The sequence below is a fragment of the Strongylocentrotus purpuratus genome, unplaced genomic scaffold (assembly GCF_000002235.5).
Source record: "Strongylocentrotus purpuratus isolate Spur 01 unplaced genomic scaffold, Spur_5.0 spur5_scaffold_6, whole genome shotgun sequence".
NCBI classification, from domain to species: Eukaryota; Metazoa; Echinodermata; class Echinoidea; order Camarodonta; family Strongylocentrotidae; genus Strongylocentrotus; species Strongylocentrotus purpuratus.
In genome coordinates this window covers 40238958-40527315 of record NW_022145612.1, presented here as the reverse complement: position 1 = coordinate 40527315, position 288358 = coordinate 40238958, and the positions used below count along the sequence as shown (strand labels likewise).

The window sequence follows — 288358 nt, the reverse complement described above, 5'->3', positions numbered from 1 at the left end:
TTTTAATGTTAATTGAAAGCTGATTTGACGAGATAACCACCTGTCTGTGATGATGCAGGGAGGTCTAATCCCTCCTGGCCAAACTAGTGCAGAGAGGCTTTAAAAGGTCCACATCCTTAAAATGCAGTTTAAAATTATCTGTGAACAGATGATAAGCATTTATGCTTACTGAGGTTTATATTGTGCTGGTCTTTATGCATATCCATCCAGGCCATATTCTGAAAAATAAGTTATCTATTATATAAAAGACATTAATGTTAATTGTTTGAAGACCAAAAAAAATCAATTGTTAAAAAAAAAAGATTTGGGAGGTGGGTGTTTGCACTGTTGCTTTGTTTAACTATACATGTGCACAGCAAATTTTACAGATGTAAACCAATGACTTGCCTTACTTTATATTTATGATGAATATTTACATTATTTTACTATCATAAAAGATTAAGATGGTTTTTAGAGTACCACTCCAGGCCATTGTACTCCACCTGTAACCCTGTCATATCTCTCTTACCTGAAAATGAAGGTCTTTATCATACTCAAAGAACACCTTATCTTATTGTTGCAGTACAAATTTTAGTTGGATGAATGAGTGTTCAATGAATTCTAGTAAATCATGCTGTCAAGAAACTGAAGCTTTTCCATTTCAATGTAATATTTGGGTGAATCATTGTGGAATGAAAAAGTATTACATTTTAATTTTCATAAGTTTTGCATTCTTGAACTGTAGCCCATGGGCCTCCATTCGGCCCACCAAACAATTTGGTGCAGCCCACCAATATATCAAGTAAAAAAAGAGAACAACAAATGTTGTTTTTGTTTTATATTGTTGCTGTAATAAAATGGATACATGATGCTACACCTCTGACTATTGGCAAATTATTTGCTTGCTAGTGAACCTCGAGAACAGTAAGTGTTTAAAATATATACCTCAGATATTGTTTGAAATAGGTTCTAAAACTTTTTTGTAAGAAATGAAAATCTAGCATTGTTTGGCATATTGCCGCAGAAGGAGATATTGTTATATCAACAGATATAATGGTAAAATTTATTTTGAATTATGTACAAATATATTAAACATTCAAAATTTATTCGTTGAAGCCAGTTTTGTATTTTTCCCCCATTTGGTTTAAAGGTTCCTAATAATCGACATCTTCAATATACCACTGGATGCAAGCTATTTCAAATTATTGGGATGATTATTATTTTGTATAAAGCACAGGGCATACTGAAGGATGTGACCCATTTTTTTCTTCCAAGAAAGCTTAAACATTTGTAATTTGGGCTCCTAATGGTCATCATGAATAGTAATATTAAAATTGTGAGGTATTAAAGGTCTTTCAGTCATAGGAAAGGCTGTAATCTGCATCAATTTGATTATCTTGACTTGGTAGCAGAATGTAGAATATGATCTTAAACATTGCTGCTTTCTTTCAGTCTTGTTTGGTAATATTTATACAATCTACTGGGTATGTTGGTTATGGTTACCCCCAATACGTATGTAGTTCTGATTTGACAAGGGCATTGAGACTGAACAGCTAAAAGTATATGTCTTCAGGTCCTATATAGATTATTCTGTTTGGAAGTCATGCTGCAGTTGTTTTTTAGAGTTGTCTTCAGGTCCTATATAGATTATTCTGTTTGGAAGTCATGCTACAGTTGTTTTTTAGAGTTGTGTTTCATTGCAAATATGTATGAAGGAGGCTGCAGATCAAGAAATTTGATGCAACTCTCTCTCTCTCTAACAAAAAAAAAGAGACGATGTTATGCGATCGGATTGTCATCTGACTCTCAAAATGACTTTTGTAGGTTTGAGTCCCGTTCTGAGCAGCAAAAATTCAAAAAAAAGATTGGCGTTGCGTTAAGTGTAAGTGTGCCCTTCCCCTCTAGCTCTGTTTTCAATGCGGGCTTAGGTTCAACAAAAACACTCCGTTCCTCGGACTAGAACGTTAACTAGAGACTGCAAGTTACTACGCCACACTGCTCGCAAAGAGTAGGGTGTGAAGCCGGTGTTTAGTATGCCTGGATACTCATTACACAACTGGTAATCTACTTACAGATCTTCAGAGATAGGCGGCATAGGCCTTTGAAGATTACATGTAGAAGAAGAAGAACTACTCTCCTCTGCATCTCATCAGTTCAAATCTATTGGAAACATTATGGGATGTTGTAGAATTTCTTTATAACTATATACTGGGTATGCAGTAAAAATTCCATATTGCTTTGAAATGAAAGATATCAATGTTTTAACATTTCCTCTGATTCTGCAGAGGTTTCCAGTTAGGAAATAAGGGTTGGTGTTGAGATGCATTTTCGCCCCAGCCCTGCCCGCTCTTCAGAATTTACTGTGTATTGTATGTCTATACAAGTATAGTACATACTGAAGCCCATTTAGGAGATTTTATTTACTGTACTTCATTAATTACAGTATTCTTGAGATACACTACTCATCTTTACAATACTTTATGATATATGTTGTCACTTTCTTTCATGCATAGATCAATTAAATTAAAGCCCCAATCTCCTACTTGTAGCTACTTGCTCCCTCTATGTAGAAAACTTCCCCAATCGGTGCCTGTTGGTCCCCCATGATCCTCTTTTTCTAATGTCAGTTGAGAGCTGAGTTAATGAGATAGCCACCTGTCAGTGACCTCGCTGTGTGGTCTAATCCCTTCTGGCCCAGTAGTGTTGACGGTCTTTAAATGAACAGACTTTCTTCTCTCAAACAGGAGTATTTTCGTTTTTATTTCTAATTGATGTAACAATGTACTTATTTGTGTAAAATGGCCTTCAAAGAAAGTGAGCAAGTACAATCTGGTTCATTAAAAAAAATTGTTGATAAAAGTTTTTGTTTCTAGAAAAGTAAACATATTTATACTTTTACATAATATACACATCTATTATTGTTACAGTGAATGAAGAGTGTGAAATTTATCTGTAACTGACAAAACTCAAATAAAAGCAACATATGTATACAATATATGATGAATAAATGCTAAAAATAACAGACAGTTGTGGTTATTTTCTCTTTTCTTTCTAGTTTTAAGAATAATATCACAGTTTATATTTCATTTCGAGATCACCAGTTTTGCAATAATTACTCAGTACATTTTGGAAGTAGATATCCTGCATTTATTTATTAAATGAAATGAATTGAATGAAGGATTATTTATATCTAATCATAATTTCAACAGTTTTCCAGAATTCAGACCATTTTTATATACAAGGATGAAGCATTTCAATGAATCCTTAATAGGAAGTTGAATATAACAATATGTATATAACGAAAAGAATTTATAAAAGCCCACAAGAATCTAAATTGTTATTATATAGGGCACATATGCCTATATTAAATGGCACCCAGGGTGCACACAAATTAGGGGGAGGGAGGCCCGGGAGGGAGGCCCGGGAGGGAGGCCCGGGAGGGAGGCCCGGGAGGGAGGCCCGGGAGGGAGGCCCGGGAGGGAGGCCCGGGAGGGAGGAAGAGGGGGAGGTGCATGGTATGGCTGGTTGACTGTACATCTCAATAGGGAGGGGGTTTGCAAGTACCCTTTTCTGCAGCAAGAACTTGTTTATTCAAGCGTATCAAACACATTGGGATACACGATCAGACCATGGACCCTACCACAAATGATCAGACAGATAGATTTGTGATACAGCCAAGGAGAAGCTGATGAGGCGAGCAACGATATTCGATCAGCGGGCGCTACCGGCGATTTCAAGTTACATAATCTCTGAAAATGGCGTCACCAACTGGAGAAGGACCGAGCAATCCTCAGAAGCCTCCCGAAAAAATGAGGAGGGTAGACTTTTCTCGAGATGATCTATCAGTACGGGACAAAGAATATATGGATAAGATGACGGGCGCCCACAGGAAAAATGTCGATATTCTGTCTAGATCGAGATATGTCAAGCGGAATAGTTGGATGGCACTTGCCCTGGGAGCTAGTGCGCTCAGTGTCTGTATCCTTTCACGTGCATAACTTTTATTGTAGCCCCATATGAAATGATTTATGTTGGGTGTCGATTGAAAGTAGTGAGGTTGTAAGTGAATTTGCAGTTGGTAGTTGGTACGTTTGAGCTCACTCGTTAAAACTACTGGTCGAAATATATATCTACCCCTAGGAGCTCACAATGTATTAGGAAAAGTTACCTCTATAATCTACTTACAATGGAAGAAGAATAACATTAACATTTTGAATGCTTACTCCTGAGTTTAAAAAATCTAACTCGCGCTCCTTATATTAGCTTTAATATCTTTAGGAGTTCTGATATCTTCCTTTATGAATAATGTTCAAACAAACTACCGTTGACCAGTTTTTCTTAATTTTCAGCAATGCACACTGAAACATCAGATAGCAATGCTTTTAAAATATATTGATGAAGACGTCGGAGGCCAGCAATTTACCAAAAGTCCAAACATTGCACGGTAAAAATGCATTTTCTTCACCTTTACTTTGTAGCATGATCAAATATAAAAATTATCTTTCCTGAATTTCATATTACTTTTTTCTACAGATGCATACTCCATCTATTCTGTCTCGCAGGAATCATTTCTGGAAGACCTTGATACACCAAATAAAAGTTCATAATTGAAGAGGATCATTCTTACAAATCTTAAAGAGATTGCACAATTTTGCTCGGCAGACCCTGAGATGAAGGCTGCGTAAGAAGGACCTTTTATTTCCGCATCTGAACTTTGAGATGTTTAATTCATGTGGATGGAATCTTTCACTTGGAGGAGAGTTAGCCTTCTCTTTGAGTACTTCCTGGGTTTCAGCGAGTGCAGCCTGAATATGAAATTGGAATATGCTGTTTCCCGTTGAAGATCTGGAGCAGTATACAAGTGGTTAATAATAGAGCAATATTTTGATTATCAAATAATGAAACTAATTCATAACTTTTGTTTTATTATGGTTGAACTTGAAGAATGATGGCAGCACAGTTCATTCCCCTCCACCTTCATGAAGGGATTTATAGGCAAGGTATTTCCTTGATTTATTATTGGTTTATATTTTAAGAAAATCAACAATTTATTGGTACCTTTATTCAGAAAATTCTCTTTCCAACAAATGATATTTTAGAGACAATAAGACATTTTGTCAAATGTTTCTCTTTCTATTCTAAACTTTTATGAACAATTTATATTTTCTTTATATTGAGGCTCAGGCCTGAACATAAGATATTTCAGATTTGTCCTTTTTGTATGAATTTAGATTTATAATACTGTTTATTATGTTATTTGATAGCTCAGGTAGGAGTTATGTACCTCCTCTAAGTTCCTTCCAATTGTGCAAATGAACCAAACTCCATCATAATACCAAAAACAAAATGCATGACATGTTATCATCAATTTGATCGATGGTTGAGAAGCAAAAATGTAGTAAGCAGCAATATTGGCACTTCAAAAACATTGTCAATTAAAATCATAAATTTCTTGAGTGACATGTGCCAGAAATGTTTTGTTACTTTAGTTGAACAGATTTGATTGGCTTATTTGAGACTCTCCTCACAAGGACTGCTGGTCAACAATTATCTATAAATACCTGAAGTGGCTATTGTTTGTAATTGCACAATATATACAACAACATCAAAAATCAAAACATGATCAAACCTTATGTAACATACATATATTCCTGTTTGATCTCATAGTATGTTTCACAACATAATATTTCATAATCTTGTTGTTCATGTTTCTCCTAGCCTAACGATCTGTATTTGATATGCTACATTGTTTTTGTCCCTTTGGTTTGAAAAAAGATATCAATTGCCACATCAAGGCTCAATTTTTGTGTTTTTGCAATGAATTATGATGAGTGTGAAAAGTAATTGGAATTGCAGTTGAAGATCATGACAAACACAAAATATATAATTGTTTTCATATATCACCACCAAAAAATTGAATGCAGTTCCTTGGTAATTTTAGCAAATTTCCAGTCTTGTATCAAAGATTACACAGACTACAGTGATAACAATGATTTATATTTGTTTAACACTAATTCCCAGTGTGTGTTATGTTTATGTTAGTGTTAAGGTAGCATAATATTGAGTTTTAGAATAGAATGCTACATTGTCAAATGTCAAGTAACAAATTGATGTACAAAATAAGAAGCCTGTAATGTCATAAGTCTAAAAGGCAGGCTACATAATACTGTAATATTAGCAAAATAGCATGGCTACAGTGGCCACAAGATTTGTCATCTTGTAAATTGCATTGTGACTCCAGCAGAAATAAATATATGGCAATCTTTACTACTTGTGTACTGTTATCAAACATGCATGATTCTTCTTAAACAAAAGTTAGAATACAGGTGATGTCTAATATGGGTTTGTAACATTTGGAATGGTCCACCATATATTGTAGAAGAAATGAAGAAGTGAATGATGGAAATGATTTTATTCAGGAATATGCAATACCCTTCCCACTTGTACATGTCTGAATTTATATTCGCCACATGTTTGATGTGTCTGCTTGTCTTATAGACTTTAAACTAAAGATGATATAAAGTATGTAGATGTAGTTGATACATTGCCCTTTTTTATTTAGCTATTGAGAATGTTCTTCATGCAAATAGAGTTCATAATATGCTGAAAGCCAGAATGGCATCAACTTGTATACCTGAATACCCATTAGTTAACCCATCGACTACGGGACCCAGGTGGCTCCTGTATTGAAGCCAGTGAGAATGAGAGAATTCAGTAGTCTATGGGTAAATGACTGTTTCAGAGGATTCACTCTTTACTTTTTTCTTCATTTTCCCTTTTATTTTAATTAAAGTAACAAGAGCCAGTTGTTAGGATTAATGATTTGTCCAGGTGTTCTCCTTGTTCAATAGAAAATGGTTATAGTTATCTGTTAAAGATGGAATTAATATGAAGGCACAGTTCAACATGCTTTATGTTGTTGATTGGTCCATTATTGAAGAATAAATTGGTTTCATTTAAATGCTGTTGGATAAAAAAAAAAGTAATTCCATAATATTGAGTTATTTGGTGTCCCATATATGTTACCATGTAATGTAGAGTTCTGGAAATATTGGCTTATGAGTTATTTCACTTGATATTCAGTCTGATCCAAGCACTAGTAGAACTATTATTTTGACAAAGAGATCACCCATACCAAATTATTAGATGTTGCTGATAGCTCATGGGACAAATAGCTTCGATTTACCCTGAGATATGTTTTACTTTTCAAGAAAATAAGGAAATTATCAATGACTGACTAATGATGGTCATATTTTTTTCTCTTATGAAATATTTCTATTTGTACATTTGATATTGATGTGTGACCTAATGTAATAAAATAATGTACCCGTCTCCATTGACGTAACTTGATGATTAATTTACTCCCTTTTATTTCATTCTATCGTCACACTTTGATAACTTTTTATTGGTTCAATATTTTTACTTCAAACTTTCAAGTTTTAAGTGTACAACTACAACAAAAGTAATGTGAGAGAAAAGTTGAAGATGGGAGAAGTGGAAAGAAAGAGAAAGATAGATGTTGATGGAGACAAAAAGAGAGATAGCGGGAGAATGGCATTAAACTGAGAGAGAAAAGTTAGTGAGGAAAGGCCAAATGGGAGCAATTTCTTGAAAGAGTTGTCTTGGCAAAGGGGAAGGCTTTTATTTAAACGATCATAGATGATTATCACTGGTGTTCATAAAGTCACTTGTTCTGAGATCGTTAAATCTCTAGAAGAATTAACGTTTGATAACGCAATTATAAAAACAAACGAACAACAACGACAACAACATAATTATTTGGCTAGCATTTTATTCGAGGATTTATTTTACGGGGAGAAAAAAATATAAACATTTTCTCTGAAAGTAAAATGTAACCAAAGAGGTTTCAATGATACAAACTGATTTCAAATCAAATCTGTTTTTACTATCAGTCGTTCATATTCTTCCTTATATTTGTCAAATATATTATGAGAAAAGAAGTACACAAAGAATGAGAATGAACGACATAAACCTACCCAAATTTTTATTTATTCAACGGTATGTTTTTTTATATATAATTGTGGTCCCGGAGCAATATCAATCAAATTGGCACAAAATTCTTTTCATGATTAAAACTTCCAATTAATGAAGGAAAGAAAGTACAACAAAAAACAAATATGTGAGGACAAACAATTAAATAGACAAGGGGGAGGAAGAGAATGAAGGCCGCAGAAGGGGGAGCCAAAACCGGAGCTCTATAGGAGAACAAGAAAGAAGAAGAGTTGGTGGCAAACACTATCGTGGAAGAAAGGAGGGAGACAAAGACAATTAATGCACAATATAGGGCAAGGAGAAGGACTGGTGGAGAAGGAGTCAGAAATTATGAATGGATTAATTAAGCTGGAGAATTCGCTGAAAACTCGGGAATGGGAATGGAGGAGGACTGGTGATACAGATGGTCGAAGTTGAAGACAGTATTATAATCGGGAATCAGGCCGAATAGTCGGAAATGAGAGACTTTTAAGAAGAGTGCATGGAAGGATTCCTTCATTTCAACCGTCAAGCATAATTTAGGAAGAAGTAAGAGATCACAAATTAACTGAGTGTAGGAGAGCAGTATCTGAACACTTGAAGAAAACAATAATTAATGAAAGTCTATTGATTAAGTATTGAGGACTGTTGAATATAGTAATTTGAATCGCTTTAAGCTCGCGGACGGGGAGATGGAGAAACAGGGAAATGACGAGAGAGAGAGAGAGAGAGAGAGAGAGAGAGAGAGAGAGAGAGAGAGAGAGAGAGAGAGAGAGAAGAGAGAGAGTTAATCATAAAGTTCTGCGTCGGGTACATATAGCTAAACCTTTTAGAAAGCGAGTCTGGTCTATGTTCTACTTTGAGGCACACCTCGATCTCTAAACTGTTTTATTTTTCTTCAAACAAAATTGTATGAGTAAAATCAAAGATAAACGAACGGGGTGAAACCTGTAATTACCATATTTCTATAGAAATCTTTTCCTCAAATAAAACCTGCACTGATAAGTGGTATATTTTGAAACGTTTGTCAAGCAAATACTGCGATGAAGTTGGAACGTTCCTTTTCCAATTGTTAAGGGAAAACATGGACATACTACACAGAGCAACATGCATGCTCCTAGTTTCCAAATAGGCCTTTACATAAATAAATCGGAAGACCCATCACGTTATATCAAACAACATTAACAACTTATATGAAAATTGAAATAAAATGTAAAATGTGACAGTTCAGATTCCTTGTGTTAACCTTCAGCCTTTTGTTAAGTCATTATAAAGTTTAACTCTGATATACAACTTTACAAAAAAGGAATACATTGATAAACCTGTATAGTTATAAATTATGTGCATCGCTGACCGAGATGTAATGTTTGATGGCATGAATAGGCCTACCTCGAGAGAGTATATAGGAGAAATAGAAAAATGTTGATATAGTATTGAATATTTTCAAAAGTATACAAAAGTCATGTTTAATGGAGGGAAGGGAACCCCGTCTCTCATAATATCAGGTACATAATTATGCAGTGTCTCAAATATGAATTTCTTTCAAAGTTATGAACAGTATTGTTGTGCATCATAAAATGCCTTATCTAATTTATAATACCAAATATTGCTCAGGCTGACGAAGCTCCTCCCACATTCACTTATGTGCAACCTTGAATATCCCTCTGTAGCATTGTCTGAAAGGATGCCCCCAGCCCATTCCAACATTTTCGAGTAACATCTTTCAGTGTGATATGGTGTTAATTTTCTATTCCCTCCATCAAGATGATGTATTATAATTTGCAAAAAATTATAATAAAATGGCAGATTGAAAAAAATAAAATCTTTGTGATCTTCGAGGGGAATTTTTTTTTTTTTTTGCTAAAAGCTTAAATCTACTGCCATTCTTTTTCAATAACACCAAATTATCTAAAACGTCACAAGCATGGATGCGCATGCATTATGGCGTCATGCAGAGACAGAATGCGCTAGGTTTCGCGTTGCGTGTATGGTGATTACTTTGTTTACCGTACTTATATTAGTGTTCTATTCAATCACTTGCGAATATCATCGGTATAATTATTGAGTTCTTATACTTAGTATTCGAATTTGCTTTGTTTGCTTTGAATAAAAATGGGGTGCATACGTAGCAAACCAGTTCATCGTCAGGATGAAAAAGAGGACGGGTACGTCTTCGACGAAATTGATGAATCTTCAAAATTTAAGCTGGACATCGTCGAAGAGATTAAATCTTTCGAAAAGATTGGAGACGGTATGAAATGCAACTTGACAATTTGAAGTTCATGATATATAGATATATAAACAATTACTGAATTACAGTTTAGTACAAATGGGTAAGGGTGGGTTAGTCAAAGAGAGAGAGAGAGAGAGAGAGAGAGAGAGAGAGAGAGAGAGAAAGAGAGAGTAAGGGGAGAGAGAAATAGAGAGAGAGGGAAAGAGAGAGAGCCGGGAGGAAGAAAGGAGGGGGCATTGCCAATATTCGTTTCTAACTTTGATATCCACTAACAAGAAAAGGGTTGTTTCTTCAAAAAGTATATAGCAATCAGCATAGTATTTTTTCACCAATTTCCACAAACAGAATTGGCGAAAGTACTATTCATATTGCACGGACTAGCTATAATTTTTTTACCCCTTTTTTAAAATTTATTTGTTACAGATACTTTTAAGACCAATCGACTTCTAAAAAGTGATTGACTAGATTACTTATTTGGTATTAGTAGGACAAAATGATGTCAGCAAGTACAGTACGAGAATCCCCATGGACTTCGCTTTTACTTTTGTTTCAAAAATATGTATACATGGGTTATAAAGGTTTCTAAACTGATAACTTTAAACAATACATTTATGTTACAACCTGCTTAATAATTATGTAAGAAGATTTGAATTTGTTTTTCTTTTCAAGGAGACGCCGTTGCGGCCTCAGATTTGGGGGCCGAACGGACAGAGAGTTGTGGTGACGACAGCACTGCGGAGAAATCAGTTGATGATTATGCTCTGGCAAAGAGAATGCAACTTCTGAGGGTATGTTACCTTTATCCCCTTCTCTAATCTCTTGTTCTTTATTTCTCCATCTCTGTTCCTGTCACTATCCATCTTTTCCCCTCCTCTTTCTATCTAATATGCAGAAAGCATTCTGCATATTACTCTCTCTCTCTCTGTCTTTGCTCTCTGCATGTCTTCTCTTTCTTACCTCTTCCTTCTTTGGCGCTCCCTTTCTTTCTCTTTACTCTATTTTTCAACTTGTTTTCCTCTCTCCCACTCTTCATTTCTGCCATTTTTATATATGATTTTATTTGGTGGTGAGACGTCAAGACAGCGGGCTTATTTTAATTATGTTTCGAAGACATCATTTTAGCCCATTTTAACAAATCTGAAGTAGAGAAAAAATGGAGATGATACTGATTAAAAAGATGATTAAGTAAACACCGTGAAAAACCGCCCTCTCATATCTCACAGACTTATGCAAATCGTAAGAAGAATCGTACGTAAGTTAAATAAAGAAAATTTTAAATGATCAAGTGCTCGTATGGCTAATTTTGTTGAATAATCTTAATAAGTTATCATCACCTTTCAAATATGTTATTCCACAGGATATCACAGAACTTCAGATGACACAGCTTAGACTGGCACGTGACAGGTTTCACCGGTCCATCATCCAAAGGGATGCCAGGAGAGTGGTTGCATCGCTGAAGAGCCATCCATTCTACGATGAAGAGTCTGAAAACATCCAGACTAATGGCGAGATGACTTTGACGGGGAATGACACTGCCGAGCTACAGGAAACCGAATCAAAGGACAAATCGCCTGCAAAGAAAGTTTCAGTCTGGCTTCTTGACGTCGTTCTCAACAACATCGAGTATGACGCTCATACGGTCGAGGATGAGCAAGATCAGGAGCTAGAGCAGGAGGAGGAGCAAGAGGATTTAAAGAAAGAAGATGACGACGAAGAGGAGGAGGAGGAGGAGAAGGAAAAAAGGAAGACGAGGAGGAGGAGACGGAGGAGGAAGAAGAGGAGAGGAATGAAGAGGAGGAAGGCGAGGAGAAGAATAATGACAAAAGAAAGGACGAGGAGAAGAAGGACGAGGAGAAGGACGACGTGGAGAATGAGGAGGAGAAGGACGAGGAGGAGATGAAAGAGGAGGAGAAGAATGAGGAGGAGGAGAAGGAGGAAGAGGAGGAGGAAGAGGAGGAGGAGGAGGAGGACGAGGAGTTTGAAGGTGACGACAATGATACACAACTGCCAGATTTTGGATACTTCCAGGTTTGTTCTTTATCCTGTCCCCTCGCAAACTCAAACTTCGTTTCTTAAAGAAATCTTTTGATTAGAAAAGTAAATTGAACCTGATAATTATGTTCGAGGAGTGTTTAAATAATAATCGTTAAACCTGTTTTGGGATTGTGAAATTAAGTTATATATATATAAAATGACAATCACACTAAAGTTCACAAAATAGAAATGAATATTCACAGAGAAAAGTGTATAGTACAGGCAGTTCTGGCGGGATCAAATTTTTCGAAATAATTTTACTAGTAAAACATAATTTTGGCATTTTAATTAAAATATTCAGTTAAACAAATTGGATACTTTTCTTTCACGAAATATGAAAGTCTTTGCTTTTTACTATAATAATTATCAACCTTCCTTTTGTATGTGTTCGTTTATCAAATCAGTTCAAAAGATTAGACAAAACCAGAATGACCACCCGAAGACATAGCAGGTTGCCGCCATCATCGAGTGCTATTATTGACCAACCCATCGAAAACGAAAGGATACTTTTGGATGACTATAACAACCTTGACGCACCACACCAAGTTTATTCCCATGATATGATAACAGACTTGAATCAATCACAACCAAACGATGAAGAAAGCAGTATTGATGAGGACAGGGAAAAGAGGAGGCTACAATGGTTGGCGAATAGGAAATCAAATTTTCCTTCTGTCCATGTCCAACAAAAACTTCATACAGATTCACAGCCAAGAGAGATCGACATCGATTCAGAAGTGGCAAGGAAAAAATTCCCGTGGATGCGCTAAAGCTAAGGGGGCTGGTCAGACATGGACATGCCATACAATGAAGGACAGAAGTTAAAATGGTCACCGTGGTCATTAATGCATTGATGAAAATGAACACTAGATTGTGGAGGGAGACAGAGAGAGAGAGAGGGGGGGGGGTGGAAGAATGGAAAAAATAAGCATATACCAAAAGTAAATAAATCATTTGGCATATTCGATGCAACCGACTACTATTTCAAAAACCTGTCTTTTTGTATTGTTGTCAGTAAAGAGAGCAAAATAATAAAGCGGAGTCTACATAGCCTGTTCTTTTGTCATTTTCGGTTGGCTATATCGAGTTACTGTTATCATGAACTGAATATCCAAAATGAGTAACGTCGTCAAAGGAATGTATTACCAATTAGAGACAAAAATATTTCATATTTTATTATCTTGTGTTGGTTACAAACGAAAGTATAAGCACACGAGATTGAGTATAATTATCTTTCTCATCTATAACTCAATAAAGATCGCCGTGGTGGTTGTAGTGAAGGTGATGGAGATCGATATTATGATAATTATGATGATAATGATGATGATTATCGATATGATGATGATGGTGTCATGGTGATGATTATAGTTCTTGTGGTGGCAGTTGTGATGGTGATTTTTGTTTTTACATTAAAAAAAAAAAACTTTTAATACCAATCGACCTCTGAAAACTGATTGACTAGATAATTCATTTGGAATTAGTAAGACAAAATAATGTCAGCAGGTACAGTACGAAAATCTCATGGATTTCTCTTTTACTTTCTTTGTTTTAATCTTCTGTAGTGAATTTGGAATTAGGGTGACACAAAACTTTCTATTTCTCAAAAGGGTGTCGTGACTTTATAGAAAGGTTGAAAAACGCTAAGCTAAGTCGTAGCAAAGATGGACCATTTTACAATAATTACAAGAGGTGACATCTAAATAAACATTATCAAAGCATGATGAATCGTAATTAACTTTTTTTATTCTTCAATTCTTCAATTTTTCCATATTTTTCTCTGAGAAAGAGAGAGAGAGAGAGATGGGAAGATAAAGACATATATACATCGAAATTAAGACAGAGAGAATTATGAAAGGCATTAGATATGAGTGAAGAAGAGAACAAAATAGGAAGATTTAAAAAGAGATCGAGAGAGAGAGAGGGAGAGAGAGAGAGGGGGAGGGAGATAGAGAGAGAGAGAGAGAGAGAGAGAGAGAGGCAGGCGGGGGGGGGGGGGAAGCTGGCAGAACTTGGTAGTAAATGGAGGGGGCTATAGCCCTATACATACAAAGCAGATCTGTTTTTGTCATTCGTTATTGTTTTGTTTTGTTTTGTCTTCGTCATTTTATAGTAACCATTCAATTTGTGAAAAGTATATTGAAAAACAAACAAAAACGATAAGCATATTTACGTTCTGTGCTCAGAAAGGGGTGGGGTCAATCATAGAGTGGAATCGGAGCAAATCGGAGCATTGGAGCAAGATGGCGCACGTCACTGGTGACTGGAATCCCCTCGGCGATGTATTTTATCGGTAAATTTGGTGAAATATTCTTAATCTGTTTGTTCAAATGATTCCTTTGACTCGTTACCTTTTTTCTTTAGGCTTGATAACAATTTATGTAAGTACTTACCGCCTTAAATGATTGTTCAGTTTTACTTCAGTCCCACACTATGTTTTTGGTGGTGTATTTTGCCGTCGACCATCTTCAATTAAGTTGCACGCATTGACATTGTTGCTGTTGTTGTTTTATGTCATTGTTTGCATTGAATGCTATTTGTTGTTGCTCCTGTTATCATTAACTCATCATCATTTTTTGTTTTGCTATTTAACTTTTGAGGATCGTCTGCACAATTGAGGATATCCTCGTAAACGCAGACAAATTACAAAATAAGGATCGTCTGCATTCTGCAATTTTTTTTTTCATCGACGCTCTGGGGTTTTGGGTTCCGAACCGTGTGCGATGCGTAAAACAAATAAAATACCCCCAGTTCACCGTCTACTTTTATGGGTTGTCCGTCTTCCTGAGGATTTATCTCTCATAACGTGAAATTCTGTGTACAAAGTCAATGTGAAATGCATCAAAAAAATCATCGCGGAATCCGTTTTTCGCATCGCCATCACGCGGATCGGATATAAGAAAGGTCTGGGGAAAAGCGGATGATCATTATTTTTTGTAGACGCGTCTGTCCGCGTTTACGAAGACGATCTTTATTCTAGGACCAGCGCTCCTAGATACTGCCATTGGCAATTAACTTATAATAATAAATAATAAATGTTTTGATATAGATCTATATCAACCTGATCAAGAGCTTGGTAGAGATAGTCGGTGCTTGCAGTGTTAGGAAAGATACACAAGTTGTACATGACTATTTATCAAAAGGATATATTTCTTTCTGCATATTGAAAAATAACAATATTGGCTAGCAGTCAATATTCTCTAATCAACGTGACTATGACTATGATGTTATCATCCATTGCTTGTAGGAAAGTGGAACTGTATTCTATGGACAGACTATGGCAGGAGGTGGCTGACCTTAGGAAATTTAAGGTTGCCGTTGCTCCGTTTGGAGGACCGATTGGTGAGAATTATTCAGCAGAACTAAAAATGTCATGAGTAAGGTAGAATATGTAGTTTTAGGAAGGCAAAGGAAATTTACTGTAAGACACTTTGTCAATAGCTATGTGGGGGTTATGGTGAATAAAGAGTCACTTGTAGCTTGTGATTAAGTAAATATAATGCACATAAACATCTATAGTAATAGGGCATCTCAAAATGAAAATAAAGGATGACAGTTTAAAATCCCACCAGCACATTGTCATGTTCAGTGACCAACTACAATACAAATTATAGAAAAATGGCATTTGAAACATCTTGTTGTGTCTTCTGGAGAGTTGATTAATTGCCCGAAGGAGAAAGTTATCAATCATCATTATCAAGAAGTAATTATCCTAGCATATTCATGGGCAGTGTCCCTCAGAGTGTAGTTTCCCTTCCATCTTGCTCTGTATGTGGTATGCGACATATACATTTCCCTGAGAGTATTGGTAATTTTCCAGCATCATTGTTGCTTTCATTCTAGCTCTGATGAGAGATAGTAACAAGATCACCCAGGTCAGGGGTTCTTCGCACATAGTCATTTTTATCTTCTCAGCTGCAGGAAAAGAAATCTCAAGAATCAATGTAAGTTACAAAGAAAGAAAGTAGATTATCAAATAATTTGTAATGATGAGGTTTACAGGGTGGTTTTATTTCTTCCGAAACTGCTGCAAAGATGTTTCCATTAGTATTATAGAAAAAATATAAATATTTCAATTTCAGATCAAATTGAGCGGCAAAATTGATTACATTCAGGAATGAGTCTTTGTTAGACGCTTGGAAAGTAATTCTCCACTAACATAGTATTAAGACTGTCTTTCAGTATTTCATTACAATGCCAACCTTAAATTTGAACATTGTGAGTTTGGAAAAACCACCAACATGATGTTGAGGTTTGTCAAGAGCAGCTTTTGTCCATAAATCATGCATAAAGGTTAATCTTATAATGGAAGCTGGGATTAGGTAAATCAATAATGATAAATCAAAATCGATATCGAATAGAAAAATAATAAACGTGACATTGTTGAGCAAGAAAAGACATAATTATGTTTGTTCATAATAAATAATAATAATAAGAAATTTGTATTTGTAATAAGATATTTTTATTTGTATTTGTGACCCATCATTTCAAGATCATTTTTTTTTCTGTATTTGATTGATTTTGACAGTGGGACAGCGGTAATGTGATCCATATCGGTTGGTCTTTATCAGAAGACCTTCTCTGTATCCAGGACGACGGCACGGTCCTGGTCTACAACATCTTTGGCAAATACCAGCGTAACTTTAACATGGGACAGGTAAGCTACCGTGATATCTGCTGAAGGGGAACAAAGCATTCTCTATACTCAGGGGCGGGTTCCTAGAAACCGTCATAAGTCTAACTTCTTGACTATCCCATTGAAACCCGTGTTAATTCTATAACACACGTTTCAATGGGATAGTCAAGAAGTTAGACTTATGACGGCTTCTAGGAACCCGCCCCTGGTGGTCTTTATATAAAGGTTTATTTTGATAAGATTAGATTTCATTGTATTGAGAAATACTACCAAAGAAAAGTGTGAAATTGCATGGTGTAAAGAGAGCCCATCTTTCTGATTGAAAGTCTCTAACACTGGTTTGACTGTAAGATTGATTTTTCTATATCTTCACCATGCTTGTGTATTATGTTGAAGTTGAATAACTGGAATATTAGGTTTCCTCTGAAAATAATGCTCATGATATATATCTGAAAATGTTAAAAGACACTTGGAGGGACAAAAAGTAGTCAGACAGTCCTGTGTGGTACGGGTAAACAGGTTGCTACTAAGGCAGGGTTGAACAACAAAGAGTTCCCCATGGGAAACAGGAGCTTGACACTTGAATGATAAATATTTGAATTGGTAAAAGCACTTGTGTGGCGAAAAGAAAAAATGGTCTTTGTAAACTATTGGCCATAAAATGTAAGTTTTAAACGGATGGTAGCCTAACTCATAAGATCATGGCAATTGTATGTTTGTATTTAAATGCATTTTAAAAGCACTTCTTTTGAGAACAATACGGCCAGCACTTGCTGCGATGAACATATCGAATAGATCAAACCATTCATTCAATAATTGAATTGAAAATCAGTTACGCTTCCATAATACGAACAACTAAACATTATTGTTATTGTATGTTTTTTCAAGGTTAGGCATAATGTTTTTGGGTTGTCCGTCCGTCCGTCCGTACGTATGTACGTACGTCCGTATGTCTCAAGAACCAATTGATGGATTCCCGTCATACTTTGGTCATGTATGTATCTGGCAGAGCCAATGAACTGATTAGATTTTGGGGTCGCGAGATCCAAGGTCAAAGGTCATAGGACTCATTATGTATCCAAAATAGCGTGTGATTGCGTTATCTCAAGAACCCATTCATGGATTCCCGCCAAACTTAGGTCATGTATGTATCTTGCAGAGCTAATGAACTGAATAGATTTTGGGGTCACGAGATCCAAAGTCAAAGGTCACAGGGCTCATTTTGTATTCAAAAATAGCTTGTGATCGCTTTATCTCAAGAACCCATTGATGGATTCCCGCTAAACTTGGGTCATGTATTTGTCTTGCAGAGCCAATGAACTGATTAGATTTTGGGGTAACGAGGTCAAATATCAATGATCACAGGGCTCATTATGTTTTATTTTTATTTGCTGTTCATCCTCAGGAATCGAGAGAATCCAAGGTCATTGAATCCAAAGTGTTCCATAACACATCGTATGGTGGCACTGGTGTTGCTGTCCTGACAGGAACCTACAGGATCTATGTAGTGAATGATGTACATAACCCTGCGAGCAGGAAGATGATGGAAGTACCAGGTCAGTGTGCAAGGGTCGTAGGGCACATCATCTAATGACAATAGGCCATTTTTGTGATGTAATCAAATGTATGCATATGCCTTTGTTAAGAACTTTTGATAAAAATTATTTAATTCACCTGTTACGAATAAATGTATCTCAATATGTTGAGAACAAGGTATAAGCATTTGTTCCCATGCATAGGATAATCCAAATATGAAGATTGTTTTCCTAAATGAATGGTGGAAGCTTCTATTCTTTTCCAAAGTGCTTCATTCTTTGTTAATTCAAACCCTCTATTCTCTCAGTTCAAACTTGACATCTTTCAGTTTATGGGATATTACTTTGCCAAAGCGACCAAAGATTGATTGTAAGTGATTTAAATAATCATCCATCATGATGTGTTATCCAGGACTCGATGCACCACCCAGCAGCTGGTGTGTGATAGGGGGCGACAGACAGAACCACATCCTCCTGGCGAGAGACAAGCGCCTTTACAAGTTAGACCGTAGCGACATGCAGCAGGAGATACTTGAAACCAAGACCAAAGAAGTGAATGCTTTTATTGAGATGGCCGTGTCCTTTGACAATCGTTTCCTAGCACTCTTCAGTGATACAGGCCTACTGTGGATCGGGTCATCTGATTTACAGGTAAATATAGAGGCAATAATTTATTCAATTCTATTGAATTGAATTCATTTCATTTATTTCATTCTCGATTGAAAAATACAATCAATATGAATACAAATATATCCTACACAGCATTTGAAAATGAAAAGGGGAACTACATAAATATATCCCTTAGGCTTTGTACAATCGTAGTACAATCGTAGTTTATTGAATAATGATATGTAATTGATATTTGTTTGGTATAGCACATACCACACCTAAGACAATTTTCTATGCCCATGCACTTTGGTGGTTAATGCGTGTTATGAAACTTTGGCTTATCGGTGCACATTTTTTCTCAATAAGTATTCAGGTGGGTATTTATTTTACCTGGAAAATGCAAAACAACAGTAAAGAAATGCCTCATCTCAGACCCTATTTCTAAGCTAGGGCTTATGTGTTACATTGATTAAGAAAATTAATAGATCTGGGGATTGTTTCACAAAGACTTAGATCTACTTTAAGTTGGACTTATCTATGGCAGGCTGCTCATGCCACTTTTTGCTCTCACCATTATGATATTTAGATAATATTTTTTCCTTCAATAACGAAATATCAAAAAATGTAAATTTGTTAGATTCGTGACCACGATTTGTACGTCCCTTGAGAGACCAATGCCAGTAAATGGTGAGAGCAAACAGTGGCATGATGACCTGCCATAGTTAAGTCCAACTCAAAGTCAACCTTAGACTTTGTGAAACACTCCCCTGTTGTAACCTTGTAAGAATAAGAACCTACTTTGAGTTTGAAACAAGCAATGTGTGTAGTGTGAACGTCTTATAAGAATAAGAAATTTATACTCTTTTGCAGAAAACGTACTGTGAGTTTGATACAAGCAGTCAGATGCGTCCCAGACAGCTGGTATGGTGTGGTACCGGTGCTGTGGTAGGATACTGGGAGAACCTACTTCTGGTGATTGGACCACAGAAAGACTGGATCAAGTATCCTTTACACGATGCAATGGCTTTGTTTGGAATATGTTTACTATATATTATTGTTTTCCCTCAAGGACAGCAGCTTCTTGATTGAAGAGGCAACCTTGTTTAAATAAGAAAATGAAAATGAAAACAAAAATGAAAACAAATATTAAGAGCTTAATTCAGCTTAATTACTTGAATTAGTATACTTGTACCATAACTTTGTATCTGATTTGAAAGGAAATGTAAGAAAGCAAGAGCATTATGAAATTATGCCCAATTTAATGATTACAAAAAAAATATGGCTTGTAATACCCTATTCACACTGGTGAGACTGACAAAAACTGATCAAAACATTTCATTACACTGAATGGTAAAAAAACAGTTGGTGTGGAATAAGGTTGGACTTTCTTTGGAACGGTCACCAAGGTATACCGTAAATCTCTGTGTATAAGGCGCACTTTTTTTCCATCGGCAAAACTCAAAAAAGTCGGGGGTGCCTTATACACAGGTACAGGATATTTTGGGTCCTCAAAATGCTACTTTGAAGTGGTTTTCGAAAATCTCTGTGTCTCAACATGAATTACATAATGCAAATAAAGAATAGGATCTACTATTTGAAGTTAAAGTACGTTTCTAATTTGAAGGGAAGAGAGTTTTTTGTTTTTTTCAGTCTCGATAAATTATGCTCCTTCACAAAGCACTTTGCCGGCTTTGTATCATGCAGTACACTTACACGGGGGATTATGAATCACCACTCGAAAACTAGCCTATCCAAATTTCTGTTTGGACTTGGAGGAAAAGACAAAAAGCCACAAAAAAAGCCAATTTTTTTTTGTTGGCTTTTTTGTGTGGCTTTTTTTGGATATTTTTGCTTTTTGTTAACCAGATCAGATCGGCTCTCATTTCAGTGTTCGAAAATACTTTCATTTTATTACGAGGCACAGTTGAAGTGCTTGTGAACTAAGTCAGACCTAGTAATAATGTTGTTTTTCAAAACGAAAGATGACAGATTTTTTTTCTTTTTTTTTCTCCAGAATTTTGTTTTTGTTTTTGTGTGTGTCTTCAAAATAGGGGTGCGCCTTATACACAGAGATTTACGGTAAGAGCTTCATCAAGGTGGTTGTTTTTAAATTTACTATAAAAGAAACAATTAATCAGGGCAGTGTTGTAAAAGCAAAATGTAATTCTGCCAAATTGCCAGCTCTAGATTCATATCACAGGGACTAATGTCTAAATATGGCTTTGTGAAGTATGGAAACTATTTGATGAAACAAACTTACCAAGAAAACAATTAACATTTAACAAAATTTATCTTAACTACGTGTTGCCTAGATACAACATGGATACAGATGCAGTGCTCATACCAGAGAATGATAGTCTACACATCCTCCAGACCCACACACATGAGCTGCTTCAAAGGGTTCCAGGTATTATACTTTAAAAAAATTCTTTACCAGTATTTGTTTGTCTATCGTTTTATGTTTGTACATAAGGGCAATTTGAATTATAACTGTGAAAAGTCCTTGACAGAAATTTTTCTGACTTTTGGCTTCTTCCTTCTACATCCACGGAAAGCAGAATAAACAATGTCTTGCTGTAAACTTAAGTGCTGCCACTTGGACTTGAACTGAGAATATTTGGTCCAGAGTCTGACGACCTATTCACTTGACCACAGAACCAGTAACTTAAAAAAAAAAGTTATAAAGAACGGTATATTGAAACCTTGCAAGTAAAATGATTTTTTTCTTTTTGATGATACATTAATTTGTTTATTTGTTCCAGGTGTCGTTGAGGATATTTTCAAGATTGGTTCCATGGCTCCAGGTGCCATGCTCTATGAGGCTTGCAGGGAGTTTCAGGTAAGAAAATATTCTTGCATGCATGCATACCCTCATCACTCTTGTTACAGCCAACTGGACAATACAGGTTCTCTGACTTGACATTGGCCTTTAGATTGGGGAGCAGTTCTTGATTTATTGCTGTTGTTTCAAGTCTCCAACAAGGATGTTTAGATCTTCTCTATGAGCTGACCATGTACAAAATGCATCTAGTCTCTCTCTTGTAGTAGATAAGTCCCAGTGTCAATTTTAATTGTGTATGTGTGTTTTTTATAATATCACAAATGTGATCTGATATGGATCAAGGTCCAGAGTTCAAATGTTACTAATGAACATATTTGCATGGAAATCATGAAATCACTTACCATCTATATTCAACACAGCAAAATTCATAAAAGGAGATAAAAAAGGAAAAACCTGTTTTTTTTAATCATCCAAACAAAACTAGACGGACTGAACTATGAAAGAAAGTTTAAAAGGAAATTGAACACATCTATCCCATTTGAAAGTGTAACAAATGATAATATTTGTAAGAAAATGGTAATAGACTAATGCAAATTATGATAGAATAATTGTAATTAGTTAATTATACTAAAACTATTAATTAATTAGTAATTACATGTCACTAAAACTATAAAGAAAATTAGTGCCAATTTGATTCTGTTATCTTGCCTTGTAGAAAGAAAGTCAGAAAGCTGATGAGTACATCCGTATGATCAAAGATCAGTTGAGCTTAGCGGTTGAACAGTGTATAGAAGCAGCCGGGGCAGAGTATGAACCAAACTCACAAAAACTACTACTCAGGGTAAGTGTGGAATTCGGTTTACTTTTTTTACAATTTATGCACATTGTTTTATTGGGAAAAGTACAATGATATAAAGAGCAGTGGAACATTTTGGTTACAACTTCAAGATTGATGTGCTGATGTTTTCACTGCAAAGCATAGTAAACTTTGCTATGTAATGTTTAAAAAATGTAGTTTAAGGATCTTATTTATATGAAAGCCTATAATACAGTGAAGCCTGGACATACAGATCGCTCAATGGAAACATGAACAAAACAATACAGGTTCATTTAGTACAAGTTTCAATGATAAACCATACTCAAGGAAAACACAGAATGTGGTCTTTATAGACAGGTGAGCTCTCTATACATGTGGTTGTTAAAGCAGATTTGACTGTACCAATGCAAATTTAAATGTTTAAAATAGAAAAGGGTATAAGTACTACTATAGTATGATACTGTTAAAAATACTGGTAAAATGATGTCTTTGATATCTTCTTCAGCTTGCATTGGATTCTTCCTTTTGTAATGGTTATATATTATTACCAGTGCGGTTATAATTAAGAAACATAATCTTTACATTCCCACTTAAAGGTACTATGTCCCATTTGCAGGCCAAAAAAATGAAAATGTTTAATTCCAACAGCATTTGATAGATAATACTATTTTGGAACTTCCCTAAAAAAAGGGGGGCTTGAAAATGTATTTCGGTGTGAAAATAACGACTATCGGTATTAGTTGTTGAATCGACTTAAGAGCTATAGACTATGGCTCCCTTTTAATTTATGCTTTATTATTTATTGTTTTACTTTTAATAGTCTTTAAAACTATAACTTTACTTGTGATCATTAGACCTATGAAAACTGGTATTACTAAAGGTTAAAGATATAAACAAATCTCAAATCATGTTTCTACGTATGTGACTATGTTTACATTCTTTACCATACAGGCGGCATCATTTGGCAAGTGCTTTGGGACTAATGTGAACGCAGACAAGTTTGTGAACATGTGCAAGCTACTGAGAGTGCTGAATGCAGTCAGAGATTATCAGATAGGAATTCCGCTCACATATGACCAGTATCCTTTTGAAACATTCCTTTGCTATTGATGTGATTTGATTTGATGTGATGTTTATGTCAGTATTTAGGTAGCATAAGGTGAAATGCAACATATCTATCAACTTAAAAGCTGAAATGATAGCCAACATCCATAAAGTGGATTTAATGAGTCGGTTAATGACATTGAAAGTAATTTTATTCTGCGTTTTCATTTGGTAATCTTCCTTGATAATTTCTATCACAGACTCAAGAAGTTGACATTGACTGTACTCATGGACAGGTAAGAATTGGAATACTCTCCTGATTCCATTTCAAAATCGAATTTGAATTTGAATATTTATTTTCCCTCAAGAAATTTTTTAATCATGCATGTGCCCTAAATATAGTTATTGCAAATACGTATTTATGCAACCTTGTATGGAAAAAAAAAAATTCTGTCATAAATATATATTTGATACAGAAAACTTAATATCCAGGTGGACTTCCCCTTTAACTCAATGTTAATGCCCTTCTAGCTTTCAACAGATAATGCTGTCATTACTATCATATGTACTAAGGAGAGAAATAAACAAACATTACTTTTAAAAGTAAATGATACAGCTGCAAATATTTTGTAAACTTTTCTTTCAATATCTTAATATCTAAATTGACAGTTTTATGTTTTCTAGAATACAACATGAATTTCAAAGTCCTTTTTTAAAAATTCTGTTGGTACAAATATTGTTCAAGTAACACTTACCATATAAAATTAGAATACTTTCATTTCATTTCATTCTTGTCCCTACCCTTTTTGTCAAACCACAGATTAATCTTGAGAAGACAGTGGGCATTGGCACAGCAGATCAGTCAGTACCTCAAGCTGCCAGAATCAGAGGGTGAAAGCAGGATACTAGGCCACTGGGCTTGTTACAAGGTATGTTAAAGGGAGATAGTCGTAAGTTTTCATGTGGGTCATAATTTGCTGATCAGCAGACTTGATGGAAATACCGTTAATGGGTGTACAAGTCTCGCACACAGCAAACCGGTAGTTCCATCAACAACAAAAAACAGTCTCTCAAAGAGTCTTGTAAGATAGTGACTTTTCCATATGGGGCAATTGGTGGAAAATACAGAGCACTACATAAGGCCTGTTTACTATTTTGGTTTGTGTATTACTCTACCCTAATGAAGTTGATGAGTTTAGTATTCAAATTGCAAATTGTGAAATCATGTCATGACTTTGGACAATCATTGTTTTAATGTGTTGTCAATCATTGTTAGTGATTTCATAATCCATTATGATTACAGGTTGAACAAAAACACATTCCAGATGAGCTGATAGCTCAGAGCATCAAGGAAAAGCTTGGTGATACGCCAGGCATAGCCTACTCAGAGATTGCCAAGAAAGCCTCAGAGTGTGGAAGAACACAGCTGGCTGTCAAGGTAATTACAAACTAACATTAATCTTGCATGTTTACTATACCCAGTATTTCATTATGTGTTACTCATTTGTAAAATGATGATCTTAATGGCCATGACATTGAGTTGGTCTCTATTTTGTGTGTGAATTATCAGAAGAAAGACATCACCATCATCACCATCATCATCATCATTATCAATTGAAGCCTTCATTTCACTTCTTCACCGTTCATTAGTAATCTGACCTGTTGAAGTCTTAGCCCAAGATTATTTCAGTAGAAACCCTCTTTAAAAGATGTTTAACATTGAAATAAAAATGTATTTAATATGTAAATACACTTTGCAGTTACTTTTACATAAATAGCAGGAAAAGTGAGATTTGGTCTCTATTTTGTGTGTGTATTATCAGAAGAAATCATCATCATCATCATCATCATCATCATCATCATCACCATCCTCATCATCATAATCATTATATTATGAATTCAAGCCTAGTTATAACTTCTTCACGGTTCATAAGGAATTTGACCCATTGGAAGTTTTACCCCAAGATCATTTTGAATGAAACCCTTTTATAAGATGGTTAACATTGAAACAAAACTGTCTCCCATATGTAAATACCTTTGGCAGTTACAGTCACATAAATAGCAGAAACCGTGAGATTTGTGTCTTATTCAATAGAAATTTATTCCTATTATTTTGTTTAGTTGTTGGAGTATGAGCCTAGAGCAGCGGAGCAGGTCCCTCTGTTGATGACAATGAGAGATAGCAGGACATCCCTTAGAAAAGCTATCGAAAGTGGAGACACTGACCTAGGTAGGCTTTTCTTAACTTACAATGGACTTTGTATGAGATAGCTGACTGGTCTGTGTGTGTCTGTGTGTCTGTGGTGCATGGGCGTGTGTGTTTTTGTCTACGTGTAGCTGATGATAAATCTTTGTTTTGCAAGGAATCGTTATTGAGAGAGAAATATAATTTATTTGAGCAGCTACCCGGTAACTAGAATAGCTGAAGACAGGAAGTCATAGAGAACCTGTGTCTCAAAGTCCATTCTATGACCATGTTTATATATATCAAATCTGCATATTACATAACTTACCAGTAGGAAGCAATATTCTTTCTATTGCATTATTATACTGAATTAGCTCATGTATATATTTCTGTCTTCAAGTAATATTATCCCTGATGATCATGTACCAAATCCTCATTCTTTAGTTGGAAACATTTATCCCACGAAAAGGTGATTAGATGAATTAGATGTGCATTCTATTGTAATTTCCCTGGTGTATAGTCATTATATATGTTTATTTTTTTTAGCATCAGTCAGATGTGTTTGTGTATATTCCAACATGGTTCTCAATTCATCATGTATTTACTTGTTTGTATATATGTATATATGTAAGGAGTGCCACTTCTAATCTAAAACTGCCAGAAATATTATTTCTGTGATTTTTGTTTTCCCCCATTCTTAATTCTGTTGTTAATGTTGTTGATCCATTCAGTGTACATGGTGCTGCTACAGTTGAAAGAGGATCTCCCTCGAGGTGAATTCTTGATGATGCTGAGAAACCATCCACAGGCACAGGACCTTTTCTTGCAGGTAGATAATATTAATAATATTCGATTCTTGTATAGCGCATATCACATAATACAACGTCTCTATGCACTTCCAAAGAGCTTTGGAAATTATTACCTTAGCTTTAGCTCCGGCAGCCGTAATCAGCGCACAGTGCATTTCAAGGAATAATCCTACCAGGTACCCATTTACCTCACCTGGGTTGAGTGTGGCAAATGTAGATTAAGATCTTGCCAAAGGACATTAGTGACGCGGCGGGACTCGAACTGTGGACCTTTAACTCTGTTGTAGGCAACATTATCTCAAAGTTGTTCATCCTCATTTACTTGCATTCAAACATGCTATGCTTTCAAAATGACCCATAAATATCTGAATGGTTAAATGCTTTATCTTTATTATCTCATAAATGATTGTGCTCATTGTTTATTTCTCATAAATGATCATGCTTTATATGAATTTATTTTCATGTTAGCTGTGTCGAGAGCAACATCCGAACCTCCTGCTAGATCTGTACAACCAGAATGATAACTTCCAAGAGTTAGCCAACACTGCTGTTAGGGATAGTCTCACTGAGAAGGTAAATAGGAGGTCATGTCTTGTGACCTTTGAGTAGTGTATCTGGTTAGAGGAAAGGTTCAGTGAATGGAATACATTTTCAAATGATCTTTGCTTTATATGAAACATGAATCTGACTTCTGACCTGTGCTTATGAAACATGAATTTGACTTCTGAACTTTGCGTACTAAACTTTGACCTTTTTGAGTATGAAACATAAATTTGACACCTGACCTTTGCATACCAAATTCTGACCTTTACTTTTGAGACATGTTTTTGACTTCTGACCTTTGCATACTAAACTCTGACTTTTGTGTATGAAAGATGAATTTGACTTCTGACCTTTGCATACTTAACTCTGACCTTTGCGTATGAAACACAAATTTGATTTCTGAATGTAAAATTGATTCCTTCTAAGTTGGGATTGAAAAGGATTCAATAGAAAGATACGAATGAAAAGGAAACAACATATAAATACTACCATTGTCTTACATATTTCAAGCATATCCATCTGTCATTCTTTTTAAGGATGCAGTTAATATCAAATGTGCCCCAAACTATCACATCTCTTGTGCCAATTATGGCAGTAAATATTTGACATTGGTGGTCATCTAACTTGAGGCTTACATTTAGGTTTTGTCAGATGGAATGTCAAGTTAATATTGCTATAAGTTCTTTGTTTATTGAATATATTTTTACTCTTTATTTTTTCTTCATTTTTATAACATTCAGAATTTGCAGAAGAGGTTAGATCAGCTGAATGCAGCACAAGACAACTATAAGAAAGCGGCCAATGAATTCTCTATGAAGGTAATATAGATTACCAAGTGGTAAATCATCAGTAGTTGATTACATCCCTGCCCTGCTGAACAAATTTCTATGATGATACAATTTGTTTGATAAAGAAATGCATTGCATTGTATTTTTTTTTTAAACAACCAGTTGATGTTTAATGATGGTTAATTTCTAATGCCGTAATCCTTTCTATCAGATTTTACAAAATGATGGAATTCTCCACTGTTTTGTATGTTAGTATATTTTTAAAATAATGAAATTGGATAGGCTGGTCCCTTTTTGTCTGCAAATGTTTTTTCAGTGCACATACATTTTTAAGTTGATTTTCATATTTTTAGAGGGTGCATTATCAGTAAGTCATCTCAGAGCCAGATGGATGTACACTCTCATCACTGTACATAGAACCATTACCCATATCTCTTTCTATCCTCATCACTTAGAAAAAATGGCGATTTTGGGCTCTACAATGTACCACCATCTTTTGAAATCAAAGCTCTGCTGTCAAAACTACCTCCGGGGAATATGATGATCAACTTTATATATTTTCACGGTAGAGGTTTACGGTACACCATGTGTAAAGTCCTAGAAGGACTAAGGAAAGTGGATAGAAAATAGAAGTGAAAATAGAAAGGCGAGAAAGTGGAGATTGGAAGGAAGAGTATCTTTCAGAAGTGAGTATAGTCCTGAAAAGGACTGTAAACCAGAAAGTTGTAGATAGGATGAGAGGTTTGAGTAGAAGACTGGATTGAGTTGAAGAGTTGAGTAGAGTTGCAGAGCAGGAGCAGGAGAGTAGACTCGACGTTTCGGACAGGTTGTCCTCACCGCCGATCGATACACCCACTCATCAGCCGACACACCGCCCGCTACTCCGCCGCCACCAACCACACGACGTCCGCATAACCGCCGCCCACTCGTTTCCCGCCAATTCACGCAACCGAGCGCCACCACCGACAGCTACCTGCCAACCCGCCGAGCCCGCCGGCCCAGTGCTTTCCCCCAAGTCCGCACTCACGCCATTATAAGGACCGCCGCACGCATAGCGAACACTCACTCCTGAAGACGGACAGTCAACCTGTCCGAAACGTCGAGTCTACTCTCCTGCTCCTGCTCTGCAACTCTACTCAACTCTTCAACTCAATCCAGTCTTCTACTCAAACCTCTCATCCTATCTACAACTTTCTGGTTTACAGTCCTTTTCAGGACTATACTCACTTCTGAAAGATACTCTTCCTTCCAATCTCCACTTTCTCGCCTTTCTATTTTCACTTCTATTTTCTATCCACTTTCCTTAGTCCTTCTAGGACTTTACACATGGTGTACCGTAAACCTCTACCGTGATTATTCATACCACCATGCAAACCTTCAAACATCATCTTTATATATTTTGTTCTGATAATTATCCTAGGCAACAGAGGAAGAGATCAAGTTGCTAGGTTACCAGCAGAGGATGCAGGAGCAGTACAAGGAGCAGTTCCTCTATCTCTCCCTCCATGACACCGTCCATAAACTGGTCGCCAAGAACCTGGGCAAGATGGCCGAGCAACTCCGCAAAGAATTCAAATTCCCAGACAAGAGGTGGGTGAAAGGCTTGCCATTTCAGTGGAATATATCTCAAACCCACCCCTCACTCAAACAAAATTCCAAAATTCCAGTCCCGACAACTACCCCCCCCCCTCCTCCCCCACGCCCCTCAGCCGTGGACAACTACCCTTGTAGTACAAATACCTCTATATGACAACACCCTCAATTACCCAACGTAGCGTTAGAAAAGCTATGGAAGTAATTGTTCTAGGATAGTTCTCCGTTTGATGGCTTGTCTTTAGAATAATTTTCTGGAGGTAGTTTTTTTGGGGGGAGGAAAGTACAGGGGCTGTTTGTTCTAAAATCAATTCAGCTTTCTGACAAGTATTTAGAGATGACCCTGCTATAATAATACACCTAAATATTGATTTACAGTTAGATGATTTTCATCCTATAAGGAGTATTATAAAAATTCAAATTGGTTGTAAGTCAAAGTTAATATATGTCACCGAAGGTGGTGCCAGAGGCCTTATTGCACATGTGGCTGAAAGTTGAAGTCATTGTTAAGACATTCAACAACAAAGAACCTGATGTTCGAGTTATACTTCTCACTCTCTGAAGGATTGTCAACCATCTTATGCCATTCTCCGCTTTAAAATTGAAAAGGAAATTGAAATACTATAAATAGATCATGTTGTTTGTGAATGCTGTTCCATAGATTCTGGTGGTTGAAGATCGATGCCTTGGCTGGAGCAGGAGAATGGATAGAACTTGAAAGGTTTGCCAAGAGCAAGAAATCACCCATTGGATATGAGGTAAGGCTTGTAGTATTCAATATTTCATTCAGTCATTCATATTAAATATGTTTTGAATAAAGTTATTAAGTTATTGAAATTTTCTCTCCATCTTTGTTTATGTGTCTGTTTCTATTTACTGTATGATACCTTTCAGAAGTAATCACTCACATCATAAACATTGAAATATTTTACTTGAACTTTTTAAGCAGCACTTGAAACAAAAGAGCAGATATTCTATCTTATGACTGCAGGCACAATTCATTCTAAATCGGATAAATCTATGTGAATTGTGAATAATGACTGTGATATATTGACTTTCTATATGTAAAGGGCGATTCCATATATGTCGTACGGGATATTCAGACAACATTTTCTAGCCTGATGAGTTTGGATTTTTCTTGAAAATCAGTATATTTCTGATCACTGATGACCAATATTCTATGGGTTTTCTTTCCTTTCTAGCCATTCGTGGAGTTGTGTATGAAACATCACAACAAGTATGAAGCCAACAAGTATGCTGCTAAGGTTGCTCCTGAACACAGGGTCAAGATGTACATCAGAATGGGGTAAGTCATCAACATCTACAACAGTCATTCTTCAAAATTACTTTCTCCCCCCCCCCCCTCCCTCTGTAATGTTTCAGGAATTAATGCATGAGTTGGGGAGTAAACAACTCCAATTGGCTGCATATCACCCACAGTCCCAAGGTGTGTCGGAACATCATCACCAGACCCTAAAGGTCATGCGTAGGGCTAATTGTGAAGAGTATCCTGAAGATTGTGATAAAGGGATTTCATTCTTGCTGTTAGCAACCAGGGATTCCCCAAATGAGTCAACTGGTCTCAGCCCATTTGAACTAGTCTATGGTCAAGAGTTTTGGGGTCCTCTCAAGCTGATCAAGGAGATGCTTATGGCTCAAGATGATGAGGTCAATTTTTTGGCTATGTCTTAATGTTTCAGGAAAGGCTGACAAAATTTTTGGAAGTAGCTAGGATTTACTTGAAAGTGTCACAAGAGAAAATGAAAACATGGGCACACAGAAGTGCGAAAGAACCAGGCTTTAAGCCTAGGGACAAGTTGGTGTTAGGTGCCTTAGCTAGGTGAACCCTAGGAATTTGAGTTTAGTTCTTTAAAATTACTTTCTCCCTCTCCCTCTATGAGGTTCTCTCCCCTTGTTGGGATTCATTACTTGATAGCCAACTATTCAAGACGCCACTGGTTGCAGTTGTAAGAGAGAAAAAAGACTACCACTTTAGCTATAATGACACTTTCGTTTATAAATGCAGAGAGATCTTTGATACTGAGCTAACTTTATGAAGTTAATAGAGGCATAAATAGTTCAGAATTTGAAATGGCATGTCAAGATGCTAAATGGTGCCAACTTTTATATAAGAGCAAACATGACCCAATGTGTAAATACATTCTTTATCTATCATCTAATTAGGTTATCTGATAATTATGAACAAATGCCTGAACAGATTGTAATCGATATTCATATTACTGAGATATGCCATGCGCCTAGAGGTCTGTGAAATGTCACAAAGAATGTAGAATATCACTAGTTGAGCATTGTGAAGTACACATGTCCATACACCTTTCTGTGGATGAATGTACTTTTATGTATGCGGATATAACGTACCAAGCACATTATTTCTGACCTCTGACCTTGAACAGAACCCTAGATGAAGCCGCTGAGCTCGCATTCCAACAGAAGAGTGAGGAGGATCTCAATCTGGTTCTCAGACAATGTGCCGGTAACAGACAACTCTCGGCTAAGATCAACACCATGAAGCAACAACTAGGCAAGAAATAGAATCCATCAGACTCCTGAGAGAGATGCAAGGACTTTCCAACACGAAGTATGGTTTCCATGGTCGCAAACAGAGTGCAATACCAGTGTGCATCACATAGTGAATTGAGAAATTTTACACCATCCTTTTACCTTATTTTATCGTGCAGTCGAATGGGTTGTATACAATTTATATTACCTATGAGGAGAGAATTCCATGGTTTTTTTTTCTTTCAAGTTGAGATGATGTTGAATAGATTATTGATTTATCGGATGGAGTGGAACTCTTATTTATACTAAACATCCAAGACCTTATTTAGTTCAGAGTTGAACTGCAGCAGCATTATAATACACAAACCCAACCTGTCTTGTTTTACTCCACTAGGAGTGTTGAGTTGTGATCAAAATCTTGATCCAGGGTGTTAAAGACACTTAGTAGTAGGCTCTCATGGGTAGTCCGACACCATTCGGGTGCTGTTATGACCAACAGGCCTTGTGTAGTGCTCTGCATTTTCCACCCTTCCCTCTTTCGTTAAAGTCATAATCTTACATTTCCCTCGCCCAAAGGCTCTCTGAGAGATTATGGGGGGGGGGGATTTTGATGGGACTACGGGTTTGCTGTGTGCGAAACTTGTACACCCATTAATGGTATTTCCACCGAGTCTGGTGTCAGAGATTTATGACCTTCTGCACGTGGAAACTGAAGACAGGAAAGGTTGGAATCATCAGTTTTCCTCATGTGTGAGAGATGATGTTAAAGTTTGAATCATAAGAGAGTATCCAAGATACTAAAGATGAGAGAATGTGATGGTAATGATGATGATCATCATCATGGAAAATGTAGTGATAGTGATGTTAGTGATGATGTTGGTGATAGGATGAAAAGGAGGAAGATGTTGGTGACGTTGGTGATGATTGTGATAATGATGTTGATAATACGAATGATAGTGGTACTGCTGGTAGTCGTGATGATGATGATGATGGCAATGATGATTAAGAAGATGGTGACAGTGATTCTGATTATCTTTTTCTGTTGAGCTTCACAACCTATCACCCAGTGGATGTTTGTGGCACTTTCTCCAGACAATGGTAATGAGAATGATATGAGAAATGACACAAAACAGAGCACAAATCAGAAATTGGATGAAGGTGGACCAAGAAAAACCCATTTCCCTTAGATTTACAATCCAAATAAAAACCCAAAGATATGAGAAGAATGTAGATGAGAGAGAAATCAAATGAAATTCATCTATGACCTTATATTATTTGTAGTTTATATTTCCCATAGAACCTATTTTTATGCCTCCGTTACGAAGTAGCCGGAGGCATTATGTTTTCAGGTTGTCCGTCCGTCCGTCTGTACGTACGTCTGTACGTACGTCTGTACGTACGTACGTCTGTACGTACGTACGTACGTCCCGTTCTCGTGATCGGGTTATCTGAAGAACCGATTGATGGATTCCTGCCAAACTTTGGTCATGTATGTATCTTGCAGAGCCGATGAACTGATTAGATTTTGGGGTTACGATGTCAAAGGTCAAAGGTCACAGGGCTCATTATGTATGCAAAAACAGCTCGTGATCGCGTTATCTGAAGAACCGATTGATGGATTCCTGCCAAACTTTGGTCATGTATGTATCTTGCAGAGTCAAAGAACTGATTAGATTTTGGGGTCATGAGGTTAAAGGTCAAAGGTCACATGGCTCATTATGTATGCAAAAACAGCTCGTGATCGCGTTATCTCAAGAACCGAGTAATGGATTGCTGCCAAACTTAGGTCATGTATGTTACTTGCAGAACCGATGAAGTGATTAGATTTTGGGGTCACGAGGTCAAAGGTCAAAGGCTACAGCGCACATTATGTATGCAAAAACAGCTCGTGATTGCGTTATCTCAAGAACCGATTGATGGATTGCTGCTAAACTTAGGTCATGTATGTTACTTGCAGAGCAGATGAACTGATTAGATTTTGGGGTCATGAGGTCAAAGGTCAAAGGCCACAACGCACATTATGTATGCAAAAACAGCTCGTGATCGCGTTCTCAAGAACCGATTGATGGATTCCTGCCAAAATTAGGTCATGTATGTTACTTGCAGAGCCAATGAACTGAGTAGATTTTTGGTTCATAAGATCAAAGGTCAAAGGTCATGGGCTCATTATGTATGCAAAAATAGCTTGTGAACACATTCTCATTAGAACTGACAGATGGATTACTATTTAACTCAGGACATCTTGCAGAGCCAATGAACTGAGTAGATTTTAGGGTCATGAGGTCAAAGATCAAAGGGTCATATATGTATATGAGAAATTGCTTGTAATCACGATATTCTGAGAACCTGTTAATGGATTACAATTGAACTTGAATTCGAAAAATGTCTTCTGTTTTGGTTTGTAAAATTGCTCTATGACGGAGGCATCATTTTCGACTGCGCGCAGTCGAATTCCATCTAGTTTTGTATTGATGTTACTAATCTTGCCATAATATTTCCTTTACATCTATTGGACCCCTTGCATTTAAGAATTGTGTTCGATACAACTTCAAAAGGTATGAGATTCAACTCTATGTATGTCTCCATGGAACAACTTTGAATGACCATTCCACATAATGCAAAATTATGAATAGAGTGTCATGAGAATGAATTGAATGCATAATGTGGCCAATCAGTTATCAAAATCAAGAGCTGATGTAAAAGTTTTTCCAGATTTAATTTTGTGTTTTGTAAATGTCATCCCAAATAAAAATTTCATGAGAAACACATCATGAAATGCAGAATTTCATTGTACTGCAATCTCAACAGAATTCTTGGTGGATTATTTTTTTAATTTTTTTAACCAACCTCTGAACTTATAACTTCAATATCGATGTATATTTTTTATCAAATAAAGAAATAGTGATAATCATTTTCATATTGCAAGTACAAAACTGATGGACTATAAGTTCATGTAATTGAATATAACTCTGATACAAGTAGCATAATAAGTTGTTTTGTTTTGCATAAAAGACTAACCTGACATGCATTATCTGACAATTCTTTGACTAATACTTCAAATAAAAACATCCTTCATTATTTTTGTAAATGTTTCAAGTACAGTATGTATCAGATGAAAGTAGATGCATGGTGGGTTTTTGTCTTCATCAAAGAACAAAGGTTGAATGACCATGTCTGTGGTGACCACAGTAAAAACCTCTAAAATTTCTTTGTATAGTTCTGAAACAATATTGTGTTTTATGTTGCATCTCTCTTATCTAGCTAACCTTGTAAGTAAAAAAAAAACAACATATCAACACTGCATTATACAGTGTGCAAATATAATGAAATGTATGCCTTTGAGCGCATTAATGATGTATTATATTATTTCTATGACATTATGTAATAAAAGAAATGTATGAAATATATATGTGAATCTTACCCTGCTTTACTATTGAGATTGAAGCTTTTAAGTACCAGACGAGAAAACAAGATGGTAAGATAGAGAGAATGACAGAGACAAAGAAGGTGAAAAGGGGAGAAAGAGGAGGAGGAGGAGGAGAGAGAGAGAGAGAGAGAGAGAGAGAGAGAGAGAAAGAGAGAGAGAGAGAGAGAGAAGAAAGAAATAGAGAAGGAGAAGTGGTTGTGTTGATGGAGGAAATGAAGAAGAAAATATTGAGTTTGAAATGTGAAAGAAAATGTTGTGTAATCCAAGCCAGGTTACTTCACATTTTTCATCTTTTGGTTACTGTTTTGAATTTAAAGGGGAAGTCCACCCTGATATTAAGTTGGTCTGAATATAAGCAGAAAAATGAGGAACAGGTCATTGAAAGTCATAGCACATTCTGATTAAAAATAGGAAAGTTATACATTTTTGAAGTTGCGATCAATCAAACACAAATTGGCAATTCTGTGACGTATCTTGCGAGCTCCCCTCCCATTTGCTGTGTTCTCTAATAATCAGATTTTTAATATTCCCCTCGAAAATATTTCCGATCATACATGCACCCTAATGATTATTGCAAATATTCAACCCCTTTATCATAATAAAATCTATTCCGTCACCAATAACGAAGAAGAAAAAAGTTTATGAAATTCATGTATGGATAATTCTCTTGCTGTATATACGGACTTTTAATGCTTATAATTAATGGACACTTAGACACGTCCAAACTCCTGTGTAGGACGTGTAGATTAGTATAGTGTGTTATATATTTGTCACAATATATACTGAGGAGGTCGATAATTCATGACGTCAAAGTACGTGACTTTGACCGCTCCCGACCCGTTACTGTATATTGCAATCGATATCAACAAGGATTATAGCCTGCAAAACAAAGAGATCGAAAGTGTTATTTCTGAACTTCTAAATTTCTCTAAGAAAGTAAATGTCATTGACATTCCAAGAACACTAATCGGATTAGTAATATTCTCTTGTTTTGCTTGATTGGTAAATTGATTTTGTTGCTTGCTAGCCCACTTTAGCTTACAGTTGACAAACACTAGTTTCAAACAAACAACATGCATCTTATTCACCGTTCTTATATATCCAACGATCGGGTTGTAAACAAGTAGGCTCTAATTAATGCAACCATTCAACTATGTTTGAGTTCAACTCTTACTTTCCGAACGAAAGGTGGTCTTAATAACCTCTGAAGTTTGTTTGTTTGTTTGATTTACCTGAGAGTTTTCGCCTTTTTTATTGTCTTAATTTGTTTTGTTTTCGTATTCGTCTTGTCCAACGTACCAACAATTCGACTGAAACAAAAAATTCAGTCTTTTAAGCGGCAGAATACGATATTCACCAGCAAGGAAAGGGAATTCATTGATTTCGGGTTTATTACAAAATTACTTAATTAGCATTACATATGGTCCGTATTGCTCTATTTGCTGATTGATGTAATTGCCCCAAGCTCTGAACCGATGATAAGAGCAGTGGCGAATCATGGGCCTATCAGGTAGTGGGAGGGGAGGGGGGGGGGTCCAGTCTTATTAGGTTGATATTAAATTTACAAGGCCATCGGCATTGATAAGGGATAAAGGTGGATTCTACACTATTTTTTAAACATTTCTTTAACTCCTTATCATTTCATTCTCTCTCTCCTTTCCATATTTTTCCGTCTATCTCTCCTTTTCATATTTTTTCTTTTGTTTCTCCTTTTCATATTTTTTCTTCTTTCTTTACTTTTTTTTTATATAGTTTTATCCTTTTTGTATTTATTTTCTTCTTCTTATTCTCTCTTGTTTTAATTTTTTCCTCTCTCTCTCTCTCTCTCTCTCTCTCTCTATCCCTCTCCCATTATCTGTTTTTTCGTTCCGCAATTTGAGGCTGGTAAGTGCCCCATGCTCCATTTATCTACGAAACCAAGAGTGAGAGCTTAATTGTAGAGATAGCAAACATTGAGATGTGAAATGTGACTGTCCACTGCTACTCTCATGCTTTTTCGCAAGTAGTCGTAGACAGTCAGCAAACACCATCCCTCTACTCACGTCGCAATCAGTTTCACTCTCTTTACCACTGTCTTCATGCCTTGCGAGACGATGGCAAGTGGTGTGGTGTATTTATCCAAGGGTTCTTGGTCAATAGATACAAGGTAGCATCGTGGCAACGTCATTACGTACGATGGGTGTCATCACAAAGCCAGTTTGCTCATTTTTGTTTGATCTGTTCTCATATAGTTATTCTTCCACTCTTTTCATCTTTAACATCTTCTTCTGTTTTTTCTTTTAAAAGAAATTAGTTATTCATTGCTTTTTTGTCATCTTATTTACTCCTTCTCGTTTCCTCCTCCACCTCCTCCTCTTCATTCTCCTCCTTCTTCTTCTTCTTCTTCTTCTTCTTCTTCTTCTTCTTCTTCTTCTTCTTCTTCTTGTTCTTCTTCTTCTTCTTCATCTTCTTCTCTTCGTTCTTCTAGGTCTCATCTTCTTTTAATCTCTTTTTCCTTTCTTCATTCTTCAACTTTTCTCTTTTCCTGTTTTTCTTTATCGTCATCATATCTCCTTTTCTTCCTCCTCCCGTTTGCCCTTTACCCCTTTCTTGTTGTTAGTGTTCCTGTCCCCCTCCTTCTCTTCTCCTGCTCCTTCTATTCTTTCTCTCCCTCTTCTTGTTGTTGTTGTTGTTGTTGTTGTTGTTGTTGTTGTTGTTGTTCTTCTTCTTCTTCTTGTTCTTCTTCCACTCCCTCTTCTCCCTCTTCTTGTTCTTCTTGTTCTTCTTGTTCTTCTTGTTCTTCTTGTTCTTGTTCTTGTTCTTGTTCTTCTTGTTCTTCTTCTTCTCGTTCTTCTTCTTCTGTTCTTCTCTTGTTTAATCTTTTCGTTGGCAACGTTCATGCTCATTTATTGCTTTTTCGCTTCTCAGTTCTTATGATAAATATTGTTCAATTTTGTTTCCCTTTTGTTCCAAATTTATTCTTTTTAAAACTCATCCATTTCTTCCTTATCATGTCCCCCTTATTCTCTTTTGAATTGCTCATCAGCTTTTACCTTGTTTTAATTTAAATTTCCACCTTCGTCTTTTCATGTCTTATAAAAAATTGTTCACCATATATTTTCTTTTCATCGCATGATTTTCTTCGGAGTTCATAATTCAAAGAGGCCATGCCAAATATAACACACTTAAAAAAAAATTGCCTTTGAATCAAGTTCCCAAATAATGTAGTTTAAGGCCTACTATTATTGTTTGGATGATAAATATTCTATCGCTAATCGTATGTTCATGTTTATTCAGGGCCCCATGGAAGACCACTACTTATTGGTGAATGGGCTACCCTGACAAAAGATTAGAAATAAATAAATAAATATAATCGTCTCGTCCTCAATATCCACCATGCCTTTCCATTGTTTTCCAATACAAAGTTGTAGGCCTATATATAAACGGGTACAATGTTACCATAATAATAGTGAGTCTATATCTTCTTTAGAAACCTATTCTTCCGAGTTCGGCAGCTCTATTTAATTGGAGAAGTAATCAAAACCTGATTAAACCCTATATCTTGCTAATCATTATTATACCATCTTGCTTATTGCCCGCACATAGGACAAATCTAGTCTATTGTCTGCCAGAGCTCACAATATGAATAGCAATTAGCACTCCTTTTATACACGCGCTGACGGACATTGTAAAAGCAAGACTAGCGGAGTATATAGCGGAGAGATCAGTCTTTCACTAAACGCCACTCGGATAAGACGTTAAACTTTCTGATGGGGACGTACGTGTATTACTCATTAGGCGAATCTATTTTTGCGATAGTATGGGTAAGACATAAATTCATTTACAATTAACTGTTGGAATTCCAGATTAATGATACGTTTATATATCGAAAATAGTGCATGAAGTAGAGATGGAACCTAAATTTTACAAGCAGATCGTTGAAATATTCAATGGAATATTGGATGTATAAAGTTTAAACGATCTGCTATGATTTCACCTATCTCATTTTTATTTATTTCAGGTGCAAATTACATGAACTTTGTATACAGTAAATACATCTAACTGTTTTTGTTGATGTGAATGTGAATGTTTCTTTTGAGTTAAGATAATTGATAATGCTAAATATTTTAAAGATCGCCATACATCCGTATTCTGCCGTTGGTAGCATACAAGGAAACATCTAACGGTGTTAGTGTTAGAAAACAGGAAAATGCAATAAAATATTTTAAGATTTATTTGTTTAACTTAGCTATTTCTTAAAGTAAGACATTCAAAGATACACAATACCTATGTGCAAGTTATATTGACTAGGTACGACTACAGTTTTAATTCCATAACAGTCAATCTGGAAACAAAATTGCGAAGGAAATTAGCCAAGTGGATACACTAATATTCACATTCGATATCGGTGGAACTATCGTCAAAAGTACTTTTACCTATAGTTATGTGGATAATACCGAACTGTGTATCAGTCAAGACTTTTTATTCAGACAACAAAATTGTGAAGTTTCCATTAAAAATGAGGTGAGTTATACATATTGTTTGCCTCTTTCGTTTTTGACATCTTTGGCAAACGCATAGTGTAAAATAAAAATGGTGGTAAGTACATGTATGTAGAAAATGTAATTTCTAGGGAAAAGAATATATATATTTTCTTCTTTCAGGTCCATATCTGACTGTTACTCTCACTACTCAATGATTTAACATCGTAGTCACTGGCGTACCTATGGGGGGGGCAGGGGGGGCAGAGTGCCCCCCCTGACGGGCTCCAGGGGAAAAAAAGAAAAAGGGGAAAGAAAAGAAAAAAAGGAAAGGAAAGAAAAAGAAAAAAAGAAAAGGGAAGAAAAAAAGGAAAGAAAGAGAAAAAAGGAAAAAAGGGAAAAGGAAAGAAAAAAGGAAGAAGAAGAGAAAAGGAAGAAAAAGGGAAAAGAAAAGGAAAGGAAAAAAATGGGGAAATTAAAAAAAAAAGACCATGGCCGTACGCACCAGGGGGGGGGGGGGGCAGTTGACCCCAGGTATTTTGAAAACGTACAGTTTTTTCCTGAAAATGTAGTGCAGGCCTATACCAAATCCTTCAATTCTACTTTTGAAAATGCAAAAGTACCCTCATGACCAGTTCGGTCGCTCGAACTCCCTTCACTCCTTTTGCTTTTGAGATTCTTCAAAAACTTTTAACACATCTTTCCCCCTCCCCCACCAGAAAAATATTCCGCATACGGCCCTGAAAAATTTAGACAAATGAAAATAGGAAAATATAAGTGATATAACAAATTCGAAACTCTTCGCTGGCGCGCCTGCTTGCTAGCCTATTTTGTATTAAATGTTTTCACTTGCTCGTCCCCCTGAAAAAAGAAAAGGATTAGCATTGCCTAGAATACAATTGCCTAGAATACAAGTGCCTGCCCCGACGGGCCCCGACCTGCAACCATGGCAACAATAACACACAGTGTATGTACCAAATGTTACTAAAAGAGAGTAATTCATTTTTCTCGCTCGCTACACTTGCTCGCAAATAAAATGAATAGATATTGCTTTGGAAACAATTGTGCCCACCCTTGACCTGCAACAATATCATTAAAAATGGAAGAGTTTTTACGCCCTCTCGCCAAAAAGGAATTGAATCGCGTTAAACACGATTGCGTCCATTCTGACCTGCACCAATAAAAACTAGTTTATTTATTAATTTCTATTAAAAGAGAATTTTTTTTTTGCGTGCTCGCTATGCTCGCTCGCCAAAATGGAATTGACACCGCTAACGTGCCCGCCCCAACCTGCAACAACCAGTTAATAATTATGTACCAAACGTTATTCAAAGAAGTTTTGGTGTGCTCGTGCTCGCCAAAACGGAATTAACATCACCTTAGACATGATTGTGTAAGCCCTGCCCTGCAACAACAAAAAATCTGAAATTTATGAACCAATTATCATTACAAAAATTTTGCTCGCTCGCTACGCTCGCTCGCCAAAATAGAAATAACACCGCTTTTAATAATCACGTCCGTGACATGGAACAATGAACCAAAGTTTATGTACCATATTTTCCCTATAAAAGAGAAGTGATTTTTTTTGCTCGCTCGCTACGCTCGCTCGCCAAAATAGAAATAACACCGCTTTTAATAATCACGTCCCTGACATGGAACAATGAACCCAAGTTTATGTACTATATTTTCCCTATAAAAGAGAAGTGACTTTTTTGCTCGCTCGCTCGCCAAAATAGCAATAACACCGCTTTTAATAATCACGTCCCTGACATGGAACAATGAACCCAAGTTTATGTACCATATTTTCCCTACAAAAGAGAAGTGATTTTTTTGCTCGCTCGCTACGCTCGCTCGCCAAAATAGAAATAACACCGCTTTTAATAATCACGTCCCTGACATGGAACAATGAACCTAAGTTTTATGTACCATATTTTCCCTATAAACGAGAAGTGATTTTTTTTTCGCTCGCTCGCTACGCTCGCTAGCTCGTGGAATCATGTGCCCACCACTAACCTGCTACAATATCATTAAAAAGAGAAATGTAGGGGGTTGCCTGCCCGCCAAAATGGGATTGACATTGCCTTAAACACGATTGTGCCCGCCCCCGACCTGCAACAATGAAACAAAATTTATATAGCAATTCATTGAGAGAAAGATGTATTTAGGCTCGCTAGCTAAAATGGGTATGAAATCACCCTAAACACAATTGTTCCCGCACCCTGCATGGGACAATTGAACCAAGTTTAAGTGGCAATTATTAAAAAAGGAGTGATTTTTTTCTTGCTCGCTACGCTCGTTTGCAAAAAAATGAAATTAACGTCGCTAACAAGACTGTTCCCACCCCAACTTGCAACAATACCAGTTTATATACCATACGTTACTTAAAGATTTTTTTTGCTCGCTCGCTCGCCAGAAGTGAAAATTAGCATCGCCTTTTTTGTTTGTTTCGGTCGCTTGCCCCCCCTGACGGAGTACCCCAGGTACGCCACTGATCGTAGTCCAAGCTATCGTTATAAAAGTTTAGGCATATATAAGTCAGGCGATAGACCACTTTTCTGACGACAGGCAACTTTACTGTCAAGCCGACAAGAAAACTTGATCTCAATATTTACCTCACTCTAACAAAGAAACCCCATCAAGTTGACTTAGTGTTGATTTGAAGGTTTTCTATCAACGATGTACCTTACAGAATGAATACCATGTTTGCCAGTGATAGAATGGAGCTTTAATAATTTTCTCATCGTCATGGATGAATTAAATTGTGTAACACGATTAAGCTTTGTAAGATCACTGACCGTTACTCATTAAAAACTACCATAGTGGCGTCCCGAGCGGCGTATCCAGAAATTGAATTTAAAAAAAAAAGGGGGGGGGTTGAATGGTATTGATCACCGGCTAGATATACGCCATCGATAAGCGCTATATTCTCCTAATGTTTTTTTTTTAATTTCTTTTGTCATTTTACTTATTATTTTACTTATCTTTTTATTGATTCGTTGATTTATTTGTTTATTGATTTATTTATTTATTCATTCATCTTTTTTTATTTGCGTTTGCAAGCACAAACTAATTGTATCACATTCTTCGTACGATTCCTCGTCGAATTTGATCTATTACCAAAAAAAAACTTTAGTCGAAGTCCCCAACAGAAAAGAAATGCCCATGAATTGCGTACATTTAATTATAAAACTGTGTATTGAAATCTTTGCGAATTTATTAAAAATCAAATAAATAAACAATAAAAGTAATACATAAAAATAAATGGTGCACCGCTGAAGTCCGTTTAGTCAGAAGCTATTTGCATTGCAAATAACCACACCAGAATCCAGGGGCAGCGATCCCGAGGGCGGGGGAACACGTCCCCCTCCCCCCTCATTTTTTGTTAGGGGGGATCGTCCTCCCCGGAAAATTTGAAAAAGTGCAAAAATAAAATGTATAGCAAATACTCTGGAGGGCTCAAAAGTTTAGCGTTTAGACTAATAAAAATGCAAAAATCTTTTCGCTCCCTTTTCGCTCCCTCGCATAATATCCTTCCGTCATCTTCGTCCCTCTCATTCACTATGCTCCCCCGTCCCTCGCTTTTCGTCCCCCTCCTGGTAATGAAAAGAAATCGCCGCCCCTGCCAGAATCATATCTAGTTATTTCTGAAGGTCTGATGCTTTTACAGCTTTAATATTGTCTGATGAACTTTATTCGTTGTCCTTAATTGTGTGTTCTTTCTTCTCATTAAGATTTTAATGGTCCAATGTATTCAACCAGTTGGTCTTTCGTAAGTGTTTTAAATCACCGGTAATGATGCGCGTTCGAGTTCAATCTATTGAAACAATATATTAGCGGTATTATAAATTGGTCAACTATAAAAACTATATAAATATACTTAATGATAACAAAATACTCCTAAAGTGTTTTTTTTTAATTGCCTTATCTGGCATAGTTTAGCTTTAGAGCAACCCTTATCAGCTGTATGCTTAATCAAATACAATCAAACAGGTATATATAATAACTACAACTAGCGCAGATAATAATGCATTGTCTGAATAATGCATTATTATTTGTTGTCTATTAAATTTGTTTGAAAAAATTAATATCAGCGAGTGTGCTTTTCCGCAATCATGAAAGGAAACACATAGCGAAAAATTGAATAAAGATAACAGATTATGAAACCGTCCATACTACTGGAAATTACAATAAAGAGTAATACAAATGATTATGGCGTCTGTTAATACTTTTTAAATTTAGCTGTAGTATTATAAATGATCTCATATTATTGCCTCGCCGAACAAGATACTTTCAGTTTCTGTCAAGCTGTTGTGACAATCTTTCCCATTAACGGTTTCGAGGTCTCCCATTGACTCGTAAATAAAAGGTAACACTCACTTACACGAGAACGGGTTTACCGAGCAAATACTCTTTATACCCTCCAGAGCACTTGTAAGAATTCGATACAAGAAAAGCCCATGTTTAAACAAAACGCAACCCACCCTAGCGGTACACAGGAGACGAAAGTCGAAGGCTATTCAGTGAAAGTCTTTTGAGAGCGCCTACAGGAAAGTTATCACGGGATTAAACCTCGGTCGCCCATGTCTTATTTGATAGCTTTATACCTACTTTGCATAACAAAAAGAAGACTTGCAACTTTTCCAGCCACCACCCATTATGGCCTCACCAAGCATTATGTATGTTTGGTCATTTGGAAACATTAGCCAGAAATACTAAAAAGGATCAAACATCAATGGTGATCATGCTTCTCTGACTTACTTTTATTTCTTTAAATTATAAAACAATTGTTTAAAAATCCAGATATGCTATCATATACAAATATATGATATTTTGATTGACTTTGTAAATTGGTAAAAGCATACTAGTTTATTAGTGGATCCAGATACTCCATATGTGTTTGCTATGATCGTATTCTCGAGGAAAACAAATTAATACTGGTAACCAAGCTGTCAAGAAATAACTGCCAATTCTGCGTGATTTGCAGTGCCAAGTCGATGATACATAATATTTTTTGAACAAATACAACAAAAAAATCCTCCTTCTGTAATCTTTCGTAACTCTCCATATTTCCTTTATATTAGAAAATCCTCATAGCTTACTTACATTAGTATATATGCTAAATTGTTTCGTTACCATTTTATCGAGGACAATAATTTGTCTTCATTTTTACAACACGTTCTCTGGTTAGTGTGAGAATACATTTTGTCAGACCAAGGAGTTACTAGCTCCTTGGTCAATCAATAATGTAAAACCTCTGTTTACCACTCAATCATGTTTCTTCGATTTCAAGACGTATCTGCAACCGATTTGAGGTTGTTTTGTCCAATACAGAAAATTATTGATTACTATAGTATTGTCGTTTAAGATCCTTTTGCGTCATCGCATTTAACAGTATGTTGAACGATGATAATGATGAACAACATCTACACAGCAACATGGAATGCACTTCTTTTGTATCCCTGGTCGGTGCCCCCAGGGCATATTGAGGTGCCTCGGCCCCGCCTCGGCTCATAAAGGGTATTATATCGTCATGTTCAGAAATATTGATTCCATGTTATTTGCCAGAAATCTTGATGATGTTTTGTTTTGTTGATGTAATAGCTCTCATACTCAAAGCCCTCTCTCTCCCCTCTCTTTTTCCTATGCCTCTAGTTTCCTTTCTTTGTTACTCTCTCAGTCTCTCTGCTTCTCTCTCCATTTCTTTCTCATCTCCCTGTCATCTATCTCTCTCTGTGTCTGTCTATCTCTCTGCCTCTCTCTGTCTCTCTCTCTGCTCCTCTCTCCATTTCTTTCTCACATCTCTCTCTCCCTTTCCTTTTTTTCTCCATTTCTTTTTGACCACCCCCCCCCCTCTCTCTCCCCCCCCTCTCTCTCTCCTTTCTGTAACTTCCGATAGCCCCCAGTCAATCGATCTTTTGTCAATTGCTAATTTTACCCATACTGTTTGTTTTTTCTCGAACACTTTGAAATAAATTCGTACGCTATTCAACCACATTAGGTCGACTTTCCAAATAAATTATGAAAAAGTAGTTATTTGACTGATACGCTCTAAGTCTTTCGGTTCAATATTATCTAGAAGTCAATTTATTTTCTCATCTGGTGTTGTCTCTCTGTTATTATCTTTTTGTCGTGGAACTCCAGATTTTGATGATGGGTCACTGCGTGAAGAAGAATGAGCCGTAGGTCCCATGGCTGCCTCATCATCACCACGCTTCAGAAGTGGACCTGTGAATCTGAGCGAGGTCCGCCATGAGCAGAGGCGTGTAGCAGCATTACTCAATGCATCGGGACAAATCAAGGTAGCATACCCGGTAAGTAAAACCAGAGGGGTAGGGGTCACGGGGGCATGTGCACCCCTCCCACATCGAGTACAAAGCAAAAAAGTAAAAGGAAAGGGAGAGAAAAGGACTAAAAACAAACAAACGATGAGAGGACCCATCCCGCACCCCTGTCCTTGTAAATACGCATTTCATTTTTCGAGTAAAACTTGTGGCTCCCCCACCCATATCACACACATACACACATCAGTCAAGTGCCCTATCAATAGCTGGACTAATATCACGCCACTGGCTACAAAATTTATTGTATCAAAACATTTATAAAATGGGCATCAAAAGCAACTACATATTTTAATATCTCGGAGGACACCCTCGAGGCGAAATAAAATGTCAGTCTTGGGCATACGATGAGCATCCCACTCCATTCGACGTATACTTTTAAAGGTACTATGTCCCATTTGCAGCCAACATCAAATTCTATAGAACTTTGCAGGATATTATAAATAATTATGTCACGTATGTCCTACCGGTGAAATTTAAACGTCCTAATATTAAAAAAATGCAAGGAAACCCATTTACTTTCTAGACTTCACTGTCAGACACTATAAGTGACTGGCTGACCTTTTTTCCCCTTGGTAATAACATACAGAAAATGAGCTGAAAAAAGTTAATGAGCATTTTGTCTACATCAATAACCCATTTCTTGTAATGGCCATAATTAAACTGATTGAATCTTTGCGCAGCACAAAACGTACGACCGTTCAGTACATGGGTATATTACTAAATGGATTGAAATCACTAAAGCCGATTCGACAACCAATTGTCAATATTTTCTCGCTTGAAGACATTTTCAAGCCAATTTTTGTTTAGGGAAGTTCTAAATTAGTATTGTCTTTCAAATGCCGTTAGAATGTAACCTTTTCATATTTTTGGCCTGCAAATGGGACATGTACCTTTAAATGAACATCGATGTGCAAACATGGTTACAATAACAGTTTGAATATTTCACACCTCCAGATGACTAATTCTATTTACAGAACTGAAATACAAACAACTTAATACATTATCTACTGTTAATCAATGATATATTTTCTCCTTCTTGACTGAAGACTTTGAATGGGGACGGTAATAATTAACTACATCCACGGCCATCGATACACAGAGTTTGGCAAACTTGGTTTTGGTTGGTTAAAATACAACATGGCGTATCTTCTTTTGTTTTTGTTCTTGCCCAACAAAGCAGTATTCGCCATAAGCGGCAATATTGTGCCCACCTCTAACCGGTTGGCCAAACTCTCCTATTCAATGGCACTGACTCTATCCGAGGTTTTTTTTTAATCACTTCGACACAATGATGAAATATTACAATGGGGCACAGTGTTTTATACATGAGATATACTTCTCTCGTATGAAACATTGATATGAAGGTTTCGCTAAACCATGTTAAACGGGAAGGGGGGGGGGTCGTATCAACTTTGCCAACAGTGTACACAAGGATCATCAGGGTTGTTTTTTTCAATTTCGGGATAAGGCTAACAAAAAAATCATCAAATTAGTCGTGACAAACTTTTTTAAATCAAGGCCCCCAGTTCAATTTCATAATCTAATTGGAGGAACGACATTCTAAGAGAACATTTGACCTGCGGAACCAGGAAAAGGCTAAAATAAGTAATCACACGAAATGTTGAATATTTCGATAAAAAGGTCTTTCTCAGTATACGTGTGGGAGGGGGGGGGGTGTTGTCCTCCACCCCCTTATCTAATACACTAATCAGTATGACTATATTATAGCTGTTAGACTTTGATCTCTTTAAGTTAATAGCTATATCTACGATCATACTTCACATAATTCACCGTTATGGTTACGAAACACAACTAAACCGATTTTGTTAACGTTTATGGTCCACATGGATTCAGGGGACTTAGATATTTCAATAATGGCGTCTCATCTGACGGTGAGTTTAGGTCACATATTTGGTCGTGACGTGATGAACAAGTTCATATCTTAATTATGCATTAGTTTGAAGTTTAGATGCATAATCTTGTTAAAAAGGGAAACTCATATCTTTCTTAATACAATTACGTAGTAAAATGGGTCTTTGCTTTAGTTTGTTCAACACGCTCAGTTTTAGTTGGAAAAAATATGCAGGTGCAGGAAATTGGTTGATGAAAAACCAAGGTCTTTTCTATTTGTAATGAGTTAAATTTATTTACTGTTTCCATATTTTGTTGTATATAATACATCAACGTTCACCACGTATCGATTCCAAATCAATTTTTTTAAAAAGTTATTAATCTCTGGTTATTTTTGCTCTCTTCATATTATAGCCTCAAGAGAGTATACCCGTAAAGGACCTCTACAAGAGTCGATTCTATAGAGAGCTGCAGGCAGCGAAGTCCTTACCGAGCCGAGTCCCTCCATTGGGCCACCCCTTGGTCCGTTTACCTGGCTGGAAACAGACCGACCAAGACAATCCCCTGGTTTCGAATCAGTATGGACACTTCGGGAATGGTGACGATGGTAGCTCTGTAGCTGCTTTGGCACACTCTTTTCAAGATCAAATAGGTGGCAATCGGAATATCCCTGATCGGACTTCCGGTGGCCAACATTCGTACAGCAGGCGACGAACTGTTGCTTTAAAGAGAACTTTGTCAAAGAGTGTGCCAAGTTCTTTGAGGGTAGATCTTTCCAAGAAGTCAAACAATGGTGGAGGGAATTCTCTCTCCAGATACGAATCTCTTCCTGATATAGGTCAATCAGCAAGGCAGGGAAGCGGGTCTAAGGTTGAGTATCGCCTTCCAAGACGGCGACGCGGAGAACCAGGATCTTTAGATATGACCACAGAAGGTTCAACGGGGCCGCCACATCTCCAGTACAATCACGGTATCGTAGATCCCGGAGGAAAACTTAATCCTCGTTCTATCTCTCAGGTATTCTCACCAACAGGATGGCGTACGGACGATACCGACATTGACCTTGAACCACTGCAAAAGCAAAACAAGACTCTTCATCGTAAACGGAAGCATCAAAGTTTGACAAATCCGTTCATGCGGACCTTTGAACACGACGATGTGCCTTTCAACAGTCTAGCATCGTCGGCGTCGTCATTTGTGAAACCCTCGTCGCGTGAAAGCGACACCAGCTCTTCTTCTACCCCAGATTGTAACATTGACGGTGATCCTTGCCCTGATGATAACGACCACCAAGTCAACGAACCTGATGTCGATAAGCAAAAGAATGTCAAATCACCGTCCAACGACCCTCAAGGTTCTGCTTCAGGGAGTAACCTAGAACACCCTCAACCTAAAGGTTCTCATGGTTCCGGTGGTGTGAACCCCAACGATGATCCCTACGGAACGGCATATGTGAAAGCTCTCTCTGTAGCACGATCAAAGGCAATACAGGAGGACCCTTTCTATCTGAGCCACCGTTTGACTCGTCCGTTCACATTTTCCTACTTTTGTCAGAAGGACGTGTGCACCTGCGGTAAATGTCCGAAGGTGAAGCGGAAGAAAGGGAAATCGGGGCTCAAATCCATACTGGGCGATGTGAACATGTATGACTATTTCAAGTGGTCCAAAGATAGGACAGAAGGAAAATGATAGCACGATCGCAAAAACTTTCATAAAATCTACCTACAGCAGTTTCATTAGCCTATTTACATCATTCAATGAAGTGTGCGAACATTTCAGTGACGGATTACGTAATCCGAAACAAATTTAAGAAAGTTGGATTTGAAACTACTCTTGGGTTGATTTCTTGAGTCTTTGAGATCGTGTTGACGTAAAGACAATCAGAATGTCGGCACTCGGCCGACATTATATTTTGAAATATAAATTATGACAATCACAATTAGTGCGCTTTGTTGAATATCATACATACGATGATAGTAAATTATATTATTTATGATTTTATCAAATAGTGAAATGTTATATTTGTTTGTATTCATGTAATTAGTCTGTTAAAATAGATATGATAAAATGTTTTCATAAAGAAAAAGTTGAATTATGAACTCCGGTACAAACAAATTGAATTCTATTAGTTGGGACCCCACAGAAAACTTATTTCATAACGCGAATAATTTCATACTGAGCCGTTGTCAACATTGCCCAGACGCTCACTTGAATTTAAATATATACATTACAGTAGATTATAATTTTACATCCGTTATCGAGCAACATTTTCTTTATATGCATTAATGATAACCATTAGCAATGTTGACACAATTTTTCATTCGTTTGATCTAATATGATTTAAATTAGTTTACACATAGTTTACGTGTTTACGTCAAAAAAGTGGTATAGGCCTACGAATTTTAATCTTACTGGTCGTAAGTTTGTTTTTCCAAAGCTCAGTGCATTCGTCAAATATCATTTAGAAATATTCTAGTGTCATTACTAAATTAAATTCTTGAGATAATGTGCATAATTATGTTGGTGTTTATTGTAAAAGAAATATAAGATAGAATATCACTATTGCATAGTATCGTTTCAGAAACTTTGACTGAGACGTTACACGATTGTACCTGTCGGTCAATCCTTTTTTAGGATAATACAATTTGGTGACGACCCGGTTATTCTTTTTTTCTTTCTTTAATGACAGCTAGTAATCACCAGTAATGTGACTGAATACTCTCTTCACTGCTCATGACTGTGTGGTCGTCACTCAATAATTAATTACTATTTGTGTCTTGGATATGATTGTATTTAGTACTGAAATACGAATATAATCATAATGTAATCTCCCCCATGATTTATCATGATAATATTGATGATAAAATATTGGTATCCAAATTAAAGGTCTATATATTATTATCTTTTGATGTACAAAGAGTAATCCAAGTAAATGGAAGTGATGACAGAAGTATTTAGATATATTCCCTAGCATATATTGCGTTTGTAACATGTAATCTTGTGTAGTGACTGAAAAATTATATTCTACTCTATATCTGTGCAATAAAATAAACAATGGAAGTATGGAACTGTGTCTGTAAGACTTTATTTTCCGCAGTGTACTTAAAAAATAAAAAGATCATTCACCTCTAGCTGACTTTGACCTTTTCCTTGTTTGTGTTCCCTTATTTCCCGATTTTGTCGTATTCTTGTAGTTCTCCAGATTAGTGTCCGAATAATGTTTTTTTCCTATTAGGCTATCTAAATTATTTCCCTTTCTCTGTGTCTCATTTTCTGAATCCACAGAAAGTTTGAAGATTATAACTGACTATACGGGTCTGTATAACTCGGGCCTTATTAACCCTTCAAACTTTTCAAATCTTAATTCGACTTTTCCACTCATGTTTGAAATTCTTTTTAATGCAAGAGTCATTTAATCAACTTTGCCAAAGAACATCATTTTATCAACAAAAAATACCGCCATAATCCCCAAAATGAACCGTCGTAAACTAACCGAACGCTTAAATAGAATGCATTACATTAATAAAGGTAGCCTACCTAATTAAACGAAATTTATAACCTTGCGTCTGAAGATTGGCATCCATTGCGAATTTATTTTGCTCAAGTTCCTATAAACTTATAGTCTATTAGTATTATTCCCATGCATCTCATTAGTCGATCTGCGTTGCTGCTCCGGTTATATATGGTGCGTAGAAATTGGATCAAGGGGATACATTTCTGAAGAAAATAGAGCAGCATTAAAAGGAATGTTAAAACTGATAATGGTATCAAAACAAATTAAGCATGTCTGTCAGACGCTAATAGCCGACTAGCCTTAGTTACATCTTACGGAATCTACAAGCTCAGAAATGAACCACTAGTGGACTGATACGGGGTACATGTCCGTCCCTGACTCCCAGGTGCTTAAATAGTCACCCCCTCCCCTGAACATGTTGAAGAACCCATCCTATTTAGAGGGTCATTGCATTTTGTATACAAATAATCTTACAAGGAGGAATAACAGTGCATCTACGAAGAAGAGGTACTTTCATTTCATTATTTTTCTTCAAAATATGTTTAACTATAATACGGCAATGCTCGAATGATGTTTACAACGATGCAATACCTGTTATGAACATATATATCATGCAATTTTACTATGAACAAATCTAAAAATGTTTATATTTAAGAAACCATTTAGTATTTAAATACTCCATGTATATCATTTTACGTTCGGTGTAAATAATATTTATCCGAGTATATATAAAAACGAGTAAGCCACAAAATGATGGTGTAAATAATCATGACCCACATTCGTAAAACAAACTAGTATTATTATCAAAAATCATGGTAATAAAATACATGCCAGAGAAACTAGTGCATTGTCGCAAAATCAAGCATAATGCACTTATTCATGGTTACATTTTTACTATTTATACTGGTATTTAAGATCGCCAAAGATATAGAATCGGATTGCCTATTACCGTTGAGGAATCTCAACTTCGTACTTCTCTTTCCATTATGTTGTTAACCATTTTCTATATAAAATTATGCTTTATATGTTTCCTATGTTGTACATGTTGTACTTGTCTTGTATACCCTGCCAGTGACACAGTTGTGTATTGTATACTACATTGTGTCATGGACCTGGGTTTAAATGTTTATACTTCTTTGTTTATAACGCTGAATAAAGATGAAACATTATCTTGCGTCTGAAGATTGGCATCCATTGCGAATTTATTTTGCTCAAGTTCCTATAAACTTATAGTCTATTAGTATTATTCCCATGCATCTCATTAGTCGATCTGCGTTGCTGCTCCGGGGTTTTGCTAACCACAACCAGGGGGCCCCCCCCCCCCCCCCGCTAAGAAAAAAAAGGGGAAAAAAGGGGGGAAAGAAGGGGGAAAAAAGGGGGGAAAAGGAAGGGGAAAAAAAGGAGGAAAAAAAAAGGGGAAAAAAAGGAAAAAAGGAGGAAAACGAGAGAGAGAGAGAGAGAGAGAGAGAGAGAGAGAGAGAGAGAAGGAAAAGAAAGGAAAGAGGAGAGAAAGATAAAGAAAGAAAAGGAAGAAGAAAAGAAAAGGGGGAAGAAGGAGATCGGGGGGGGGGGCGAAAGGGCCTCGCCTCCCAGGCTGTTGCCTCCCCCCATAAAAAAAAGATAAGAGAGAAGGAAGGAAATGGAAAGAAAAAAGGAAAAGAGGAGATAAAGGGAAGGAAAATTGAGGAAGAAGAAAAGAAAAGAAGGGGGTATCAGTTGCAATTTTCCCGCAAACAAGACAGTTGTTGACCGGGGTGGGGTTGGGGCAAAAGGCCCTTGCCTCCCCCGCCCCCGCTAAAAAGGAAAAAAGGAGAGCTAAAAGGTACTGAAAAAGAGGAAGAAGAAAAAAAAAGGGTGAAAAGAAGGAGAAATAGATCACTTGCGGTTAATCCCGCCAACAAGGTGTGGAGAAGGGTGGGGGCCGAAAGGACCTTGCCTCTCCCCCAAGCAAACCTAAAAGAGAGAGAAGGTAGGGAAGGGAAAGAGGAGAAAAAGGGACAGAAAAAAAAGAGAAGGAAGAAAGGTATGTAGGGGAGATCAGTTGCGATTTTCCGTCAACAAAGTGTAGATCGGGGGGGGGGGGGAGCGGGGCACTGGCGTACCAATCAAAGGCTCGGGGAAATACAATTTAAACGGGTTTTTTTTTAATTCCATAGCGGTGGTTTAAACATAATGCTGAAATGACATAATTTCAGAGATGTTTCTCCTTTTTTTGTAAATTATGTTTTTTATGCGTTTGTTGTAAAATGACAAATTCCTGCCCGCGGGACCCAACAAAGGGCCCTAAGGCGGGCCCCTTGATACTCATCTGACCGTAATTAAATGCTTAAAACCCTTGAGCTTCCGGGGGTTCCGCCCGCTGGACCTCACGCCAATCTGTGTCCTGCCAGTGTCACAAATAAGGTATAAAAATATGTACATCTGACCGTAATAAAAAAAACCTGAGATTCCGGGGTTTCCGCACCCTCGACCCCACCAGGGCCCCTGAATGCTTATCTGACTGTAATTTATTGCCTTGAACCCCTGAGTTTCCCGGGGCGGACAAGGTATCAAAATATATTCATCTGATTTAATGAAAGGTAAAAAGGAGGGGGGATCGAATTTAGATGAGGATTGAGAGTCGAGAACGGTACAACGAATCGTCTTCTTTCTCTAATGATTTAATGAAGAGTAAAAGCTTCCGCGCTTCGCGCGGGAGGGGGGGGGGGGGGTAAATGAATTCAGACGAGGATTATTTTCGAGAACGGTACAACGAATCGTCTTGTTTCTCTAATAATCAAATGAAATGTAAAAGCTTCCGTGCTTCGCGCGGGAGGGGAGAGAACTGAATTCAGACGAGGATTAAGAGTCGAGAACGGAATAACGAATCACCTTTTTTCTCTTATGATTTAATGAAACGTAAAAGCTTCTGCGCTTCGCGCGGAGGGGGGGGGGGGGGACTGAATTCAGACGAGGATTATTTTCGAGAACGGTACAACGAATCGTCTTCTTTCTCTAATGATTTAATGAAGAGTAAAAGCTTTCGCGCTTCGCGCGGGAGGGGGGGGGGGTAAATGAATTCAGACGAGGATTATTTTCGAGAATGGTACAACGAATCGTCTTGTTTCTCTAATGATCAAAAGAAATGTAAAAGCTTCCGCGCTTCGCGCGGGAGGGGAGAGAACTGAATTCAGACGAGGATTATTTTCGAGAACTGTACAACGAATCGTCTTGTTTTTCTAATAATCAAATGAACTGTCAAATCTTCCGCGCTTCGCGCGGGAGTGGGAGGGGAACTGAATTCAGACGAGGATTAAGAGTCGAGAAGGGTATAACGAATCGCATTTTTTCCCTAATGATTTAATGAAAGGTAAAAGGGGAAGGGAAACAGAAATCAGACGAGGATTATTTTCGAGAACGGTACAACGAATCGTCTTGTTTCGCTAATAATTAAATGAAATGTCAAAGCTTTCGCGCTTCGCGCGGGAGGGGGGGGGGGGGGGGGGGGAGGGGGAGGGGGAGGGGAAAACTGAATTCAGAGAAGGATTAAGAGTCGAGAACGGTACAACAAATCGTCTTCTTTATCTAAATGAAACGTAAAAGTTTCGGCGCTTTGCGGAGGAGGGAGGGGGAAATCGCCCCTCTCTGCACCCCCCCCATTACGTCAATGCTGGTCACCATTACGTGCCAATATTTGGCTCGCATAATTTCAAATTTGGGCCCCCTCCCTAAGAAATCCTGGATCCGCGCCTACCAACTAGTGACCTGCATGTGTCACGAATAAGGTATCAAAATATGCTCATCTGACCGTAATAAAGTGCCCATACCCCCTGAGCTTCCGGGGCTTTGCCCCTAGACCCCGCGCCAATTATGCTACGCTCTACCTGATAGTAAATACTTTAGCCTCCCCCACCCACTTTGAAAAACGTTCAGAGGGGCGTGCATGAAAGAGTGGGGTGATGCGGATTTTGTCTGCCCCCCCCCCCAAAAAAAAAAAGAAAAATTGCTCATTACGCCACTGCTGGTCACCATTACGGAGCAATATTTGGCTCGCATAATTTCAAATTTGGCCCCCCCCCCCCTAAGAAATCCTGGATCCGCGCCTGCACGACGAGACTGCACTTCACAAATACTGTGTACTGATTCATATTCATATTCATATTCATATTTATTTTATTTCCAACAGAAAGGTAAACAAAGATATTACATTTGATTTCATACATAATTCATTTTTTCAAGAAACTATACAAATAAACTTTGCACATAATAAAATTATTACAAGAATTTCTTAATTTCTGAGGAAATGGGGGGGGGGGGGGGGAATCCACTAAAAAGCAGTGCTTGTAGGTTGTGGATCCCCCAGGTTCGAGACAATGAACGGATAAAGATGATAGTATCATTAACGTAGCTTTGCTACCTCCATTCTGGTCTCGAAAAGTTATGAAAATTAATAAATCCACTAGAAGAACATGATTATTGATAAACGAATGTAAACGTTGAAGATTTAATCACTTCTTCCTCGACAAATTATGCAGGCATGTAATATAATATGTAACCTCAAAGGCGAATCTTTTTTATATCAATTTGTCATAATTATGATTCTGGGATAACTGCCCCCCTCCCCTGGAAAACTAGTCAACGACTTCCTTATCATAGTTTATGGAGGCGGCAGAGGTTTTTTCGTCAAGGGTGGAGTTCAGGGAGCCGTTGTCTGCATACAAATTAAACAACTTTTATCAAATAAAAAAACGTATTCTCCCCTTTAAAAACACTTTACAAGAAACCATTGACTATTCATTATGATAATTTTTAGTCGACATTTACAGTAACGACTGTAACAGTAAACAATTATTACTTATTTTGTGGATGTTTGTTAGGTGGAGTTCTAATAGCTTTAATTTGTATTGTCAAATTAAAAAAAAAATGGTACAGATATTTTAACTTGCTGCTTTACATACAAGTAACTTTAAAGATGCACAGTGTTCATATAATCTTCAGTTAAGACTATTGTAGGACAGTTGCTGTATTGTTAATTGTTATATGTCATTTCTATTGCAAAATACAAATTTGTATTGAAAAAAAGATGACAAGTATAGCATAAGTAGGGGCTCAACTATGAAGTAGCGAAGACGCATGGGAAAGGGTAATCTAATATTATTGGTTCGCTTTCTACTTTGGTTGAGTTTGAATGGTTTTATTATTTATTATTTATTATTTTACAAGTTTTCACACATATACAACAACAACAACACAAAGGTAGTTTCAATTTGAGAATAGCATACCCAGATTTATTTACAAGGATATAATTGAGTATTTGTCATTTTTTACTCAAAAATATATAGGAAGTTCAATTGTTAGAATCCAGTTTGAAGGCGACCTCAGAAATGATTTCATCTAGAAAAGTTGTTGCAATGATGAAATCACTTTCGATTGTTTGGTCTCTACCATTGATAAGTTCGTATTCGTCTTTGGTGAGGGAGAGATCAAGTATGACGTCACTGCTGTCGTCATCGAAAAGATCATGAGTGTAGTATGTAAAATCGGTGACTGTCGGAAACGTGTCGTTATCGTCTTCATTGTCGGTTGAAATGCTGGAGACGTCTGTGAAACTATCATCGTCCATTTCGTCCATAAATCTGATCAAACTAGAAGTAGTGTCAGATAACAATGAATCGTTATCATCTTCATGATGAATCTCGATAAGGACTTCGTTATGGAGCTGACAGCAGTCGGATACGATACTTGTTCCGTCATCGTTATCATCGTCGACGTCGTTGTTATCGCTGTCGTCTTGCTTTGAAGCGATGATCGGGTAATACGTGATGCTTGGGAAGTCCTCTTCCGAACTCCACAATGATGTAGAGTCACTGAATGTACCGTTGATATGACATGTAGTAGAGTGGAACTGTGTTTGAACGAAGAAAAAGAATTATATGAGATGAGAGTTGAATATTGTGCATACAGAGAGAGGCGGACACACCAATACGGAGAGAGAATATTGTACATTCGGAGCAGGCGCGGATCCAGGGGGGGGGCCGAGCGGGCCTTGGCCCCCCCCCGCAAAAAAAAAAAAAAAAAAAAAAAAAAGAGAGAAGAAAGGAAAAGAAGGGAAAGGGAAAGAGGAGAGAAGGGAAAGAAAGAAAAGGAAGAAAAAAAGAAAAGGGGGAAGGGGGGGGGGGGGGGGGGGAAAAGGGCCTTGCCTCCCAGGCTGTTGACCCCCCCCCCCCCAATCAAAAAAAAAAGAGAAGGAAGGAAAGGGAAAGAAATGACATAATTTCCGAGATCTTTCCTCACTTTTTAGTAAATACGTTTGTATGTGTTTGTTGGAGAATGACAAATTACTAAATTTACAGCCAGGCAAGAAATATGATTCTTGAGATTCCTACATGTCAGGCCCGAGGTGGAGCGGGGATTGGGAGCCTCGAGCCCCCCCCCCCCCCCCTCCCCACCCACTTTTTTGAAAAAGTATATTAAAGAGAAATAAAATAGAATGAGAGCAAGAAAGAAAGAATAGTTAACTGCCAGTGTTAAAAATTAATGAGGCATCTAAATATGCTCATCTGACCGTGATTAAATGCCTAAAACCCCTAAGCTTCCACCTAGGACCCTACGGCGGGCCCTTAGATGCTCATCTGACGGTAATTTAATGCCTAAAACCCCTGATTTTTGGGGGCTCCGCCCCCTGGAACCCACGCCAAATAGTGACCTGCCAGTGTCATAAAATAATAAGGTATGACAAAAAAATGCTCATCTGACCATAATTAAATGCCTAAAACCCCTGAGCTTCCGGGGCCGGCTCAGCCGCCTCGACCCCACCGGGGGCCCTAATGCTTATCTGACCGCAATTTATTGCCTTGGGGGCGGTCCCCCCAAATCGGAAGAAGACGTAGGAAGAAAGAGGAGCAGACAAAGAACGCCTTTAAAAAAGGATTAAGAGTATAGAGAACGGTACAACGCATCGTCTTCTTTCTCTAATAATTTAATGAAACGTCAAAGCTTCGCTCAGGAGGGGAGGGGGGGGGGGAACTCAATTCAGACAAGGATTAAGAATCAAGAACGGTACAGCGAATCGTCTTCTTTCTCTCATAATCTTGTGAAACGTCAAAGCTTCCGCGCAAAGCGCGGAAGTAGGGAACCTCAATTCAGACGAGGATTCAGAGGCGAGAACGGTAAAACGAATCTTTAATGATTTAATGAAACGTAAAAGCTTCCGCGCTTCGCGCGGGATGGAGGGGAAACTAAATTCCGACGAGGATTATTTTCGAGAACGGTACAACAAATCGTCTTCTTTCTCTAATAATTTAATGAAAATTAAAAACTTCCGCGCTTCGCGCGGCAGGGGGGAACCTGAATTCAGACGAGGATTAAGAGTCGAGAACTGTACAGCCAACCGTCTTCTTTCTCTCATAACATTATGAAACTTAAAAGCTTCCGCGCTTCGCGCGGGAAGGGGGGGACCTAAATTCGGACGAGGATTAAGAGTCGAGAACTGTACAACGAATCGTCTTCTTTCGAATGATTTATTGAAACGTAAAAGCTTCCGCGCTTAGCGCGGGAGGGGGGGGAACTGAATTCAAACGAGGATTAAGAGTCGAGAACTGTACAGCCAATCGTCTTCTTTCTCTCATAATCTTATGAAACTTAAAAGCTTCCGCGCTTCGCGCGGGAAAGGGGGGGGGGGGGACCTGAATTCGGACGAGGATTAAGAGTCGAGAACTGTACAACGAATCGTCTTCTTTCGAATGATTTAATGAAACGTAAAAGCTTCCGCGCTTCGCGCGGGAGGGGGGGGGGGGGCTGAATTCAGACGAGGATTAAGAGTCGAGAACGGTACAACGAATCGTGTTCCTTCTCTAATGATTTAATGAAACGTAAAGGCTTCCGCGCTTCGCGCAAGAGGGGGGGGGGGGGGAACCTGAATTCAGACGAGGATTCAGAGGCGAGAACGGTAATACGAATCTTGAATGATTTAATGTTACCTTCCGCGCTTCGCGTGGGATGTAGGGGGAACTAAATTCCGACGAGGATTATTTTCGAGAACGGTATAACGAATTGTCTTCTTTCTCTAATGATTTAATGAATCGTAAAAGCTTCCACGCTTCGCGCGGAAGGGGGAAAACTGATTTCAGACGAGGATTAGTGTCGAAAACGGTACAACGAATCGTCTTCTTTCTCTAATGATTTAATGAAAATTAAAAACTTCCGCGCTTCGCGCGGCAGGGGGGAACCTGAATTCAGACGAGGATTAAGAGTCGAGAACTGTACAGCCAATCGTCTTCTTTCTCTGATAACATTATGAAACTTAAAAGCTTCCGCGCTTCGCGCGGTAAGGGGGGGGGGGGGGGGACCTAAATTCGGACGAGGATTAAGAGTCGAGAACTGTACAACGAATCGTCTTCTTTCGAATGATTTATTGAAACGTAAAAGCTTCCGCGCTTAGCGCGGGAGGGAGGAAATGAATTCAGACGAGGATTAAGAGTCGAGAACTGTACAACGAATCGTCTTCTTTCGAATGATTTATTGAAACGTAAAAGCTTCCGCGCTTAGCGCGGGAGGGGGGGAACTGAATTCAGACGAGGATTAAGAGTCGAGAACTGTACAGCCAATCGTCTTCTTTCTCTCATAATCTTATGAAACTTAAAAGCTTCCGCGCTTCGCGCGGGAAGGGGGGGGGGGGGGACAAAAATTCAGACGAGGATTCAGAGGCGAGAACGGTAATACGAATCGTCTTCTTTCTCTAATGATTTAATGAATCGTAAAAGCTTCCACGCTTCGCGCGGAAGGGGGAAAACCGATTTCAGACGAGGATTAGTGTCGAAAACGGTACAACGAATCGTCTTCTTTCTCTAATGATTAAAGGAAACTTAAAAAGCTTCCGCGCGAAGTGCGGGAGGGGGGAACCTGAATTCAGACGAGGATTAAGAGTCGAGAACTCTCCAAAGAATCGTAATAATTTAATAAATCGTAAATTTTTCCGCGCTTTGCGCGGGAGGGGAAAAACTAAATTCAGACGAGAATTATTTTGAGAAGGATACAACGAATCGTCTTCTTTCTCTAATAATTTAATGAAACGTCAAAACTTCCGCGTTCGCGGAGGAGGGAGGGGGAAACTCGCCCCTCCCTGCACTGACCCCCCCCCCCCCCGCATTACGTCACTGTTGGTCACCATTACGTACCAATATTTGGCTCGCATAATTTGAAATTTTGGCCCCCCCCTAAGAAATCCTGGATCCGCGCCTGATTCGGAGAGAGAAGATTAAAATAAATATTTAATTAAAGCAGGAGAACGAAAGACGCGTGAGAGCAAAAGAATGATTTAATTCCAATTATGATTGTCCAAAAAATCTTGGTTGAATAGAACTTTTAAGAATATTGAAGAATTGGGTTTGAATAGAATTCTTACCATTTTGAGGGCTTCTGCTGTCAAAATATTACTTCGGTTGGCAGTACTGTCATCCTCTGTGGCTGTAATTAAATAAATACCACCACAAAAATAAAATCGTAATTTTCAAAGTTGCTATAGAAAATAATGATAGAACAAAGCTGAACAGTGAATGATGGTCAAAAGAGTACTACCCCGGCTCTTTTCGGATCATGCTCGACGAAGCTTTGGAGTTTGGTAACTACAGAAACAATAAATCTGATTTAGATTAAGACACTATTCAAATGTGAATACTGTGTTTATGTGTTTAATAGGGTTATATGACTATTGGGGGAGCTTGAGGAAAATATTCCTACCTGACAAGAGACAACACAGTCTCCTCATACTCTTTCCCATTCTCTTTCGAAGTCGGGCGAAAAATCGTCGCTTACGAGAAGATCGGCGAGCCATTTCTCTTTGTGATATAAAGACAGGAGCAGAGCAAACGTCTTTATTGCAAGGAGAATTCATAAAGAATGAATCTCTTGTAGGTAATGCGTTACCAATGTAAACACAAAACTTGCGCATTTCATTGTTACGTATGATTTTTGGAGTAGGATTTTAGTAACGCGTTCCTGATTGGTCAAAAGTTTCTACTCGAACGCACTGGTGCTGAGTATACATTATTACGTAGGTCACGTAGGTCAGTGCGCGTAAATGTGTGAGAGGGCTTTTCCAATAGGTTGAAGTGAATACACGCGATGACCTCACGATAAGATTGTGTAGGTTTTGTCCCTTATAAACTGTCAAAAGCATGAAAGACAGTGGCGGCAGTGGCGGCAGTGGCGGCAGTGGCGGCAGTGGCGGCAGTGGCGGCAGTGGCGGCAGTGGCGGCAGTGGCGGCAGTGGCGGCAGTGGCGGCAGTGGCGGCAGTGGCGGCAGTGGCGGCAGTGGCGGCAGTGGCGGCAGTGGCGGCAGTGGCGGCAGTGGCCCCCAGCAACTTAAAAGAGAGAGAAGGAAGGGAAGGGAAAGGGAAAGAGGAGAGAAAGGGAAAGAGAAAGAAGAAAGGTAGGGGAGATGAGTTGCGAATATAATTATGCACATCTGACAGTGATTAAAACCCTTGAGCTTCTAGGGGCGCAGTCCTCTGGAGTCCTAGGGCGCTATATAGGCGGACACCTGTATACTCTTCTGACCGTAATTTAATGACTAAAACCCTTGAGCTTCCAGGGGCTCCGTCCCGTAGACCCCACCTAGGGCACTAAGCTGGGCCCCTAGATGCTCATTTGACGGTAATGTAATGCCTAAAACCCCTGAGCTCCTGGGGGCTCCACTCCCTGGACCCCACGCCAATTAGTGTCCTGCCAGAGTCAATAAGGTATCAAAATAATCTGACCGTAATTAAATTCCTAAAACCTCTGAACTTCCGGGGTCCTCGCCCCCTGGACCCAACCCAGGGCCCTAATGTCGGCCCGTATAGATGTTAATTATTTGACGGCTATTTAATGTGGTAATCAAATGCCTAAAATTCAAGAGCATTCGGGGGCTCTGCTCCCTCGACCCCACCAGGGGGCAAAGACGGACCCCTAAATGCTTATCTGACCGTTATAAAATGCCTCAAATCCTTGAGTTTCAGAGGGCACAGCCTCCTGGACCCCACACCAACTAGTGACCTGCAAATGTCCGAGGAATAAGGTATCAAAATATGCCCGTCTGACCGTAATTAAGTGCCCAAACCCCTGAGCTTCCGGGGCTCCGCCCCTTGACCTCCCTGACCGGGGCTTTGCCCCTAGACTCCGCGCCAATTAGGCTACGCTCTACCTGATAGTAAATACTTTAGCCTCCCCCACCCACTTTGAAAAACGTTCAGAGGGGCGTGCATGTAAGAGTGGGGTGATGCGGATTTTTTGTTTGTCTGCCCCCCCCCCCCAAAAAAAAAAATAAATTGCTCATTACGCCACTCCTGGTCACCATTACGGAGCAATATTTGGCTCGCATATTATCAAATATGCCCCCCCCCCCTAAGAAATCTTGGATCCGCGCCTGACCACATCAGGCCTATGATGAAGGGGCTATAACGAGGGGAGGGGTATTAATTGTGAGCCCCCAAGTTCTCAAACAAACAAACAAAATGAAGGGGGGGGGGGAGAAAGGAATGAAAACAAAACTAAGATAATATAATATGTCGCGAAGGCAATACGACGTAACTACATGTACAAGGGAGAGGGGTACATGTGTCGCCATCAATATTTAAGTAAAAAATAATAAAAAGGAAGAGAAAAGAGAAAAGAAGGGAGAATGGGAAAACGACGAGAAGGAAATATGCCTGACCCATGCACCATCTCCCCCCTAGCCAGTTTTCTGGTAAGATCGCCTCCCCCCCCCCCCCGCATCCCATAGTTCCAGTGTCCTCTCAATGGGTGGAATCACGCTTAACTATTTTAAGGTGCTAATTTACTATTCAATAAATTTGGAAAGAAAAGAGGCTATCGCATTTTTAGAAGCTATTATTTTTTTCTTGCCTGCTTAATTGCGCTTGTATAGCAAGCAAATAAAGCGCAAGCAGGCAAGAAAAAAAATTAGTCCTTTTAATTTAGCCGTGCATTTAGCAGAAATCTGAAACTTTAAAAGGTATAAGAACACAATTTTGGAGCACATTATGTACTTCGGGTATATAGATATAGGAGTTGGAAGGTTACACTTTATTGGTACGAGTTATACAGACTGTTTCGCCAGAAGGCTCATCAGTAATATATATATATATATATATATATATATAGACTTTTTAGATTTTAAGAGGGATCGACACACTTCCCACCGCCTCCCAAGATCCGCCACAGGATCTCAACGCACTGTAATGGACTCCATTAATTTTTTGTTCTGCGTCTGTTTTCTAAGACTAGGCATTGAAACGAAAAGGAATGGAAACATAACCAACTGAACATGAACATCTTCACTATGAAAGCTCCGATTTAAGATGAGCAGGATGATCAAACGTATCTTGCAGATCACCTTTATCTTTTATTTGATTGCAACTGTCTACACTGTGTATGTACTCTTGTGTAAGTTGATTTAGATCAATATCTAGTGTTACTTCGTCAAATTTCTAAATAAATGTTAATTTGCTAACTTGAAAATGTACGTGCGGGACAGTGTTTGAACATTGATTGCCAACTGTGTTGCTGGTGTGGTTGCTGGTGTGATTGCTGTGTGTCTTTTGATGTGCAAAAGCTGGAGACGCCTTGAAATTGCACCCAGCAACCGGGGGGGGGGGGGGGGGGGTCACCCATACATACCCCAGCGTGAAGAGTAAAATGGGCGCTAGTGACAGTTCCGTATCCATTTTTTTAAAGCAGTTTAATATCCATTAATCTTAGCAAAGGAATTTTAACTGATTTTAATCATAGATCTATCCCTATAATCTATATTGCATTTTCCACCTGAATTTGGATCACATTCGACATCGGGAAACCTTCGTTTAGGGCTTCAATGTCTACGTCGTCGCTCAGTACCTTCTCTGCGCTGTAGTCCTGCACCTCAAACTGAAGCTATCAGTACAAAATTATGAAGACTTCTCGTATGGTTTATGGTATCGCGCTTATCGCGCATACGAGAAGTCTGCATAATTTTGGACTGATAGCTTCAGTTTGAGGTGCAGGACTACAGCGCAGAGACGGTATTGAGCGACGACGTGGACATCGAAACCCTAAACGAAGGTTTGCTGATGTCGGATGTGATCCAAATTCAGGTGGAAAATGCAATATATGATTATGATTAAAATAAGTAAAAAATTGGGCTCAAATTCATTTGCTAAGAATGGATATTAAACTGCTAAAAAAAATGGATACGGAACTACACTAGCGCCGTAAAATGCATTCATGGTGTCTGATCGCGCGCCTGATGTTGTGTCCTAATCCTTCCCATAGTCTCATAGACATGATAGAGATTACACGCATCCTTTATTTGCAGTCTAGGCCTAGGCCTAGATGTGCATTGCGCAATCATGCAAAATTGTCAATGTTTCTATGACCAAATCGAGATTCAAACCTTTATTTCTTGTGATCCTGAAGGTGATACTGCCACTGGTGATATAAATGAGGTGTTATATGAAAGAGCAGATTAATCTCCATATTTCCAAAGGGGCGTCGTCTCGGAATTCTGAAAATATCTTGGTCAAAACAGCAATTTAAATTTTGCTGACCTCTCAGGAGTGTTCACGATGGTGGTCCTGCCGGAAACAGAAATACATGCAGTGTACAAGAAAATAGCTGTTTTCGCATTGCCAACTTTATACATAATTATCTATAATTTGGTTAAATTCTTGACTGATTTCAAAGTATGAGAGGAAAGAAAACTACTGTACTAGTTCTAGTAGGGTGTCTGAACGTTTTTTTTTCATTTTTCCCTTTTGTATTGTTTTTCACCATCATGGTCGGAAAGTTGAAAAAATCAACTACTCAGAAGAACACATTTTGCATTTCAAGGCTCACCGATCAAAAGATACAGCCCCAAAAAATCTAGGCATTAAAAAAAAAAAAAAAAATTGTCCAGAATGGACAAAAAAGTGGTACAAGCTGAGTTTTAATTTTTGCTCAAAAGCTGCACAGCACGGTATGCAAAGCGTGGGGTAACTAGGGTATTTTCAAACTGTAACTGCTCGTGATCCCTTGGGACTAGAGAAAAAATAAGCGCATGGATATATTCCTTACAGCTGGCCCAACTTACCCATCAGGAGCTCACTTCAGGAAATTGGTAAATCTCTGAGTTACCATGGAAAATTTTTTTAATTGCTGTTTTGATCAAGATATTTGTAGAGTTCAGAGTCAAGCCCCTTCAGGAATATGAAGAAAAACCTGCTCTTTCATATGACACCTCACTTATTGAGTATCACCTTCAGGATCACAAGCAGTATTGGTTTGAATCTCAATTTGGTATTAAAAACATTGACCAATTTTGCATGAGCGCGCAATGCACATGGACTGCAAAGGGATGTGTGCAATATCTATGGGAAGGATTTTAGCACACAAACTAAGTGCGCGATTAGACACCCTACTTCTAGCAGCTGGTGTCATTGGAATGGTTCACAAATATAGAACTGCAAGTCGTGTTACTTGTTCTACAAAGCAATTTTTTTCTATTCTTTTTCCAGTAGCTACAGATGAGAAGCACACATCCCATCAGGACCAGCAGGTTCCTGCCAAGATTCAACTAAAGGAGCCAAGACCGGGACCTGATATATCAAATCATCATGCACCTGTTAAGGCCAAGAACAGGACCTATCCAATTGAAATCTGGAGCAAAGTAGGCTTAGGTAAGTTAAGTTGAGAGGAGAAAACTCATTGGCATAAATCCTATGTTGAGAGCCAAATGGTTGCTAACTCTGTGATAATGGATGGGAGTTACCATCCTTCTGGCTTTTAGCGGACGAAGTAGTACGCAAAATCCCTGAAGATTTTAATGCCATTATCATTCCTATATACGATGACATTGTGACAGAAAACACCAGATACCTTGATAAGAGCTTTAGTTCTTCATTTGCCTGAATTTGATTTGAGAATATCATCCTATAGTATTCATTATACTATGAAGACTCAAATTTGTTATTTTGATACACTCTTTCCTTAGGGTTATTGTATAGAAATTCATACATCAGACACACAGAGGTTAATTGAAAGCCCCATTGATTTGATTTGATTTTGATTTGATTTATTTATTTCTGTTTGATTTTCTTTTTCTTTTGCATTTTTACAAATATATAACAAACAAATATTGCAAATTTACACATGACAAAAGAATATATGTAGAATAAAGTAAGGCTGGCTGTAACTAATCGAAAACATCAAACAGGAGGGTTGACAAAGTAAGCAAAGCTTGATAGTATGACTACCCTCAAAGGATACATAATAATACAAATATGGAGGAACAAAATATTGGTAAAAGGGGGAAAAGACAGAAAAAAAGAAGAGAAAAGAAAGAGGGGATGCACATCAATATTCACAGACTTATGTGGTAGTTGGATTTCAAATTGATATATAAAGATTTTAAAAAAGAAAATGCAAATTTGAATAGTGAGTGGCCAACTTGGGATATAATAGAATGAGAAGACTCGGGAGATTCGGACAATATGAATTTGAATTTAAGATCAGCCAGCTGGTTTTAAACCTGGGCCTGCGAGTCGGAGCCTTGAAGTGTTTGTATACAAGAAATTGTTTATTCAGTATCCCAAGTAGGCCATAACATTTTAAAGAAGCATCTTTTGGCTTTGGTTATTATGAGTTTTTATGTGTTTCCATTTTCTAGGCTCATATACTTGGGAGCATATATTAAATGGAAAGCTTGAATCAAGACTGGATGGCATCTGGTACTATGGCGAACTTCAAGTACATAACTTTGAGTTCAGGTAAACTTGCATTTTGTTGTGTCTCTTTAATTTGATTTTTTTTTCATGATTATTATTTGTTTTAATTTTGTTAACAAATTTCAGTAGAAGTATTAACAAGCATCATATGTTTAGGTTTTGAATGCAAAAGTATGTTATGGGTTTAAGCTTGTACTACTCGCATATTTTGATTAATTTTTCTTCAGAGCTGAGGAGGTATGTAGACAAACTTGCTACAGAGTGTGATATAAGATACAAATCCTCCCGGCAAATTGTAAATAATGTTCAAAATAGTGAATATCATTATTGTTTGAAGTGACGTTTTTTTGTATTACTATGTATTGCATGATAAAGGCCATTGTAGAAGCCTTTAACATTTTGTTGTGGATAAGAGATTGTAAGATATTCTATAATTGAATGTATTTTTTTGTGCTAAATTTGCTAATACTGCAGTTAGTTTAGAGAGAAGACCAATCATGGATGATTGACAGTACTTAGTACTAGAGACAAAATATTACTATTTCTTTTATTGCACTAGAATCAACTGGTTACACCCCAAGAATGAGAGAAGTGCAAACAACTGCTAGAAAATTGTAATTTTCTTTTCATTCTTCCAGAATGCGTGATGGTGACGGGGTGCAACCAGACAAGGTCCCGCAGGATGTGGAGAACGTTTTCCTGATTTTGAACGGGAGAGCTCCGGACAAAGTGCAATACACGCGATACTGGCTCGACCACCTCGGTTCATACCCACATCTCAAGCGGGTTGTTCTGATGCTGATTGGTAATGAACAGTGTCAGAACGATTGGGTGCTTCCATACATGAGGAGCAGGGGTGGACCTGTTGATATGCTCTTCGTCGTGTACGATACCCTCATTGTGAACGGTGATGACATCATGCAGTGGCCTCTGGGTGTAGCAACGTGAGTTATTTGTGAAATGTAACATAGTTTGCTTTTGTGATGTGCCATGTGGCAAGCTAAACATATTGCACAGATTTTATAATTTTATATGTACCGGTAATGTTTCAATCCCATATGAGGTAGTATTTTAACGGTTCACTAAGATGATCTGAAGGGTTCAGTCAATTATTTTGAGTTGACAGTTGCTTTTGTATATTTAAAAAGACTTGATTTGCAGAAGGAAAATCATTTTTTTTCATGATTTTCAGGACCCAGCGATGCAAATTTAATAGTGTGGATTCATCAAAACTTTAGGGGATAGTCATCTTGGTGTACTTCCAATTGGAAAGTTTGCTGCACTTAAATAGGAACATGGAATAGGGATTATGCCTGCATCATTTCCAATTTGTGTCAATAGTTTTCAGAAAGTATGCTATAACTCCTGTAAGATTACATCATTGCTTATTTTCATTTTTCACTCTTCCTCCCTTTTCCAACTTTAGGTACAGAGGTTTCCCATTGATAGAGATCAATCAGCTTAATCTGCGTTCTCCTAGACAGTATCGATGTAATTTCCTTGGAACGATGTACCCCAACTCATCCAGAGAAGTACTTTTGAAAGTCATTAATGATAACAACCTTCAAAAGTACTGCTACCTCAAAACAAGACAACGGTAAGTTTCTTTCACCAGCAATTTTATTTTACTTTATTTTGATATTTGTTAAACACAGGTATTTGCATTCTTGTAGCATGGTACTTATGATCAATCTATATTTCAAAAAGGAAAGACACTCAATCATCTTTAAATTAATAGACATAAGTGATAATGCTTATTATTAACATGGAATTTTTTTAATTAGTGTTAGTTGGACCTACTTTGAAGAAGCCATGTCTGAAGGTCACTGGGAAAGGGAGACAATGGACTACCTGCTTTATAGCATCATAGCCTGTTTCAGTGGATTTGATTATTGTGTTTATCAATATTTTTGATGATTAGAGAATGAAACTGAATTACCTTAGTACCAAAAGAGAAAATATATCCCTGATTATTATACTATTCCTCTGACTCTGTACTTGTTTACATGGTTCAAGAGTGGCAATATTATTGTAGATGAATGTCTTACTAAAGGACTGCACTGCAATGGTTCGATTGATCCATAGTCTGCTGACATGCCCTATACCAATTTACCTAAAAGTTTGGAGGCGCGATAGCTCAGTCGGTAGAGCAGTGGTCTCGTAATCCGGTGACCCGGGTTCGAAACCAAGGCGATACGCTAGTGCCCTTAGGTAAGGCATTATTCCTGATTACCAGGTCCCTCAGAGAGGACCTAAAGCCATCAGCCGTCTGGTTGCTTACTGACAAGCATTTATGCTTTCTTAGCAATCAGGTAAAACTAACCACCACCATTCAAAGTCATTTTTCAAAGAATTCTTTTTTCTGTGCTTTTAGATGGGAGCCTGATGAATCAAAAGCCAGTCTCCAGACGTACATCAATGTAGTCCTTCAAAGTGACCTCACCCTGAGTCCCGTAGGTATGAACGCAGAGTGCTACCGTATCTACGAGGCGTGCGCTCTAGGCTCCGTGCCCGTCGTAGAAGACGTAACCACCAAGGGGGACTGCAGCCCGAGTCCGTTAAGACTCCTCAAGAAACTCGAAGCACCTTTCATCTTCATCAAGGACTGGAGCGAGCTGCCAGGGATCCTGGATGCGGAGATGAAGATGTCAATAGAAGAGATTGTGGATAGGAGACGAAGACTTGTGGCTTGGTATGAAACTTTTAAATACAAGATGAAAGATATTCTAATGAGGAAAATAGGAGAGGTCTTTGAAGAAGATGTGCGCAGGTGATGTAATCTATCAGCTTTACAAGAGTTAAGTCTGAAACAGCCCGGGTCCGTTCAGACTCCTCAAGAAACTTGGAGCACCTTTCATCTTCATCAAGGACTGGAGCGAGCTGCCAGGGATCCTGGATGCGGAGATGAAGATGTCAATAGAAGAGATTGTGGATAGAAGACGAAGACTTGTGGCTTGGTATGAAACCTTTAAATACAAGATGAAAGATATTCTCATGAGGAAAATAGGAGAGGTCCTTGAAGAAGATGTGCACAGGTGATTCAATCTATCATCTTCACAAGAGTGGTGATTATTTTTTGACATTTAGAAGGACATTAAGTCTTGAAATTTCACGTGAAGTTAATGCCATTCTAATTCTCTAGAAAAAATGGCCCAAATTCATGAAAGTGGTTCATCTTAATATTAACCCATAGTTTAAACCTCCATTGTCATCAGGCCCAATGAACGAGCATTTTTTACGGTTTTGTGAAGCACTTAGTGGACAAATTGAGTGACAGTGTGAAGATTGTTGAACTTGTAGTTATAATGGTTTCGAGAAATGACCCCCTGAAGGAGGTTCAGACCTTGGAATAAAATACCTCTTTGGTGAATTTGACCTAATGTGTCTTTGGCAGAAGAGTACAAGTGATATCTTGTTATTATTAAGAGAACCAAATCATAATTGTCTTTCGCGACAGTACTTATTTAATTGGGACTAGTGCATATTTACAGACTTTAATTTTGCCTTGGTAATACACAGTGCTGATAAAGTCACAGAGCGCAAGAATTTTGTTTGTCTTCATGTTCGGATCTCATCAGTACCTGTGTTTGTTGTACACTTTCTTAACTATTGGAATACCTGATCCATATTTCATATTACAGCTTGTTTTTTTGACATTGAGGGTCTGCTAAATGGCTTTATTCTCAAGATCAAAATCAATGTTCCCAATTACCTTTGCATATTTTGAAAGCAGGAATTATTCCTTAATGATTATTTATTACAATATCTAGTTTGATACAAAAGTACTACAATTGACTAGACTTAGGGATAATTTTACTTGTGCTACTTTGAGTTATGCAGAGTATGTATGAATCTTGTGCAAATTGAAAGGGTAAATTACAAGTTGTCATTTTTTGAGGTATTGATTAATGTAACTGTTTTCTTATTGATGTACAGGAATAAATCTGGAATCCTAGAAAAGTACTGTATATGAATCTTGCCTTTAAATTTTGATCTGTGCTTTATGCAGTAGTATTCATGATCATACTTGTTGTTAATGTCCATGTATAAGGAGCCTGGGCATCGTTTCATGAAACCGTCTTTAAGTACAAGTTCATTGACATCTCATTGAAATGCGTGTTAAACATAATACATGTATTTCAATGGGATGTCTGTGCACTTGTTCTTATGAAACACTGCCCAGCTCTATATGTTAAAGATAAACTTGAGTTCTGGTAATGCAATTGCATTGTGAAAGAAAAGGTGTGGAATGGACCAGAAAAGTTGATCATATAGCATGTAAGTAATGGTGTGTAATGCAAGGTTCTTGAGTCATCAAAATCATCATAAATTTGGCAGAGTCTTGGTAAAGTAACAATCACTTACACAGAAAGATGTACATGGGACAACACACATTCAGTGTAAGTTTTGTTGGATTCTGTGAGAATTCATTTTCTTTTTTTTACCAGAACTCAAGTTTATCTTTAAAGATAAACTTTAGTACTGGTAATGCGATTGCATTGTGAAAGAAAAGGTGTGGAAAGGATCAGAAACAGTTGATCATGTAGCATGTAAGTATTGGTGTGCACTGCAAGGTTCTGGAGTCATCAAAATCATAATAAATTTTACCGAGTCTTGGTAAAGTAACAAGCACTCACATAGAAAGCTATATATGGGACAACACACATGGTGTCGGGGCTAGTACTACCTGATTTCCTTGTCTTTCTATGCTCATTACTTAGCCAGTATACATTTTCTTCCAAAATTGTTTGGCACATGTCATTTATTTGTAATCTTGAACATTCAGTGTAAGTTTCGTTTGATTCTGTGAGAATTATTATTTTTTTTTTACCAGTACTGGAGTTTATCTTTAATATGTTCATGTCTTAATTTTTATATCATTCTTATTTGATGCTACTATACAAAAACTTGAAATGAGTTCTATAAAAAGAACAAACATATAATGCCACATGTCCTATTTACAAGTTATTTATCATATTTATTATATGAGATGTTAGGTTACTATTTTACAAGTATTCAATATGTACTGATATGAAAGTATTTACATAAGAACAATTGATAATTGATATACAATCACATAAAAATGTAATTATTTAAATAAGAATGTAAAAAATAGTCTTCTTTTCTACAACATTGCAATGTTAAATAAATGTGAGCTAAAATTCTCACAAAATTCTCATGAATATCTGGACTGATTTGATGTCTTTTCCTGCTGTGTTTAGCGTGGATATACCCCAATGTTACTGCCCCTATCTAATTTCTTTAAAGCCCAAATTGTTATTGGTAAACAAACAAAAAAACATTTCAGAGCTAGGCATATTTACTCTAATATAAAAAAAAAAAGATGCATTGTTTGTAACAATGACTGCATAAATCTTTTTTTTTTTTTTTTTTCAGTAGGAAAATATTTCATATTACATTCTCTGGAGGTATGAAAGTAAAATGAAATCCCCTATGAACAAAGTTGATCCCTAATAATGATATAAACTCCTTAAATGCTACACAGTGCTTATTTATAATTCAAAGCTCATGAAACTTGTATTGTCCTTGATAAATTAGGAAGTACTTATACATGTATATATGCACACCACAAACAAAAGAAGTCTGGTTTGTGAATTAAAAAAAAAGGCTAAAATTCAAATTTTTCATGAATTAATCAAGGTGTCATATCATGTAACAAAATAATGATGCCAATAAATAAAACTTTAAAAAGGCATAACAGAGTTTGAACAATCAACATATAGTCTGTAATCTAAAGAGACTAATGAAAAGCTTACTGTTTTTAGATACAGTTCCCTAATATAAATCATTTAAATTCCATCAGCTTATCAACATGTAATAAATAATGACATGTTAAATCAATGCCTAAATTCATTCACTACCATGTCCATATTCTGTAAATGTGGAAATTGGAAAGGTAATGATCCAATTCTACATTTTCATTAATAAATAATAAAAATAATATTCTGCTGTTATATCTAAGCGCTTTACAGATATCCTATTACCCCGCTCACTGGATTCAGTGCTTGCCCGCACACACTGTGTGCACAATCTCCACTCCCTGGGGAGCATTCCAGCCAGGCATTGGGCAATTGTTTCTTGTAATATTTTATTGCTGTTCACAGACATGTAGAAGAAAAGGTTATGCATGTCAATTTCACGTTTACAGAAGTTAAGTTCACATATTGCTTTGAAGTGAAGTGGCCTTTCTAAGTATAAAATCAACATGCTTTTCTGTGCTGGCTATATACAAAAATACAATTTCACCATAGACTAATACAAATCATCCAAGCTGCCTATAAAATAAAGCATCTTCCACTGTAAAATCAATATGATTCGTACTTTGTTGACAAATCAAGAAGTAACTTTAAAAAGAAGGAATGATAACAAACGTGAAAAGTACTATTGACTACTATTTGTAATGTGAAAATGACCATCTTTCTACTAAAGATTTCTTTTCTAAATGCTTTACTTTTTGGGCATGAATTTCTACATGTCTAATGTGTGCAGTGCACATATGCTAATATTTTTCTCCTTAAAAAAATATTTGAAGAATTCCATTTCAGAAAAACTGTTCATAAGCACCAGTTATAATCATTATGATAAAATTGGACATCATATCTAGACAGTTTGTATTTGATTTAAAGCGTTTTGTGTAGATGTGGTCTTTTGATATAGATTGCCAAGTTACCCCTACACTACTTTGACTCATTAAAACCCCTACCCCTATATATCTCTGATTTACAAAAAAGAAGAAGTCTTGTACAAATGTTGTGGGAGCATAATTATGTTGAATGACTCTGAAACTTCCTCTACCACTGTTATACTTCCATGCAGTATCACCTCATATATGCTGGTTGGGTCCAACGAATACTAAGGATTCCTGAATCCTGTACAAATATACTAATTGTTAATATCAAACCTACTTCATGAAATAGTTTAAGGAGCACATAATGCAAATACATTCATAGTAGTATTTGGCTATAAATAAAGCGATTTCACACTCGATCAACATAGGCTGAAAGTATAATGGTGGAAAAGAGGTCTTTTTTCAATTTCAAAAGGCATATAATGCAGCTGCTGTTTCATCCATAAAATGCCTTGGATTGATCACCGGATGCAGTCAATGTCGTCCTTGTCTTCATGGAAAGATTCTTGGCTGTTATCATCACCTGGACATTCCGACAAGCTGTCCCATCGTAATACATCACATCCTATGGAGAAAAACAAAACAGATGAGAAGAAAAAGTGTTAATAAATTAAAGTTCTTCAAACTAAAAAGTCTCAATTATCTTGTACATAGTTTTTAGACAAAATCAAGAATATAAATGCTTTGTTAACAGGCTGTTATAGAGTGAAAACTTTTCCACCACTGAATTTTCTCTTTCTATGATATTCCATTAAAAATACATAGAAAGGTACATATCAAGGGGTCAGTGATACAAAGACGTAACTCCATTTTGGCCATTTTGAGAAAAAATGGTTTATGTGTCACTGAGAACTTGGGCCTTAGAGGTAAAGACCTGTATAGGAAACACCCCTCTCAAAAATGAAATGAAAGCTCTTATTACCAATGATGTGAAAGAATATGTTTTGACTAATACGTGATGACACAAATTTTGACAAGAAACCGCCTACTAATTGATATATTTGGTACATTATTATATCTATTTGGATCTGATAGATGTGTAGTCCCATATACATCTCTCTGTGTACAGTGATTGTAACTTTACCAAGACTGGCAAATTTCTCATCATTTTGATGATTACAGAACCTTGCAGTACACACCAATACATATGCTAGATGATCAACCTTTTCTGATCCATTCCGGCCACTACGTTTCTTTCACAATGCAATCGCATGACCAGAACTGGTCTTTATCTTTAAGGAGTTAAGTCTATGTTTCACTAGCCATTCACTTCCTATTGTAAATATTGTTGTAAATACCATGCAAGATAAGATAAGATAAAAGATACAATAATTTTCAGAATACTGGTACCAATTGTCTTGTCATAATATCTCTTGTGCACATTTGCAAATGAGGATTAAGTGCCATTTTATTAATAATTCACATAATTACAAGCCCACAAAAGTTTGAGCGCAGGCGCGGCCAAAGAGATGAGAGAAAAGATACAACAATTTTCAGAATACCAACTTTATCTTATCTTCAAAGATACAACAAAATTAGAGATAACACAGGGTTCAGAATACTGCCCCAGTTCAAGAAAATGTGTACCATGCTATCATAAAACAAGATTGTATGGTTCCATAAAATGCAAAATTCTGTTTAAGGGAGAGAAATTTGTGAATTTCCTTGCACTGTTGTGCATAACCATTGAAGAACACGAAACAACCACCAATTATTTCTCTTCTCAATAAACTTGCTCTTACCTGATTTATCTAGCTGTCCCTCAGCCCATACCACAGTACTGTTGAATATCCATAGATGACCATTGTTACATGACTGAAGGCAGGGTACACATGGGATCATAATGGTGTAGCCGACATTGTTCCCACTGAAGGGTAGAGGAAAGAAACAAAAGAATTACTTTTAAAGCTGGTACTAAACCAAGACTATGCATCCTGTTCTTTATGGCACTGCACTGAGTAATGGCTTACATATAAAGTCAAGAGTTATGAGGTACCAGTATCATGAATTGAAAAGTTGACAATACATGTAAAGTCAAACGTGCTTCAGTGACCCCCTGTCTACAACAAGCACATTTTTTTGTTTCCCTTGAAAATGGTATCTAATTGAAACATGTACTAAAGGAACCTGTCTACAAAGACCACTTTCTGTGTTTCTCTTGGGCGGTCGCTGTAGACAGGTTTGACTGTATCTAGTACAGTGTGAATAAATATACACTGGACTCTCGTTTTAAAGAACAAAGTTTAAGACGAACTTACTACCGTTTTCTTTGTCTTCTTTTGTTTGGTTAATTAGCACCCTTAATTGTAACAAGTCTTTTGAGAACAGATGAAAATAAATGAGCCAGTGTAGGTAGCTAAAAAAAACACAACAAATAAACAACCAACCAACCAACCAAACTAATGACAATGTCCCCCTCACCCTCCCCAATTTAAAAAAAAATACAAGACCAAAATCCAAGATCAGAGCAATTTGTTTCTGATCACTTACCAATGATTACATGCTGTGTCGGATATTCTGCATTCACATTTCCCTGTTGAGTACGGCTTGTCCACGTTACTGATTTTCCTACATTAAAAAAAATGGCATAATAATAGATTTTAAAAAAATCATTCAAAGTATGAATGTGTTGTAACTTGCAAAATAGAAAGTGTCTCCATACTTAGACCGAAAGCTTCAGTCTCTATACCGTCGGTTGTTCCACTGAGACTACGTCTGGCTCCACTAGACCTCCGGTTATAGAGACTGAACGATCGCCTATGCCAGCCTATGTTGAAGATATCACGGCTAGATTTTAGCCGTTAGGCCCCTCCCACAAACATGAACAAACTTGCCACGGCCGTATTGTTATGCCCCCCAAATCCCCCAAAATGTCATTTTACCTCGTGCATATCCAATTTTACATTAGGCCTAGGCTATAATACATCGGTTCCACTTACAAACTTGATTGAAATAATCCGTTTAATGGTCCCTTTTAAGGAAATTATGGGTCAAAATTGACATCCATGTTGAAAATCTTGCAAGCCGTGTTAAACTCTCGCTGCCGTCAATCTCATCCCTTCTAGTCTACGCCGAAGGCAAAATGATTATGAAGGAAAAACTGTGCGCCGTCTACACGTTCGTAATGGCGTTATCACAGTTTTTCCTTCATAATCATTTTTGCCTTCGGCGTAGACTAGAAGGGATGAGATTGACGGCAGCGAGAGTTTAACACGGCTTGCAAGATTTTCAACATGGATGTCGATTTTGACCCATAATTTCCTTAAAAGGGACCATTAAACGGATTATTTCAATCAAGTTAGTAAGTGGAACCGATGTATTATAGCCTAGGCCTAATGTAAAATTGGATATGCACGAGGTAAAATGACATTTTGGGGGATTCTGGGGGCATAACAATACGGACGTGGCAAGTTTGTTCATGTTTGTGGGAGGGGCCTAACGGCTAAAATCTAGCCGTGATATCTTCAACATAGGCTGGCATAGGCGATCGTTCTGTCTCTATAACCGGAGGTCTAGTGGAGCCAGACGTAGTCTCAGTGGAACAACCGACGGTATAGAGACTGAAGCTTTCGGTCTACTCCATACTGTACATGCACTGTACTTTATGACAGCCAATCCATACAAATGCACGGTAAGTTTGGCATTTCATACAATACCAACTCACGCATTGTATTTGTAAATTCCTAATATATTCTAAGTACTTGGTTTTAAGAAAAAGGATGGGGATTCCATCATGTTTGATATGACATGTACAGTATGTTAAAAGATATCAATTGCCAGATTACAACAAAAATTAACGTTTTTTTATTGGTATCTTGTCAAAAACAATTTTGATAGATTTTTCATCTTAAAATATAGGTGAGGATGACAGGACACTCAGTCTCAGAGTAAAGTGTAATACACTTCAAAATTTGTGTGTATCATATATAATTATAAAATAAAGCTCCAGGGTGCATGGTATTCTGAAAATTGTTGTAAGTTTTGTTTTATCTTTTGTTGCATCTTCCAAAGATAATACAGCGCTAATATTGTTGTAAGTTGGTATTCTGAAAATCATTTTATCCCTGCATCATCTCTTGAAGTACCGCCTCTATCTGATCTTTGGCACGCCCATTTTTATGGACCCTACCAATCAAGATCTATTTCATAAAGGCATGATAAGTAGGTCCACCAATAGGAATACTTTATGCCATATCTAAAGATGCGCCCAGCGCATACTTATCTTTGACGTAATTAGTTAATGATCTTATCTTCAAAGATACAGCAATATTAGAGATAGCACACGGTTCAGAATACTGCCCCAGATCTCAGTGAATATCAGGAATAAAACAATATAATAAGCCAGTTCACGGTTGCAGTCTGAGCAAGAGCAGATACAGGTCAATCCCGAACAAATTTTGAATTACATGGAGATGAGATACTGGATACATGCTCATGAAAGTAATGTAATCATTATTTATTCATGCACATTCAGTGCACTCCATGATACACAGGTGGAAGTATTCTTTGAAAAGGGGAAACAAAGGCTTTTTATATAGATCTATTCTAGCACCTCCTTTGCTGTAGAGTGATTATTTCAAAATGTACAAAGTGGGACCTCTTCATGTTTTGAAGATCTGTGGATATTCGGGGTCGGGTCATTGCAGTAATGTGCTAACCGTGATCGTGAACTGGTCTATTGGCATTGTTTGTTGTTGTGAGAAGTTGCTGTTTATTTTGTGATGGTTTACACACGTACCATGTCATATCTGAACGAGCCCTAACAGGCAATTTTAATCAGGAGGAGAAGAGTTGCTAACAAGTGTGCAGTAAGTGGGACTAACAGCAGAAAATATTTAACTTAAACTTGTCTTGGTATCACAACTGAAGTGAAAAAACAAACAGAGTCTTTGAAAGTTTGAATCTGTTTGAGCTTGAGTTTGGTGAAATGTTAAAATTGAAATTGATACAGGTTTACTCAATTCTTTACTTATGTTCTAGACTAGACTCTAGTCTCGTCTTTCTGAAGTGAAAATATAAGTTATAATGACAGAGCAAGATTCATGCCTGCATTTATCTTCTAAAATATAGAAATGACCTGGATACAAAACACAATCTGAAAACGTTTTTTCCTTACCCAGCGCAAGGAGCATCTGTTGAATACAGTTCCATGTTTGTGTCGGCAAGAAGAACAGCTTTCATTCCACGTTTGCAGATGCACGAGTCGCAGAATCGACAAACCAGTTGGACGACAGGTTTCTTCTTAAAACTAGAATGCATTTTGTAGTGATTCTTCTGTGTAAAATTTCGTTAGTATAACGGCTAGAATTGCACAAGGTTACACCTTTTTATGCAGTGTCTTTCCAGACTTCAACGGGACGGCTCCGGGTAGAAGCGTAGTTAGTGCACGCAGCGCGCGCAGACGATCGCGATTCGAATGTCCGTTGCACAGCTGGCCACGCACGCTGTCAGGTGATTTAAATGCCCAAAAGAAAAACAAATCTGCGAACGTGCGTACGTACGTGCGCGTTATGTGACACGTACCAGTCATGTACACGTAATATATCGCACGAGCATGCAGCGTGCGCGCCGTACAAGTTTATCTTCGAGACAAATTTTGTGGAGGATTGTGGGCGGGGACGCACCATGACACACCCTTTTACAACTGCATATGTGACTTTTACTCGAAAATTTCCCTGCCTAAACTGAATGTTTGTACTTAAATACCAAAAGCTATATCTGTTTTTGTTTTGTTGTTGTTGTTGTGTGTGTGTTTCTTTTCTCTTTTTTGTTGGGGGAGGGGGGGGGGGGGGAGGGTCACTGCAAAATAACTTGGCACCAATTGTTGTTTTTCCAGATGTTTTGTTTTGATCTGTTTTTACATACAGCATCTGCTCTGATGAAAACATTTCGGTAGACGGATCCAAATCTATGGGTAGTGTAATATTATAGCGACGATCCAGATGCTTAGTCAGGGGGAGGCAGGGGCGGGTGAGGCGACTTCCAGATGGGGGGGGGGGGGCACCAACAAAAAGGGTACTTTCTGGAGAAAAAAGGGCACCTACAAAGGGCAACCTCAAAGCGAAAATATACACATTTTTAATAGACATTGGTATATAGCCCTAGATTGTAATTACATTATCAGGGATGATTTCAATATTTTGTTTCTCTTATACATCATTTTGCTTAAGCTAGTCATACTTTGCAGTTGAATGTTATGTCGTTCGAGGAATCGAGGAAATGTTTAAAGATTTGTGAGGTGTCAGTGCGAAAACTTACATCTTATGAAGAAGAAAAAACCCAATCCTCAGTGGGTTATAAACACATATTCATAACGGAAGACTAAACAGACCTTTGATAAGTAAAATAATTATATCATCTATACATGCGAGCTAGCGCAGCGAGCCAGCTTTGAGGGAAATGGCTCTTAGTCTCTCTGTAAATCAGGGGCACATTAAAATGATGAGAGAAAATGGGGACACTTATAAATCGAAAGGGATAAGACAATTATCGAAAGGGATAAGACACTTATCGAAAGGGATAAGACACTTATCAGAAAAGAAAAAGAGCACGTGTTAAGTACAAAGGGTAACTATCAGAGGTGAAAATGGGGCTATCCTTACACCTGAAAAGAGGCACTCACCAGAAATGAAAAAAAGGCACTTATGAGAATAGTAAATGGGAATTCGTCGACGGAAAAGGGGCACCCATCAGATTTTGCTAGGGACATTTATAAGAGGTGAAAAGGGGGCATTAATAAAAAGGGGATAGGGCCCTTATTAAATAGGAAATGGGACACTTATCCTTGATAAAAGGGAAATTAACAGAGGTGAAAAGGAGCATTTATCGCACCTGAAATGGGGCACTGACCTGATATGAAAAGGGGCACTTATGAGAATGAAAAAGAGGCACTTACAATACTAAAGGGAAGATAGCATTTATTAAAAAGGAAAAGGGCGCTTGTCAAAATAAAAGGTGTGTGCATCTGAGTTAAAAAGGATAGTTATTGAAAGAGGAAGGGTCACTTCTTACAAAGGAAAATGGGCACTTGTCAAAGTAAAAGGGGGCACCTCTCAGATTTTCCATAGGGGCAATTATCAACATGCAGTCCCTCAACTATGGAACAAACTTCCTAGTAATATCAAAGAATGTTTTTCTCTTGATCTATTTAAGCCTCTGTTAATTTCGTACCATTCGTTATACAATACAATGCATACATATAGTTTCCAGTTTGGATATTCATCATTCCATTATGTTCTTATTATTTTATTTCTTTTGTACTCACTTCTTAATTTTCTTTTATATCCATAGCGCTTAGAGACTTAATTGTAATTTGCGCTATATCAAAACTGAGTACTCTCTAAAAAAAAATCGAGTGATCACGGACGTCACTCCTCTGGAGAGTGAAAATGTAGTGAAAATAGAGTGAACATTCACTCTTTTCTTCTTAGAGAGCACTCTAAAATCAATCGATTTTCACTCCTAAACAAGTGATCACGGACGTCACTCCCAAGAAAGTGAAAATAGAGTGAAAATTCACTCTTTTTTTTTAAAAAGAGTATTATTATTATTATTATTTTCGGAGGTGTAGGGGGCACTTATCTGAAGGAGTAAATTCTCGTACCTGATTAGGGTCATTTACCAAAGATGAAAAGGGGCCCTTATGAAAATTAAAAGGGACACTTTTCATTGGTGAAAAGGGGGCACTTATGAGAAGGAGAAAAAGCTCTCTTTTTAAATGGGGGTAATTATCATAATGAAAAGGGGCACATGTAACAAATAAAAGGTCTGTTTATCTGAGTTAAAAGGGGGAAGTTATTAAAAGGCAAAGGGTCACTTCTTACAAAGGAAAATGGGCACTTGTCAAAGTAAAATAGGTACCTCTCAGATTTGAATAGGGTAATTGTGAGAGGTGAAGGAGGCACTTATCAAAATGGAAATGGACACTTATTGCAACAGAAAATGGGAACTTGGCGAAGGAAGAGAGACACGTGTCAAAATAAAAAGGACGTTTATCAGAGGCGAAAAGGGGACGGGGCAATTTTAAAAAATAATAGGGGCACTTGTCAAAGTAAAATGGGCTCTTTTCCTATGTTAAAAGGGGCACTTCTTCAGTTAAAATGGGTACTTTTCTTATGTAAGAAAGGGAGTTTTGGGGTACTTGAAAAAGTGGGGGCACTTTCATTTGGTGTGTGTGTGTGTTCACATGCCCAGTCGAGGCCTCGAGAAAGTGGTTAATTGTTTAAAGTGTAATAATTATTATAGCGCATGAAGTTCAATTAAAATTGTTTAAACTACAATGTATATTCAGTATCTAACGAATAATTGCTCAAAGTAAAACAATTAAATGTCTTGATTTGCGTCCCAATTCCAAATTAAAATGTGATATTCATATTAACGAAAAGTGTAGGGATATAAACAAAGTAGTAGGGTTCTTAGCTTGCTTTCGGCATTGTATAACTCTATTTTGTTTGTATTTTTTGTCATACTGTGATTTGGAAATAAATACTATATTTACAAAGTAAACACTCCCTCGAAAACTCTGTTCATATAATAATGAGGTAATAATAATTGTGCATCAATACCTAGAAGTTGCTTTTCTATTCTAACTATACTTATATCGTTGTTTGCAAAATGCCCATTCTATTGTGATCATACCATTGAATTTGGAACCGAAATGCTGTCAAGTATTTCAAAAGCTTTTCAAGTCTGGTTTGGTGTCAATAAAAATGATAAAGATTGTGAAAGACCAACAGTAATTAAAGCATATCTGTGCACTCTCTTGAAATCGAGTTACAAAAATTGTACATTATGATTAGCCATATGAAGTATTCAACCGCAATGACAATTCAGAATTTGTATCAATATGTATATATCTTCTGTTTAACAAGAAAAAACAGAGAATTTTCGAGGGGTAATAGAGATGCGAAAATAGGTGCATTATCACACCCGTCTTTGATTTAGAGGTACGCCATCACTCACTCAATCTATTATTGCTCGGCTTGTATTCCGCAATCGCTGCGCTATCGCTGCATGCATAATGTGCACAAGTAGGCCACTCGTTTATCTACACACTTGCAAATGTGCGCTGTGTGTTGGTATTGACCCCGGAAGTAAGTTAAAAACTTTGCGAGAATCTATCACTGCAAGATGGCGACAATGCCGTTGTGCTCGTGATACCAGTCGAAGTTGGAGTAACTTTCATCAATTTATTCTGGTTGTTGTTCATGAAACAAAGCTTTTTCATTCCAGAAATTTATTGGAATATTATTTGTCAACATGGCATCGGACAAGAAGCAGGAGCGGCAGATACAGCAGGAGCTGGAAACGAGGATAAAAGGTGAAACATAATAATGCGACATTAACTTGAGAGCTACCGAAGTCACGACATAACGGTCTGTCTATTGACTGTTTGGCTCAAGAGCGCGAGCGCTGCGGTGGAGGGTTTCTCTCTTCGGCCGAGCCCGAGCCAAGCGTTCAGCGGCCGGTCGGCTGGTCAGAGAGCTGAAGCCACTGACCAAGCCAAGCAAGCGCAATACACAATGATGTCCATGCATGAATTATTATAGTGTCTTGTAAGATGAGCTTGGAAAAATATGTGTTATGCATGGACACTGTGATGTGAATTGTGAGAGAGTTGTCCACAGGTGCTGTGTGTTGTCTGTTTGTTGATGTTTCATTATTTTTATAATTTTAGCCACTCGTATCTCAATCAATGTTCACGCAATTTCCCAAATTCATTTTGGCAGCTGTGCTGGCGCTGGTTATACGTTGTACGTGCACAATCTCTAATTTTCGGCCACTGTTGATTGTATCCCTAAGATAACGGTCAAAACCTATCAACATGTCCCGGTTCTCACTAATTCCAGGGAGCTCCGATGCCGAAGACGTCGGAGCTCCAGAGTCTGTTTTACAAAACGATTCAAACAGCGGGTTGGGTCACATTTTTTCGCAATGTAAAGAGGTAGTAATTACAATTTTTGACTCACAATGTTTTTCAACTCATGTGGGCATCTTTCCAATCACTTGAAATTATACTTTGAAGAAGTCTTCGATGGGGAAAACTGATTCTTCGTCCTAACCCAATGATTCATCCATGTTGTACCGTTGATTCAACATGGTGAAGAGAGTAAGAGACAGTACGCATGCGCGGCAGCAGCGCAGCATATATAAATATTGATATTGTGCCGTTCACTTGAAACTGCTGAATATGCATAAATCAAAGAAATAGAGCCCTTCTCAATGCATATTCAGCAACATCATGTATCAATTTTTATTTTAACGTACACAATCCTGTACATGTATTACTTTGAGTCTCTACAGAGTACAGCTACAGAGTTTAAGTTGTGTGACTGTTTCTATTTATGTACATTGTAGATTTCTCATCATACCCCTGTGCTGAAAGGTTTTTGTCACTGAACGGTATATGTATATTATGCAAAACATGAATGTTTGAGTGGAAGAATAGATACTCCAGATGGTCTGATGAATCTTTCTGTAAAATATACCAAAAGGAGAAGGATAAAGATTTTCCATCAAAATCAGCCAAATTGAAGGAAAAAAAAAAGTACTAATTTCCCAGCCCTGTACAGTCAAATCCTGTGGATAAGAATTTCTACATTCCTATTAAAGAAAACAAAATGTCTTTAAACTAAAGATGTGGAGGTTCATACACATGTATCTTACTATCCTTCACATTCATAACCCAACTAGTGTAGAAGACCAATCTTCATGGCCAGAAAGATTACCAATAACCCAAACTGCTAATAGGCTGTAAGTTCTGTAGTGGGAATGACTTGTGAGTGAATCATATAGTTACTCCATGTTTGAAGTCTGAGCAATTTTTGCTCTTGTCCTAAAATAGTCACGGTACAAGTCATGTTGCACTACAGGTGAAAGTCCAGTTAGCGAGCGTCATGCATGATACCATGCACACATTGTATAGGGTGTGCCAAGGTGTGGAGAGTCTAGTACAGGATACATACCAAAGTGTACATGTACATGGTGCTTCACAGAAACCAAAACCTTTACAGCTCCAAGCTTCATAGTCTTATTAGACACATTATTAATTCAAAATTGCTTTTGATGATTAACCATGGACCTTTGTAATAGGTCCATGGTTAATCATCAAAAGCAATTAAAAGATTAACTTACTATGTTCACATTGATGTATACATGTACATCTAATTGTAGGTTTATTCACAATTTTTTTGTTTCGTTTATTATGTAATTATTTTTCATTGTATTCTGTTTGTCAGAGCTTAGAGTCTTCAATGGTAAGCGCTTTATAAGCACCATTTTTATTTTTTATTATTATTATGTTCATATACGTAATGTTATCAAAGAAATTGATACCCGCTCCAAGACTAAATTGCAGGTACAAACCCTTGTGCATAAAGGTGTCTGCAATATGAGACTACAGTAGGCTCTGTACTTTAGCAGCTATTGTTTGACACAGCCAAAAACTTAAATATTTAGACTCTGCTCAAGGGTTTAGGTGCAGACTACTCCAAGCCTCAAACACAAGTTTATTGTATACATGTATGTATGTATGTAACTATAGATGCTATAACAAGAATTATTGGTTTGCATTAATCATTCTTTATGCGCTGCATGCTCTGTGTTATTCTTCTGACATGTGGCTGCACAAAACACTTACACCTCCATTTTCAGCATAAAAGAGTGCATATAACATAAATTAATGATATTTTCTTTAGAATTAGGATCAGTAGTTAATGTACATACCGGTACATGTAGAAGACAAAGACCATGGGCAGGCAATGTCATATGTTCAGCATTTCTGTCAATTGAAGATTTTTTTTACATGTGAATGTACAACATATTTTGTTAGCAAAGAGAAAGAGAAAAGAAAAGTGGTATACATGTATTTGCATTGTACAATGTAGATTATTGAATTATTGTTTTTTTTCCTTTCTTGTTTTGAAATGATTCTCAAATCAATGTGAATATTTTTAAGCTTTAAGAAAAAAAATAATGAGAAATTATTTGATTTGAACGGCAGCATAATATGAAGATGAGATGAAGCAATAATTCCAACATAATGTTCATTACGGTATACCATTCTATTTCCTAATTACTGATTCCCAAATAGTGCATACCATGTACCGGTATGCAACTTTTTGTAAATTGTATATAAATTGTCATTTTAGTTAATTTCATCATACAAATGGCATTTCTCTGCATTCAAGCTGACAAGCTGTTAATGCACTGGATATTTTTATAGCTGCTCATCTTTTGTCCTTTAGTATGGTTGAATGATACCGGTCAGGGTGTTTGGTTGCCTTGTAAAGATGTCAGGATTGCAGCAAACACAATACACCCCCCCTCCAAAAGAAGAAAAAGAAAGAAAAAATATAAAATGGACATGAGACAGATATAATTCTGATTGAAATGTGGGAAAATACAGAAATGCTCTCCAGAGATTTCTGGACTTTGCATGGGATACAAACAATGGACTCATGTTGAGGTGTAGTGATTGGTGAGCTTAACTCTTCTCCAGATTCGATTGGGGGGACGATCAAATCGTCATTCGTTCGTCATCCCTTTGTTTGGACGTGAATTAACAGTAGATGAGAATTCTGTATCCAATGCAAACCTCACTGCTATTTGCGGTGTAATCTTGTACAGTCTTCTGTAAATTGTGTCTAGTCATGTTGACTCCACGTGGAGGGGTTCCCCAGCACAGTTCCCTGGTTTCTCCATCACCTCCCCGCCCGCCCCATTCCCTGAATCTCATCCCCCAGACCTTATCCTCAAGACCTCATCCTAACCATGAGGAAAAGCAATATAACGAGGTGGGTAATTTGATATGGCGTGCGTAATGAAGGGAGAATCGAACCTCCATTCCGAGTCGGCCCTGTAATTGAAGTTGAAGCACATGCCTGATGGTAAGGGATGCCGTCCCGTAGATTGTCTCATTGTGGCCCATGCGGGAGAATAGCGATGAGAAATTAGATGACTGATGGGCGTCCTACCTAATGTAACAATGCTGGGGGGTATTGTAAGGAACAGTTCATAGAGTCATGAACTTCTGCTCCCATTCTCTGTGATCCACAGAGCTTGAATGAAGATGCAGTTGCTGTCTTATAGTGTACATTATCAACAAAGGAACGCTGTTGTCTGCTGAGAATCCCAAAGGCTTTAATTCATTATAAAAGAAATTCTATTGAAACAGAATTGTTTAGAATTCATTAAGGTATTAGCCCTTTAGGTTTGGAATAACCATATTAAAATTACCATAATTATCCCCCTCCTTGTTTTGAAATTGAAGAAAAAAAAACCCAACCCAAAACAGTTTGTTTAATACCCTTTGCACATCAGCAGATGTTTCAAATAGAGACAAAGTGAAAGTTGCAATATACACATACATTACTCATTTACAAACAGAGACCAGCAAACTGATGAATAAAGTATAACTTTGTGAACACTTCTTACATTGTATTGCGCTGTATTCGAACAAAGTTAGATGAATTTCAACGTCAATTGAAAGTAAAATACATGCAATCACAGCTTGCATACTGAGAGTAAGCCATTGCAACATTTCTTATTTTAAGACACAAACTTCCTTCGTTGCTGCCTCTGTGAAGGAGTTCTCCTCCCACTCTCTGCCCACATGAGAGTATTTAATTATGATACACTTTCACTTTGATTCAGTAATATATTTGGTTGAGGTTTCATATCATGCACAATTCTTTTTACAAGGATATATTGTAAATTACATGAACAATGTACATGTACATGTAGTTGGCAATATTATGTACAATTGTGTGACATTGAAATAATTTGCATTAATTACTAATGCCATATTAAGTACATGTTAATATGAAATACAAGGTTAATGTGGTTGCATATTACAGGGGAAGCACAAGAGGTTACATGTCTAGAAAGATGTTGGTCAGGAAAGAAAAACGGTAGAACCATTTTTTCTTCCTGATCATACAGAACTATTTTTCCTTCCTGACCAACATCTCTGTACATATAGTTGCTCGAACTTGTTCCATTGAATCTAATTTTCTGAAAGGCAGACCACCTAAACTGTTTGTTGTAGTGGTTTTTGGTTAAAAACCAAAGCAGGTTTGACCAAATACTCAGGGAACTTGAATCTCTTGGTTTTCCCCACAATACTTCAGCCTGAGCATGTATCTTGTGACAGCGTTATGTCAAGTTTCTTCTTTCGAACCATGGCTTCTTTGTCAAGTTTAGTTTTGCATACAGAACTTGTGTTTTTAAGCGGTTTGCATGTTTTGCTTTCAGCTACGGTTCTATACTCATACTGTAAGTCTTTATTTAAGGCAGGGAAAGAATTGACACGGTGGATGAACTTGTGCATCTACACAGGGTTTTTTTGCTCATATTTTGGAGGAAAAAAAGGAAATGTAAACTTAACGTCTTCAAGTTAGTGCCTTTTTCATAGTGATGTACATGTAGGTTCAGTATGTAATTGATGAAAGTTTAAGGGTTGGTGAAGGTTACTAAAATACCCCAAAACCAAAATCAAAACAAAACTACAATAAAACACCACTAACTGCCTTTACAATGTTAAATCTGAGATGGTGATATGGTGTTTAAATTGAAGCCCTAAAAAAATTGCTCTTCAAAATATCAAGAAGTGCCTCAAAAAAGTAAAAACCTTTGAGTGACCGGTTTTACCATACACGTTTTCCCCAATGTTGTAGTGTTGTGAAAACCGTTTGGCAAATTATGCAAAATTTGATTTTGATTTTCAATCATAAATATCTTGATAATCAGACTGGCGATCGGCTTGTAAAAGTTATGGGGTTCCTGACTGACCTAAATGTTTATAATTATCTTTGCAGCATGAGCTGAATCAAGGATTTTTTTAAAGGATCTAAGACATAGTTACCAAAGTAGGATTTTAATTCTGAATAAATTACTTTTGAAAAATGAAAAATATTCAGAATAGTGAATTATTTTGTGATTGTATCTAATGAAACCACAGAACAAAGTGGTCTACTTACATGAAATGTACATGTATCTTTAGGGCAACAATTTTATTGCTTCTAGAGCTCTGTCGTTTAAGACCTCATAATATACTACTGTACATGTATGAGCAGCTCTGAAAAAGCGCCTATGGTAGCCAGACGCGGTATTAATTTGTGTAATTTTATTAGGGACTGATGGAGAGCATGTACAAATCACTTTGAAGTTGAAGTTTATGGTTCACAGGCGGGATGAGCGTGATTCATTTTGGGTCGGCTAATCATTAACAAGCCTTTAAATTTTGAGAGCGTCCAAATTGGCATCAGCCCGCGGTTCCTGTCTGGAGAGGGAGCCTTGAACCGGCAATCAGCGGTATTGCACCGTTTTGGGGGAAGGTACTTCAAATTGATTAAATTACTACAATCACAAATTTGACGTTCATTTCAGGGCAATTATGGCGTGCAATAGCACTCTAATTAAAGTCTGGCATCATCCACATGTAATGGAGGGGAAAGATACATGGGTATTTATTGGTGATGAGGGAACAGACCGAGTGCATACATGTATGAACTACAGTCTACAGTCACTTTTTCATAAACACTACTAAAGCCATATGTTTAAGATTTATATGTAAATCATTACACAAATTACCACTTCAAGGTTATTTTTTAAAGCCCCACTGCACTACTTATTTATGTAGCTACTTGTGCCCTCTGTATAGCAAATAATGCCCAATCGATGACTGTTGATCCCCCATGGTCCCCTTTTTCTTATGTTAATTGAGAGCTGTTTTAAAGAGATAAACACCTAGGCTTTAACTGGACCCGTTTTTTTCAAGAAATTTGTGTTTTACCAGTTTCATTCATGAATCAAAAATATCCAAGCAGTTTATAGTACCGGTTGACACTTGACAGCAAATTTTAGAATTGAAACTAAAAACGTTGGTTCGAAATGTTTCCATAATTTAGTTCATTCAATTAATACAACATGCAGTCAAGCCTGTCTATTAATGCCTAATAGAGTAAATGACCATTGCCTTTCTACATGTACAGTTTTGTAGGTTCTAGAAGTTATAGAACACACATTGTTTCTTCTTGAGGGAGACAAAAGACATACATGTAGCCACTATAGACAGGAGGCCTTTATATAGAGGTGGCCTTTATATAGAGGTGGCCTCCTAGACAGGTTTGACTACTTATCCATGCAATAGGCCGACATGTGCAGTTGTACACTGGATATGCGTAATATTTTGAGGTGTTGAACATTATACTGTGTACATATATAGCTACCATGTACATTGTACAGTGTTCATGTATGAACATCCGTTAAGGTCGATTTTGGTATGAAATTTCAACAAACCGAAACAAGCTTACATGTATGAACCAAGCTTATGAACCATTCAATTTTATTTGAATGAGTGGAATGCAGAGTTGCGAACGGATTGCTGGCTTTCTCTCTTCTTCTGGAATGTTTGCTAAATTGGTAACAATCAAAGTCTATTTACATACAAGAATAGATTTTCTTTGGTAATTCTTGCTTGATAGTTGATACATGTACAGGTAGGCCCTGAATGCTTAATTTGTTAATCTGATAAATTGGCCTCAATATAATTATACATGCAATGAAGTCACCAAATTTGCTTCCGGTACTTAATAATTAGAATTTTTAAAGTCATACATGTACTGTAAAAAAAAATCATGATTACTGGTACAGAAATAGAATGAAGCAATCATTGCTTTATTTCTGTAATCATGATTTTTATTTTTGCTTTCAGTTTCATGAAAATGACGTTTCAAACCACAGAGAGCAAATGTTTATTTGAAAGGTTACGTCCGTCATGAACTCCCCTGACTCCCACTTTAAGGTTTTGAAAGCATGCAAAAGTGGGCTTAAGGATTTACATTGAAGATTGGCCAATCCAATGAATATATAGCAAGAGTAGAACACAAGGCATAAAAAGGATACTATAAAAAACAGTTACATGTACATGAATAATGTAATTTGGAAAGCTTTCAGTTTCATGAAAATGACGTTTCAAACCACAGAGAGCAAATGTTTATTTGAAAGGTTACGTCCGCCATAAACTCCCATGACTCCCACTATAAGGTTTTGACAGCAAGCAAAAGTGGGCTTAAGGATTTACATTGAAGATTGGCCAATCCAATGAATATAAAACAACTGTAGAACACATGGCATTATTAAGGATACTAAACAAACATTTACATGTATAATGTAATTTGGAAAGGGCATAGAAACATACAGTTTACCAGTAATCTACATGTTTATGATATATGTACAGTTTTGTATGCATATGTTGCAGTTTGTATGCAAAACTGATAACACTTGTGACCAGAAATGCTAAGTACTTGCAAAATAATATAGGCAAATGGGATCAATTTCACCAGTGTCATATCACTGACGAGGTAATGTTTATTTTTGTCATCAAACTGATTTTGTGACACTATTTACAAGAACAACACCTCGCTTCCTAGTATAATTCTAAGGTTTTTTCCCCAAGTACTGAAACAGATTTATTTCAAAGCCTCACAGCCCCCTCACTTGAATAAGTTTCTTTTCTGAACAGTTTTATGGAAAACATTATTTATAATGATACTGTAGACTTGCAATATGTAAAGCTTTGGGGTTACATTAGATTTGCTAATTTGGAGTGTCAGAATAAAGTAACCTTTTTCAATCGCGATTTCGATTCATTACAAAGGTGACAGGTGATGTCTTTTTGTTGCAGAGTTGCAGTGTCACATTATTCTTGTATTTGCCAAGAATTAGAATAAAATCTTAAGTGATGTCTTCATCAGACAACAGACGTCATTGCTAAAATTATCTGAGAAAAGAAATAAGACCCACACCCATAATAGGATTAGGAGGATGGCTAAGAATAATAGAGGTTACAGAAGACCTGGGGTGGGGGAATGGGGACAATATGGTTCACCTCATCACTACTATAGCGGGACTAATTTTGTATGACAAATTTTGCCATTGTTTACATTTCATTTCATTTCATTTCATTTCATTACAAATGGCCATTGTTTACATTTCAGCTACACTTCCAGCTTTTAATATTCCCACAGGCCTTTTCTGATTTATTATTGTACCCGTCATCTCATCTGTGATTTTCATTTCATAAGTGTGTCGCACCATGTTTGATCTTTGAGAAGCCAAAGAGTGGACAAAATTAAAGGTGATTCCCGACTTCTAGGACATGTATGATAAGATCCTTATACTTATAAATCGAATTAAAGTATGTAGGCCTATGCTTGAAAAAAAAGAGAGGCTTTTTATAAGCTGTTATCAGTACCAAGGGTAATTGAAAAAAAGTACCGGTAGTCAGTCAATAACAGTGGTAATGCATTGCCCCATATGGTCATATCTGTGTTGGTTCATTTTTGTGTGTGTACATGATCATAAGCAGATTTTCAAAGTTGTCTTTTCCATTCTGTTGGTTCCATAAACCATGTGATGCAACAAGGTTTCCACATTTGGTTCTTTCTTAAACATTTTGAATGACTTTTGAATATTCAAAAAGCAAAATAAATTCATTACCGGAAGAAAAGAAAAAAAAACTGTTATACCAGTAGAACAAGAGGCCTCTAAAGGCTAGTTCTTCGGTGTTCTTCCATGCATGGATCTCGGTCCTTTGTTACTGTGGGTGTGGTGTTGTTTGAGAAATGTACACTGTAACCTGTTCTATAAACTCCACACAACTCTCTTGTCCCATTCACAAGTTTAATGGGGAAGCACTGAACTGATATCTGTGACTGTCACCCTGTTTGAGCTCGATGCAGACAATTTTTAGAAACAGGAAGTATAGGAAAGAATAACTTTGAGCACAGCCACATCATACATACCGGTACATGTGTTAAACTTTTCTTACACCTCTGTGCAAGCCTTAGATGTAGCTGTAAGATACAGTACATGTACATTGTACCTGTATCATACAGTATTGGGAACATAGGCCTGTATATTTCTTTTTCCGGAGAACTTAACTCTGCTCTTCATATCTCATGAAAAGGTGCTTTATAAATGTACTTTTATTATTGCATGTATATTGTCATATTATAAAGGCATTAGCTTTAAACAAAGGGCCTTCTGTCTCTCAGCAACATTTCCAGGAAATTGATCTTGAAAAATAACAAACATACCAGGCACATTCCAATTTTTTTAATCACCTCTAAATTTAACTGAGCAATTATAAGACCTTGTCAAGCAAGGCAAGGCTGCTGAGATTCCCTGTACAAAATGATATTTTATCAATATCCTGGCAGGTTTTATTTTCAGCATGTTGCAATATTATCCTTTTAAAGATAAAGACCAGTTATGGTCATGCGATTGCATTGTGAAAGAAACGTTGCGGAATCGATCAGAAAAGGTTGATCATCTAGCATATAAGTATTGGTGTGTACTGCAAGGTTCAGAAATTTGGCCCAGTTTTCGTAAAGTTACAAGCACTGTAGTGCTGTACACAGAAAGATGTATATGGGACTACGCACACTTGCGCGACACATGCGTTTATCTCTCACACACCAATAGAAAAACTAATTTACCAAATATATCAATTAGTAGGCAGTTTCCCGGCAAATTGTTATCATCATGTATTAGTCAAAACGTATTCTTTCACATGATTGGTAATACGAGCTTCCATTTCATTTTTTTAAATTGGGGCGTTTCCAATACTGGTCTTTACCTTTAATTGTAAATCTACCCTGAAATTTGGTTCATGTAGGTGCTGTGCTTGTAGCTTGTCCGATGGTATTGGAGGTGCCATGCAGTTAAGATTTAATCGTGTGTCAAATACACTCAGTGGGGGTGGAGTGTTTCTCAAGCTGAATCAAAATACAGACAGGTGGCCGAGTCATGTCTGCGCTTCATGAACCCTTGTAGCTTGACTGCTCTCTAAGACCCTGTTCTCATTTACAAGGGTGAGCTGAGGGTCCTGCTTCTGTAGCACATGCTACTGTGGCACCTATCATGGCGTGTGCCAGGGAGACCCACTGGCACTGGTTGCATTCATACCTGTAGTTGGTTTGGGCGATCCATCGGAGGACCCCCCTTTTTAGAGGTTTTGTTGCCATGAAAGTGTGAAACCTTCGCATACCATAGAAGGCCTACACCTTTCCTGCATTCTTACAAAACCTCTACTTGATTTTCTACATGAAAGGTGATCAAGGTCAAACCATTTTCCGGTGTGCTAGCAGGATACGCTCAAATTTATCTTTATAAGTACTAAATCGCTATACAGGAATCATATACATGTAGCTCTACAATAGGTAATTCATTTCTCTGTAGTCTGAACCAGAACGTCGTATAAAGAAACATATTTAATGAAACATCGTATTTTGAAACACCTGTTTTAGCATCGTTTAGAACAAAAAATCAGTAAAGTATCAGCATCCTGCTCTAGGCAGAACGTTTATCATTCGAAAATTGTATAACTTTAATAGCAGGATTTTCGTTAGCAGGCGCTATGATTGGCCAGATGTCATGTCAAATGATATCCTCAAAATTAGTTTCTCTCGATACGATGGTGTTTTCAAGTCTGTACGTTCTTTTCGCTTTGCAATGGATCTTTAATTCATTTCTTAAAACGTGTTTCTCATTAATTTTATCTAGTCTGAATGGCTATACAGGAGTTAGCTCAATGTTGCACGTGCTAGACCCATCTTTCTCACCTGGAGCACCTACAGGAGGTGCTTCAAGCCGTCTGTTTTGAATTGATGCGGCATGCCATTGGGTCGTCTGAAATGATGCTGCTGTATTCTTAAATACTTCAGACGATAGCGCGATCTAGTGTGCCCTAGATCTTGAATGGGAACAGGGTCAGAGTCTCTCCATGCAGTATTAGGAGTCAGTCTGGGCAGGTTGATCAATACGTGCATACTTGGACAGGTTTTTAGCTCTCGGCCTGTTTTAGTGGCAAGAATCTAAGCACGATTTCATCCACGTGATCTCAGTATTGGATTTTTGAGTTTTTTAACTTGATCTACAATACATTTATCTTTCCTTTTGTATCAATGGAATTATGACTTTGAATGACTTTTCCATATATCAATGTAAATCATTCAGAAAACCCTGCACAATTGACTTTTATTTCAAGCAATGTTCATATATTGAAAACACTTGAAAAACTCTAAATTAAGCCTGAGATGAATCAAAATAAATTATGATTTTTACTCTTTAATAAGTTTAAGTGATTGATTTCCATTCACTCGCGATATATAAAAACTTGCCCCCAACATGAATTTAATGCTGCTCCAAATATTCTTCCTTTTGAAATTGTATGTCCATAGGTCTAATGTATCTCAGTTCATAATAACTACTGATATTGCCGATTGAACTGTAGAAAGTGTGTTCATAAATTTACATGGGAGTAAACAAATCTCTGCTCATTGTTAGTCTATGTAATTGGCAACTACAGTGTACGTACATGTAAACTAACTTTTGCTGGTGTTATGGAAAGAACCGCTAAATGACCCATTTTGCTGTTTATTTCATTACCTAGGTTACTGAACTGGGTTTGTCCTGGCAAAGATAACGAGACACCCTCAGGCCTCGCCAATTTCTAGTGACATAAAACGTGTAGTACTCTGTTGATGCATGTTTAGCCAAGATATAGCAAGCCAGCTTTATTTCATATCATGTTAATTTACTGTTGTTGATATGTAAGTGAAGGCCATTGCCGTAATTTGAAGTAGCCTCGGTTTGGTCATGAATATGGGCCTGTTATCATTATCCTAAACTCAGACTTACAATGTAGATGGGTCATGGATATGGACTTGTCCTCAGGCCAGGTGGTACGTGCCTTTGTAGATGGGTGTGTGATCATTATCCTAAAGTCAGATTTAGCTGGTTCATTAACATACAATGTAGTTTTGTTATCATTATCCTAAAGTCAGCCTCAGATATGGCAGTATACATTGGCATGTTATCATTATCCTGAGCCTCACATGGATATCATTCATGAAATAACATCCAACTACCGGTACATGGCTCTTTGTATACTGTATAGGCATGTTCGCATTATCCCATATTGAGAAATTAAACTCAACGAAAGTTTGCAGAAAAAACATTTTCTGTGAGTGTGAATGCTAAACAGATAAATGTATGTTGTAGGTGAGTAGTTATTATCACATGTCATTGTTCTACCCAATAAATTAGTACTTTACACTCACGTAATCATTTTGCCAAGTGTGGACAGTTACCAAATAGTTTGAAAAATATGACAAGTTGAACACTTTTATGATAGCAAGAACAACTGCCATGTGCCAACCTTGTTACAGAAGATCAAGGCAAACCCACAATCAAACTGTAAACTTGGTAATAGTAGTATAAACATGTTTTTCTTCATAATCAAGCAGATAAAATTGTTAATAGTTCACACATTCTACGTCATAATTTGTTGGCACTGTGATCCAGTTTTGTTCTTTTACGTAGGATATGAACTTGGGATCAACTTTGTTTTTTCTTGTTACACTACCCAAAACAAAGGAACCTACATTGTCTTTAAATGTATAAAGGTGATGCAGACTTGTTTATTCTTTGCAGGGAGGATGTGGTGAGAATGGTTTTGCTACTGTTGTTTGTGATTGATACTATAGGAGGAAAAAAATATAAGAAAAGAAAGAAAAATGAGAAGAAAAGTGAATAGTATTAGTTGATAGCTCACATTGAAATATGTTTTTAAGAGGAATATCATAAGAGTCGCTAAATTGTACAGGAATCTTTAAAAACTCTGAAAAATTCATTCGTTTGTCATCAACTTTTTTTCTTCTTCTCTGCTGACCTGTTTTTGTGATCTTTTATTCATTTAAATCAGCAGGTCTTGAGACTTTTCCTTTAAAATTACTACTTAACACTTCCTTCATTTCAAGGTCAACCATTCAAGCGCCAGAATATCCAAGTTGTGAGATAGTGGCTTTTAATTCTCCTTAGTTATAAACGCTCACCCTCTCCCTTTAAGAGTACTTCGCACTTCCTTTGTTTTTAACAAGGTCAACCATTTACTAAGCGTGAATATCCTTAGTGTGCCATATTGGCCTCCTATCCCATAGTTATCTCCCTCTCCTTTTAAAGGTACCGGTATACACCCGTTTTGGAAACGCCCCCATCTCAATAATTGAAATGGAAGCTCTTATTACCAATCATGTGAATGAATATGTTACGTGATGATACAAATTTTGCCGGGAAACTGCTTACTAATTGATATATTAGGTAAATTATCATATCTATCCGGAATGGATAGATATCACATACATGTAGTCCCATTTTCATCTTTCTGTGTATGTTACAGTGCTTGTAACTTTACCAAGACTGGGCCAAATTTCTTATCATTTTGATATTTCCAGAACTTGCAGTACATACCAATATGCTAGATGATCAACCTTTTCTGATCAATTCCACAACGTTTCTTTCACAATGCAATCGCATGACCAGAACTGGTCTATACCTTTAACAGTACTCAATACTCACTTAAATTGTGTCATGTCTTCTGTAGTGATGAGTGTGTGGACCTACACTTGAACTTTATTTTTGATGCCAGCCTTTTATTGCATCAGACTGTCCCTCTTAGGGCCATTGTACAACTATCACTCCCCTTGAACAGTACACAACTTTTACTTTAATAAGTGTGTCTTTTGTAGTGATAAGTGCATGGACCTACACCTGAACCTGGTTTTAAGGTCAGCATTGTACTGCACCAGACCATCCTCTTTGTGTCATTGTGGCTTGTAACTGATATACTTTTAGCATAGCCAGGTGGTCTCCAATTAAAATAGGCTTGCACTGCGGCCAAGTTTCAGTCCGCTAGGAGACTGAACTGTTAAAGGTGTAAATGTGATCAGAACGCTTTTCTTGTCATACATCCCTGTTTAATGTCATTGAAACATTCCGAAACCGAAGTTGACATGTGTCGACCCTCAGGGACAATCTTGCCACAAAAGACCATTTTCGTAATGCACGCTTCAATTTATGGAAGCCTCTCATTTTGTGCTTATCATAGAATACGAGTAGGGTGTCCACTCGTCGTCCTAGATTCAATCTCTTGCAAGCGGCAGCAGTTATTGCTATGTTTTACACCCAGATAACTTACCCAAGACTTTCAATTTCATGTACTTCTACATAACTCATTAGACAGTTTTCCAAAAGCCTGGCAAAAAAAACTGTTTTTGAAATTTTAGGTCTCTGTTTAACTTATTTCCTTAAAGCTATGTGTACCAGATGTTTTCCTTGGATTCTAGGAGATATAGAATCAAGTTTTACATTGCATATTCCCTCCTCAATAAAAAGTAACACAATGGTGATACAAGTTAAAGACATTTAAAAGTTCATCAGGTTATGTCATAAAAGAATAAAACTTAATAATAAGTTGAGGGGAAACAAATAAACCAAGACACCACTTGTCTTTCGCAGTGGAACCCCATCAAACATGAATACACTTTAGTGACTTTACCATGCTACATGTTTATAAAATAACATCAAGAATCTGTAACATGAACAAGGTCCATGCAAGAAGAAGTGACGCAAGAAGGGCTTGTTGTTTAGTAAAGAAAGTAGCAAGGGATCTACCCTGTGAACCATCGGGGGAGGAAGTTGTTGAGAGTATGAGTAATTAGTGTTAACAGCAGGTATGAGAAAGCCAGGAAGTTGGGTAGCAGTTACAGTGCCAACGATTAACACTCATCAAATTCGTAAATCCTTTCCTACTTGGGTATTGGTAATACGGGGATCAGAGGTGGAAATGAGAGAATTAGCACTTTGCCGGATGGTTAGCGGAATGTAAATGAGATGTTGTTTTAGTGTTTTCTAAACGAAGCAAGTGTGTTATTGAGTGGCTAATTAAGGGAGTTGTTTTTAAAAGGGTGTGTACCAATACTTAGGCCACTTCCGTTTCTTATTTCAAGGCTACAGTATCTTTTGTCAATGCAAAATAATGAAAGTAATGAAGATCAATTTGAATGATAATAAAGATGATTTCTTGAGTTTGTTTCATTTGAGTGGCTTTGCAGCGTACATGTACAGCATTAAAGAATACCCATACTGTCCAAATCCCAGTCAATATTTATTAAAGTATTATTTTCAGTTGTGACTTTGTCAGTTGTTAGCTGAGATTCATGTTTGAAAAATTGAATGAATATTTATTTGTCCTCATTTAGCATTTTATGATATTATGCGAAAGCACAACTGAGCTTGCCTTGCACAATAAAATCAAAATATCAGGATAAATTACCATTTATGACCCATAAAAAATAATTAATGGTTTTCATACGAAACTTTTCAAGAGCCATATAATTTACTTCATATTTTATGAATATGCTTTTGTGCAATCATTCAATATTTCTAATTTCTCTTTTTCAGATATAAGACACCATCTAAGCGAGCAGTTGAAATCCTTAGACAACCGAGCTGAGAATCAGAGAGAACTTATCACAGATTACCAGGAGTACTTTAGACAAAGGTCAGAGATCGAGACACAGTATGCCAAAGATCTTGAAAAGCTACACGATCGCACCGTTCGGAAACAAAGGCAATCACAATCACAGTAAGTATTCTTACATTTAACATTTAATTGTTCTCATATTTATGTCTAGCATACTGTTTATTGGAATGCACAAAGATATTGATTAACGGTTCAAACGCTTTAACAAAACTTTGAAAACACCACCTCTATTTCTGCTCTCTGCAGATGACTTTAAATGTATCAAGTTCCCAATTTCCCTGGCACTACCAGATAAGTTGACAGTCAACGATGTATATCGCATTTGTCCACCTGGGCAAATCGAGCTCACCGATTTGTATATAAATATCATATGGCAAGGATTGGGCAAGTGATCCACTTTTCCTGGCTCACTGACCTTGTTTACAATATATAAAACCTAGGCAAACATGAAGAAGCACAATATGCAACTCTATGTGCATATAAAGCTTTCAAGTAAATAGAAATATAAAGGTCATTCATAACAACTGTTTCTAACATAGTATGAAATTGATATGAAATTCTAATTTGACCTTGCATCAACTCTTCCACTGTCATCACCTTACAAACTTTCCCCTTCCTCCATGAACCTGTGTGCGCTCTTTTCTTCTTAGATTTCTAGTAGAGAGTGAACTTGGGCTTTGAAAGACTTAAGAAACCTTTTTATATAGACATCTGTGTTAGTAGGCAGCCTTGATAAGTCTTGATCTCAAAGTGATTTAAAAGTGATTCTGGAAGGCATCTAAGGGCAAATCCACCATATTTTCATGTAGCCATACAGACTATGGGAGATCTATAAGAAACTTGAATAAAGAAACGTTGGATAGAGGAACAGTGTGTAGTGGAAAGAGCGTACAGACAAGAAAAGAACATTTTGTAAAGAAACATCATATAAAGAAACTAATTTTAACAAGGTCAGTTGAAATGACATCTTTTAATCATTATTGTATACTCAAGATAAGCCTCATTTATACGATTTGTGTACGATGCGATGCTAAGACTAGAGCGGAACCTTGATTCTTCATAAAGTTTTTGTTCGAATGATGCTCAAACAGGCATTCAATTATGAGTGAAGCCTGTAGATACACTACATAATTCTTTCAAGAGTGATGAGGTGGCACTGATAAACGCCCACTCTTGCTAATTAATCTTGAAGGAAAATGTGGTGTAACCGCAAGCTTGGCTCACACCTCTTTTCACCATGGAAGCCTTCAAAGATTACCAAACTTTAATGACTTATTGTATAGCTATATGAGATTCATATAGCTCTACGCAGAATACTCGTAATCAGACGGTATAGCTATACAATAGATGCAGGTAGTCTGAAAGCAGGGTTAGAATCCCTGTGCTTGAACTTCCATGTGGTAGACAGTGAGCTCGTTATTAGAGTCACTGGAAGGCCAATCTGAAATGGCAATTAGAGCGAGTGTGAGGTGGTTCATTGATGGGTTTCTTACTCGTGTAGCAGTATAGAGGTTCATTCATTCATTCCTTCTTTCATTCATCGGAGGATTGAGGTATAATATGGCCCTGTCACATGACAAGAAGAAAGACATAAGGAGTATTCAAGTTCTTAACATGACTGTAGGCCTACTGGCATTCACTTCCCCAATCTTGCAATGCAGTATTGTACAAATCCATACCAGTACCTTACATTTTTAGGCCAGTGTGGCATCTTTTGTATCAGCTAGAATCCAAGTGACATCGTAGGTGCGTTTACAAGTAGAGAAAAGTGAACTTTGGACCGCAGTTCAAATGTGCAAACTTTTTTTTTCTTCACAAAACCCCCCTAACCTCACTGAAACTTTTGCCATTTTTGAATATGTGTTGAGAAATATGTTGGTACTTTATAACTTTGCTTGTAAAAAAGTGTGCCATTTGTAAATCCCACTTTATGTCCCACAGTTTAACATGAAAACTAAATCATACAGAAACCTACCGGTATTTGTATCTGCATATGAATGGTATAATTTTATGCACACAAATTATTCAGTCACTTGTAGAGAAGGGTTGTTGAACTAGACCACATTATGTCAAGAGCGAATTCTGTATGTGATTGTGTATGAACAATAACATGTTTGCATAGTTTAAGGATCTGAAAGAAAACGGAATTCAGGTTTTGTCATTTCCATATATGGTATCGATCTGAATGCCAAGGGAGTTCAATTCACAGCACATTGCTTGCGTGAATGCCCTAGAGAGAGAGAAAGAGAGAGAGAGAGAGAGATGAATGTAGTTGTTCGGTTGGTTGCTGCCTCCTACCAGGTATGGCCGTGGTATCAACCTACCCACCCACTGATATCGGAAGGCAATGAATGCAATGTGATTGCTACAAGCAGCTACTAAGCTAACTAGCTTTCAATTTCAAACATCCACCGTCCAAGCTGGAAGCTTCTTTTTTTTCTCTTTCCTTGTGTCCCACTTGAATCGTCGTCTTTATCTTTTCTTCTTTTCTTTATCTCTTTGTTGATCCTTCTGTTTTCTGATTCTGAAATGTCACTTTTGTTTACAGGCTTCCCTGTCTTTATAAATAACCCCATCTTTCTGAACCCTTAAAGGTATTACAAAGTTTTGGTAAAAATATTTAATTCATCTGAAACTCTTTGATGTTATAACAAGATGCTATAGGAATATCTTTAACCAATCTCCCCCGCTGAAATACTTTTTTTTTTTTGTAGTGAATTAAACAGTAATTAATAAATCAATTATTAGTTCCAAGCTGCCTGTATTTAAACCAGCTCATGTTGTTTTATACTAGCGCCATCTACTGTTGTAAATGGTTCATGGTATAATCGATATTGAAAATGGGCTTTCGCCCCGCTCGGCGCTGACCCCGCTCCACAGCGGGAAAGCCACTGCATTCGCATGGCTAAGGTCCACGGTCTCTTTTAGAGCTCAATGGTTCCAGCATCTGTGTGCGTTTGTGTGAGAGCAAGTACCATTCAGGATTGTATCGCACAAATCAATGGAGTTATAGTATCCTTGCAGAGTGAGTAACCTATGGTTTGACGTACCCGTAAACCCTCCTCCGCAACCGTCTCAATCTAGTCTCAGCTTCGACTGATCAGTCATTTTGATATACATTTATAACAAACAGTTTCAATATGCTACGGGATACATGAAGTCTTATCATTTTTTCCAATTATTATGTCCGTGAAATGCATTCAGAAAAGAATATCAAAAAGAAAGCAATTTGAAAATGAATGACCACACAATCGTTCAAATAAACATGAAAGAAATACAATAAATATGTCTATCCATATACCGCTCTCTCTCCCTCTCTCTCTCTCTCTCTCTTTCCTACAGAAGTTCGTTGTAATGTTCATCATACCCTTGGAAGTTTCGAAAATAATCATTTTCACCACATAGACTCTCTCTCTCCGAAATATAGACCCAGGCTCTCTCTGTCACTCTCACTCTCACTTGTTCCCTCTTTCCCTTCCTCTCGCACCCTCTCGATCTCCCTCTCTTCGCCTGGACCTCTGCACTGAATGTTTGACTTGTTTTATGATCATTATTTTCTTTCATTCTCATCTACATTATAACCCCATCAAAAAACTATGATCCTATCACGTTGAATGAAAACTTCTATCGTCTTTGTGATTATTATTATCTTTGTCATATCTTTATATCATCCTCATTTACATACACCCCAACAATTAATGGTCCTATCGCGTGAATGAGAACTTCTATCGTTTTTACGATTATTATTATCCCTGCCAAACATATATTATCATACTCATTTACATGAACCACAACCAAAAAATATGGTCCTATTACGCGAATGAGAACTTCTATAGAAGTTGTCTTCGTGATTATTATTATTGTTGTCATAAACTCCAACCAAACACTACTATCCTATCGAGTGAATGAGAACTTCTCTTGCTTTTGTGATAATTATTATCTTTGTCATATATTTATATCACCCCCATTTGAATAACCCCGATAAAAGAAATATGGTCCTATCACGCGAATGAGAACTTCTATAGTCTTTGTGATTATTATTATTGTTGTCATAACCCAACCAAAAACTACTGTCCTATCACGTGAATGAGAACTTCTCTCGTTTTTGTGATAATTATTATCTTTGTCATATTTATATCACCCTCATTTGAATAACCCCGACAAAAGAAATATGGTCCTATCACGCGAATGAGAACTTCTATCTTTTTTGTGATTATTATTATCCTTGTCATAAACTCCAACCAAAAAATACTGTCCTATCACGTGAATGAGAACTTCTCTCGCTTTTGTGATAATAATTATCTTTGTCATATATTTATATCATCTCATTATTTTGAATAACCCCGACAAAAGAAATATGGTCCTATCACGCGAATGAGAACTCTTATCGTCTTTGTGATTATTATTATTGTTGTCATAAACTCCAACCAAAAAATACTGTCCTATCACGTAAATGAGAACTTCTCTCGCTTTTGTGATAATAATTATCTTTGTCATATATTTATATCATCTCATTATTTTGAATAACCCCGACAAAAGAAATATGGTCCTATCACGCGAATGAGAACTCTTATCGTCTTTGTGATTATTATTATTCTTGTCATAAAATCCAACCAAAAACTACTGTCCTATCACATGAATGAGAACTTCTCTCGCATTTGTGATAATTAGTATCTTTGTCATGTATTTATATCACCCTCATTTACATAACCCCGACAAAAGAAATATGGTCCTATCACGCGAATGAGAACTTCTATAGTCTTTGTGATTATTATTATTGTTGTCATAACCCAACCAAAAACTACTGTCCTATCACGTGAATGAGAATTTCTCTCGATTTTGTGATAATAATCTTTGTCATATTTATATCACCCTCATTTGAATAACCCCGACAAAAGAAATATGGTCCTATCAAGCGAATGAGAACTCTTATCGTCTTTGTGATTATTATTATTCTTGTCATAAAATCCAACCAAAAACTACTGTCCTATCACATGAATGAGAACTTCTCTCGCATTTGTGATAATTAGTATCTTTGTCATGTATTTATATCACCCTCATTTACATAACCCCAACAAAAGAAATATGGTCCTATCAAGCGAATGAGAACTTCTGTCGTCTTTGTGATTATTATTATTGTTTTCATATATTTATATCACCCTCATTTACATAAGAAAATAAAAAATAACAAAAGAAATATGGTCCTAACACGCGAATGAGGACTTTTATCGTTTTTGTGATTATTATTATTGGTGTCATATATTTATATCACCCTCATTTACATAACCCCGACAAAAGAAATATGATCCTATCACGTGAATGAAAACTTATATCGTCTTTGTGATTATTATTTTTTTTGTCATATATTTATATCATCCTCATTTACATACACCCCAACAATGGTCCTATCGCGTGAATGAGAACTTCTATCGTTTTTACGATTATTATTATCTCTGCCAAACATATATTATCATACTCATTTAAATGAACCACAACCAAAAAATATGGTCCTATTACGCGAATGAGAACTTCTATAGAAGTTGTCTTCGTGATTATTATTATTGTTGTCATAAACTCCAACCAAACACTACTATCCTATCGAGTGAATGAGAACTTCTCTTGCTTTTGTGATAATTATTATCTTTGACATATACTTATATCACCCCCATTTGAATAACCCCGACAAAAGAAATATGGTCCTATCACGCGAATGAGAACTTCTATAGTCTTTGTGATTATTATTATTGTTGTCATAACCCAACCAAAAACTACTGTCCTATCACGTGAATGAGAACTTCTCTCGTTTTTGTGATAATTATTATCTTTGTCATATATTTATATCATCTCATTATTTTGAATAACCCCGACAAAAGAAATATGGTCCTATCACGCGAATGAGAACTCTTATCGTCTTTGTGATTATTATTATTCTTGTCATAAAATCCAAACAAAAACTACTGTCCTATCACATGAATGAGAACTTCTCTCGCATTTGTGATAATTAGTATCTTTGTCATGTATTTATATCACCCTCATTTACATAACCCCGACAAAAGAAATATGGTCCTATCAAGCGAATGAGAACTTCTGTCGTCTTTGTGATTATTATTATTGTTTTCATATATTTATATCATCCTCATTTACATAAGAAAATAAAAAAATAACAAAAGAAATATGGTCCTAACACGCGAATGAGGACTTTTATCGTTTTTGTGATTATTATTATTGGTGTCATATATTTATATCACCCTCATTTACATAACCCCGACAAAAGAAATATGATCCTATCACGTGAATGAAAACTTATATCATCTTTGTGATTATTATTTTTTTTGTCATATATTTATATCATCCTCATTTACATACACCCCAACAATGGTCCTATCGCGTGAATGAGAACTTCTATCGTTTTTACGATTATTATTATCCCTGCCGAACATAATATTATCATACTCATTTACATGAACCACAACCAAAAAATATGGTCCTATTACGCGAATGAGAACTTCTATAGAAGTTGTCTTCGTGATTATTATTATTGTTGTCATAAACTCCAACCAAACACTACTATCCTATCGAGTGAATGAGAACTTCTCTTGCTTTTGTGATAATTATTATCTTTGACATATACTTATATCACCCCCATTTGAATAACCCCGACAAAAGAAATATGGTCCTATCACGCGAATGAGAACTTCTATAGTCTTTGTGATTATTATTATTGTTGTCATAACCCAACCAAAAACTACTGTCCTATCACGTGAATGAGAACTTCTCTCGTTTTTGTGATAATTATTATCTTTGTCATATATTTATATCATCTCATTATTTTGAATAACCCCGACAAAAGAAATATGGTCCTATCACGCGAATGAGAACTCTTATCGTCTTTGTGATTATTATTATTCTTGTCATAAAATCCAAACAAAAACTACTGTCCTATCACATGAATGAGAACTTCTCTCGCATTTGTGATAATTAGTATCTTTGTCATGTATTTATATCACCCTCATTTACATAACCCCGACAAAAGAAATATGGTCCTATCAAGCGAATGAGAACTTCTGTCGTCTTTGTGATTATTATTATTGTTTTCATATATTTATATCATCCTCATTTACATAAGAAAATAAAAAAATAACAAAAGAAATATGGTCCTAACACGCGAATGAGGACTTTTATCGTTTTTGTGATTATTATTATTGGTGTCATATATTTATATCACCCTCATTTACATAACCCCGACAAAAGAAATATGATCCTATCACGTGAATGAAAACTTATATCATCTTTGTGATTATTATTTTTTTTGTCATATATTTATATCATCCTCATTTACATACACCCCAACAATGGTCCTATCGCGTGAATGAGAACTTCTATCGTTTTTACGATTATTATTATCCCTGCCGAACATAATATTATCATACTCATTTACATGAACCACAACCAAAAAATATGGTCCTATTACGCGAATGAGAACTTCTATAGAAGTTGTCTTCGTGATTATTATTATTGTTGTCATAAACTCCAACCAAACACTACTATCCTATCGAGTGAATGAGAACTTCTCTTGCTTTTGTGATAATTATTATCTTTGACATATACTTATATCACCCCCATTTGAATAACCCCGACAAAAGAAATATGGTCCTATCACGCGAATGAGAACTTCTATAGTCTTTGTGATTATTATTATTGTTGTCATAACCCAACCAAAAACTACTGTCCTATCACGTGAATGAGAACTTCTCTCGTTTTTGTGATAATTATTATCTTTGTCATATATTTATATCATCTCATTATTTTGAATAACCCCGACAAAAGAAATATGGTCCTATCACGCGAATAAGAACTCTTATCGTCTTTGTGATTATTATTATTCTTGTCATAAAATCCAACCAAAAACTACTGTCCTATCACGTGAATGAGAATTTCTCTCGATTTTGTGATAATTATTATCTTTGTTATATATCTATATCACCCTCATTTGAATAACCCCGACAAAAGAAATATGGTCCTATCACGCGAAGGAGAACTTCTATTGTTTTTGTGATTATTATTATCCTTGTCAAAAACTCCAACCAAAAAATACTGTCCTACCACGTGAATGAGAACTTCTCTTGCTTTTGTAATAATTATTATCTTTGTCATAACCCTCATTTACATAACCCCGACAAAAGAAATATGGTCCTATCACGCGAATGAGAACTTATATCGTCTTTGTGATTATTATTATTGTTGTCATAACCCACCCAAAAACTACTGTCCTATCACGTGCATGAGAGCTTCTCTCGTTTTTGTGATAATTATTACCTTTGTCATATATTATTATATCTTCCTCATTTGAATAACCCCGACAAAAGAAATATGGTCCTATCACGCAAATGACAACTTCTATCGTTTTTGTGATAATTATTATCCTTGTCATAAACTCCAACCTAAAACTACTGTCCTATCACGTGAATGAGAACTTCTCTAGCATTTGTGATGATTATTATCTTTGTCACGTATTTATATCACCCTCATTTACATATTCCCGACAAAAGAAATATGGTCCTATCACGCGAATGAGAACTCTTATCGTCTTTGTGATTATTATTATTCTTGTCATAAAATCCAACCAAAAACTACTGTTCTATCACATGAATGAGAACTTCTCTCGCATTTGTGATATTTATTATCTTTGTCATGTATTTATATCACCCTCATTTACATAACCCCGACAAAAGAAATATGGTCCTATCAAGCGATGAGAACTTCTGTCGTCTTTGTGATTATTATTATTGTTTTCATATATTTATATCACCCTCATTTTCATAATCCTGACAAAAGGAATATGGTCCTATCACGCGAATGACAACTTCTATCGTCTATGTGATTATTATTATTCTTGTCATAAACTCCAACCAAAAACTACTGTCCTATCACATGAATGAGAACTTCTCTCGCATTTGTGATTATTATTATCTTTGTCATATATTTATATCACCCTCATTTACATAAGAAAATAAATAATAACAAAAGAAATATGGTCCTATCACGTGAATGAGGACTTTTATCGTTTTTGTGATTATTATTATTATTGTCATATATTTATATCACCCTCATTTTCATAATCCTGACAAAAGGAATATGGTCCTATCACGCGAATGACAACTTCTATCGTCTATGTGATTATTATTATTCTTGTCATAAACTCCAACCAAAATTTACTGTCCTATCACATGAATGAGAACTTCTCTCGCATTTGTGATAATTAGTATCTTTGTCATAAACTCCAACCAAAATCTACTGTCCTATCACGTGAATGAGAACTTCTCTTGCTTTTGTGATAATTATTATCTTTGTCATATACTTATATCACCCCCATTTGAATAACCCAGACAAAAGAAATATGGTCCTATCACGCGAATGAGAACTTCTATAGTCTTTGTGATTATTATTATTGTTGTCATAACCCAACCAAAAACTACTGTCCTATCACGTGAATGAGAACTTCTCTCGTTTTTGTGATAATTATTATCTTTGTCATATATTTATATTACCCTCATTTGAATAACCCCGACAAAAGAAATATGGTCCTATCACGCGAATGAGAACTTCTATCGTTTTTGTGATTATTATTATCCTTGTCATAAACTCAAACCAAAAAATACTGTCCTACCACGTGAATGAGAACTTCTCTCGCTTTTGTAATAATTATTATCTTTGTCATAACCCTCATTTACATAACTCCGACAAAAGAAATATGGTTCTATCACGCGAATGAGAACTTATATCGTCTGTGTGATTATTATTATTGTTGTCATAACCCACCCAAAAACTACTGTCCTATCACGTGAATGAGAGCTTCTCTCGTTTTTGTGATAATTATTAACTTTGTCATATATTTATATCTCCCTCATTTTGAATAACCCCGACAAAAGAAATATGGTCCTATCACGCAAATGACAACTTCTATCGTTTTTGTGATTATTATTATCCTTGTCATAAACTCCAACCAAAAAATACTGTCCTATCACATGAATGAGAACTTCTCTCGCATTTGTGATTATTATTATCTTTGTCATATATTTATATCACCCTCATTTACATAAGAAAAAATATAATCACAAAAGAAATATGGTCCTATCACGTGAATGAGGACTTTTATCGTTTTTGTGATTATTATTATTATTGTCATATATTTATATCACCCTCATTTTCATAATCCCGACAAAAGAAATATGGTCCTATCACGCGAATGACAACTTCTATCGTCTATGTGATTATTATTATTCTTGTCATGAACTCCAACCAAAAACTACTGTCCTATCACATGAATGAGAACTTCTCTCGCATTTGTGATAATTAGTATCTTTGTCATAAACTCCAACCAAAAACTACTGTCCTATCACGTGAATGAGAACTTCTCTCGCATTTGTGACAATTATTATCTTTGTCATATATTTATATCTTCTCATTATTTTGAATAACCCCGACAAAAGAAATATGGTCCTATCACACGAATGAGAGCTCTTATCGTCTTTGTGATTATTATTATTCTTGTCATAAAATCCAACCAAAAACTACTATCCTTTCACATGAATGAGAACTTCTCTCGCATTTGTGATAATTAGTATCTTTGTCATGTATTTATATCACCCTCATTTACATAACCCCGACAAAAGAAATATGGTCATATCACGCGAATGAGAACTTCTATCGTCTTTGTGATTATTATTATTGTTGTCATATATTTATATCACCCTCATTTACATAAGAAAATAAATAATAACAAAAGAAATATGGTCCTATCACGCGAATGAGGACTTTTATCGTTTTTGTGATTATTATTATTGTTGTCATATATTTATATCACCCTCATTTACATAAAACCCGACAAAAGAAATATTGTCCTACCACGCGAATGAGAACTTCTATCGTCTTTTGTGGTTATTATTATTCTTGTCATAAACTCCAACCAAAAACTACTGTCCTATCACATGAATGAGAACTTCTCTTGCTTTTGTGATAATTATTATCTTTGTCATAGTTATATTACCCTTATTTACATAACCCCGACAAAAGAAATATGGTCCTATCACGCGAATGACAACTTCTATCGTCTTTGTGACGTATTATTATTCTTGTCATAAACTCCAACAAAAAACTACTGTCCTATCACGTGAATGAGAACTTCTCTTGCTCTTGTTATAATTAATATCTTTGTCATAATTACATTACCCTCATTTACATAACCCCGACATAAGTCCTATCACGCGAATGAGAACTTCTATCGTCTTTATGATTATTATTATTCTTGTCATAAACTCCAACCAAAAACTACTGTCCTATTACGTGAATGAGAAGTTCTCTCGTTATTGTGATTACTATTATATTTGTCATATTTATATCATCCTCATCTACATAACCCTAAAAAAAAATATATGGTCCTATATCACTCGAATGAGAACTTCTAGAGAGAGAGAGACAAAGTTGGAGCGAAAGAAAGAGAGAGAGAGGTGTGTGGATAAAGAAAGAGAGACAGTCATCAGACAGACGGTCACAGACAGACAGAGAGAGAGACTAACAAGTGATATGGATATAGAAATATGTAGAAAGGGATAAACGAGGTGATGCGATGAGAGGGAGAGAGAGAGAGAGAGAGACAGAGACAGATTATATACAATATACATCAAAAGAGAAATAAATAGAGAAAGGGTAGAATGGTATGGGGTACTGAGAAATAAAGAGTGAGGGAAAGAAAATGGGAGAAATAAAGATAGCGAGAGAGAAGAGAGAGAGAGAGAGAGAGAGAAAGGAGAGAAGGGATAGAGAGGGATACAAAAGAGAGGGGGGAGATGAGAGGGATATAGAAGCGACAGAGAGAGAGAGAGAGAGAGAGAGGGTGAGAGAGAATATCAAGTGAGAGTGTTATCAATGCAGTTGGTGCATGGTTATGAGACGGAGGCGAAGAATATAATTCAATTATACGGAAAGAGAGAGGTTAGCCCAAACACGTGTAGCAATTACTGACCTCTACCAGAGGTCATTAGGCTAAATAAACAAGCGTAGGCCTACCGTACCCGTAAACTCACAAAGGGATTATCTCAAAATAAGAATGTGCAGTATATACACATAATCGACTGTTCGGGAAAACGTCGTCAACCTTATTATTGATTTATCTTCGTTTGTAAGATTAAACGTATCTTCTTTATTTTTAATAAAGAAATGCAAAACAAATAATGTTACGTTCTGTATATAAATGATTACCCAAACTGTCCCCGTACAACGACTTTGGGGAGTATTTTGAGATTATCCCTAAAAAAAATGTGCTCGGAAATTCTTCTGGCCAATCCGGCCCTACACACATAGACTAATACACGTACACGCGTAACATGTACTATACGTACACAGGGATCAATGCACAGGGATCAATGCCAGATCTTTGCAGTTCATCACGGCCAATTGACTTGACCAAAATACAGGCAATATGTGCGTTCGTTCACAGAGCTGGCGAACAACAATATTATCAAAGTCGAGCAATAACAAATGCATTTCAAAGTTGAAAACACAGAAACGATTAAGAGAGGGAAATGGAAAAATGAGTTGAAGAGAACAACACAGGATATTCCGGTCCGCGCAGGAAATTCATAGATAAACGTACGTAAGTACAGTAAAGATGGTGACGGTCCGATCGATTATAAAATTATATATTGCGATTACAGTGTACAGACAAGTATATTTTTCTTCAAATTTAGGAGACAGTATAAAAATCTTACACTAAGGCAACTCGACTTTAAAATAATTATCTTCATGATTATATATATTGTTTAAGTCTGGTAATATGATTGGGTGTCAAAACATGTTAATTATTACACTTTGACAATAGTGCTATGTATGTGTTATGCTGTTCAGATGACATATAAATTTTCGAACTGAGAGGGAGCTATACCAAATTTACCGGGAGTACCGGTAAATTTTTTTATTTTTTAAAATTTTAATAACTCCAAATCAAAAGCTTTTTAGAGCCCAATTTTTTTAGAGTTGGGTGTTCTAACACTATATTTCACAATAGTAATGCAAATTTTAAATTTCATGATCCAATCCTGATGAAATATTCCCAAAACTTTGTAATACCTTTAATCATCAAATCATCCCTCTCTGTCTGTCTCTCTCTCTCTCTTTTATTTATTTTTCTCTTTCCTTATTTCCTGTTCAACTTGACTTTCACTTTTCTTTCTTTATTTCTTTGTTGTTTCCTTTGATTTTCTCTTTCTAAAATTCTTTTGTTTGTTTCTCTCTGTCTCAATCTCTCTCTGTGTGCCATCTATCTCCAAATTCATCATCATCATCATCAAATCTCATCATTCTCTCTCTCTCTCTCTCTCTCTCTCAAGTTTTTTTTTGCACTCATCCTTTCTCTTTTTTCTCCTTTTTGCTTCTTTGTTATGATCTTTTCCCCTTTTGTATCGTCTTCATCTTCACTTCCCTCTTTCCTTCACTTTTTCTTTTACTCTGATAGATCGGATGTAGGCCTACCGGTAATTGGTTCAGAAGATAAATGTACCGGTATTTACATGTATATGTTAATCTTCATTTATGATGTTTATTTGCCCTGATTCAACATAAAAATATAATATTTGGAATACAGTTTTGTTTTATTGTACACAGTTTCAATTCAGCATACTTAAACTTTTAATAGCCTGATTTACCGTGACAAATATTCAAACATGAGTTCATGAAGCAATAAAGGTTTGAATCAACCCACCTTTGTACCATTTGTGCAAACAAACTCTCAAAACTACCTTTTGATACTCTTGACATAATGTGCCCCTGTATACAGGATCATTACTCAACTACATGTACATGTATCAAGCATATTGGTTTTCTTGAGATGTTGACAAAAAAACCCTTTCAATAGTTTATGGTAGTGCATGGACTATTACACTATTTATTATATTTTTGTAGGCCTAATTGACCTTTTTAGCTTTTATTGTATCCCCCCCCCCCCGGCAGTATGGCAGAGGATACTTTGGATTCACCAGTGTCTTGCCACTGGTGCCACCGCATCTACTGCCGCGTCATATTTTTGTGTGCGCTCTAACTGCCACATTCCTTGACAGATTTTAATGGATCGAGATTGCGATATTTCTAGGTAGATTTTATTCTTATCTTCTATTTAGGTTGATATAGTTCAAGAATTGAATGCTTATACTCATTCTTGTTGAATCTCTTTCCAAATATATTTTGTAAGTTAATTCCTTCTGTCTGTTTGCTCTCTCATCCTGTCCCTCCTCTCTCTCATCCTATCCCCTCTCTCTCTGTGTCTGTACTCCTTCTCTCTCTCTCTCTCTCTCTCCCTACTCTCTGTTTCGCTGGCTGTCTGTCTCTCTGTCGATCCCTCCCTCTCCTAATATGAGTCAATGTTAATGATTCTCCCCATTTGATATCATTGTTTTTTTATTTCTTTTTTCTTTATCTACCAGACGAGAGAAAGATGTGGTCCCTCCTGGTCCATCAAAATGTTGGAATCTCATATTGGATATAACTAAGAATCACCATAGGCAACACACAACATTAAGTCAAGTCTTCTCCTACAACATGGCCATGAAGTTTGGATTAATGCGAGATGAACTGGACAATGTGTATAGGAAGGTAAGGTTTCTCCATTAAATTCCTGGAAACGTGATAATCATGTAAAGCTTTAACAATAATAATAATAATAATATTGGATATTTATATAGCGCACATATCCACCATACATGGTGCTCAAGGTGCTCCAACTATTACCCCGGCTCTGCTAGGCAGCTGATTTTGGCGCTCACAGCATTCAAGGAATTCCTTCCTACCGTTACCCACCTGGGTGGAGAGTGGCAAATGTAGATTAATATCTTGCCAAAGGACATTAGTGCCCCGGCGGGACTCAAACCGCGGACCCTGTGATCCACAGTCCGACGACTTATCCACTAGACCACAACACCTCCATAATGTACCCACCTTACGGGCAGATGTACAGTATTTGCACATGACAAGAGAAATATTGAAGAAATCAAAGAAACCTCATTAACATTTCCGTGATCAAACCAAGAGCAGTGACTTTCAAAGAACTCGAAAGGAGTTGTTCATGAAAAGTCTCTATGACAGCTCCAATAATTAGCTGTCTGCCAGTGTCTGGACATATTGTGGGCCATTTCTTTTTATTGCAGAATTGGTATCTTGTGAAAACAATACAGACAATTTATGTCACATGAGAAATCCTCACTTTTCAAAGGTGTGTCCAACCCAGGAACAACAGATGCATTAAAAAATAATTGTCAATTTCATTATCAAAATCAAATCAAAATCATCAGTCGATATGAATGGATTACAAAATTGGTGTGTTATGAGACTACAGTATTAGGATCCATCAAATTGGGAATCAAATCAGCTGAGAAATTGGTGTAGAGAGGTGAAGCTACATTTGGTTGGCTTCCCCACGATAAGGCTGTAAGAGCCATGTGTTGTCAATGGTAGTAAAGGCCTTCTTGCGGGAAGCCAATCATTTACCCTGTCTGTCCCCTGACATTTGCTGTGGGATTTATTCTGTCAAAGGAGTCCTGTCCTCATCAGCTTGAGTTTGCCAAATAGCCCGCTATTTTGTGATTCAGGGAATTAGCTCAAAGTTACAAATCGCATCTTCATCAGCTAGAAACTCGAGCTTGAGAAATTAGCTTGAGAAATTAGCTTGAGAAATTTGCTCAGTGTTCACGCAAAGTGCGACTCTTAGGGCTGGCGAAGACGGACCACAAATAGCGGGCTATTTGCAAACTAGCCCAAGACCCCGTTCTCACTCACTTTGAAAGTGGTCTTAGTTAGACCGCTCCAGAGGAACGGGTCTTGAGGAACGGTTTGCGAGGGTTCACACTCCGAGCAGTTTTTTATGGCTCAAACCGCTCAACGAGTCAAAGTGGTCTTGTTGCTATGGCAGCTCAGGTCAGCAGGTCAATTTTTTCGCTCGCGGAATACAAACCGTATGTTCCGTACTACATGTTTCGCACGGAACGTCACTAGCTCACTTCCGGTCAAAGTACGCTTCCGTTCACATTGCACGTTAGAGCGGTCCAAACCGCTCTTAATAAGACCCGTTCCTCAAGACCACCTCCCGAGGTGGTCTTCTGGAGCGGTCCAGAAGTCCACTTCCTGGACTACTTTGACCGTTCTCACTCACCTAAGAACTGCTCCTGAGGAACGGGTCTTAGTTAGACCGCTCCAACGAAGTGAATGAGAACGGGGTCCAAGATATCTTGGGAAGATTTCCTGAACGAATAGCCTGCTATTTGCTACTTCACCTGCCAAATAGCCTGCTATTTTGGGATGGGGCTAATTTCAAGAATCTGTAATAGCAAGCTATTTGGCAAACTCGAGCTGATGAAGCAGGCTTATAGAGATAGGAGTAGGGCTTGTGTTGGGATTGGGTTGTAGGTAAGGTTTAAGGATGAGGTAAAGTTTCAGATCCATTGTTCGAGTTACAAATTGTACTCATGTCAGAGATGGAACAAGGAACAGTTGTTTGCCCGAGCATACATGTATGTCAAACGGTCGACAGTGGTCCGGTAACATCCCAGCCAGGCCCCTTGCTAACTCTCTCTCGTTAAAAGACTTGCAATGCTAGCTCACCCAGGTTTTATTTGACAGTTTGTGTAAGCAGTGTTCACCCTGATTAGAGAGGTTGACATTTCGTGAGGTGCTTTAGGGTCTCAGAGGCGCACATAAGCTGCAATGATTGCTTGTTTTTCTTCTCTTCCGTAGCAGAATATCAGTTATACCCGCATTGTACAACATGTATATCTAGGTGTACATTGTGGTCATGTTGCTCCAAATAACATCATGTTTTTTAAAATACATACTAGTTTATTTCAAGGAGATTTAGATATTTCTATTTCATCTTTAGACATAATCCTGAACTGAGATAGACACTAAAAGTGGTAAAAGGGGTGTGCAGTTGGGATTGCATTCAGCATCATCATGTATTTTGGTTGTAGAAAACCACCAATATCACAATTATCATTATCACTCTTCATGTAGGCACAAATAAATATGTATACTGCAAACACGTTCATACACTTGCAGACGAGAGTAGAATCTATAAATTATCTTTGAATGTGACCAACCACCTCTGTATCATCGTTATCCATCCAGGGCCTCCATTCCATTTCAGACAATGATTTACTAGCTGGTGATTTACAGACTCCATAAATTTTCGGGCATAAAATTCTACCCGGCTCCCTTCTACTTCACAGTTGCACACCCAGTCATAGCCAGCATTGCTATTAGCAGATGGTGCTATCCATTATATGCTTTGCAATGAAATGGGTGAATTGTTTACTTTACATCAAATCCAACTAGTATTTCTCATCTAAACTAAATCAAAAACAGTCCATTTGGTAAGCCTGGCAAATAACTACTCAGATCAGAATACACCGTGACAAAGTTGAAATTCTGCATAAAATGCACGAGCCTCTTTACTTGGAAACACTAACTCCCCAGAGCGATGTATTGAATACTGTACACTCTCAATGCTGCCTTTGTGCAATTACAGGATGTTTGTATCATTTTAGCTTTATGCCAAAACATATACAAAAGAAGTTTGTCTCAAGTGTAGGCCTATGTGATTAGGAAACTAGATTATATACTTTTGTACACCTCCTCGTTAAATAACTATTTGTGTTAGGTTTTAAAAGCCTATACCCACTATTTGTAAGCCTCTGCAACTCATGAAAGACTGCTTTTGATACCCAATAACCTCTTATTTTATTGATGCACTTGCTATTTCGGTACATGGGCCTTTAATTCTGAACATTTTTGCTGGTCCAAGCAAATTATTTTACCGAAGGATAATGAGGAGACTTTTGAAAATTAAAAACAAAAACATTTTTAATGGCCTGCAGTCCTTGCCACCATGCAAAAATAAAATTTTGGAATATTGAGTTCTTTAATGAAAGAAAACAAATTCATAACAACAATAATCATAAGATATGAGATTTGTTAGTCGCCAAATCCACTTAAAATCAAACGCTCAAGGCGTACTTTCTACAAAATGAAACAAAATCTGCAATCAATGTTCAAGACTGTAAAAGCCATACCGGTACATGCAACTGATATCTGCCTTATGATATTGGAAAAAACCCTGAATGATGAGCAAAAAAACAAACAAAACCCCAAAACAAAAAGTAAAACAGAAGAAGAGGAAAGGTACATGAAGTCTTGCTTTCCATAGGAAATTAAGCCAGTCATCCTGACTTATTAGGGACTTTTTGCACAACGACAACATGGATTGCTACGATCGCCGTCGTTTTAATGCACTGCCTTGAATGGACGTCACATGTATCAGTCCACGCAAATCTAAAAGTCCCTATTGTAAAATATAAGGTTAAAGGTGAAGACCAGTTATGGTCATGCGATTGCATTGTGAAAGAAACGTTGTGGAAACTATCAGAAAATGTTGATCATCTAGCATATAAGTATTGGTGTGTACTGCAAGGTTCTGGAATCATCAAAATGATAAGAAATTTTGCCCAGTCTTCTTAAAGTTACAAGCACTGTACACAGAAAGATGTATATGGGACTACATGCACACGTGCGCGACATGTGCGTTTATCTCTCACAGACCATGTAGATAAACTAATTCACCAAATATATCAATTAGTAGGCGGTTTCCCGGCAAAATTTTTATCATCATGTATTAGTCAAAACATACTCTTTCACATGGTTGGTAAATGGTAATAAGAGCTTCCATTTCATTTTTTGAAATTGGGGCGTTTCCAATACTGGTCTTAACCTTTAACTCAAATTCTCTAAAATATTGTATATATATATATATATATATCGGCCTATGAACAGCATATTTTAGTTGAGCTTTTCAGTAAATGTGATTTCTAGCACGTTTACATTAGTCTGTTTGTCTGAACATCAGTAATTCATCTATTGCATGATATACAGTTTGGAATTTCTATGAGCTTTTCTTGACATTTCTCTCAAAATAGAAATAAAGCTTGGAACAAATATCAAGTCACCTGTAACTACGTGTACATGTAGTGGGGTAATTTTAAAGGAATAAAATACCAACCCTTAAGGCTTTAAACTTCCTTTGCCTTACTTTTTGGACTGAGTTTTATAATACATATTTCAAATATTGTTGAATAGGGCTTTTCATTCTTCTGCATTCTGCAAGGCAGCTCTCCAAAGGGTCTAGATACCAGACTGCATTCAGAAGTTCAAAGAAAAGTTTGCTACAAGTTTTTACAGAGTTGCAGTTGGTAGCAAGCTTTGATAAACGCCCCAGAACTCATTGATTTTTATCAGGTTTACGTGTAGGAAGTAAGAGAGGAAACCAGGAAACCTTGAGAATAACATTCCACTATTTTCTTAGGGTCCAGTTCATGTTGGTCTTGCTCTTGTTTTGGAAAGACAGGATTTTTCGTTGTTGGTCCTTCCTCATTTGATTCCGAAGTGCCTCAACGTTAAAGGCACAATTTCTATTTTGAATAGTTGCACATATTATATGAACAAAGAAGTTTGCATTGTGCATGCATAATGTATTCAGTTTATATACAGTGCAGTATACATTTAAAAAAAAAAGTTGTTTTCATTTTATTTGACATATCTGGGACTATGAAGAATTTTGCCCTTTTGAGTTCCTTTGTTTATCATCTGTTTGAAATCATTCTTATAGATGAAATTATATTTGGTAAACATATTTCTTCACTCGGTATCTGTGTGGTCTAATAGAGTACCGAAGCTGTAACATCATAAAAATCTTCTTTTTTTTAAAATTTTCAATTTTTCTTCATTTTCCGAAAAAGCATCAAAAATAATGTCCAAATGTCGAAAACCAATTTAATTTGTTAAGTATTGGCTGAGATATGACCATCTGAATAAATATATGTCATATAGGAACTCAGTGTTATATGCTCTGGCTCCTAATGGTTAGATGTACAACGTTAATTACGGTACATTTCAGGCTTTTTTTTAGTACAAAGTAAATGATTTTATAAGATTTTCAGTTCTACTTGTGAATTCCAACTGGTAACCCTGTGAAATGGTGCCTTTAAATTCTAAGCTTCTATCATATTTCACGGTGATAAGTGCAACATACTGTACATTCTTCAGGTAACATAATCCATGCCATACGAAGCTGTATCAACTACACGTCTCTGCTTTGCCATTATGGACAGATTACCAGGAAAGCTGAACCATGCATGCTGGCAATGACCAATCTGGATTCTTCATTATTTTGTTTTTTCGTCCTTCTCTCTCTCTCAATCCAATAAAGACTGGTAGAAAATATGCCCTTGCAGTGCATATTTACATTACATCTGTACAAATGAATATGTCGTCTGTTTTCCCTTAGGGAAAAGATTTTTTTGCTTTATGAATTTCAGAATCAGCTGCAGCGGATATGAGTTCATTTGATTTTGCAGGGAAATTGATGAAACAAAATGACCCCCTATTTCTCTGGGAAATGTGTGGTATAATTTGATCTAATTTTTCTTTATATAGAACGGTGCTACTTCGAGAATAAACCTGTATTTCAATGCACAATGCTCAAATCTGCAGTAGTTTAAGGTTTAAGCAGTACTATATTAACATTTAAACCTAAATTTGGAAGGTTATGAAATTGCAGATCATCATATGGATGAATGTATTTATAAATATTATAGGCTGACAAGCCTGACATGATCAATTATTGCCTGTAAACTCTAGGCCAATTACTTATTAAAAGTCCTACGTGTTATAATTTGTGGGTCATAAAAACTTCACTTAATGCCTTTAAACAGGAAGCTAGACTCTGAAAATATATTTCAGTCTCAATATGACCCTGGTATGCATATCAAATGTACAGTGATACGTATACAATGTATTCTGTATTATAAATGTTGGCTTACAATGTTTCCTTGTATAATCATTTCGCCAGTAAGTAATAGCTACAATATTGCTACATCAATACTGGATAGTTTTCTCATTTTTCTGAAGGAAGGAATGATGGTATGATATTGTTGGTATCCTGCTTGGTCAAATGGTTGAATCAGTTATCTTGTTGGGGCTGTTCACATTACAATAAAATTGTGATTCTGCATTCTACAACTTTCAAAAGCAAATCCAAAAAGAGTTCTGAAATATTCATAACCTTACCAATTTTTGTAATTTTTTAAGTATGTGAAAAGTTGATTTGTCCCAATTTACATGTATGTTTATTGAGAATGTGACATATTAAAGCTTACATCTAAAACTATTTAACAAAGGCCCTAAATTCAACCAGTTCACCTCTCATTCTTGAGTTACGAAAAATACACCCACAAAAAAATATCAAATTTACAAGGGGATTTACAAAGGGTGTGAATAACGTAGTTGTTTGCTGTATGTGTATATTTGTCCAATGGGAATAAATGTGGAGCAATTATTCGAAATTCTCATACAATTACAAGTCCTGCCGATGCATATTGCCGGTAGATCTCTGGTACATGTTCTGATTTCACACCCAGCATGGCTTCTGGGTGAGCAAACATAACAAAAACGTGCTTGCATGTGATGACACACCATACTGTACCACACAAAAGGGGTCCACATCTAACAACATTTAATCCAGAAGCTGAAACGTCATGTAACCTGGTGCTCTCTGTGTATTTCCATTCACTTCTGTGCAAGTGTAATAATTCAGATTTCTAGTAAGGCTAGACATACTTTTTTAATTTGTTTGATTATTAATAAAGAAATGTATTGTTAAATTTGATTAAGTCGTATACATGATGTAGGCCTTTAGTTGACTAGATTCAGGGCCCAGGCGCGGATCCACGGGCCTAATTCTTCCGGCCCGGCTATGGCAAGCCCTTTTTGTAAAAACTAGATAAACTCAGATTTTTCTCAGATAAACTCTGTTTTTCTCAGATAAACTCTGTTTTTCTCAGATAAACTCAGTTTATCAACAGATAAACACAGTTTATCAGTTGATAAACACAGTTTATCAGTTGATAAACCCAGTTTATCAGTTAATAACTCAGTTTATCAGAAAAACTCAGTTCATCAGTTGATAAACTGAGTTTATCATTGATAAACACAGTTTTTCTGATAAACTGAGTTTATCTAGCTTTTACACAAAGGGGTTGCCATAGCCGGGCCGGAAGAATTAGGCCCGTGGATCCGCGCCTGTCAGGGCCTACAGTACATGTACATGTATAATGTAGTCTACAGAATGATGTTCTGATATATGAGTGCTTCTGATTTTATTACCTCAACAATGAAGGCCCCAAATTTGCAATGGAACTTAAAAATTTAAACCTTCTAAATCATTGTTCAAGATTATTCTCCTTTCTCAGTTTGTGAATTGCAGTCATAAGATTAGTGATTGGCTTGTGATGAGGCGATATCAGGCTAAGTTTAGGTTTAGGGTTAGGCAGTGTTTTTTTCTTCTTCTCCAGGATTGAAATTTGGATTGGTCAGTGTTTTTGTTTAATATGACCAGCATTAGCAATGTGGTAGCCTCTCTCGAGCTCTGACTGTATCTCGTCATACTCATTGAAGGGGTGGTTCCTAGCGTTGTTGCCTTGTTGGTCATGAATTGTTTGACATGGCCAGGTCTAAATAATGATATGACACACTAGTCTGCAAATGTTCATGAGCAATTCATGTACCCCTCAGCTACCAGAGCTTAAAGAGAAGGTTGAGTTCTGGGAAGAGGTGAAAATTAATTTGTGAGCATTATCATTGTTATTGTGCAAGTAGGGAAGAACATCAGATTAAAAATGTTCCCTGAAAAGTATGGCTCTTCAAATGCCTAATTATTCTAAATATGGCATGTAACAGCATAAAAGTCGGGACAGTTTTTTACGCCACATGTTCTTGTAGTCCCATATACTGTACATCTTTCTGTGTACAGTGCTTGTAACTTTACCAAGACTGGGCCAAATTTCTTATCATTTTGATGATTCCAGAACCTTGCAGTACACACCAATACTATAAGCTAAATGATGAACTTTTTCTGATCGATTCCACACTGTTTCTTTCACAATACAATCGCATGACCAGAACTTTATCTTTAATAATGTAAGCACAGACTACAGCCCATGTACTTGGCTGTCGTCATTCAATATCTACTTCTGATGTGAGCTTTAATAGTATCTCATCACATACTCATTGAATGAAGGGGTTGTCCCTGATCGTGATAGACATGAATACTTAAACATGGCTCAGTTTATATCATGATAATACGGAAACCATGTTGCAAGCGTTCAAGCGGTTATTCATGAATCCAGCTATAAAGGGCCAGTGTACAGTAAGTATAATGTATGAGTTATTGAACATCTGCATCTTAGCTTTGATTGTATTTCTTTACATCCTCATTGAAGGGGTCGTCCTTGACCGGGATAGTCATGAATACTTAAACATGGCTCAGCTTATATGGTAATACGGAAACCATGTTGCAAGCGCTCAAGTGGGTATTCATGAATCCAGCTACACTCAAACCCTAATCTTTAGGCCTGTCTTGATTAGTCTTGATTAGCTCGAGTTTGCCAAATAACCCGCTATTTTCAGACTTGGGGTATTATCCTGAAGCTCAAAATTGCGTCTTCACCAGAACGATGCGCTCATCACAACTAGCTGGCTATTTTGGAAACAAGACCAAGGGTTCTTTGGATATTTTCTCGGGCTGATGAGGACGCACATAAGCTGGATTATTTGTGATCGGGCTAGTTAAAATAGTGGGTTATCTTGCAACTTCGGTCTGATGAGGACAGGCCTATTATGTATAAACTCCACCTGTCTACAGTATGTGGTCACACAAATTGCCTCCCTTTCGAAGGAGAATTGTGTTGAAGAACCTGTCTAGAAAGGCCACCTGTCTACAGTGGACATTTTCATTTGGTGGCCTTCATGGACAGGTTTGAATGTAAAAGGGCTTGTGTATGTATACTTCATCATCTGCATCTTAGCTTGGATTGTATCTCGTTGCATCCTCATCGAAGGGGCTCGTCCCCGGTTGATTGGTTGCTTGGTTGATCATGAGGCCTGTCTTCACTATCTCGAGATTGCCAAATATCCAGCTATTTGAACTATTCCGATCGGAAACTATCCAGCTAATTTGCGTCTTCATCAGACCGAAGTAGCAATTAGAAGGATATTTGGTCGGGATTGTTATCCCAAGATATCTTGGGATAGTTTGCAAAATATCCCACTATTTGGCAAAATATCCAGCTATTTGTCCTGTGCGTCTTCATTAGACCGAAGATTTGCAATATTCGCTAACGCTGAGCAAAATATCTTGAGCTAATTTCTCAAGGTCGAGTTTCAAGTTTCGAGGTCGAATCTCAAGATAGTGAAGACGCGATTTGTTACTTCGGATTATTTCCCAAATAGCGGGCTATTTGGCAATCTCGAGATTTTTGGCAATCTCGAGATGATGACGACGCGCCTATGAAGACGCGCCTATGAAGACTAGAACATTACAGAGTCTACATCATGATAATAAGATAATGTGCTGCAAACGTATATTCATAGGCATTCATGAATCCAGCTACATATACAATGTTAGACCATTGTAAATGTACATTATAGTCTACAGCGCAAATCTTTGTTCAGCATCTGCATTACTACAAGTGGCAAAAGTATACCGGTATGTCTTTTATAAGGCATCCGGTTTCTCTCCAGGTGGGCAGATTTTTGCTGGGTTTTACTTTCAAATCTCTACAGCTAATGCCAAGTGAACATGGGTTTAATTACAAAAACTATTGAGAGTACAAAAAATTTAGCAGAAATGAACCAAGATATATTATAAACATGGAAGAAAATGGAAATTTCACTTGAATTTTTTTGTACATTTGATTTGATGTTGGCTTGTACATGCCCAGTGAACATTCTTCTTCTTTTATAAGTGCCATGTCCTGAGACGTTGGCGACCATGGAATGCCACAACTCTCTGTCCCATATTTCTATGAAGTAATTCATTCTCCCACCGAGATCAATTCCACTTTCAGAAATCCCCCCTTTAAAGGGATCCGGTAACTTTGTCTCAGATTCTGAAATAAAATTCTGGATTTAGCTCATGATGCAATGATAATTATAAACCTTTAGGTCAGTCAGGAACCCCATGACTTTTACAAGCCGATCGCCTGTCTGATTATCAAGATATTTATGATTGGATTTACAAATTTTGAAAACCGTTCGCCTGACGGTTTTCATAACACTACAGTCTATTGGGGAAAACGAGTATGGTAAAACCGGTCACTCAAAGATTTTTACTTTTTTGAGGCACTTCTTGATCATTTTGAAGCGCAATTTTTTTAGGGCTTCAATATTACACCATATCACAGACACTGATAACACGTAGAGCCATGTATCTCAGATTTAACAATGTTAAACGATCCCTTTAAGCTACTCATCTACAGAATCCTCCTTCTGCCCCTACTCCTCCGCCCCTTGATGGATTCTTCCAGTCAGTGCAAGATATTCCAAATGATTTTTCCAGTGAACATCCAAATGTATTGCCATATGGCTTTCTTCCCCTCTTTTTCCATGTCTCATGCCTATTACATTCATTCATACCTAGTCATTGAATTGTAATGTGATGGCCTTCATCATAGAGGTTGTCTACGGTTGGTTGGGTAGTGAGTGAGTGAGTGGGTCATGAATACTTGAAGATGGCCGAGTCCGGCTACATAGAACGTTCTACCTCTGTCAAGGTGTCTTCCCACTTGCTGATCTGAGCGGTCACGAAAACAACTTCCTGTGTGCTCAGAAAGATTGGTGTGGTTTTCATGATAGTCCTTGAATTATTTTGGATGTAATATATTCAAACCCTCCTCAATGGACTCGAGACTATTAGAAGACTTCAATATCCCAAAGCGCTGCCGCCACGTCCCCTTTGGTTCCTTTCACGTTGGATTGCATTCTTTAAAAGTAGTTAGCATTGATCATCTGCATTCTGTTGAGAACCAGAAAGTCATTACTGATTTCACTGCATCATCCTTGCTTCTCATCCGATGTTTCATCAAACCACCAATGCCAATTTGTCCGATATATCCTGACCTTGCAGCAAATGCATACCGTAATGTGATGCTTGGGGTAAATTCGTGAGTTTGTGTTTTGCATTAGTGCATGCCCAGAAAAGGCAGAAATATCCTGTAGTTTGTATTCCTTTTAACGAGATACCCGTTATTATCTGCTCTGTCTGACCCCTCCCTTCCCACCCCCTCGCGGCAAATTAATAATCCAGATGGGTATTTTTTCTCTTTCTCTGAGAAGGTGTGAAAGCACCTTGTGATGTGAGTATGGTAATGAGGTAACATGATTCCCCGCTGCAAACATTCATGCATGGAGGTGGAGAAGAGAGTGGCTATTGCCAGCGACGGGGCTCTCCACCAAGCAGATGATAGGAAATAGGATATATGGAAATCAGTTTCAAATGATGAAAAACAATAATGATTTATTAGAAATAAAATACCCACCAAAGTGCACTTAAGGAATTTGATGGAGTATTAGGTTTTAGCAAAAGTATGTGGTAACAGTCAGAAGTGGGCTGGTGTTTTGAAAATTTGGTGAGAATCGGTGGAGGGGGGGGGGGGGGACGACCAAGCACGTTGTATTTGAGCAATTCACCAACAATGGCTCAAACGATTTTGAACAATAGGTCTGTAGAATTCACAGCGATGTACGTCATTCTAAAATGTTTGGGGAAAAAGAAAAAAAAAAGAATAAAAAAAAAGAGACGGGAAGTATTTCTTTCAAGCAGAAGTACAGGAGAATTTTATTGCTGAAGTAATCCCCCTGCAGGGAAGTTTTGAGTTGCTTACATTAGATCAAGGCAGGAAATAAGGCTTTACAAGGAAATGATAAAAATGTTGGGTGGTTGTGAATTACAAGTATATTTGGATGTTGGAAGAAAGATAACCTACATTATATACTTAGTTATTTTGTGCCAGTGTAAGTCTGGAAGACCATTGTGACCAACTGGCTAAAAAGCTTTATCAGTGTACATGTATGTAATGAGAATATTTATAGAAGTCAACTCGCAATGTAATCTAAACTATCACTGCAAGGATGATAGAAGAATTCTTCTTGTTGCTTCATTCTCACTGAGTAGGTTATAAAATACATTTTTTTCAATGATACCTATACAACATTGGAATGAAGCAAATCTAAAATGTAATTTTGTAAGGCCATCTAGGTCTGCAATGAAACTAAAAATACAACAGAACTGTGCACAAAGACATATCTTTCCATCCCCCCCCCCATTTCTTTGTCCTTTTCTCTTCAATAAAATGCAATGTACAACATTAAAACGTGTTAAGGACACACCTGAAAATTGAGTGCCTTCACATCAAATTTTCCCTCCATACCCTGGCCATTAGCATAAATTGTATTATTGACAGCGGACATGTACAGCTTGCAGCAGTGACACATTGCGTTATTAAATAAAAGTAAGGAAGAAGGATTCAAAGATGATTGCAAATTCATTGTCGGCATGGAAGAAAAGGTGATGCCTCATGTTGGAGAAGTCATTATCAATGAAGCAGTAGCGTCGTGTCTGACCCCGTTCTCAACCGAAATATGAGCGCTTTCATTTATCCCTTCCCGCATGCTTGTGCATCACCGATACCCAATCACATTCCCAAACCGACCATTCACTGACTGATAACCGACATAATCTGGGCCTTTCCAGGTTGTGTCATGTTTTCTTTGGTGTATAAGCCACTTCGGAGAAAGCACTTTTTTAATAAATGACCCCCAAATATCCACAGACCTTTTGCACGTGGAGACGTCCCACTTTGTGCATTTCAGAATAATCACTGCCAAAGTGATGGAGGTGCTTCCTGAATATCTTTTTTTAACCCTCTTGAAGAGAATACTTCCACCTGTGTATATACATCAAAGAAAGTTTTGTACCAATGACTGCAGATAGTATCTCTGAAGGGGCTAATCATCGGTCTGGTTTCTGTCCCGTCGGTGTAACCAGGGTATAGGTTTATAAGCGGCCATGGAGAATGAATATATTCTACGCTCATATTCTGCAAGATAATTCTTTGTATAGTTGTTTTTGACACAATATCATAATGGAAGCAAACTCATAAGACATAATGCGAGCAAGCATAGTTCATTTTGAGGAAGAAAAGCTTTTCTGAGTTGAAAAACAGGATCACAATCATATTCTTAGTGAGGATATATCACTAATGGGATGCAAAGGGTTAAGTGCAATCTGCGTTAAAGGGGAACACTCTTGTTTGCTTTCACACTTGAACATGTAACATATCTGAAGCAAGAGGGATTTCGTCCTCACCGAGATGGGAGATGTGGGGGCTAGGTGTCCCTTTTTCCACACATCTGTTTACACAATAGGTATGTTTTCATCAGCTCGAGATTGCCAAATAGCCCGCTATTTCTGATTTGGGAAATAAGCCCAAAGTTAGAAATTGCGCCTTCATCAGCTCAAAACTCGAGCTCAAGAAATGTGAAGACGCACCGGACAAATAGTGGGATATTTTGCAAACTAGCCCAAGATATCTTCGGATGATTTCCCGAGCAAATAACCCACTATTTGCGCTTTCACCTGCCAAATAGCCCGCTACAGATTCATGAGCGGGCTAATATCCAGGATCAGAAATAGTGGGCTATTTGGCAATCTCGAGCTGATGTGGACAGGCCTAATATGAGTAAGAGAGAACTCCTAGAGGTGTACTGCCCTATTAGAATTCACCCTGAAGCTGGTATCATGGAAAGAGCTTCTACCGCACTTGCTCCTGGACGATCGCTCTGTGATAATTTCCTCTGACCAAATGACAAACCCTTACCCCTCAACCTAGCCTGAAACCCAAGTGTAACCCAAACCTGAACCCTATACTGACGGAGTAAAGTCCTCAGCAATTGCCACTGGAGAAGATGTTGGAGTACCCAGGAAGATGCGTGGTACATTCAAATCTGTCTACAGCAACCGCCCAAGATAAACACAAAAGTGGTCTTTGTAGACAGGTTCCTTTAGTACATGTTTCAATGAGAAACCATTTTCAAGGGAACAAAAAATGTGGTCCTTGTAGACAAGTGGTCACTAAAGCAGGTTTGACTGTACTAATCTTCACAGTTCACACTACTGTACCAAATACGATTTTATTATGTGTTATCTGGCTATCAAGAAAGCTCTTATCTCGTGAGTGTGAATTTGGCCTCGCTCTTTTAACTTTTCCCATTCGGCTGAGACTCCAGGGATGTCATTCACAGGGGAAAGCGAAGAAGAATTAATTGGTTTCATGGACCGTTCCTTGCCTTTCTACCAGGCACAAGCCATTTTCCATCGAGCATCATCATCACTGCAAAGATGCTGAAAACAAGACTAGTCAAAATTATCCAACAATAATGATGAGTTGTTGGCTGGAGGGAATAAGCTCATTTGACACTAATTGCCACCCTTTTCTATGAACTGTGCTTCGTTATCAAGAAAAAGCAGTAATAATAAATAACATGATTTTTTAAAATTTCTCCCGCAAGCCAAGCTATCATGAAATGGATTTTCCAGGTGAATCACACATTGTTTAATGAGTAATATTAATTTTGTAGGAGGGATGAGCTCAGGGTTTTCATCTTATGCTGAGTCAGCATGGGACATTACTTGAGTGTTCCAATAAATAATGGCTTTTTGCATCATTCTGCTCAACCACTGTGACCATACCATATCCACCTTCATATCAGCTAATACAAATTTACCTTATTTATTTACAAGTAGCAGGTCTTTTGGATGAGTAATTGAGTATAGTTGTATTTGTTCAAATAACAAAACTTTGAATCGTTGTTCAAGGATGATATTTTCTCATGATATTGTGGCAGAGTTATTGATGTGGAAAATAGATTTGTTACCGGTATTTGTTTTTTAGTAGATCAGAGGTGAATTATTTAACAAAAGATATTGTATAGGGGATTTTTTTTTTAAATCTTGGGAGTTTACTAGTAAATTGGCTCCTTTGTAGGCTAAACCACAACTCTTCATAGTTTGTGGGATTTAGAGATAAATTAAGGGGTGTTTTATTTTATAAATGAATTTATCTTTACAAAGAAAATGGGTTGACATAGTGGCAGCATGATCTGATAAGCATGTCATTTTTTACTCAAAGAAATGCATTTATTTACAGACAAAATGTCCTTTTTGTAATAAAGAAAAAAAAAAATTCTTTAAGATTTTTCAGACAAGGTGAATCAGAATACAAATTAAAAAAACTATGAGTATTTGATACACAAAGTACTTATTTTCATTCTGTGTTATGTAAAGAACGATGAGAGAGTCATCATATATTACCAGTTTGATGACAATATATGAACATTCTTGTTTAGTGATTCCATCTATCATTAATGTTCATTGCAGATGAACCAGGAAATGCAACACATCTATTTTAATACTATCATTAATAACTTTATTGTGCAATGCAAAGAGCTAAAGACAATGTTTTTGATTACTCATTAAGAATATGTATATAATGTATCACTCTTATACTTGTAAAAAAAAATAATAGGAAATGAGGAACACTTGTGAAACACGGGCATAGCCAAAGGGGGAGGGGGGCCTGGGGGCACATATCCCCGCAAATTTCAAAAATTCAACCCCAAAAAGAAAAATTTAATAATTTAGTAACACTACATGCATTGAAATGTCAAGTTGTAAAACGTCAAAATGCATTTTTTAACTCAGTTGCTACGCTCCCTCGCAGAATACATAACGTAAACATATCTCTCACACACTTCTCCACAAAAATCTCTGGTACCCCCCAGTGAAAAAGTCTTTTCTACGCTACTGTCAAGAAATAACATTGTTCTTTTAAATGCAAAACTCTTTCAAAGACAAAATTCAAGTTCATTGAATCATCTTGATATCCCCCTCCAAGATCTAGAATTCATTCTTAAATCTTCTATTGACGCCCAAGATTAATTTCTCTGCTACATCCCAAGTGCTCTCCTATGATTTGATGATCGAGAGTGCAAACTTTCTCGGTAAACACGGGGCCAGTCATCGAGAGGGAGTCATCCATCAATAAACGCTTAGGCTGAAACCACTGTCTTCATTTCTAGATTTATGGAAATATGAAATAATAATGAGTAATTAGCAAATGAATTTCTTTCTTATTTCAATTAATCAGGAACTAGAGTTCAGTTTAGTTTTTGACTGAACAAGAAAAATAAAATCATTGTCCTTGAGTCATTGTCGTAACGTGAAGTATTCTACATATTTAAGACTCATCGCTCTAATACTGATCAAGTGTGCTTCCACGGACTTCGTGATCGAGAGTGCAAACTTTCCGTGTAAATATGGGCCAGTGATTGAGAAGGAGCGATACATCAAGAAGAGCTATCTGACAAATTTGCTTTCTTCTTCTTTCCTTTGTCCACAGAGTCGAGAGATGACGGTCGAGGTGCACAACGAGATTCTGAGAGTACTCAATGAGCTATTTGCTGTAAGTAATCAACTTTCATCTCATTATTACATCTTTAAAGGGAAACCGTGGCTAAGACTTACATCACTTCTTTAGACAGAGATTGGCTTGCAATCATATTCTGAACGATAAATATTGACACGTAAAAGTGTTATCTTTAAGCTTCTCATTCAAAGGTTTACTACTTTAATTAGAAATGCTATATCTGAATTTTGAAAAACATATTCAAGTGCTTCCCTTTTACAGGCTTAATCCAGAAATTCAACCCAGAGCAAACATAGACAGAACTCCTTCCTAGTGTTTATACATGTCAGTTGTAAGTGTTTACGTAGACTGCATATGAAGTCACATGCGTAATTCTGTTGAAATACTCTGGAGTCTGCAAAATCTTCTTTTGTGTGGAATTTATTTAATAAAACTACATTAAATCTAAATGATAAACATTCATTAAAAGTGAATGAGACAGATTAAAATCTACGTTTTTTATGTGGCTGGTATAAGGACGAAACATTTGTCAGTACACATCAATGGTTAATAATCTAGTAACCTTTGAAACCGCTTATTTTATGTACAATCAATGAGGTCTTTTGTATCTTGCTCTCTTCAATTTTGAGAATTTTGAGCATATAGTTCTCTATTGAAGGCGTCACTGGGTATGTACAGTGTGTTCTAGGGTACATCTGTATATGTGCTATCCTCCCAATATGTACTAGTGATAATCAGATTGAAAAAAAATAATCTCAATGCTTGAACACACATGATATTGTATTAATGCTTATTTCAAGCACTGTTTTTACAGGTTCATTAATTCATAGATTACAGGCGTGGTAAATTGAGGGTTTAAGTTTAGACTGATTCTTGCTAGACAAGGCAGAGGGTTAGTGTTGAAAATAGTTTTAGGTTCGGTTTAGGGTTAAGATAAGGGATATGTTCTGGTGTTGGGTCCAGGGTTTGAAAATAATGAATAATTTGGCTAGTGTCGGAAATTGATGTGAAGCAATTGTCGCAGGATCAAACGTCTTATATTAAAACAATTATCCATATCATGATTATCATCATTTTAATGCTTTAAATTGTATCTACCCATACAGGAAACCAAGTCTTACCATACAGCACATGCCACGTACAAGACGTCAGATGACAAGCTACAACAAATACAAAGTGACCTTGAGAAGGCCAGGAAAAAGGGCAGGAGAATCAAGGAACATGAAAGAAATTTCGACAAGGTAGAGATCAATTTCAAAAATTATATTCCTCTGTTATACCATAGCGTTATTTATATCATATCTAAATTTATTATGTGAGCATCTGCATTTGTCACTCGATTGCAGAGGAGAGGAAAAGCAGACCTGGGAAACATTAAATGGAAAAGAAACGTTGATAGGAAGTTGGTCTGATGAAAAGCTAGATTAATAATTAGATAAACAGCTTGCTGAATGTTTGGACATAGAGTGTGCTTACATAGGGACCTAACCCTTGTTTTTCTTATGCTAGCTATATATGTCCCTTAGGAAAATGTAGGTAGAAAAATGGGGTAAAAGTTGCCATTATTCCTCCCCTACAAGGGGAATTTTTTAAAATTTTATTTTCTTTTCCCAGCTTTTAGCCCATTATGATGTGGGATGATTTGAACATGTTCATCATACAGGTGTAACAGTTATAATGTTAAAATCGTATGGCACAAATCACCCTGGATTAAAGGTATTACAAAGTTTTGGGAAATTTTGAAAAATGGGTGGATAGTGATTCTTTACAATTTTAATATATTTGGATGCCCCTGTGGATGTATTAAAAACACCAGAAATTTTAGCCCCTAAAACACTTCTGCTTTCGAGAAAAATTGAATATAAAGATTTACCCGTGCTCCCGGTAAATTTTGATAAAATTTCAAATAGCTCCTACGGCCGTACAATGGTAGCTGCGACCATGAAAATCTCAGAGTATGTAGTTGTGATATATAATTTCCGAACGAGAATAGCTAATCAGTCAATTTTAGTCAATAACCATTGTTTTATAGCTTAAGCAATATCTTGACCTTGAGAGGGAGCTATTCAACATAAAGTGTTTATTATTTACAATTTCATAACTTTAGAGTCGATTTCGACCGCGACAACGATCACTGAATATTGTAGGATCGTATATGCTTCCAATATGTTCATTTGAACCAAATTCATGACCCCATACCAAAACTTTGTATTACCTTTAAAGTCTGAAATGATTATTTCAAATAGTACCTTTAAATCCAGATGGTGTATCAAACTTGTAACATGACAATGATTACCGTCTAGATAGGAAATACTTGCAGACATCTACATATTTTCTTTCTTATCTCCGACCCATTTGTCGCAGCAGAATTTGGACCAAATTCAATTCTTTTGTTTTTATTTTCATTCAAATCATTTTGATGGTTTGAAATCATGAATGACGAATTGGCTTTCAAAATTTGATGGATTGAACATACATGCTTTAATCTTTTGGTTAATTTTGTAACAACAAGTATCAGAGTAATTTGAAACCATGGTTACAAAGGCACTTAAAACATGGTTTTGTGGCTATTTGCCAAAGACGATCAGAAAGCTAGATGACATAAAAATGCACATGCACATCACATTACCATATTAGGTCTTTCCTCTGGACGTTGTTTTTTTTATTGGCATCTGGTATCGAAGCAGTATATCATTTTCAACAAGTGCTGGGAAAGAAGCAAATAATGAATATATATGTTCCTCATTTTCAAAATATGATAGGTTGTATTTGTATTTAAACCTCTCGTAATCCAAACACCTAATAGTTAGGCTGGACACAATGTACAAACAGTTCATGTACGGGAAGTTCATAGTGGTGAATTACACATGGATAAATCTCGTTGTGATGCCAAGAACTACTATTTCATTTTTATGCCTCCGCCACCGAAGGTGGTGCCGGAGGCATCATGTTTTCGGGTTGTCCGTCCGTACGTCCGTCCGTACGTCCGTCCGTACGTCCGTCCGTCCGTACGTCCGTCCGTCCGTCCCGTTTGACCGTTATCACAATATCTCAAGAACCATTTAAGATTTAAACTTAAGACTCGGGAATAGTATTTATCACCATAGGGAGACGATCTGATTAGATTTTGGAGTACGTATGTCAAAGGTCAAGGGTCACAGAGGTCAACTTATGAAATTCCATACATTGAGATTGTTATCATGATATCTCAAGAACCACTGGAGATTTAAACTTCAAACTTAGTGATAGTGTGTATCACTATAGGAAAACAATCTGATTACATTTTGGAGCACGTAGGTCAAAGGTCAAAGGTCACAGGGCTCATTATGTATGCAAAAACAGCTTGTGATCGCGTTATCTGAACAACCGATTGATGGATTCCTGCCAAACTTTGGTCATGTATGTATCTTGCAGAGCTGATGAACTGATTAGATTTTGGGGTCACGAGGTCAAAGGTCAAAGGTCACAGGGCTCATTATGTATGCAAAAACAGCTTGTGATCGCGTTATCTGAAGAACCGATTGATGGATTCCTGCCAAACTTTGGTCATGTATGTATCTTGCAAAGCCAATGAACTGATTAGATTTTGGGGTCACGAGGTCAAAGGTCACAGCGCACATTATGTATGCAAAAACAGCTCGTGATCGCGTTATCTGAACAACCGATTGATGGATTCCTGCCAAACTTTGGTCATGTATGTTACTTGCAGAGCTGATGAACTGATTAGATTTTGGGGTCATGAGGTAAAGGTCAAGGTCATGCGGCTCATTATGTATGCAAAAATAGCTTGTGATCGTATTATCATTAGAACAGATTGATGGATTCCTGCCAAACTTAGATCATTTATGTATCTTGCAGAGCCAATGAATGGTTCATAAGATCAAAGGTCATGGGCTCATTATGTATGCAAAAATAGCTTGTGGACGCATTCTCATTAGAACTGACAGATGGATTCCTGCCAAACTTTGGTCATGTATGTTACTTGCAGAGCTGATGAACTGATTAGATTTTGGGGTCATGAGGTAAAGGTCAAGGTCATGCGGCTCATTATGTATGCAAAAATAGCTTGTGATCGTATTATCATTAGAACAGATTGATGGATTCCTGCCAAACTTAGATCATTTATGTATCTTGCAGAGCCAATGAATGGTTCATAAGATCAAAGGTCATGGGCTCATTATGTATGCAAAAATAGCTTGTGGACGCATTCTCATTAGAACTGACAGATGGATTACTATTTAACTCAGGAAATCTTGCAGAGCCAATGAACTGAGTAGATTTTAGGGTCATGAGGTCAAAGATCAAAGGGTCATATATGTTTATGAGAAATTGCTTGTAATCACGATATTCTGAGAACATGTTAATGGATTACAATTGAACTTGAATTTGAAAAATTTCTTCCGTTTCGGTTTGTAAAATTGCTCTATGACGGAGGCATCATTTTCGACTGCGCGCAGTCGAATTCCATCTAGTTTCCACATGTTATTGCTGAGAATGATCTTCTTCTTACCTTAGGACCTACAAAAGTGTAATGAATACAGCCTGAAAGAAGAAAAAAAAAAGAAGGAAATTTGATAGCACAGGAAATCTTAAACAGAGTTGAATGACCAATTTACTTCACAGCAGATTCCCATGGATTTAATATTTATTATATTTTTTTACATTTATTTTATTATCAGGAACGTAAGAAGTACAAGGAATACAATGATAAATACAAGAAAACAAAGTAAAATGATAAATACAAGAAGAAAAAAAACACATTAACTCATGCCTGGGGATTACCAAAAGAAATTGACTTTCTGTACAAGGCTCTCCTCATTAGTTGATTGTATAATACATAAATATACACAAATATACACAAATATACATAACTATACATAGATATACATAAATATACATAAATATACATAAATATACATAATTACATAATAATTCAATACCAAGAAGATGCAAAAGACAAATCATGACATGAGATTATATAAAACAATCATATGTTAGTAACATTCTATTACAGTTTTATCTGGCTTCATTGATATTACCATCAATCTGTTACTCCAAAAATAAATGGTTGGTTTTCCTTTAGGCCACTCGCTATTGGGGGGGGGGGGGGGATGTTTGGCCTATAAATGTTATGAATAGCTACCAAAACTGGACAAGGACAGTAAAGTGCCTTGTATATGTCATCTTCTCAATTTGTTATTAACTGTCATGATTAGGTACTGATTGAATGGGTTGTAGTTTTATCACCGATAAAGCGATTTCTCAAGTGGAGAGTAGTAATTAGACTTGTTTCGCTTTTTAGATCACCCTTATTCCCAACAGATTCAATGATAAATTTGTACTGTAGGTATAGACTGTACATGTATTAGGTGAATACGAAAATGTAAATTATACCCTCCATAGACCTAGATACTAGTTTTATACAGTCTCTTTCATGTTCAACGTTTATATCCTGCATAGTATAAATGGATAGTAGAAGATTTGCGAAACGTACTTCTTACTTCAAATGGCCCTCCCCCTCTTTTTCTTTGTAATGTTCTCACTATAAGAATACAGTGCCCTTCATAATGTTCATTTTTGTGCAAATTTCTGAAATAAAAGTCAAAAGTAAACCTCAGAAATTGAATTTCTTTAAAAAAAAAAAAAATCATCACAAAAAATATCAAGTCTGTGATAAGAAAGAAAGAAAGGGGAACAAAGGTCTGTGATAACCACAGCCATATAATTACAGCATCTATGAAGTTAAACACATACACATATTTTTGCTTTGATTATGAGAGGGTTAGCTTAGCTTAGCTAGCTCATATATATAGAAATATCTTTTATAAAGTGAATTTTAGTTTTACTTTGTGATGACAAGTACATTGATTGAAAGGTATTGTACTGTGAAAGTGAATTACATGCAATAAATTCTTGCAATATATATATATATAGATATACAAAATGTACATAATGTTTAGCAAGTGCATATACTGGTAAATCTCCAAACAATTTCTGTTTGTAAAGTTAATTCCATTATAGGCCTGTTTCTTGTGTTTTGTCCTAACAATTGTGTCCCATTCACCCTATATAGACTTGAAACTGATACTATATATCCCATATATTGCTTGTAAATGTAAATCACAGTGAATGATGTCAATCAATGCACGCTGATACAAGGTATATAGGGCATTGTCTGTATGTCTCTGGTGGTATTGAACTTCTAACAAAAACTTGTAAAGGAAATGAGGTTTCATTATGAACTGAGGTTTCACATATAGTACATGTACCAGAAAGATTTTGTGCAGCAATAAAAGATAGGATTACATTTTGCATTAATTATTCAGTTTGAAGGATTTACATATTTCGGTTTTGATTTGTTATTAGATATTCCTGTGATTTTGTACATGTAGTTTTAACACTAATCAAATTACAAGAAATATGCAGAGTATCAAATCCTGTACAATTTTGTTATGGTTTGAATTTGTATTTCCTTCATATTAGTAGTGTGGGAACATTTCGTTAAAAATCAAATACTAAATGTATGTGCAGCATTTTTCCTTATGCAATACAATATTAAACATAAATGGAATGAAATGACCGATATTTGTTAAATGAAATGAAATGACCGATATTTGTTAAATGAAATGAATATCAATGAAACATATAAACATATAAACTGCTGAAAGCACATGTAGACCTAGTTTTTGATTTATGTTACAATGATTGGATTGAAAATCACGTTAAATGCTCTGCATGTATTGTGAAGTCAAATTTGAGACAACGGGTCAGCAATCCATAAAAGTTTTTGAAGATATACTCTGGAGGCTATGACCAACAGAACAGGACAGAGATACACCACTCTCTCTCTCCATCTCCCGTGCCAATATGAGAAGACTTTTTCAGAAGAAGAAGAACCTGAAAATTAAAAAAAAGTCTACAAACTTTCAAATAAACATATTTGTGGCTTACACCCAGTAAATAAACAATGATTGATCAATCTGTTTTATTCATTTATTTTTTAAATTGTATTTGTTTGTTCTTGACAGGGTAATCAAAAACTGCAGAATGCACAGGTGAAAGCAGCGAGAGCCAGGAATGACTACCTGCTTGTTATCTCGGCTGCTAACGCCACTATACAGAAGTACTTTGGACCAAACGTCACTGAGCTCATTGACGTAAGTAGAGCTTTCATCTTCAATTTGGCAACAATGGTGGTGTTCTCCTCTCACAAAATAAGAACTTTTAGATTCGCACGAAGACAATGGGGATTGCTACGATCGACGTCCTTTTAAAGCACTGCCTTGAATAGACGTCACACGTATCAGTCCACGCAAATCTAAAAGTCCCGAATATATGTTGAAAGGATTCCTAATGAATGAGTGTTTAACTTTACTGGCAATTGCGTTTGACAAATGTAAAAGTTTTGTTTGTTACTCATTGTTGCCAATTTGAAGATTTTGATGCTTTGTCTAAGAATTTATTATAAAAGAAGAGCATGTACCATGTTGAAAGGAAATAACCTACTTACTGCTTTATATGTAAATTGTATTCTGAGGTAAGATTTATTCATGACTCTTTACACCCCCTTGACCATTGTGAGGGATATTGTTCCCTGTTCTAATAGTTTTCTCTGTGGCCTTTTTGTGGTTATGTTTGATATCAAAATGTTGTTTACCTCATGGACAGAGTATAGACCTGAACAATTCATATAAATGAAAAGGAAATAGACCTGAATAGTGCTGTGCTTTAGACTCTTCCTGCTCTTTCTAAGTTGTGTAATATAAAATGTTTGTAATCGGAAGATACAAACCAAGATACAGGAAGCCTTTCCTCTTACACATAAGTTATTTGAGTAGCCATCCACTGGGCGATATTTACTGAGCTATTGATGAACACGCCTGAGTGCATCACGACAATACTTTAACCTTTCCATTAACATCGTTTACCAGAATACTTGCATGAGTCATCAAGTACTCCATGTATGGTTACATGGACATGTCCCGTTACAGATCTTTAATACAGCCACAATGATATCTTTGAATGTACATTTGATTGTCCATAGAGGCATTATTTCTTTTTCAAAAGCCTCGTTTCAGAGATCACCTGCAACTGCCTTATTATGAGGCATCCATTTTTAATATTCAATGAAAACAAAAAATGACACAATTTAGCACCTAGATACTTCCTGAAAAACATCCTTTTGTGATCTTTTCTTTTAAAGATAACTTCCTTCTTCTCTGTCTTTGTTCTGAAATAATCGTTAAAACCATAAAAATATAATAGGCCGATGAATGTCATACGATATGAACCATGTTGAAAGGAAATAACCTACTTGCTGCTTTATATGTAAATTGTATTCTGAGGTAAGATTTATTCATGAGAGTCTGTACGCCCCTTGACCTTTGTGAGGGATATTGTTCCCTGTTCTGATAGTTTTCTCTGTGGCCTTTCTGAATTCTGTGGTTATTTTTAATATCAGAATGTTGTTTACTTCATGGACAGCGAATAGACAAGAGCAATTGAGTGAAACCCTAAAGATTTTCCAGTTGTATTTGTAACACTTTGACAGCATTTAGACCTTGCTACATTAAGGCCCAAATTCTTGTAAAAGATATACTACATGTATATGAATGTCTTCTGGACAGTATTTGGACCTGTGCTGTATGAGGAAAACACAGAAAATGTTCTTCTTTTCTATTTTTCTGTGTAGCTATGTTTCATATTGTTTAGACCTGGACTACTTTATGAAGACCCAGACTATTGTTATTCATTTACACTTGTACTTTGTACCCTTGTTTTCCAGTTCAGTATGTACATGTAGATCTACACCTACTCTGTATGCAGTTTAGTTATATCTTTTTTTCTTTACTTTCCAGGGCATTGTTTTAATCTGCTGTAGATTTATGCTAACCATAAAGAACCAAAAGCTAGTCTAGGCCCTGTACACATTTACTTACATTCTCTCTATGTCCTTTGAATCTTCATGACAGTGTTTAGACCTGGGCTACGTGAGGAAGACCCAGAAGATGTTGTATGCCTTCCAGACCTCCTTGAACCAGGTGGCGAAGCTCCAGCAGGAGGACCTCCACCGATTGGAGCTCAACGTTCGTAACATGAATGCCACGAAAGACAAGGAGGCTTTCCTGGAGACTCACAAGGCGGCCTTCGCCTCTCCCGATACATTCCAATTCCATCCACACGGAGGAGATAATGTAAGTTTAAACAACTCGCTAGACACCTGTCAAATAACATAGACTCCAGATAATAATAATACTACGGCATTTATTATGTGCCATCGATTTAGTAAACTATTGTGGGGCACAGAGGGACAGTATTACCCTGGCTTTAGCACGGCTGCCATTACGGCGCTCTAGCATTTCAAGGAATTAATTTCTGCCAGGTACCTATTTACTTCACCTGGGTGGAGGGTGGCAAATGTAGATTAATAGGGACTTTTAGATTTGCACAACAACAACGTGGATTGCTACGATCGACGTCCTTTTAATGCACTGCCTTGAATGGACGTCATACGTATCAGTCCACGCAATTCTAAAAGTCCCTAATGTCTTGCCAGAGGACATCAGTGCCACGGCGGGACTCGAACCGCAAACCATGTGATCCCTAGTCCGTGGACATATCCACTAGACCACAACACTTCTGTAGCATTTCTAAATGGATAAATCTTTATATGAAATACTGAGAGGGTACATACATGTTGGAGCTTAATTTCTCTGTTATTTTTTGGCCTCGTTTAGGTGATCTCAATGACTGCGGACCTGTACCCTCTGTCTGATGAACTGAAATCAAAGTACAACACTCTCGGAGAGCGCATCAGCCAGTTAGAAGTAGACACCAATGAGGTATGTGCATCATTCACCACGGTCCTGTTTCACAAAATTTGTTATCATTGAATAACAAGTTACAATAACTGTTACAAGCTACTGAAATCGTGGTTTTTGATTGGCCGAGAGCAATTTTGTCATAGAAATTTAGCATTTGTTATGGATGACAAGTTTTTGTGAAACAGGGCCCAGGTCTAGGATACAGGAGAAAAAATATATCGGGGGAAAGGATCCAAGGGGACCAACTACTGAGAAGTAGTTTGCTTGCCCTGTGTGGGCTTCCATTCCAGTATACAACATGTTTATTCAAAATGCCACCGTCGAATAGTACTTCTGAAACAGTTGCACGTATTGCAAGTAATACTGAAATTTCATTGATTCAATGAAGAGAAGAAGATCCTTCAGATTAACGAATGAATTTTTACAAACTCTCAAATATATTCATTTCATCAATGTATTTCTTTGCCTCCATCATAAACCCTCCTCTCCCCCTCTCAGCAATTTTAGTTTTGCTGTATTTTGCATGAGTACCAATGTTTATCTGTATATTTAGTTGGCACCCGTTTTTTAAATATATCACTCTCCATGTTTTGCTAGAACAGCTCAGTATTGGGGGGAGTATTTTAAAAAGCAATTTACATTTTTTAGCCAGTAGTTGCAATAACCTGACTATTATTGATGGTGCCAATCCCACGGAAATGTCATTTGAGTGAATTAATGAATAAATTTAGCATACTGGAGATTTTTTTACCCATTAAATCACCTAGAAATATTTCAAAATGTGCAGAACTATATGTATTACTGTATAAAACATGTGAAACATACAGTACACAACATCAATGACTGCAACGATCGCTTGTAGCAGATGGAGACACAATGCATTTCTTTTTCATATATTCATATGTAACAGTTGAACATTGTTATAACTTCATAAAACAGGCTTGTTATCTTGAAATTCAATAGAGTTAAAGTTGAAAATATCAGCTTTCGCAGCATATATGCACAGTATAATTAGAAAAGTCGGTCAAGGGATGTAATATTTGGCACAAAATGTTTGACATTTAAATCCCGTTTCTGACGTCACCTCAGAGAAGATATCCCTTGAAAGGTCAACAGGATATCTCTTGTTCCAGTTTTATTCAGATTTTAAAAAGATGACAACTGTAGAATCTAAAGGTCAATTAGCAACATTATAAAGTATACTCTTTGTTACATTCACATCTGGGCGGCGACAACGGATGTTTTGGTGTCTTGTTGTACAGAACCATTATTAAAATGCTTCAATTTTGTTGACTACTTACAGTACATTTACCCTAGATACCAGCAGGAAATTTGTTTATTTTTTTCATCTTTTGTTACTAAATAGTATATTTAGTATCAAAGAGATGACGTGGAACTAATTTTATGACAGTGTGGGTGGCCTATTACTTCTATTATTCATTCTGCATTGATTCTGCATTTTAAATAGGAATGCAATGTAATACCTAATGTTTGTGCAACTCACATTTATAGAGATATTACAAAACGGAAAATAAAGCTTTATTTGCAAATCAATTCTACTGCAATTATCCAAGCATGTGCAAACATCCTTGAACAGTTCTCATTTAATCTAAACTGGTTTTTAAATGAGTTATTTCAAAATAGGTGCATAAATGTTAACAAGTTTATGAATGAATGTCCCATTCGTTCTCCTCCACTGTGCTTTTGCAAGTGATAGCTCAAAATGTACACTAGTGAAAAAGATAACATAAGAGTGGAGGGCATTGCTATTCTGAATAACTCTAAATCAGCCCTATAAAGAAAATAGATATTTTGCCAAAGACAGTCATACCTTTTTATGAGTAAACCCTTCCCCCCCCCCCCCCCCTCTCTCTAAAAAAAAAAAATAAATATTGTTAACATAAAGTATTTTATACTTGTCACTTCAACAATGATTCCTAAAATCTGAGTTTTCTCTTATGACACTGGTAACTCACTCATAGCACCTGACTGACACTACCACAATAATTAGACACATGCCATGTCAATTGCCCCTTCATCGCACGGTAACTTCAGTAGTGCCTCCCCTAGAACCTCCCAGTCTTTAATTACTTCACATGGTAACCCTAGGGTGATGATGAGCCGAGACAGACAGACTGTATTGCTATCTGTGCGTGCCTACCCCTGTCAGGGTCTATTAAACACAGCATCTGTCACGTTGCGACGATACCGATGTTTAAACCATTCACTCGTGCTAGCCTTCAGCATCAGCCAGGCAGATGTTTCAAAGACACTCTTGTTTGACGATACCTTACTTAGATCACCCAATCAGTGGACTAATTACCTTTCTCTTCAGCTCATTTCAGGTCTTTTATTTTGAAAGTGGCATTTTCTTCGGGATAATTTTGGAGATTAAGAAAAAACGACCATGAAATCAGAGGTCTTTTGAACTGTACAGAGCCAAGCCATGCTCGATTCCATGTACAATACTTTTGTACTGCTGTTCAATAATGCATTTTCATGTGTTTATGTCCAATCTTCTCTTTTGGGTTTATTTGTTTGTTAAGATTTGAAACCTTTTAGTGCATCTAGGCAGGGAAAAGTATCTTTGTATACTGCCCATTTTTTTTCTTTGGATCTTTAATTTTTAATAATTCAATAGTGTTTCCTCCTTTAATTCAACAGTGTTTCCTCCTTTATATCAATAGTGTTTCCTTATAAGGTCTGGACGGATGTAGACTTTATGTAGTTGATAATATGGAGCATTGTTTCAAGTCCTACCTTGCAAAACATTAGGTGGAATAGGATCGATTAAGGGAATATCCAAAGGCTAGGTATTTCCCCCAGCAATTTTATCGAGTTATTTAAGGTGAACGCTGTAACCATGAGCCACAAAACATTTATTTATTTACTTATTCAAAAAAAAAAATATTTTGTTGTTGCAAGAGGTTTGTTCTCTTTCCACCATAAACAATTTTAAGATAGAGTGTCGTATAACTGAACCTATTTAGTATTGTGACATAGCATGATAAGTGGCTTTGTCTCATGATCTATTTTTAAAATTACCTGGTAGGATACATGTAGGTCAGGGGCAGAGTAATTGTCATTCACTACTTTAGTCAGTTTTCATGGATAGAAGAACAATGGTATTTAGGGTCACACGGTGATGAGAATTATATGGGCTATCACCTGACATGAGGGAAGGGGGAAGGGGGTTGGGGGAGAGGAAAGGGGGAGGGGGACAGGGAAAGGGGGGAGGCACACTTATGACAGCATGGCAGTGCTGTTTGCAACAGATGATTGATGTAGAATGTATATAAGGCCACATGTAGTCATTGATTGATTAAAATTGACAGGGAATGAATGTTAATTGGGTGTGTGCAGTTGATAAGGGTGACATGATGTATCAAGAGTTCATCCATGCTTTTGTTTGATGTGTTGTTGGTCTTATTCATGTCAAGTTTCGCTACTCCGGGGAACTTTGTATGAGTGAAGAGTTTAACCAAACTTTTTCATAGTCTCCTTTTTCCTTTAAAGGCTCGTTTAAAGGTAATGACCAGTTATGGTCATGCAATTGCATTGTGAAAGAAACGTTGTGGAATTGATCAGAAAAGGTTGATCATCTAGCATATAAGTATTGGTGTGAACTGCAAGGTTCTGGAATCATCAAAATGATAAGAAATATGGCTCAGTCTCCGTAAAGTTACAAGCACTATACACAGAAAGATGTATATGGGACTATACGCACACGTGCGCGACACGTGCGTTTATCTCTCACAGACCATGTAGATAAACTAATTTACCAAATATATCAATTAGTAGGCGAAATTGTTATCATCATGTATTAGTCAAAACATATTCTTTCACATGATTGGTAATAAGATCTTCCATTTCATTTTTTGAAATTAGGGCGTTTCCAATACTGGTCTTTACCTTTAACAATGTTTCCAGTTATACAAAATATGAGCTGCATGGTCCTAAGTGGTATCAGTGTCTGTAATATTAAAGCCCTGAACCGAATTGCGCGAAATGGTCATGAAGTGCCTCAAAAAATAAAAGTCTTTGAATGACCGGTTTTGCCATACTCATTTTCCCCAATAGACTGTATTGATATAAAAACCATCAGGAAAAATGAAATATGAATTTTAGATTTCCAATCATAAATATCTTGATTATCAGACAGGTGATCGGCTTGTAAAAGTCATGGGGTTCCTGACTGACTTAACCCTTACTGTACTGGGGGGGGGGGGGCCTGGGAGGCCCCCCCCTCGACATTTTTGGAGATTGCGCCGCAACCGCTTGAAATTTTGAATTGTCGTTTCATGACTTTTTTTCCCTCAAGTCTTACGCACGTTTTGATACCATTTTCGTTGCAATCGGATATACCTGTGAGGTGTTACATAACAATTAGTATGCGCATGTCATCAAAAATATGCTATAATTGCATATATTCATGTACAAGCAGAAATGTGAATACAGGTTTAGATGTATTCCTTCCTAAGTGGGTGATATGAATTGATATCGAATTGCGTTTATATGTTTCTCAAAGTAACTTGATGTATTCCAGAACAAAAGAATACATAAGAAATAAAAACAATAGATATAATAAGAAATAAAAAACAATAAAATACATAAGAAAATGAATATTGGAAAATCGCATCAAATTTGCATAAATTATCATTATTAATTACATCAAAATAAATATTTTGCGTTAGAAAAGAAGTTTCATATGAATAATGAGTTTCAACATTCAAAAAGTGGAGTCTGACACGTTTTCTGTAAAATGCATAAAATTAGCATTTTGCATAATTAATTAGGCTATAACGACAAAAATTTGCATATTCGCAAAAAACTAATTACACCATCTTGTTCGTTACGTAAATATCTATAGACATGCAAATTTTCGTGTTCATCGGACATCCGACGGCCCCCCCCCCCCCCCCCCCCCCCCCCCCCCCAGTCAGGAGGTGCTCAAAATAGCCCAGTACAGTAAGGGTTAAAGGTTTATAATTATGATTGCAGCATGATCTAAATCTAGGATTTTGTTTCAGATTCTGAGGCAATGTTATCGAGACACTTTAAGTTGATATACATTGTAAGATCTACATAACATACATATACTTTTTTTAATATTATTGAGTATATATTTTTTATGACTGATCAAGAAACATAATCAAGTGACCTTGAATTTGAATGCGGATTGTAATCTCTGATGAACTGTGTTGTATCTCGCAGATCAATAAGACACTGAAGGAGATGCAAGTCAACTGGGATGAGGATAGCACGAACCAGAATGAAGAGGAGGTACAGGCGCAATTCAAAACCCTCAGGATACACGACTCCACCACAGAACTATCAAGAGCGCCCTCTATGAGACGAATCAAAGCAACCCAAGAGAAAGAACTCTTCTATCTCGGGGTAAGTAGCATGGATGCAGTAGACCCAGGGGGTGCTTCACAAAGATCCTAAGTCGAACTTAAAGGAAACCGAACCCCAATTAATAACTTTACTTATTCTGAGAGATTTATTATATTATTGCCCATAAATCTACAAGATTCCCCATCAAAGTGTATGAGAGAGGTATAAAGCAAAAATAAAGTACAATTTCTCAGCACGACATGGGCATCGCCATTTTCTTGATAATGTGATGTACTATGCGAAGTCGTTTATCAAGTAAATGTTTTCAAATTTATGGAAGCTTCTTTCCCAGACGTGTGTGGTGATGAAGCATTTCGTTCACCTGCTATTATCCTTTGTACTATAATTGCCAGAACGCAAATTGCATAAATAAATTAGTGCTCTTCTGGGGTGAAGGTTTCTCATAAATGAAATAGATTTGTCAACTGCTATAGTGTAGTATTTATAAATGAATTTTGTTACAATTGTGCCCCTATTATTTATTTTTCACCTGATATTATCCTTTGTACTATAATTACCAGAACACAACTTGCATAAATAAGTTAGTGCTCTTTGCAAGTATGGAGTATGTAAGAAGTTTTGATCTATTTTACTGTGTATTATTTGTACTTGTCTATATCTAAGTTTTGTTGAAATGCTTGTAAAACTTGCAATGTAATTTAGCTTTCGGGCTACCATTTTGCAGTTGTTCTAATAAATCATTCTACTACTACTACTACAATATAATTTCTATCATCTCAGTTATTTTTTTATTTTATCGAAAAGTAAAGGTTTTGTTATTGATTTAAAAATTCTTTCCAACTAAAGCTTGGTGCATGATACATGTACAACTTCAACATGTACGTCACATTTTCAAGAAAATGGCTGCGCCCATATCATGCTGAAAGGCATCACATTATGCCAGGAATATCTTCATTTATATATATCTTGTACATTTTCGTAAGGAATATTGTACATCAAAGGGCAGGAATACATCTCATTTTTCAGAATACCTACACTTATTCTTTGGGTTTAGGTTTCCTTTAACGCTTAGTTGGACTTAAACATTATGAAGAGCCGTTTGTAGCCTTGAACTAAAATATATTCAAAAGCAAAAATTCAAGTACTTTAGATTTTTCATAAATTCCATATCAAGAACATGAAATCTCCTTGATAATAGAAAATATGAATGCTATGTTGCAGTTGTTAACCTTGAAGATGAATACCACGCTTTCAATTTGCAATTCATTTGACCGTTGACATTTTTCTTTCTTCTTGCTATTCCTTTCTCTTCCAGAAATTCAAGGAGCAGCTGGAGAAGGGCAATGCCTTAGCGAGAATGAAATCTAGGAGGGATATCATCAAGGACGCGTTAGGATCAGGTGAACATCTTACAGTAGAGCAACTAGGTTAACATGTTCTTGATTGAAGCTTCTACCATACATGCAGTTAAGCAGGCATGGTAGAATACAGAGACGAGCACTAAATAAAATAATAGAATTAATGGGCCACCCATATTGTCATAAAATTAGTTAGATGTCATCTTTTTGTTACTGAATATACTATTTGGTAACTAAAGATGAAACAACTAAACTAATATCATGACAGTGTAGGGTGAGTATACTGTAGGTAGTCAACACAAGCGGTTGGTAGAAGTTGTAAACTACATTTTGTGATTTCTTTCAACCTATTAATATTTTTAACTGTATAATTCTAGTATTGCGTGAGCATGTCCAGAATGGATTCAGTTTTCATTGTGAGATGTACACAATGAAAGTTGTGATTCAGCTTCATAACAACTCTTTACTGTTTTGATCTAAATGTTGATATATTAATAAAAAAAATTAAAATTTCAATCATGGTGTAGTGTGAAATCTTAAAGGGAAGGGGAAGTCCACCCTGATAATGAGCTAGTATTAATAAAAGCAGAAAAATGAGAAAAGTTGGTGAAAGTTTAAGCAATATCCTTTTTCTCGTCCATATCTTTTGTGAAGTGTAAACTAGGCAAGAGACACTTTCAGCCATTTGACTTTTAATTTTTCTTCTTTTGTTTTAACAGCTGGAGATTCCAGAGGACACATCAGTACAAGGTGAGTTTGTTTTGGCCCGCAATTTGCTCTTTGAAAGAAATAAAACACTTTTTATTCAGGGTTATCAAAGTGACGGTGTTAGAAAACTGTCTGATGTATTGATACAACCTCTGTAATGCTAAGACATACCTGTACATGTAATGACTTTGTAATTTCTATTCATTTTTGTATGCCCAGTCTTACAATAAAACAGAGATGGAACTTTATTATATAAATTTGACATATGAATTGTTTATTTTTGATGAGCATATTTGTTACCTGAAAGACACAGTACAGATGAGGGCTGGTAAATGGGATTAGGTTCTCTCTCTCTGTCTCTGGCAAATACTTTGTCTCTGGCGAATACCCTGTCTCTATCTCTATATCTCTATCTCTGTGTGTCTCTCTCTCTGTCTTTGTCTCTCTCTCTCTCTCTCTCTCTCTTTCTCTCTCTCTCTCTCTCTCTCTCTCTGTCTTTATCTTTCTTCCTCTCACACACAAGCTGTTTCATCAATTGTATTCCCTTGTGCTCCATTCATCTCTTTCTCACTCACTCCCTGCCTTCATCCCTACCATTCTTTCTCTTTTATCCTCTGCTTCTTTCTTGTTCCTTCTTTCTTTTTCTTGTTCCCTCTATCTTTCTTTTTTCTTCTTATTCTCTCATTCGTTCTTTCTTCTTTCTTTCTTTCTTTCTTTCTTTCTTTCTTTCTTTCTTGTTCCCTCTTATTTTCTTTTTTCTTCTTATTCTCTCGTTCGTTCTTTCTTTCTTTCTTTCTTTCTTTCTTTCTTTCTTTCTTTCTTTCTTTCTTTCTTTCTTTCTTTCTTTCTTGTTCCCTCTTACTTTCTTTCAGTCTCCCCATCTGACTCCCATCTTTCATTTCTCCTCCTCCTCCTCTCTTCACCTCTTTATCTCCCCCCTCTCCTCAGTCTCTCTTTCCATCTTCCTCCCCTCCTTCTTTCTGTTTTGTCTTTTGACATTCTTCATCTTTCTCTCTGGCCCTTCTTTACCTCCTGTGCCCATTGTCTCTAACCTGCTTTATATATCACACTGTGTCACATTGTATATTTTCTTTGATCAGACCCAACAACCATGTCCACAAGAATGAAGGGAGGCTGACAGAGCGTCCAGGTTCAGTCTACATGCCTTTGTTTGGAGCCGACCTTCAGAGCTATCTGGAAGTGAGTATCCTGTATTGCGTTATGATACCTGGGGATGTTTCACAAAGATCCTAAGTCAAACTTAACTCTAATTTGGACTTAAAAATTATGGAGACCCAGTTCTTAAATAAATATATTCAAAAGTGAAAATTCAATTATTTTAGACATTTCATAAATTCCACATCAAGAACATGAAATCTCCTTGTTAATAGAAAATAAGAATGATTTGAATCAACAATTTTTTGCTTATATATTTTCATAGATGCTAACGGCTTTCCACAATTGTCAAGTCCAACTTAGAGATAAGTTCAACCCCCCCCCCCCCCCCCCGCCTCTGATGTGTCACCATGAACCTGCACAACATCATGGGAAATTGATTTTTCAAAATGTTCTATTCTTTAATCTGTGAATTCACAGCTTATTACTGATGTATTTATTATGTGGTAATGGAACAGATATTTATCTTCCTTTAAACTTTAAACTTTAAACTTGGTGATGGTAAACTAGTTAGAAAAGTAGTAAAAAAAGATGCAGTAAAGCGTGAAGTTATGTGAATGTTCTGCATACTTGCCGCTATCTCTAGTGATAATGTACACTTATGTGGTTGACGAAGAAGAAGCAGTTAGTGAATTTCATATAACATTAAAAAAGAAAGATGTCTCTAAATATGTGAAGATGGTGGTGGCAATGACGATGGCGACGATGACGACGATGATGATGCTGATGATGATCATGATGACTTCTTAGAATTTGACATTTAGTTATATGTTACAGATTCAGAAAAAAGCAACTAAAATTACATTATTTCTGTTATATTTAATACAGTTGATTTTTTTGTTGTTGTTGTTTTGTTTGAGTTATATGAATTCCTAATCCTATTCCTGTTTTGTGATCTATTCCTTACAGTCCGGACATTATGAAATCCCACCCATTGTCCTTAGTTGTATAGATTTCATCTCGGTCTTTGGTAAGTCACACAATTGTATTTCATATGTTTATTTCACTTTCAAGCATAATATGATACATGTACCCTTAGAAAAATGCTCAATTTCATGAAAGAATAAAAGAATTAGGTCAACATTTAGAAGAAAAAACTATAATGACCTGCTGATTTATAACACTAGTGGGACCACACTAGGCATTGGATGAAATGACAACACCAACTTAATAGTATATCAATAAGTTTTAAAACCTGAATTTTACACATTGTATGTACATGTATGTTTACCAGTGTCTAAGAAGAAAGTGGACGCTCTTTATCATTTTAATTCTTTATTGTTCAAACTCTTAATTGTTCAATTTCTTTATTATTCAAACAAAGGGTCATTAAAAATATACAGTCAAATTAAAAAGTAATCATTTATGCAGTTTCAGTTCTGTTCTGACAGTTTAACATACCTCTCACTATGTAACATAAAAAACAAACATATTTTTTAGAACACCACTCGTGTCCGATCTACAAGGAAATCATATCAAATCCTTCATGTGGTTTTGTTCTGACAGTTAACATACCTCGAACTAGCATTAAACAAAATAAAAAAATAAAAGACAATAAAAAGAGATAAAGGTAGTTGACAGAACACCACTCGTGTCGAGTCTACAAGTAAATCATGTCAAATCTTTCATTTGGTTTTGTTCTGACAGTAAACATACCTCAAACTAGCATTAAACAAAATAAAAAATAAAAGACAATAAAAAGAGATAAAGGTAGTTGACAGAACACCACTCGTGTCGAGTCTACAAGTAAATCATATCAAATCTTTCATTTGGTTTTGTTCTGACAGTAAACAAAACACTCACTTACATTAAACAAATAAAAAAAATAAAAAAATTTAGATTTCAGAATACCACTTGTTTCGATTCTACAGTAAATCATATCAAATGCTCCATTTGTTGAAGCACCCTATCTCGCACCCCGGGTCTGACATGGCCGGTTGTAGCAACTACTCCGAAGATCAAGTTACATCAATCTTGATTTAAGGAGACACGAACGAATGATTTGTTGAAGTAGTATACCTATAATATGAACTTGGGTCAAAACACTAATATATTGCTTGAATGCTTGGTCTTGAATGCAGGTCTCAAGCATCATGGTATCTTCCGTCTCCCTGGTTCACATCTAGAGATCAACGATATGAAGGAGCAGTTTGAACAAGGTGAGTATGTCTACCAGTCTTTAAAGATAAAGTTTAGTTCTGGTCATGAGATTGAAAATGGTGTGGAATTGATCAGAAAAGGTTGATCATCTGGCATATAAGTATTGGTGTGTACTTCAAGTTTCTGGAGTCATGAAAATTATTAGAAATTCGGACCAATCTTGGTAAAGTGACAAGCGTAGAACACAGAAAGATGTATATGGGACTACACAAACATGTGGCATAAAAAAAATTTGCCTAATTTTTAAGCTGTACGTTACTTGTCATATGTAGAATATGAAGGTATTTGAAGAGCCATGCTTTTCTGGGAACATTTTTTCTCTGATGTTCTTCCAAATTGCATAATAACATTGAAAACGCTCACAAATTATATTTCACATCTCCCCAGCACTGAATCTTCTCTTTAAGAGTGTAAGGCTGTAAATAGTTCCTGTAATGGTACTGAGCCCTGTTCCCTAAAACTTGTTATCAATAACAAGTTACAATAACTGTTTAAGCTACTGAAATCGTGGCATTTGAGATTGGCTGAGAGCAAATTCGTTCTAGTAACTTAGCATTCGTTATTGACAACAAATTTTAAGAAACAGGACCCAGCTGAAAGAATTCAATGCTAGTTTAAATCTTTATGGGTAGCACTGTACAAATACACACTTACTTCCAGGTGGCTTGTACTCGTACAGAAGAAGAACAGCAAAAGAAAGCAAAAGAGAGCGACATATTTCTCCAAAAAGAATTAATGGGTTATTGCAGCTAATCTAATACTATGGCTCATCCATTCAGAGGAAGCGAAAAACAAAGGATACACAATTTTGTATTAATTGAAGAAATTTTAAATATATTCAGGCTTTTGCTAGCCAATATCAAATCTAATTGCCATTTAATAACAAAAACACGAGGCAGGTACCTCCAAATCGTAAGATAGCTCTATTCCTTTTGTGTGTTATTTTTGTTGTTGAAATGTTGTTATACTCTACACCCAAAAATTAATTAACACTTGAAACCACAACCAACGTTAGTTAATTAGAGACTCAAAGCCCTATAGAACAAACAACATAAAGTGAGTGAGTAATGAGAATTAAAAAGTACGGTCTTTGTACGTGGTATTTTAGCTAGCCTAATTAGGTACAGTGTACGTAATCTGATATATTATGAATTGATCTGATACCATATATGGTAATCTGTATTTTCTTTTTGAATTTCTGTTCAAAGAGAAGGTTGACTCCTGGGAAAGGTGGAAAATAATCTGTGAGATTTTTCATTCTATTTATGATAGTATCGTAGAAAAAATCTCATCTTCCATTGTTGTTCAATACAGGCAAGGATCCTGTCTATGGTCTTGGAGATCTTGGTGATACAAATGTGGTTGCTAGTGTCCTCAAGGCGTACTTCAGAGAGCTTCCAGAACCACTCTTCCCTATCGTTCTATTCGATGACTTCATGGAATGCATCAGTAAGTATCTCATAAACATTATCTACACGGTATTGATGTTTGTTAACTTTTTGAAATTGTTTATGGTATATAGGCAGTAGTTACATGACACGTTTAAATAATTTTTTACTAAATGTTATGTAAGTTTTTAGAATGTATATATTTCCAATTTGTGTAATTCATGTGCAATTCAGTTGTGAAACTGCCATTCATGAAAGATGCAATAAAATACCATTTATCTATCTATCTATCATGATCTTTGTTATGTCATGAATGTTGACGTGAGACATGTCATGGTGGAGTGTCAATGTTTGATTTTGATTTGAAATGCAAAGCTTGTGATTTTGATCCATGGTACTGATGTCCTTTGAAGAACATTATTAATCTACATTCGCCACTCTTGACAAATTTTGAACCTGGTAGGAAGGAACTGTTTTTTAAATGCTTTCATTAAATTATTCATACAGTAAATCCTTCTTAAATATGTTATAATTAATGGGAGGGTGGTACGTCGTACGGTCACGAAGTCAAACTAGATTTTGTGCCACAAATTTAATGATTTCGATTTAGAATATCCATTATCCAACACACACAAATCTTTTTTTGAAGCAACCCTTGAGAGTTATGGTGTTATTAATGTTTTGTTTCATCCATTGATTTATTGTAAAGCTGCTGAAAGATTCTTATTCTCGACTAAAATTGGCCTTTAATTGAGAAATGGCTGTCTTTGGTTTCTTACAGAACTACCCTGCGGGAAGGAGAGAATAGATATGTTAGCAGAGCTGATTTCTAAGGTGCCAGTCCCAGTCATGGTTATCATGAGATATCTCTTTGCGTTCCTAAAAAGGTAAGTACGGTATGTCTTGACATAAGCTTAAGCTCACGCACGCCGGCCATTCCCCACTCCTGACGACGGATAGTCAACCTGTTCAAAACGTCGAGCTACTCCTACTACCCATCCTCTCCAACCGGCGCTATAGTTCTCCTTAGAACTATAAGCTAAGAAAGATAACCAACAGCATTTTTCAGGACTACACTCACTCACTCAAAAAAAGATTACTGAGAGTCCTTTCCAGGTCTTCCAAATCCTCCCCCTCTCTCACATGGTGCCACCGTAAGCCTACTGTATATCTACATCACCATGCAAGCTGATAGTTATAAGCAGCATCTAATTACACTTATGTCATCAAAAAAACAAAATAACGTTGTTGCTTATCACATCGTTTCTGCACAAGGATAAAGTATTTTCTTAATCTGTTATGTTTTTGTTCTTCAGCCTATCTCAGTACAGCGACGAGCACATGATGGACTCTCACAACCTGGCCTTGTGTTTTGGGCCGACCCTGATACGACCTCCTGCGGGCTACGATGAGGTGTACTACCAGGCCAACATCAACGACCTGGTCGACACCATGATCCTCTTCCAGAATGAGATCTTTCCGACCGAGCCTGGTCCACGTTACCGGAGTGGCAACAATGCTGATATCAGGTAGACTTCATTCTTCATCTCCTCCTAGGCCAGCCCTCCTAACATAATGAGTTACAATCAATTGTATCTCCCGAAAGTGATCACATCTCCTCTATCGGGGCCCTCTTGCATAAAAGTCAAGTTACGATTGATCGCAACTCGGATCAAACGCAAATATCATACGCAACTTGCAATCAAACGCAAATGCGCATTGCAAAAAGAGAGTTGTGATTGAAATCAAACGCAACTCTTATGCAATGAAATGCAATGCTGCGTTTGATTTTTGTCTCGCCTGCGTAGCAAAAAAGCGAGACATAGGCGCCGCTTTTCCGGTGACGGCGGCGGCGTCAACAAAAACTTAACCTAAGGTTAAGTTTTTGAATTTTTGATATAATTTTGAAAGTATAAGTTCTTAGTCAATGAAACTTTGACTATAGGGTAATCAAGTATCCCCAATCATGTGAGTAGAATTTCAGATCACAAAGTCAAGGTCAAAGGTCATTTCAGGTCAACAGACTTGGACTATGTTGTATCATCATCATTGAAAACTTAACCTAAGGTTAAGTTTTTGAATTTTTGATATAATTTTGAAAGTATAAGTTCTTAGTCAATGAAACTTGGACTATAGGGTTATCAAGTCTCCCCAATCATGTTAGTAGAATTTCAGGTCACTAAGTTAAGGTCAAAGGTCATTTAAGGTCAACAAACTTAGACTTTGTTGTGGCATCAACATCAAGATTTTCAAAATGCTTCTTCTTCGTTATTTTTCAACCGATTTTGATTCTGATTGTTTCATATGATAGGGCTAGGAAGGGGATTTAAAATTTCTACACAGAATCGTGAAATTCATTATCTATGCTAATTTATGCAAATTTATTCGAAATCACAAAAAAGGCTTCTTCTCCTTCATTTCTAGACCGATTTTGATTTGGTTTGCTTTATATCGTAGAGCTAACTTTGGAACACTAAACATCTACACAGAATTGCAAAATTTATTCCAAAAATAACAAAAATTGCTTCTTTTCCCTCATTTCTTGACCGATTTTGATTTGGTTTGCCTTATCTGGTAGAGCTAAATTTGGAACACTAAACTTCTACACAGAATCGTGAGATTTTGCTCCATTGATTATTTATGGTACTTTATGCAAATGAAATGAAATTATGTACCTTCCAGGGCATCAAATTTTTATTTTTTGACCAGTTCAAAAGTGTACCACATAAAATTTAGGATATTTGTTGTTGCGAGATGCGGATGAGCGCTACGTCATTGACGTTCTGGTTTATCATATTGAATTGCGTTATGCAGGCGAGCCCGCCGAGAGCGTTTCCCTTGTTAGGACTTGCGTTTGTTTTTTAGAGTTGCGTTTAAATGCAACTCTTTAGGTATCTTTCTGATTAGTTGTAAATTTAAATTAGAATTATGTCATAGAATGAAACAAATTGTTCAAAGGTATTATTATTATTATATTTAATAAGAATGGAGATACAATAACTTTTGCAATTGATTGTAGGTTGATTTAATGTTACAGGGCCCTCAGCTGGCATATTCCAATTTTGAGATGTGACATCTGGTTGGGCATCATGTGTTCCAGGCTTAATTTTGTCAAACAGAGGGTTAGTGTTTGGGTTGCAATTAATTGATTTTTCATGTCTGTCAGAGGGGTTACAACTTTCTGAAAACTGGAAATCTAAGGCTTTGAAAATTGTCTTTGAAGTTGAGCTTTGAAATTGTTGACCAAAAAACTATCGACTCGAAGACATCATCTTATCAGGAGTACTTTGCCTGGCGAGCCAATCACGTCTACATGTTGTCAATATAACTGCTGCAAATTTGACCCCTGTTGACCCGTAATTCGGAGGGGTGCAGAAAATGACATCGGCTGGGGTAGGTACATCTCCAAGTCAAATTCATACATCATCCATTATCACTTTTTCATTCTCTTCCTTCATTCATTTACTCTGGATATGTGAACATCGTGGGGCACCTGTCTTAGTGGAGGCACCTGTTTGAAAGAGAAATTAAAAAAAATCCATGCAAGCACTCTGAACTTACTTTTTAATGGACTTATCTTCTTGTTCAACTACCTGTTCTTGTGTTCATGGAATAATGCAAAGTAATAAAATAAAAAATCATGAAGAGTTTGGTGTCAAGTTTAAATATTGATCATTATCAAAAGTAAAGGTTTTATCTACGTGTAATTATGGTTTTTCTTTTTCTCTCTCTCAGCCCCACAGGAAGCTTAGAGACCATTCCCGAGTCAGTTGCTGATGAAACAGATAATGATAGTAAGCCTCATCTACAATTCATAGTTCATAGTTCATAGTTCCTTCCTTTTTAAGACTCAAAGATGTTCATTAGATCACTCATAAGTGCGGATAATTTCATTGGCATAAAATGCATTTTAAAAAAAATATTTAAAAAAAAAAAAAAAAAAGCAAAAAAAAAATAGAAGCAATAAAGCAGGTTGATTGTGAAGTAAGTGCAGTGACAATCATTAGATTAGTTGCATTCTTACATATACTTCTAATCTCATTTAGAAAAAGTCTTTAGATGGTAAAAAAAAAGAAGAAGATTGCTCTAAAAAGGTGGATGTTATTGTTCTCTTACTACTTTAACTGGTGAAGTTAAATAATCTGCAAAGAGCCTGAAGTGCATTATCTCACATCATTTTCCATAGAGTTAATGTCCTTCTCTCACTCAACAAACAAATGCTACATGGTTATAATAATAATTTTAATCTGGGTTAAAAGCGCTTAATACGGAATACTGTCTCTAAGCGTTTTACAGATATTATCACCCCAGGCATCGGATTCATTCACGCACAATATGCACCATCTCCACTCCCTGGGGAGTATTCCTACCATATGGTTACCGTGAGGGCATATGGCAATTACTAACACAAATGCTTTCCTCATCCTACCCCATTTCTCTCTTGGGTATTGAGTTGCAAATGTGGATTAATGCCTTGCCAATGTATGTTCTGTGAATTATCTTGCTCAATAAACTGGTACTTGAGTCAAAGAATCATCTACTTTGGGACTTCCCAACGCTGTGATTTTTCATTAATAACAAGCACTTCTTTTAATGCACCTTGGAATAGACAAGTTGTAAATGTACTAAATGACACTGAAAAAATGCATTTAAATAGATCATTTAGATAGATGACAATAAAAAAAGGCAACATAACACATTTCAAAGGTGTTTTGGAAAAGTCTTTTTTGTTATATTCACCCATTACCTCCTCTCTTGCAGTGCCTCTCTTAGCTACAGCCAAGGAAGATTACATAGGGAAATCCCCTGATGAGCTCACTTTTACCAGGGGGGATTCCCTAAAGCTCTATGTAAGGGTGGATGACCAGTGGTGGAAGGGTGCTCTAGGTGATCAGCACGGCCTTGTTCAGCAATCATATATCAACCTACAAGATATGTAAGTCTCTCCTCTCATTGATGCCGCATGTATTTGTGGGCTATTGTAGATCTAACCTTCCACTGCACAACTTTCTGATGCTCTGATGAAAATTGTACTGTTATCTTTTTGTAGCATTGAACAAGGTCCAAACTTCAAAATTGGACCGTACATTATACCTAACCTTAAAAGCTTAATTTTCTGGCAGTAACTCTAATACATAATTCTCCAGGCAGCAATTGTTCCATGGTCATTTTGTAGCCTTATCTAAACTCAAGGTCTAAACTTTGAGATTGGACCGAGCATTATACCTAACCCTAAGCATAACCCTAAACCTAAACTTGGAAGTGCTAACCCTAAACTCAAGGTCTAAACTTCAAGATTTGACCGAGTATTATACCTAACCCTAAGCATAACCGTAAACCTAAACTTGGAAGTGCTAACCCTAAACTCAAGGTCTAAACTTCAAGATTGGACCAAGCATTATACCTAACCCTAAGCATAACCCTAAACCTAAACTTGGAAGTGCTAACCCTAAACTCAAGGTCTAAACTTCAAGATTGGACCGAGCATTATACCTAACCCTAAGCATAACCCTAAACCTAAACTTGGAAGTGCTAACCCTAAACTCAAGGTCTAAACTTCAAGATTGGACTGAGCATTATACCTAACCCTAAGCATAACCCTAAACCTAAGCTTGGAAGTGCTAACCCTAAACTCAAGGTCTTAACTTCAAGATTTGACCGAGCATTATACCTAACCCTAAGCATAACCCTAAGCATAACCCTAAACCTAAACTTGGAAGTGCTAACCCTAAACTCAAGGTCTAACCTTCAAGATTGGACCGAGCATTATACCTAACCCTAAGCATAAACCTAAACTTGGAAGTGCTAACCCTTGCCTTCGATCATTGACAAAGTGAAACTTGAAGCAAATGTTGCCCGACCAAACTCGGCTTTGATGTAAAAGATTATTAATGAGACCCATTCTGATTCAAATTTGGAACAATCCTATCAATAATAACATGCTGTTTAATACAGCTGGTCTAAGACACCCTGTCAAAAAAGAAGAAATTCTGGATCTTAGATAGTTATACTGCCACACCATTATTGCCCTGATTTGTAGCCCAGTAGACGTTTTCTCCGACTGGAGTACATACCTGTTAAATACCCAAAGATATCAGCTGTACTCTCCATACGGCCAATCAGAACCTCGATCAGGACAATTTTGCTTCTCAAATTTTCCATAGTTTCCAATGCACAAATGCGATTTCTTCCAAAGTGGTCATAGTCTAATTACATGCAATGCCCTTTAGGCTTTGGAGGGGTTACTACTGATTGTAAATGGTAATTTTGTAGGGCAAAGGAAACAAAAAGAGGTTGAGGGAGTGCTAACCAATTTACTAACTAGATTTTCTTTTGCTAGTAATCATTGTAGTTTAGCAGTTTTGCAGTTAACAGTTTAAAAACACATTTAGAAGATGAATGTTTTGTTTTGAGTTCCATCTCTCTGCAGCACAGTAGGGCTTTCCAAATTCCGTGCAAGAATGAAATTATTTTCTGTTTGAATGGATGCAAACAAAGTTATGAGAAGATCATATATTGAAAAGGGATGTGGCACTCTGTTCTGAATTATGGTTTTAGTTTGTTGTTGTTACATGTGATCAGAAGCTCATCATTTTCACCTCCTTTTTATTTCACAGATTTCGTTTGTAGATCTCATAATTCATTTTAGTTATTCTTATGTGTATCATACATCTACCTTTTGAATAAGATCAGATTTCTGGCATGTGGAATGAGGAAAAAAGTTTTTGCAGCTAGTGAATAAAAATTAGGCAACTACAGCAATGTGTCTTTTCTCTTTTTAAATAAACTTCAACAGAAGGAAAGCTTTATTGAATCATATTGACCATGATTACCTTTTCAAATTTGCATGTGTTTGAACATGTGCATGGAATATAAAAATACCTGTACACTTTTTCAAAACGACCCCTCGGCCACCACCATAGCAGTTGTTATGCATGTGTCCCAAAGTGATGTTCTAAATTTGGCAGATATATATATATGCTCTTTGTCTTCAGAATTAATATGCATGATATGTTAGTTAGAGAATACTGGAAAATGGAAATTGCTCTTCTTTTTTCATGCTGTGATATCCATGTAATAACAGTGTGAAGCAGAAAAAGACTATTAAATCCTAACCAAATGGCTGCTGCTTTTACTTATTTACCCCTGACAGAGCTCAGTTATGATTCTATTGTAAGAGAAACCCAAGGTGAGGTAGCAGTCTATGCCTATCACCCCCTGCATTATCTGAAACAACTAACTAATCAAAAGAAAAGTTGCATGCTAATATTCACATTCAAATTGCATGATGATGATTTTTTTGTTGTTGGGATATATATATATATATCGGTGGAGCTAAAATCCTGCTGTTGATATAAACAGAATCATTTCAGTATTGAAATCGTGTTCATGAGATTTTACCATTTTTTACAGTATTGAGACGCTTTACAATACATGTAGGCCTTTGAAGGTCACCCTCACAAATATATCTGAAATCCTTTTCATTAAAATAATTAAATAAAATGAAACAAACACAAAGAAAATTAAATTTTGTCAAGTTTAAAAGTAAATGTGTGTATGTGTAGGTTGCTTTTCATTGTTATGCCTCCGTTTGTCTGTCCTGCTTTCTCGTTATCTCAAGAACCACTTGAGGTAAATATAAGTTAGTGTGCATCACCATAGTGAGAAAATTTATAAGATTTAGGCTAAACGAAGGTCAAATGTCATAGGTCAGCAAGTGAATTTACATAAAACTATAAAGGTTTTTAAAAAACTTTGACATGACCAACTCAATTACTATTTTAGCAATGAACTTTAACCTGCATCTTGTATGCATCACTGTAGGAAGCAAAGTGATAAGATTTTGGGATTGTCAGGTCAAAGGTCATAAAGATTGATTGACATGTAAGTATAGGTTTTCTGTCCATTCATATGAAGCCATGATCTTAAAGGAATTTAGGCAGAGTCATATTAGAGATGCAGTCGCATTTATCTTTTTTAAAAATCTTTTTTGTTATTATCAATTTCACATTTGTCAACTCTCATTTGTAGTAAACACTAAGAAATGAAATTTAATTCTTTCACAATATTGTATCGCATTCACCAATATTTATTTTACAGATTTTATCGGTTCACAGCTTCACAACCATTAGTCTTTTATTGCAAGAGCACATGTGTAACAAGCTTCTCATTCACATTCTGTTGGAAAGCTCTAGTGATTATCATGGGTTCCATTACAAATGACAGGTCTAACAAGAACAATTACCGTAAAAATTTGGTTTCAGCAAGTATCATACAAATATATACATCAAACTGCACTCTCCAAATATGTTAGCACTATCAAGTTACATACTCCTGAATTGAAAATATGAAGAAATACAAAAAACTATGATAATAAATCATCAAAGAATGGCATCCTTAGTAGATATGGGCATGGACCCATTTTTGTATAACCGTTTAATCAAGATGGACCTAATTCAGACGGATGAGGTTTTAAAACTTTTTAAAGTGTAGAATTAACCCTTTCGAAATAGGATTGATTGTTAGGGTTAAATTGATCATATATTCTTCAAAGTGGCAACAAGAATCTTTTTTGTTTATTGCTACAACGTTAAAATAAAATTTGATGTCTCAGAAAACAATATACAAGGGTAAGAATGTTGTTAAAAAGTTGTAAAAAAAGGCAAATTTTGATTAAAAAACAATCATTTTTAAACTCTCAACATGTTGCTGATTTAAGAAATTTTAAAGCTTATTTTCCTCTTTTAAATTCCTAGCATCAAACACAATATATATTCATGCAACAACAATAGCTGCAGTGTGTGCAGAAATGTTTGCCCATTCTTCTACTCATGCAATTGGCATAGTTTTAGGGCTCTGAATTAAAAGTTATTGAGCCAAACCGCAAAATGTGGAATGATTTTCGTTGAATGGTTAAAGGGGAATTCCATCCTGATATCAAATTAGTTTTGATAGAAGCAGAAAATTAGAGAACAGCACAATCCGATGAAAATAAGGAAGTTGTGAATTTTTTAAAGTCTTAATTGATCAAACACAAATCGTAAAAATTCTGTGACATCATGTGAGCACTAGTATCTCTCCCATTGACTTTGTACTAAAAACATTATACATTTCTATTTCCTCAATAAAAAATAATCATATTAGCCCCTCCCCCCCCCCTCCAGATATTATCACTGCATATGTTTACACACAGCCTCTGTATTAAAAAAATATTTATATATATTTCTTCATCATGAAATATTCATTAAATATTGTGTACTGAGCAGATGGGAGAGGACCTCAAAAGACATATCACAAAGTTGCCAATTTTTGTTTGGTGGTTTTCAATTTAAAAAAACCATAACTTTCTTTTTCAATTTTCTGAAATTTTGATCAAACTTTGACTTAAAATCCATGTCCCCCCATTGTTCTGCTTTTGTCAAAACCAACTAAATATCAGGAGAGTCTTCTGCTTTGTATTACGCATCATTTAGCTGATATTGCATTACCTTTTTTGTAGTTACTGCAAGTAAATTCAGCATATAATGTTGTATTCTTGAATATTCCACTTTTCAAAGTCTAGATTCAGTGGAAGGAATCACCTTTGATTAAAAAAAAAAACCTTTACATACACAGTTGGTTGTACTTCATGAATTAAACGGGAGTATATTCTTTTTAGCGTTTCTAATTTTCATTTTAATATGTCTATCATCTGATATTAGTATGGGTATTATGGTCAATTAATTACTTAAACAAAAGACATTTTCAATTTTTTGAAAGTGCACATTTATCACACAATATTTTGTGAGTGCACAACACGTATACTACAAATATCTTTTTAAAAAGCCACATTTCTTTTTCAAATGACTGTGTCATAATTCTCTTACCAATATAACGATATATACAGTATTATACAGATCTTATGATTATGATGTTGCAAATACCAATATTTTATGTAATACGCTTGCTTGAAATGAACTGATTGATTTTATAAGGACCCTTTCTTTGATACATTTCATTATAATTTCTAAATTTGTAAATAATTTGCTTTTGCCCCCACTTTTCGAAATTAGCAAATGGTACAACCCAGGCCGTTGCAGAAATGAGTTTCATGCTTCAGTTTTATTGGCTAAATAAGAAATTACATACATGATGTACAAAATGTTTGAACATATTAAAGGGTGTCAGACCATCTAGGGTCATTACAGATATATAAATATTTTGTATATTTTATGTCCTGTGATTTGAACTACGAACGAATTTGAGTATCTTGTAGTCTTTAGTTAGAGGAATATGCATTAGTCGTTTCCCTTCCCGTAGTCTCTAGCTCTCCTTAGTCACTTATCCTAACCAAGGTAACGGCCCTTTATAGGCGATCAAGAAACCATAGCTCCATTGAAAAAGGATGGTTTGTTGTTTAGATTAATGAGCTAGATTAATGGCAATGGCTATTTTATCTCCTTGGTTTCAGTTGCAGAAGAATGTGGGTTTCTTGTAGTCTTTATTTAGTTAGAGGAATATGCATTTGTTGTTGCCCTACCCGTAGTCTCTAGCTCTTCCTAGTCACCAAGGGGACCGCCCTCTATAGTTGATCAAGAAACCAATGCTCCATTCAAAGATGTTTTGTCATGTAGATTAATGGCTATTGATTGACACTTAGATGCACTCTTGGTTGGCCTAATAATGCTTTATGCTTGCTAGATCAGAAATACAATTTGTAGTAAAAACTTCGATGATTCTTCCTTTCCTGTAGATTTTCCAAGTTGCCTCTTTAATGTAAAAAGGGTCCCCACCGATATGCCCCTTTGTGAAAGGCACTTTGAACTTTGAACCCAGTTGTACTCCCACAGTGCATCATTGAGGATGTTGTCTTCCCGATCATCTCATGTATATTGAAATTGAAAGATAGTTAGCTTAGTAGCTGCTTGTAGCTATCACATTGCATTCAATGCCTTCCGATATCAGTGGGTGGGAAGCTTGATACTACGGTCATACCTGGGAGTTAACTGTGTGTTGCAGTTTTCTGAAGGATTTCAGATTATTATCATAACGAGTATTGTCTGGTTGAGGATCGTTCTAACATTATCCAGGAACACAGTCCCTTCCATTGAACTCTTTCTGGTCTGCCTATGCATCACTTATATACAGTCAAACCTGTCTATAGTGACCACCTAAGGGAAACACAAAAAGTGGTCTTTGTAGACAGGTTCCTTTAGACCATGTTTCAATGAGAAACCATTTTTAAGGGAAACAACAAATGTGGCCTTTGTAGACAGGTGGTCACTAAAGCAGGTTTGACTGTATCAGCTATTGCCACAAACCCCTGGCAGCATGCCACACCTTCTTAGGTTACACAACACCTCGCCCTGCTCCTTAACAATGTAAAAAGCGATTCAATATTACAATTTAATGTCTGGTGACTATTGCTTCAATGTCTGTATCTAACTCTAGTCGTAGACCAATAACTGCAACACTGGTCCCAAAAGGAAACCTATCTCCAATGCTACCCCTAAACCTTAATCCAACCTTGATCCAACCTTGATCCAACCTGAAATGGGAACCCAGTCATCAGATTAATTCACCTAAGCAATAATCCACTCAAGAGTTTGTTGACTCCTAATCTCAGTATGGGGTCCCTTGAATGATTGTTATTTGTAAAACCTTCTACTTTGTCTTCTTGTCTGTGTGCAGGGATAGGTCATTGCCCGGGAGTATGGCAACCAGCACCTCCTCCTCTACAACCGCCAGCCCTGACCACATTCGTCACCTCAGCGACGAGCTAAGGCACACCACGATCGGTGGCGGCGACGATACCAACAACTCTGCTTCCACGCCAGACATTGTACGGGACGTCCCCAAAACCCATCTCTTCCACGCCCCTGCCTCCGCCCCCTTCAGAGGTATTCCAGTCGGCCCATCGTCGTCCACGCCCACCACACCCACAGGGTCGTCAAGGTCAACACGCAAGCCCCCACCGGTCAAACCAAGACCGTACCGTCCCCAAACATCTTTCAATACCAGGAATCAATCGCCAGAGAAATCACAAACTCTTTAGTAATCTAGTGTCAGTTTTAAGTCAATACAGTCAAGTTATTTATCATGCCATTCTTTCTCTTAAAGCCCCACTGTCCTACTTGTAGCTACTTGCTCCCTCTATATAGAGACAATGCCTAATCGGTGCCCGTCGGTCCACCATGATCCTCTTTTTCTTATGTTGATTAAGAGCCGAGTTGATGAGATAGCCACCTGTCACTGACCACGCTGTGTGGTCTAATCCCTCCAGGCCAAACTAGTACAGCCGGCCTTTAAGCATCTAACTTCCCCAAATCTCTATTCCATCATTTCTTGAGTGGTCCCCTGTATGCTTGAATAGCCTAAGTACACTTATGGCCTTGCATTATACACGTATATATTGTCCATTATATACAGGACTTATCCAGTTGGATACTGTTTGGGAAACAATGCTACTTTGGAAATTTATTTGAATCGTGTCTAAAACCATGCAAATAGTATCCAATTTTTCTGTTGCTTTTTTGAATTCCATGTTTACCCCAGAGTACTTGGGTGTAAGTGCCAAGGGAATTACCCCACCAAATCAGAGTCTATTCTAAGCACTAAGAATGTCAATTGTAATGAGATTCCGACTCACACATGTATTATAAAGCACTGTACCCTCACAAGCCAGATGTGACATCCCATGTACTTCTCCTCAAGAGTTTGGCATTTTTTTTGTTCTGTTGGAGTAAGAAATATGTTAATAACTGGCATCATATTCTTCTTCATTTAGATCAATATCCTGAAAAGTGTAGTATTTATGATATCAGAAAAACAGTTTATATTAGTTAATGATCATGGTTTCGAAAAATTAACATTTTTATACTACAGTATTAGGCTTTTCCATGGTAACAGAATGACACAAAAGCAGTAATTTTCTTCATTTTTAGAATTGCTTTATCAGAAATATAAGATGACTGAATCCAAAAGTTTGATTAGTGTTAGATAGCAGTTGGTTGAACGAATATCCATGAAAGATTTATCTTCACTGCTGCTATATTTTTGTTACAATGCTTAGTGTCTGCCGTTACAGAATGGCAAGAAGAAGTCACTGTGATACTGCAGGTAATAACTATCAAAACCTATAAAATGTGGCAATAATGGAGATTAAAAGTGTATCATGGACACATGTTCATATACTAATTATTTACCCGGTATTCATAATCAAACTTTTGAGTGTGGTAAAATAGTATCTTATACTTCTGAAAAACACATCTAAATATTGAGAAGTTTTTTTTTCTTCATCATTCGGTTACCTTGCAATTGCAAATGCAATTGGTGATTTGTAAGACATGACTATTTCCAGTTGGCTGGATTTTTTCATCTGAAATTTTTTCCACAAAAATCAAGTAAGCATTGAGCCAGAATTTAACTTTAGAGGTGGGAACACCTTTGTTGTTCTGATTGATTTTTCAGCCTCTTCAATGACAAGTGTCGTCAAAATGACGAGGATCACAGAGCAATGAATGGTATGCAAGCAAAATATCTGATAATGCACGGGTGATGGCTTAAAAAAAAATGATGACCTCGTACTTGTCATTTGATATTTTGAGTTGTACAAAAGTAGCATGCAGTATAATTGTTTTTGTTTTGTTAAGCTTAAAATAGTTCACCTTTAAACACTGTGAACTGGATAAATGAGTGTTAAAAGGGTACCTGACCCCCTCCCCCTCTCTCTGTAAATGAACCCTTTTAGGCTCTCATCAAAATCTACATATGGCTTATTTTAGACATTTAACCATCAGGTTATTTTTTTGAACTCTGTACTTCCTTACACTGTACAGCTTGCTTTTCATTCAAAGTAATCGATTCTGAAAATGCTGCAGAGTATCTATTCTGATGGATTTTCTGCTTCAATTTCCTTTTCGGGATAAAGTGATATATTCAAATTTAGTATACCGGTAGATATTTAAGGAATTCCAGTCTCATGGTACATCATGTTATACTCTTGTTGAAATGCACCCCTATCCTCCTTGAAGAATTATCCATTTATGTTACACCAATGACCAACATCAAGAATTCCCCAAACCACCCCAAAGGTGCCTCTGATATTGTGCCAAACTCCATGTGCTTTTTTTTTCTTCTCTCTTTCTTAGATATTTGTCAAATCCATTTTTCTGATCATTGTAAACTAGAGAACCATATTGTTTTTGTTATAAATATTTTCTTGCATTTTCATTTGATTACTGTTGACACAGGGTTTGATTTTCATATATTATATTCATTATAAAAGTACTTAGTATTGGTTGTGCGTTGTCACAGCTGGGAGACTATTACTGTACGGTAGGGTCTAAGGATATGGAAATATTTAAAGTTGGTGTGTACATACTTCTCCAATATTATTCCCCATTTAGTATCAAGTTATGGATGACCAAAAAGTGTGACAGATGTGGATTATCTATGTTGAAGGATGAGGGTTGCATATTGACTGCTTATGCACCGCTGGAATGGTTGTGTTGAATGGAATGGATGTGTTGTTGTGCAACATCTTGTAGATTTCTTCTGTGTACATTAAGTTATCTGCATTCCTGAGTTATGCATTGTCAATGAATTATTACCGTAAAATTGATTCCTGTAAAGACGATATTTACAAACGACTGTTGTAGTTCAGTGCAGTATTTACAGCTGTGAAAATGGAAGAAGACTGTTTGCTATGCACAATACATGCAAGATTTGCAATTAGTTATGAAGCAACAAAACTATTTTTTATTTTTAATATTATGTCATCTACAGTTAATTATTCTATGAATATGCATGTAGAAAAGTTTCCAATGAGGGAGATTTTTAAGTATGAAAATCTGCAAATGAAATATATTTAAGAGTATGTTGTCACACATTTGTTTTCTCATACAGATACATGTATGTGTATGCAATATGGATAATGAGTACTGCAAAAAAAAAAAAAATCACTTTGTAGTTAAGAATAACCCCAGCGTTTTACTTCTGTTAAATTTCATGCGATGGTTATTTAATGAAATACATGTACTAAAACAAAACCTTTCAGTTTGCAGTTGGATTTGAAATTTAGCATTTTAATTTTAGTTTCACCAAGATTATTTTGAAGTCTTCATTTGACTTGTTGCAGTGGCGAGACACCGTTTAGATCTTAAGATGACCGAATCATTATTTTGAAATGAGCCTTGGTTTTTGTTGTTGAATAATTTTTATATAAGAAATTGTGTACGATTTAAAAAAATATACATGTACAACAAAATAGTGAACAAATTAGGCATGAAATTACTGCATTTATCCATTCAGGATGTAATGTACAATTTCAATGTAAGCATTCCAGCATATGAATGATAAGAACAGATATATTTTATTATAATCAGTATCACCAGTGTTATATGTCCACCTATCAGAAAGTATCAGAGATATGTCCATTGCAAATTATTATTGGGGAATGTATACATGAAAAGTTTTCCGATTGTTCATATTTTGTACATGAAACGAACCAATACATATTAAAAATGGCAGTTCTTGTGTAAATATATTTTGTAGAAATGGGAAATGACTATTTTAGAACTGCCCAAATTCAACGACATATTTGTGCTGGGTTCTCGCGATTCCAGAAAGGAATTGCACTTCCATATTCAAAAGTATGATTTTTCTGTCTTTGTGGGAATTGATCGATTGAATTTTATTTAAAAATATATATGATGGGATGAAGACTATTGAATATTTATGAAATATGTTGAAGCAAATTTTGATGAAATGGTTTAAATTAGGTATGATGTACTCTTATGACGCATTCACTTATTTCTTTTCCTTCTGATATGTAAATATTTCATTCAAAGTAAATGATGTTAAATTTGATGTTAAATTTAAGCTGCATTTCTAATAGGTATTTAAGTGAGCAAGAGTTTAATATTATTTCCATGTAAGTCTCTTCCGTTGTTCACACAGTTATATATTGTTTCTGCTGAATGTTAAATTGATTAAACCAAGTACCATGGTGTTCAAATTGTAAGATAGTATCTATGCCTTTTTGGTATAAAATGCGGTGCTTCCTTTTGCAAATCATACTAAATTAAAAGTATTTTGATAAGAAAACAAACTAGTGACACCTTACTATGCTAGCTATCAATGACACGCATAAGTGTTTTAATTGAAGTGATAATTGACTTTTCTTTTGTACTAATGGTAGCTTATTGATAGTATAATAGCCTAGATCCCATTTTGTGTGATGTCACATAAAAATAGAGTAAGATACTAAACACACACCTGCTATTAAATGTAGATGAACATTTCTTTGTAGGTCTAGTCCTAAAGATATCAATTAGAATTGAATTGAATTTCAATTTTATTTTTTATTGTGGCTGTTATTTAATATATTCTACATTTATAATTTGCAATATAACAAAACATTACCAGAGTCAGTGGAAGTTTATTTAAGCTCCCATGGGGAATGAAGGGAGCGTAAACTTCTCGATACAAAGTCGTATATGCTGGTTATCAACTGTATTTTGTGCAAAAGAAAACTACATTCGAATCAGAATGAACTATATTGAAAAAAATAGAAGGTAGGATTTATTATTGTACGTTGCAAGAAGAAATTTGCTCTATATATTTTGAATATGTGCATAATACACACAGTATATGATTTTCTTTTTTAATATATATGTCAACCTCGATGTACAGTCCATTTTTTCTTTTCTGCATATATAAAGAACAAACAAAGCCATACCTTTGTGTTGTTTATTCTTGTTTTATGTCCTTTTTTTTTTTTTTTTTACTCATCTCATAGTGCTCTTCTTTTCTCTGGTTCTATTATTCCAGCTGTCATAAAGGTGTATAGTTATGAATACTTTGTATTTCTATGAATCTTGAGGATTGGCTTGAAATAACACTAGAGCACAATTTGCATTTAACAAGAAACCTCTGTCTTCTGTTTCGTTTTTATTTGGTCGTTTCAAACTCTTCTTTACATTGGTATTAGAATGAATAGTTCACAAGGAGAAAACAAAAATAGAGAGACAAGCACACAACATTTGAAGTCGTTGTAGAATAGATCAGTGCATATTTAGATGAACAAAATAGATGAATTACATATCAACTGAAAGCAAATAGGCCATAGATTACAATAATATCAAATATATGTTATTTTCGTGTCTGTCAGAGGAGTTACAGCTTTCTGAAAACTCGAAAGCTTTAAAAATTGTCTTTGAAGTTTAACTTGAAATTGTTGACTTAAACACTAGCATTCGACTTGATGAAATCGTCTTATTTGGAGTACGCATATTCACCATGACTTTGCATACATTAAGCACGGCTCATCGCCTCGGCTATATGGCGAGCCTATCAGGTCCACATGTTATGTCGTCTACCTAACTGCTACAAATGTGACCCCTGTTGACCCGCAATTTGAAGGGATGCTGAAAACGAGGTTTTAATTTGCATTAGTGCAATACTGAAAGGAAAAATATTTTCTATTCCTTAACATATTTGTATTCTATGTTTATTCAGCTTTCCATGGATATAAAGTTGTATTTTAATCAAATAAGCCACAAGTGTGGGCTACTGAAATTTGAAAAAGTCAAAGGTAAACCCCAGAAGGTAATTGTTTTGTTCGTTTCCCATTCTTCACGAGACTCTTGATATTTAGGAAGAGCAGTCAAGTCCAATGACGATGTCATTTCTGCAAATCTGGGGGTAAATGAAATAGCTAAATGGGAATGAACTGTAATCACTATGAACATGACAGACAAAGAAAGCAGACAAAATATACAGTTCCTCAGGTAGACAAAGGAACATCCCTTCACTGCTATTATGTAAAAAGGTGAATATGCATGTGACACCTGTTCTACACCTTTTTACATAATAGCAGTGAAGGGATGTTCCTTTGTCATCTGAGGAACTGTTTATTTTGTCCGCTTTCTTTGTCAGTCATGTTTATAGTGAATATTGCTCAAAATTTTCAAGACAGAACTGCTTTGATGGCCGTGACCCTGGAAACCTTATTCAAAAGCATATACATGTAAATCTATAAATTTCACAGCTGGTAAACATGTACATTAATTTTCTAAAGTCGAGCTACCCTTTATTGAAACACCCCATAGTCAGAATATGAAGGTATCACAAAATCAAGTATAGTACATCATCTGTGATGTAGTAGGTAACGTAGAGGACAAATTACCTGGAAGCCAATATTATTACAAGTATAACAATCATCACATCATACACAACAAGATAAATAAGACCGTGTCTCTACTATGCCTCTGCATATTTATATCTATGTTCATATTCATTGATCAATGATTCTGTGACCTTTAAAGGGATAGTTGAGTTCTTGTTTCAGACCGGAAATGCCTTCAAAGTACATAGTTATTGCTCTTATTCTTATTTTTGACATTTCTAGTGCTCTTTTAGGACCTAAAATTACTATGAAGGCAATTTTAGACTCCAAAATGTGTGAAATTTTGGCAATCTGCATTAAAACTCAACTATCCCTTTAACATCTGGCCTCACAAGATCAAATATTATTTTTTTCTTTTTAAGGTTTTACATACTTGGGCCAAGTTTGGTCAACACTCGTTTAATTTTTTTTAATTATCACAATAATGAGGCATTTCTGGGATTTTTGTATGGGTTTGTGGTAGGAGGAAGGTTAACAAAGAATCTTTGATCAAGTTGTAGACCCGCCTGGTCTAACTAAGAACTCCTTGAAGCTTTGATGAACTAACAACCGATTCAGACAAAGCATCCCTCTGAGATTCAGTGAGTCCTGTGAGTCTTTTACAGTTCTGCAGATCCCACCACCTTGAGATGACTGTCCTTGATAACTCCTGTAAAAAGCCCATTCCAAACCAGGGGGGCATTTCACAAAACCTCTCCTTAGTGACAAATGACAGTTTCTGTTATAAGCTACAGAAATCCTCGCTTCTGATTGGTTATCAGCAGATCTGTCACTGATTTTTGTCATTTGTCATTGAAAAAAGGCTTTGTGAAACGGGTCCCTGGAGGTTCTTGATCCATTAAGACGGTGTGAACCTCTTTGAATGGTGGGCTCCTTGATGAAGCTTTCCTTGAGAGACTTAATGTACCGGTACTCTCTGTACTGCAGCCATTGTGGTCCAGCTTAGATTGGTCTGGTAGCCTGTTGAAACAGAAGTATCAGATTCTGGTCTACTGATGACATCATTCCTCTAAAGACCCCAACTCTACGAAGTAGCTCAGTGCTCCTTAAGGGCCTTAAGGTACAATCTTAGACTAATCTTGAATTGAATTGAATTGGTTTGGTTTATTGAGAAATCACATCAAACAAGCAGCTCGCAGGCTGAAAATGTTCAATTTACAAACAAGTTAACAATATAGAGAGATATAAACATATACAAAACTAAAGTATATATTGTAAGTCATTGTAAGATGAAATCGAAATTGCAAAACAAAGTTATACAGTAATGTAATAATATACTTTCATGTTGAAGAACCAAGACGGTGGCAAGGAGAGAATGGAGAAGAAAAGGGGAAGTTGTTTGAGCGAAAGAGTTGAGAAAGTATTTAACAATTGCTAAACAAACATTTCTATTACAAAAAATGAAATTAAGCATTAAAAAAAAAAACCTATTGGATGGGATGAAATTAAACCGTAAAACCGTGGAACTCCTTGTAGCTTTGATTGGTCTGTTAGCCAGTTGAAACAATGGTATGAGATTCTGGTCTACTGATGACATCATTCCTTAAAAGACCCTAACTATACAAAGTAGCTCAGGGCTCCTTACGGGCGTTAAGGTACAATGTTAGACCAATCTTTGAACTCCTTATAGCTTTGATTGCATGGTCTGGTAGCCAGTTGAAACAGAAGTATGAGATTCTGGGCTCCCGATATGACATCATTGCTCAAAAGACCCCAACTCTACAAAATAACTCAGTGCTCCTCAAGGGCCTTAAGATAAATCTTAGACCAATCTTGGAACTCCTTATAGCTTTTATTGGTCTGTTGCCAGTTGAAACACAAGTATGAGCTTCTGGTCTCCTGATGACATCATTCCTCAAAAGACCCCAACTCTACGAAGTAGCTCAGTGCTTCTTAAGGGCCTTAAGGTACACTCTTAAATGAATCTTGGAACTCCTTGTAGCTTTTATTGGTCTGGTAGCCAGTTGAAACAGAAGTATGAGATTCTGGGCTCCCTGATGACATCACTCCTCTGAAGATCTCATCTCCTTGAAGTAACTCTCCTTGAGTACCTTAAGGTATTCTCTTAGACCAGCTTGGTCTAACTTGGAACTCCTTGCAGCTTGGATCAGTCTGTTGGCTAGTCTGAACAGTGGTCGCATCTTCTGGTCCTTCTTGACAGATTCTTTTTGGGCCTGTATTAAAACATGACAAGAAAGAAATCGTGCTCTAAAATGTTCCCACTTGTGCTCAACTAACAGGGACGACGCATACCTTTCCAAAGAAACAAACTTAGAGCTTTATATATTGTGAATACTGCATTTTGTTATTATTATTATTTATTTGACCAATCAGAAAACAAAAAACAGTGAGTATGACAATTAGATAATACATAGAGATTTCATATTACATGCAAACAACAGTTTCAGGAAAGTGGAGAGGAGAGAGAGAGAAGGATACAATCTGCTGGTCAGGGGTGACAAAAGCAATTAAAATTGCTATTACTTAAAATCATGTCACCCCCACAGGCTGCATCATACTGCATCAAAGAATGTCTGTACCAGCTAGGTAATTTTATCTGGGTTCGTAATAGTGGCAATATTGCGCTCTACATCCAGCCATAAATTGCCTTTGACCAGAAGGTATTATATATTTATTTCAACCCAAACCAACATGATGTTTTTTTTCTTTTTGTATAACATTTCTTTCTCATTTGACAGGTCAGATAAAAGAGCTGCCAATTCGTACTGGACCATTTCACTAATATATTTAATGGTTTATTATCTGTATCTTATTGAGAAAACTAGTATGTAAAACAATTAAAAAATAGAAAAATCACTCTGTTGAATGAAATTTATGTACTTTCAAATTTTGGTATAAATACATCAGTACAGCTTGGATACTCTTAAATATAATGACTACTAACTGCTAGATTGAAGATAATTTTGTTTTGTTAGACTATAAAAAGAATCATGTGAGTTGAAAAGAATGTAAAGGGTGCCTCACCTTCCTTTGGTGTGCCAGCTTTTGTGACAGTGCCTTGGCCTCTCTGACGATTGAAGGTGGTAGTGCGGATATCTCTGCTAGCTTGATACCTGTTAACAGACAAGCCTTAAATGATGGTTGCATAGAGATAAAGGCTACCTACATTTCGTATTTACCTAGTTATGTATGGCCACCAAGGGATCTCGACCCTTTCAGTGCAATGTGCAATCCAAGCCATAACATTTTAATATTGTACCTGTTTTTCTTTGACATAACAAGTTTTCGTCTCCTTGAAATTCGAAATTGATTCATGGCATTATTGGCGTTTAACTTCTTTCCAACATTAGGAAATATAAATCATTGAGGTCCCAAAATCTCCTTAGACTATTGCCTACAGGAAGACCATCATAAAGAAAAGCTGTAAATATATAATTCTTTAATCTTAAGTATGTTGAATATTGATTTAAATTATTTGTATGCGCCTTGAGCATCTCTAGAGATGGATATGTTGCGCTTTATAAATATTGTTATTATTATTTATTTTATTTTGTATAATTATGATTTGACAGCCTCGAACAGCCGTACATGCATCAATTGCTGTTTGATCGATGATTGTTTTACCCGACTGCTAAGAAAGCATGTATATGCTTGTCAGTAAACAACCAGGGACCAACTGCTTCTAGTCCTCTCCAAAGGACTTCGTAATAAGGATTAATGCCTTACCAATGGGCACAAGCGCATTGACTTGGTTTTGAACCCCGGGACCTCCCAGTTATGAGACCACCTCTCTACCTATGACCCATCGCACTTCCTGTTTGAATCATACTTTGGGGGGGGGGGGGGGGGTGAATCAAGCACCCAAAAGTGAAAGTCAAAAGTCACAACTTCTTTATAACTCATTCAAGGTTGTCCTCTCATGCGCTCCTGGGGTGTGTTTCACAAAGCCTTTTTTCAATGACAAATGACAAAAATCAGTGACAAATCTGCTGATAACCAATCAAAAGCAAGGATTTCAGAATAACAAAAACTGTCATTTGTCACTGATGACAAGTTTTGTGAAACACTCCCCAGGTGAAGATGAATTTATTTAGCTCACCATAGTACTGTTCTGTTGTTCTTCCTCTTGACAGGATGTGAGTGTAGCTGAGCCTGTTGTTGTCCTCACCCTCAGCTAGAGACTGCTCCACTTGGAAGTGGTAGCTAGAACGAGGGCATGGATACTGATTTCAATCTTCCATACATATAGTGATCTGGGACCCATTTCACAAAGCGTTTTTTCAATGACAAATGACAAAAATCAGTGACAAATCTGCTGATAACCAATCAGAAGCAAGGATTTCAGTAGCTTATAACAAAAACTGTCATTTGTCAGAGATGACAAGTTTTGTGAAACCGGGTCTCTGGACTTTAAAAAGTGACCTTAAATCCTGTTTAAAGTTTTACCGATCTGTCCCTCTCATTTTTTCTGCTTTCCTCCAATACAAATGTCTGTCAAAGCTGGATTTCCCTTTATCATAACCCTAAACAAAAAAGCTGAATGTGACTTGGCTAAATATCCCAGCAGACCTCAACATCTTCTTTGCATCTTATTATATGAGCTTTATCATCTAATGTCAAACTTACTTTCTTCTCATCATCTCATCTAAAGTAAAAGGGAAAAAAATGCCCCATGTAACTATATCGAAATTAGAAGTATGATATCGAGGAGCGACATGAATGCATAGATGTACTGTTGAAACTTAAATTCACATACAATTCATATCTTTTCGTTGCCGTTTGTTGAAATGAAAATGATCTTACTTTTCAACATTGGGGTAGAGAGCATCGAGGTTGGTGAGTTCCATGAAGTGTGTTGCAAAGAATGTGAATGCTTTGAGACTGAGGAGGTATTCACAGATAGCATGGCAGATCCCAACACCTTCGTCGCTACTAGTGCCTGATAAAACAAAATCATGATAATAAAGTGGGTGAGTTCTTTAAAGGGACTTTGTAACATTGTTCAGATGAGAGAAAATGGTGCTAAGGTAGCGACTTCAATGCTAAATGTACAATTAAAGATAATCTGGAAGTTTGAGTGAAAACGGGCCATCATTAATGATTAAAATTTGGAAAAACTGATCTAATCGATTCCTTAATTCTCCCAACTATTTTTTTTTCCAATGTTATTAGATTTTAGGTGAATGTAAATTTTCACAAAGCAATGAATTGGCTCTATATACCATTTCAGACAATTAAGTGTTGAAAGATTTTTAAAAGCCTCTTTTATGTCTTATTTTCAAGGAAAAACTGTTGGGAAAATTCAAAAATGGTTGGGAGAATTTACTGTTAATCACTATTAGAGGATGTTGCATAGTGACGCCTTCAAAGAAAATCATAAATATCTTTGTGGTTTGAGAATTTTCTCCGGATTCTTTGCCTGTTGTAGAAGTAGAAGTACAGTAGAAGGAATATAATAAGTAACATTTCATACAAAAATTAGACATTTTTTTCATCAACCTCCCAAACCTTCATCGCTACTAGGACCTGATAACAATTACAACAATCCAGCAAACTCGAGAGATCCTCAATATTGATAGTGTTATTGTACCTACCTCTTCCAAGCTCATCAATAATGACCAGGGATTCATGAGTACAGTTCTGCACAATGTAATTGATTTCTCTCATCTGAGTGAGGAACAAGGAGAGACACACCATCATCAGGGGGGATTTCACAAAGCCTTTTTTCAATGACAAATGACAAAAATCAGTGACAAATCTGCTGTCAACCAATCAGAAGCAAGGATTTCAGTAGCTTATAACAAAAACTGTCATTTGTCACTAATGACAAGTTTTGTGAAACGCCCCCCTGTTCACACTTATATTAGAAGCATACAAATATTTGTAACTCAGTTTTCATAAAACATAAAGGATAAAGCTACTAAAAACAAAGAAATATTATATTTCATGATAAATAAGGTGACAGTACCCATAGGTTTTTGGTCAGAGAAAGGAGATGTCGTAAGCGACACACTATTTTGTTACCACATTTTTAGACCGTTTGAGTGGCGATGAAAATATGAGGATTTTTTGCTTTTCTTTGGGGGGTTGTCAACTTTCTCATGCATTTTAAGTAATTGGAAAGTTGAATCCATCCTTTTCGTTCTCACATTGTCCAGTGGGCCCCGCTCACCTAGCTATCAAATTGAGAAGAAAATAAATTGATTTCCATGCAATGGGGCAGTCAAAGAACACCTCAGCATTCTCATGAAATAGTTCACCACTCATTCAATCCACACAGAAGAGCTTCTTTTCCTGCAAGGCATAGGGGAATGAATTCTTTCCACCTCCATTCACTTTACACACCCAGGGGGGTGCTTCACAAAGATCCTAAGTTGAACTTATCTCTAAGTCGGACTTAACAATCATGGAAAGCCATTAGCATCTATGAAAATATTTTGTAAAAGTTAATTTAAAAGGCATAAAATGTTGATTCAAATCGTTCATATTTTCTATTATCAAGGAAATTTCATGTTCTTGACCCGGAATTTATAAAAAGTCTAAGATACTTAGTTTTTTCGCTTTTGAATAACTTTTATTTTAAGGCTACAAATGGTTCTATTTTTTTAAAGTCCAACTTAGAGTTATGTTCGACTTAGGATCTTTGTGAAACACCCCCAGGTGTGAATGTACGCTCTGAAAGGTCATGGCCCTTACCTCTAGTGTAAAGGAGGAAGCGTTGGTTTCGATGTCATCGTCACACCCGATCCTTGAGAAGACCTGATCACAGATCCTGAATGAAGCGTACTCTGCTGGTACGAAGCAACCTATCTGAGCCATGATCTGAAGCAGCGCTATCTGCTTCAGGTACGTAGACTTGCCACTCTGCATGGGAAACGACAAGTATACTTAGCCCCTATTCACATTATCAACATTCTTCAAAGGGTTTCATAGTAATTAAGAAGTATACTTAGCCCCTTTCACACCATCAAAATTCTCCAAGGGGGTTTGCAGTGATCAATGTTATCATTAACGCAATGATAGATACTGCAATATCACAGAGTATACAATCACAAGGAATGGTACTTTTTGTAATACTACATATAAACCATAAATAATGAGGAATCTGTTGGAAGTAGAACCTGTTGAGTCACAGCTGAAGCTTACCGGGGTATTCTTTTTATTTGCACTGATATTGGAAACTGTTTTTTGATGAGTTTGGTCTCTGATTGTACATTTCACTTTACAGAAATACCTTACTATTGATTCTAAAGTTTTACAAAAACACTTTTGATAATAACACATGATCTCCAGGTGAGGTGTGAAGAAGAAGAATATTTAATTCACAAATTGAGGCTAACAAAAGTCTAAATGGAAGCCTACACAGAACATCTCTATCAAATTATGTAACCTTGATGTGACCTTAAGAAATATAATGCAGTAGAAGGTTGATATACTTACCATATTTGGACCAGTGATGATAAGGAAGTTACCCTCCTCTGATGCATACTGGTAGAATAAGGAAAAGAAAGAAAAAGGTGAAGACAATAATGAAGATCATGATTCTTCTTTTCTTCTAAAACTCGAAAGTAATTTACAGCATGTAAATGTATAATCTCTTCATGAGACCTTCTTTCTGCCTGACTGTCAGTGTGTCTGTCTGTCTGTCTGTTTCTCCCCCCCCCCCCTCTCTCTCTCTCGTCTGTGTTTCTGCCTCCTCCTCTCTTCTCTGTCTCCCCCATTTCTTAATCTGCTTTTCTCCCTAAATCCTCTCTAATAAATAATAATCATCTTACAATGTTGTTTGGAACGGGCGGATCAAAGGAGATCTTGTCGAGGATGGGATGCCTTGCCTGCTTGATGGCTAACGTATCAGTGAAGTCTGGTCTCACTGTAAAGAGAACACCATAATACAAATTATAGATAATACAGTCAAACATGCTTTAGTGACCACCTGTCTACAAAGGCAACATTTGTTGTTTCCCTTGAAAATGGTTTGTCATTGAATCATGTACTGAAGGAACCTGTCTACAAAGGCCACTTTTGTATTTCCCTTGGGCGGTTGCTATAGACAGGTTTGACTGTAATAGATAAATGAATAATAGAGTTCACACTTTGTATAAAGCTCATCAAGAGGAAATATTTACAGATCTTAAATAGTTTTACATTAGCGCAAGACAGCATAAGCAATTGTGATCTTGGATTTATGGTCTATCTACATGTATTTTAACTCAAACTTATGGAAACTAACTTTGGAAGTGCATCAGCAGTTTGACATCAGCAGTTTGACATCAGACAAAGGTGGTAAAAGCTTCAGAGTGCACTCTATGGGTTGGCAGAGAGTTTCCTCAATGACTTTGGCGTTACAAGGAAATGATCTTAATCTTATTGAAGGACACCTTGAAGATTGGAAAGTGGTTCTACATCAGCTGAAGACAGCAACGTCCATAATGTACCAAAGACATGTAGGGCTATCCAATCAACCTGAGGGATGGTTTGATGTGATTTCCAATAATCTTTGTCCTTTGATTTAGATCATGCCATCTTGATGGAAATAAACCTGAAAGTTCTGAAAAATGGTTCCACATCAGCTGAAGACGGAAAAGTCAACTGGGTACTGAGTCGTGTGGGACTGTCTAATCAGCCTTTGGGATGGTTCATGTGTTTCCAAAAAGTCTTTATCTTTTGATTTAGATCATGCCATCTTGGTGGAAATAAACCTGAAAGTTCTGAAAAAGTAATTCCACATCAGCTGGAGACAGCAAAGTCCATTATATTTCAGAGACATGTGGGACTGTCTAGTCAACCTTTGGGATGGTTTGATGTGATTTTCAATAAACCTGGTTCTTTTATTTAGATCATGCCAACTTTATGTGGAAATAAACCTGAAAAGCTCTGAAAAGTGGTTCCATATCAGCTGAAGACAGCAAAGTCCATAATGTTCTAGACTCACGTTGGCCTGTCTAATCAACCATTGTGATGGTTTGATGTGATTTTCAATAAACCTGGTTCTTTTATTTAGATCATGCCAACTTTATGTGGAAATAAACCTGAAAAGCTCTGAAAAGTGGTTCCATACATACCTGCCAACCTGAGACAAGAGAAATTAGGAGTAAATTTTTCTGGATGGACTACGAGGTCGCGAACCACCGAAGGATTGGGGTAGTAGCCCGTAGATAGGGGGGGGGGGGGAACTAACGATCACGTTCGGGCTGCGCTGTGTATATCTTCTATGAGCGCGAGCGCGGATGTTGGCGTGATCTGGTTATCAGTGCTGTGTTATGCTTTAGTCTTATACATACATACATACATATTGGTATTTATTGAGCTCCTTTACATGAACATGCTCAAGGCGCTTTACATTTCGAAATACAAACATAATAGTTATATACTCTCCAAGTGCATTACACTCTAAAAAAAAAAAAAAAAAAAAAAAAAAAAAAAAATTAAAAAATTAAAAAAAAAATCGGAGTTTTGAGGCATGCATTCGGAATTCGGAGTTGGTATGAAAAATTCGGAGGAACTCCGCCTAAATCGGGGTGGTTGGCAGGTATGTCCATATCAGCTAAAGACAGCAAAGTCCTTTTACATCAGCTGAAGACAGCTTAGTGCAATGAGTGCAACACGCAGCTGTGCAATTCTTTTAAGGTCCCATTGTACTACTTGTAGCTGTCAGTGACCACGCTGGGTGGTCTAATCCCTGGGGGCCAAACTAGTACACACAAGCTTTAAACCTGTGGGCTCAGATATTATGTTATAAATAACCTTTGCCTAATCATCAAACTAATATAAGATTTCAGGGGGAAAAAAAAAATCTTTTGTAGATCAAAGAGTACCCTCACATCAGCTGAAGACATCCTAGAGCAACACGTGTAACATACCGCCTCAGAATTCTTCTCAACCTTCAGGCCAAGAGATTGTGTTAAAAACAACCATTTCTTGATTATCAAACTAAACCAAGGTTTAAGGGAAAGGACTACAAATTTAAATTTCAAATTTTTGTAGATCAAAAAGTGCTTTTACATCAGCTAAAGACAGCCTAGAGCAACACGTGCAAAACACAGCTGTGGAATTCTTTTAAACCTGTGGGCCGAGAGATATTATGTTATAAACAACCATTGCCTAATCATCAAACTAATTTAAGATTTCTAGGGAGAAAGAAAAAAAAAATCTTTTGTAAATCAAAAAGTCTGTTCACATCAGCTGAAGAAAGCACAATTCAGCTCTACATCTCTTTCCAATATTTGACTAGTGTTCTTGATAATGATAAAATGACAATCAAAATTGTCTTTACTCCTCCTTGCTATTACAACAAATAAATACATACCATAGTCTGAGAGAGTGCATGCATGGGCAAACGAGACAAGCATGTCAATAACTGAAACACACTCGGCTAGTTTGTAGAGGCACCCTACATGCTCTCGGATGTCATTCAGTAATTGGCTGACCACACTGTAAAGGGGATGCAAAACAAATGGTACAATAACAAAAATATATATATTTCTATCACTGAATTTGATAGTTTTAATTTAAAGGTAAAGACCAGTATTGGAAACGCCTAATTTCAAAAAATGAAATGGAAACTCTCATTACCAATCATGTGAAAGAATATGTTTTGACTAATACATGATGATAAAAAATTTGCCGGGAAACCGCCTACTAATTCATATATTTGGTAAATTTCTTTCTCTCATGGTCTGTGAGAGATATAGGGTAGTCCCATATACATCTTTCTGTGTATAGTGCTTGTAACTTTACGAAGAATGGGCCAAATTTCTTATCATTTTGATGATTCCAGAACCTTGCAGATGCTAGATGCTAGATGATCAACCTTTTCTGATCGATTCCACAACGTTTCTTTCACAATGCAATCGCATGACCATAACTGGTCTTTACCTTTAATGCCTCTCTTGCAATGATTAGGTATTTTTAATGAATATAAAAATATATACATAACACAAGACTTTAGAAGCATTTTAAAAATCAATTTGTAAATACCTCAAAATGTATGAATTTTTTTTCTTTGATAAAAGTTATTTATTTCATTCTAGAAATTTAATAAATCAAGTCCTATATAAAATTTGCCAAAATTGTAAAGAATATTAGTACAATAGTTCCTTGCTTTGATACAAATATTGCTAATGTAGAACGGTATCACTGAATACGTCCCAAAACGTATGTCCTTTTCTGACCAATGCTTTGTATGGAATAACGATGTAATATGTCACGGGTAAAAACATTTTGAAAAGACTACTTTAAGAGTTGAAATGTACTTACACATTGGTCATGAGGTATATCTCATTCAGTGATTCTCTCACCCTGTCTGTATGGAGAGCAGTGGAAGCAGTTTTAAAAGTGGAACAGAATGAGTCCTGAATTTTGCCATTATCGATACTAATGTGTTAGATGACAAAATGCAAATCTGACTGATTTTGCACTGTGGTGCCACTGTACTGTGTTTTTATTGTGGAGTGGACATTACATCTCAGCAATACAGGATACACTTGGGGGAGGTGTCCTGGGGGTGTTTCACAAAGATCCTAAGACGAACTTAACTCTTAGTTGGACTTAAACATTATGGAGAGCCATTTGTAGCCTAAAAATGAAATATATTCATAAGCAAAAATTCCAAGTATTTTAGACTTATCATAAATTCGACATCAAGAACATGAAATCTCCCATGATAATAGAAAATATAAATGATTTGAATCAACATTTCATGCCTTTTAAAATAACTTTTACAAAATATTTCCAAAGATGCTAACGGCTTTCCATAATTTTTAAGTCCAACTTAGGATCTTTATGAAACACCCCCATGGTCTAGTTTCTTGATAACTGGACTACTGATCCCATGGTTGAGGATTTGCATTCCACTAATGGCATGAAGAAGACAGTTATACCGACACCTAGGCCTTAAGCAGTGAAAGAATCTCTACCTACTGGGTAGCCATTTATTCACCTGGGTCAAGACTGGCCAGGGCCTTGTTTCATAAAACTTGTTATCAATAACAACTGCCATAGATCTATGAAAAATCTGCTCACAGCCAATCAAATGCCAGGATTTCAGTAGCTTATAACAACTATTGTAACTTGTTATTGATAACAAGTTTTATGAAACAAGGCCCTGGCCAGTCTTGACCCAGGTGAATAAATGGCTACCCAGTAGGTAGAGATTCTTTCACTGCTTAAGCCCGCCTTACTACAGCCATTTTGTATCTTTGAGAAAATGTGTACTTTATAAATTCAAATAGTATTGTTTGTTATCATATCATTAAAATAGCAGTGTATCTTTCCCATGCAAAGTAACTTCTTGCTATTATTATCTGAAAATTTGACTGACAAACGTATGACTATTTAAAGTTAGAAATTAGCATAATATTTGTTTATCAGTCCTTTGGGCCAATCTTGTTATGTACTTTGTCATGTACTTTAAAACTCACATTTACAATAAAGAGGAACAATGATAGGCTTTTCAATAGCATAATAATAAATAAAAGTGTTCTACTTACCATTCATTTTGATCTGGGAGACAAAAATAAGAGGAGTGAATTGAGAAAAATTATACAATACTTGTACTGTCAGGACAGTTTTACCTTTACTAACTCAGAATTGGACTTGTCATAACCAAAGCCAATAACTCGTCTTACAACACATAAAGGAGCCTTCACACTTTCTTAAAACAAATTTAAGAAATGGCCGTGTATGAATTTTAAGAGCCTGAATACACACAAATCTGAACAGCAGGGCTCAAATTAATTTTTTGTCCACGGGGGCTCTTCCCCCCCCCCCCAAAAAAAGAGCCCCCGTGAGCAACCTGACAGGGGCGATTATGTAGCTCACAGGGGCGAATCGCCCAACGCCCCGTGTATTTTGAGCGCTGCTGAACAGATATATTCATGGGGGCTGGATGGAATAGCTGACAAAAATGGAGTAAATTCAGAATGACTTTGAGTGAATTTGAAACTAATAATTAACTGACATATAAAAAACCAGAGAGAATGCTGAGCGAATGTCAGTGATCTCTATTACACATATTACAAACGACCTGTCCATATATACGGTCTGCAAAGAAAAATTGAACACATAATGTACAATAATAATAATAATATTGGATATGTATATAGCGCACATGGTGCTCAAGGCGCTCCAAGTATTACCCCCGCTCTGCTAGGCAGCCGATTTTGGCGCTCACAGCATTCAAGGAATTCCTTCCTACCGGTACCCATTTAACACCTGGGTGGAGAGTGGCAAATTTAGATTAATATCTTGCCATAGGACATGAGTGCTGCGGCGGGACTCAAACCGAGGACCCTGTGATACACAGTCCAACGACTTATCCACTAGACCACAATACCTCTACACAGTACAGGCATAAAACAACACATGGCACCATAACAGGGTACCAAAGCTAACTCACTGGCCAGGCCATAATGAGTTCATGCACATACCAGATCAGTGGTGGTGAAGCTCAGGGTATTTTTAGCTTTCACCACTTTGATGAAGACAGGCGGTAGTGATTCCACGGGGATGCTGTATTTGCCCTTACAGTAAAGCTGAATGAAGAAACCTCTCGCTGTGCTGTAGCTTGTCCTGAGCATAAGACCATGCTCATCCGATAGCTGCTTGATCATCTCTGTGAAAAGAAAATATTAATGTATTAGCAAGTACAGGTAAACCTGTCTTTAGCGACCACCCAAGGGAAACACAAAGAGTGGTCTTTGTAGCCAGGTTCCTTTAGAACATGTTTCAATGAGAAACCATTTTCAAGGGAAACAAAAAATGTGGTCTTTGTAGACAGGTGGTCACTAAAGCAGGTTTGACTGTAGCAAGTATGCCAAAATACAATTTCAGACAGGATTACTTTAGGAGTTGAAATCTTACATATTTGAGAGTTCTCGACAATAAAAAAAATGGAATACATTATGTACTAATTCCAGTAAAATGGTTCTTGTAAATTCTTAACATCGGTATATACTCTGTCCCCTTAATCTGAACAATTTTGACAAGTGTGACAAAATCAGCTACTTCGCAAAAAGGGCTCTTAAAAGCTAAAAAAAAAGACCTACGTATAAAAAAGAAAGGAAAATAAAGCCTTATTTTCTAGTGTAAGTGTGAACTAATCATCGGAAGCATAAATGTCTGATTACTTGAAGTTGCTAAAATAAAGTCACTGTTTTAGAATTGGTAAATAATCTGCAAAAGTAGTAGTTACCACTTCAGAAAATAAAGTCTATGGCCCAAATTCACAAAGCAAGGTTTGAGCTCAGACCAAGGTTTGAGCTCAAACCTCCTTTTGTTCTTTACAAACCAGGTTTGTAAAAAACGCGTAAAATGCGTCATATGACGTACGAAAACCAAGGTTTAATTGTCGACAAACCTCCTTTGTGAATTCGGGCCTATAGGTTTAAACACTTGTATACTAATTAATAAAATGTGTATCATTATGTAGTATGATATTGATATATGGAAATTATGGAACGTAACATAGATGTGATATATTTTAAAAGTAGAAATACTTTTCAATTACCAGAAATGTCATCGACTAGTTCTGTGTAAGTCCTTCTTGCCACATCAAGTAAACCTAGAAGAAAAGATTATCAGCCTATTCATCTCTCTCTCAAATTGGAAAGAAATACAATTCTACAATGTAACCGATTGGGACATAAACACTCTGCAATCCTTTGTAATCTACAATCACATAAATGACCTAGATGCATAAGTAGATAACCATCCACTATAATTTGACCTATTCAATCGTTTATACTCCTTGAATTGTATGATTATCATTCCTAAGGTAATACCCTTTATTATTGTAAACAAAATTGTATGGAACATTCTTCCGCAATGTGATTGTCAAGTTCTTGTAATCTTCAGATAACAGTAATAATACATGTACATTGCATAACTCAATGGTGCACAGCATAATATCCTAACAGTGTAAATAGTTAACAAACACATCCAAAATCCAACTTTATCACATATAGGCGTTGTTATCATGCCATCAAAAGTTTGCCAAAAGTTTGTGCTATATAAAATGATAACACGTTACAAGTACCATTGTTTGCACAATGATATTTTCCATTAATTATTGATCTAGTGCTATATCTTTCATCATGGAGTAACATTTGTCTTGCTTTTTAAAATTTTTTATAAAGATTGTTTCGAGCTTCTTACCATTAATTTCAGGTTTAACAGCAAAGCACTTCTGAGTCCTCATGTTAAGAGTGCCTTTCTGATATCTGGTTTCATCATTAATCACTGTAGCAATCTTCTCCAAGATCTGTTGAAAGCGAGTATCTTGCAGAGTCTGTAGTACAAGGGATAAGAAGGATATGTAATGCTTTATGTTTGAAATGTATCATGGTAATGATTAGTTAATAATCTGTATGAGCTTCTGATGTATAATGAATAGATAAGGACTTACATTTTTAATCACCCTAAGCATCTTATGAAATACCACTCGTTGATTACCACCTATTTTAAAACTCGTTGCTCCGCTAATTAGTGGCAAGTATAAAAAGCTCTCAATTCAAATTTTTTACATGTTGAACTCCACACAGTTATCTCAGTCATCTATCATCAAATACATGCATCAAGCATTTCAACACATAGACTAATATAAGATTGTAATTTGTCTCTTTTGTTTGGACCTGCTCGAGGCATAGCAAGAGGAGTTAAAAAAATAAAATACTAAAAACCATAAAAACCAGTGCTCTCTTTTTTTTTCTCTCTCTCTCTCTCTTTCTCCCTCTCATTCTCCCCCCTCTCTTTCTTATTCTCTCTCTCATTCTCTCTCTCTCTCTCTTTCTCTCTGTCTCTCTTTCCTCTGTCTCTCTTTCTCTCTCTCCCTCTCTCTCCCTCTCTTTCTTTCTCTCACCTTGTGGTAGGCTTGAGGGAGTTTGGACTGGGCTGACTGCAGGGCCACATGCAGGGGCTCAACAAGCTCCAGCGTGTGCTTCAGGTGGATGACATTGGTGATCTTCTGCTCAGACGATTTCACAGATTCCTCCTTTGGTATTTGGACACACAATGACAGTAGGTGGTCCACATCGAGGAACCTGGACAGAACTATGGGGTTGGTAATTTAAGACAAATGCAGCCAGTGTAATTAAAGACATCGTTTAACAATGTTAAATCTGAGATGCACAACCCTACATGTTATCAGTGTCTGTAATATGGTATAATTATTGAAGCCCTAAAAAAAAAAAGGCGCTTCAAATGATCAAGAAGTGCCTCAAAAAAGTAAAAATCTTTGAATTACTGGTTTTACTATACTTGTTTTTCCCAATAGACTGTAGTGTTATGAAAACCGTTTGGCAAACACAGAATTTGGTTTCGATTTCCAATCATAAATATCTTCATAATCAGACAGGCGATCGGCTTGTAAAAGTCATGGGTTTCCTGACTGACCTAAAGGTTTATAAGAGCTAAATCCAGGATTTTGTTTCAGAATCTGAGACAAAGTTACCGGATTCCTTTAATGAACTAAAATGCAGTTGACACATCTCATTATTTGTATCTTCAAACGAATTATCTTACTCTACAGATGCACCATATGGCAGAAAAAATATACACCGTAAAACATTGCCGAAAAAATGCTTATACCTTACATAATAAACTCCAAATAAATTGGTTCTATTAAAAAATAAAAAAAAAAGGAGTCCAAATATTTAGACCTAAATTGCATCTCATCCAGAGAAATCATACAAATGTAGACGGTTGATAGTTTCTGTAAAACAACCTAAAATGGGAAGCTACAAGAATGTAGCATTATTTCACGCCGATCTACAGGAATTATTATTTAAATATATAATTATTCATTGAGGGTCTATAGGTCTTCTTTTGCCTGTTGAGAGCCAGAAGGTTCTTAACTCTGTGTGAAAGTACATGAGTTAATCCCCTTCTGGCTCCAAACAATGATGGACTTCGTACCTGACTGCAAATTATAAAAGAGTTCCTCATTCTCTGTTAGCTCAGCCACAACATCCAGGCGAAGCTTGATTGTTTCTTCATCTTTACAATCAAAAGAAGGCAGAAAATTGATATTTCTTTTATTATCAAACGAAAACTCATTCCTAAATGAGAAAGGAAGACATGCCACCAATTATTTGGACCAAAAGAAGCCCAAAATACAGTCAATCAATCCACATTTAAAAAAATGAAAACAACTACTTTAAAATATGACATCTTGAAAAAGAGTTTTTATTTAACTATCACTTTGTGTAAATCTTTTTCAAATTCCTACTCATCAGAGCCTCGTTTAGATATGACGTGGCACTAACAGCCTTTAATTTTAATTGCATATCATGTAACATGCTTCACAATTCTCTAACTTATGACACGGATCTAAGTGAATACGCATAGGACTATTGGTGCACGCATGCAGTTGTCATTCATTCACACATTAAACAAAAAGACAGGCGCGTCTTTTTTGGTGGCTTAATTACCGTGTCATACCTGAGCAAACATTTAATGCTCAAAGGAACAATGAAACACATGAAAGACATGATTTACAGGTCTGTCTGACTAATAAAAGATTTCTCAAACGTTGTTGACTGCTTCTTTTTTGAGGTGATTGAAGTATGGTTTGTAAATTTAAGATAGATATATTGATTATATTTCCCTCCTGATAGAATGAGTGAGAGAAAAAAAATAAACAACCTGCTTAAACTTTTCTCCTTGTGGTCCTTACAAGAGCCTTACATCATATCTTGACCTATAAATACTTACCAAATGGAGGCTGTAAGATGTTTGACCGCATCAAACGAGCTGAGAGAAGATAACCAGAAAGAGAAAATGTGTTGAAGGTACCAAACATTTAGTCATCTGGGAATCATGAACTTCTACATTTAAACAAAAATGATCTTGAAAAGACATGGATTTTAACCCATTGGAAGCACAATATGAAATGGTCAGTCACTAAAGTTCTGATACAGAATCTTTGTACACCAATTTGAGTCCCTGAGGAGTATTTCTACTATATGATTACCATGAGGGCATACGGCAATTACTAACACAAAGGCTTTTGTCATCCAACCAGCTCCCCGTTTCTTTCCTGGGTAAGGAGTGGCAAATGTAGATTAATGCCTTGCCAAAGGACATAAGTCCCATGTTGGTAATCACTCTTATCATTATATCTCAAACATCCCTCAAAGTTATTACAAACCTCCTCCCATTGTCTTTGTGTAATTGAGAACACCAAACAGAGTGTGGTCACTCTTGGGGTCTTTCCGGTTTTGAACCAACTCCAGATTTCTTGCTGTAACTGCATCTAACAAAGTAAAAGAACATGTCACCTCAGCATTGATTATTCTGATCTTTCACGTAGACATCTTATCAAACACTACTTATATCTCAAACTGGGTTAAGAAAGAGAGCTTAAACTATGAATGAATTTTAATCTTTATTATCATGATGAAGATCAATCAAAAGTCTACAGACAAGCATCTACTTCATTTATTTCATTCTTTATCTAACACTCATTCTTATCAGTCATAAACCTCAAACATCCCTAATTGAATGTATTATAGACTATCGAATAGAGTGAAGAAAGGAAGATTTTGTACTATGATTGGAATCTGATTCATGTCACTATATAGTCAAAATGACCACCACCAAAAAGATGTTTTTAACATAAAAAAGAAGCCATTTCTAAAATAATCATGGTGAAAGGGGTCATAAGTGAAAGAAATTCCTCCCAGATAAGTAAAGTAATGCACTCTAGTTTAGCCAGAATGGTCAGGTAGGTGTATAGCACCCCTCTCCTCCCTCCTTGCATTTATTTTCCTAGTCGATTATGCTAAACATTATGGAAGTACATGTATGTCATCACATGAGAAAATATATACAGATAATGATGCTTAGATATTGAGTAACAAAAAGTATGTTTTGACATGAAGTTTTTTTTCCCCTTAAAATTACAAAGAAGGTTGTATAATATAGAACCTGAAAGCAGACCCCAGACATACCTATTACAGCTGACTGTTCACTCCCTCTGAAGACCACTTTCAGTGAGTTTGGTGCATACACAGAATTCTGGATGAACTCTACATACTTCAGAAGAGCAGCAGCTGCTGCCAGACAGTAGTACCTATAAACAATAACCACAACAAAAAAGCAAAGGATTTTACTTTTTAAGCCCAAATATCAAACATCTATGGGACCTTAAAGGGGTTGTAGCATGGCAAATACTGGTTAAAGTCATCTACAACTTTTTTTTGGACAACTGCACGTAAACGAATGGACTTGATCGAAGATCAGCGAGCGCTAGCGTTCTCAAAACAGACCAAAGTTCTCCTCACGCTTCGGTTTTCCGTATGTTACACGCACGCGAATACTGCCGTCGCGTAGTCGTCATACCTAATTGGCCCCTGTTTCAGGCAACGGGAAAGACATGTAGTCTTGTCATGCTACACCCCGTTTAATGTAGGCTGTTAAGATGGTCAGAGAATAGGTCATAATTGACGAACCAGGAACAATCTAGTGCCTGGTTTCACATCCCAGTGATTCAAAGTAAATCTGCCATTTTCTCTGATATGCATGGAAGGACCAAACTGTCAAGTAACAATGATTTTAATATTCATATAGGAGATCCAAGTCAGAAGGAATTTACATGATCTTATGCCTTAGTCACATCTTTTCGTATTTGGCTTGCAAATTGCTGGTTTTTATGGCAAGCCGTCTTAACATTTATTCCTATTTCTTGATATCAAGAAATCAAATTCTTCATATCAAAAATTACCATTGCTTCACAACAGAAAATCTTTTCTTGATAAATGTTAAATGGCTTGCCATAAATATGCAGTAATACGCAAGCCAAAATATGCAAAGGTGTGACTGAGGCATAAGACTATAACATTGTGTTTTTTAAAATGAGATTGCTGTCTGATTGTGTAGTTTGCATTTGTCTTTATAGTACCATGCCTTTCAACTGTTATTCTGTTATGCCTGGTTTTTTTTTGAAACTCTACTTGCAAAATAAAATAAATATGAATTATATTAAAGATAAACTTGAGTTCTGGTAATGCGATTGCATTGTAAAAGAAAAGGTGTGGAATGAATCAGAAAAGTTGATCATATAGCATGTAAGTAATGGTGTGTAATGCAAGATTCTGGAGTCATCAAAATCATCATAAATTTGGCAGAGTCTTGGTAAAGTAACAATCACTTACACAGAAAAATGTATATGGGACAACACACATGGTGTCGGGGCTAGTACTACCCTGATTTCCTTATCTTTTTATGCTCATTACTCAGCCAGTATACATTTTCTTCCAAAATTGTTTGGCACATGACATTTATTTGTAATCTTGAACATTCAGTGTAAGTTTCGTTAGATTCTGTGAGAATTCATTTTCTTTTTTTTACCAGAACTCAAGTTTATCTTTAATGAAGTTCACTTTTTTTCAAGAATCTTATATAATTATAAATTTTTATTTTTAACAAAAACAACCAAGACACCAACAAAACTATTTTTATGAAGCTTGTAAGCCAAACTTGCAAACATCATAACACTAATTCACAGCATTTGTTTGGATTCATGAACAAGGAAGATGAAGGATTCTTATGTTCTCACAATAAATAGTAGTATCAACTGTTGGATTATGAACATACAATGCATAAAAATACATTAAAGTAATCATAGAGCTACATCATGTATTTCATATATTATACTCACTTTGATGTGATTTCCATTTCCACTGAACTGAAGTCTGCAACACACAACTGCTTGACCACTGACAGTCCTGCAACAAGGGCACATTCATAAACTCTTGAATGATCTAATTCAATTTAACACAGAGCTACCAAGTGTCACGCATTTGGTGGGTCTGAAAACGCTCTCACACACGATTTAAAAAAAAACGTTATACGTACGTTATACCCTCGCGCGCCGAATCATAAAAATGTCACGTATACCGGTAGCTGATCTTCGAACTTGGCGTCTTTGTTAATATACACTATTGCCCATAACGTTAGAATAACATTTCCTACCTCTTTTCATTAAATGATTGTGAGAATATGATTTATTCTCGATAGATAAAGTTATAATTATTCCCTGAACTTTTAATGTCTGTGACTCTTTGGATTGATCACTAAAGTTCTAAGCAGCTACAAGCTTTATCTAACAAGAATAAAACATATAGTCACAATAACTTGATGAAAACAGGTAATGAAATAAATTTCCAACTTTATGGGCAACAATGTAAACAAAATATCATAGATTGTATTTACTTGTTAAAGATATAGACAAGGGTTTTGGGTGCAAAATATCAATTCAATATTGTTTAAATATTGCCTTTAGAGGTTTAGATGGCAATACTTCAACCTAAATTTGCAAAAAGCAGAAATATATGCCCAAATGTTCAATGATGAAGTGCATTCGCGATATCTATCCAGGCCGTATCGATATGACAATTTACCAAATATATCAATTAGTAGGCAATTTCCCGGCAAAATTTGTATCATCACGTATTAGTCAAAACATATTTTTTCACATGATTGGTAATAAGAGCTTTCATTTAATTTTTTGAGAGGAGGGCGTTTCCAAAACTGGTTGCTACCTTTGATGTCAAGTCATTTACATTGATTCATATATAATCTAATAATTCATCTCTGAATCAGAACTGCACTGCATTGAACAGTCTGACCCAATATCAAATTTGTCTACAAAATGCAACAATGCAACTTAGTTGTTAATCCTGTAATATACAAAATCTATCTCACGTCCTCATAAACAAAGTTATGAGCAATCATTGATATCGTCGGCCGGCTGGCAGAAGGGCGTTAGCGCACGAACGACTCAAAAACTACTTTTTGAATTATTCGCAATCAAAGATTTGTTTTATATTTAAACTGCTTTCCATCCCGAAAAGTGGTTTAAAACTTAAAAGACTAATAGAAATGTTATAGTAGAACACGACCACAATTTTTGTGTGGAAATAAGTTAGTTTTATAAAAGTTTGAGGCGATTTAGTGCTAACGCCCTTCTGCTTAACGTTTCATTTTTTACCTGAAACTCGGGCTAATGCCCTTCTGCCAGCCAGGGGACGATATTCACTTTTGGTCAATACCTTTTGTTTCATTGAAATATTTGCGCTGAATCGTCGTCACATCAAGACCCTGAAAATTATCACTGATAAGCTTGAAAAGCTTTGTCATTGCTCCTCCTTCACACGCTGTATGGGACATAATGATCTGTCAAGAAAAGAACAAATAAAACACACAGAATTTATTCATTTATTTATTCCGTTTGATTTGAACAGGGTAGCCCGTCAGTTATCAAAGTACTGTTTTCCAGGGGGCCCTATTAAACAAACAAATTGAAAGCCTAAGTAGATGAATAACAAGCTTCGAATTTTACACTATTAATGAAGGCCACTTTCTCAAACTATAAATATGCCTCCCAAATTAAAATAAGAATCTAAATTTAAAAAAAAAAAGAAAAAAAAAAGAAGTAAATTATGAATACAGAATACAGGAATTTCATGAAAGAAATAATAATAATAATAATAATAATAATGGTGGCGTCTTAAATAGCGCACATGTCCGTCACGTTGTGACGCTCCTGGCACTGCCCTGATTATTACCCTGGCTATAGTTTAATTCCAATATCTTTTTGACACACAATATTTTTGGAATAAGTCCCCACAAATCAACACCAGTCAACAGAGAGTTGATATGATACTCTTTGATTAAACAGGAGGAACATTCCAAGGTTATGTTGTGAATCAAGCAAATTAACATTTTACTGTGCAAATAACTTACCTCAATTGGTTGCAATACTTGTAGCTTTGTTGTTACTTTCACATAGGTCTGACTATCTGAAAACTACAAAAAAGGGAGTCGGTACACTTAATCATCTACACCTACCAGAGAAGTCATCATTAAACTTCTTTGACTTTGGTTATAAATTTGGTTACTGGTGTATATCAAGAAAGCCTAAAATACTAGTAGCCTAAAACACAGACTTTAAATCTTGATTTTTTTAAAAAAATTCAAAGTGAAAATGAGGGTAGTTGAATATGGATTGATGGACATTGCTAGGCTTAAGAACCGGTATTGCTTTTCCCCAGAGATGTAAAAAGAGCTTTAAAAAATACACAGGAGCGGTGCATGATTTACATCTCAAAAGCTCAATAAGTGCTCTGGTAAAAAACAATAATATACTGTAATATCACTGTGAGATGATCGCACTTCTAGACCACTAAATCCTAAAAAAGATCAAGCGGACAGAAATGGACTTTTAAACTATATCATTAACCTTAGCCTTAACCTTAAAAACATTCAACTATGCAAAAGTATTATGCAAAATCATTACCTTTTAACATGTTGACATGAGAATCACACCTTCATGTTGTGTTTATCTATGGCCACTTGAAAAATACATGAGAAAAAATGTGGTAACTTTCTACAAATATATTCTAGAGCTAAATCAATAAAATAGTAACATACCTGTGAGAGTATCAGTTCAGGCTGTTTGAGGTCAATACTAGCCATCCCTATCTCTCCCTGTGCAATTCCTCTCCCTTCCACAATTGCTATCATAAAAAAAATTATAATAACAACATTTATAATGTGCTCATATCCACCCCAAGGTGCCTAACAAGGTAAATACATTAAACATAAGAAATTACACAAGAAGTTACAGAGAACGAAAATGATTTAACACAATAAAATATAATTCATTAAACAACATTAATTACATCAGATTTGAAATACATTAAGCTATTCAATAAATAAAGTATTTAAAAAAAAATAGGAGGAGATAAAAGGCAATGAAAGAACAAGATGGAAAGTGTGATAGTAAATGAAGAAAATAAAGTATAAATATCAAATTAATAAAGAATTTATCTTCCAATGAATCATACATTCGTAAATGAATGCTAACCAGTCGATGAAAAAACAAAACAATACAGTTCATATCTCCCCATACAGTAGGCTTTTTATCCTACTTGTATGTTGTCAAGAGCTAAATTTGTATGCACTTGATGGATTTTGAACAGTTGGGCAGACATCAAATTGTTCTACCATAATCATATCTGATTGATACACGTCTGTAAAGCCCCAATACACACACACTAATCAATTGTGAATTGTATCAATAGCTTTGTAAAGTGTCCTCATTTGCCTAAAGCACGGATAGAGAAACATACAGACAGAGAGGCAGACAGACGTACAGAGAGGCAAACAGATGGACAGCCAAGATTGGAGAAAATTGGTTAGATGGAGGTAGAGCAGAAGAGAGATAGAGACACTGAGGGACAGGTATCAGAGTGAGACACAGATGTCTTCAACCACACATACAGTATTGTAGTTCCACATCTACCTGAGACAGTGATAACACTAAATCCATTATGACACGGTCAGCTAACTCTGAGCCACACATACAGTCTTGTAGTTCCACATCTACCCGAGACAGTGATAACACTAAATCCATTATGACCAGGTCAGCTAACTCTCAGCCACACATACAGTCTTGTAGTTCCACATCTACCCGAGACAGTGATAACACTAAATCCATTATGACACGGTCAGCTAACTCTGAGCCTCACATACAGTCTTGTAGTTCCACATCTACCTGAGACAGTGATAACACTAAATCCATTATGACGCGGTCAGCTAACTCTGAGCCACACATACAGTCTTGTAGTTCCACATCTACCTGAGACAGTGATAACAATAAATCCATTATGACACGGTCAGCTAACTCTGAGCCTCACATACAGTCTTGTAGTTCCACATCTACCTGAGACAGTGATAACACTAAATCCATTATGACGCGGTCAGCTAACTCTGAGCCACACATACAGTCTTGTAGTTCCACATCTACCTGAGACAGTGATAACAATAAATCCATTATGACCCGGTCAGCTAACTCTGAGCCACACATACAGTCTTGTAGTTCCACATCTACCCGAGACAGTGATAACACTAAATCCATTATGACCAGGTCAGCTAACTCTCAGCCACACATACAGTCTTGTAGTTCCACATCTACCCGAGACAGTGATAACACTAAATCCATTATGACACGGTCAGCTAACTCTGAGCCTCACATACAGTCTTGTAGTTCCACATCTACCTGAGACAGTGATAACACTAAATCCATTATGACGCGGTCAGCTAACTCTGAGCCACACATACAGTCTTGTAGTTCCACATCTACCTGAGACAGTGATAACAATAAATCCATTATGACCCGGTCAGCTAACTCTCAGCCACACATACAGTCTTGTAGTTCCACATCTACCTGAGACAGTGATAACACTAAATCCATTATGACACGGTCAGCTAACTCTGAGCCAAGGAATAATTTAACTACATATATATACCACAAAAACAATACCTGCAATACTGTTCCCACTCTTCTAAACCATATCCTTTAATCTGTAACCACCAAATCGTGTGTGATGAATACTAACTACTATACTATAATTATGGCAAACATACAAATACCTCAAGAAAAGAAGTACTTCTGGAAGTGTGCAATTGATCAATTGTATAAAATCACTGAGACATACCAACAAGAACAGATGACTGAGGGTTGACACCAAGAGCTGTACTTGAACTGCCAAATACTGTACTCCTAGACCCAGGGGTTCTCCCAGGGGTCCTACCAGGAGTCCTCAGTCTTCCGCTGCTTGATGTGAGCTGGGTGTAACACCATGATCTAACAAAGAAATAAGTTACCACCTGTATTAAAGTACTGATCAGGAAATTGTATTGCGCTGCGAGCAGAGCTTTAAAACTGTGGTCAATGATTTGATTACAGGTTTCATTTCATTGTTGTAATTCTCTCTATTTTCTTCAATGACCCACATTTGCAGTATCACAATTGACATTCATTGGTAAGATATACATGTAGTTATAGCTGTAAAGAAAATGTTGTTGAATTATTCTTGACTTTCATATTAAAAGATTATTTCTCTGACACTAAATAGAGCATAATTTTTTTAATGTGTCAAGACCAAAACACTGATAGTTGTAACATCTCTTTCAGAACTACACTCTTCAAAACTTCTGTGACCTGTTTAAAACTTTTCCAACTTCTTCTTTCTTTTTTGTCTTTTCATGTTGGTGCTATAAATACTGAAAGTGGAAAACAAACATATTCTTTGTGTTGGGGATTCATATGATTTCATTTTATTATAATCTCTGTTCTCTTTCTTTACTTTTTTGTTATCTATCAAATTTATCGTTTATTCCACTTAACATTCCAACATTGTTTTACTATAGAGAAACAGCATTTTCCCTCATGGCAACTACATGATTTAACCTTTTAATCATAAATCAATGTTGTCTCACATAAAGGTATATCAACTTTGGTGAGTAGAAAAGTTGTGAATCCAAATAGTGCCACAATGACATGCTTCTTTGATACTTAAACCCAAATCACAAATATGCCATAACATCATATTGCATATGTAGCATCCATCTAATTCCATTTGCCTGTGTATAATTGTAAAATTAGACATCCTTGTATTGTGCATTTTCAAAAGTGTAATTTTGTATCAATTATAATTTTCACATACCTCCCTGAGCTGTTAACCCTCTGTGGGGCCCTACTTGTACTTGTACTAGCCGATGACATGAGAGTGGTATTAGGTAGGGTTGACACAGCTGAATGACTGATACTGGACATCCTGCCATATTCCCCAGAGCTGCTACCAGTGTTCCGTGATATAGATGCGGAGGGCCCTGTTGTGCTCCATACTGAACGGTTCAGAGGCCTGGCACAAGCAGGAGTCTTTGCACTGCCTGTGCCATAGATTTCAAAATCTGTGGAGTAATCAAAATAGCGTTGAGTAAAAAACCGGGAGATTGCGGGAGAGCGGGAGTCTCCCGCTACGAGCTGGTGGGCCGGCGCAGGAGAATGAGCGTGGTGGCGTGAGACTCCCTCCAAATGCGGGAAGGTTGACAGCCCTGATTAAGGCTAAGGATATAAAGCGTAGCTTAATAAAAGTTAAAGCCCTACTGTCCTACTTGTAGCTACTTGCCCCCTCTATATAGAAAACTTCCCCAATCGGTGCCTGTTGGTCCCCCAATCTGATCCTCTTTTCCTTCTGTTAGTTGAGAGCTGAGTTAATGAGATAGCCACCTATCAGTGACCTCGCTGTGTGGTCTAATCCCTTCTGGCCCAGTGGAGTTAGTATTGACGGTCTTTAAAGAAAAGGCCTAGGGGTCTAAGTAAATTCAAGAGATCTTGGCTAACATCAGAATTAGGGGTAACACTAACAGTAACACTAGTCTAGTACTACTTGGTAAATAGGTAGACCCAAAGCCTGGGCTGTCAACCCTCCCGCATTTGGAGGGAGTCTCACGCCACCACGCTCATTCTCCCGCCAACCCACCAGCTCGATCGTAGCGGGAGATTCCCGACAGCCTCTTATTTTTTCGTACCACAGCGAGCCCAGATTGAGCTCGCAAACAAAGGAACATTTTTTTCATGCCACAGCGAGCACTTATTCAGATTCAGAAGCCCCCCCCCCCCCCAAATTTCATAGACTCTAGCCTAGGGTCTAGTCTAGACTAGATCTAGGCCTACGAACTCCCTCAGAAGTCAAAGCAGTTCCCCAAGGCCATAGGCCTAGAATCTAGGGGTACTACCGTAGATCTAGTTGACAGACAGCCCGGCGCCGGCCCTGACAAGCCAGGCCAGGCCGAAGACTAACAAATTTATCTTTAAGTAAAAACAGCCAGAGCTAGATCTAGACTAGGCCTAGAGGGGTCTAGATCTAGAATCTAGTTAGATCTAGGCCTAGACTCTAACTGTTAGATCTACTACTATCTAGCCCAAATTTTCTCTCTTTCGTTCGTTAGCCTCTGATTTGGGTAGGGTTGGAAAGAGAGGAGCCGGCCCTACCCACATAAGAGGCTTAACAAACGAAAGAGACAGAAAATTCTGGCTAAGGGTTCTAGACCTAATAGTCTATCTAGAACTAGATCTAACTGTTAGATCTAGATTCTAGAGTCTAGTTAGATTAGGGTCTAGACTAAAGTTAGATCTAGATTCCACCCTCCCCGTTGAGCAAATAATTGCATACGAATACGATACATTTTTGGTTCATTTTACACGTTAGGCGGTAACGTTAGACCTAACTGTTAGATCTAGGTTTTTTTTTCATAAACCGGGAGATTGCGGGAGAGCGCGAGGAAGGGCGTGGTGGCGGGAGTTCAGCTCCCGCTACGAGTTGGTGGGACGGCGGGAGAATGAGCGTGGTGCATGGCGTGAGACTCCCTGGCCTCCAAATACGGGGGGGTTGACAGCCCTGAGACCTCATCAAATTTTGATTTCAATAGACAATAGATCTAGCCTACTCACTATATTTTGAGCCCAAATTCATTGCCCGTCTCACTCTCAGTGAATTCCAATCTAGAAGGTGCAATAGACTCTAGGTGTAGATCTAGACCAATATAAGATCGAAAATAGAGTCAGGCCGTGCCAAGCCGTCGTCGATCGCGACATGAACGAAAACATTTACCGGGCCGGATGCGCGTCATATTTTTACCTATTTTTTCGTATACGTACGGCGCGCGGCGAGCCCAGATTGAGCTAGCTAGCTCTCAATGGAGACATGCGCATGCGCACTCGCGAAGGAAACCAGCGCATGCGCACGTGGAATCCAGTAGGGTTGTCAATAGGGTGATAGTAATTATACAAATCAATCTTTCATCAACTCATCTTTAGCTCAATCGGTAAGGACAGCGTGTTACTTATAACCTTGGAGTTGCCGTGAGGGTTCAAATCTCAGTTTATTTAGTTTTTTACCTTATAAATAGTGAGGCAAAGCAATACAATAATCAAAGTCTTATTGTTTGTGACCTCTTTGCAAGCTTACGTAGCTTGTATGAAAATGTATGGAATCTGGGCTCGCCGTGGTACGAAAAAAATCAGACGCAACCGGGATGCGTTATTTTTTTATGCGGCACAGATTGGGGCATGGTACGTGTTGAGCCTATGGGAAGTACGTTCTTTCCCTTCTGAATAATGTCTGCACGTACGTGAGACTAGGCATGTTCGCTAGCGCATTAGCGCTGCGAAGAAGTTTGAATATCCATCGCGAACTATGTGTTTAGATAACATTCCTCTTCGTTTAAGTTAATTAAGTTTTATTGACTAATTATTGTGATGTTCTCCTTGTTGACATGCTGCCTCCTCTTCAGATTTTCAATTGCATTTTAATAGTTGATGTAATGATTTTCCATACGGTAGTGGATTACATGTAACACTATTAAAAACAGACCTCTACAACTAGTACGCACACGACCACTATTAGTCTGTAAATCAAGACCCCTTTTTTAAAAAAGCCCCAATCTGTGCCGCATAAAAAAATAACGCAACCGGGATGGGGTGTATACGCTATAGCCTAGCCTAGATCAATCATGCGTCTGCGCATGCGTTTGCGATATTTGTAAGGCTGCATGTTTTAACCGTATAGGTAGCATTTACGCATTAGAGAGGGTAAGAGCCTGAGAGAAAAGAGGTGGGAGTAAGAGAGAGAGAGGGGGATGTTGGGAGACACCACGTCTATACACGTCGAGGGGGCAAGAAAGAAACGCATAGATAATTATGTTGCTGTGTCAGGTCCACTGTGTCGGTATTCTTGCTCGACCCTCGTGTGCTATATCAATGTAGAAGTTTGAAGTCGGTGAGATGTTTTATGTCGGTCGGCAATTTTTTTTCCCCTACGAACTGTGACTTTTTATCGGAAAATTAAAACATTTTTTTTTAATTCAGACAATGAATAATGATTAAAGTTTGGTACAGCGAATCGTCTTCTTCAGGGGCGTAGACAACGGGGGGGGGGGGGGGGGGGGGGATGAGGGGGATGCATCCCCCCCCCACCTCACAAGGTGGGGGGGATGGCATGTACAATCATCCCCCCCAGGTTTTGGGGAGTGATATTTGCTTACTTAATAAGTCATAATGATGATAATAATAGTTATAATAATAATGATAACAATTATAATATTAATAATAATAATAATTATGATGATGATATTAATAATCCTCATCATTATTGTAATTGTGTTTATTGTTATTAGCCGCATTCACACGGTGAAAGCCAATTCAGACGGTAAAAAAAAAGAAAAATCTTACAAGTATTTTGTGGTTATCTTGTGGTTTGGAAACCACAAGATAACCACAAGATTAAACAGGCGCGGATCTACGGGGGGGGGGTTAGGGGGTTTAACCCGCCCCCCCTTGGGCGGCCCAAAAAAACAACAAAAAAAAAGGGAAAAAATGAAAAAAAAAAGAAAAAAAAAGAAAAAAAAAAAGAACGCACGCTGGAGAGAAACCCTTTCAAGTGCAAATATTGTGAGAAGATATTCAACTCATCTGGTAACTTAACCAAACACATGATAACTCTGGATATAACTGTGTATTTAACTGTTACTTGATTTAAAAAGACGTTATCATGCACTACTTTTTATGGTCTCCATTGTGTTAATAGATGCCAGGAAAACATCACTTACGGGGTTCAAATAAACACCCCAAAAAAAATCGGCTCGCCGCTTCGCGGCTCGTGGACGATGCTCCGCATCGTCATTATTGGTCAACCCCCCCCCCCCATTAGCAAAAAGCTAGATCCGCCCCTGAGTCATCCCCCCCAGGTGTACGAACCTGTCTACGCCACTGGTCTTCTTTCTCTAATAATTTAATGAAACGTCAAAGCTTCCGAGGGGTGGGGGGGGGGGGGGAACTGAATTCAGACAAGAATTAAGAAACGAAAACAGTACAACGAATCGTTTTCTCTAATAATTCTCTAATAATTTAACGAACCGTCAAAGCTTCGCGCGAGAGGGGTAAACAAGAGGTAAGAGTCGGGAACGGCCGTAGGCCTACAACGAATCGTCTTCGTAATTCTTTCTCTAATAATTTGATTAAGTATCAAAGCTTCCGCGCTTCGCACGGGAGGAAGGAAACTGAAAAAAACTTAGTTCTTGGCCCCGGGATAATAGGGTTAAATATATAGACTTTGGGACATTGGCACTGAAAAAGGTCTAGCGACGCCCCTGATAACGACACAGTTTATACACTCGAGATAATTTCTGCGGCAACGAACAAGTACAACGTCTCGCGACGTGATAGATCACTTTTCTCTTACTTTTGACCAATCAGAAGGCCTCATTTTTTCTCAGGAAGTGCCGGTGGACAATAATGGGCCAAATGTGGTTCTTAAATTGCAAAATATGACAGATCACTACTCTTGGAGGGGGTAGGAGAAAGCAATTTTACGTCATAATTACTCCAGGAAGTGCCTGAAAATGCGCCGAATGTGGTTCTAAAGTTGCAAATGCTTCCTACTCACGGAGGGGGTTCTGACCCCTCCTAGATCCACCCCCGCTTGGTCGCTCCGCTCCCTCGCCGCTGATGCCTCGCCGCTGTCGCTTCGCTCCATCGTTTTTTTCATATATTTGCCCCCCCCCCCGGTAAGAAATTCCTGGATCTGCCAATGATTGGAAAAGGAACATGTGTCAAAGTAAAAGGGGCAGTAATTAGTAGTGAAAATGGGGCACTTCTCGCACCTGAAAATGGGGGGGGGGGGGGGGGGGAGGGGGAGTTAAAATTCGAAAATCGCGACGACCGATATTTCGTCCAGCCGGCCGGTGAATAAGCGGGGGGGGGGGGGCCGGGTTAAGAGCTCTTTTTTTGGGGGGGGGGGGTCCAGTTTTGATGAAAAAATTCGCAGCGACTCAGCCAGCCAGTGAATAAGCGTAGAGGGGGGGGGGGGGGGGGGGGGGGGTAAGAGCACATACTTTTTGTTGTTGGTGTCCCGGAAATTGGAAATAATGCCGACCGATATTTCGTTTAGTGGGGGGGGGGGGGGGGTAAGGTAAGTTTTTTTAAAACCCTTCAGCACACAAAATATTGAGGGGGATTATTCTCTAAAAACCCACGCATTAAGAAAAGTTGAGGGTGGGTTACCCCCAAAACCACCCCTGCGTACGCGCCTGCAATGGACACTTGTGAAAATGAAACAGTGGAACTTATTCTAGAGGAAAAGGGGCATTTGTTGAAGAAAAAGGGGCACCTGTCAGATTTGAATAGGGTTTTTTTTTTACCGCAGGTGGTAAGGGGGCACTTGAAAAGAATGTGAAAGAATGTGTTTTTCTCTCGAGTTTGTCTTATCATCATGCGTGGGATCTTTGGGTACTGGGGTCTTTGCAGCAACCCTATACATGGATTTTTTTTCAGTGGGTGCATATAACCCATGGAAATGTTTGTAAACCTTCAAATGATGAGTTATCATCGAGACCCCCACCCCCCTCATTACTTTTCCAGCTCGTGACCAGGGGCGTCGCTAAAGGGGGGGGGGGGGGTGCGACACCCCCATCTGTCAGGATATTGTCGGTAAAATTGCGCTGCCGTCGGGAAAAATGAGAAAAGGGGGAGGGTAAAAACGAGAGGAAAGAGAAAGAAAAGAAAGAAAAAGAAAGGAAAGAAAAGAAACGAAAAGAAAGGAAGAAAGGAAAGAAAGGAAAGAAAGGAAAGAGAAAAGAAGAAAGAAAGAAAAAAAAAGGATAAGAAGTCGGTGAGATGTCGGTCGGCCGGCAATTTTTCCCCCTAAGACAGAGGCGGCCCTCCGGGGGGGGGGGGGGCAGAGGGGGCACAGTGCCCTTTTTATTTTTGACACATGCCCCTTTTCCTTCGACATGTTCCCATTTTCCTTTGCAGTAAGTGTCCATTTTCCATTCTCATAAATCTTGAAATTATCTTGAATAAGTGCTCTTTTTAATCTCTAGTAAGCGCCTCTTTTCAGGTACGAGAAGTGCCTCTTTTCACTTTTGATAAGTGCCCCTACACCTCTGCTAATTGCCCTAATCAAAACTGAGAGGTGCTCTTTTTACTTTGACAACTGCCCAGCGCTCAAAATACACGGGGGCGGTGGGCGATTCGCCTCCGTGAGCTACATAATCGCCCCCATCAGGTTGCTCACGGGGGCGATTGCAAAATTAAAAATCGCCCCCGTGGAATTATAAAATAAAGATTATCTTTTCTGTTATAACTTTAACACAATATTGAGTTCCAATTTTCAAACCTTAAACCAATGAAATGGAACTTAGATTAGCGTGCAAGATAGGCCTAGTTATTACCGATTCAGCTCGCAGTGCAGTGCTGCCGTCATCAGTGGTTATAGGCCTACTGCGCCGTTAGTAGCGGTACGTGTGCACGCTGCCGCGCCATGTCTGCTGGAGCTGGAGGCGATCGCGCAAGGGCAGAAACATGGTCATGGAGAAGTTTTTCGTTGTGAAAGCGTTAACCCGCTGAAATCTGGTGATTTCAAATGACCAGCAAATAATGAAACTCGACCAGTAAATCAATATTAGGGACTTTTAGATTTGCACGATGAGAACGAGCTGCAACGTGTGACCTCCTTTTAAGGCAGTGCCAGTGCTTAAAAGGACGTGACGTGTGGCTGCCAGTGCCTTAAAAGGACGTAACACGTCCACGTCTACGCAAATCTAAAAGTCCGTATTGAGAAGAAGAGGAAGACCAAGATGTCGTGGAATGATATGGTAACATGGGCAGATCTACGGGGGGGGGGGGGGTTAGGGGGTGTAACCCCCTCCTCCCGGCCCCCTTGGGCTGCCAAGTGAAAATGTGACATTAAAGCTGGGGGGGGGGGGAGAGAGAGATGCTGGAGAGGAGGACTACTATTCTATTTTTTTTTCAAGGGGGGGGGGGGAAGTGAAGCGCCGTTTTAGCATGACTTTCTTTTTAACTCTTACTTTCACCTATCTCAGATAACCCTAAGTTTTTTGGTTGCTGCTTTATATGTAGTTGATAATGCATGATTAAAATAGAGAGAGAGAGAGAGAGAGAGTACCACCATCATTTTGCAATGGTTCAGGGTTCGTGTAATGTACACTTGAAACCATTTCTTAGCGTCTCAACACTAAAAAAAATAGCAAAACAATTTTTAAGGAAAAGCATTATACTGAATTAAATAAAGATTAATAGCTTTATATTGGATCAAACTAATACTGTTACGGGCTAAAGACAATGTGGTATTTGTATAGAGGTATTTCAAAATGACATTCTGATAATCAACATTTGTTCTGGTATCATAATATACGCATAATACAACTGATCTTTATGATTTCTTAACGTGACATAGCTTCTTCTCCCCCTGCAAACAAAAAAGAAAACAAGGTTATTTAATAAAAGGATCATGTGACAAATAATCATTGTGATTCAAATTGATGCAAGGATTTTTTTTTTGAATAAGCAATGCTTTTCACCAGAATCTTCTTTGTAAAAAACGACTTTTACAAATCTCAGCCATGTAAATCTGCCACTGTGTTGTAAGATCACTTTCAGATTAGGAGAAGTGTATTCTTTAATGAGTATTTACATTGAATGGAACGTCTCAACTCAGTAAGCATGGCTGAGATTTGTAAAAGTTGTTGAATAGCAGTGCTTATTCAAACAAATATTCGCATCAATTTGAATCACAATCATTATTTGTCGCTTAATCCCTTTTAATGACCTTGTTTTCTTTCTCGTTTGCAAGGGGAGGAGAAGATATGTCACATTAAAGACATCATAAGGATCAGTGTTGTATGCGTATATATTATATACACAGGCCAGTAACAGCTATGTAGCTTGTAAATTTGTAAGGAAAATGCTGATTGAAATGATAATGATGATATAGCAAATAATTGAGGAGTATCGTAGGTACCAATTCAATGGATATGTGTATAAAAAAGAGCCCCCGTCAGTACTAAAAGAGCCCCCGTGAGAAGGCTCACGGGGGGCTCTTTTTGGGGGGAAGAGCCCCCGTGGACAAAAAATTAATTTGAGCCCTGCAACTGCCCCTCTTTTCCTTTGTAAGAAGTGCCCCTTCTCCTTTTAATAACTACCCCTTTTTTAAACTCGGATGAGCACACTTTCATTTTAACATGTGCCCCTTTTATTTTCTAATAAGTGCCCCTTTTCCTTATGATAAGTGCCTCCATTAAAAAGAGAGAGCTCCTTCCCCTTCTCATAACTACCCCTTTCCCTTTCTAATAAGTGCCCCTTTTCCTTTGATAAGTGCCCCCATTAAAAAGAAAGAGCTCTTTCCCCTTCTCATAACTGCCCCTTTTAAAAATCTGAACGGTGCCCCCTTTTCATTCAACAATGCACATTTTCTTTATTATAAGTGCCCCTTTTACATTTTCATAGGTGCCCCATTTCATATCTGGTCAGTGCCCCTTTTCACCTCTTTTAAATGCCCCTATCAAAATCTGATGGGTGCCCCTTTTCCGTCAACAAATGCCTATTTCCCATTTTTGTAAACGCCTCTTTTTCATCACTGGTGAGTGCCTCTTTTCAGGTGAAAATATGCCTCATTTTCATCTCTTATAATTATCCTTTGTACTTTGACACGTGCTCCTTTTCTTTTCTAATAAGTGTCTTATCCCTTTCGATAATTGTCCCCTTTTCATGTAATCATTAAACGTGCCCCTTATTTAATGCGACTAAGAGCAATTTCCACTAAAGTTCACTTGCTGCGCTCGCTCGCATATAATGATGATATAATTATGTTTCGTTATGAAAATGTGCTTATAACCCATCACGATTGGCTTTTTTCCTCTTTATAAGATGTAATTTTTCGCACTACGACCTCACAGATCTTTGAATTTTTTCTGGCTCGCTTCGCTCGCTTGTAAATGCATATTCAGACATCACACCCAACTGTAAAGTATGATGCTTAAGCGATATTTTGTATGATGTATGAAGAGAAACAATTTAGGGATATATAGCAATGTCTAAAAAATGGTATATTTTCGCTTTGAGATTTCCCACTGAAGGTGCCCTTTTTCCCCAGAAAGTGCCCTTTTTTGTTGGTGCCCCCCCCCCCACTATGGAAGTCGCTCGGCCGCCCATTCTAAGAACTGTGACTTTTATCCGCTGGGACGGCTTCGAGAGAGACTACAACTACTTGTATTTTCTCGAAGTTTCACCATCCTAAAATATCAGAGATAGAAATCAGAGGTTTAACATTTTCGGGGAAACTAAATTCAGACAAGGATAAAGAGTCGAGAACGAATCGTCTTCTTTCTCTAATAATTTAATGAAACGTCTAAGCTTCCGCACTATGCGCGGGAGGGGGAAACTGAATTCAGTCAAGGATTAAGAGTCGAGAACGGTAGGTCTACAAAGAATCGTCTTCTTTTTCTAATAATTAATAAAATGTCTGAGCTTATGTGCTACGCGCGGGAAGGGGGGGAGGGGAAACTAAATCCAGACAAGGATTAAGAGTCGAGAACGGTACAACGAATCATCTTCTTTCTCTAAAAATGTGATGAAACGTCAAGGCTTCCGCGCTTCGCGCGGGAGGGGATAATAATACAGACCAGGATTAAGAGTCGAGAACGGAACAACGAATCGTCTTCTTTCTCTAATAATAAAAGGAAACGTCGAAGCTTCCGCGCTTCGCGCGGGAGGGTTAAACTGAATTCAGAAAAGGATTAAGAGTCGAGAAGGGTACAACGAATCGCCTTTAATATTTCTCTTTAATTTAAGGAAACGTCAAACGTGAAACTCCCCCTCCCTTCACCCACCCCTGACTCCGTTTCGTTGACAATCAACCATGCATAAAGTCTTTCGTCTATTTATTTTCGTTAACGAAACGGAGTTAAGTCTTTTGTCAATTCTGCTTGTTGCTACAGCAGGCAGCCAGTGAAAACGGACCTTTGAAATCAAAATATGGAAATGCAAGCCTCACTTTAAACAAACAGAACTTTGTTATTCCTTGCTCATTTTTCCTGATTGAGGTGTCATAATTTATTATGAAAGGGCAGAAACTGAAATTTCTAGAAATGTGATTTTCTCTTTGAAATTCAGATACCGTCCGCCAAATGACTTTTTGGTTCCCTCTCTTCAAATTGATTTTAATCACTCATGCGTGAAATATGCATCATTATGAGTTGCATCAAATGAAAGGGGAGGATCTAAGCCTTACGAATATGTGTCATTTATTAATCATAATTGTGATTAAGTTATGATAAAACATCGATTATTCTCGGTTTCGTTTTTTACGGGATGCACTGTATAACAAATTATGTTCTACACACTTTGAGCAATGAGATAATAAGTTAATATCCAATCTACTATAATTATATCCAGAGGCTGTGGTGCGTCTTACAGAGTGGAGGGAGGCATCAACAAAAAGGGGCACTCTGGAAAAAGGGGCACCTACATAGGGAAACCTCAAAGTGAAACTATGCCATTTTTAGACATTGGTATATACCCCTACATATAGTGATTATATTATCAGGGATATTTCAACATTGTTTTTCTCTTTATATAGTCCAAGATATTCATACTTTGCAGTTGGGTGTGATGGTCTGGATATATTTTTTTGCGAGCGATCAAAAATTAAGATTTATGAGGCCGCATTGCGAAAAACTACATCTTATAAAGATGGGAGAAAAAACACAATTTCTGATGGGATATTAAGCACAATTTAATCACGAAAGACTGAAAAGATATTTAATGAGAAACATATTTATATCAACTTTAAATGCGAGCGAGTCTAGCGAGCGAGCTTTTGGCGAAATTAATGAAAAAAATTGCTATTAGTTGCTTAAAATTATGAGCACTCTTCATGGTGAAAGGAAAAAGGGGCACATATCCAAAGGGAAAAAAAAAACACACTTATTAGAAAAGAAAAGGAGCAAGTGTCAAAGTAAAAGAGGGGAATTATCAGAGGTGAAAATGGGGCACCTCTCGCACCTGATAAGGGGCCCTCACCAGAGATGAAAAAAGGCAATCATTATGAGAACGTAAAGGGTCACTTATAAAGTAAAATTATGGGCAATTATTATCAGACGGAAAACGGCACTAATAAGAAAGGACAAGGGGACACGTGTCAAAATAACAAGGGCGCTTATCGAGATGAAAAGGGGCACTTATAAGAGAAGAATGGGCACTTATAAGAGGTGGTAAGTGACACATATTACAAAGGAAAATTGGCACTTGTTGTAGGAAAAGGGGCACCTATGACTATGAGATTTTAACAGAGGTGTGAGTAGAAGCATTTGTCAGAAGGGGAGGTAGCTCTAATTAAAAAATGGGGCATTTATCAGAAGGAAAAGGGGCAAATATTAGAAGAAAGAAAAAAAAGGGGCACATGTCAAAATAAAAGGAGCACTTATCAGAGATGAGAAGGGGCACTCATCAAAGATAAAAAGGGGCGCTTTTATGTGTGTGTGTGTGTGTATTTAAGTTATCACTCTTCATGACAAATCAATTACATATATACTATTATTGTTATTTGAATGTTTTATATTTGATTTATCAATAAATGCAGAAACATCTACTAAAAAAGGCATGGGGAAATCAAGCTTTTAGGGATATAAAGGGAAATTAATGAAATAAAAATATATAAAGCAATTGATAAATAGTGAGGCAATGACGTCACAAACTAAACCGAATGGCAATTTGTGCAGTGATTTTCTAAGTGGTTTTGCTTTGTTTCTATTGTTTATCTGCATCCATTAAAAGCAAATTATTTTTGGAGTGGACTGAACCTTTAAGAGCAGTGAACCTCGAAACGATCGCACCGACTGTTTGTGAATGATTGTGTATGTTTGAAGCTCTTAAAACTAATCAGCTTTAAAGAATATCTCCCATGTGTGAAAGCGGGCTTCAAGATACGGAACAGAAGAGGTTTATACTATTTATTCACTCTACCGTTAGTGACAAGATCGAGATATCAAACATTGTATACCCCGGTTATACAGGATGCAGCCGTTGGCAAGCTTGAATCCACACTGAATGCGTAATATAAAGCACTATGGCTTCCACACGATGTGTTGCGCTTACTTCATTTATTTTCATACTTCTTGGATGTTGCTCTTGTACATTTGGGTTCAATATCCTTATGTCATCTTACTATGGAATGGGAAGCCATTTTATTGCCGGATCTAAGGTGGCAGAGAGCCTTTTGAAGAAAGGTCACAATGTTACATTTCTCATCAGTGAAGCTTTCTCACATCGAGCCGAAGACCCCGCATATTCAAATTTTTCATTCCAGATCTTCAAACACATGGTGCCTAAAGAAGAAATCGTTGACGTATTCAGCAATCTCATTGCCGAAAATGCATTCGAAAGCTCACAGGTGCAGCTTAAGACTGGGCTTAAAATAGTGGAGTATAATATAAACGACTGTTTATCTGTACTCAGAGACGAGGTCTTGATGGGAAACATAGAGGGGATCGATGGGATAGTTGTGGATACAGCGTGGAATTGTGGATATTTCATCAGAGATTTTTTGGAGATGAAGACCAACAAAAGTAGGAAAGTTCCACTTGTAGCTATGACACCGACACACAGTATGATGAGTTCGTTATTCGAGGATATATCACCATTTAATCGCGCCTACCAGCCCGATTTCGGTACTGGATATACCAATAGAATGACATTTCTTCAGAGAACAATGAATGTGCTCGAGAATTGGAAGTTACAACTCTTGGCTAAAGCCGTAAAAAGCTGGTTCTGCGAGATACAGAAAGAGACGGGTCAAAGCTGCCACGATTTAGATCTGCTAGAAACGTACGCAAAGGCCGATATTTTTTTGTTCAATACCCACTTTGCTGTAGACTTTCCTCACGCTCTTACACCAAACGTTATGTAGGTGGACTAACCTGCCGACCAGCTTCTCCTCTCACACAGGTACGTGCATGTGAGATGATCAGATGATGATGATGATGAATTGATGTTTATAATGATGATAATGGTGGTGCTGATGAAGATGATAATTATGAGCATGATGATGATGGTGATGTTTTATTTTACCGAAATGCTAAGTAATGAAGCGATCCAATGCGAGACGGCCCGGTGGCCAAAGCCGCCCCGCCTAGTACCGACTCAGAAAATGTTAAAGTATCACTTAGGTTCTTGAAGTGTAGAAAACGAAGATAAATCAAAGTCATTAAAACAAATTCTTGATTGGAGTTGAAGATTTATTAAAATAAACGTAGAATTAATAAATCACGAAGTTCATCTTTTGGGGCTGGGCAACCCAATTGAAGCAAATTAGCAACTCATGTCGGTATCGTAACGGAAAAGAGGTCCCGCTCCAGAGACGCAACTCGGTTTTTATCCCCCGAACTGACACGCCTCGTCCTCCCAAAAATTGAGGCGTGTCACACAGACCCTTTGCGTAATATCAATCCACCCATAATTAGTTTCCGTATTAAAAGGTCCTATATTTCTTGGCGAATTTACCCCCCCCCCCCCCCCCGGATATAAGGCGCTCCGGATGATCCGCATCTCTATTCCTCACATACTTCTTTCACGCACCCACCTGTGTCTCTTACATTCTAATCTTGCAAACAAGAGATGCAAATCACCCGGAGACCCAACAACCCTGGAAATTAATTCAATGAATATAAAAAGGGATACATGTTGCTATGTCCGTCCACACTAGCGAGCCCACATGCTTCTGGCTATTACACACCCGTAATCCTCACTTCCTCTCTCATACTATTTCGATAGTGTGAACAGACCCGGCAACAAGGAAAAACCCTTCCAATTATAATACAAATCTATTTCCCAAATTTGCCTAATTAAATTTAAGTCAACTGTGGCGACACGCCCAGCGACACCTAATCCAATCGGCCAAGCCGAAAAAGTAGAGCCAAAATTAAGAGCGCAACGTCTCGGAACAGGTGTTAAAAATAGCATACAAGGAATTCACCATGTATGTTTGTAAAAATAGTTCTAGCGAAATCTACCAGGAATTTGCCTTGTACATGTACGTCAATGAACCTTTGAGGAAAACGTAAACACGAGAATATCCATATCATTACAGTAACCAAGAGATATATTGATTTTAATTAAAGAGCAAAAGAACACATATTTCCTAAGTGCTTTTCAACTCCAAATCAGTGCAACAAAAAAGCAATGATAAGGATTGAAAAGGAAGACTAAATACTTTAGAAGAATATAAATCGAATATAATGCGGGGCTAATATCCTGGTGGAGGCACAATCAGAGGGTTAATCTGTTCTCTATTAATAAAAATAATGTTTATATGATTATAGGCCCATTATTATGTCGAATTTGGGTTTTGCCGGGGGCGCTTCCCCATGCCCCTTGGATCGACCACTGAGTGCATGTGTTGAAAGTGCCAAATATTTTTCAGTATGTGCAGCTCAAAATTAAAAACAAAATCAGAAACAAGCATCCACCGCCCCCCCCCCCCCCCAAAAAAAGAAGAAAGATGTCTCAGTATTTTCCAAATTCTATTCGTTGTCTATATAGGAGCTAGAAGACTTTGTTCAGAGTTCTGGAGATCATGGCGTTATCATCTTCACCCTCGGTACCTACTCGACGTCCATCACGACGATCAGACCCGAATTAGTGGCGATGTTTGCCGAAGTTTTCCGAAGATTGCCGCAGAAGGTCATCTGGCAGCTCAAAGAACTGCCTGACTGGGAGCTACCCTCTAACGTGAAGGCTATGCCATGGCTACCTCAAAACGATCTTCTCGGTAACTATATCACCAACTTATTATTATTTTTGATAATTTCTTATAATAATAAACATATCATCCCCTACATTAAAAGATAAACAGATGCAAATTAAAATCGAAGCGTTTTGATCAATGAATATGTTTATTATATATCTTCATAGAGAAATTTACTTAGACAAATTTACATAGTAAGTTGTGTATATCCAGCATAGGGCGAAAATGTTGTACCCTCCCACCCCCCCACCCCCCCCCCCCCCACTTGAACTACCGATTTGGAAAAAAATCTATATCTTTGCCTACCAAATGGGCAATTTTTATTTTTATAGAAAACACAGAAATTCACATTGACATTTTATACAACCAATATCACAACAATATTTTTCAACTGCATGCTTTAACATAAGCCATCTTAAAGTGAACCCATCCCCCCCCCCCATTTATATAATAGATTTACTGCTCATCCTTATATGTCTTTATTTTATTTTATTTTTAATGAAAAAAAAAGGAAATGTCTTGTTTACTTCAGACAAAAATGGGTGTTGTTTAATATAGTTTAATGCATCATTTCGCTCTTCTTTATAACCAAAAAGTATATTTGAGGTGTGAAATTAAGGCAGAAGATAAGTGAAGCTAGCATCTCCTACATTAGCCCAAATACTTTGACTAAAATGGCAGTTACAAAAGAAATGTTCAATAGTTTTCTTTTCGGTATATCGCAAAACGAACAGGGATCATTATAATGACAATTTTTTGTATTTGAATAAAGTTTCATTTAGAAACGGAACTCGATTTAAAACTATGTAATGGATATATACCTAAGTCTATAGTATCCATTCAATGGATACTATAGACTTAGGTAATCATTGTAAATCTAAAGATCGTTAAAATACATGAAGCTCTTTAAACTGCTACCTTATCAGAAATCACAACAAAATACAATTATAAAGAGGTATAATGAAGTTCAAATTGTGACTGACGTTCAAGAGGAACAGAATATAAATAATTTACAAATACATAACTTTAATATTGAGTAGCTTCCATCTGATGAGCCCCTCACAGCCCCGGGTCGCTTGTCCAGTCTCTAGGCTTGTTAGACAACGCCGCCGACTGGGCAGCTCAGCCCTGTAGTGTCTCTCTCTCTATCAGACTCCCTTCTTAACCACGGATGACGTGCAGGCAGGCTTAGATCGAGCTCCTCATTGACGAGGGTCCAATACTTTTATCGAAAATATGGAAACTTGGGCTCGCATCTCGCCTCGACGTGGAAATCTCCCAGAGAAAACATTTTTACATTTCAATCTAGCTCGTGTATCCTAGCACTAACTTGAAGGGTTCTACTGATTTTCCCTAAGCAATCTCTATTTATTCACTTTCCTTGCCTTTCCTTCCTTTCCTTAAATGGAATAGTGTAAAGTTTGTTCCAGTCTTGAACAGGTTCAGTTAAAATTGTAGCCCATTTTGTTTCAGAAATCGGAACTTTAAAGATCTTTGCAACAGAAATTTGATGAACATATTTGCATACTTTGAAAACTTTCTCTAAATTATGCAATAATTCTTCTTGGGGTGTTTCGGTTTCAGCTTGGTGCTGTAGGATACCATTTCCCATTCTTTTGAAATTGCGGAGATTAATGAGTAGTTGTAAAAAAAAATGTCATATGAGAATAACACTTACCATGCTCATCTAACAAAAGTCTTATACAAGTTATTCTAATATCTATCCCATTGTGCTTAAATATTACCATCTATCTTAATTAGAGAGTTATTCCACAACACTTGATCTTGAATGTTCACATCAGTCAATTTAGAGGAGAATGTCAACGCACTCCAAGAAAGTAAAATTTTAGGTATAAAGTGGTTCCTTACATTGGATATTTTGCCGGGGTCATTAAACTTTAAATTGCACAACCAAAACAAATCTCCCCCGAGATGTTTCAAACAGTATTCTAAAAAGCATTTCCATTACCTGTATTTTCTACATTAATCCATCGTTTTACCTATGCAATTTTCAATCCTTTAATAACTGAAGGAAGATGATTGTAACATTTTTAATCCACCTTGATTATAATCTCCAATGATTGTATGGCGGTTAATCTTATCTGGTTTTTCACTACATATAAGGAGTACATTAAATAATCAATCACAAATTCTGTGTTCCGAGTCGATGGGACCCGTCGATGTCGCTGTTTTCGATGGATACTCCAAGCTTATCTTCGTAAAAATTCTTAAGCACCTCGTCGGTATTTTCTCCTTCCTTTTCCTCTGGGCCGTGGAACACTAGGCAGTTTCTTCGCGAGTACTGTTCAGCGTCATCACGTTGATTTTCAAGATCGTTGACTCTCTTCTCATGATCATTGATTCTTTTATCCTTCTCACCTGGTTCGAAACCATAAGTTTATTTCAGTGCTTCAGCTACTTTCGTGGTGATGGTGTCGGATAGCTCATCTATAAGAGTCTGCTTTACCTTCGCCACCAGATTGTCGGGGAGGTCAAGGTTCACCTCCAACGCCTTGCATACTTCTCCTCGAACATCTACGGACAAGTCCTCCGACTCAAGGGTTGACTGTTGAATGTAATTTTTCATAATCTGCTACATTCAAGATTTTACCAATTGTAGAGGATTTTGTTACATTCGTAACATCTTTCGAGCAGTCATAAAGTACACAGTTCATATATTATTGTGGGAAAATAAAACACATAAAATGATGTACATAATAGGAAGCAAAGTCGTTCAACATCAACACCTCTGTCGCATAATTTTCTTCTTAAATGTGTTCTTGTCCGTTCTTTAGACAACTTTGCGAATGAAATAAAAAGAAAAGCCCCAAAACGATGATGATCTCCTGGTCCCAATCAGCACACCATTTGATAATCTCCCTGAAGTTTTCGTCAAAAAAGAAAATTCCGATTATTGAAAGTTGCCGTACTTTTACTCACTAATCACACTCTCTTGGGGTGGGCGGTTATATGCATCTCTGCAGTAACTGTGCGAATTGCTCCCGGAGGTTTCCCGATGTCGCCGCGGGGATGGAGTTACTCGTCAAAATCAATAAAAGTTGTAATGGAATAGTATGCACATGCGTATCTGTAGGGCTGCTCTGATTCATTATCCCACCCACCCACACAAACATACCCCTACACACATACATACCCCTACACACATACACATTAAAGAATGTTCATATTCATGAGCAGTTATTATTAAGGATATAATTATTGACTGCTTTGAGAGGCATAGTGGTTTCTATAGGGTCTCGGGAAACTCACAACCTGCTATGGCGGTCATAGCAGGTTGTGAGTTTCCCGAGACCCTATAGAAACCACTATGCCTCGAATATTAAAAGCAGTCAATATATATTTTATATACCGAAAAAAAGGAAAATGTTGACTCACCCATTTAGGTTTCCATCTCTTTGAACATGGATATAAACCGTTAACGATCGTGGATTGGTAGATTCGTCGCCTGAATGCAGCGACCAAAATCGAATTGCACTCAAACACCGTTAACGGTATTGCGCATCGGTCATCGCACAAAAGAAACTTATACGGTAACACGTAAACCAAAATGGGGATCGCAGCAAAATGACGTCACGTTTCACAGCCATGGAAAAAGTGCTATGAAAAATGGATATAAACCGGTAGAGCCGGGAAAAATGACTATGAATTTCAATTAGCGGGCATGGTTAAGAACATGACTGCATTTTCAACCAATCAGAAGACAGGATTAGTAAAGAATCTTAAAATGAGGTATATAATAGCAAATATGTAGACCTGCATGTAGCCTATTCCTTTTAATTTTCGTATCGGTATCACTGTATCACTCTTTCACCCAAAATTTTGATTTCATGATATACATAATGTTTGTGAAACGTCTAATTAACTGCATTTCAGGCTAGAAGTAGAAGTGTTATGACTCGGTATTTATCATCTTACATAACCCTCTTCTCCAGGTCATCCTAAGACCAGGATGTTGATGTACCAAGGAGGTAATAATGGTTTCCAGGAGGCCAACTATCACGGTGTACCCATCGTAGTCATTCCTCTTCACAGCGACCAACCGATGTCGCAGCCAGGATCGAGGTGAGAGGTACGGGGAAGAGGCTCGATAAAATGTCCCTGAGTGCTGATGTCATCTACGAAGCCATTGAAGAGGTCATTCGCAATCCAAGGTATTGTTAACTTTAAAAATAGAATATAGATGATAATATTTGTATATGAGAAGAAATCTTATTTCATAGAATCAGTATTGCTATAATATATTTGTTTAACAAAAAGGGTGTTCTGATACAAGTATGGAAGACATGTATGAACTAAATTTTTTTTAGTTAAATGAACACAAAATAGTCTTGCGTGCATATTATATACAAAATAGTTTATATCAAACCACTGGGTGTTCATTGAAGTCGCTCCCCCCCCCCCCCCCATCTCTGGGAATGACGCATTAGGCTACTTTTGAAAACAGATATACATGTACATTAAACGCACAGGGACAGAGGCACAGGGGGGTAAGAGGACATTTGTTTTTTTGTGTGTTTCATAATTTGAAAATTTGATCGATCGGTATTGGGGGGGGGGATAAGGTCTGTCATTTTGGGTCACCAATTACCACAATTTTTTTTTATCATTATATTAAAAAAAAAAAAAAAAAAAAAAAAAATCGCTTCGAGGGGTAATTTTATAGGATTTTGTTAAAGAAACGTTATCATTTTTTACTTTCTAATCTTCATTTGTGGCTGTCGGCTGTTTGACAATTTTGTAAGCGAAGCATTATAATGATATACAGTAAATATATCATACCAAATAAATTTGCAGGGGGTGCTGTGCCCCCCCCCCCCCCCCCTGGAAAAATTCCGGGGGTGCTGCAGCACCCCAGCACCCCCGCTTCCCAGGGCCATGGACAAAGAACGGGGAAGAGGAGAAAAGGGAATCTATTGCTTTCACTTTGCTCTTAATTTCTGTCCAAAAATCCTTGACAAAAGATCTCCTCCCTCGACCACTCACTTCAAAGAGCGTAATCTATAGGCTCTATGGCCCGAATTCACAAAGCAAGGTTTGAGCTCAAACCTCCTTTTGTTTCGCCAAACCTCCTTTTGATCTTTACAAACCAGGTTTGTAAAAAACGCGTAAAACGCGTCATATGACGTACGAAAACCAAGGTTTGTCGACAAACCTCCTTTGTGAATTCGGGCCTATTGGTCTGTAATATACGATCATGCATGATGTCGTTCCAATAGCTTCATTGTGTGTGAAAATTAGTTCTTTTAGCTGTTTTATAACCTGTGGCTCTCGGACAAAAAGGAGTCTTCAAGGTTCTTGCGCTAACACAAAATGCTTTCGATGCTTTATTTCCTCTATACACATTCAGCTCCTGCAGTTGCATACAATATGAGGCCCACGCGGGGAGGGGGGGGGGGGGGGGGGAGGGATGCCTGGTTTGGAGCAGGGAATGCGTTCCCTGAGATGAACAATTTACCATTCAGGTACCCGTCACTTCATTATATATGGGAAAAGTCGTCAGCGTCCTTTAAGAATACGCGTATGGCACAATTTGAGTATATTGAGATTTTTTGTCTATTTAATTTTCCTTTATTTATCTATTCATTTATTTCCTTCTGTTTGTAAGCGAATCTAAAATACAAAACTCTTGGCGGTGTCAACGGAACCAGAACCTCCACTATTTGAATGACGTATGTGGGAAAACTTGCCTTTATACACGCTCTGTTTAATTTGATTCTGCCTTCACTCCTGTTCTGATCAGCGTTCCTCGCATGACCTGCATAATCATAATCCGGATTTCCGAAAGCCCTACGAAAATGTATTTGTTGAAGGAGAAGTAACCCCACATAAAAACTTTGGTTCTGAGAGGTTTAATGCGTTCTTGCCCATCAATCTACAAGATTCCCCACCAAAGTGTATGAGAAAGGCATAAAGCAAGAATAAAGTAAAGTTTCTCATCAAGACATGGGCATCGCCATTTTCTCGATTGCATGACGTACTATGCTGATTTGTTTATCAACGAAATGTATTCAAATTTATAGATGCTTCCTTCCCAGGTGTTTGTGGTGTTAAAGCATTTCATTCACCTGCTATTATACTCCAATCGCCAGAACGCAGATTGCTTAAATAAGTTGGTGCTGTTCTGGGGTTAAAGGCCAAGTCCACTCCAAAAATAAAAACATTATCAAACTATGACATATCAATCAAACGATTAAGAAGGAAAAAACAAAAACAAGTATAGCATTCAAAGAGAAACAGAGGTACAGACTACATTAAAAACATGAGTGGATAATTGGATGGTGGATAGAGTAATTTTTCAGTTAAATCATGAAAAATGTGAATTTTGATGAATAATTTATAAAAGAATAAATAATTATGAATATACAATATAAAAAAAATAGTATCAATTCTTCAAAGTTCATAAAAGAGTTTGTGAAATGTCATGCCTGCAATATGACACAAATCATATAACCTAGGCAAAAGCATGGGGAAATCAAGTTTTGGGGGATAAAAAGAGAATTAATGGATACAATTTATAAAGCAACTGATAAAAAGTGAGGCCATGACGTCACAAACTGGTAACAAAATTGGCGATTTGTGTAGTGATTTCCATTGTTCCATACTTTTTCATACTTTTTCAAAAATTAATAACTTCCTTATAAATTTTCCGATTTTTCTAAAACTTTTTTTGATTGGTTTCTGTTATTAATCTGCTCCTATTGAAATTTTTTTTTTTTTTTATTGAAATTGTTTTTTTAAATAGATTTTTCAACCGCCTTATTTTAGTATTTGTAAATAAATAAGTTACAATAACTTGTTACCCTATTATATATTTTTCACCAAAAATTTAATGTAATTTTTACCTTCTCGGCTATGATTTTCCCTCAATGAAAATTAAAGGTTTTGTTGTTGAATTAAAAAGTGTTTCCAATTAAACCTTGGTGCATGAAATTTTCAAGAAAATGGCTGCGCCCGTGTCATGCTAACAGTCATAACATCATACCAAGAAAATTTAATTTAAATATCTCTTGTTCACGTTCGTAAGATTTATTGAACATCAAAAAGCAGGAATTCATATCGTTTTACAGTATATCTAGACTTATTCTTTGGAGTTATTTCCCCCTTTAATGTTTCCAACAATCGCACCGCCATTGCGAATCGATTCGAATGCAAGATATATTTAGGTTCTGGTACAATTTCTACCGCAAGGAGCGAATTCAGGAGAGACGGATGAAGGCATGAAACAATGTATTAGTTCAGTTCATAGTGATTCGTTTTGAAATGGGCATGGCGTAGCTGGGCCTCTAAAAGTCGTTCGTTAAGCATATCATAACATATTTTATTTCTCTCTTATAAAAACAAATAGATATAAGTTATATCTCTATGTATTTTTTAAAGAGAGAAATAAAATATGTCATAATGCCTAACGAACGACTTTTAGAAGCCCAGCTACGCCATGCACATTTCAAAACAAATTACTATCAGTATTGCATGATCATTTGTCCATCAATGATTTGGAAAACAAGAGGCAATTTTAGTTTTAAGAAAGACGAAATCAATTATGATTATTTTTCACTTTGCTCCTTTTAACAGATACACCAAGACAGCCAAAGAAGTGTCGGCCATTTACCGCAGTGAACCAATGAGTGGACCCGATAAGGCTGCTTTCTGGATCGAACACGCTATCAAGTTTGGTGGGGCTTACATGCGACCCCCTGTCAAAGAACTCAATTTCTTTCAATATCACCTTCTCGATGTCTATACATTCCTCTTTGGAATCGTTATGGCGTTTTTATTGGTTGCATTATATGCTTTCTGGTTTTGCCTTTCGATATGTATTAATTTGGTAAGACCTGGCAAAAGCACAAAATCCAAAGCTGACTAATTTGTGTATTCATTACAGTTCAGAGTGCAGATTGTGGAAAATAACTATACATATTTCACGGGAAACAACTGCTTCGACTTTTTAATGAAAAAAACAACGATTGTCTTGCATGTGAAAATGTCTTTGTCTTACAGGGAAATTATGTCTCACTGATTTCATGATACTATTTGTTTCTACTGGCCTTAAGTGAAAACAAATCCTTAAAAACGAATATTATGATTATATATTTAGTAATTAGAGTGAACATTTCAGAAATCGCAAATGGTAATTTATGTTGAAAGTAAAAGAAACCAGGAAGATTTGTATCTGTTTTATTACGATTACAATTGCCCCAAACAGCAATACAGTAATTTAGATGTGAGAGCATAACTAATGATGCAAGAGAGTCTTCTAATCTATACAATATCTGCACATTGAATAGAGACATCGTAGATGTATTAAGCGCGATATAAAAGCGAAATATTACTATTATTATACTAATATATTATTTAGATACCATTTGACCTCATTAATGGAACATTATCGATTGTAAGAAGTAAATTATCGAGTGAAATAGCTAATTTAGATCAGACTGCCTATATGGAAGAAGGTAATATTATGGTGAGTTTTACTAGGATTTATCAATAATTTGTTGATTTGACTAATGTATTGGTACTAATTGCTGACAGAACTTTATCTTGTAAATATATTAAACCATAATGTATTCGAATCAAACCATAATTTAATCAAATGATGTTTGCCTAAAACCATATTGGGAGTCAGGAAGACTAATTTTATGTACGCAGAATGAATATAATCTCTTATAAATGTATTTTTATAACAATTTCGATATGATTGGAAGAATGGATATGGGTTTATCGAATTTATGAGGATTAATCTTTGTAAATACAGGAGATTTTTAAAATTTTATAGTTCATCTGGGACTATGCCTGTAGAAAGAGAGAGATCGAATATAAAATCGAAAGGGTCTAAAATATAAAAGAAGACCCCTTTCATTAAAGTTGGTGCAAAGATGATCAAATCAGATGTTTTTAAAATTGAAGTATTATTACAAGAATTGGACATTGAACTGGTTTTCTGTTTACAACAGTTTATGAAAGTTGATTAAATTCAGTTGCGATATGTTGTGGATATATATTTCATTGTCATTAGTAAAATATATAGGTAAAGATATTCTAGGCTTATTTAGTAATGAATTGATTACACGTCAAGTCTTCTTTGTATTATATTTGAATGATTTTAATCTTTTAGAGTAATATTATTTATTCGCATGCTTAAATAGATTATTTACCTTTAGTTTTAGTTCAGTTTTAGTTCAGTTTCAGTTTAGTTTGTTTACTAGCAATAAACAACGGGAATGAAAACAACTCTTCTTTAAAAATACATACAATAATATAAGGTCATGAAAGTAATAATAATACTGTCGAAATAACATACGGAGATATATACAAAAAAAAAAACAATGGGATGTTATTTAAAGGTACTATGTCCCATTTGCAGGCCAAAAAATGAAAAGGTTAATTTCTAACTGCATTTGAAAGATAATACTAATATTGAACTTCCCTAAAAATTAATGTGGGGGCTTGCATAATTTGAATATTAGGACACTGCTGACGTTTATATTTCACAGATAGGACATACATGACATATTTATAATTCCTGCAAAGTTCTACAGAATGTGACTGTCGTATCTTATATGTCCATAAATACGAAAGTAAAAGCTAGATGGAAACGCCATTATTCTCGTTGCTAAGCTTACTTTATTCTGCCGGAGAGGGCAGTATTTCACTGTTTCGTACAGACAAGTTTCGTCTCTTATGACAGTCCCACACAACATTTTTAAAGAAATCGAAAAGATTTCTTTTAATTTTATTTGGGGAGGGAGAGACAGAATAAAACGGAAAATATTATATCAAGATTACTGCGCTGGGGGACTCAGAGTAACGAATTTTAAGATATTTATCAAGACTCAGAGAATAATGTGGATCAAACGGTTGCTCTATGGAGAAAAGTATTCAGGTTGGAAAGTAACCTTTGACCACTTTTTTTTCAGATCACTGGGGGGTCGAATTATATTTCTTTGTAATTATGATATAAATAAAATGGACTTGAAGGGTATACCATCTTTTTATTAAGACATGTTGAAGGCATGGCAAGAATTAGATACATGCAGACACTTTGGAGAAAATAAGAATAATCCGATTATATTTAGCAATAAGTGTATATGTCTCAGCAATAACACATTTTTTGATGTCGAACTATTTCAGAAAGGTATACTTCAAGCATCAGATATAATTGTCAGAGGTCATTTAAAACCGATCTTACATTTTTTAAATTTGGGTTTTGCAACTAAAAGCCTGCTTAGAATTCAAAATATCTTTTCAGCAATCAGAAACGAATGGATACAAAGTGATTTTATGGTAGTGGACACTGAAAATTTTGAAATAGAATTGATGATATTTGGACGTTTACAGAAACTATGTGATATAAAATCTAGGCGGTTATATGATTACTTCATTGAAGAGTATACATTACATGTTACAGATGGCAACTGTCAATTTGATCTTGGAATGACGGAGTTGAAAGAAACATTCACAAGGATGAAAGGTGCAATGCTTTGTAATAAACATAGAGAGTTTCAATACAAACAATTACAAGGGGCTGTATATACGAAAAGAGAGCTCTTTAAATTTGGTTTTGAGTAGACCATTTTTGTTCCTTTTGTAGACTAGAAGTAGAGACATACCAACTTTATTCTTAGATTGTCTTAAAGTTAAAAGATTATGGCAGGAGGTAATTCAAAAGTTACATTTAATCGAAATTGACATTGATGATTGGAAACCCATATTTATGGGAATATCCGGCAATACTGCTAGAATATTGTAATAAATTGTATCATATTTTTAGTAAAGTATATCATTTTTATTTCTAGAAAAGAAGGAACTTTGCCATCTGTACAGAAAACAGTACATTATGCTTAAAAATTACAGAGACGAGGAATACAAAATAGCCTTCAAAAAGGGGAAACTGGGGGTGCACTTACAGAAATGGGAACAAATCGATGCATTTTTACCTTAATGGATGTGGGTATTATTATTATTAGTAGTATTATTAATTCTCTCTCGTGTACAGGTGGACAAACCGGAACAGGTTGCATGCAGCGTGTGTGTCGGCGTGAAGGGGGTGTGAGATGGGTGGGCTAGGGGGGGGGGGGGGGGGAGGGGGGAGGGGGGGGGGTGAAGAGTTTGTGTGGTGTGAGTTGAGGGAAAAGGTTGCATGCAGTGTGTGTTTGTGTTTGTATGGTTGTTTATGTGTGTGAAAGGGGGTGTGGTGTGGGTGGGCTAGAGGGGGGGGGGGGGGTGTGAGAGTGTTGTGATAGGATGGTAATATGTAACTTTAAACCTTCCTCTACTGTTATTTTGATTATACACTGTTACATGCAAGACTTTTTTTTCTTTTTCCTTTTTTTTTCTCTATGTTCATTGATTGATGTAACTTATGAAATGTCTTGTATCAAAGATCTTGTTTTATATTGCTTATCTTGATAATTTCTTGTTATGTGAATTTCTTGTTATGTGAAATTATGAGGAAGGAAATAAAATATCATTTAAAAAAAAAAAAAAAAAGTTTCTGATGGATATACATAGCAAATATCACATTACTACAGTGATGTTGGCTGTAAAAGAGACAGAGTATCTTTAAACTGAAATTATACAAATATATTTTTGTGTGAAATATAGGTAAATCTAATAAAAAGCAAAGCTTGTAAATTGTATAAACAAGAGCAGTATATTCGAGAATTTAGATTATATTTCATGAATGTGATGATCTGAACATGCATTTGCGAGCGAGGGAGCACAAATTTTAAGATTTTGGAGTTCGAAGTGCGCAAAAATTACATCTTGTAAAGAGAGAGGGAGAACAATCCTGATTGGGTTTTAAGCACAATCTAATCACGTAAGACTACATAGACCTTTAGCAGGTAACATAATAATATTAACTGTAAATTCAAGCGAGCGTACAGAGCGAGCTTTGGGGAAATTACAAATAAAGTTGCTTTTAGGGGGTAGTTATTAAAAAAAAAGAAAAGGGGGTACGTGTCAAAATGAAAAGTCACTTATCAGAAGGAAAAAAGCAATTATCAGAGGTGAAAAGGGGGCGCTTCTTGCACCTGAAAAGGCGCACTTATCAGAGGTGAAATGGTCATTATGATGGGAATTTGCACTGGGGCTCTTAATAAAAAATAAAAAAGCACTTATCAGAAGGGAAAAGGTCCGTATTAGAAAGGAAAAAAGGCATTATGTCAACAAATAAAAGGGGAACTTATCAGAGGTAAAAAGGGGCACTCATCTTAGATGCAAAGGAGGAATGATCAGAAGGGGAAGGGGCACTTGTCAAAGTAAAACGGAAACCTCTCAATTTTTAAATAGAGGCAATTATCAGAGGTTAAGGGGGGCACTTATCAAAAGTAAAAAGGGCACTTTTCGTACCTGAAAAACGACACTAACCGCCCCCTTCCTGGGGGGGGGGGGGGTTCTCTAGGACATAGATAGAACCAAGATCTGTCTGTGTCAGGAGCGGCCAAAGTACAGTATGCATTTTAGTGCAGACGCTTTTACGCACAACGTACTATGACAAAGGTTTACCACTGTACAGTGCATCCCAGACAAAACGAAACCGAGAGTTAGCGATGTTTATCATAACTTAATCACAATTATAATTAATAAATGACACATAATATATTTGTAAAGCTTAGATTGTCTTCTTTCATTTGATGCAACTCATTATGGTGCATATTTCACGCATGAGTGATTAAAAACAATATGAAGAGAGGAAACAAAAAAGTCATTTGGCGGGCGGTATCTGAATTTCAAATAGAAAATCACATTTCTAGAAGGTTCATTTCCTGCCCTTTCATATGACACCTCAATCAGGGGCGTCGCTAGACTTTTTTCAGTCGGGGAGGGGTGTAGAGGCCAACGATTGCCGACGAAACTAGCCACCAATTACTGACAAAATTGAATATGGAGCCAGGAATAAAAAAAGTCCTCTTTGTTTAAAGTAATGCTTGCATTTCCATAATTTGATTAAACGAGTTCGTTTTCACTGGCTGCTTGCTGAGCACAAACAGAGTTGACAAAGAACTTGACTCCGTTTCGTTGACGATCAGCCATGCACAAAGAAGACGAGAGACTTGATGCATGGCTGTCCGTCAACGAAACTGAGTTAAGTCCTTTGTCAACTCTGTTTGTTGCTACGTCAGGCAGCAATTGAAAACGAATTCGTTTAATCAAATTATGGAAATGTTCGCACCGGTATACTTCTTTAGGGGTATTTTTTTTCTAGCCCTCAATAATTCGTCGTGTTAGCTCAATGTGTTGGCGACGGCCGCGAGAGGATGCTTATATAGCGCGAGTCGGTTTGAACCGATCTTAAGATTTTCACTAGATCAAGATGGATGCCCACCTACTATCACCCTGTGATAGTACTCTAAAAGCCTCTGATGCAATAATAAATCGAGATGCTCCTTGTCATGTGACCTCGTTTAGTCCAATCAGATTGCAAGATTCTTTAGTATACGGGATATATTAATATCTTATATTGTGTTTTGCATATAGTAACTGTTCACTTTACATTGTGTACTTTTTTTATAAACACTACATATTGTACTTTCTATAAAACAGATCAAATTTGAAAAGTAAGTATTTTTTTCTTCAAAGAAAGGACTTATGATGGATGTGCATTAAACTCATTTGGAAGTGTTCAGGTCGATGTTATTGCTTCTCTATTGAAGTAATTGTGTACATTGTGAATTTAACATCAGAAGCGCAATTTGATTTATTTTACATTGTCAACAACTGACATGGTAATCCCTATCGCACTTCGAAATGCTCAAGGGGTTACAATTTTACAATACTTGTTTAGGAGTACACTTTTTTAATTACCCGGCGTTTGGGGTGTAACTTCGGGGAAAAAAACAGGTGAAATCATGTATTTTGGTTCACAATAAATACTCGTTTAGGGGTACGGTCTGGAAAAACTGTGGTCACGCATGCTTACAGTACATGATTGCAGGCACGAAGCCAGAGTTTGATGTTTGGGGGGGGGGGGGGGGGGGGGCACATACATGTCATCGATCGAGGTAAAAGAAAGGGGTCTAAAAAAGTTCAATCGATCTTGGATTTTTTTTTTTGGGGGGGGGGCACGTGCCCCCTCCCCCGTGCCCCCCCCCCCCCCCCCGTGGCTACGTGCCTGCATGACTGAGACTCTCGGGGATAGCCGTCGTGATCGACACAAACTCTAATCCATCCCTTGAGAATTAAATCGCACTGCCCTCATTGTGTGCTCCTTTTAAAGAGCACAAAAAGCCCTCAGATTAAATGCCATCTCATTCCGCACAACATCTAATGGGATGATGCCTACTTTATTGAGTTATTCATCTATAAAGTAAGATTAATTCTTCACCTAATATTATAGGGACCTTTCATACACATTGTTACCTTTCTTCGCTCCGGTGATCTCGAGGCAGCAGGCAGCAAATTGTGTAATTGATTTTAAAAAAAAGTCAAAAGGAGTGGTTGTTAGAAGCTTAAACTAAAACTCGCACTATCCCCTAAGGACAATTTTATACAACAAAAGGTTGTCTTGGAAACCACTTATCTTTACGGATGGGGTGCAGGGGGAGAGCCTTTGTCGGGAATCTAGGGAGCAGAGCCTCAGGAAGTTCTTGAATGTTTCGAAAAATTTAGAAAATTCAAAATAGGCCTAGCTATCACGAGCGATAGAAATTGTAATTTCATCCTTAAAAGTCACATAGCCCCTTTCATTTATTTTAAAACTAATGCCTCCGGATACTTCGTAACGGAGGCATAATAACCTCTCTTTTTCTCTTAAAGACTATTTATAAAATTTTGTTTTCGTATTGTTGTCCTTCGTCGCAGTCTTCTTTAGGCACATTATCAGGCCTGAAGCCAACCCATCGGATATGTAATCTAATTAAATGTAAATTTAAGTTTCATATTCTTCCTTTTTTTCCCCTTTCATTTTCTCTCTCTCTCTCTTTCTCCCTTTCTCTCTCTCCTTTCCCTTACCCTCTACCTTGTTCTCTTTTACATCATTTTCTCTTTCTTATATCATTTTCCTTCCGTCATTCTTTTTTTTCTTTCCCATTTCCATTTTTAGGCTACCAGAATGGAGAGCCGCGGCTGATTCGCCGCCCCCCCCCCCCCCCCCTCGATGAGCCAGTGATTTATGCGTTGATGCGGGCAGTACGCATAACCTGCGGCGGGACTTTCAATTAATGTCGGGGGCAAACTTGATTTTTTTTTGGGTAGTGCTTTTTAACCCCCACCCCCGAAATATTGGTCGGGACTTTTTTCAAATTTCGAGGGGGAAAATGGAACAAAACAAATAGTGCCCCCCCCCCCATCCGCCAAATATGTTCACATCTTAGACAGATATCAGCACCACATGTCTTAATCCTACTCTTTTATTTGTTTATTTGATTAATCCTTTACGCTGGACATCTGATGGGCTTGATAGTTTGTAGCCCCACTGTAATACACATAGATTACTAGTAGACCTAAAAAGGCTATAGTAGTATATGCCTAGTAAGTCCATGGTATATTGTAGTAACCAATTAAAGTAAAAAACTTCGGTCAAGCCATGCATTGATGGTGTCTTTACAACGGCATTCTTTTCTGAGACAGAGTTTAAAATTTCGTTATTTCAAATGTGTTTTTTTAATTGTATAATTATCGATCTATGTTGGTGCTATGTTGGCTTTCCATACATGATTGACTCGATATCTTTTTTTCTGCAAAATTATCGTGATTGGAGAAATTGGAAAACGCGATCACATATCGCGATCGAGAACCGCGCGGCTGTACACTGTGCCGCGGCGCTTAAATTGTTGCATATCGATATCATGCACCCATATCCATAGCAGAAATGGCGCAGACCTGTCTCGCCGCTCTTGGGGAAAAAAGCTAGCAGTCCCTGGCTATCATCTTTTCTGCTTAGACTTTCTAGGTAAATTCATGAAGATATTCAACTTTTTTAACTGTTAGTTCTTCTTATTAAGTTGAAGTAGAGTCTACGGTATACAATTGACCGATAGTGGGGTGCAGGCGCGCGCGTGTGTTAGCGACTGTCATCTAAACAATTCATCAATAGGCGAGTCTACAGTTAGAGGCGTAGGGCCTAGAGCATTGTTCAATGGAAGGAGAACTAACCCACATTAATAATTTAAGTTGTTCTGAGACTTTCCTAACTAGGTCTAGAATAGAGTCTAGTCAGCTAGTGTCTTTTGTACGATTTGTACAAATTGTAGTAGGGCCTAGATCTATTGTACGGTAGATTGTAGATATTTATTGCATTCTTGCCCATTCATTCAATCTGCAGTGTAGGCCAATGTCATGATGTAAGATTCCCCACCAAAGTTTTATACTAGACCTCTGGCCCTAGTATTAGTAATAGTATGAGTATGAGAAAGGCATAAAGCAAGAATAAGTACAGTTTCTCAGCAAGACATGGGCATTGTCATTTTCTTGATTGCATTACTTCTAGTCTATATATGCGGAGTCATTTATCAACTTAATGTATTCAAATTTATGGATGCTTCCTTCCCAGGTGTTTGTGGTGATGAAGCATTTCATTCACCTGCTATTATTATTCATTATCCTTTGTACTTGAAGCCCACTCCAATATGCCATTTTCGTAATGTAACCAAATTATGCATATGTCTTTGTGAAGTGCCTCAATACAAATTATTTCATTCACCTGATAAGAATAATAGTAGGTCTATTTCAATAGTCAGAATGCAAATTGCATTCTACTAAGTGATGCTAGAGTCTACATGTAGGCAGGTCAAGCCATAATGTTTGTCCTACCTGGCAAACATGCCAAAACGCAAATTGCATATAGGGCCGAAATAAGTTGGTGCTGTTCTGGGGTGACGGTTTTGCATAAATGAGATTTTTCAACCACTATATTTCAGTATTTTTAAATAAATGAGTTACAATTGTTACCCTAAGGCTATTACTTGGGCCTATATATTTTTCACCAAATGTATTTTTTACCTTCTCGGCTATGAAAGTATGATTTTCCCTCATTAAAAAGTAAAGGTTTTGCTATTGTCTTTCGAATAAACAAGTCTTTCCAATTAAAGCTTGGTGCGTGATACATGTACAACTCCAACTGGTACGTCACATTTTCAAGAAAATTGCTGCTCCCATGTCATGCTAAAAGGCATAACATAATGCCAAGAAATCTTCATTTCATTATATATCTCTGTACAAGTTTGTAAGATTTATTGTACATCAAAAGGCAGGAATTCATCTTGTTTTACAGAATATCTACACTTATTCTTTGGGGTTAGTTTCCCTTTATTTGATGGAAAACTGGGCACAACTCAAAGTCATATCATGGGGGGGGGGGGGTGTCCAGACACCAAATTAAACGAACAATAAGTCACTATTCATGAAATGATTGAAATAGCATTAACCATCATGAACATGTTGTCCTTTATGATATTTTTTAACATAAGTTAGAAGATTTATAAAATATTGCTAGTATTGCCTCTTCAAATTGCTGTTTTAAATCTCTGATTGTATTACTACTACTATAAGTACTAGGCTACACTACCTGTCCAGACATGCAACATCTGGATTCCTGGGTATATGGTGATATGACCATAGTTGGCGCGTGACCTAGATTCTTCATCTCAAAAAATCAGTAAGATTTCAAAAAACTGATACCACCAATGGAAAGAGGAATCTTAAATTACTTGTAGAGTTGTTTTCTTCTATTGAAATTTGAATTGGGTTTGAAAGTATGAAAATATTGATAAAAGAATGGCAACTTTTATAGTCTTGTGCAAGTTTTCTTGATTCTTCTTTAACAACTAGTTTCCTTCCTGCGGTCTGGACTTTTATTATTCTGTGTAACTTCATTTTGCTATAACAACACACTTTCACTTAAATTTCAGAATTTTTCAGAATATGGCAGCAGGTTTCTTCAAGTGAATATCTATGAGAGGTCAAGCTATAGATGGGGAGTTGATTTTTGTTCACACCTGCAGAACATTAACTTGCTGAACTGGCAATTTTTCAAATCATGGATTTGAAAACTGATTTGGATTGTCTGATAGAATGTCTTCGATATTGTTCTGACGATGCAACAAAGGCACGTGATACAATCATTACAATTGCTTCGCTGTGTTCTGGTTCAGGTATGCCTACTGTAAACAGAGATTCACATTTCAATGCTTATTGTAATGATACAGCTAGTGGTATAGATATAGGCATAGATTGAGCTGTTCATGAGATCAATAGATTTTGTATTTATAGACTCTATACTTGGAAGATCTTTAGGAGACTCTCTATCTCTTCCTCTCTTTTTCTACTCTTAGGTAAAGGGGGGGGGGGGGTGCAATACTATGTGGCATCTAGCCGTTGATCATTAGATGGATGGAAGCTTTAGCATGATCCCGGTAATAAATCAATCAATCGTTTAGTGTGCTGTGGAACTGTATAAATATATGCACTCACTAAAAGGTCTCGAGTTGAATTCAATTTTTGTTTAAATCTTTCTACTTATGTTTGCTACAAAGATCATTGCCTCATTCTGTATGTCAGGATATCATATATTACTTATTTCTTTTTTTTCTTTCCCCAGATGAAGCGCAGAATTTATTGAGAATTTCTGGAGGTTTAAGCTTTATTGTGAACCTCCTAAGCACAACTCCAGATGAGGGAACCTGTGTTGCTGCTCTGTATGCATTGGGATGTGCAACTGAGAGGAATGGTAATACAGTCAAACCTGTCTATAGCAACCGCCCAAGGGAAACACAAAAAGTGGCCTTTGTAGACAGGTTTATGCAGGTTCCTTTAGTACATATTTCAATGAGAAACCAATTTCAAGGGAAACAAAAAATGTGGTCCTTGTAGACAGGTGGTCACTAAAGCAAGTTTGACTGTATTTAGTTTTATTAATCAATTAGGGTGCCACCAAGTTAAATAAAGGGCAACTTCTGACTATATTTGCAAGTTGAATTTATTAACTGGAGAAAAATTAAACAAACAAAACTGAAAGTTTCATTAAGAATTGGATAAAAAGTAAGAAATTTAATTTTAAAGTTTATGGGCTGTATTCAAATACCGGTATTGAATTGATGTTGTCATCCCCTCACTTTTCCTATCCGTTCTGTACATGGAAATTTGACAAAACCATCAATTTTCCGCTCTAGGAATTTAAAGGATGGCTTGAATCCTCATACAATATGTGCAAAATCACCATCAATGTAACTTTAAAAAGAATTTTCAAGAGTATGTGACATTCTTTCAGAAGGGTATATGTTTGACTATTTACATGATAGAATTTTATCTGGATTTGAAAATAAATATACATTGTATATCTTTTTCAAAAATATATAATTTTTAAAACGTATTCTTTGCCTCTCTTTTTCCAGTGTTCTCTCAGAGTAGGCTTTGTACAGAAGCCATGTTCAAATTTCTCTACTGTCAGCTGACAAATGAACACTCGGGTGTACAAATGAAAAGAACAACTACATTCCTTATCATGTGCCTTGTCACCAATAATGGTAAGAATAAATTCTCCTTTCATTGTTCAATAGATTTATGTAATTTAATTGCACACTGATGTCATAGGCTCATGACATTTTGATACAGAGCTTTGTCATATTTGTAGTGGTATGTAATGAAATATGTGGGATGTCTAAGGTATAATCATTAGAAATTGGCCTCGTTAGGAACCATAATATAAGGTGTTGGAGTCCTAAGATGTATCAGAACTGTCATTCAAAATTAGTCTGATTTCCGCAAACAGCCCTCGAGATATGACATAGAGAAGGATAATTGACCAAAATATAATTTGATAACATTGTATAAAATATTGTGTAATCCATTTGTTGTAATAGCCCCCTTTTTATTATGCCTCCGCCACGGAAGGTGGTGCCGGAGGCATCATGTTTTCGGGTTGTCCGTCCGTACGTCCGTCCGTATCCGTCCCGTTTGACCGTTATCACAATATCTCAAGAACCATTTAAGATTTAAACTTAAGACTCGGGAATAGTATTTATCACCATAGGAAGACGATCTGATTAGATTTTGGAGTACGTAGGTCAAAGGTCACAGGTCACAGAGGTCAACTTATGAAATTCCTTGTATTGAGTTTGTTAGCGCGATATCTCAAGAACCATTTGAGATTTAAACTTCAAACTTAAGGATAGTATGTATCACCATAGGAAGACGATCTGATTAGATTTTGGAGCACGTATGTCAAAGGTCAACTTATGAAATTCCATACATTGAGATTGTTATCATGATATCTCAAGAACCACTGGAGATTTAAACTTCAAACTTAGTGATAGTGTGTATCACTATAGGAAAACAATCTGATTACATTTTGGAGCACGTAGGTCAAAGGTCAAGGGTCATAGAGGTCAACTTATGAAATTCCATACATTGAGATTGTTATCATGATATCTCAAGAACCACTGGAGATGTAAAAACTTCAAACTTAAGGATAGTATGTATCACCATAGGAAGACAATCTGATTAGATTTTGGAGCACGTAGGTCAAAGGTCAAGGGTCACAGAGGTCAACTTATGAAATTCCATATATTGAGATTGTTATCGCGATATCTCAAGAACCACTGGAGAATTTTCACTTCAAACTTAATGATAGTATGTATCACCATATCATAATATCTCAAGAACCACTGGAGATTTAAACTTCAAACTTAATGATAGTGTGTATCACCATAGGAAGACAATCTGATTAGATTTTGGAGCACGTAGGTCAAAGGTCAAGGGTCACAGAGGTCAACTTATGAAATTCCATACATTGAGATTGTTATCATGATATCTCAAGAACCACTGGAGATTTAAACTCCAAACTTGTTTAAATTGCTCTATGGCGGAGGCATCATTTTCGACTGCGCGCAGTCAAAATTCCATCTAGTTTCCTTCTGGAATCTGGATTAAAACATCAAAAACCTGAATAATCTTATTGCATTTTAACAGTATAATAAGTCCTGAATGTTGATTATGGCTCATTACATGTGTGATAGTTTTATAATGCATTTTCTATGAATAGGTAAAGGACAAACGTTGGTCAGAAAGACTAAGTGCTTGGATGCCTTGCTTCAGTTATTCAGGTAAAGTTATTATTTCTAAGTTTAAAAGAAAAAGTACAAAATGTTTTGTATATGTATGTATCAAGTGTGTGATGCTCAAGTACCAAAATGTTATATCTTCTATCAGTTACAGGGTAAGATTTATTCAAGACAAATATTATAATCTTGAAGAAATTTAATGTGATGAATTATCTTTGCTATTTGATCAGCTTTGTACTTTTTCCCAAAAAAATTGTATCTGTTTGTTACATGATTATAAATTAGGTCTTGATGTGTTAAAATCTGCAACATTTAATATGAGAACAGACCTTTCACTACTTGTAGAAGCCATTTATCTTTTGAACATACTTTCCATCAATTTACAATATTTTCCTACACCTTGAAGCAGAATTAGCTGACAGGAAAAGAAATTAAAACATACTAAAAATGGAAGGGACCCCACCCACCCAACAAACATACAAAAAAACACCAAAATATATATTTTGCTAGGTCACATCACATCAGCTTGGAGTGCAATTCTGTGTGTGTACAGGTTCATTGTCATTGACCAGTCTGCCCACAAGACACCATCACCTTTATTTATAGAGTACATTTACATCTGTAGTATCACTTTGCAGAATCCATATTTTTATATTGACATTTTGAATATCATATGCTGGCATGGAACCCCCAAGCATACAGATCACAATATATTTGGCTTCTTTCAAATTCATGCACAGGCAGTTCCCAGGACTTCACCTTCCATATCATGCAGATGTGAGGTGTTCAGATGAAGAGGATCAAAAGCTCTCTCTGGAACTATGGAAAGATGTCACAGGAACTCTGTGTGGTTGTGTGAACAACCCCCAAAATGGTATGCATGATTTCAGTGCACCATTCACTATAGTGTGCAATGCAATTTTTTAATGATTTATTGAGTGTTAATGTTAATAATCCCTTCTTGTATAGCACATAACACATTATGATAAATTATATCAGCCCTATACGCTTCCAAAGAGCCTTGGAAATCATTCCCCTAGCATTAGATCCGGCAGCTGTTTTCAGTGCACAGTGCATTTCAAGGAATAATCCTACCAGGTACCTATTTACTTAATATGATATACTTTTAGTCACATTAAGCCAATCTTGCTTCCCTAAAAAGTTTAATACAAATGTTATTTCAGAGTAGATTGATTTAGTGTGTGTACAAAGTATAAACAGAATTCCTTTTAAAAAAGATGCACGGCCATGTGGATGTTCAATGAAGAAGAATAGCGTTCATACTTTACGTCCTACATTTTATTGGAGGGAGGGGGGTGGGGCAATTTTCTTGATTCTTTTAATTTCAATGTAATTTGTTTGCAATCTGCATGAAAAATTAGAAAAAACAAAGAATTTGAATTTTTAAAATCATACTACGCATTTTCAGTGATAATTTGTATCTTTCTACAGATGAAAACCAGTTGGTGTGTGCATCCAGTATTCCAGCTGCCCTCTACATCATGTCTCATGTACATGCTTCTTATGTCATACAGCTTTTGTGCTCCTACATCTCTCTCTTAGCAGCTAATAATGGTAAAGATGCATATGTTTTTTTTCCTTTCAATCTCTCAGAATAGCTGCTTAAAACAATCCCACAATCACACATCTTGAAATTATCAAAATGTGAATTGCATTTTACAAAAAAGTAATAGATGTATACTTGTATGTTTTTTCCCCCAGTACTAGTGTAGTAATAGAATATAATGAAACTGTATATTGAACTGAAGTATAACATAATGTGCCTAATGATTCTGTTGTGAAAACCCAAACAAAGATTTTTTTTCTAAATTTTTTGAAATGAGTATATATCAAGACATAGCAAGTCTCAGGCCAATGTTTGTTTTTGTCAATTTGACACACATATTCTCGACCAAGTAGACTGACTCTACTTTTAGAATAAAGCTAAAAAGCGACTAAATTGCTTGACACTACACAATTTTTGAATGTTATTGTTGCATCAATCCTGAAATCTTACTCAAGGTGTCCGATAACCCATGGCCAGTCAATTTGTTTGTTAGTCCCAGGAATTAAATATATATTGATGTATCATCTCTATCTTGTTTCTTTACTTTTTTTCTTCTGCAAGCGGTGAATCAAGATCGTTTTCATATGCTCGGTGGGCTGGGGGTCATCGTATCCAAATTGACCTCTGTCATTGATGACATCATAATGGAGCCTGAGAAGGGTTTGACCTCGTCAGCTTCCAACATGATCAGCATGCTCAGCTCGGTGGTTGCAGAAAATGGTAAGTGCTCATTTAGTTTCCTTGAATTGTTACTAATTTTATTGTATGAATTAGTGTGAGCTCCATACCCTTTTATGATATGATGTATGTTATCATTTGTGTGAATTATCTACCGGTAAACATGATTTGACCTGATGTTGCCTTTAATGTTCATTGTATCTCTGAACTTCAACCCCTTCTAACCCATAAAAAAAGTATACACATACAGGTAAGTCAAGTCATTTTGACCCATATTTTACCAAATATCCAAGTAAAATGACACTTTTGTAATGAATTTACGTTCCTTATACCATAATACCATAGTACACGTGTTGGACATCAACTGGTCAATTACAATGGACATGCCCATATAGGACATTAAGGAATTTATATATATATATATATATATATATATACCTGTATATATCTGTGTGTACTACCTGGTAATTGTTTTCACGTACATACTGCATATCAAGAAAAATATAATTGGGCCATTACTCATGTATATCAAAGTAGTTTTTTAATTTTTTTTTAATGTGATTACAATGTATATCTCTTTGAATATTTATATTTTTGTCTTATAATTCATCTTTCCTTCCCTTTTCCTTTGCAGACAATAATTTGCAGGCTTTAGCAGCCCTGAAAGTTGTACCTCTCCTTTTGAAGTTGTTAGCTTTAGAGGTGATCTCTCAAGGTGTTAAGTTAAAGGTCATCATAACACTCGGCTGTTTAGTTTCTGCAGATGGTAAGTGTAGCCCCACTCCTTCCCTCTTCCCTGCCCCTGCTTTCGCCCCATCCCTTTCCCTTATATTATATATTGATTAAAAATGTATAGAGAGAACCAAATTCAAAGAATAAAATTGCATTAATGCACATGCAAGAAGAAATGTTTTCTACGAAACATTTATTATACATGGTATTGGTCTATAATTAGCTTTATGTTTAAACCCATTGGAGAAGAGTTAATTTTGATTGAGTATATACTTCCAGTCAGTTCCATCCGAATTTCAAGCTTAGTATATAATGGATCAATGTTATGATTGTTTGTATTTGTGAAATACAGAAATCCAGTGAATATTCTATTTAAGAAAGTGGTGGTTATCTTGTATTCAGCTATTCCACTTCATAAAGTTTACTGCATTGTCTACCACTTTACATTATTCACAATTCATCTTTCAAATCTCAGTTGCTACCATGTGCTAGTTGAACAAGGAGCACTTTGATAGCATTGATATCTCTCTAATTATTATATTTTGACTATTTGTTTGAAGAGGGAAGCAAGAAGCAAGTTCATGAGTGTGATGGTCTGAAATTACTTCTTGGCTTCATGATGGCCAATCAAGATGAAGAGTGTGCTAAAGCTGCAACGTTGGTCCTCCATTCTTGCATCAATTTTGGTAAATTTTACGAGTAATTGTGGTATCTTACTTTTGTTCCTTTGTTTATAATGCAGATGATTTTATAAGATCTCTTTCTTTGATTTTGTTCAACAAGTGCTCCTTGAGCGTTGATTTCAAGCGAGTTTTGCGCCTTTTCGACCTATAAAAAAATTTATTAGCATTATTATTAAAGTTGATGTCGTCCATTTCAATCTCCTTTTGAGATTCAGAATTATTGAAAAACAAATAGCAAACTGTAGAATTCCAGAAAACTCAACTTCAAAGGTGTAGAAAAGAAAAATTAATGATATTTCATCTCAATGATGCAAGCCTGCAGCTACGAAATATATTTGTTGTGGGGGAGGGGGAGGGGGGGGGGTGGAGAAGAAGAGCATGTTACTCAAATTGTTTAGCTTAACATCAAAATGAACCATTACCAATAATGTGTATGTATAAACTGTTTGGTTGTGTGCAAGCAAAAGGTTGCTAATAGAAAGCACAGTGGCATCGTTGAGTGTAAAGATTGATACCTGTCTTTGAAGCAAAGGTTGTCGTGTTTGCATCTTAGTATTACATTGCTCTTGGGTATGTTGTTTAAATGTCTAGGTTCCCTTACTGACTACCTACAATCAGTTTACTCACTTTCATAGCATCTCTGAAAAAAAATGGGAATTAGTCAATGTATCAGTTCTTTTATTGACATGTATGTCTGTATACCTTGCAGCAGAGGAGGAGATAAAAGACGATGAGTCACAGACGGGAGATTGCTCGTCTGAAAATGAAGGTCAGGCAGTAGAGCGCCCTCTCATGATCAGCAAAGGACAACATAAAGATCTCGAGGCTAAAATTGACATTCTCCAGAAAACATTACAAGAGGTAATTATGTGACATAAGTACATATCCATCATGATTTAGGAGATAGATGGGCTGTTTAAAAGTTCTGTTATTATTGATGCTACAGTATGAGATACATTGAGCGTAACTGTCGCCACTGTTCACATTTAAGGGGCTCAAGGGCATACATTTAAGGGCAGAATAATGGAATAATTGGCTAACTTGATGATGAATATGTTTGTAAATGATTATTTATGTCACAATTTACATTTTAAAATATTTATGTCACTCTCTGGAGCTGTAGAGTATTATCTGGATTTTAAAAATAATTCAGTGTAGTATATATATATATATACCCAGGTTAGTTCACTGTACTTGACAAAAATGAGAAACATTAAGTAATTGAGTAATTAAGGCAAGTTTTTTCTGGAACGGTCCAGTCTTGGAAGAAAACAAAGTAGAATGGTCTTGATTGATGGTTGTAAATGTAAAATTGACCCCACATATATTTACTTCCCTACATGCAATAAAAGGAGAGAAGATTAAGGAAGAGTCTTGAGGATGAGAAAGCAACTCTTCCCCTTTGCAATGAAAAAAGCAATACTAGTGCCAGCAAGGAGGATGATGAAGCCAGTACATGCACTCCAGATCTGCCACCCAAACCCCATCCCAAACCTCCTGCATCATCTGCAGAACACCAAGGAGGAGAACAACAGGTCTGTTTGATATTCAGTCATTTATCGTGTTGAAATGTACATGCCTTTAGTTCCAAAATATGTGTGAAATGATTTACCGAATGTACAAAATAATGTACTTTCTTGATCCATAAATATGAAAATTTCAGCTATTTTAACGATCGGTTTCCCTACTGGACAGTACTAGTCTATTGATGGTTAGAAGGGCAAACAACTCATGTAATTCCACATAGAGTATAATGCCCTTCTGACTCTCAGAAGATGAAAGGAAATGATGTTAAATGCAAGATAATACTTATAAGGCATGCAAGAGGACTAATAATTATTCTTGTTTAGATTTGATAAAACAGGTGAAACATTGATAGATAGTACATTGATAAAACATTATTTATGTACATCTGTGACATTTTTTGTTGTTGTAATAATGGTATTAATGATAATAATTATAATAATGATGATAATAATGTTGATGATGATAATGATGATGATGAAACTGATGATGATGATAATAAAAGTAATGATAGTAATAATTATAATGATAATATTGATAATAATGTTGATAATGAATAATAACGATAATTAATTATTAAGAATTTAAGCCCATGGAAATGTATGTTAAGATAAGTTAATATAGTGTGAGGTAACTAAAATGCCATTCCCAGAGTTTTTCTCTAACTAATGCAGTTTCTTGTGTGTTTTGGTTTTACAGCTCTCACGCAACCCTGATATATCCATCCAGTCACCGTCTAGCTTTGTACAACTACAAGAAAGGATGAATGCTTTGGAACAAAAACTTCGTGGCATAACCAGTGACAGATCTGAGATAGACATGAACAATAACACTACCATCAGTGAAACATCAGGTTTGTTGTATGATTTCATTTAGAGCCCATTTCTCTATCTCCTCTATCTCTCCTCTTTTGCTCTCTCTCACTCTCCCCCACTCCTCTCTCTGTTATTCTGTCTGCCCATCTGTTTTTGTCACTGTCTCCCTTTCTAATTTCTCTACCCCCTCCTCTTCTCTCTCTCTCTCTCCTTGTTTATATAGAAAAGAGAGTGTTCACCTCACAGTTAATTATGTTACCAAGATTTGAAATATATTCTGCCCATTTTCTGCTGTCTTCATAAGATGTAAACCTATTATTCTATTTTACATATTCACATCTTGTCACTTTTGTACAAATATTACAGTTGGAATCTAATGATGAAGAGCAGCATGAATTGAAATGTATCATTATGTTTTTCTTTATTTTGTCTTGCAGATTCTGAATCAGCAGAGGATGTTCATCGTTCAGTCTCTGAGGCAGAAAATGATGAAACCAAACTGCCAGATGAAAATGTTCCTGAAGACAGTATGAGACGTTACAAGAAGGCAACTCTTCCTATCACCAAACAGAACGCTATTAAAGAAGCCTGTCAGCAGCAGGTTACAACAGAGAAAGACCAATCCAAAGAAATGCCACTGTTCAAAGTGCCTCCTCCTATCAAACGGTTTAGGCCTCTCGACCTTGTTCGTGGCAACATGTCTATCAAGAAATTTAAGTCCATTTCACCAGGAATGAAGCCGCTTCCCCCAAGAATCAACCATCGACGGGACAGGGGCGAAGTAACTCCTTCAACAAAGGTGCAGACGGTTGATCTTGCCGGTCTTAAAATGCATCAAGAGTCCTTGGATCCATGTGTGCTTCCTGGGTGTAGCTCTGGTAAAAGATCAAGGAAGAGGAGGTCAAGCAGCAGCAGCGTATATAGAACATTAACATATAACGGTGGTGGAGGTGTTCGTGGTGGCTTGATAGCTAAGCCAAGGAAAGCGAAGCAGATGAATCAAGAAAGTGATTCCGATGCTGATAGTGAATGTAGTGATGTCTCAGAGGTATCATCCATTGCCGATAGTGTCTTCAGTTCCTTGAATGTTCACCTCTCTTGTCCTATCCGACCAGTCAATCATAATCCTCCTCCACCGATCAGACACATTCCTTCTGTTCAGCCTGCCAAACAAAGCCCTAAAGTAGTTATGAGGCCAATGAGATCAACGAGGCATATGCTGATGCCTGAGCGGAGAAATGTCAAGGAATTTTCCAAGAAATGTGGTAAAGACCCTGACACTGTCGCAAAATCAAAGGACAGTGTGTTTGATTTTGAAGATGGCATGGCTGACTCCAAGAAGGAATCATCACATAGGGCCTCGTCCAATCCTGCCATTCATGAAGCTATCCACAGCAAGAGTTACGAAAGGCATTCTTCTACCCACGCAGATCCGTTTACACATGACTCTTTAAGCGACAATGTCATGGCCAAACTGAAAGCAACACCCAAGATCATGCTGAAGAAGGCTTCTTTGAAAGGAAAGAACTTGAACATGTATATCTATGATGGCAAACATCAAGCTGTAGACTCAGTACTCAGCAGTGACGGTAACAAACAAGAAGACAACCAAGGTTTGGATGAGCATTTGCCATTTCCACCAACTCACCACAATGGGTATGGATCACAGAAAGAACCGGCCAGGATATTCACCAGCAGGGGGAGTGGCACCAAGGGGAGTGGAAGCAAGACAAAGTCCTATTCCGTGCACTATGTCAGAGGCAAAATCCAGTGCAGTCGTCTGTACAGAGGCGCATCTCGCAGTAGGAGTAGAACACCTGATGTCTGTAAGTCTACACCTTGAGGTGAAGGTTGTTTGGTTTAATAAAATGTGATTACCAAAGCTTTCCAGTAGCATGGATATTGATAAAGCTTTTCAAAAATGATCCATTGATTTCCAGAAATGCAAGGAAAATTCCATGATTATTGCTTAGTATTTTACATTATTAGTTCTAATATTTTTAAGAGGCATTATGTTTTTTGCAAGTGCTTAATTATCTCAGGTATTTGATTTCTAGGTTGTAAAGATGAAGAAGATTCGTTACATCAGGAACATGTCTGATTATTATATCAAGGTTATATTATTTTTATGCCTTCGCTACAAAGTAGCCAGAGGTATTATGTTTTCGGGTTGTCCGTCCATCCGTCTGTAGGTCCCATTCTCATGATCGCTTTATCTTAAGAACCGATTAATGGATTCCCATAAAATTGGGGTCATGTATGGATCATGCAGAGCCAATGATCTGATTAGATTTTGGGGTCACGAGGTCAAAGGTGAAAGGTCACATGACTCATTATGTATGCAAAAATAGCTTGTAATTACGATTTTCTGCAAACCTGTTTTTGAAATATTAGATTACAATCAAAGTTTAAAAATCGCATTATGGCGGAGGCATCATTTTCGACTGCATGCAGTCTAAGATCCATCTAGTTTTATTTAATTTTTAAAAAAAACTTATGAAAAATAAAGATTTGCATTGGTACAATTCTTAAGTATGAATGTTCATAATGGTTAATGAATAAAAGGAAATTTATTTTCAAAGTGGTGGTTGTTATACAAGCATTGTTGTCAAGTTATATCATAACATCAAGGTGATTAACTAGGGCACTCATATTTCAAAATGAATTTTTTGCATACAATCTGAAGATCTTAAAAAAAATGTCTATTTTTGTTCTTAATTCTCTCATATCTCTTTAAATTCTCTTATTGTTTCCTTTTTGCTTAGATTCCTCAACTCTGCTGACATGCCCAGGTCAGTTCTTAGATTTTCATTTGATTTTTTCTAATAGATATTTATTCATAAATCATGAAGGTTGTGATGAATTTGTAGTTGTAGACATTCCTTGTACATAGATGTAATTGAAATGCATGCATGTAACATGAGTTTATTGCCGTGTTATGAACCAGAGCAATATAACACTGAGCTCTAGCTATAGCAAATCTTTTTATTCAGATGGTTATATCTCAGCCTATACTTAACCTTTTCAACTCGTTTTCAACATTTGGACATTATTTTCTATGCTCTTTCGTAAAATGAAGAAAAATTGAGAAATTCTAAGAATAGATTTTTATGATGTTACAGCTTCGGTACTCTATTATTCTCCTTGAGGGATCTTTTTAACTTTGTTCTTTTTGTTCTTGTTTTTTTTCCCTTCTCAATACAGGTTGTGTTCCCCCACGACACCGCCCCCTCCTTGACAGTCACACATTGCTTCCTAACCTTCTTGCATCCAGACATGGTCTATGCAGAAAGCATAACAGGTTGATTGCCTCTATAACATCCTACATCTCAAGCAAGATGAACCTGTTTGGTCTGTAATTTCACGTACTTTCCCTGTCGCGTTCTCCAAGAACACCTTTAAAAATTGCATACTAAGCCAGACTCTTAATGGATTCAAAGTTGATCTGTACAGGAAACATGGCTCATTAATTGACTTTCTCACTGATTGCCAAACCGTTTCTGTGAAGGAAATATGGTTTAGTGGATGGACTCAAACAAAGGCTACATCTCCAAGAAGATGAACTTCTCTGGTCTTTAATTGTTGTCTGCACACTTTGGAATTCATTAGAATTTAAGGTTCTAAGGGAACGTTTGATATCATTCACTTTAGGAATGAAAATAAATTGATGTTATGCAATATAAATGGGAAAATATCCCAAGTTGTATGTATATCCGAGACAAAGGGGAGGTATCTCGTGTTTTCTTTACATAGTGGAAAATGCATGTTTTCATTTTCCCCCCCCCATTTTTTGGACCCTCCAACAGGCCATTTTATTGAAAATCAATCTCCAGATAACATATTTGAACATATGTACCAATGAATATCATAAAATAGTTCAGAATAAGATATACATAATGAATATCAACCATAATAAGCGATTATTGAAACCGTAGCATATTGATAACAATAATATGATGATAATACTGTATATACAGAACATACATGTAGATTAGGGAAAGAAAATAAAATAAGAATGCAACATCATCATGACTGAAAATGATGTGGGAAATTCAATATACTCGTACTAAACGATCAAAATCCTCTCAAAATTTATCCATTTTTTATCGAATTTGTCAGTTTTGTTAGCAAGTATACTACCTTGCCTCTCATTTGTGTAACTATTCCTGATATATCGTTTTATTATCCGAAAGGATGGTACAGACTTTTGGATTCGAGAAAAATATAATTGTTGTTTTAATATCACTCTCCGTTTTGATCCTTGTCAAGTTTTCAAGATAATTTGTGTATATAATAATCCACTTTTGAGTAAGTGTGATGAGTAAAAATGGAAATAATCACAAGTTACCATTAATATGAGACATATTTCTGGTTTTTGTTTTATAAAACGTGTTATAAAGTTACTGTAACTGTTATAAGATCAAATAGTTACTTTGTCGAGTCTTGTTCATTATTATATACGACACAAAATTAGCAAATACTTTACCTTTGTGCTTTATCTCCATAGCCCCAAAATACCAGACACTATTAGCCAAATCAGTGAGTTAAATTTAACAATCAAATAGTTTGCATTTAGTTCATACACTTGTATATAAGTTCATATATGTGTATATATATATATATATGACAGAAATTGGCATTCACAATGCCATTTATAAAAAAGAAAATACTAAAGGATTGTTCAAACATGACACCGCAAAATGGTGGTGTTTTAAAAAAAATGATAACATAGAGTGTGATGCATATGTCACGGAGCTCAGTGAATATGCGCAAATCCTTTGTTGCCATTCGTTTAAATATAATCAAATTTTGGCAGCTTTTTCGCTGTGGTTTACCGCCCCATATCTGAACAGTCCTTTATATTTTGCATGCAGAGATATCAGCTATTTATCATATTATTTATGTATGTATATATTTATATTTGCCTACTAAGAGACTTGTTATTTTTGTAAATATGTATAAAAATATAATATACATGTACCGGTACATAAAATGTGCTCTGATAGATATTCCAAAGAAGAATTTGACAGTTGCTTTCTACCTCTATCGTTCCACAATTGAACGATATTTTTTGAGGAATTTAGTTTTTCTATTTATGTATGTGAACTAAGAGTTTAAATAACTCCAATGATTTGAATAACAGATAAAACATCAGAGTAGTTTTTGTTTCAACAAGGAGAATCGAGCTTGCCTCGAATCTCCTTTGTTTCACTGACATTAACTATAACAGCATGTACATATTTATATTGATTATGTAAAATAATAAATTGATCTTGTTTACTTCTTCTTCATTTTTCCTTGCCTAACTTTATTTATTATTTATTGCCGTGGGCAACTTAGTGAAAACAAGTCTTACTTGGGGCATGCAACGCAATAAAAGGCAAAAAACATTGCATAAATTTGGAATGGTTCTAGTCCAGTCAAATAAGCGAATTTAACGGGGTAACCCAAAATAATTTATTTATTCCACTGCAGTTGAAAATTCTAGGAAAAATCTGAGAAGTGGAAGTACTTAAATTTGCATTATATATAAATTACTATTTTCATATAAGGAAATTCATTTGCATAAAATTACAAACTAAAGGTTTTAGTGGCTAAAGAAATGTTTAAATGTCGCTGGACTAAATGATATTGTCCAAGCCACTGAGCGTGATGAATACATTTTGCTTTATTTTTACTGGACTATTCGGGAGGCGATACATAATTTTTTTTTTTTTTAGGACATGTACCACCAATAAACACAAGTGAGACATCCTATCTAATTTTATGAAGGAGATGAATGGAAGAGGTCTAATACTTTCGATGGAGATCAATGTTTAGATATATTAGAGGTTACACACCACAGCGACTTGTCAAAAGACCAAACTGAGCGACTTTTTCAGGTGCAAAAAATAGTGCTCACTACCCCCCCCCCCCCCCCCCACTTAGCGACTTTTCGGCCGGCGCGATTTTCAAATTTTCCGGAGAGAAAAAAAAAAGTTTGGGCCCCCCCCCCCTTAGAAATACTGGATCCGCGCCTGCTGTAGCCCCTCTTTTTTTTTTGCCCATTATCTAGATTAGGTCTGCAGCTAATTGAATTCTTTATTAATTTTTATTAGTATGAACATTGATTTATGATATCAGAAAATACTCGTCCATCCTTCAACCAAATAATAATTCTCTTTCTGTACCTCTTTCTTGTCCCGCAATCTCTCTCTCTGTCTCTGTCGCTCTGTCTGTCATCTTCGCTGTATAGCTCTCTGTATGTATGTATGAAACTTTCTAACATCTCTCCGATTTCTCTTTTTTCCGCTCGGTCCTTCTCTCCGCACCCATTTCACAATGCAGCAACCTGTTCTGAATTCATCGCCATCAGCATGCGATGTCGCCCAAACTCCTCCATCAATCGTCCGACCATCGATGAAGACAGTCGTCGAAGAGCTGGAGAAGTAGTAGATAGATGCAGATTAATCTACAATTTGGATCTACCTAAGTAGAATCTACTAATCTAAAATTGGGGGATTTTTTTCTCGAAAGTAAAGCCTATTTTTCACAATTTTCCGATTTTTTAAAGAAATTTTGAAAACACGGACCCACGTTTAGGGATATTTTGTGAAAAAGTGACCCATTAGAGCGGCACACCCCCGCAGGACAGGGACGCCGGAAGTAAGGGGGGGGGGGGCAAAACGAATTTTGGCCACCCCCCCCCCCCCCAGAAAAGGAGTTAAATAGGTTTGGATTTTTTAACCATAAAAAAGAAAGAAAAGTGAATTGATCACAATCACAATTATATTCCATTCAAAGAAAAGGAGAGTAAACAGGAATTATACGTCCTTAACATTCCACATGCCCCTATGTTTATCAATTAATGGATAATTATACAATGGCGATACGCGCATATCGTGGAAATATTGTGAGAGGATTGAAAAGCATGAGTGTTTTTTTTTATAATATAGGGGTGAGAAGACGTGTGCCCCAGAACACTGGCGTACTGATTGGGGGGGGGGCAGTCATCCCAAAATAAAATTCAAAAGTGGTTTATTTCTTATTCGATACCGGTGATTAATGTTGCTGAAATGATATGATTTTCCCAGATTTTTCTCAATTTTTGTTGTAAATTTATTATATTTAGGCTATTTGTGCGTTTGTTGAAAAATGACAAATTCCAAAATTTACAGTCAGGCAAAAAAAATATGCTTATTTAGAAGCCTTCATGTCAGGATCTGCAAAACGACGGGGGCTCAGGGCTCGAGCCCCCGTCAATTTTTTGAAAAAGTATTTTAAGGAGAAAAAGAAAGAAAGAATGAGTAACCTGCCATTTTCACAAATTAGGTATCAAAATATGCTAATTTGACCGTAATTAAATGCCTAAAACCCCTGAGCTTTCGGGGGCTCAGCCCCCTGGACCCCACGTCAATTAGTGACCTGCCAGTGTCACAAATAAGGTATCTAAATATACTTATCTGACATTTACTTTAAAAGTGTTACGTGGAGAAAACAAACTATTACAAAAATAGAAAAATGCATCATAATCTTGAATATCACATGTTTGAAATATAAAGCTGATGAAAAGTGTTTTTTTTTCTTCAATTGTATTGTAATATTTCCTTACTTGAAACCAGAGGCAGAAGCATATGCCACCCTATTTCACCCCCATTTCACCCCTATTTCACCCCAATCTCTCTCTAACTTTCTGACTCACAATGCTAACCATGAGCTTCTGGGAGCTCCACCCCTTGACCCTTTTGCTCATTAAGCCACTGCCCCTGAAAAGTGAACCCCCTGGAATGTTTGCCCCCAATCCCAAACTGCTTCCGGCGCGCCTAAGCCCCCGTATGACTTAATATGTGAGTACCCCCTCCCCCGGGCTCTTTACACCAAGAGAAGAAATTCAAACAACGATAGTTATGTAAGTGAACACGATGGATTATTTCAAATACGTTTGAATGAAGAAAAGTTTATTACTTAAATATAAACAAATATCCATAAATGAACTAATTCACACGAGGAGATGGTAAAAATATGTACGAAGGTAGTCCATCACGGTGCAGAGCGGGCTGGGGCTCTTTTATGATTTCACTAAGGTGCAAAGTTTGGTTTCAAAGCTATCATTTTGTCTGTTTTTTTCAGATGCAGTTTGAGTCTACCACTGGGTCCAGTGGCGGATCCAGGGGGGTAGGGGCCCGGGCCCCCCCCCCCTCCCCCGGGAAAAAAACGTGTTAAAACACGTTAATTTGACCTTTTTGGGGAGTGTGCCCCCCCCCCCCCCTCGCGCTCAAGGGGGGGGGGGGGGGAGTGCAATTTTTCAAATTCTCGAGGGCCAGAAAAAAAAATGTGCTCATCACCCCCCCCCCCCCTCCCCACCCCCACTGAGCGCATTTACGGCCGGCGCGATTTTCAAATTTTCGGGAGCAAAAAGAAAAAATTGGTCCCCCACCCCTAAGAAATCCTGGATCCGCGCCTGACTGAGTCTACCAGGGAAAGTTACAATGCTACAATAAAACAATGCAATTCCTGTTCACTCATGCATTAAAGTTTGGTTTAATAAACCATGAAATTCACTCAGCAAATCATGAATGTATCATATCACCCTCAATTTTGTAGGCTCCAAAGGATTCACCTCTCACAAACTGGAAGGCTAATTCCTGCGCAACCTAATTTATATCCTTTACAAAAGAGAGCAGTGCTCACCCAAGCATGAATTATTTTCGGGCGTTTTGGTGTCATGTGAATGTTGAGTTTATGAGCTTTCCATACATATAAAAGTTTTCCCCCAGAATAATATATTTTTTATTCGGCAGCCATTTCAAAAGTGTATAGTTTTTTTTGGGGGGACGCACGGTAGTCGACGACAAACTCTACAAATACGTGTTTTAATGCAAGGAGATATTCTCTCCACATACATGGACACATACAATAGTTCCATTGCGGATCAGTTCAAGGGTGTCTTATTTGCAGAGGCGGCGATCCCGGGGGGGGGGGGGACACGTCCCCCCCCATTTTTTTTTAGGGGGGATCGTCCCATCCTCAAAATTTTAAAAGTGCTGGAGGGCCAAAGAGTGCAGTGTTTAGACAAATACAAATGCAGAAATCTTCTCACTCGGTAGCTACGCTCCCTCGCATAATATCCTTAAAGATGTACAAGTAATACCGAGAAAAGTGAAGTGTGAAAAAAGATTGTTGTTTTTATACTATAGTTTTGCTAAGACTGTAATTTTTTAATACAACAAAACTTCAAAAACCTGTGAGGGGGTAGTTACTTCCGTCTCCTTCCCCCCTCTCATTCACATTATCTCCCTCGCACTTGCGGGGGAGAGGGGGCAGTTTCCCCCAAATGAAATTCGAACGTGGTTTATATCTAATTCGATACCAGTGATTTACAAATGTTGCTGAAATGGCATGCTATTTCCCTAAACTTCCGGGGGCTCTGCCCCCTGGACCCCACCAAGGACCCGAAGGCGGGCCCATGGTTGCTCATCTGACCGTAAATACATGCCTAAAACGCCTGAGCTTCCGGGGCTCTTCCCCCTGGACCGCACTCCAATTAGTGACCTGCTTGCCAGTGTCACAAATAAGGTATCACAATATGTTCATCTGACCGTAAATATATGCCTAAAACCCCTGAGCTTCCGGGGCTCCGCCCTGGATGCTCATCTGACCTTAATAAATGCCTAAAACCCCTGAGCTTCATGGGGCTCCGCCCCTTGACACCCGCCGGGGCTTTGCCCCTGGACCCCACGCAAATTTATGCTCCACTTTGCTTTGCTCTACCTGAAGGCGGGCCCCTGGTTGCTCATCTGACCGTAAATAAATGCCTAAAACGCCTGAGCTTCCGGGGGCTTTCCCCCTGGACCGCACTCCAATTAGTGACCTGCTTGCCAGTGTCATAAATAAGGTATCAAAATATGTTCATCTGACCTTAATAAATGCCTAAAACCCTGAGCTTCATGGGGCTTCGCCCCTTGACACCCGCCGGAGGTTTGCCCCTGGATCCTACTTTGCTTTGCTCTACCTGATCGCAAATACTTTAGCTCCTCCCCCCCCCCCCATTTTGAAAAACGTTCCCAGGGCCTGCGTAACATGTAAGAGTGGTGGTGATGCAGATTTTTTTCTGCCCCCCCCCCGCCCCTGGTGTAGACACGAGGATAGTGCCCTGTTGTTTGGTATAACGCTTATACCATTGAGTACTCAGTTAATAGATGTAGCAATCATCATATCTCATCAATGTTGCTATAATGATAAGAGTCATATGTCTTGAAAAACAAATTTAAAGGTAATACAAAATCGAGTCGAAGACGAGTCCAATACTGTCATAACTAGAGCAATATATTCATTTATATACCTCACTTAAGAAATCAAGCCATCTGATTGGTCGAAATTGCAGTCGTGAATTTAGCCATTCCCGTAAAGAAAACAAAAATGCCAAAACCATTTAATAGTCCAAGAGTATCTCTATAGTATCCAGAAGCGGATCTAGAGGGGGGGGGGGGGGGGGGGGGGGGGGGGGGGGGGGGGGGGGGGGGGGGGGGGGGGGGGGGGTTGGGGGGGGGGGGGGGTTGCAACCCCCCCCCCAAAAAAAAAATCCGGGGACCATTTTTTTAAATCTAATCTTTTTTTTTAAACTTGTAATTTTATTTTATTCTATTTCTATGTATTTATTTCATTTATTATTATTATTATTATTATTATTATTATTATTATTATTATTATTATTATTATTTCTTTTTGGGGGGAGGGGGGGGGGGGGGGTTGGGCGAACAAATGTCACAGAGTCCCTTGCCCCCCCCCCCATCAGCTTTTTTTGAGGACACGGGCCACCGCCGAAGTGACAAGCTAGGCCAGCGTTGCCGATTCTCATCCCCAAAATCCCCACATTAAAAAAAAAAAAAAAAAAAAAAGGAAAAAAAAAAAAAAAAAAAAAAAAAAAAAAAAGAAAGAAAAAAGAACGCACGCTGGAGAGAAACCCTTTCAAGTGCAAATATTGTGAGAAGATATTCAACTCATCTGGTAACTTAACCAAACACATGATAACTCTGGATATAACTGTGTATTTAACTGTTACTTGATTTAAAAAGACGTTATCATGCACTGCTTTTTATGGTCTCCATTGTGTTAATAGATGCCAGGAAAACATCACTTACGGGGTCAAATAAACACCCCCAAAAAATCGGCTCGCCGCTTCGCGGCTCGTGGACGATGCTCCGCATCGTCATTATTGGTCAACTCCCCCCTGAGCAAAAAGCTAGATCCGCCCCTGTAGTATCACACGAAAACAAAGCCGTATAATATTAATATTATTATCTTCATCAGGCTGACTATCGATATCGATAGTCTATGTTACCGAGCAATACGTCTTCGGACTGTGAATCATAATTCAAAATGGTTTATTTCAAACATCATACTTTCAAAACCCATCTTTTTACATTAATAATACTTCAGAAAAAAGTAATTAGGCTTATTACGTCATCCCTATATTACTGTCCGAGTATGCCATTAGTTAAGAAAATGAATATTTTAGCAATCTCTGAATTAATTTCTATATGAACTCTTTTATTTTCATGTATAAATACCAATCTGGATTTTTACCAAAAATATTAGTATGTTCACCCTTAATTCGTCTGTACATGATTACAACACTCGTCAATGTAAACTATTTAATCAACCTAAGGTTTCCACTTCAATGGCCTCAAACTCAAATTGTGGAACAGCCTTGATCAAAGTATTCAGCAAAGCTCAACTCTTTCAAAATCCAAATTTTCTCTAAAAAGATTTTATCTCACCAATATTAAAGCGTGCTAACTAGATAATTATACAAAATGTATTAATTAATTCGAATTTTCTTCTCCTATTTCATGAGCTCTCTCAACTCCTACAGTTTTCTCTTTCTCTAGCTTCTCTTTTCACCATCTGAATTAATTTCTCTCTACCATGCCTACTCATCATAATTTTTTTTTTATGTAATACTGACTCCTCCCACCCTCTCTCTCTCTCTCTCTTTCTCTCTTTGTATTCTTTCCCTATGATATTTTACTCTTTCTCATCTATCTTATTTTCTCTTAACTGTCGGTATATGGTTATGTGTGTGCAGGCGCGTACGCAGGGGGGGGGGGGGGGGGGGGGGGGGGGTTTGGGGGGTTAAACCCCCCCCTTTGGAAATTTTTTGTGTGTAAACCCCCCTAAAAAAAACCTAAAACCCCCCCCCCCCCCCCCCCCCCCCCCCCTTTTGGATTTTTTTTTTTTTTTTTTTTTTTTTTTTTTTTTTTAATTATTAAAAAAAAAAAAAAAAAAAAAAAAAAATTATTCCCATGGCCGACCTAAAAAAGGTGACCTTACCCCCCCCCCCCCAACGGAGCAAAATGTCAAATTTCCAAATTTCGAGACCAAAAAAAAAAAAAAAAGTGTCCTCTCCCCCCCCCCCCCCCCCCCCCCCTCCCCCCCCCCCCCCCCCCCCCCCCCCCCCCCCCCCCCCCCCCCCGCTTATTCAGCGGCTGGCTGAGTCGTTGCGAAATTTTCGGACCGATTTATAAATGTTAAAACCCCCCCCTTGAAAAAATCCTGCGTACGCGCCTGTGTGTGTGTGTGTGTGGACGTGTACCTGTATCTGTCTATTTATAGTAGCTGTTATTGGGTGATCGCAATTTCCTGATTTATATTTAATTTTGCTGTTTTATAATTCTCTCAAATGCTTAGATATTTCTCTAACAAAGTTGTAAATTTTATATTGTATATCGGGGCCCTGCCTACAAGCAACCTGCCTTTTAAGGGTATCCCTTCAGGCTTATTTTTTATATTATTATGTTAAATCAATGTGTCAATACTATGTTATATTTGTTCTTTTTTTTAAAGATGGACAAATAAATTGAAAATTGAAATTGAAAAATTGAAAACAATATCGGTCAGTCATCCGGGTACTGCGCTATAGATATTAAATGCACTGGTGTATTGTACCACTTGGAAGCCTTATAGTCAGGTCAATATACGGTAAAAAAAACACCCCAACCCCAAACAAATTGCAACAAAAGGTTTTTTGTTTTGTTGCCTTCAAAATAAAATAACCAAACATCAACTGCAAAGCGTCTGAGAGTGTATTCATTGGCCTTTCTTTCATATATAATAGTCAGGTCAATATAATTATGGTTTGACCCCCCAAAATTGCAACAAAAGGTTTTTCAACGGTTTCTAGTAGTATTCGACCTCAGGAATAACATACTAAAAGTATACCAAAATCGAAGGTTCAGAAAGCTGTTATTTTTTAAGATGGTCCAAGATGACTGCCGATACCTAAAAATGGCCATAAATCACTTATTATCCATCCTAGAAATATAATTTTGGTGTCTATTTCGTGGTTTCGGGGGTCAGAGAATCCATTGAGACAAGTAAAAATGGTTTGTAATGGTTTAGGAAACCCCCAAATCCAAGATAGCGTCCACTTATTATCCATCCGAGAGACATAATTGGGGTGTCTATGCTATGGTTTGCGGGTTCATAGAATCCATTAGGATAAGTTAGAACGTTAAGCAATGGTTCAGAAAACCGCAAAATCCGATATGGCGTCCAAAGGGCCACAAAACCACTGAGATTTCTCAATAGAGGGCGCACTTTATAAACAGGAAATGAACTTATGTTTCTCTCTCACCCTTATGGTGTCACCGCCCCCCCCCCCCCCCCCAGAAAGAGGGTGAATTCAACTATTGACAGGTCATTGTCAACACTGAGGGAGTGGCCGAGGGGGGGGGGAGTGACAAAGACAAAGTTACAACTTAATAATAATAATAATAATAATAAGCAAATAATTACCGTTGGTGAAGGTGATAGTTTGCCATTGCCTGAAACCAAAAGGTGATTATTTGCTTTATATTCCACATCTAAAACAATTTAACTAAAAAAGGAAAAGGACGTGTATGCATCTACATAAATGACACCTAGGCCCAAATTCATACCAAAAAAGTTTAAGTTAAACCCAACCCCTTGAGGGTACGGTGCGCGCACCATGTGTTTTGTTTTATTGCGCTTTCGGATAATCTTCAGTGAAAGTGCGTTGCCCTGTGTAGATAGTACCTCTATCTTCGGTAAAAGTGCGTTGCACTGTGTAGATAGTAGTACTATCTACACAGTGCAACAAACTTTTTGCTTCTCTCATCAATAATGGGCGAACTATCTTTCATCACGTGATTTACTTTTGACCAATCGTAGAGCAAGATTCTTAGTATGTGGAATATAATATCATCTAGACACACATTCATAATACCTACCATACAATTAAAAATGTTTAAAACCTCCAGTTGTTCATGTCATCTTATAACGATGCATGCAGATCTCCATGTTCCTTCATTTTGATGAGGAATGTACCTAATTAGTAAGGAAAAATTATCTTCTGCTTCACTATCAAGTGACTCGTTATATGGATTGTGGCATACATCAAGTCGGCAAGGTCCACACACACACTGTTACATGGTAGATTTCCAGCCCCATTCTGTGGCGTTCATGTATTCTAAGGAGGGGGGGGGGGGGGGGGGGGTAAACACATATTAAGACATACAGGCGTGTGCCGCTCTAATGAGTCACCTTTTCACCAAGAATCCCTAAACATGGGTCCCATTTTTAACAAAAATATCCCTAAACATGGGTCCGTGTTTTCAAAATTTCCAAAATTTTCGCATTGCATTGTGAAAATTGTGGAAAGTGGGCTTTACTTCGAGAAAAATGACCGCTAAAGATAGACAGGGTTTCGAGACTTGAGCGGCACACCCCTGGCCAAACCAAATCTAATCCCCCACCCCTACCCGGGCTTGGTAGTAATTGTTCTGAGGGTGTGCATTTGGTGGAGGCTGGCGTAGGAGGGAGTTGCATTGGCAATTTTCTTGACGAACAAGTTGTGTCGTAATGATGCAACTGAGTCACTTACAGCGGCCACCAAACACGACAGATATTGCTTTGATACCAAGTTCCTCTAAGTTAGTTACTTTGGCTGACTTGGTAGAAGGAAAGTACTAGCACAGGATTCCAAAGTGAGGTTGCATTTCACAAGCTTCTGGAAGACTACTTTCTTTCCTATTCCGAATATCCGGGAAGCCGAATCGCAATCGGTGTAGGCATCAAGAAACAATAATTGTGAGCACAGATCCCGTACCCAGGTCCACTTTCAACTGCTTACAGTTCTACACCTTCGGAGCCTTGGCTCCATTGTAAGAGTGGAGTTCCCTGCCATCTGTTCTAAGGATATTGCGAAGTCCAGTTCCTTTCATCAGGGTACCGAATGCTTCCAGCAAAATCATGAAGGTCTGGAAGCAACCTATTTGCAAGTCAATCCCTTTCAGTGGGCTATTCTGGGGTACATCGATGATTATAGCTCAGCGGCCTTCCAATATTCTGTTTTAATAGTCTCGTTCAAAAGGAAAGACAGAGCTACGACTCTGGGAGAGATTTTGAAAGTACAAATAATACCCGAACAAACCATAAATGCTGCTTTGCTTTGCAGGTTTCAACAGTTCCTGGTAGTTTAAAAAACAAGGGAACTTGAAGTAGCAGAGGTGATGAGCTTTAAGCTCAGTCTGTCCCTACCTACACTTTTCGAGGCTAGGAATGTATTTCGGAAGGCTGAGAAGCAAGTAAAGTGTCGGGTGAAGCCGTAAAAGAACACAGACCAGTATGTCCTTGATGGTGGTTCCTTGGTGTATCGAATACCATGGAAAAAAGGAGACATTTTTTGGCAGAATAGCACGATCATATCATGATTTCACAACCCCCCCCCCCCACTATATGGTTCTGCAAATGTAGTTTTGACGGCTATGGTGGAGGGCCGTCAATTAATGATAATGTACACCAGCGACGTAGGCAGAATGCCCATCCAGTTGTCAAGTTCAATGCAGACACAGTATTCTCAGGCAAGAAGGATGAGTTTTTATCAAGAGACTGCAATAAGCAGGGACTCATGAATCTCATTAGTGAGGAACTGAGGAAGGGTAATTGCACCGTCATCAATGTATCTGGGGATGCAGATGTACATATCGCTAAAGCTGCAGTGAATTCTTCTCGTCGTCAGTCTACTACTCTGATTTGAGAAGGCACTGACCTATTGGCGTTACTCCTGCATTACGCGGGTGAAGATAGCAGGGAACTATACTTCCACTCTTCCAATGCAGCCAAGGCTCCGAAGGTGTATGAAATTAAGCAGTTGAAAGTGGACCTGGGTAAAGATCTATGCTCACAACTATTTTTTTGACATGCCTACACTGGTTGCGATTCGACTTCCAGGATATTCGGAATCAGAAAGAGAGCAGTCTTCCAGAAGCTTGTAAAATGAAGCCCCACTTCTTAAGAGCTAGTACATTTCTTTCCTTCTTCCAAGTCAGCCACAGGAACTAATATAGGAACTTGGTATCAAAGCAATGTCTTTCATGTTTGGTTGCTGCTGTAATGACTCAGTTGCATGCATCATTACGATACAACTTGTTTGTCAAGAAAAATTGCCAAATGCCAATGCGACTCCTTCCTACGCCAGCCTCAACCAAATTCCACTCCCTCAGAACATACTACCAAGTCATGGCATGGATGGAGAGTGAATTATAAGACATAGACGCCACAGACTGGGGCTGGAAATTAAAGGACAATGATGTTGAATACGGAGGCTGTACCTAGTAATCTTCTTAAGTTGATTCATTGCGACTTCTGTACTGCTTGTAGCACACCTTGCTATGCCTGCAGATGTAACACTGAGTGTGTGTGTGGACCTTGCCAACTTGATGTATGCCACAATCCATATAACGAGTCACTTGATAGTAAAGAGGAAGATGATTTTTCCTTACTAAAGTACATTCCTCATCAAAAAGAAGGAACATGAAGATCTGCATGTGTATTCGCTATAAGATGACATGAACAACACGAGGTTTTAAACATTTTTAAAACTCCCTCAGTGTTGACAATGAACTGTCAATAGTTGAATTCACCCCTTTTCTGGGGGAGGGGTCTGTGACACCATAAGGGTGAGAGAGAAACATTATAAGTTCATTTCCTGTTTATAAAGTGCGTCTCTCGGATGGATAATAAGTGACTTATGGCAATTTTTATGTAATGGCGGTCATTGTGGACGCCATCTTGGATTTTGGGGTTTCCTAGACCATTACAAACCATTCTTACTTGTCTCAATGGATTCTCTGACCCCCGAAGCCACGAAGTAGAAACCAAATTATGTCTCTAGGATGAATGATAAGTGAATTATGGCCATTTTTAGGTATCGGCGGCCATCTTGGACGCCATCTTGAAAATAACAGCTTTCTGAACCTTCGATTTTGGTATACTTTTAGTTCAAAGTTCAAAGTTCAAAGTTCAATTTATTTCTCCACAAATGCAAAACATAGGGAGCTACATAGAATAAAATACATACATACAATACAATAATAGAACATGTACAATATATATAGAACGACTCCAGTTGGAGCAATGTATGTTTCAAAAAGAAACAAATCAGCAAATGTGGAAGGGGTAGTCAAAAATCAAAAATGATTTGTCGAGGACTACCCCAATAATTAAACAAAATTATACAATTAAAACTTAAAAGTAAATATAAGGTAAAATTATGAGGTGGTACCAATAACAAGAAAGAAGAGGGAGAAAATATCAAAGACAGGGGGGGGGGGTGCATATACCTATATGTGAATGTTGTAAAGGATGGGTTACTTAACAGGAATAATCTTAACTTAGCCTTAAAAGAATACAATGAAGAACGATTTTTGATGTCAGGTGGAAGATGACTCCATAACATAGGTCCATTGAAGGATATCCGTTGTTGTAAAAAAGAAGTCTTAGCTATGGGTATATGGAAACTATTTGCATTTCTTGTAGCATATGAATGAATAGAAGAGTTCAGTATAAAAAGGTCATCAAAGACAGGTGGCAAGTTGTTATGTTTGTACTGGAACATGAATTGACCAAGCTGCATAATATATATAGAATTAACATTTAAAATATTCATCCGTTTAAATAGGGGTGCAGTATGTGCTCGGTAGGAAGATTTGGTTATCAAGCGTATGGCTTTCTTTTGAAGAACTAAAAGTCTATTCAGAAGGGTTACTGAGCAGTTGCCCCAAACAATATTTGCATACGACAAGTAAGGAAGCAGCAATGTATTATAAAGGTTGCATAAGATTGGCAAAGGAAATAATTTATGTACAACATAAAGAATACCTATAGCACTTGAAATCTTGGAGGCAATGTGGTTAACATGTGTCTTCCAGTTTAAGCCTTCATCTACATATATTCCTAAAAATTTTGTTGAACAGACTCTGGATAAATATTCATCATTTAATTGCACATGTAATTCATCAACATCGAAATTGATATTTCTACCTTTAAACACCATATAATTAGTTTTAGTCATGTTGACCTTTAATTTATAAGCATAAAACCAGCATGAAACCGTCTCCAATTCTGTTTTCAAATCCCTATTCAGTTGCTGAACAGATTTACCAGACAAAAACATATTTGTGTCATCAGCAAATAATATAAAGGACAGTTTACTAGAAGCATAATGAAGATCATTAATGAATAATAGAAACAATGGGGGGGGGGGGGGCAAGGATACTCCCTTGAGGAATTCCAGTCACAACGTTACATAAATCAGAAGGCTGTTGATCAATAATAACAAAATTGTTTACGATTATTCAAATAATTTTCAAACCAATTCAAGGAAATACCTGAGGTCATGTTATTCCTGAGGTCAAATACTACTAGAAACCGTTGAAAAACCTTTTGTTGCAATTTTGGGGGGTCAAACCATAATTATATTGACCTGACTATTATATATGAAAGAAAGGCCAATGAATACACTCTCAGACGCTTTACAGTTGATGTTTTTTTTTGTTTTTTTGAAGGCAACAAAACAGCCCCTGTAGAAACACAAGAGTAAAAACAAATGTAAATTAAAAACATCATAATATTCAAATAACCAATTACATTATTATATACTTCATGATCTGTATCAGCAACAAAGAAGGTGTTCAGTAAATAAGTTCATTATAGACCAGCTTCAAACATTGTATCAACTAAATAATCATCACTATTATTTTCATGACTTCAATGAACAGGTTAATTAAATAATATATCATGTTTAATATAACGGCTAAAGGACAGTTAACTTTTCATTTCACAATATAATTCCTTACATCACTTAAGCAAAACCTAAATTACAGTTGAAGTGTAAAAAGTAACAACAGATTCATTCAATACATAATGCAAACAATATCTTTTTAATACAAATTAAAAATCCAATAAGACTCACCGCCCACACTATATAAAAAAAGGCTTGTCTTCAACGTACGCCCTTGTACAATACAGTCTTTGTGGTCCTATGAGGGATAAAACGTAATATATTACAATTAACATACATCAAAATTCAAAGGTATGAATACATACAATTCAGTAATATAGACCATTAATCTGTGTAAAATCGTAAAACATCTAACCACCAATAAATTAACAAGTGCGAGTTTAGGATTTTCACTTCGTTTACATGCACGTACGCCACTCAAATACTATAAAAAGGATCGCATAGCAAGAACCCATTACACACTCAAATTCAGGGGTGTCGATTTGTATCCGTGGTTGGGGGGATGATAGGTGCCAAAATATTTTCGGCAATGGATCAAAGCAACCAAAAGGTAGAAGCGTGAGGCAGGTTGCACCCCCTTCCTTCCAAGTTATTAACTTTTTCAAGTCACCCTCAATAAAGATAACATTTCAGAGAATATGGGAACCATGTGGGTCCCACATGGGCTTGCTTCCTGGGTTATTATCCTCTCAAGCGCATAGCCAGGATTTTATTTTAGGAGAGGTAGTGAAGCGAGCGAAGCGCGCTGCCTAGGGCCTCCCGCGCAAAGCGCGAAAGCTTTGACGTTTCTTTAAATTATTAGAGAAAGAAGACGGTTCGTTGTACAATTCTCGACTCTTAATCCTTGTCTAAATTCGGTTTCTTTTGACGTTTCATTAAACTATTAAAGAAAGAAGACGATTCGTTGTACCATTCTCGACTCTTAATCCTTGTCTGAATTCAGTCCCCCCCCCTCCTTTTACGTTTCATTAAATTATTTGAGAAAAAAGAAGATTTGTTGTACCGTTCTCGACTCTTAATCCTTGTTTGAATCAAGTTCCCCTTCCTCCGCGCGTAGCGCGGAAGATCTGACGTTTCATTAAATTTCTAAAGAAAGAAGACGATTCGTTGTACCATTCTCGACTCTTAATCCTTGTCTGAATTAAGTTCCCCCTCCCTCTCGCGCGAAGCGCGAAAGCTTTGACGTTTCATTAAATTATTAGAGAAAGAAGACGATTCGTTGTACAGTTCTCAACTCTTAATCCTTTTTCTTCCTACGTCCTCTTCCTTTCTTCTTTCTTTCTCTCTCTCTCTCTTTTTGTTGGCAGGCGTTTTTTTTTTTTTTTGGGGGGGGGGGGGGGGGGGGGGGGGGCGACTGCCCCACCGCCCCCTGGCTACGCACCTGTATCCACTCTGTCTTCCATTATCTCTCTCTCCCACTCGCTACTTCTTTTGTGCACTTTTGCGCTTCGCGCTTAACATTACATTGTAGCTCGTTGCTTTTTAACGCTGCAGCTTTACATTTGGCGCATTGCATTTCTATGATGATAAATAAATTGAATAAATTCATCAATTCCTGATGAAGCCGTATGAGTGAGAATTCAATTTATTCTTGTCTCATAAATGGTTGTCTCATTTACTTTGTTTTCTATTTATATATGTATGTATTATGAAAATGAGATAGCAAAATGTGTATATTGATTGTCATCTTGCGAGTAATAACCATTAACTACTCTCATCGGGCTCTCATCATTAATTTTTCTCTTCATTCTTTTTTTTTTGGGGGGGATGGTGAATTATTGGGGGCGATGATTGCACAGGCCACCCCCCCCCCCCACCTGAAATATTGGGGGGGGGGGATACATCCCCCATCCCCCCCGGGATCGACACCCATGCTCAAATTCTGTCAATCATCCATAGGGACATCAATAATTGTTCAACAAGCATATAAGTAGGATACATGTACATATATAACAATAAATAGATGTAACATTTATAAGGATAATCGAATGATTAACTCATATGCAACTCAAATGCCCACTATGCACGTGCACCACTTGTGACTTCTCTGCAGTAATGTATTCTCCAGTCATGTGAAAGCTGTCACCTCCTGCAACCGAACCCAAGCCCAGGTCATTGTCCAGCGTGCACTCAGAGGCCTGAGTCACTATGAACATGACTGACAATGAAAGCAGACAAAATATACAGTTCCCCAGGTACACAAAGGAACATCCCTTCACTGCTATTATATAAAAATGTGTAGAACAGGTGTCACATGCATATTCACCTTTTCACATAATAGCAGTGAAGGGATGTTCCTTTGTCTACCTGAGGAACTGTATATTTTGTCCGCTTTCTTTGTTCGTCACGTTCATAGTGAGTGCACACTGAGCAATAGCCTGCACCAAACCCAGGTCCAGCCACATGAGGCAACAATCTCTCATTACTACATATAGATAATTATTATAATCACTCATATCGCTTCAACGATTCTTCTTCTATTTCTGAACAAAATATGCACGGTTCATTGTTATCAAAGCTCCATTGATCACAGGGGGTCAAATACATGTATTTCAAGATTTAGCCTACGGAATCTTACGTTGACCGTTGACGTAGGCAAGTGTACATGTACATACAAAATGGCAACTTTTTTTAGTTTTCAGAATATAAGCGCTCTAAAATCGACCCTGGCTCTTTTCCTGCAAACGTGTTTTGTCCTGGGCACGATCAAGTCCATCGCTGTGTTTTTACCAGAACTGGAACGGAATTTAGGACTAACCTCAACCGATATAGGACTAGCTCTGGGATTGTTCGATGCCTTTGCATTTGTTCCAGGTATGTAGCCCATTACAGTACTGTTATAATCTCTATCTGATCAATGAGTGTTTTACCTGACTGTTAAGAAAGAATGTATTCTAAGCCCCCTTCCAAGGTATCGACATTGAACAGGATAAGCGAAATGAACCATCCAAAACTCCAATAAATGAATTCACTAATGACGATGATACAGCTAGCTCGGACTCAAACAATTCCTCAATATCCGACAACAACGAATATGATATTTGTGTTAAAAAACTTAAAACATGCAACGGCCTAAAATTAGCTCACTTTTGTTTGTAGTATGTATAGAATGTATCTCAAACTACAAGTGATAATCTGATCTCAATAGACGGATATACACTATTCCGGCGGGATAGATCAGATGGTCGCCGTGGAGGCGGCGTTTGTATTTATGCAAAAAACACATTATCATGTATTGAACGTTATGATCTCAGTGATACCTCATTGGAGGCAATATGGATTGAGTTAATGTTACCCTCATCTGAGAAACTATTATTATGTTGCCTGTACAGACCACCTGACTCGAATATTGAGTACTTTAATAACATGCTAGATGCATTTGAAAAAGCAACTGATGAACCATCTGATCTACTGATATTAGGGGACTTTAATATTGATTATAAAATGGACGAATCACTCCATGAAAACCAAATTAACCTCATAGAAAATCTTTTCCTGTTAACACAAATGATAAATAAACCAACAAGGGTAACTACTTCATCATCAACTTGTATAGACCATTTGTTAAGTTCAATTCCCCAGCACATTATATGTGATGTTGCACAAATTTCCATGAGTGACCATTATATGATTTATACTTGTATAATTGTATTAATACTATCCTGGAAAGGAAGCAACATAAAACTCGTCGTTTTCGTGATTATAAATCATTTGATGAAAATCGATTTATTGCTTCTATAAAATCAGCTGAAATATTTCAATTAACTAACGATGTTCCAATCGAAGTAACATGGAATACTTGGAAAGAAACATTTTTGAAAATAAGTAACGAACATGCACCTATCAAGACAACTAGGGTAAAAGACAGATTTTTTTCCTTGGATGACTCCCGAAATTGTAAAACTTATGTACACCAGAGATTTTCTTAAAAGAAAGTCCGTGTCTTCTCCTGAACAAGAAATTCGAAATGATTTTGATAAAAAGTATAACAAACTAAAAAACATATTATCTGTGTCATACGAAAACAAAAACAGGAATATTTTCGGGATGTACATAATAAACATAAGAATAATTCGAAGAAATTATGGACAGAATTGAATAAGATTTCTGGAGTGACAAAGTCTAAGGACCAGAGCTGTAATATTGAATGTAATGAAATGAACGATTTTTTTTATTAATACAGGTAACAATATCTCTAGATCATTTGTTAAAGAAAAACCGAAATGGAATCATCCACATTGTATTTATGAATTTTATTTTCAACCAATTGTTAGTTCCAAGATTCCAAAACATTTAACTAACTTAGCTTCAAATAGCAATTTAGATGTCTTAGACTTTGACACTAAATTACTCAAATTAGCTGCACCATATATTGCTCAATCCCTATGTGCCATCTTTAATGCAAGTCAGGATACGGGAATAGTACCTGGTGATTGGAAGATTGCACGTACCACACCGATTTTCAAAGGAAAAGGCTCAAAAAATGAAAAAAAACAAATTATCGACCAATTTCGGGTGCTAGTCATATTCCCAAAATTATAGAAAAGGAAGTACAATTACAGTTACTTTCCTACCTTCAAAAACATGATATGATTAATGTCGATCAATACGCCTTTCTTCCAAACCATTCTACTGTAACATGCTTACATCGTGTCATAGATGACTTCTACGAAGCCTTAAATACGAAAGAAATGGTCGGTGCATGCTTTCTAGACATCTCTAAATGTTTTGATTGTGTTGATCACGAGCTTCTTCTATTCAAACTTGAAAAATATGGAATAAATGAAAACAGGCTCATATGGTTCAAAAACTACTTAAGTAATAGGAAGCAAGTGGTATACTCCAAAGGAAAATTATCTGATACAAGAGAGCTTTCTATCGGAGTACCACAGGGCAGTGTCCTGGCCCCCATTTTGTTTCTTATATTCATAAATGATATTTTTGAATGTATAACTGAAGGCGTCTGCAACATATTTGCTGATGATGTTGTAGTCACTGTTGCAGAAAGTAAGATAGATGATGTTACAAAGAAATTACAAAAAGATATTAATGCTCTTGATAATTGGTATAAACAAAACCGATTACGCATTAAAACAAGTAAAACCAAAACAATGTTAATCAAATTAAGATCCTCTGAAGTATTAAATATATAGATAAAGGATGAACTGATCGAACAGGTAAAATCTATAAGATATTTAGGTATAGTGATTGATGAAAATTTGAAGTGGAATGTATACTTAAGAGACTTATGTAAATCTATTGCCTATAAAATCTATTCTCTAGGAAAGCTGAATAAATCCCAGAACTATTGAACACCCTTTATAAGTGTGTAATCCAACCCTGTATAGACTATGCAATATCTGTATGGGGGAATTGCCCAGCCAGCTACAAGCTGCCCCTTCAGAGATTACAGAAAAGAGCTGCTAGATATGTAACTGGTATCTTTGACTATGAACTTGCAAGCGGCAACACATTGATAAAAAACTGTCCTGGCAAACTATTGATCAGTGCCGTGATTATTTTCTGGCTATGCTTATGTTTAAATGTATAAGGGGCATTGCTCCACCTCGTTTATCAAATGAAATAGAAATGTATTTCGACCGCCATGGCCTAAACACAAGAAATGCAAACTCCCTTAATGTAGTATTGCCAAAACCCAACGTAACCTTATTCAAACAATCTTTTAAGTATGCTGGAGCGGTTAATTGGAATAAGCTTCCCAATGATATCCAAAATGCCAATTCAGTAGAGAGTTTTAAATATCAATATAAAAATATTCCTTTAAAGGATAAAATTTGTTCCCTGCCGTTTCTCCTCACTACTACAACATTATATGCAACAACCTGTAATGATTGCTAACCTAATTACCTAGAAATTTCAAATACCTACATTACGTCCTAAATTTGATGTTTATTTTTTTATAATTATGCAATATAAACCATATTTACAACTCATTGGGCTTAATCTCGACATAAAATGTTTATTAACTTCATTGTTATATTTAATTCTAATGTAAAATGTCATAATGTAAATGTCATATTGCATTATTTTATATTTTGTCTCCTCTTTTCGTCTTTCCTAAGCTTATTTTCTCTATTTGTGTTGTTTTCGTTTTTTTACCATTTGTATAAAACTGCTATTTTGTTTGTAACTACTCTTAACGTCAGTCTGTATTTGTATTTTCCATCCTTATGCAGGACCATTATGTAAAACAGCCTGCGAGCTGATTAATGTTATCCTGTTAAAAGATGTTTTAATAAATAAATAAATAAATAAATAAAATATCCATGGTTGGGGGGGATGATTGGTGCCAAAATATTTTCGGCAATGGATCAAAGCAACCAAGAGGTAGTAGCGTGTGGCAGGTTGCACCCCCTCCCCAAGCGCGTAGCCAGGATTTCATTTTAGGGGGGGGGGGCGGTAGTGAGCTCGCGAATCACTTACAGAGCGCGCTCCCTAAGAGGTTGGGTGCAGGGAGGGGGCAGTTTCCCCCCTCCCCGGGGTGATATCAAGAATTGAATTCTTGATATCAAGAAATATGTTTTAATGGTAAAACTGCTTGCCATAAGATCGCGCAAGCTCGCCACAACTTGAACCTCCAACTCGGCTAAGTGGGAGCCCTGCTTTAGTGTAATCGGCCACTAATTAGGCCCATTAGCGACTTTACAAAATACATGCTCTTCCTGGCTGTTTGGGAATGTGTCAGTTTGCAACAGAAATGGAGAAACGGGAATTTTGTTGAAAATCATGTGATATATTTGGGGGCTAGCGCCCCCAAGCCCCCCCCACCAGTACACCAGTGACATAGGCCTACATCAGCTTTTCAATAAAACAAAAATAAGATGTGACATTGTAATTTTTCTCCCAAAATGAAAAATGTTTTATGAAATATCAGAAAATAAAATGAGAGAAAAAAATAAAAATAAAGATACAATGCCGTGAATTTTAAAAAGGGTGAACGGAAACAACATAGCAACTAGTGTACTATCTTATAAGTCATACTAATGTCCGAAAATCTTTCTCCTTGTCTCCGATCTAATCACGAATTCGTCACAGAGTTCATCTATGTTCACACTGTCCAGAATAATTGTTTGATGCAGATTGCTACTTTTGCGCTTCGCGCTTAACCTTTAGCTCATTGCTTTTTAACGCTGCGGCTTTACATTTGGCGCACTGCATTTCTATGATGCTGTTGATTGAATAAATTGAATAAATTCATCAATTCCTGATGAAGCCGTATGAGCGAGAATTCAATTTGTTCTTGTCTCATATACAGTTATCTCATTTACTTCATATATATATATATATATATATATATGTATTATGAAAATGAGATCGCAAAATGTGTATATTGATCATCATCTTGCGAGTAATAACCATTAACTACTCTCATCGGCTCTCATTAATATTTCTCTTCATTTTGTTATTTTTTATGGTGAATTATTGGGGGGGGGGGGATGATTGTACAGGCCACCCCCCCCCCCCACCTGAAATATTGGGGGGGGGGGGGATATATCCCCCCATCCCCCCCCCCCGGGATCGACACCCATGCCCCCTTCCCTATATTGTTATCAAAAACATCTACACGAAAGTTATGACCAGTTCCCGTTGTCATAATCACAATTCGTCTTCTTCCTCTTCTTGTTTCTCTTGTTCTTGTTCTTGTTATTTTGGTTTTTGTTGTTGCTGTTATTCTTCTTCTCACCATCACCATTATATTTATTATTATGACCATTATCATTATTATTATTACTGCTTCTACTAGTAATACGTCGACGACTACCACTGCCATTACTACTTAACTTAAACTTCAGCAGGTCACTCTCGATTACGTAGGCATTATCCCCGCTCTCTTTATCATCTGATTATTATCACTAATATTATTATTATTATTATTATTATTATAATTATTATTATTATTATTATTATTATTATTATTATTATTATTATTATTATTATTATTATTATCATCATCATCATCACCGTTGTATTCATAATGCAGGTCCAGTCGTTGCCTACCTGTACCAAAGGCTTCATGGCGGCTACCGTAGAGGCCTTGTGATGACGGGTTCATTCTTGGCACCGGGAGGGCTTCTCATGGCGTCTTGGGCTACCAATAATGTTGAACTAGATGTTTGTCTCTCAGTTGCTGGTATGTTCATGATGATGATGATGATGATGATGATAATGTTGTTGATGATGATGATGATGATAATGTTGTTGATGATGATGAATATGTTGATGATAATAATGGTGATGATAATGACGGTGATGGTTCTAGCATAATAGCATAATGATCAGCGACTGCGGAGGGTCTTTGAAAGTAGGGGGCACAATAATAAAAAGGGGCACTTCCGAATCAAATATTTTTGTAAAAACTCTATATACCAATATCTAATATAAAATGAATTTTGAGGTCTATGCTATGCTACTCATTTCAAGATTTACATAGTTTTATATACATGTATATGTTGTGTCTTTTCCTATGTGTTCAAAACCCAATATAACAATAACAATGGTGATGATGTCGATGAAAATGATAAGAAAAACAAAGTGTAGTGACAATTTTGAAGGAACATTTTTGCTCCAGCTCAAAGAACTAATCAGCAACTATGTCTAGTTACATTTGCATGACGTGTCGAGCCATATTGCTCCGATTGTCTCATTTTCGCTCGCTGGAACATTGCCAGCACAAACCACTGACCTCTACCTCCTGGACGGATCATCGCCCATTCCCATTCACTATACGTTACGCACTAAAAGGCTGTATTGTCTGACCGTTCATGAATATTCTTTTTTTTGCCTACCTCGGCAAAATGTTTGCTTTTACTTAATGGAAAAATGACGGTAGGGGTAGGATGAAATGGACATAATGAACCAAGCGGAAGTGATCTATGATAATTCATGCTTCTTATCCTTCGTGTGCTTGACTTATAATCTTAAAAATCGCTTGTCAAACTGGGTCCAAAGTTCGACTTGTTTCACATGTGTAATAGGCAATGACGAGCTTGCAACCTATTTTGATCAAATAACGGTGGATGAACTTTCAAAAGATAATGGGACATGAGGGTTCCAATGAAAGAGCTAGTGATTACCTAAGTTGGGGTGGATGTGCTTTTCGTTTAAACAAAAAATGAATTTTTAACGATTTTTTTGTTGGTACAATTCCATAGGCTAACATGTATGTCTGCTGACTCTGCATGACGATAGGGGGCGTTGTGAAATGAGACTAAATGGAGCTATATGAATGCTTTATTGCTTATCTCCTATTTGATACTCAATTCATATCAAAGAAATCATAGTATAATAATCTAAAAGAGTAAGTAATTTTGCATTTTTTTCCTTGAAGGACTCGGTTCCAACATCCTGTCGGTTTCACTCGTAATTACCCTTAGTGACCAATCTGGTGATGCCTTTGGGATCTTTTACGGTGTTGGCAAATCGGGATATGCCTTCGGGATAGCCCTGGTGCCGCTACTGGCTGATTTCCTGATGGACATCTATGGCTGGAGAGGTTCCTTACTAATCATCGGGGGCATCATGGCCCATCTGATCCCATTGACCTTGATGGTGGATATCAACGCAGGGGCGTCCTGCACGATGATCAGGGAAGCACCAGTAACGGTCGACGAACAATCAATTTGTGGTGATACAAGACTTCTTCAGGAAGCGTCACTTCTTCAAAGGGATAAAGCACCGACGGACGGTTTTAAGGCCGATGTTACACCTGCAAATATCGCCACCGGGAGTGAAAATGGCAACGACCCCATGGAGGAAGTCAACGAAGAGACACTGCGTGATGATGCAAAATTAATGGAGGGACCATCCACTAGTCAACGACATCAAGCAATTTCTAATTTGTATCGTAATAACAAAGTCGGTCAGATGAACTGCTCTGGGCTATATGCCATCACTTGTCGAATCCTTAGCGATTCTATCTACAACCGAGATCCCTGGATGATTCTTTTGATGTTAGTTACAATGGTGTTCGCTATGGTAGACGGTGGTTGGCACGCGTTTCTTATCCCACGTGCGGTCGGCCGAGGTATCTCGACGACCAAGGCTCTGTCCCTAGCTTACTCGGCGGCGACTGCAGCCTTCATCGGTCGTTGTTTCGGAGGACTACTCTTGAAGTACAAAATCTTTTCCGGGCAGTACTGGTTTCTGTTTCTTACCTTCCTCAACATCACGTCACTGCTAGCTGATATATTTGTGCCTAAATTCGCTCTGATGATTGTGACGTCGTTCATTATGTCAATAACGATTGCCGAGCGGAACATTCTTCTATTGGTGATCTGCAAAGACAGGGCTCCGGAGTCCGAATTTCCCGTCATACTAGCTTCTTCCGAGATTGTGTTCGGACTAGGAGCTTTCCTTGGAGCTTCCTTATCAGGTGCGACTTTCTTTATAAGTTCCAAAGGCCGCTTACAGTTAAATTAAAGGTTGATGGAGCACATTTTGTCAAATTTGAACATAAAATTGTGAAAGAAATTCTCCAGGAGCAACCGGAAAAGTCTTTTTTATAGTATCTAAACACAAAGCAATCTGTGACCTTTTGGAATAATGAAGATGAACATGAAAATGAATATAAATGTACCCAATCTTGCTGTATATCGAATTCCAAACACTATGGCAAGAGACTATTCCACATTTGCCCCCTTTTCACCCAGATTTTAAATTGGGACCTATCGGTTGTAAATATTAATTATATAATATTGACTGGCCTTGAGGGGTATATCAGAAATATTGACCAAGCTCAGATCATATTGCCCCGAGTCGAAAGACGAGGGCAATATGGTCTTAGCGCGGTCAATATTTCTGATATCCCCCGAAAGTAAAGCCAGTCAATATTTTTATTGTTATCCAAATCAGACATCTAGAGCAAATAGAGACATCCACCATGACAATCTCAAGAACTGAACAAACTTTGTCAAACCAACACTGTGCATCCAGTGCTTGACAAAATTTTCGATACACTACAAACAGTGTGTATTTGGTGTGATTATTACGTCACAATAGAGTGCGCGCAAAGTGCGCAGGTTCTCGTACGCATAATATTAATAGATGCGCAATGAAAATGCGAGACCGTGGAAAATACCAAGGTATATTTTCACTCGTCTCTACACGCAAAGTCAATACGCGCAGGGAGACCAAGGAAAATACAAAGAATATACCCCTCCGTTCCCACTGCTAGTGAAAACTAGGGCAATACGGTTTTGTAAATGACCAGCTCAGATGTCTGATACGGGTAATAATATATTATATTATTAGTAGTAGTAGAACTTTTCTTTTTTTTCTTTTTTTTTTTCTTTCTCTGCAGGTTACGTGGCAGACTTGACCGGTACTTTCAACGCTTCGTTTATATTTATCGCAGCGGTCGACGCGGTTGTATTCTGTCTCATGGTTCCACCCATAATCGCTGAGAGATCTCAAGAACATGATATAATAACATTGTGAACTGAAGAAATAGTCTATCGAAAGAACATAAAAGAATAATATTGTGAAAGGACATGATGTAATTGTGAACCCAAGAAATAGTGTATCAAAAGAACCTGATATAATCATACTGTGAACCGAAGGAATATTCTATCCAAAGAAAATAACGAAGGCATGATAATATTACTTTAATATCGTAGGTACATGTAGTAATAGTTGTGATAGTCGTCGTCGCAGTAGTAGTAGTAGTAGTAGTAGTAGTAGTAGTAATAGTAGTAGTAGTATAAGCAGTAGTAGTAGTAGTGATAATAACAATAATGATAGTAATGATGAAGATATGACAACAATATTGGTCAGTCATCCGGGTACTGCGCTACAGATATTGAATACACTGATTTATTGTTCCACTTGAAAGCCTTATATAGATAATAATCACTCATATCGCTTCAACGATTCTTCTTCTATTTCTGAACAAAATATGCACGGTTCATTGTTATCAAAGCTCCATTGATCACAGGGGGTCAAATACGACTTAACTCCATTTCGTTGACAATCAGCCGTAGACGAAAGACTTCATGCATGGCTGATTGTCAACGAAACGGAGTTAAGTCTGTAGTCAATTCTGCATGTTGCTATGGCAGGCACCCAGTGAAAACGAATTTGATAAAATTATGGAAATGCAAGCACTACTTTAAACAAACAGAACTTTGTCATTCCTTGCTCATTTTCCCCGATTGAGGTGTCATATGAAAGGGCAGAACCTCAACTTTGTAGAAATGTGGTTTTCTCTTTGAAATTCAGATACCGTCCGCCAAATGACTTTTTTTTTTGGTTTCCTCTCTTCAAATTTATTTTAATCACTCATGCATGAAATATGTATCATATGAGTTGCATCAAATGAAAGAGGAGTATATATCTAAGCTTTCCAAATACGTGTCATTTATCAATTATAAATGTGATTAAGTTATGATAAAACATCGATAATTCTTGGTTTCGGTTTTTTTCTGGGACGCACTGTATATATAGCGATGCAATGTACGGTGATATCCAGTAGAAACTGTTATTATATATAAATAAATATTGAATTCAGCTCCTAGCCTACAAGTGTCTGCTATACGATTTAAAGGATGACATTTAGAACCCGATAGGTACATTTAGGTGTATCCCTAAAACAATGCACCAGTAAATTTGCCATATGGAAACGTTGTATCATCCGCTCAATCTGACTTGCGTGCATAGAACAAATAAGCATTTTTCCATGAAAAAGTGAAGTTTTCTAAAATGTGCGTTTCTTTCCAGCATTGGGGCGCCCGGAAGTCACTCGGGTAACATTTCATAAAGTATAATATAAAAAGACCATATGCAAATTTTCTGTACTTTTGTCGGAAAAAATACATTTATCCAGCACAATGTCGTCTTTTTTTGCGTTGGAGAAGAGCAAATATCGAGTTTCAATCACACTTTGGCCGCTCTCGCAAGCTCTCACTCGTTTCACTGTGGTCAAGAGACTTTGGGGCAAGGGGTTAATGAAAATACTAATCGTTAGCTTTCTTCTGGTACCAATCTTGTTTTGATTGATTGTATAATTTTGTCGGAATAAAGGAAACAAAAAGGCTCGACCAATAACTTATCAGCGTCTGAATTGACATTTTGACCTTGAATTCCCTGATGCAAGCGCACTAATGACGTCATCTTCGCTAAATCGGTGTCTTTTATCGTAAAATGCGACACTTTCACAATGTTTATACATCTTTTTTTAATTATTAGTAAGATATAACATATTTTTTATGATATCACTGAAGTTTTGGGTTTTGTTTAATGAGTAATTTTAAAATAAGACCCATTTTACAGTTTTAATTTACTGGATCGTACCATTAAAGTCGCAGGGTAGAAAGATGCATTTTCCAACCGCGCCAAATTTAATTAACATTCCGACATTCTGTTAAATGGGTTCGTGTTGTTAAGAATCCACTGCTTTCTGCTCCAACAAACGTCCACATGCAGAGTCGTTTATCAACTAAATTATTCAAATTTATGGATGCTTCCTAGCTTCCCAGGTGTTTGTGTTGCTGTTGAAGCATTTCATTCACCTACTATCATGCTTTGTACTCCAATTGCCAGAACGCAAATATCATTTTGGTTTTATAGTTTCATCGGAGTTGTTTATCAACTATATGTATTCAAATTTATGAATGCTTCCTCCCCAGGTGTTTGTGGTGTTTATGCATTTCATTCACCTGTTATTATTCTTTGTACTCAAATTGTTAGAATACAAAATGCATTTTGGTTTTATAGTTTCATGCAATAAGTAAGTCAATAAAAGAGCATGTTCTGCACAATAAAAACAATGTGTGTCCCTATTGTACAATGTGGTGTGTCCCCTCATTTTGTAATAGTTAATTTACCCATTCACATAATGGAACTACCTGCCCGATGAAGCCAGTGGCCTGTGACCAAAGACGTTTAAATATAATTACTAGACGGAAAGCAGCACGCGCGGAAACCATTACACGAATGGGATTAGGCTCCGCCTCTTTTGGATCATTTGAAGACAAAATAAGCACCCGAGGCGGCTTTTTGATTGGATATGAGCCTCATGAATATGTATTTTATCGATAGTATCGTTTAAGAAACCGGATTATATATTTGACCTCATTGCGTCACTTTAATTATGCAGATTTATGCACGACGCTACTACACTCGCACAAACTGAGAAGATTTAGTTCATTGAGAATGGGTGAGTAATTGATTGAAATATGAGTAGATTAAGAGAATTTAGTCATCAATTTTGAAAAAGCTACAATATTCTTCGTGATCTACGGTAATTTCGTTTCATTTTGAGACAGTTCTCAACAGATTGTTTGGGAAAACACTTGGAAAATATTGCTCTTGAAATTGCACTTTGATTTTTATCGTCATGAAGTAGTTTGACTGCGGTTTGCCGTCATTTCACCCTAGTACTCCAGTTAGGGCCCCGGGGTTTCGGCAGGCCCACCCCGGGGAATTTCGGTGCTCATTTGCATCAAGATCAAACTTTCAAATCAAGTTTTATTTCAGATTTGATCGTCATCATGAATCTAATTCACCAATCATCGATTGAATTTAAATATAGATTTAACGTTACACCTTAAAATAATCTATGAAGCATGATTTTTTGATAATCCTAGTGGATTAATTCTTGTTAAAATCTTTAGTAGATGTGGACCCTGATTGCTTACTTATCATCAGTGCCATCCGTTCGCTCATAGTAGTTGCACCATCGGTATACGCGGTGCGTGTCAACTTTATTTAGGGTCTAGGCCTAGAATAGGCCTAGACTCTAGACCAAAATTATCTGTGACCATTGATAATCAAACAACTCCAAATCCTATTTCATTTAGATGTAAACCTGGAACTTATTAATAAAAATATTTTAAAAAAACAACAACACTAGATCTTAGGATTTGTTTATTTAATAGTGGGTCCAGTGTGCTTGTCAAGTTGTCATTAGTTAGACTGAGAGGTCTGTAATATAGATCTGTAGACTAGAGTCGAGACGAATCTAGACCCCTATTAATTTTTAGAGATTTTTTTCTTCTCCAAATTGTGCAGTTCATGTTGATAAATCTTTTTTTTTTGTGTAAGAGAAGAACCCTAGTCCACAATTATGTTTACTTATGTAGTCCACCTCTTCTTCTTGTTTTAATAAACCAATTCTACTTGAAACTACTTTAGGCCTATATTCATAGGCCATATAGGCCTAGGCCTAAAGCACTTTTTGAGGCACAAGTTAAATCTTCCATTTAGTTTTACTTTGTACTGTGGTCCATTAAATAGGAATGTTGATTTCCACACCATATTAACATTAAGGCCAACCATGACATCAAAAATAGCTGTAGGGTCTAGTTTTATTGCTAGATCTATTTTATTTTGTTAAGGAGAAAGGGACGCCTTGATTGTCACATTGATTTGTTTTTCTTCTTGTTCCAACAGATTGAAACTGAAGAAGAGCTGGAAGGAGTTAGCTGATGAGTAGACATTACAACATTTTTTATAGTTGCAAGATGACGCAGAAAGTCCCATCCAGGTAAAAAAAAAAATCAGGATATTTAGCACACAAACATAAAACGACCACCTATTAATTCACTGAACACGAAATGTAACTAAGTTTATGTTGCAAGCGTATACAGGGGCAGGGGTGGGTCCAGGAATTTCTTGCCGGGAAGGAGGGGGGGGGGGGGGCACACGGTGGGAAAGTTTTAATTTGACATTTTTCTCCGTTGGGGGAGGGGGGGGGGGGGTAAGGTCACCTTTTCAGGTAAGCCATTGGCATATTTTTTTAAATTTTTTTTTAAATAATTTTTTTTGTTCGGGGGGGGGGGGGCGTAATGCACATTCAAAGCACTACATGATCATACATGTATGGTATACACAGGACCCCTCATTACTTTTTTGGAAGTGCTTTCACTTCTTGAGCAATGAAGATCAAGAAGAACACAAAATAAGATCAATGAAAGTCTGTTTATAGGATGTATTATGGTTGATATGTAGCCATTAATATAAATTTGTAATTGAAGTACCTACATTGTTTTCTCTCATGTAGGATGATGCTTCGCTACAGTGGATGATGAAGCCATGCTGGTTTACAAACTCAGGAGAGGAACAAAGAACAGATATTGACGGGATCATATCTAGAGATGCAGGCCTACTACTCTTCATACGAGCAAGTGTGCTATTAAATATACATGTAGGTACCCCAATAAACTATTGTGGAACACATATCATGCAGAAAGTTATAGATCTGACAAAGATATTTTTCATTGTCCGTTGACTTGTAAAAGAATACTTGACTGAATATCATAATTGTGATTTAGATTAAAAATAAAATGTCAATATAGATGAAATATAAGTCTACATTACGTATGTTTCAGTAGCATTATTTCCATCAGAGCACATTCTCTGGTCCAACTTGTTTGGTGAATTTATGTCCCATACTTAACCGAGTATTATTCAATTATGAGCATGAGTTTACAGTACAAGTACATTGTACATGTATTACTTATTTCATACCTTGCCTGATCCAAGCTCCATCAGGCCTATTGTCTTAATGGGATCATCTGAAATAATCTAAGATGTGGTCAGTAACTAGTCTTGTAGGAATATAGTTTAGGTTTGCCCCACTAGAACCCCAAGTGAATTTCGGTCCTTCCTCATTTTGTCAGAGCAGGTATCAGGGTGTATGTTATTAGTTATTGTTGATTTTCTTATAACACTGTATCCTATTTCATTTTTCTATTCAACAGACTTCGGTTATCATAACAGCCCTTTCTTTTGAAAACTAGGCTACAACTTTATTGATGGATGCAGAAAACATCTACATGGGACTACGTCTTAAAGATGCCACCTTCATATAATGAAAGAGGACAGTAGAGATGGGTTTAAACTTGAATATTTACATGCTATTTATTTATTATTTGTATTATTTGTTTGTAGAATACCACATTTAAAAAAAGCTAATGAATTTATCATCTTGTCAACTTTCAAATAATCAAAGATAACTAATCATCAAGGAATAAACATTAACATTTTAACAATGTCAACTACCATTTTATAGCCGGATGAAACTTAGGGCTGGGCAGAAAGAAATTTCCTTGAAATTTGAGTGATAAAGATCTATCAGTCTATATCAAAGATTGAATTAATCAATGATATTTTAATTATAATTATACATGTTGAAATTCATTTACCTCAGTCTATGGACTTTTTCAAGTATTGTGTGTAAGAAGGTTTGAAAGACAACCCTCTAAATGCACTAAATATGGAAACTGCTAATCATCATTTTGCCTTTCGTATCCAAACTGCTAATTTTAATAGAATCATGTTTTGATACTTCCTAGTCTAAGAAAACAGGGGGGGGGGGCTTGTTATCCTCTTCATGGTGCTGTTTCTACATGGACCATGTAACAGGTTGCAAAAGTGTAAACAATATTATATTTGTTATATATTTATTTTAAAAGGATTTAGAAAATGAAAACGTTTTGAATTATAGAATTACTGTTGCTAGAAGTAATGGCAGTATTGATGTGTAAGGGAAGGGGGTAGTTTTCCAAGTGAAATTAACGGTATACCAATGTCAAATTAATAAAAAAAAAAGTGAAAAATATTCTTAAAAATAAAATTATAAAGGACATGGGCCTCCTAACTAACTAACCCTGGTACTGTACCACTTCTGGGTTTGTTTGTTTGTTTATTTTTGTGTTTTTTTTTTGGGGGGGGGGGGGCAACCCAATTTAAAATTTCCAGTGTTAAATTCCGTTTTCTTTAAACAAAAATTATGTCAAGATGTTGAAAAACAATGTTTCACTTTCCGTTTTCAAGTTAGAAAATTTGAATAAAATGATTAACATATTTTCCGATCTCTCTGGTCTATACATTAAAATGTTCAAAGCTCCTGCAAAGGCTGCAAAAAGGAAAAGTGAGGATAATCCAAGTGAAATGTGGACAGTAATGGAGTGAATATGGAATAGTTGATCGTAGTTGATAACGAGTAAATATAAATGAGTGGTAATAACAACTACGACTGAAAGTGAGACAGAAAGGAACTGCAACAGGTTGTTCAGTCAAGACAACAAACCGTTAGTTGCAGAAGATAATTTACGAAAGACAGAGAAAGAGAAAGGGAATCATTAAGGTACGATGAGTGGGTGGAGAAAAACCATCAACTTTGCCACATAATTTGTTTGTCTAAAATAAGGAAACTTTATACATTAGCATATTTAAAATGTATAATCATAGCCAGAGAATGAGTTGTTATATGGCTTATAGCATGTTTGATTTAATAAAACAAAAACAGACCCAGTTATTGATAGACTAAAAAGGGAATAATCAGTATTTCTTATTCAATGCCAGTTAAGGCCACTCCCCCATATTAAAAAACAACAACAACACAACAACGAGAGGAACTTTAGGTCCACTTCCCGATGCATCCTGGGTACACCAGCTGTTATACTGGTGATCGATATTACAAGTTCGAGCGCGTATTTCACCTAACGGTGATCGCATCAGAATAATCCACGCTGATTCGCTGAATCACTTGCGTTGCTAGCGCGCAGCGTGATGAATAAATTACCCATAATTCCGTACAGTAGATTATTTGACCTCTCTAATTACGCTGATACGCGTATGTCTTTTACCATGTGGTGAACATCATTCCAGTACACTTTTCGCGGGGAGCATCCTACAGAATGCATAATTCATAAGGCTCATGAATTATGCAAGGGGGCTTATTTTGGCTTCTAATGGATCCGGACAAAATGGCGGAGCTTGGGGGGCCTGCCTGTGACCCCTTAGCACTCAACACCGTGTGGGAGTCAGTTTGTGGTCAAATTCTTTTATGAGACAAATAGAAGCAAACGTTTCCATATGGGGGGCAAAGCCCCCCAAAATCAGGGGTTTTAGGCATTATATTACCCCCAGATGAGCATCTAAGGGCCCGCCTTAGGGCCCTTGGTGGAATCCAGAGCCCCCGGAAGCTTAAGGGTTTTAGGCATTTAATCACGGTCAGATGAGCATATTTTGATGCCTCATTATTTGTTGACACTGGCAGTTAACTATTCTTTCTTTCTTGCTCTCTTTCTTTTTTTTTCTCTTTAATATACTTTTTTAAGTGGGGGGGGGGGGGGGGGGGGCTCGAGGCTCCCGATCCCCGCCGTTCCTCTGGCCCTGACATGTAGGAATCTCAAGAATCATATTTCTTGCCTGGCTGTAAATTTAGGAATTTGTCATTTTCCGACAAACGCATAAAAAAGTATAATTTACTAAAAAGTGAGGAAAAATCTCGGAAATTATGTCATTTCAGCATTATTTGTAATCTGCCATTATGGAATTAGAAATAAACCACGTTTGAATTTGATTTCCCCCAAGCCCCTCCCCCCTATCAGTACGCCAGTATCTCCTCTTTTCCTTAATTCTTTCCCTTTCCTTCCTTCTCTCTTATTTTTTTTTCATTTGGGGAGGGGGTGGGGCAACAGCCTGGGAGGCAAGGCCCTTTCGCCCCCCCCGATCTACTTCTTCCCTTCTTCCTCTTCTTTCTTTCCCTTTCTCTCCTCTTTCCCTTCTTTTCCTTTCTTCTCTCTTTTTTTGCGGGGGGGGGGGGGGGCGGCGGCCATTTCGCCCCCCCCCCTCCTCCCCCTGGATCCGCGCCTGCCACATGTGAGTATGCTAGACCTCTGATTGATCATACCTGACGGCATGAAGTTCGCTACTGACTGCTGTGCGTTGGACGATGGATACATGCAGTGGGACACACGTAATGCTCTTTAATAGAAGAATAGAATTCACATGAAGTAAACTTATTTTGACAGACATTGTTTGGTGAAATCTCTCTTTTTGAGAAATTACACTGGGGATGCGGTTTACGAAATAAATAATGACTATACTTATTTTCGGGTCAAGGTTATACATATTGCTCCACCATGATATTTCGATAATGATTTTTTAACTGTTGTTAATAATACAAAGAAAAGAATATGTTGACAACTTTTAGAGAAACTCGAGATCACCCACTGACCTTGGGCAATAGCTTTAAAAATGACCCTCAAATCATTATGAAGATATTGTACAATTCATCCTCAGGGCTTCGATACATTTTTTGTTGTTAATAAAGCCCACCAATTCTAATAACATTATAATCAGCTTCAAGAGATTGTTTACTTGTCTCCTTTGCATTTAAGCAGTTGTGAATTTTTTTTCTCGAAAATAAAGTTGTATATCTTCGATAAATTGCCCATTATATCTGTAATGAATATACGGAAATGACGGTTTAATGGGGAACTGATGCAATATCATCAGCATTGCGAGATAAAATTAATAAAGTAATTGTTAGAATCACACTCCGGTGTTTCGGAAGTGGCTGTGTTTCTAGTTTCCGTTTAACTAGATTTAAATGCAAACTTACGTCACCGCGGAAGCACAGAATAGTACTTTTAACAGAATATAGTTTCATTCTTATCAACCTATTCATATTTCCTATCTTTTTTCTTCATTAATTTACCTAAAAGTTTTCGCTCTCCATTTAGGCCAACTATGAGGCAATATCTTTCCCCAAAGAAGTCTTTTTTGTTTAACTTTCCAATTTTATCTTGAAATCTTTAACAGGTTTTGTATTATACAGTAGGCTTTCAAAATACACAATCCCGTTTAGTACGTTATCATGAATAATCTTCTTCGTTATCGGTTCGTTCTTTAAATGTTTCCCATTCCTACATGTTAGGATATGGTAACAGGTGACCATGATTTGGCTATTATTCAGTTGTGATGTATGACGTATACACTTATAGCTTTAAAAAGAACTAAGATATTTAAGAACAGGTTATATTAGCTGTATATATGGCTCAAATAGGTTTTTTTTTCAACCTTGTATATTTTGTTTCCAAAAGTTTGATTTTTTCGGTAGTTCCCCCACTCCCTCATTTTGACAGACTCTCCGCCCCATTCTTGTTTTTAAATAATAATTAAAAGCAATGACATTTGATTTCATATTTCTACATGTGTTCTGAACCACGACTTAAGTTGTCAAAAGTCCCTTCCGTGGAATGAGAAACCCTAACGCCGTTGATCGTTTTCTCCTGGGGATAATTATCCTAAGGGTAATTGTTCCGGGAGCAGTTATCTAGGGGGAAATTGTCCAGGGATTAATTGTCCGGGGACAGTTCGCGAGATAAGGGGGGGGGGATTTTTTCTAGACCTTAGACTGACAAAATTATTACGGTGCAGGGCCTCAATATTTAAAACGAAATCTCATAGCTAAAACTTCAATAAAATTTCTTAAACATGTAAACTTTAGTTTGTATATACATCCTAAGCTCCACATTTAAATATAGTTTATCCATTCTGTAGTATGTTTCGTGTGCCAGTTGCAGGTTGATGATCAAAAATTAATCTCTGTTTAGTGTACTTATATTCCATTGAACACGACTCATAAGTTTGTACTCACTCTCCACTCTATGTGAAGCTTTCCGACCATGATGATTTGATAAGTATGTATAATATATTTACTTTTTTTTAACCAACGCGTTTTCAAAAGCCTAGTCCCATATCTTTTGAAAAGCAGGAACATTACAATGACTAATTTCGTAATTCAGGCATGATTACTATTTTTTCACAACATGGTAGTAGATTTTCGTATTAATTCCGTGAGTGGGATGAGCACCGTGAAATAATGAAAGTGTGCGCTTGTAAAATGGCGACTGGCCGAAATGCATCCAAGAGAGTGGAGAATGTGCATGTATTGGGTGCGGGTAAGCCTGAATCCGATGACCGGGGTAAACATGATTATATACCGGTACTGCCCCTAGAAACAAATTATTAGGCGCGTTATAGATGTGATCTATAATTATTATTGTATTTAAACGAATTCTTTATCAAGGGATACGCCTATCTATAACATACCACATACCAGATACCTGAACATCAGAAAAGACTTTAACAGCACATTATCCTGCATCAAAAATTTGTTGGCTTTTGATTGGTTGAGAGCTCGTCACATGACCAGAAATATTTCACCTATTTTTAGAAAGTACTATATGAGAATACTATTTGGGTTTACTTTTTGGGAGTTGAAAAAATAATGTTAATTTTTTTTTTTAATTGAATCAATTTTTTTTCTTCAAACCTTAATTTAATGAAAACAAAATATTTCAATTCTTTTTAGATAAAAATTGACATTTTTTTGTTCTAAATTTTTTTCCCAAAAATGTTTTTTTTTCTTCTTTTTTTTTCATTAAATTTTTGATGCAGGATATAAAACAAATATACCATGCCTTCTATTCGAGGTATTAGTTAAACTATGGGCCTCGGTGACTCCAAAAGTACCATTTGCTTCGGGGCTGGGCCCCTCAGCAAATAGTACTATTGGAGTCACCTCTTGCGCATAGTTTTAACCAGAACCTCTCAAGGCAGTAAATATTTGTACACTATTTACAAGCTAAATAGTAAACAAAGTAGGCTGTTTCACTATCCTACCGCTAGAAAGCCAGGGGGGGGGGGTCAACCTAGCTGGAAAGGAAACCAATTTTCATGTGCACGGATGTAAAGATCGCATAGCTCCACATAACAAATTGACCGTCTGGCATGTTCTAAGTGGTAGGTGTGGCCAGGGGGGATGCCCCCGCCAAAACGACACGACAAAATGGTATTTTGTAAATAATATTTTAAGGAGCCACCATGAGTTTGGTGTTATATGAAAGAAAATTAAATTGTCTACATTTTGATACATATTTCAACGAAATTAGAATTAATTAAAATTGCAAATTTAGAGTTTGTAGTGCATTTTTTCATAACTGTCCAGGAATGTGCTTATTTAAATGTGTAAATGGGCAAAAATGTTGTTTTTGTCGAAATCAGATCAAAAACTTTGGATTGCTATAACTTTTTATAGAAAAGATATACAAACCTTTCCCTCGCACAGGATATTGTCTTTGTACATAAGTAAATTCCTGGAAAGTTATAAAAAATATATATGGAAGATCTTTTTTGATAAAATTCAATACTACTACTAAGAATAATAACCTAGGCTTCTATAGCGAATTTCATCTTCGGAGAAAATAATAATGCGCTTTACAATATTATAACAACAAAATTACACATAACTACTAATTCATGAACTAAAGAAATATCAAAATAATGACAAGATTAACAATAATCAATCATTATAAACATCAATTACAGGATAAGCAAATTATGTAAAAGTACATACAAAAATCACCAAAAATCATGTTTTTTTTACTTAGATTTGCAGTGTTAATTAATCCTAATATCGTTGAAACATATCAAAATGTAGATAATTTAATTTTCTTTCATATGACACCAAACTCATGGTGGTTCAAGGTTTCCTTAACTTATTATTTACAAAATACTATTTTGTCGTCAAAAGGGCCGCTTTTGGGCGGGGGGTGTCCCCCTGGCCACACCCACAACTTAGAACATGCCAGACGGTCAATTTGTTATGTGGAACTTGCTACCTGGGTTATTATCCTCTCTGTCTCTCATTATATCTCTCTCTCTCCCACTCTCTACTTTTTTTCGCACTTTTGCGCGTCGCGCTTAACATTTAGCTCGTTGCTTTTTAACGCTGCGGCTTTGCATTTGGCGCACTGCATTTCTATGATGCTGTTGATTGAATAAATTGAATAAATTCATCAATTCCTGATGAAGCCATATGAGCGAAAATTCAATTTATTCTTGTCTTATATACGGTTGTCTAAACCTGTCCTGATTACCATTCTGCCGCCCTTTGGTGGGGGCCAGGCGCTGCCCTTTCAGAAGAGTTTTTACACTACCTTTTCAGGCACTATACGGCTTAACATAAGCAAGCATGCTTAAAACTATTGAAAATAAGCTGAATTCCGACTCAGGTTTGCACAACCTAAAAATCAAAATACGGTGAGTCAACCGTTTCGCCCCCCCCCCCCCCCACCCCCTAGATCCGCCACTGCTATCTCCACCCAGGTGTTAAATTGGTACCCGGTAGGATCCGACCGTCATTTTTGGTCAAACAGTCTTCGAGCGTCAAGCAACGCCTGGCTGGAATACTCCCCATGGAATGGAGATTGTGCAGTGTGCAGTGCGGGCAAACACTGAATCCAATGACCGGAGTAATGTTAAGCCCTTAGAGACATCTGAGATGTATTAAGCGCTATATAAAAGCGGAATATTATTATTATTACCTTATTACATTATCGGAATTATGAACACTATTTCATTTTCGGAATTATGAACCCTTTTTCATTTTCGGAATTACGAACCCTATTTCATTTTCGGTAATACGAACCCTTTTTATTTTTCGGATTTACGAACCCTTTTTAATTTTCGGAATTATAAACCCTTTTAATTTTCGTAATTATGAACCCTATTTCATTTTCGGAATTACGAACCCATGCTATTTCATTTTTGAAATTATGAACCCTATTTCATTTTCGGAATTACTAACCTTCGGAATTATGAACCCTATTTCATTATCGGAACTACGAAAAATGACATGTAACCTTATCGTGAGGACCGCTATTCATAATACGAAATCGGGGTCGCTATTCATAAACATGAAGAAGGGGCTCTATTCCGAATTTACATTCGGGGTCTCTACTCATAAGTAACGCTATCCATGAAACGAAATGAGGGACGCTATTCATAATAGGAGAAGAGGGTCGCTATTCGCAAATCGTATTATGAATAGCGACCCTCTCCTTCATATGGCTCCGTTTAGTCTCATTTCACAACGCCCCCTATCGTCAGAGCATGATCAGAGTCAGCAGCCTAACATGTTAGCCTATGGACGTTTTTTTTTAAAATCGTTAAAAATTCATTTTTTGTTTAAACGAAAAGCACATCCACCCCGACGTACGTTATCACTAGCTCTTTCATTGGAGCCCTCATGTCTCATTGACTTTTGAAAGTTCACCCACCGTAATTTTTCAAAATAGGTTGCAAGCTCGTCATTGCCTATAATACACATGTGAAACAAGTCTAACTTTGGACTCAGTTTACCAAGCGATTTGAAGATTATAGGTCGAGCACACGAAACATAAAAAGCATGAATTATCATAGATCACTTCTGCCTATTTCATTATGTCTATTTCATCCAACCCCCCACCGTAATTTTTCCATTTAGTAAAAGCAAACATTTTGCCGAGTTTAGCAAAAAAATGAATATTCATGAACGGTCAGACAATACAGCCTTTTAGTACGTAACGTATAGTGAATGGGAATGGGCGATGATCAGTTCAGGAGGTAGAGGTCAGTGGTTTGTGCTGGCAATGTTCACGCGAGCGAAAATGAGACAATCGGAGCAATATGCGATTATGAACAGCGGTCCTTATGAATAATATCCCTTTTCTCAAATTATGAATAGCGGTCCTTACGGATAGCGGTCCTTATGAATAATGGTCCTTATGAATAGCGGTCATACTGAGTAGCGAGCGCCCCCCCCCCCCCTGAGTCAAATTCGCTTGGTATTGCTCTCATTAATATTGTACAGTCTATTCTATCTGTACAATGTATATAAAGCATATACATTACCTTCAACTGAAAAATATTAACGCCATTCTAAAATGTTTCAGGCCTTGTGTAGACCCTAAGTTGTATTTCTAGGGGAACCTCCGAGTGGTCCCCCGGTGTTTGAGGTAGAATGCAACCCAGGTTTTGGGTCGATTTTCGTACCTTACCAAAGTCAGACTCATTAATATTGTATAGCCTATATATATCTGTACAATATTAATATAAATCTAACAGAAACAAAATGACGTGTCATTCTAAAATGTGTTAGGCCTTGTGTATGCCCTATGCTGAATTTCTATACAGGAACCTCTGAACGCCCCCCACCCCCCCCCCCCTCACCCCGAGTTTGGGGGAGAGCGCAACGTAGGTTGGTGTCGATCCTGCTGGTAACATTAAGATTATAATTAATTCCAAATTTGCTCTCCCATGATATGATGAAATTGTTTACTAACATCGTTCGGACATTAATTGAAAAGCCACTTTGAGGATACTTCAACAAATGCCACATCAAAATCAATTCACCATCGCCATGAACATGATTTTGTCTTGCAAACCATTCATGAAAAAGAGTTTTTTTTATGCCTCTATAACAAACTATTGTTAATTGATAAGCCCAAATCCTATCGTGCTGAAATTTGATGATCTAAATCTAGATGAGTATTAAAACATCACTGTAACATTTTCATAAAATCAAACATTGTTATTATATTTTTAATTGATTCATTTGATTTGCTGTTACGTCCTCTATGATAAATTCACTCTTCTAACAATGTATATATTATTTTGTCAAAAGACAACATTTTGTTTAATTGAGTTTATTACTTAGGAGTTAGGTTACGGTTTAGCGAGAAGTTACTCTTTAGCAGCTTCACATACGTGTCTTATCTGCTCTATCTAATAATCAATTTATTAGTACGGGTAACTCCAGCGTGACAGAATGGACATCCAATCCTCACATTGTGTTGCGTTTACTCTTTAACTCTAATTTTTGTTTTATTGAATAATATAATACATGTGGGAGGGGGCACTAGCTTCCCCGAGGGGGCAGGGGCAGAGTGCCCCCATGACGGGCTCCAGGGAAAAAAAGAAAAAAGGGGGAAAAGGGGGGAAAGGAGAAAAAAAGGGGATAGAGAAAAAAGGGGTAAGAAAAGAAAAGAAAGGAAAGGAAAGGAAAAAAGGGGAAAAGGGGAAAAAAAAGAAAAGAAAAGACGGGCCCCGATCTGCAACCATGGCAACAATAACACCCAATGTATGTACCAAATGTTATTAAAAGCGACTAATTCATTTTTTCTCGCTCGCTACGCTTTCTCGCGAATAAATGGAATAGACATTGCTTTTAAAACAATAATTGTGCCCACCCTTCCCATGCAGTATCACCCTCTTGCCAAAAAGGAACTGATATCGTGTTAAACGCGATTGCACCCATCCCGACCTGCACCAATATAAACAAGTTTATGTATTAAATTCTATTAAAAAATAATAGATTTCTTTTGCTTGCTCGCTATCCTCGCTCGCCAAAATGAAATTGACATTTCTAACAAAATTTGTAACCCCCTTGCCTGCAACAATAATCCCAGTAAATAAGTACCACACGTTATTTTAAGAGATATTGTTTCCTCGCTCACCAGAATTGATGAATTGTTTGATTTTAGTGACTGACATATGAGTTGATTTGTGTCACCTCGACCTGCAACATAAAGATCTATGTTTATATACCAATTATTTTTGAAAGAAAATAGTATTTTTGCTCGCTCGCTATATACGCTCACTCCCAAATATGTAATTAACATCGCCTTAAGCGCGATTGTGCTTGCTCCAACTTGCAGCAAATCAGTAAAAGAGAGAAGAAAAAAAATTCTCGCTTTTTCTACCCAAAATTGAATTAAAATTGCCTAATGATAAGGCCCCGACCTGCTAGGGTAGATGTTAAAGGTAATACAAAGTTTTGGTATGGGGTTATGAATTTGGTTCAAATGAACATGTTGGAAGCATAAGCGATCCTATAATATTCAGTGATCGTTATTGCGGTTGAAATCGAGTCTTAAGTTATGGAATTGTAAATAATTAACTCTGTATGTTGTATAGCTCCCTCTCAAGGTCAAGATATTAATTAAGCCATAAAACAATGTTTCTTGACTAATAATAATATCACAAATACATAGTCTGAGATTTTCATGTTCGCAGCTACCATTATAAGGCCGTAGGCGCTATTAAAAAAATTATCAAAATTTACCGGGAGCACCGGTAAATAGCTATATTCAATTTTTCTCGAAAACAGAATCGTTTTAGGGGCTAAATTTCTAGCCCTTATAATACATCCACAGGGGCATTCAAATATATCAAAATTGTAAAGAATCACTATCCACCCAATTTCAAAATTTCCCAAAACTTTGTTTTACCTTTAATCTATGTTCCAATCATCATAAGACAATTATATGTTACGCTCGCTAGCCGAATGGAATTAACATCATCTTAAAACATGATCGTGTCCACTCCAACCTGCAACAAAAAGTCTTAAGTTTACGTACCAATTATTATTGAAATAGTATTTTCCAGCTTGGTTCGAGCTTGCTCGTCATAATGGAATTAACATCGCCTTTAATGATTTGCCCGCCCTGACCTGCAACAATAAACAATGTTCATGTACTAATCAACATTAAAGGTACTATGTCCCTTTTGCGGCCAACCTCAAATTCTGTAGAACTTTGCAGGAATTATGAATATGTCATGTATGTCCTATCTGTGAAATTTAAATGTTAGCAGTGTCCTCATATTCAAATTATGCAAGGAAACCCGTTTACTTGCTAGACTTCACTGTCAGACACTATTGAGTGACTGACTGGCTTTTTTTTCTTTTTTGGTAATAACATACATGAAAAGAGTTGTATAGGGTACATGAGCATTTGTCTACATCAATAACCCACTTCTTGTGATGGCCAAGATTAAACTGATTGAATCTTTGCGCAGCATAAAACGTATGACCATTCGGTACAATAATTGTCTGAAAATCAAGACTATTACTTTTGGGCTCTATAGCCCTAAAGTCGATTTGACAACTAATAGTCGTTATTTTCCCACTTGAGGACATTTTCAAGCCCCACCTTTTTAGGGAAGTTCTAAATTAGTATTATCTTTCAAATGCAGTTGGAATTTAACTTTTTCATTTTTTTTGGCCTGCAAATGGGACATAGTACCTTTAAAAGATTTTTTTTTACCTCTCTTGCTTCGTTGTCTTTACAATTAACACGCTAACAAACATGCTCACCCCAACCTACAACAAATTATCAGTTAATAATTATGTACCAAACGTTATTCAAAGAAAATTTGGTTTGCTCTCTATACCCTCGCCAAAATGGAATTAACATCACCTTAAACAAGATTTTGTACGCCCCGACCTGCAACAAAAACCTGACATTTATGAACCAGTTATCATTACAAAAAGTTTGCTCGCTCGACAAAATAGAAATAACATCGCTTTTTATAATCACGTCGCTGACATGGAACAATGAAACCAAGTTTATGTTTATACCATATTCTCACTAAAAGAGAATTTTCTTTTTTCGCTCGCTCGCTACGCTCGCTAGCTCGTGGAAATATTGTGTCCACCACTGACCTGCTACAATATGATTAAACAGAGAAATGTAGGGGGTTGCCTGCCCGCCAAAATGGGATTGAAATTGGCTTAAACGCGATTGTGCCCGCCCACGACCTGCAAGAATGAAACTAATTTTACATAGCAATTCATTGAGAGAAAGGTGTATTTTCGCTCGCTAGCTAAAATGGGTATAAAATCATCCTATACACAATATTGTTCCCGCATCCGGCATGGGACAATTATTGAACCAAGTTTAAGTTGCAATTATTAAAAAAGAAGTGATTCTTTTTCTTAATTAACGTCGCTAACAAATGAATGTGCCCACCCCCGACTTGCAACAATACCAGCTTATATATACCAAACGTTACTTAAAGATATTTTTTGCTCGCTCGCTCGCCAGAAGTGAAAATTAGCATCGCCTTTTTGTTTGTTTCGGTCGCTTGCCCCCCCCCCCCCTCCCCCCTGATGGAGTACCCCAGATACGCCACTGGAGGGGGTGCTCCCCGCTCGGCGTCCCTTGTGATACTTTTTGATTTCACTCTCCTTAACGGCCCATCTTGAAATTTTCTTCTGTAACTATGCGGGTATTGTTTATTATTTATTAATTAATTTATTATTAATTATTATAGTCAAACTGATAAGACCGACATTAATTACTCCGAAACGTCAATTGTTTAAGAATCGGTCGGTCTGGAGTCGGTTTGGTGGTGTTAGGCCTACTGATAAATTAACGTTGGTGGTAACATTGAATGGGATGATGCCCATATGATTTTTTTTTTTTTTTTTTTTTTTTTTTTTTTTTT

At 37.0% G+C, this 288358-nt stretch overlaps 9 protein-coding genes, 2 long non-coding RNA genes and 1 other non-coding gene across 16 annotated transcripts in view; 10 read left to right on the top strand and 2 right to left on the bottom strand.

The window, feature by feature from the left end:
• The window catches only part of LOC753172 (DNA-directed RNA polymerase III subunit RPC4), a 7559-nt gene extending 7557 nt beyond the window's left edge, over nucleotides 1-2 (top strand). For both annotated transcript variants that reach the window (XM_030972879.1, XM_030972880.1), the window contains exon 9: nucleotides 1-2. This exon is cut by the window's left edge and continues 474 nt beyond it. The gene's annotated coding sequence lies outside the window, so the exon portion shown is untranslated.
• Nucleotides 3-24: 22 nt separating this feature from the next.
• LOC115919350 lies at nucleotides 25-1733 on the top strand. Its single transcript, XR_004061808.1, has 2 exons — nucleotides 25-1552; nucleotides 1615-1733. It is a non-coding gene; the product is annotated as an uncharacterized LOC115919350 (long non-coding RNA).
• A 12731-nt stretch (nucleotides 1734-14464) lies between these two features.
• Nucleotides 14465-33263, top strand: LOC594047 (vacuolar protein sorting-associated protein 16 homolog). The gene is made up of 22 exons (XM_030972662.1): nucleotides 14465-14528; nucleotides 15483-15577; nucleotides 16079-16179; nucleotides 16764-16892; nucleotides 18277-18427; nucleotides 18819-19057; nucleotides 19886-20016; nucleotides 21328-21422; nucleotides 21778-21854; nucleotides 22513-22638; nucleotides 23566-23693; nucleotides 23919-23954; nucleotides 24479-24587; nucleotides 24962-25096; nucleotides 25780-25888; nucleotides 26575-26672; nucleotides 27121-27225; nucleotides 27936-28013; nucleotides 29404-29573; nucleotides 30238-30334; nucleotides 30779-30882; nucleotides 31991-33263. The coding sequence occupies exons 1-22, from the start codon at nucleotides 14479-14481 to the stop codon at nucleotides 32127-32129; spliced, it is 2502 nt and encodes an 833-aa protein (XP_030828522.1). The 5' UTR covers nucleotides 14465-14478; the 3' UTR covers nucleotides 32130-33263.
• Nucleotides 33264-46130: 12867 nt separating this feature from the next.
• On the top strand, nucleotides 46131-51317 carry LOC100893789. Its single transcript, XM_011664048.2, has 2 exons — nucleotides 46131-46294; nucleotides 48590-51317. The coding sequence occupies exons 1-2, from the start codon at nucleotides 46172-46174 to the stop codon at nucleotides 49862-49864; spliced, it is 1398 nt and encodes a 465-aa protein (XP_011662350.2). The 5' UTR covers nucleotides 46131-46171; the 3' UTR covers nucleotides 49865-51317.
• A 12625-nt stretch (nucleotides 51318-63942) lies between these two features.
• On the top strand, nucleotides 63943-71355 carry LOC583032 (ribitol-5-phosphate xylosyltransferase 1). Its single transcript, XM_011664049.2, has 6 exons — nucleotides 63943-64091; nucleotides 66179-66340; nucleotides 67330-67429; nucleotides 68026-68331; nucleotides 68814-68984; nucleotides 69762-71355. Exons 1-6 carry the CDS (start codon nucleotides 64007-64009, stop codon nucleotides 70159-70161), a joined length of 1224 nt encoding a protein of 407 aa, XP_011662351.2. The 5' UTR covers nucleotides 63943-64006; the 3' UTR covers nucleotides 70162-71355.
• A 987-nt stretch (nucleotides 71356-72342) lies between these two features.
• LOC115919237 (protein FAM72A-like) lies at nucleotides 72343-79457 on the bottom strand. The gene is made up of 4 exons (XM_030972543.1): nucleotides 79153-79457; nucleotides 76527-76604; nucleotides 75779-75903; nucleotides 72343-74601 (listed from the first exon to the last, which is right to left on the bottom strand). Exons 1-4 carry the CDS (start codon nucleotides 79293-79295, stop codon nucleotides 74498-74500), a joined length of 450 nt encoding a protein of 149 aa, XP_030828403.1. The 5' UTR covers nucleotides 79296-79457; the 3' UTR covers nucleotides 72343-74497.
• A 3644-nt stretch (nucleotides 79458-83101) lies between these two features.
• Nucleotides 83102-164993, top strand: LOC594484 (SLIT-ROBO Rho GTPase-activating protein 1). Of its 2 annotated transcripts, XM_011664051.2 has the most exons (21): nucleotides 83102-83355; nucleotides 99345-99528; nucleotides 113901-114069; nucleotides 130812-130874; nucleotides 131945-132079; nucleotides 137867-137995; nucleotides 139811-140032; nucleotides 140576-140680; nucleotides 145877-146059; nucleotides 147336-147420; nucleotides 148098-148128; nucleotides 149187-149286; nucleotides 150172-150232; nucleotides 151344-151421; nucleotides 152737-152871; nucleotides 153592-153697; nucleotides 154127-154339; nucleotides 156546-156604; nucleotides 157572-157746; nucleotides 159964-159999; nucleotides 164481-164590. In XM_011664051.2, the coding sequence occupies exons 1-20, from the start codon at nucleotides 83295-83297 to the stop codon at nucleotides 159974-159976; spliced, it is 2307 nt and encodes a 768-aa protein (XP_011662353.2). In that variant the 5' UTR covers nucleotides 83102-83294; the 3' UTR covers nucleotides 159977-159999; nucleotides 164481-164590. The 2 variants fall into 2 exon arrangements, with proteins under 2 accessions (XP_011662353.2, XP_003724667.2); XM_003724619.3 differs by lacking the exon at nucleotides 159964-159999 and having other exon boundaries at nucleotides 83103-83355; nucleotides 164481-164993.
• A 6745-nt stretch (nucleotides 164994-171738) lies between these two features.
• LOC575381 (mutS protein homolog 4) lies at nucleotides 171739-199267 on the bottom strand. The gene is made up of 27 exons (XM_030973110.1): nucleotides 199241-199267; nucleotides 197451-197697; nucleotides 196440-196588; nucleotides 194371-194456; nucleotides 193684-193746; nucleotides 192990-193113; nucleotides 191597-191663; nucleotides 189888-190009; nucleotides 189086-189190; nucleotides 188650-188688; nucleotides 187852-187932; nucleotides 186797-186987; nucleotides 186094-186226; nucleotides 185447-185500; nucleotides 184368-184552; nucleotides 183429-183441; nucleotides 182197-182242; nucleotides 181247-181371; nucleotides 178716-178810; nucleotides 178381-178428; nucleotides 177637-177804; nucleotides 176535-176607; nucleotides 175744-175879; nucleotides 175040-175143; nucleotides 173965-174053; nucleotides 172439-173153; nucleotides 171739-172057 (listed from the first exon to the last, which is right to left on the bottom strand). Exons 1-26 carry the CDS (start codon nucleotides 199260-199262, stop codon nucleotides 172983-172985), a joined length of 2736 nt encoding a protein of 911 aa, XP_030828970.1. The 5' UTR covers nucleotides 199263-199267; the 3' UTR covers nucleotides 171739-172057; nucleotides 172439-172982.
• Nucleotides 199268-199578: 311 nt separating this feature from the next.
• LOC762802 lies at nucleotides 199579-222009 on the top strand. 2 transcript variants are annotated; one of them, XR_004061734.1, is made up of 4 exons: nucleotides 199579-199614; nucleotides 212183-212411; nucleotides 216341-216559; nucleotides 219981-222009. It is a non-coding gene; the product is annotated as an uncharacterized LOC762802 (transcript). The 2 variants fall into 2 exon arrangements; XR_004061733.1 differs by lacking the exon at nucleotides 199579-199614 and adding an exon at nucleotides 209569-210589.
• Nucleotides 222010-230115: 8106 nt separating this feature from the next.
• LOC100892727 lies at nucleotides 230116-244695 on the top strand. Of its 2 annotated transcripts, none has more exons than XM_030973265.1 (15): nucleotides 230116-230503; nucleotides 230950-231078; nucleotides 231743-231874; nucleotides 233392-233452; nucleotides 234151-234284; nucleotides 234863-234985; nucleotides 235539-235697; nucleotides 236290-236421; nucleotides 236948-237073; nucleotides 237783-237931; nucleotides 238423-238605; nucleotides 239294-239447; nucleotides 239847-241235; nucleotides 242175-242201; nucleotides 242614-244695. In XM_030973265.1, exons 1-15 carry the CDS (start codon nucleotides 230389-230391, stop codon nucleotides 242766-242768), a joined length of 3168 nt encoding a protein of 1055 aa, XP_030829125.1. In that variant the 5' UTR covers nucleotides 230116-230388; the 3' UTR covers nucleotides 242769-244695. The 2 variants fall into 2 exon arrangements, with proteins under 2 accessions (XP_030829125.1, XP_030829124.1); XM_030973264.1 differs by having other exon boundaries at nucleotides 237780-237931.
• A 16250-nt stretch (nucleotides 244696-260945) lies between these two features.
• Nucleotides 260946-270199, top strand: LOC105446668 (monocarboxylate transporter 5-like). Its single transcript, XM_030973319.1, has 4 exons — nucleotides 260946-261307; nucleotides 266496-266645; nucleotides 267843-268886; nucleotides 269814-270199. The coding sequence occupies exons 1-4, from the start codon at nucleotides 261112-261114 to the stop codon at nucleotides 269948-269950; spliced, it is 1527 nt and encodes a 508-aa protein (XP_030829179.1). The 5' UTR covers nucleotides 260946-261111; the 3' UTR covers nucleotides 269951-270199.
• A 2393-nt stretch (nucleotides 270200-272592) lies between these two features.
• LOC105442544 lies at nucleotides 272593-274842 on the top strand. The gene is made up of 3 exons (XR_004061821.1): nucleotides 272593-272666; nucleotides 273902-273995; nucleotides 274512-274842. It is a non-coding gene; the product is annotated as an uncharacterized LOC105442544 (long non-coding RNA).
• The last annotated feature ends 13516 nt before the right edge of the window (nucleotides 274843-288358 follow it).

Excerpts from the sequence above, each read along its gene's own strand:
- LOC594047 (XM_030972662.1), top strand. The coding sequence starts at position 14,479 with ATGGCGCACGTCACTGGTGACTGGAATCCCCTCGGCGATGTATTTTAT. Across the intron at positions 16,893-18,276 it reads GTAACTTTAACATGGGACAG|GAATCGAGAGAATCCAAGGT; the intron begins GTAAGCTACCGT and ends GTTCATCCTCAG. Across the intron at positions 23,694-23,918 it reads ATTCCGCTCACATATGACCA|ACTCAAGAAGTTGACATTGA; the intron begins GTATCCTTTTGA and ends TTTCTATCACAG.
- LOC100893789 (XM_011664048.2), top strand. The coding sequence starts at position 46,172 with ATGGCTGCCTCATCATCACCACGCTTCAGAAGTGGACCTGTGAATCTG. Across the intron at positions 46,295-48,589 it reads AAATCAAGGTAGCATACCCG|CCTCAAGAGAGTATACCCGT; the intron begins GTAAGTAAAACC and ends TTCATATTATAG.
- LOC583032 (XM_011664049.2), top strand. The coding sequence starts at position 64,007 with ATGAGCAGGATGATCAAACGTATCTTGCAGATCACCTTTATCTTTTAT. Across the intron at positions 66,341-67,329 it reads CTGGAGCAAAGTAGGCTTAG|GCTCATATACTTGGGAGCAT; the intron begins GTAAGTTAAGTT and ends TCCATTTTCTAG. Across the intron at positions 68,332-68,813 it reads TGGCCTCTGGGTGTAGCAAC|GTACAGAGGTTTCCCATTGA; the intron begins GTGAGTTATTTG and ends TTCCAACTTTAG.
- LOC115919237 (XM_030972543.1), bottom strand. The coding sequence starts at position 79,295 with ATGCATTCTAGTTTTAAGAAGAAACCTGTCGTCCAACTGGTTTGTCGA. Across the intron at positions 76,605-79,152 it reads ACAGATGCTCCTTGCGCTGG|GAAAATCAGTAACGTGGACA; the intron begins GTAAGGAAAAAA and ends TTTTTAATGTAG. Across the intron at positions 75,904-76,526 it reads GACACAGCATGTAATCATTG|TGGGAACAATGTCGGCTACA; the intron begins GTAAGTGATCAG and ends TCTACCCTTCAG.
- LOC594484 (XM_003724619.3), top strand. The coding sequence starts at position 83,295 with ATGGCATCGGACAAGAAGCAGGAGCGGCAGATACAGCAGGAGCTGGAA. Across the intron at positions 132,080-137,866 it reads ATGAAAGAAATTTCGACAAG|GGTAATCAAAAACTGCAGAA; the intron begins GTAGAGATCAAT and ends TGTTCTTGACAG. Across the intron at positions 149,287-150,171 it reads ACCTTCAGAGCTATCTGGAA|TCCGGACATTATGAAATCCC; the intron begins GTGAGTATCCTG and ends TATTCCTTACAG.
- LOC575381 (XM_030973110.1), bottom strand. The coding sequence starts at position 199,262 with ATGAATTTGGGCTCAAAATATA. Across the intron at positions 196,589-197,450 it reads AGGGTTAACAGCTCAGGGAG|ATCATGGTGTTACACCCAGC; the intron begins GTATGTGAAAAT and ends TTTCTTTGTTAG. Across the intron at positions 175,144-175,743 it reads CTCTACCCCAATGTTGAAAA|CTACCACTTCCAAGTGGAGC; the intron begins GTAAGATCATTT and ends CCCTCGTTCTAG.
- LOC100892727 (XM_030973264.1), top strand. The coding sequence starts at position 230,389 with ATGGATTTGAAAACTGATTTGGATTGTCTGATAGAATGTCTTCGATAT. Across the intron at positions 231,079-231,742 it reads ATGTGCAACTGAGAGGAATG|TGTTCTCTCAGAGTAGGCTT; the intron begins GTAATACAGTCA and ends CTCTTTTTCCAG. Across the intron at positions 237,932-238,422 it reads TCCAGAAAACATTACAAGAG|GAGAGAAGATTAAGGAAGAG; the intron begins GTAATTATGTGA and ends ATGCAATAAAAG.
- LOC105446668 (XM_030973319.1), top strand. The coding sequence starts at position 261,112 with ATGGCAACTTTTTTTAGTTTTCAGAATATAAGCGCTCTAAAATCGACC. Across the intron at positions 261,308-266,495 it reads TGCCTTTGCATTTGTTCCAG|GTCCAGTCGTTGCCTACCTG; the intron begins GTATGTAGCCCA and ends TTCATAATGCAG. Across the intron at positions 268,887-269,813 it reads CCTTGGAGCTTCCTTATCAG|GTTACGTGGCAGACTTGACC; the intron begins GTGCGACTTTCT and ends CTTTCTCTGCAG.